The sequence below is a fragment of the Rhineura floridana genome, chromosome 10 (assembly GCF_030035675.1).
Source record: "Rhineura floridana isolate rRhiFlo1 chromosome 10, rRhiFlo1.hap2, whole genome shotgun sequence".
NCBI lineage: Eukaryota > Metazoa > Chordata > Lepidosauria > Squamata > Rhineuridae > Rhineura > Rhineura floridana.
Window position 1 is genome coordinate 38,407,870 of NC_084489.1, and position 255,528 is coordinate 38,663,397.

Here is a 255,528-nt window from a genome sequence, read left to right on the forward strand (position 1 = left end):
CTGGCAGCAGAATGGATTACTAAAAATGGGAGATGCCTTGCTAGCCTCTTATTAACCGGAAACCATACTCTTGGTCATTCTCAGAAGTTTCATTTCTTGCCAGGGATCAGGGGGTTGTAGTTTCTCTGTCTCCTGAATGTAATTGGGAGGCAGAGGAAACTATGAATCATGTTCCATGGCTGTACTTCCCTGTTGGGGATTGGCTCCCATTGTTTTCAGAAAAGCTTTGAAAAATAAGTGGATTCAAGGCAAAGGCAAGGGCCCATCACTTTCAGTGTGTGATGTGTTTTCAATGTTTATCACTTGATTATCGTAACAACTCTCTGAGATAGGTTAGGCTCTTCTATATATTTTGGAAAGTTCTTTGTTTGCTCATCTGGACACCTCTTAAGATATCATAACCAAATTTTGCATGATGGTTCCTGAGATCAAGGAGCAGGTTTTTGCCTATGTTTGGATACAGTTGGACACCACTTTGAATAAAGATGCCAGACTGAATCTTTCAAAAGTAGACTGAGTCTTTGGTTTCCTGGAATTCCTGAGTAATGCCACATATAATGCTGCTGGTAAGAAATGGTAGGACTAACATCTCCGTACTGAGAAAGAATTTTTGCCTTTTGTAGGCAGAGACAGAGAAGCCCTACTTTAAATCCAATGCAATTTAAGAAAGTAGGTGGCTGAGAAACTTGAACCTAGCTTATTCACATCTAAACCCAACACTATTTTACTACATTGTTGCAATTTTTTTAAAAAAACACTGTATTTCAAAGGCATGTACATCTAACACAACAGTTTTTTTCCCCAACAGTTCCCACCAGCAATTTCTTTCAGTGAACCTCCCAATTACATTTTAAATTATCTTTAATGTAGAGCAGTTTGGCTCAAGATCTGCTGGTACTGAAACTTTCTGTCTGGAAGCAGCTCTTCAACTCCCATGCTACTATTTAAACCTGACAAAGTTTAAAAGGAAGCTGTGGAGTCTCTGGTGGATTATGGAAATGCCATTAGATATTATCTGGCACACAGTTAAATACACAGGCCTGGCACCAGTGGGCAGCCAGGTCAGGCACTGGCTGAGGGTCCTGCGGCTGGCTGAAGGCTCCGGTGGCTGGAGCTGGGAAGGTGGAGTTCCCACACTGAGATTCCCACCAGCATTGGGTTGCAGACCACATGAGATGATGGTGTGGATTGCAGAGCGGGAGCGCCGCTCTCATACCCAACAGCAGCCCCACATTGCACGTGCAGCCACTGCATGCTTAAATATGCCCAATTACACTATTTCACACATCAGCATGCTGTGAACCCATGCCTGTCATCACCCAAGATGGCAGTGGGGGTATTAACATGATGGCAGGCATGTGCACTGATGCACGAGGTTGGGCAATGGGCATATTTAAGTGCTCGTGCGCATACTCATGCACACAAATGCAGGAAGGAGGCAGGGGCCCACAGCAGGCTGATGCCCGAGGGCCCGCAGCAGGCTGTGCTGGCCCAGTAAATACATTTGATCCAATATTTGGCCCTGTTCAATAGGACTTAAGCAGGGAGCTGGAACATAGCTTAATGGAAGAGCACATGCTTTGCATGCAAAAGGTCCCAAGTCCAAGCCCTGGCATCTCCAAGTAGGGTTGGGAAAAGACCACACTGTCTGAAATCCTAGAGGACAGCTGTCAATCAGTATTGGCATTGGCAATATCAGGCATTTTTTCAACTTTTCAACTGCAGAAGATGAAGGTCAGAGTATGGGGCAAGGTCAGTACTAGGATTACAGGTACTCTGTGAATATGGCTGATTTTTAATGAATTTCAACAGATTATGAGAACTCTCAGAGAAAGTAGTCCAAACGGGCTCTGAGGTTTTTTTCTCTCTTTTTACACTTTGAACTGTCTATTCTCTGTGACTGTTTTGTGTATCGCCATGAAAATTGAGAGGGTTGTTAAGCAAGCGTTTCTGAGTTCAGGACTATATGTTTTGTAAGGTTTTGTTTTGAAATGAGCTTATGGGAAGCCTCAGAATGGCATGGGGGGTATTTTCAATTTAACATTGCGGAATGTGAAAAATCCCCGCCGGCTATAGTATACAGCCACTCTTGTGGCTGTATAATGAAGACAAGCTGGAACAGGTTCAGAGGAGGGCAACAAGGATTATCAGAGGACTGGAAACAAAGCCCTCTGAGAAGAGACTGAAAGAACTGGGCATGTTTAGCCCTGAAAAGAGAAGACTGAGGGGAGATATGATAGTATTCTTCAAATACTTGTGTACTTGAAAGATTGTTATGCAAAGAAGGACCAGGATCTCTTCTCCATCATCCCAGAGTGCAGTATCTTTTACATTTTATCTTACAACCTACATCTTTGGTCACATCCACATCATACATATAAAACACGTTTAAAGCACATGGCATTCCCCAAAGCATCCTTGGAACTGTAGTTTATCCCTCACATGACAACACCTTTAACGAACTACAGTTCCCAGGATTCTTTGGTGGGGGGCTTTAAATGTATGGTGTGGATGTGACCCATGGTATAAGATGGCACTTACCCTCTATTCCTTGTCCCAAAGCTGACCAGACTGGCAACTGAATTTTACTTCAACACTGTTGATGGGATAGCATTCTCCACCACATTGGAGGCCAGCAGGCTAGTCTGGGGTTTGCCAGGCAGGGTGTGTGGCTCACAGCTCCGTCCTTCAGTAGTGGCTTGTGTGGTGGGGGCAGAGTCTTCTGCTGACACTGATGTTGTTGAGGCTTACTTGGGTGGGGATGGGGAAGGACGGGGGAGCAGTGAGGTCCAGATTGTGCAGATACAGTGGTGGAGCCAATCTTGCACTTTTCACCTTATTGCTGTCTTGTCTCATCCCCATCCAGGTAAGCTGCAGTGAGGCTGGTGTTGGGAGATGGCTCTGATCCACCACACTCGCCACTACTGCCTGTAGCCCCATCTAGCAAAGCTGCAGTGATGCCAGTGTTGGGAGGTGGCTCTGCCCTACCACATTGGCCGTTGCTAACACCTCAATGCCAGCCTTTCCCACATCTGCTGCTTGAGGTGGCCACTTCACTGTAATGGTAGGACTAGCCCAAGCCTCTGGGGATCAACAGTGAATCCCTGCCATGATGTAGGCCTCAGCAGGTGTTTGACAGTGCCGACCACTGATGCCAGCCCTGAACACCACTGGCCTCACAAAACCTTTTTGTACTGTGTTCATCCACAATTCCTGTTAATTACAGTGAGACTAGTTGCTTTTTGTCTATGGAAACCTTATTATAATGAATGATAATAACAAGCCATATGCAGGTACTATTTTATATAACTTGAATATTTTTATCACCATAAATCAGTAGAAGTTCTAGGAATTCCTTTACCTTTCTCTTTTTAGAAGCAAACCACAGCTGTCTATTCCAAACTTCAAAAAAAAAGGGGGGGAAGAAAAGGAGAAGAAGAAGAAAGCAAATATGTATGCAGACACAGTCTCACATTTACAGCTGGGACTGCAGAATTACGTCTTTCCCCCCCGCAAGGCATAGATAGACACAACTGCTGAGAGCTGTGCACTGTGGCTGATGAGCCCTCAGCAAGGAATACACTGCAAACCCCATCAGTGTGTCATGGCTTGAGTTATTGATGCCTATGGGAGAGACTTGTAATCCCAACCCCTGCTGCTTCTTTAGAAACCCAGTGGATTGTTAACATGGTTGGAAGAGTTCGTGAACTCTTCTCTGTAGGTATGCAAAGTATCTGGAACATTGATATGGAAGTGGGAGGATTTCTCTCTGCTTTTGTTCCTATTCATGTTCCTTCAAATAATATTTTAATGATTAAGGGAAACATTGTTTTCAATTATACCCTTTGACTTAAGATGAATTTGCTTCAAGCTAACCAAGGAGCAGTCAGGGATCTCACAATGAAATTATTAAGCTAACACGATGTGTTACAAGGCTATTTCTCTGGGTTGCTTTTTGCCCTATCATTAGAATAGCAAATTTTCCACTACAGAAGAGGATGCACCAGAGATGACTCTAAAGCCATAGTAGCATAGATAGCTTTTTACATATTGTGCAAGCAGCACAAGTCTGCAGAGACATTTCCTCTTCACTTTGATCTTCTTGCAGAGGAAGGAGCTGCAATTGCAACTTTGCACTACATCAAACAGAATTCCCATTCCAACAGGACAGCTGATGGTCAAGAGGAGGGCCAGAGGAACATTGGTTGTGGCCCAGAGGTTTCCCACCCTACCCTATGAGGTAGTAGGTGCTCCTCCCAAATACTTCCCACTGCTAGGACCAGAGAGACGAGCATTCAAATTCCCACACAGCCATGAAGCTCACTGGATGATCTTGGGCCATTCATCATCTCTCAGCCTAACCTATTTCACCATGTTGTTATGGGGGTAATATTGGGGGGGGGACTATGATTGCCACCTTGAGTTCCTTGAAGAAAGGTGGGATATAAATGTAGTAATAAATAAACTTAATGTGTGTAGAAGGGGTGGGGAATCTGTGGTTCTCCATATGTTGTTGGAATCTCATCACCCCAGCCAGCATGGCCAATGGTTAGGGATAATGGAAATTGTAGTCCAGCAACACTGGGGGGGGCGGGGGCGGACAGATTCTGCACCTCTCATGTATAGCAAACTCTCTGCTCCCCTAATAATGGTTTGTGGACGCCGTGCCACTCCTTTAGTTCATCCTAAATATTGTTTTTCCTGCAAAAACAAAGTAAGTGTAATCCCATACTCACTTTTGTGGGAGTAAGCCTCATTGAAGTAAATGGGACTTACTTTTGAGTAGAAATGCACAGGAAATGTGCTGAAAAGTGTGTTGTGACCCCTTAAAGACTAACACATCTATTATGGTACAAACATTTGTGGACTAGAGTCTACTGCATCAGATGTGTCTATGGTTATTCTCATTAATTTTTTTGAGTTGGCTTTAGCTTGAGTATATGTCATGTCATATAAAAAAGTGCAGAGTGTATTTGTTATTGGGCCCTCTACAATTGTTTATGTTCCTGTCTGGATCTATCATACTGACACCAAGGGAGCTGACATACAGCTGAAAACAAGACATTATTATTTCAGGAAGGCTGTGACTAAAATTTTAGAAGGGAAAAATGCCATCAGCTATAACTTCTACTGTCTTTGGAGCTTTGCAATAGAAAATGCAGCACTTTGTGAAATTCCCCATTCTGTGCAACCTGTTTGTAGATTGGGCTCCTAGTGGTGAAATTAGGAATTTACAAAAAGGCAAAAGTTATAGCGAAGGCACTCTCTGTATCTGAATTGTGAATCAAGAAACAGCCTGTAGCAATACATAATAAGAAGCCAGTACAACTAGAACAGAATGCAGTTCTTTTTCTGTCATGAAGGCGGAATGTGGTTGATAAAGTGTTTACAATTCACACAGAGTTGAGGGGGATATTAAAATGGAACAGAAGTGTCATTCAGGGGAGATTTGGTTAACAGTTAGTAGTTTGCCTAGGTAAAAATATGCATATTTACAGATCACATAATTTTACCATAGAGTTTTAGTTTCAAGAATCAAAAATTAGCAGTTGCTTAAATTACAACTCTGCTTTTTTGATGCGAGATTTTATTACTGAAAATTCAGCAGCAGTAAAACCTTAAGAAACATAATGAAACATGAGTTTCAGTCATTAAGATTAGAAATAGAGCTAAGTAATGACTTCCTCAATATACATTATTGTTGCTTTTAAAAGATTTTAAATATATATATATTATTATTACAGTTAAGAATTTTATTTAGACAAAACAGAAATATTGTGTTATCCAGTCAGACATCCGTTCCCGGAAAAAAATGCTGACATTGAAGATGTGGGTTATTTAGCCATGGCCTGTGTGGTCTCCTTGGGTTGCGTTGTTCTTGCAAAATTACAGAGTCCTGTGGCACTTTAAAGATTATGGGTTATGTCCAACATTAGAGTAGATCCAATGAAATTAATGGACATGACTAACTTAGGTCCATAAATTTCAGTGGGTCTACTTTGAGTAAAATTTAGTTAGATACAACCATGAAATATACTAGGATTGAGTCTGTGAAAGCAACACCCTATCAAATGTATAATGGGGATGATGTGCATGCATGCATGAGCACATACACACACATGCAAACTTGGGGAAACTTGCAGTAATTCAATGTCATCAGTGTACAGAACTATTTAGCTACATGTCCTAGGTTTCAAAAGCAAAGTCACAGGCTTTCCTATGGGAATACCAAGGAAGAAAGTGTATGTGTGGAGAGGGGGGAATTGCATAGCTGCACTGAAGGCATCACCAGGTAATAGGCCTAAGAACAATAACTCAGGATTCTACCTTTTGGGACTGCAAGGTTGTCTAAAAGTGGTATACTTGAAATCCTAAAGAAATCATGAGAAGCAAAAACAGCAGTGCCCATGACTGGCCATCTATAATGGAATACTGCAAATGGAACGCTGAGGATATAAATTTGGACCTATATCAAGTCCCACTGATTTCAGTTAAGCCAAGAACATCTAACCCATTTTAGCAGATAGCTTTGGGAAGTGGGGTTATGGGCAAAGTTCCCAGTTTGAACTTATTTCCATTTAGATTTGATCTTTTCCGAATATGTGACAAATAAGCTACAGAAAATCTGTTTGCTTATGACAAACAGCTGCAGCATAATCCAGCTCACATTTAGAATCAAATATGAGTCAACATTGGTTCCTTTCCTACCTCTTCAAGGAATTTGAGCCAATGAATGCATAGTACTCTTCGTGGTTCTATTTATGCTATTTGATAGTTGTGACAGAAAGTCTTTTTCTTAATGTCTCAGTTTCAGTAAACATTTACCTTTCCATGAAGCATGCTCTGCCAGTCTAAAAACAATTGTAATGAGCAGATAATCAACAGATATAAATAGTGCAGTCTTGTGCATGTTTACTCAGAAGTAGGAGAAATCAAATCTGTCAATGTCAGTATCTCATTGTTCCAATTTTAAAGTCAATTCTTCACATTTCCACATCAGTTTGTGAACTTTTAAAAGGCCTCATGAAAATTCACCAGCATTTTCATGCAAATTTCTCCCAGTATACAGTTTTGTATGCAAAGTTGCCAAATATTCACATTTTTGTAAAGCATGTGCCCCCTAATATTTATATTTTCTGTAATATAATTCATTTTTGTATGTTATTTTCACTAATATATGCATGTTTACGCACACTTTAGCATATGCATTTTTGTACACATTACTTGGCTAGAGAACTGCATTGCAAAAGTCAGATTTCAAAGAATCTCTGCATGTCAGTTCTCATGTTGTTTCGTAAAATGTGAATTAGGTAGATTCACCTTTAAACAGGAAATGAATTGAATTTATCTCCCAACCCTGCTCAGAAGTAAACCCCACTGAGTTCTGTTGGACTTAAACTAAGCTAAATATGTATAGGACTGGATCCTTAAATGTTTTTCAAACTCAAGTCAATGAACCAATGTCTGTTTATAAAGATATGACTTCACTTCTGGTTCTAAGGATGCTGATCTTTTTTTGAAAGAGAGAAAGAAAGAATGATATTGTTCTTCTGGGTCCAAGTTGTACAAAGTGACCTAGGAATGACCTCTGTGGACAGGAAGCCTGTGTCACTGATGGCCATATTGATCTGGAGATGATGGCTGAGGGCAATGTATACTGATGACATGACAGCCTGCTGAGGTGATGATAACCATCCCTGATACCTTTGTAGTGATCTTGATGTTTCATTGTCATTTTTAGCAATACAACCCTTGGGCAGAAGGTAGCATAGTTCTAAAAAGTTCAGTCCTGGGTTAGAAAAGATTTGCCAGTATTTAAGCCATCCTTTTGAAATACTAGGTTTTTTATTATTTATATTGAACTTTTAATGTGCAATATTTTGTATAATCTTTAGTTTGTTTCAGAAGCCTGCCAAGTAGACTCTTTGCTTATCAGATTATATCTTTGTCTTTATTTCACTCAAAATACAAAGCTGTAATGTGTACTTGAGTACTGGTCTACATTTTACCTGATCTACATGGCATCAACTTCCTGTGGTGTATTAGTTTCCTACTCCCTCACTGTTACATTTAGTACCAGTTCTCATGTGAAAACTTACTATGACATGGAAAGTTTTGGTTAGGGCTGGAGTCAAGGGTTTGCATTGCTGGGCACCTGCCAAGGCCCATGCCGCAGGAGAAGGTCACTGCTAACCATCAGAGTCCCCTGGTGCTGCTCCACCTCCTTGCTGTTGCTGCCTCTTTACCTGCCCTCTCCAAGTGTGCAAGTAGTGATAGCGAGGAGTAAGTGGAGCACCCTCCACTTCCCCTGACCTCTCCTTGGTAGTGGTCTGGCCTGAGCCCAGAAAGAGAAGGCAAGCAAATAGGCAGAGTGACAGTGTCAGTGAACTGGGCCCACTATGAAGGAGGACCTACTGAGAGCATCTTCTTGTCCAACCCCCCCTCCCAAAATCTGAAGCCAACACTGGTTTCAGTGTCAGTGATGGATGCCCCTCCACACTATTGCAAGTTGCTATTTGAGAAGCAGGTACTATAGATTACACCAGAGGGATGGAAAATCACTACAGGGAATTGACTGCTACTCATATCAAATAACTGATAAACCAGCTCCTGGCTTTCTAGCCTCCTCACATTTTCACTTCTTCACATGACTCAGGTTCTGTGTGTTTTGAGTATGAATTAAACATCCTGGGCAGAAAGAAAGAAAGTGTTTCAAACAACAGCGCTAATGAGGAATGTTTTAGCATGAATTCCAATAGCTTTCCCATCTTTCATTAAGTAGAAATTATTACGTCTTTTGCATATTTCACTCAAAGAAGCATGAGTGGAACTCATCATATGTTTTTTTATTAAAGTAGTAGTAGTAAAAGTAACATTTATGTGGTTGTTTGGCGAAGGTTAAAGGCAGCATCTCAAAGTGCAGCAAACTTGAAAAAATACTGAAATCTGCAATTTTTCACTATTTGGTGTAGGAGTGCCTGCCATTCATACTTCAGTCTAGTGGAATTATTGGTGAAACTATGACTAACCATGGCATTGAAACCACCTTGATCACCCTGGCTGGTGATGACATATGACAGGAAAAAGAATAGGGGAATGAGATCCTGCTTGTTCTCCATCTTTCAGCAGCTTTCAATACTGTTGACCACAGTATCCTTCTGCAGTGTCTCAGGGAGGAGGCAGCTGAAGGCACTGTGCTTCAGTGGTTCCACTCATACCTCCAGAGCTGTTTCCAAAAAAGAGTTATTGTTTGGCACCTTGGGAACTGTACTGCAGTGTTCCACAGGGTTCCATCTTGTCCTCCATCCTGTTGTAGTGATTGTAGCCAATAAATGGAGGCTGAATCCTAAAAATACAGAGGTGTTATGTGTCCAGAGTTCTCATGATGGCCTGTTCTGGATGGGGTTGCTCTCTCCTAGAGAAGCAGGTCTGCAGTTTAAAGGTACTCCTGGATACAACATTGGAAATGAAGGCTCAGATTGCCTCAGTGGCTAAAAGTGCCTTTTTCATCTCTAGCTGGTTCTCCAGCTTTGGCCTGTTTTGGGCAGAGATGACTTGGCCACCGTACTCCATGCTCTGGTACCTTCCAGACTGGATTATTGCAATGCGCTCTATGTGGGGCTGCCTTTGAAAACAACTCGGAATCTTCAATTGGTCCATAATGCAGTAGCCACATTACTGGCTGGGGTTCCTTTTAGAATACATATAACCCCTGTTTTAAAATAGCTGCATTGGTTGCCAGTTCAATTCCAGGCCCAATTAAAGGTGTACACATTAGTGATTAAAGCCCTAAATGACTTAGGTTCCAAATATCTGAAAGACCGCCTCCTTCCCTTAAGGCCCTCTCAGATGTTGAGGTTAATAGATGGGGCCCTTTGGCATTCTCTATGGCAACCCCTAAGTTGTGGAACTCCCTCCCCACAGAGGTGTGTCTGGTAACTTCATTGTATACTTTTTGGTGAATGCTGAAGACGCATCTCTTTACCCTGGCCTTTGACACTTGAGCTGTATATTTTTAGACCCATCCTATTTTTTGTGATGTGATTTTAGGTTGTTTTAGCTGTTTTTAGTTATGTATTTTAAAACTGTTGTGACCCGCCCTGGGATTCTCGGGTGAAGAGCAGGTAATACATTAATATTAACATTAACAACAACAACAATATAGGTTGCGAACCAAAATTCAATAGTCAACAAGTTAATTGCAGGTTTACAACAGTACATTTTGATCAATATGTAAATTATGACCTTCAATGGTCTTTTTGGCTTTCTCTTAAGCCTTTTAGATTTGCAAAGATGAACTTAATTGCCTGAAACTTCCTTTTATGAAGTTACAGGACTGTAACAATAACATAATCTACATATCCACCTGTTTTATGGAATCCACTTTACAAATAGATTATACATTCCTAATGTATTAGAAATATTTCCAGATATCTTGTCTGTAATTGTCTTAAAGCTTTTTTAAAAAGTTAAATGCAACAATATCAAAGCTAGATCTTGTTATTCATATGCAAGATGCTAATAAAGTATTCCCTATCTCATCATTCAATTACTGCCCTGTAAGATTAAGATCTAGGGATATTGCAGAATTCTCCTGTTCACCTCAGCTAGGAACAGATGGTATTCTTATCTACCTGTCTAGTATCTTTGGAAGAGGCAACTGCACACATTTAAATAACAGATGGCTATTTGCTTTGAGCAATGTTTCCTTTTCCCTAGTCTAAACACTGATTTTGACTATTAGGGCTGTTTGGCTTGTAGCTAGGAGGCCATGTAATTGTATTTAAGAATATCTTTGCTAGTCCCCTTGTCTGGTTAAAAATGGTTAAGGCAGCATGAGTTCAGACAAAGCGAAATCTTCCAATTAGTTATGATTAGCAATTATCTGTGTCCCCTTCCAGCTCACATTAAGTACCCTCCCTGAGGTCCAAGATATCTGCATTTTGCATGACTAAAGAGGAGGTTGGTACCTACTGATTTTTCTTTAACATGAAAAGCATTTTCAAGGAACACCTTGCAGGAAACAGGGCCATCTGATGTACTGCCATGCACAAGGAAGGCTAGCATTTTCCCTGGCATCCATCTTCTTAAGGGAATCAGTGTATTTGCTTGGGTGGTTTTGTGTGTTGTGTTAATAGCTGTAGCTTCAGTGGGGAATTGTCAACAGCTCAAAAGGGAAGTGCGGAAGGATCATATATCTGGAATAAAGTATACCCCAAAGTATGCTTCAAGGTTGTATTTTTCTTTAACAGTCCTGGTGACATTGTAAACCACAGGAGTGGAGCAAATGAGCTATCAGAAAATTGTTTAGATTGAATGGCTTGTAAAAGATAACATCTGGATTCCTGCTAGTGTTTTAGACACTCAAATGGATAACTGGTGAGGATGAGGAGAAGAGAAGTGAGAGAAAAAGAGCTGACTTTTAAAACATGATTCCTAGGACTATATCTCAACAAGGAGTAAAAAAAACTCCTTATTGTTCCCCAATGTCTGCTTAAACTTCTCAGATAAGAGACAATGAAGAGAATTATTAAAGCAATCAAGAATAGTATCCTTTCATCAGACTGGTTTCCTAAGTAGCAATACTTCATGAAGATATATGGCACCTCCAGGGCTCAAAACTGTGGTAAGTGTAGGACCTGAATATTTCAGAGTCTCACCTTCACCATTTCTACTCGCTCTGGGTTAATAAACAATATCCAGGGCCAGTTTGTATGGTACATTTTGATATGGGATGAATACAGACAACTAATTAACCCAGTAACTTAACCAGGGTGGTGGTGGTATACAATTGTTTAAGGAGCCAGTTATCTGTATCATCTGCCCATGTGGTGAGGGCTATTTACCTTTGCCCCTACTTCCCTCCATTTCTGAGCAGGGTCCAAAATCTGATAAAATCTCACCATCATCACATTGGTCAGCTCTGCCAATCAGTAACTTGCCTTGTGATCTTATACTTTCATGATAGTCTGCATTCATCCACAATAACGTTATTGCGTGTGTTGGAGTGGGGAGTACTTTGCCAATTTTACATGGTAAATATTTCTTCCAAATATATCCTTGTGGTGACAGCTGGCATTTCATTGCTTCAGGGGAAAAGCCTGTGAACTAACAAGTCTCCCTGATATGGGAAATAGCAGTTGTCACCATGTGGGGAGGATTTATTAGAAATATTAAAATTGATGAACTAATATCATCTTGTGGTGACTTTCTGTGAATGTTTATCCAAGGACTTGAAGAACTTGAAGAATTTTTTACTCTCTCTCCCAGTTTCTGATTTCTAAAGGGAGATAGCTGTATATCCCAGTGCAGATCCTTGACCCAGCATGGCTTTAAACCACTTCTATCCCCTAGGAGCAGATCTGTTTTATTCCCCTTCTTCCTTGTAGTTACTGACTATAATCAACTGCACAGATAGGTGAAGTCAATGGGGCTTAAGCATGCATAACTCTTGAGTTGGACTGTGGCCAGGGTGTAGTAGACTCTAATGAATAAGTATTCCCACACTATGAAGTTTCCTTCTAACCTTTCTGGACCATTTGAGGGAGCAATGGTACAAAGAGATGTCTGAGGTCTGTCAGTTATGTATATTTCAGCATAAAGAATTTTTTTTTTTAAAGGGACAGCTATGGATTACCTCCCGTCAAAAAGTGTGTGTATGTAGCAGGCGGGTGCAGACTAACTCTTCCAGCTTCAATAAATGGGAATGTAAATCAAGTTGTCTTTCCCATTATACTAAGGAAACAAAAATCACCAGAGCTTTTGACATGTCAGTTTGGGAGACACATTTTGTCACATTCCTGATTATAATGCTACCCAAAGCTTGTTTGGCAGTGAATAATCTTGCTAATGCTCTATGTTCAAATAGGTTTAAGTCCCAATGATGACGATGGACTGCCTTCAAGTCGATTCCGACTTACAGCGACCCTATGACCAAGCCTGATGTTAAAAAAGGTCCAGGTCTCAATCCTATATTGTTTTTGTGCAGTAATATTCCTGGGCTTCAAAGGGGTGGCATGAAAGAGAATGTTTTCTATGGGACTGCAGAGAATTTGTAAAATTATTTAGACATTTTGTATTTTATTTTTCATGCTATTGATTATTATGGAAAGACTTATAGGCTGCATCAGTGCTAAGTGCCAGCTATGAAGGATCTGTAATTCTTCTAGCTTTCCGGAAGTTCAAGAGTTCAGCATTGTTTTAAATTAAGATCATTTTTCTTTGGTGGGCAAATATGGACATAGAATGGACCTTAATTAAGTTCTAGCAATTTTCTCCTTTTGATTTGTATGTTTTCCATAGCCTAGTTACTTATTCAAGAATAGTCCCCTTAATTTAAAAGGACTTCTTCAGATTATGTGATTCAAACTTTGGCTTTAAATTTCATATAATAAAGAAAACCAAGAAATGGATTAAATCTTGAGGTCTGTGTTCAATTTTTAACCAGTTCTTCAGGCACTGACTTCACATAAAAAGGCATGTGGATCTCAGACCTTTTTAGCCCTATCTTGTCATTCTCATCTTTTATGAAGGTTCTGTTCCTGCTGAAGAGATCTGTGAATTAACCAAAATCTAAGCAATTCTTAAGAGCAATGCACACAGTCCCTGAGAGGCCAAACTTCAGTGTTTAGTCTCTCAATGGGGATTTCTTCCAATAATCCTAATACAGCTCGAGACTGTTGATGTTTTAAAAGATATTTTTAGATAAAGTAATTTCTACTTTACTTAATGTTTTTGTTTTTCAGTTAGCATTATCCACAATTCTAAAAACCCAGTGGCTTTAGTAGTCTTATTCCTGCTCCCCCGCCCCCTATTCATAGGGCAAAATGACTTTAGGAAATCAAGCTCTTTCTAGAGAGAACCATGACAATTTATTTTGAGCTAGTGACTGTTTCAGAAACCATAAAATGTGTTGGACAACATTAGAATATTATACACCTTGCTGAAGGTCAATCCATAACAATACTGACAGCTTATTCCAGGGCATCAAAAGATGCTCTTTAGAAATTATGTGCCCGATTCAAAATGATATTGAGCATTGATGTGAGCAAGAGCTGAGCCTTGTCAGAAGTCTGCTGTATTCCTCAGAATTGATGCAGTGTGTGAAACTATGGATAAAAGTAGGACCAAGTTATGAAAGATGAGAAAATTACAAGCACATTTACTGTTCAAATAGATACAAGTTTCCATCTCTGCAATGCTTCTACCCTTATCCTTAGCAAAATCTTTGCAATTATGTATAGTGTAGTTTATTGTTCTCTTAGGTGGTACTTAAGTTTATGTTAAAATAATAAATGGTTCACTATGATCAAACCTAGTGAGAATTCCATGGTCACAGAAATCTAAAAGTCAGGAAGGTTTCGATCTTTGGGCTCACCTATAATTTGTGCACCATAAATGTAGACCGAAGTCGTTAGGGACTTTGTAATGACAGTGCTGTCTATAACAGTATCATCAAGCAAGACATTGGCATAAATCATTGGCACTTTGCAAAGTGTCACTTCTGTCAACATCCCAGTGATGTGATCTTTAGTCTTTCAGATCTATAGACTGGCATTTGGATCAGCTAAACATCCCACAACCTGTCTTGCATATTAAAGTTGCTTTAGCCAATATCTACATGCTGAAGTGGTGCCTGTTTCAAAATATTTTTAAACCATTTGCATAAAATAATCCTGATACTTTCAAGCTTCTCTGTAGGGCATTACCGTACAGCCTGAATCTGCAACTAGTTTAATCAATTAAAAAAAACCCTTGCTATTAATTTAAACAAGGAGCATACTGAAATGACTAAACACTGCTAATTAAAATCAGATACAGAGTAATCACAGTTAAAAACAACACTTTAATGAAATTTTACAGAAACTTTTTTTTGGGCGTGGTATTTTCAATCAAGATTCTTTATAGGACTATATTATTTTTTTTTAAAAAAACTAAGAAGTAATAAGAACAGGCTCATACTAACCTAACTGGATTAAATTTTACAATTTATGTGGTATTGCAATAGTGTTATAAGACATGATAAGAAGTGGGATTTTTTTTTTAAAAAAAGATGCTACTTAAATATGTATACAATGTTTTCAATTTTGAACTTTTTTTTTAATTGTTCAAATTCTTCAAATTTCCAAACATGTTTAACTTGCTTAGGCACGTTTGAAGATATAGTAGGGTCATCACCAGCAGAAGATGACAATCCATATCAGACATTTCATGGAGATCAAAGCAACAGCTGAAGTGTAGCTACTCAGCCGCAACCTCAAGAAAGGGGGTCGGCAACAAAAAGGAAGTTATAAAATAAAAACCACACTGATAGTTAAAGTGAGGATCCTTCAGTGGGCTTGAACTCTCATTAAAGATATCAGTATGGTATCTGACTGCTTTAGAATGAAAAATGAGCTTGTTTGAAGTTGTGGAAAAGGCTTGGCTTTTAACCAGGAAATATTTAACTGCTTAATGCAGATCTTTGTTTGCAACACCAATAGCAAACCAAAGAAAAAGTTGAAGTGTGCTGAACCCAGAAATCCTGTTGATTGGATAGTACTTGCATTTATAAACAACAAACAGTTCTTTATATATAGACCCCTGGATCAGTCCACTTGCCAGTTGCATACTGCCAATCAGGCCTTGCTTCATATTCCATCAGTGAAGAAACCTGGGTGCTAGAAACAAGATATTCATAGCTCTTTGCCCCAGACCTGTGAAATGATCTTCTTCTTGAGGTGCACAGTTGCAACTCTTTAGTTGCTGTTAGATTCTGTCTAGCTTTTGGTTTGGCTGGTTAAGTGCTATGAACAGGAACAGCGCCACGGTGATTTGGGAATTAGTGAATTCTGGTTTTTTTGTACAGTTACTGTAATACATGGTTGGAGAACCACAGGCTCAGGGTCCAAATGCAGCCCTCCAGGCACCTCTATCTGTCCCTGAGGACTCTCTCCAGAACAACACATCCCCCTCAAGCCACACCCCTCATCAGCCTGCTCTGTGTCCTCCTCAAGGGCTTTTGCCTGGCTGGAATGTGTCCTTGAACTGTGATAATCCCCCTGGCTTGCCTGGATGGAGGGATGTGTGTAGATATCCATACAGAAACCTCTGACTTTTGCATAGCTAGGATGTAGCCAACTGTACAAAGGTAACAGTCGCATCTGCTTAAACCTCTGGTCCCACCCACTACTGACATGTGGTCCTTGGAAGGTTGTTTATGAAGGAATGCAGCCCTTGAATAAGGCTAACCAGTAGGCTGTAATATTTATTTATTTATTTAATCTATTTCTATCCCGCCCTTCTACCCTATAATAGGGCATTCAAGGCAGCTTACAAAAATAAAATCAAACACGTACATAATAAAATTGTAAACAATAAAGTCACAAAAACATGAAAATTAAAAGACATAAAATACAATTAAAATACATAAAATACTATATACCTTGGTAACAGCATTGGTATGTTAGCAGCTGATGAAGGCGTAAGCTGAAACATTTTGTTAATACAATAAAAACCTCTGTTTTGTGAATAACAATTACGTTCATATATTTTAATGTGATTAACGGAATCCTTATAGGGATCCAGAGCAAGCTTGAGTGAAGTTCTGTTTGTTGCTTTCAAAACTGTCTATATATATATTTGTGGTGAATCCATTCCTTGATCCAAGCCAGTATTTCATAATGCCTGGTTTACTCACAGGCTAGTTCATCCCAGGACTAACAATAGGGCCCTTCTGCCCTATACATTTAAAGCAGTATCATACCACTTTCAACAGTCATGGCTTCCCCCAAAGATTCCTGGGAACTGCTATTTGTTAAGGGTGTTGAGAGTTGTTGGGAGACCCCTGTTTTGTTTTGGCACAGGCAGACCAAGGTCCAAACCTGTTCTTCAAGACAGGCTACTGGTCAGGTTTCAGAGAAGGGAGACAAGGTGAGGCAGCCTATCAGATTCTCCTGATGACAAATTGCTCAACCTGACACTTTAGGCTTTATAGGGCCCAGTGGCTTCTGATGATGATGATGATTTTAAATCTATCCTGCCCTTCCTCGCAGAAGGATCCCAGTGTGGCAAACAAGAGACAAAACACTAAAAACATCTTAAAACATTTCAAAAACAAAACATCTTAAAAACATCTTTTAATAAAAGCCTTAAAAAGTCTTTAAAAGCAATTCCAAAACAGACACAGACTAAGGTCTCCACTTAAAAGCCTTGTTAAAAGAGAAAGGTCTTCAGTAGGCACCAAAAAGATAACAGAGATGGTAGCTGTTAATATTTAAGGGGAGTGAATTCCAAAGGGTAGGTGCAGCCACAAAGGTCAGTTTCCTATGTTGTGCAGAATGGATCTCTTGATAAGATGGTATCTGCAGGAGGCCTTCACCTGCAGAGCACAGTGATTGACTGGGTATATAAGGGGTAAGATGATATTTCAAGTATTAGCATATGATTACCATATGAGGTTATATGACTATATTCAGGCCTGTACTGAAGTGTAGGGGACATCTCTGATTCACAGAAAGTTTAGTACAGTATGCTTGGTTTGCTGAGGAACCATAGAGCTGGAGGTAAGGCATCAGGAGCTGCCTGCTGGATCCCCCAATTCAACGGCCCTTCCCCAGCATCTTGCACATATTTACAGCCCTAAGAGTAAAATCCTATCTCCCTACCCCCTGCATGGAGGTTCTTAGGATGGCACATAGTTTTCTCCTTGCCAAATTTTGCCAAGGTAGAATAACATAGCTGGTGGGTGTGGTCTCTGCCATGGGGGAGGCCTATGCACAGGGGTGGGGAACCTCCAGCCTGTGTGCCAATCTTGGCCCACCACGGGACTCAAGTTGGTCTACAAGGCCATTTTCCCCAAACTACACTCACCTTTCAAATTTGGCTCGCAAGGTGATCTCAACTGTCAGGGGGTTGAGAAATAGTTACCCAATACTGTTATCTGAAACTGACCCCCAGTGCCCATCTCACAGCGTTAGTTCAGGAGGACACCCTGGTCAATAGTATCAAAAGTCACTGAGAGATCAAGAATAATAGGGTCACACTCCAGCTGTCCTTCTGCCGTTAAAGGTCACCCGTCAGTGCAACCAAGGCTGATTCAGTCCCATAACCAGGCATGAACCTGGATTGGAATGGGTCAAGATAACTAGTTTCATTCAAGAGTACTTACAACTACCACACTGCATGCAGAAGGACACAAGTTCATTCCCCAGCATTTCCATGGGGAAAGACCCACTGCCTGAAATTCTGGAGAGCTACTGCCAGTCAATGTAGACAATACCGAGCTAAATGAATCAATGGTCTGGCTCAGTATAAGGCAGCTTTCTGCATTCCTGCCAAGTAGCCTCTATTTCCTTTTGGGAAGGACGGTAGCTTGTTTGTGGAGCATCTACTTTGTACACAGAAGGTCCCAGGTTCAGTTCCCATAATCTCTAGGTAGGGCTGGGAGAGACTCCTGCATGAAAACCTGGATAGTCCCTGCCAATCAGTATAGACAGTACTGTGCTAGATGGACTAATGATTTGACTCAGTGGAAGGCAGCTTCCTATGTTTCTAACCATCCAAATCAGGTCATAAAAATTATGGCCCACATACAGAGACCACTGAGAAAGGCTTCTGCTGGCAATCATTCTGTGTGCTGTCTGTAACACTGACCACCCCAATAGCATGGAAAGTCTGTACACCAGTGCTACTCATTCATGGTGGTTCCTTGTACCGGCATGGTAAACTTGGAGGATTACAATCCCAGAATGGAGCAATTGCCATGTAGAAAGTTTTACTAAGGCTGTGTGCACATCACCAGCTTAAAATGCAACTAAGTTCTTTTTCTCAATTACAATCAAAACTGCTTTGGGAAAAACTGCATCAAAATGCAGCATTTCATAAGAAACGACAGGATAGATATGGATTATGGCTAACATTGTTTGTGCGCCGCTTCCTAAACCAGTGGTGGGAGCACACTGGATGCAGAGTAAATGGGAGGATGTACATGTTGAGTCTGTTTGTTTACTGTGGTGTGAAGCCCACCACTAGTTTATGAAAGAAGGGTTTGAACGGATTCGTGATTCCATTGCATATATGGCAGATTAGAGGTTGCAAAACATGAAGGTTATTTGCATTTCATTTTTAAAATTAAGTGTAAGAATTTGCAGGCAATTTTTTTCCCAGTGAAAGGGTGAGCATGTATATCATTTGGCTTCCAGTGTTCTTTTGCTAACCTACCTCTTTTGCTATACACCTTTGGGTCTTATAACTGGCATAAGTGGGCTGTAGATTGCTACCGTTATTGAAAACATTCCTCTTAGAAAATTTGTCCCAACGAGCAGGTAGTTCTGAAAAAATTAGCTCATGGCCTTTCTTTTTCATCGTTTCTCCTTTTAACTTGAGCAAAAATAATATGTAGAGCCATATTCAGTTTTCAATTACATCAATGATTCAAAATAGTGCAGGACAAATTATAAATGGAAACATAATGTTATCTACCTTGTGGTTTTTATACTAGGCTGTCATACATTCTTTGCCTAACTAAAACTCCTGTTAAACCCAATGGGATTTGTCATGTTGTTTATTTTATGAAGAGTGTGCAATTTGAGCCATGTCGTTTGTCAGCAATGGCAAGGTGATCAAAGTACAGTAACAGCTGTAATTGAGGGTGGGGGGATGAGAAAAGATGGAGAACCTGAAACAAAGCACTTTGCAATGGCAGGTCCCCCTCTCCCTTTTTGTGCCACGTTGAACCTCTTGAAACATCAGTACAAATCCTTTATAATTGGGGAACCTCAGCCTGCAATATTTTTCATAGCAGAAAATATCCCCTATAAACCTATTTTACATAGTAGGAAAGAGAAGTGAGAAGCCACGGCAGGAAGTTGTATTCTTTCCCCCTTACCTCCTCTTGGCTGAACAAAAGGTTCACATTTACTTCTGTTTGATCATGCACACCTCAAAGACTCTTCCCCCCAGGCTCTGTCAGTTGGCAGTTTTACATGGATTCAAGAATGCTCTCTAGGCCATTATTGTAGTGAGCTAAGAGAAGGAAGGCTTACATGCAAATGCAAACAAAACTTCTAAAGCTTTTGATCTGGGGAGGGACTCCATGGAATCTCTTGAGCAAACGGATGGATCACATGCAACGCCAAATTATATACAAGTATAACCATTGATAGTAACTGCTGTAATGAAACCAAAAAGGAAGTTGGAGAGGTTCTCGGTTTCCGACAATGTTATTTCAAAATTGTTTTGCCAAAATTTAGACGTTACTGGAGAAAATGAGAAATAACTGGATATATTCATTCATATGCAAAAAAGCTCTGCTCTGGAGGTGCCTTTATTTTAATCTCCTCCCTCCTCTTGGTTTTAGCACATCCTTCAAACTGTGATGCATAAAAAACCCACAACCAATCCTGTGAAATTCACCCTGCGACTCCCCTATGGATTTTTTATTTTTTTTTTGCCACCAGGGAGATAGGCTCCTAAAGGTCTTTTGTTGTTGTCTATGTAAAGAACAGAGCAAGCAGACATTCTGTGTATAGCACAAGAAGAGGCTGCATGGAAAGACAAAAACACTTTTGAGACTGAAGGATTACCATATCTTCCATGTACTAATTGTCATTCTAAAAGGTGACCTATGCATTTTCCCTCAGCTGTAAGCAGGGGTGGAGTGATGACCTGGTCAATCCAGGTTCAAGTGTCATTGATTGGATGATGATGGACAAGAAAGAGTCCGCTGCAAAACACGAATCTACTTGACATTTCACTCATTAAGGCAGCTTTCAATTTATTTTCCATTTCAGACCTTTTCTTTTTTCCAGTTTAGCAATGACAACATGCATGGACACATCTCTCCGTTTGCATCTGGTAGCAACTCAATGGGGAAAAAAATAACAGCCCATAACTCTTTATGCAGTTTTTGCATTCCAGAACTATTAAACAGGCTGGGTAAGTTGCAGCACGAAGGGAAACACCAAGAAACTAATGTAATTAAGTACTTCAAAGGAGAAGTGCTGGAAAGCAAAGGCATGGAGAGGGTTTCTTTTACAGCACTGCTAATTGTCTTATCACTCCGTTAGGAATGGATGTGTGCACTGCACAGAGAAATCAGGAAGTGCTGCAAAAATGTTAAAGATATAAGGAAAGTAAGAAAATCAACCTTAAAATGGCCCTGCTAAAAGCTGTGGCAATACATTTAGCGCGGGGGGGGGAGAAATTTAAATGTCGTTTCCTGTACAATCTCGAGAGTCTTGTAAGTGCTCAAGTTAACTTACACTGCGCTACTGTCTACGTTTGTTTGAGAATAAGCTCTCTATTTCACTCACAAGATATTCTTCTGGGTATACATACATAGGATGGGTCTCAGGGTCTTTCAAAATTGTCAGGCTCGTGGGGAAGGGGAGGTTGTACCGAATGACACTTTCACAAACATAGATAAATGAAAGGGCTCAGGATGAATCAGACGTGAACACCAAGACATTCTGAAAGGTGTACATTTTCTTTATCAAACAGTGACCCGTATCAGGCCCCTAAGGTCTCTGAAGTACAAAGGTCTGTGGTGTTGCTTAGCATCATGAAAAAGATAGGTTTATCTTGAGCCCTACCATCCTTCATGAGAAGAGATAGCAAGGCTGCTGTGACATTTTAGCCACTGTCTTCCAAATTGGAACCGGCTGTTTATAAAGCACGTAAACTTCTTGCATGTCCTCTGTCCTCATAATGAGAAGCAGAGAGGATTAAATGAGTTGCCATAAATGCCAGCTCTTACCCTTAACTGCAAAATAAAGAGGCCTCCCCTCCCTTTGCAACATCTGAAAATAAAATAAAAGAAACGAAGGAATCGTTCTAGAATGAGCTGAAAAGAAGTGGTTTTAATAGATATTCAAGGAGCAGGAAATTCTACATAGCTTTCACAGATGTCTCTCTAAACCCAAAAACTGACAACTGCTTCTGGCCCCTATGTTCCTTTGGATCAAGATAAAAACAGCCCCATTTGAACAATATGCCTACCATTAATTAACTTTGTGTCTCTGCCAGGGGCAATAATTTGTTGGGCGTAGTCAGGGCTAGCCCAAGACATTTTTCTGCCTCAGATGAAGGAGAAGATGGTGCCTCCTCCGCATACCACATACAGAAGCAAACCGGACTGGCTGTTGAACCTTATTTCAACACTGCCCATTTTGCCTAGCTTATGGGGTGCAACAGGGCAGACTATGTGCTGCACACAGTTCTGTATGTTTCCTTTCCCTAAGGATCAACCACCTGCCTAATGGTAGGGCCAGCCCTGGGGAGAATTACTTTTGCTTCCATCAGTAGCTGACAGAAGGAACTTTGGTGCACAAACATCTGTTGTCCTCAAACAGAAGAAAGATAGACAGGGAGGCAAGGAGAAGTCGCTGTAAGCAAACGATTTGCAGCAGGAGGATATTGAGGAATCCAGTTCTGTAACGGTTGGAACAATACAGGTCTTTAAGGCCCAGAGCTGATTGTTAAGTATGGCAAATGCAGGAGATGGGAAGCCAGGGCCCCCAGGTGGTTACTGTAGATATTAGAATGGCAAGAATGGATGTATGCAAGGCAGATAGTTGAGATGCATGAAGGAAAGGATCATAGTTAAGTGGCAGAACCAGAGCTTGGAAAAGTTACTTTTTTGAACTACAACTCCCATCCTCCCCAGCGAGCGCCATGCTGGCTGAGGCTGATGGGAGTTGTAGTTCAAAAAAGTAACTTTTCCAAGCTCTGGGCAGAACATCTGCTTTGCGTGCAGGAGGCCCCATGTTCAATCCCCAGCATCTCCAGGTAGGGCTGGAAGAGACCCTTACCTCAAATCCTGGACAACCACTGCCAGTCAGTGTAGGCAATATTGAGCTAGATGGAGCAATTGATCTGACCCGGTATAAGGCAGCTTCATATGTTCCTAAGGAATTATAGGATGAAAAGGGATGCTGGTATAAACATTTAATATTTTGCTTAATTTGCCAAAAATTCCCAAGGTTGGCAAAGGTGCTGGATGAAACCCTGACATTTGGCAAGTCTGCCTCTGGGGTGTAGTCATCTGAGGTCTCTGGGGGACTTAGACCCCTTATTTTTTTGGGAGCAGGGTCCTAGGAGGGTCCCTACGTCTCCAGCATCCTACAACCCAATCAGTATGAAAAGGGAGTGTGCTGGCCACTGAGAAGAGTCTTCTAACATGTTTCATTGTACTTTCCTGCTGATTGGAACCAATCAGAGTGAAAGGAGGTGAGTCAGCCACTGAGAAGATTCTTCTCCATAGCTAACATCCTCCTTTTTCATGTGGATTGACTCTTAGGGATATCTGCTGTTATGGAAGAAGGCATTAACAAGGATCTCATTCTCAAAAGGAGGGACATGGCTGCGACTAACACAAAGGGACCCTGTACTTCTGAATTTGCCACTGCGCTGCTGCCTATCATAGAGGAAGATAGGAAAAGGAAAAGAAAAGGAAAATGGTTCATTATTTAGAAAGGCTAAAATAGCAGCTACTTTATGTGCAAATGTGAAATTTGGCATCTATCAGAGTATTTGGAAGAATCTTTAGGGTAAAGGTTTTATAACTCTTGCAGTTTTAGGAAAAACATGGAAATAATCCAGTTGGCCATGTAACTCCTATTCATTTAACATTTGTAATGGACTGGAATTTTGCTTTATGGACATAAATGGTAGAAAGACCTCCTTTGTATGCCTGCTAGTTTGTCTTTTTGGCATATGGCACATCAGAATTATGTTTTAGACTGTGTAAATACAATTGCAGAGGAATTGTATATTGCTGTTCATACTGCTATAATTTGATACTGCCCCATCTGGTTTTAACCCCATGTGTATCTGCTTCTGCCACCCAAAGATCTAGATCAGGGTAAACATACTCATAAACACCAAGGGAAAAGATGTGCCCAAGTGAAGGCTAAAACAATCGCCTGAGAAGGCACCTTTCCATTCAGTGCTCTGTTGCTCTTCTTTCTCTGTACCATGAAAAATCTGCCAAGTACAATTATTTCAGATGAATATTACCATGGAAACTTTACTCAGGGCATCAGTCTGCTCACTAAATATGTAGGGCTCTTGTTTCATCCATTGCTAAAATTGCAGGGCAGATTCCACACCGTTTCAGGAATACCCATCTTCCCATTACTTTTGGTTTAAATCCTCTGGAGAGAAAAAAAGCTATTAAAGCAAGGACCTATTTGCTTCTTTGTCCATAATTTAAAAACTAGGCGTTTGGCCTTCCTTGATTTACATACATTGTATTACAACACTCAAGGCATATCCATGCCACAGTCTTGGGTTAACCATCATTCCTTTGCAGAGCTTGGAAAAGTTACTTTTTTGAACTACAACTCCCATCAGCCCAATCCAGTGGCCATGCTGGCTGGGGCTGATGGGAGTTGTAGTTTTAAAAAAAGTAACTTTTCCAATCTCTGTTCCTTTGCCCCAGAGAACCCTGGGAACTGTAGCCCTGGTACTGGCATATAGAATTTCAGCCTTATCACCAAATGCCACTCCTAATATTCTCTGGGAAAGCCATGACAGCTAAACTGGATTAAAATGCAATATAACTTTGCAGTATAAATCTATACTCAGTCCCAATCCCACCTGGGATATCCGGAAAATGCGAGTTCTGGGGCTAGTTTACATGGTCTCGGTGTTATAGGTTCCCATGTTCCAGTGAGACAGAACAGTATCTCACCTAAAGTTAAATTATAGTATAAAGTTCTGGACTTTATTATCTGAGCATCTTTTGTAGATTTTTCAAATATACATTAATGATGTAGCTATAAAAGACCCGTTATTTAGAAGACGTCTGTGGGTGGGCAGACTTGACCCACGGTAATACTCTACCCTCTGCATGAGGATTGCAGTGAGTAGTTGAGCCTCAACATTCTGCCCTGGCTGAATGGCAGCCCCACACAAAGCAAATTGCAGTAGTCCAGTTTATCATCAGTTCTGTGCAGATAAGTTGTGTTGGCTTCAACAGGCCTTATGCACGAGTTACAAGGTGCAGGATTTCAGCCAATGTGTGCACAAGCTTTTACAGCAAGAATAAAGTAACTACAGCTGTATCTTGTTAAAGGGTTATTTACACTATCAATGTAGTGTCAAATATTCTTTTTGTCTTATCATATACATCAAAGCAAACAATCTAAAGTGCTTTTTTCCATGTAGAAAAGATGTCTATTTTATGTACTCTGTGACTTTAACATAATATTTCCTTTTGTTAAGGCCAGACTTGTTCCATCATGAATGATGGAGTAGCACCTTCTTTTCTTGAAACCCTAGGCTGATTCAGGGCCAGTGATTAAAGTCAGTGCCTCAAGTTTAATTAAGTGGCCTTTTCTTTTTGCTAAGGAGAGGAACCCTCCAAACAAAACTTAGTCTGCTGTCCAGATGCTAACTGTTGATGGGCAACTTCAAGGCCCCTACTCTCCTTTCTTAGGGCTCTTTTATCTTTAAGCCAGATTTGCACCGGTTAGCCCTTCAAACAGAGAACTGTATTCTATAAAGTAGGACATATGGCCATCCAAATAAAGGGAAATAGCAGAAGCCCCAATGTGAGTGCAGTGTGTGACCTTGCCAATATCTTTGAAATGGCAATGGGCCACAATATAGAAATATGAATAATCTGCAGCTGATGAAATTATTTAAAAGATTTCCCCCCTATTAAGCAAGAGGATGTTTCCACTAGATTCTAACTGTCAGTGGATTGAATATTTGCATCTATTCCATCTCTTGGCAAGAGCTGAAGGTGCAGTCAATTAAATATCCAATAAACTAGGCCCTAGCTGAAAATCTGACATCTTGTGTCATAAAAATATGAAAGCTTCTTGCACTCTAGATACTAAGTATTCATATCTGACTGTGATTAGAATAACATTATTGACTATTTTTATTGGTCTGTATAGAAATTTACATTTTAACAACATGCTAAAGAACTGAAATGTTGTCCTAACAACAAAGACCTCAATTCTTCTACCTTCTTTCATGTAAAATGTGCCAGATTAATAGGGTACGCCCTGATAATTAGTTTTTCAAAAGCCAATTTCATTTTGTTGTGGGGAATACATATACCTTCAGGGTCCACACGTGGCAGGGGAGGAAAAGAGGGACTTAACCCAGGTGACCTGGACTGTAAGCATATTACTAACAGGAAAAACTGCTAGACAATGCTCCATTATGTTTATGCAGTCTTATTTCACTATATGTATAGTCCTCTTCGGGCATTTAGAAAGCATGTTAACACCTGAGGAAGAGCTGTGCACTAGCTCCAGCCCCTCATTGCTGTTAAAGTTGCCTTTCAATTCATGGAAGCAGGAAGTCTCCCATACTCATGGATTTTAGAAACCTAGAAAATCAAGTCACCCTCCATGGAAGGCACTAAAGCAGGAGTGGAGAATCCTTTTGGCAGGCCAGTTTTATCAGAGGGATGGGCAACTCACAAGTGAATCACATGATATCATTGTGATGTCACACAACAGACAGGTGGGTAAGTCCCGCCCACTAGTCAAAAATCCTTGCCCTTTGCGAGCCTCCCCATCCTTCCCCTTTCCACCTTTGACATCGGGGGAGCGGTGGAATGAGGCACAATGGGCAGCTACCAGGAGCAGTGTCCTTTCCTTGTGGAATGCTCTATGCAATGAGAGCCATCAGAGCCAGATGCTCTGTGCTTTTATGCAGCCAGCTCAAATGTGGCTCTTCAGGGGGCTTTTGGTTGAGTTTTCTCTTGTTTTCTTCTATCAGTGCTGTTGCCTTGATAATGACAACAGTGATGATGACAAGAATGACACTAATAATGTTTTATTAATTGCTGCTGTTTTATGAATTATTTTCTTTTATTGGCTTGTTTATTTTTTTGTCTTGCTATGTTAACACTGTTCCCCAATAATTGCTGTTTTAGGATTTGCTGTTTGATATAGTGAGTTCATGTTCTTTTATATATTGCATACTTTTATTTTAAAAGCAGCCTTGAATTTAATTTTGTTATTGTTGAACAAATGAATATATGCTATTTACAGATAATTAATGAATTATTAATGGCAGAGTTGTTGCCCTGTATCCCCCTCCACTCCCAACAATGAAACCTGGGATCGTTAGGATTTCAAAGAGATATGATGAGATCATAGCCATGCTGTCAATTTATGTATGGTTTTAAGGCTAGGTAGAGCATTTCCAATCTGTTGGTATTTTCGGGTGGCATTCACTCACACACCAGCAAATTCAACTCACACAATTTCTGTTGATTGGGAGGTCTTGAACAACAAACTCAATCTCCCAAAATATCAGACTTTTTGCAAGAAGGAGATAGGAAAATACAGTGGAAAGTGTGGCATAAAACTTGCTTTGATGCAATGTCATCTAGCCTCTTTGCAAACAAATTAGAGTAGATGCTCATTAAATAGCCAACGTTGTCTGATCTCCCTGCAAACAAATGAGGATGGATGCTCAATAAACAGGTCACCCAGAAGCTGAAGGAGGAACATAGGAAGCTGCCTCATATGGAGTCAGACAATTGGTTTATTGAGCTCTGTATTATCTACTGTATACAGATTGGTGATGGCTCTCCAGGATTTCAGACAGGACTATGTGGAGTACTATGTGGAGATGCCAAGGACTGAACCTATAACCTTCTGCATTCAAAGTGTATGCTCTGTCGCTGAGCTACAGGCTTTTCTGAGCTACAGGAACTGAACAGAGTAGGTGGTGGAATAAGCAAGCAGGGCAAAACCCCAACTAGGGTGACATTTTGTTGTTACTATTTTTTTTTGGTAGACAAAAACACTGATTAAATAAGTAAATGAAATCATGACCTGCACAAAAGTGACTTGGGATCTGACTCTCGATTCCTGATGTGCTTTTGTCCATGAGGAAAATATTTTTGCAAGAAAACAACAAACTGGTAAGAAAAAAGCCCAAGGTATTATCATAATATACACACATAGTTTTATATCTACTCCCACAAAGCACTTTTATACATTTCAGACAGTTCTGACAATGCAATGAATTTCAGGCTTCCAAAAATGGTATTAGTGCATTTAAAAGATGTACACCTTCACTCTGAAAAAATATATTGTATGAAAGGATTGGGGTGTGTGTGTGTGTGTGTGTGTGTAGGGGGTGTTTGATAAATGTACAAGGGATGGATATTTATGTGCAAAGCATTGTTAATCATTAAAGTATTTATGTACCACAAGAACCGATTTGTCTGTCAACAAATGTCATACTTTGCTCTCCACTGAGACTAGAAGTGGAACAAAACTGAGTATCAAGATCCAGAAACAAAACAAGATATGTCTAATCTCTTTGAAGAAAATTTAATCTTGTTTAGTCTGTTTTTACCTTTGGCAAGTTACTTATGTTTCTTTAAGCCCATGAAGCGGAAACGAAAAGCACCATACTTAGTACAGTCTGAGTCAAGACACCTTGTCACAGTGTTAACTAGCCCTTTCCCACCCCCCAGCCAAATGCATCTCGGAGACTTCTACAGCCTTGGCTCAACAACCAACTGGACTGAGAGAATGTACTGTGGGCTACATATTTACATTAAGAAAGGTTAGCTGCTTGTTTGATCTGGCATATACTGTTCATGTGATGGACCACTTTACATGGACGTTAATACTAGAATCAACAGTCTTATCACAATCTACACCACAATGTAAACACCCTTTCGCTATATCTTATCTCTTGAGTAGAAATAACAATATTGCATGTGAGAGTGGAGTGTTTAGATACAATTTTCACAAGGTGATATACAAAGACAGAATTATCCACGATGTAAAGAAGCAAAACTTGCCAGCTGCAGGATTCAAAGACTTTTCTTTAATAAATACTTTTCACAACATGCTCAAAATACTGTCTTTCAGAGAGATTCAGGCAACAATTCTATACACACAACTCAACAGGGCTTACTTCTGAGTAGAGATGTATGGGATTGCGCTGTTAGGATAGTAACATGAGGGCAGCCATGGTGAGACCAGTGGGTTCACTGAACCAACTGAAACACTGATTCACCCCACCTAATTTTTTTTAAAAAGGCCTTTTGATTTGTGTCCTTTCTGCTTAAAGAATAAGGGCTTCTTCTTCTTCTTCTAGAAAAGTTTCTGATTTTTAAAAAAATTAGTGACAGTTCCCCCCACAAGTCCTAATGCTCCAAACTCCACCTATCTTATCTGCCTGGCTGTGGCTAACAAAATGCCTTCTGATGATTTTTTCAAGAATGCTAGACTTAAGTGATCCCACCTCACTGCCGCCCAATACCTCTTGAGTTGTTACAACTGTAAGCAAAACAGGGTGCTTAAAGGATGGGAACCAGAGGCAAAATGCAGAGAAATCCTATCCATATCCTATACTTTGAGTTCAATAGGACTTCCTCTCAGATAAGTGTCTGTATAGGATTTTAGCCTTACATTTACTTAAGAAAGGTAAGGGGCAAAAACATCTCATCTGAATTTTTAAAAAATTGCTGTTATTCAAGTTATGCATTTCTGACCCTAATAATTCATAGATACTAAACCATACTTTTGAGGCTTCAGCTTGGAAAAATTGTTATAGATATAAGGAAGGCTGGCTGTGGCTCTGAGTGATAAGTCTATAATATTTTCTGAGCAACAGTGTCAAAAATAATGCCTAAAGCTGTGTACCATGACTTTTCCCTTAAAACAGCAACACTCAATTGTGAGACTGGAAACTTTCAAGAAAGATATAAGCTTGTGGGAAGAGAGGGGCCTAGACTGCGATGAAGTGTTTTGAGGACCCCTAGGAATAATCCACCAGTTGGTATGGTGCAGTCTCAACTCATTTCAGTGATGCTTGAACAGATATTGCACACAAGTCCCATTTACATAAAGAGAAGTTGCATAGCCAGGGCCCAAACATCATTTCTCTGGACCCGCAAGAAACCTGTAAAACAGAACCCCTTCCCACAAAAGTCTTTGTCTGTTTTTTTGGAGGGTGGAGATGGGAATGAAGGATTGATTGGTGGCCTTTAGCTTTTTTAGGTTCCTGTATTTAAGCTGTTTACATTTATGGCTGCCAGATGTATATTTATAGTGAGACATCACGGCACTATGGCATGTATGTATATTGATTCACCATAAATGACACATGCTTTTGGACACTTTTCCTTGTCCCTGGGATCTACTAACAGTTCTTCTATCAGTGGGAACCTGGAACACTCCTGTTCAAGGAACTCCATTCTGTTTCTCCCTGCACCCCTGCTGTACCATTTCCACCCTAACAGCCAATTCCGAGTCTTCATTGGGCTCTTTTTGAGGGGATTTCCCCCCTTAGCTCCTTGCAAACCTTCAGGGTACATACCTCCCTTGTGTGTGCTGTTGAGAGTACTATTTTGCCTACATAAAGACTGGTGCTTGACGAACTGAGATCGCTCTTGGTATTCAATGTATTCTGGAAGCTAAATAATCAGTTTACTTGTATATGTCCTGGGACCTACAAATCCTTTTAGCAACACTGGTTCCCCCTTGTCCTGGGATCTCAATGTCCCTGATTATTTAATTATAAAAACTGTATCCTGCTTTATAGCCCAGAGAGGCTCCCAAAGCAGCTTTCAAACTTTCTCCACAATAAAAAAGATATCCACGCCTTGTATCAGGAACAGAAATAGCCCTGTGGTATGGGTGGGGAAGCTTTTTCAGTCTGAGGGCCACATTGCCTCATGGGCAACCTTTGGGGGGGCACATCCCAGTGGTGGGTGGAACCAGAGGCAAAAAAGGGGATGGCATGACTGTGACTCTTACTTTTGTACAGCAGCTTACATTCCTGCCAAATGAAAACCAGAGGTTCCGACACACATCTCTCCTCCCGCCATTTAGACTAGCAAGCAAGAGGCATTGTCATAGTTCAAGATGTTTGAGGAGAGCACAAAGCGGGGCCAGTGAGGGGTGTGGCTTAAGGAAAGGGTGTGGCCTGGGAAGGAGACATGGCCAGGAGACAGCCCTGAGGGTCAGATAAGGAGACCTGGAGGGCCACATTTGGCCTGAGGTACCCCACCCCTGCCCTATGGCAACAAGAATATTCAGGTGGGATTTCCTGCCCTCAACACTGGTCTTCCTTGGTGCTCTCTCCTGAGGCAAGGGAGGGGGGCTGAGCAGCCCATAGTGTAGCTAAGTCTTATTGGTAATTGCCAGGCAAGAGCTCCCACAGGGATCCTCTGAAGCTAGAGTGCAGGACTGAACAGCTGGATCTTGCTCAGCCCATCATGCAGGCAAGTCTTCCCTTACTCTTCTTATTATTGCCATGCCCATTGCTCCTGCTGTCTGTGCACTGGAAATGCCAGCAAGAATTATAATAAAATAATAATAAATATTTTTATTTATGAGTCGCCTATCTGGCTGAATTAACAGCCACTCTTATGTTGCTTGTTCTCTTTTAACTAGAGCTGAGCAACATTTTTGCAGAAAATATCTATTTATTTCCCCCCACTTTTGCCTATAGTCACATCCACCATTGGCAAGTGGCCCTCAGAAGGTTGGCCAGTAGCAGTGGTGGCTGGTGGCTCCATGTCAGTGGAATCCACCCAGTTTGTAGTCCAGACTTTCAAGGAACTGTCCAAGGAGGATGTGGAGCAGGGCTGATGAGAGATGTGGCCTGGGGACAGGCTGGGGGCCATATAGAAAGTCCTGGAGGGCCACATTCAGTCCCTGACCTGAGGTTTTCCACCACTGCTCTATGTGTTAGTTACTTGCAAAATCCAGTACTTTAAAAAGAACCTTAGACAGCTCCTTGAAAATTTGGACTAAAACCCAGAGTAGATTTCACTGCCTTACTGATATGGAGCCACCAGCTACCACTGCTCAGTAAGGTCCTTGGTGTGAAAAAGGTTCCTTACCCCGATCTATGCATTTGACTCATTTTTTTCTTTTTTGTAATGGGCTTGCGCCTATGGCCATACTACCCTGAACACACCCGATCTCGTCTGATCTCGGAAGCTAAGCAGGGTCAGGCCTGGTTAGTACTTGGATGGGAGACCGCCTGGGAATACCGGGTGCCATTGGCTTAGAGGAAGGCAATGGTAAACCACCTCTGAATACCTGTTACCATGAAAACCCTAGGAATATATCCAAAAAAGATTCATGGGGTCGCCATAAGTCATAATCGACCTGAAGGCATATAACAACAAATGGGTTTGTAACCCAAGCCAGGGAGAAGCTGCCTTGAGGGTCTGGGGAAAGTGTCACCTCCTCCTTGCTTTCCTTGGCCTCATGCCTAGCAGTAATGGTAGGTGCATTGTCCTGGTGTTTTCCAGACAGCCTGTGCTTTGAGAGAGTTTATTATACCTTTCAGTGGTGGGAGAGGAAGAAAGGACACTCAACTGAGAAATCAAAGCATAACTTCGGAATTTAGCTGAATAAGATGGCTAAAGTTAATTTCAGTCTCAATTACTCTTGCACAAGATCGATTGCCACTTTCTGTAGGGCACAGGAGCCTTAAGGGAATCCTGGAAGATAAAATGTGGAAAGGAATGTCAGTTTCCTGAAGCCCAACAGAGAATGTAGACGCTCTCAAACTTAGCATAAAACATTATTCTCCTTGCATTCTTGATAATAAAAAGGACTTTGTTCAAAAATAGTTAGAGAAAAATATCATATTAAAGAGCGATAATACTTTTGGGACTAACATCTCCTTATCTTAGAAATATTGCTCACATGGTGCTGTCAAGATAACTACAAACTTAGATTATTTGCCTCCTGAGAACGACATCATACTATAGCTGGTTAGAGACCTTTAAATCTTGCATCACATTCCCCCCCCCCCAAAAAAATGTTTTCTTTCCCAAAAGATTCCCTTGTTGCTTGAATTGTGCTGTTTGGTCCTCTTTTCCCTATTTTTTCACAGCCTCATATACCTTTGTGTGTATGTGTATGTGTGTGGGTATACACAGACACACAATTTATTTATTGTGTGTGTACTGTATGTTTTATCAAGGAAAAAGAAAATCTAAGTTCATGTCCTTGAGAGAGTAAGCCCTGTGGGATTGCGTGATGCAATTTGTGTATTGCAGTTTGTTTTACCAAAAATACAATAGCCAGCCACTGCTCCCACCCCTCTACCCTGGCATCTAATCCTAGATGATGACGATGATTCAGACTAACTGGGCTGCAATTCTAATTCCACTTACCTGGGAGTAAGTCCAATTGAATTCAATAATATTCAATTGCTTCTGAGTAGACATTAGGATTGCAGTTTAAGCTTGACTCAACTTAGATTTTTTATGTAGTTGGTCTGCATTTGTTCTGGATTACTTGTGGCTTGGGAACGAAAATATGACCTTGGTATGTGATAGCCTTGGTATGCATGTCTCCATGTTATTGGGTTGTTTCCTTGGGAGGAAGCACTCTCCTTTGGCCCCATCCAATTGGTTTTTGGTCCTGCCCCCTTAGCCCTCAGATGGCTAGTGAAGTAAGAATCCTGACACTCAAAATGAAAAAGGTTTCCCACTCTGGAGTAGGGAATGAGGCTGAGTATATGTGCAGCCAAATCGGAGATTCTTTAGGCTTATCAGACATGTCAACCATATACATTATTTTTTGATGAGGCCATGGTGAGGGAATACTTGGACAATCAGCCATCTGCAAGGCATTACAGAAGCAAGGGATTTGGGTAGTACAGGTAGCCACTATTTGGGGGGGTTGGCCTCAGAGGTTCATTCTTTTGTTCACAACCTCTCAGGGGCCTCATACTCGTGACTGGTGGGGCCAAAGGCACAAGCGATTAGAGCAGTGGATGTGACTTTGTACAACAGGATCCAGCTACACAAAAACCTGAGGTTTCTACACACACACAGACACGGACACACACATCACTCCATCCTCCATTGAGGCAAGCAAGAGGCATTATCACAGTTCAGGGGTGCACTCAAGGAGGGTGTGGAGCAGGACTAATAACGGATGTGGTCCAGGAAGAGTCCTGAGGGCCATATAGGAAGGCCTGGAGGACCACATTCAGTTCACAGACCTGAGGTCTTCTACTACTGCTCTATGTGTTAGATACATGCAAAATCCATCACTTTAAAAAATAGAGATCTTTTGCGTAAAAGGAGACTAGATTCCTCCTCTCCAAGAACAATATAAATTCCTATAGCTGAAGGGAACTTTGTTCTGCAATATAGAAAAACTACCTCTGGTAACCTTTTTCTGTAGAGAAAGCACAAGTATCTTAAGGGCAAATAATCTCCTTGATGAGCTTAATGATTTGGAGACATCTGTACGATGCTGCTTCCCATTCCTGTAGAGTCCATGGCAATCTCAGACCAGAACATGCACAACAGATCCTGATATCTGTGAACCTGCTTAACTGCAAAGTGATTTGGATATGGGAGGAGAAGAAAGGGAAAGAAGCGAACTCTCCATTTGGTCTTCACAAGGAAGACTGCTCAGCTAATGGATAAGTGCCATCAACACATCTATGGGAAAACCTGCTTCCTGAACTACTTCTATCAAAATCCCAGGCTTCATTATAAACGTAGTAAACGTTGACCACGAGAGTCCCTGGGTAGCCTTGGGCAAATTTTTCAGCCTAACTTAGCTCCCAGGGTTGTTAGAAGGATAAATGTCAAGACTTGTAAAGCATTTGGCACAATGAAATTAAATACAGTCATTGCAATTGTTTTAATTTGGCTATCAACATCTTCTTTAAAAATGGGAACAAAGTATGAGTTGTAAAACAAAATGAACCCTACTAAAGAGTTTCTGCTATATACGTCATACCAGATGGCTTTAGCACCCACATCTTTTATTATTATTTTCCCCCATAACCAATTTTGCTGTCTTGATATCTGATGAGCCATCTTAAAAGAAAATTAAAAAATGTTCCGTATAATGACATTGCCTGAAACAAGGGCCCAGTAATCAGTTTCCAACCCTCAAGGTCACCTGGTCAGCTTGTGATTACAGCAGCAGCTTTCGTGCTTGCTGTTGTCCTATGCCTGTGGCAGGTCAATGAAAAAAATGGGCTTTAAACACAATAGTGTCTGATTGTGCAATTCTTAAATCAGTGTCATTGATTATTCACACTGCTGGACTGCTCAAAGCTGGGGAAGTAATTAGGGCTTTTTGTGTGGATTATCCACTGAGAAAAGGTCAAATAACTACAAACAGTGCCAGAAAACAGGAGCCACCAAGGACCTCCACATCCGTGATCGGTTAAGAAATGCTCAAGCAGAGGCTTGATAATGATGTGCTTATGCCAGGTTCTGCAGAATTTGATCATTCTGTCATAGAAATCCAATGAAGCATGAGTGATGGTTACTTTTCCCCTGGAAGCTTGCTTCAGGTCCCTGATGGCCATCAAACAAGTTTGTCACGCCAAACTTGACTGAGAAGAATTTAACAGGCACTTTTTGTTCCAAAGGGACATCCGAATATATATCCATGCGTGCACATTAAAGTCATTCATTGTCAAGTGATGTTAATTTCTAATTCAGAGAAAGGGAGTAATTATATTTTCTCAGTATGCAGACTGCTTTAGCCATATTCTTGCTTCCTGCTTTCTTATTTCCCATCCTTCTCTGTAGTTCAAAGACTTGCTTTAATTCAAACACCTATTTCAAAATAGTATCTGTAAAAAGAATCAGTGTCTGCAAATTACATTTTCCCTCCCACTAAAATGCAATACAAATAGCTGAGGATGTGTAACAGAATCTCTAGTATATCTCAGCATGTACATAATTCATGATACATGTGTCTTCACACACACACAAATACACACACACACTGTATTTTGGTGCCATAAATGCCAAACCATTTGACATGGAGAGTCTACTGATTAATCTTGTTATCACTTTTTCTTGTTTTGAGTTATACTGACATAGGAGTGAAGCAACGGTTTCCTAGCTGATGAGTTATATAAACAAGCAGGATGGAGAACCCCGAGGAAAGCATTAGTGATCTTTGTTTGATGGAATGTAAATTTCCATTTTTTCTCCTTCAAAGGGGTCTTGCAAAGTCCAAAACTAAAGGCATTTATGTGAAGAAAGTGAAGAATGATCCCCTTGTACCCCTACTCAAAATTAAGTCTTACTCTCACACAGAGCTTGGAAAAGTTACTTTTTTGAACTACAACTCCCATCAGCCCAATCCAGTGGCCATGCTGGCTGGGACTGATGGGAGTTGTAGTTCAAAAAAGTAACTTTTCCAAGCTCTGCTCTCCCATCAGTATGGCCAATGGTCAAGGATGATGGGAGTTTTAGTCCAAAGCACCTGAAGGGTGCCATGTTGGCTACCCTGGTATAAATTATTTTGGGGCTTGATCTTCAGAGAGGGAACAGTTTCGAATCAACCTAGTGCTCAGAATAGATATGACACTGTTTAAACCTGGATCTGTCCCAATGGGAGAACAGGGTGGAGGTGTCTCATTTAAAGGGTTAGAGGAGCTGAATCCTCTCCCCTCCTGTGTCTTCCCTTCCCTCTGTCTGTTGCTCCAGACACTCTGCCCCCAATGCAGACTTGTTCCAAATATTGGACCCTGCTGGAAAACAAAAGAGTTAGTGCATCAGGATACAATGAGGTAAGTTAAGGAAGGGGGAAAGTTCTGCACTCCTTTTGCTCTTATAATCAGACCACCCTGTTCTCAAACTATCTGTGATTGGGCAAGAATTGGGTATAAACAAATGGGTATGACATAACCATGTCTAGTTTCAGCTTGAGAGTCTTTTCCTTTGCAATTCTGACAGCTCATTCACCCAGAAAAAATGCCAGTGTTATTTTAAATGAAATTCTATAGTTACTACTGGAGTTACTCTGTGTTGTGATTTACACTTTACCATACTGCTTCAGAAGCATGCCTCTTAGCATCCATAACTTTTTTTATCAAAATCTGCATTCTGTCATAGAGTATAGGAAGTTTTCTTTCGGCAAACGGCCCAAGTGCAGGGCATGGAGAGGGTGTAATACATCAATGCACTCCTTTTAAAACACAAAGCAATGATGTATTCAATTAGGTTGAAAAGAAAACTTCCAGGCTTCCTTACCATGAATCTTTTAGTAACTTGTCTACATCACATGTTTACTGAGGAAATAATACATGTCGTTCAGACTAAAGGGCTATTGTAGATCGCTGAGAGAAACATGAAATTCTGGAGGTTTCAGCAGTCCTGTGAAATCTTGCAAGTGAGAAAGGTTACAAATTAGAAAAGGATGTAATATGTAACTAATGATATCTCCTGGGATACCTTTGGAGCTTATATTTACTGTTATGATCATGAGGCCCATTTAAACTGCAGGAGTTGAAAAGAAATGCTCATGTAAAATGAAAGCAACTTTCTGTTCATTAGATGTGGCTATAATTTCAGCTCAGAAGGCATTTTCTTTTCTTTTCTGTCATTCCTCATGTTTCTGAAATTCTGGGGCTTAAGCGCCTAATAAAAGCAGCAGACATCATGAGAATGTTTTACAGTTCCTGTAAAACACATTTACACTTCACCATCTGTAGAAGCACTACAGTCTGAATAGTGGCCTAATTCACCCCAGATGGCATTTTAAAATGAAGCCTTGTAGAGGAGCTACTGTTGAGATTTTGTGACAGACATACCCTCCATGAATCTGAGTGCTATCAGTGAGTGATAAATAACAGAAAAGCACACACAATCTATCTAATGTCTTCCCCCCATAGAATTGCTTGATCTCTAAGATCATGCACAACCAACAAGAACACCCATAAATGTATGAATACACTTGTACTGTACTTCAGTGAACAAACATATGAAAACAGGACAATAAACAATAATTAACTGCAGAACAACCAGTTATAGATCTGTTTCAGCTATTAAGTCTTTTTCAAATATTTCCCAATTAGTACTAAGTCCTTGGGAAAGGTTCTCAAAACAATCCTCATTGAGTATTGTATTGATAATTAAGATTTTCAGAGGAGGCTTGTTAGCTGTGCTAAGACCTGCAGAATTGCATCTTGCCCCTGCTGGGAGAAAGGGCAGGATAGAAACAAACAAACAAACAAATAAATAAATCTTGTGGTGACACAGAAACAGGCTGCCTCTGTGGTGAGATCTACTCTTTGAAATCATCTCCTCGTTGCAGCCATCAACCATGGTGCGCTTCTGTGATTGCACAAGCATTTCCTAACTGTTGATGCCAGCTTTTAATGACTCTGGTACTATAATTCTGATGTTTCTACTGTTTTATTAGTAATGTGATTGTTATTCTTTTATAGTTGTAAACTATCCTGGGATCTATTTCTAAATGAAAAAGCAGTATAGAAATTATTTTAAATAAATAATGATTAAGCCCTATTGAAATCAGTGGGACCCCAGCTAGTTGTGCTAAGTCTCATTCCATTGTTTTCATTAGGAGTTGACTTGGCAAACTTTTCCTGGATCAGGGATGGGCATTATGGGTTGGATCCAGACTATGACTGCAATTCTAAATGCATTGATCTCAGTGGGGCTTTGTTCTGAGTAGACATGCATAGGATTGTACTAAGTTAGTTAAGAATGGTTTCTATTTAAATTCAGCAGGATCTTAATAATGACTGAAGTTCCATTGAAATCAATGGGACTTTAGTACAATTAGCTTAGTCTGGATCCAACCCAATATATTGCCCAGTGGCAGCTGGTGGCTCCATGTCAATGGGGCAATGGCATCTGCTCCGGGTTTTGTCCAAACTTTCAAGAAGGTTTAGATTATCTGTAGATAATGTGTCAGCACCTGGACAGCTCTTTGAAAGTTCAGACTAAAACCTGAAGCAGATTCCACTGCCCTACTGATATGGAGCCACCAGCCACCACTGATATTGCTTATAAGCAGGCAACCAAGGATCTGATGTGCTGAAACAAGAGAAAGAACCCCCTCCCTGAAATTTTAGGGTGCTTCCAGATGACCAGTTTATTGAGCATTCATCCTGATTTGTTTGCAGGAAGATTAGACAATGTTGGCTATTTAATGGACATTCATTTTGATTTGTTTGCAGAGAGGTTAGAATGATGTTGCGTCAAAGCAAGTGTTATCCCACACTTTCCCAGTGGATTTTCCTGTCACTTTCCATATTGCAAAAACTCCAGTCTTTTGGGGAAGCAGGTTTGTTGTGCAAGAACTCCCAATCAACTATAATTGCACAACCTGAATTTGCAGGTATGTGATTGAATCCTACTCGTGAACAGCGACAGTCTGGAATTGCCCTTTGACCCAAGAGTAAAGCTTCCAGTGGTGTCAATGGAATCATCCCCCTGGGGCCAATGGCAGTTTGAGTTTGAGAGGAGGAAGATTAACCCCTACCCAGGGTCACAATCCTATTTGGTCCCCAATTAACAAAACATGTTTTGATCCTGAGAGGAAATAAATTGTTAGAGCATTTGTCCAAGCAACCACAACCAACATTATGAGACACCACAGCAAAATAAGTACCTGATTTCCGAGCTCCTCAGTTTACCGTTTAGACACATGTAAACTGTGCCTCGTACATTATTGTGTGAGGTGCACAGTATAGAAGTGCCACTAGAATTATTTCCACTGAGGTCTATAGTGCTTTATCCATATTGAGTGTAATTTGAAAGGTGGATCCTGTCTCTTCTTTATTAGGGATGCCTTGCTGTAGCTCAGTCTTATGGATCTGTCCAGAGGGAATAAGAATCTCATAAAAATAAGATTTGTACGTGTGTGTTGTCTCATTCTTGTCCTTTATAGATTAACAACATTTTCTGCCTCTGCATTTAGGAGGAAAGAGAGGTCAACAGTTGTTCTGCAGCAAAGAAAACTGGCCTGCGGAAGTTATGGGCTGTGATCTTGGGTGAATGCAGACAGCCAACTTGCCACATGGTTAATGTGGGGAATTTTGCCCCCTTCTTAAATGTTGCTTACATTTTGCCTGCTGGAGGAGATAATGTCATAACTGAATAATACTCACCCAGCCAGCAAGCTTAGTGGTGAGAGATGATGGGAGCTATAGTCCAAAACATCTGGAGGGCACCAGGTTGGGGAAGACTGTAAAGCAGGAGAAGTGAGCGGGGAAGACAAGAGTGATAGGAAGAATATGCACAAATGCAATTATATGCATGTTCGGTACAATTCAATGCATGTTTTGTCAGAAGTAAGACCCATTTATTTAGTTGGGGGTGCTGCTTAGTAAGTGTATATAGGACTGCAGCAGTATTCTTCATTTCAGTGCAGGGTTGAGCAAAAGAGGTGAGTTGTAATAAAGGGGAAAGAAAGAAAAATGTAGAAAGCTAGATTTATGACAATTACAGGGAAGCACTCTAAACAGAAATTAAGAAAACCAAATCAACCATCTTGAATGAGGCATACACATAGCCTCAGCTAATGGATCCTGCACTTGGTGAAGACAGCTGTATGCTTTTCTCTGCACTAACAGCTTGCTCTTTGAATTTTTCTAGCATAATGTTGTACCTTCATGCTGTGGACTTGATGGGCTATAACCTGTGGAGGGAGGGCCCAGGCAAAAAAAAAGAATGTGCTGGGTGATGGAGGTGATGAAGCTGTTTCTCCCAGTGACAATCATGTGAATTCATAAATTGTTTACAAGGCCAGCTTTCAGATCACTAAATTTTGCTGCCACATTAATGTGACCTGCAAATTTACAGCATGGGCATTTGTGGGTTGTGAATGTCAAATATATGAGAATGATGTCAGTAAAAATTTTATGGTTTGAAGTGGTATTCCTTATACAGTATTTTCTGGTCTACGACCGAAATAAATAAATCCATTCATTCATTCCTTATACAGTATAGCCTAACACATACACACACACACACACACACACCACATCACATTACATCACAGCTGTGTTTCTAGTATAATTCTACAATTCATCAGGTCCTAATTCCACTGAAAAGAACCATAAATATCTTCTGCATAACACATTCCATATGTAAGACAATATTTTCACATCTGAGAATGACAAGGAAGTATCAGAAAAGATTTGCATGGAATGTTGTCTGCTTTCTTTAAGCCCTGATATATTTTGTTGTCGGTATATCTGGAATTTTAAAATGATAGCCATATAAATTGAAATCCCCTATGGACATGGCACTGCATTTTGAAAGGGAAAATGACTGTGAGCAAAAGATATCTTTTCAGTTTATGTTCAGTGGCACTGATGAGAACATGTATTGGTAAAAAAAGGGCTGGAGAAATGAACCATCATTCTAGTGCCACTCACGAGTATGTACAATAATTTCAGTGGGCATTTATTATTTGGCATTCTTGTGTACTGCTTTCATCAAAAATGACCTCAACGTGTTTTACATCAAAAGAAAACAGATAAGAGTTGCAAGAAACAGTAAAAATGCAATCAAACACCAACAATAGAACAATAACTATCAATATAAATACAAAAAGACTAAAGGCTGAAAAAAGTCAAATTAAACTAAGGACTCTCCTAGACTGTTGCTATTTTTGAGAGAGATTCAGGTTTATCATTATTATGTCTTAATTGATGAATCACCTTTTACATGTGTGTCAAGGTGATTTACAACCATATAAGAACAGCTAAAAAAGGTTTCTGAAAAGAACAAAAATAACTGAAAACAAGTTTAAAAACAATGCAGAATAAACACCTAAGGCCGAGACCTTCTCAAACAGCTGGAAAAACTTGTTGAAATAAAAATATCATCACTTGTTTCTGGAAAGTACAAATAGTGGGCACCTGTTGTATTCTAATAGAAATGCTGTTCCACAGAACAGGGGCAGCCACACTGAAAGCCCTGTTCTGCAGTTGCACTACAAACCCACTTCCCCCAAAACATTGGACTTTTTGCAATAAGGAAAGTGATGGGAAAATGTACTGAAAAGTGTGGAATAACAATTGTTTAGACTCAGCATTGTCTAACCTCCTCACAAACAAATCAGGCTGAATGCCCAATTAGTAGGTTGGCTGGAAGCAACCTTAATGTGGTCTCCAAAAGCTTGGGAGAAGGAATAAGTCTTCACTATGAGCCAGAAGCTCATCAGCGGCCAACCATGCCTTCCAGGAGTTCCAGAACTGGTTCGCTTTCCTATGTTATAAGCCACACCCATCAGTGGGGCCACAAGCAGTCCCCCCTGCTGATATCAGGACTCAGGTTGGTTATAGGGGGAGGTGCTCTGATAAAAACCTAGGTTTCAAGTTATTAAGGGCTTTATACATTAATATTAGCACTTTGAATTGGACCTGGCAACATGTAGCAAGTCAGTGCATATTCCACAGAATAGGTGTCATGTGTCATATGATATCACACCGAAGTGTCATCCAAAACTCTTGTGGCTGCATTCTGCACTAGCTGCACATTCTGCACTAACTGCAAGTTCAGGACTGTCTTCAAGGGCATCTCACTTTAAAGCACATTACAGTACACGTAACCAGAGTATGCAACTCCATGGCAAGGCTATCTCAATGTAGGGAGGGCTGCAGCTGGCAAACCATCCAGAGCTATAAATAGGCACTCCTAGCCACTAAGGCCATTTGGGTCTCAAATGACAAAGCTGAATCCAGGAGCATCCCCAGACTGTGAACCTGTTCCTTCAGCAGGAGTGCATCACCATCAAGAACAGGCTAAAAGCCCAATTCCTTGGCATGAGAACTGCTCACCAAAAGTGCCTCCGTCTTGCCAGGATTCAGCCTCAGCTTATTGGCCCACATCCAACCCATTACCACACCAGTTCAACACCAACCCAGATTCATTCGGATTAAATAGTATAGAGATTGAGTAGAGCTGGGTGATCACCATATTGACGGCACAGCTGTTTCTATTGTAGCTCTGAATCGGAAGTATCACTACCAAACCCAGATTCCAAGTAGCATCAAGAGTTTGGACAAAGTTGCTGTTTTGTAGTGAGCTGGGCTTTGCTACTGATCCTGCTAAGTCCCCACCCTGCTCTTGATTTCTGCTCTCTCTCCAAGATTTGCAAATAGCAGACACTGAATCAGTATGCCGGAACCTGAAAATCCTCCTTCCAGAAGGACCCTAAAACAGAGAAAAGAAAAATCCAAAAGCAATGTCAAAACTACAAAGAATGAAGAGTATGAAGAAAAAGGGAGACGGATATCCCAGACGGATAACCTGTCCTTCATCCAGATTCCAAAATTTGTCCAAGGAAAAGTCTAAGAAGAGAAACAAATAAAAGTTTTTTCTTTGGGAATTTCTATCTCACTATGACATGCAACCTGGGCCTCTTCATTTTTATTCCCTCACATAACCCATTATGTCTGCTTCAGAAAACCAAAGGTGTAGTGGATACTTTCATTCTTATTAAGCGAAATGGACTTACATGAATGGGTGTCCTGCTCTGGATCATCCTTCACTTGCTACAACTAGTAAAATGGCTATGAATGGTGAGTGCTTGATACTGTTGTTGTTGCTGTTGTTATTATTATTATTATAGTTTATTTATACCCCGCCTTATGGCCAAAAAGCCCTCAAGGCAGCTTATAGGAAAAACACAAGTATAAAATACATCAATAAAACAATACAATTTACAAAAATTAAATAACAAATAACATTATTAAAAAACAGCAGTTACAACTTCCAGTGAAAATATTGTTAGTGGATAAAAGTGAACAGAACAGACAGGTGTGAAGGACTGGAGTGGCACAGCATTGCAGAGGTCTGGCAAAATAATAAGGTTAAAGTGAACATTTTGGCTGTTCCAAAAAGCAAACAACAACAACACATTTTTATCAATAAACTTGGTGATTTAGAAAATAATCTTTAAAGGGAGGTTGAATAAGTGCTTGTCTTAGATCTTGCAAGCAGTTCTAAGGCATATGAGCTGCCTAAGCTGCAAAACATGAATCTGACATTTAGAACCTGTATCTTTCCCCTGTGTCCAGTGGGTAAAGTACTCTGATTTATATATTCCTTTGCAGTTAAGCCTTTGAGGAAAAAAGACTACTTGCTCGCTGATATTACATACGTATACATTCTAAACGTGAAATGAAACATGACTCTAAATGACTTCCAGAAAGGTAGCAGTGGAAGTCTGTTGCAGAAAAAACAACGAAGAGTCTTGTGGCACTTGAAAGACTAAGTGTTTTATTGTGGCATAAGCTTTCATGGACTGGAACCCATTTCATTAGGGGCATGATGTGTATCCTAAATTGGCTGTACATGAGCACAGGTGGGGGAGTTGCATACAACGGGGCCAAATGACTATAAAATGCAAGAAGTACAGTCTGTGATGACTCTATGCCAAGCTTAAGTATATACGTTTGAGTTTTGCACTCAAATGTCACAGACTCTGCCACATGTTACAACAATGGGACTGGCATCATAGGAGTAAGCACTTTACACCTGTGGCACATAGGAACATAGGAAGCTGCCTTATGTTGAGTCAGACCATTGGTACACCTAGCTTAGTACTGTCTACACTCACTGGCAGCAGCTCTCCTGGGTTTCAGGCAGGGGTCTCTCCGAGCCCTACCTGGAGATGCCAGGGATTGAACCTGGGACCTATCACTGAGCTACAGCCCTTCCCAGATGTGCTATGGGAGAGGAAGCCAATACGGCATCCCACAGATGATGGACTACAGCTCCCATTTAAAACCCAACCCTATCTATAATCATAACTCCTTTTCTCTCAGACATAGGAGGATCAAATGGTCTTTGGACTCTTCTGCCAGGATAGCCGGATTTCTAGAATCTCCCCCGGCTCTGGAGCTCAAAGAATGCATTATGAATGCTACAGATCCTCAACTCAGATTAGCTGCCTATTCCAACCTGGTCCTTGCCCTGGACCCTTTTTTAAAACACAACCCCCATCATTTAAATTCTCACGGCTCCTTTCGCTCCACCCGCTGGTTCGACAATGAATGTGTTGCTGCTAAGAAAAACCTGAGGAGGATTTACGTCACCTATAGGAACAGTAATTCCAATCATCTCCCGACGGAATACTATGCCGCCAAGCGATACTATAAATCCCTTTTGGTTTCTAAAAAGAGGCAAGCCACTCTTGCTGGGTGGAAGGCACTAATCAATGCCTCCAAACTTAACGATTCCAAGATCTTTGGGGCTCTGGTTACGGATGCCCTGTCCTCTTCGAACCCGGTCGCCCACCATATTCCCCCCTATGTCTGGGAAAAACACTTTTCTGACTTGTTCAAGGAGCCTACATCTTTGTCACCTAATAAGTTAAATTGCCTCGACTGCCTGGACCTCCCTCCCTGGCCCCCTGTCTCGCAGAATGAGATCATCTCACTCATCAAAGGCTTGAAGACTGGTAAAGCTCCTGGTCCCCATGCCATCCCTTCTGACCTATTGAAGTCACAATCAGCATGGTGGGCCCCCCTTCTTTCTAATCTCTTTACATGGATAAACTTCTCTGGTCTTATCCCCGCTGCTTGGCTGGATGCTATTGTGATCCCCATCTATAAAAAGGGACCCCAGGATAATCCCCAGAACTTTAGACCTATTACCTTGCTCTCTACCGTTGGGAAACTCTATGCTAGATATCTTAACGGTAGACTGACTTCCTGGATTGAGGAGGAGACCATTTTAGGTCCTGAACAGGCTGGTTTTAGAAAATTTAGATCCACTCTCGACCACTGTGCCCTGCTAAATCATCTTGCGGAAAAATACACCAGCCCCTTAGGGAACGGTCTCCATGTGGCCTTTATCGATCTCAAATCGGCCTTCGACTCAATTCCCAGAGATATTTATTTATTTATTTATTTATTTAAAATATTTATACCCCACCCTATTTCCAAAGAACTCAGGGCGGCTTACAGATAAAAACCATAATCAGTTAAACAAGTAATATACAATTTAAAACAGTTAAAAATGGATTAAATCAACAATAAGTTAAAAAATATGACTATATTAGTTAAAAGCCTGTCTAAATAAAATAGTCTTCACCTGGGCACGAAAGGATGAAAGTGAGGCAGCCAGTCGAACCTCGCTAGTGAGAGAAATGTATATAAAATGTTGCTTTTTCAGAATATTCTAAGGATAAATAAAATATGTGATTTTATTGTTAAGAATAAATGGTTAATAGGTTAATAGACTGTTTGCAGTAGATAATTCTATAGAAGCTGGAGTTAATGTAGATAGAGAAAAGGGGCTTTTTCTTAGAATAGGACATCTGTCTGAAGTTCAAACAAAGCAGCCAGAACAGACAGTTTGTGGTCAAGTTCCACTTCAAAATAGAAAGGGGATTTACACTTGACTAATTCAGCTGATGTTTTTAGCCCTTCATTGCTTTGCTTGATGTAAAGGGAGTTTTTATGCTTAGTTAATGAGGAGGGGAGGGGAGCAATATACCATATATGGGAAATAATAAATAAGGGTATAAGGTAGCCTAAAACTGAGGAGTGGGAGATGTAAACAGGGGAGGAGTTTCATGTGACAGGGACAGGCGGATCTGATAGGCTGTGAACCCTGGAAGTACCTGACCAATGGGGAAAACAGGGGAGGGCATGAAGCGTCGGGCTAGGGGATAAAAGATTTGTACCAATGTCATTTGGGTGTGTCTGCCTTCTGGTAGGACACCTGTCCTTGCAAGTACGAAATAAAAGCTTTTAAAATTGATTCACACTTGTCTCTGTCGTGGGTCTTCCACAGGAGACCATTTTTGGGGTCTCATAGGGGGTTTTTCCCTTAAGGAAAACCACGTTTCTTACAGATTGGGGGCTCATCCAGGATCCCTTTATTTTTGGAGTGACCGGTGGTCCTGACTGCCCCATAGGAAGGCGCGCCCTGTTGAAACTTTTCAACGGTCCTAGGGGACGAAAGGACTGACCAACTACTCCACTGACAAAGATCCCAGGACATAATTTGATAGACCAGACATCGTGAATCAGGGGGAAATTCTTTGGGTGTGGGTTTCTTGGAAGGAAAAGACCTGGAATGGTAGGTACACCGCCTAGACACGCGTGATATTGACCAGACAACTCTGTGCGCACGGACCAAGGTAAGAAAAACACAAGGGTTTTTGGGGTTAAGTATTATTTTGGTGGTCAGGGAAACCAAGACAGAAGGAACGGGTGTTTCTTCGGAAGACTCTTGGGTTAACGGAGTCCCTTGAGCCCCTTGAGTGGATTCTCTTGGGTTCCTTGAGAGTAATATCTCTTGGAAGAAATGTCACTTGGGAAGTGATATTTTGTCTTGGTAGAGGGATTAAAAACCCCTCTGGAAGTCTCTTGGGTTAACGGAGTCCCTTGAGCCCCTTGAGTGGATTCTCTTGGGTTAAAGGACTGGACCTTACTAGTCTGTGTAAAACAGAATAAAGTGGGGATTAAAGTCCCGGGCTGGACCTTGTCTTCTTGTGTGAAAAACAGGAAGAGGAAGGTACTAGCCTTAAAAGTGTGAGTGTGTGTCAGACTTAAACGTGAGTGAATGAGACGTGTCCTGGACACAAGCGAGTGTGAAATAAAAGATTGAAAGAGGTCTGACTTTAGAAATGGGAAATACAAGTAGTAAGAAGATTAAAGATCACACTAAGATACTTATTACAAAAATACCAGATAAGGAGATTAACATACCTCCTGAAAGTCCTCTGGTGATAAGATTAAGGACTTGGGAGGACTTAGAATGTACCAGGAACAAAGACAAGAAGAAAATGATTCAATATTGTTGTTTTGAATGGCCAAGCCAGCCCTTACAATTTCCAGCCATATTTTGGCCCAAATTTGGAGCTTTTGAGTGTTGACTTTGTATATATATTTAAAATGTCTATGTGAATAGTAAAGAACCATTCTCACAGGAAGAATCAGATTATGCATCATGTTGGGTGGGAAATGTTAGTGAGAACTGTTATTCTTTAAGATTCAGAAAGAACCAGGATAGAACTAATAAACCAACTAAAAATACAAGGGAGGTAGAGAAATCTAAAAGTCCTCCCTGGGACCCTCCACCCTATTCAGGAAATATAGAACTGAGGGAACTGCCTGGAGTAGACCTGATTAATTTGGATAAATTGATGGTCTCCCTCAGTCCATCCATAGCTCCCTCTGGCCCCTCATCAACTTCCAGTAAAGTTGCAACAACTTAAACAGAGCCTGATACAAGACCCACTATTAATGACTATTCTACACAAAGGAAGTCACAGGGGGATACAAGTTATGGATGTATGGGTGTTTATACAGTAACTAAACAAGTTAGTTAATGAAAAGGCAAGAGAAACTGCCTTACAGTCAGAATCAATCACAATTAATATATTAGTTCCATCAGTACCAATTATATAAATTGTCCCCAGTTTCACCAAACAGGAAATAAAACAATTAGAAAATTAGGTTCGAATAATCATTTGATGTTGTTGGTGTTGGGAATTAAGGATGTGACAAAAGAGATGGACAATGTTGTGAAGTTAAGTCAAGGCCATTAATTTAAGGATCCAATAAGGGTGAGAATTGTGGTCTGGACATTGTATGTGTTAGAAAATTTAGGAGAAAGTTATTCCCTTCACTCCAGTGTTTTCAACTGAGAGGTGGAGAAAGTTGTTAGATAAAAAGTGGAATTTGAAACTGGGAACCAAGCGCAGGAGGTCATATTAGGAAGTTAAGATTCAGACCAAAATTAATACACCCAAGTTAAGATAAACCCCACAGCCCATCCTCTGGATTTTGTAAGGAACAAATGTTTAGATTCCAAACATTATCAAGGATTTGTTGTGGAGAAAAATGAACTGAGAACAAAAAGAAGAAGTACAAAGGCGGTCAGTTTGACCCACTTGTCTGTAAAGTTCCATATTAGACTTTTGCAACAGCAAATAAGGAAGTAAATTCAAACCTTGCAATACCTCCGAAAAAGGAAGTAAAATGTCCAAAATGTATGAGAAATATGGCATGTTTCCAGTAGAATTCTTGTCTTTGTGGTATACTCATATAAGCACTTAAAGCAAAAAGCAGCAGTTCCCAGAAGAAAGAATCTTTGATTTAGAATTAAAATCATTAAAATGGCTTTGGAAGGTAGGACTTGGTTTTCCAGTTTTGACAACTAGGTCCCTCTAAATAAGAAGAGAGCATATTAAATTTCTGATAAGTTATAGGGTGAATATAAATTTTATTTGGATTATTAATAGGGCCAATTGCTTAGAAAATTTGGAACTGCCATATGATTTTACATGTATATCCCTGTTGAGGGAAATTATTCTATCCTACTCCTTTGTTGCCTAATGAGTAAGGATTTATGTATAAACATTCAGGTTCTTAGGAAAACTTGGAATGTTTCTCAGTAGTTATGAAGTAGTGCCTGAGTGGGGACACTCACTCAAGATTAAAAATAATTGGAATAGACAGTATTTGGTTATAAGCATAGACTCTCAGGAAAGTGAATAATGTCATGAGAAGAGAAAGGGGAGTCATGACTATAGTAATTATATATAAGGAGAATGAGATATAAATGAATTTGACTGATTTAATTAGGAAATAGTGTCATAAATATTGTTAAACCAAACACAATTTTAAGATAAATTGTTAGATGAAAAACATTGAGAAATTCTGTATACAGAATTGACACATGTGTATACTTTAATCATTTGATAGGATAAAAATCATATTAATGTTAGTTTATAAAAAGTAAAGGAAGGATATTTAAGACACTAAAAGGTATTTCTACCGTTTTATATTACATGGTCTGGATTATTGGTCCTGCCAGTCTTTTGATGGAGACTTCTCCATGAGCCTATTGTTCTTTTGAAGGGCCAGAAACTTCACACCTGGGCGTCTACTGAAGTGGACTTTCAGCTGTGCCAGTTTCCTTAAAATCCAGTCCAACTGTCATCTGGAAAGTCCAGGTCTGAATGGACTTTTGGGGTAACATCCAGTTGAAGAGATTACTTCATTTCAGTCTGTCTCTCTCAAGTGAGTGGCAGGGACTTTCCCAGCTGAACAGATCGCTCAGGGGAAAGTTCACAAGTGTGCGTTATCTTTGCTACAGCCTGACATTCAACTTGGGAAAAAGAATCTGAAACAATTGAAACAGACATTTTGCTTTTTGTAAACTAGTAGTTTGATAAATTGTTCCAACACAGGCTGAAAAGACCAACCTTTTTGAAAACTGCCCACAAAGGAACTGTTTCTGTGCTAACACAGACAGATTCCTATTAATAGAACAGCAGGAAGTGCCTGTTTGTGACAATTGTGATAAGATAAGGGGCAATATAATCATAAAATCAGTATGGGTTTTAAGTTTGATAATAAGTGTTAAATAGTGTAGTCCTTTGTAGGGGGAAAATCATTGTGTCTGGGCCGATGGATGTGGCAGGTGGCCAACTGCCTGGACCAGAGGACCTAGACTGATGTTACCCATTCAATGGATTATTATGCTCATATTGTTTTGCCAGGAAAAGGGGGTACAGGTAAATTTCATGGCAAAACAGTGTCTGGTTATTTATGTGAGAATTTCACTCTAGGGGAATTCTCTCTTTTGCTTTACTAAGAAATAAGGTAAAATGGAGTACTCAGATTACTCTTTTATAGTTAAAGGGGTACTTTAGGATAATATCAGAAATGATCATGGTATTAAAATTATTTGTATTTTTTTATGTTAGTTTTGTTTTGGGTCATGACAAGGATGGTGGACATTCACTTCATGGCCCAGGGTTTCAGGACTCATTACAGTCTGACCCTCCTTTTGCATGTTCATATATTATGGCTATTATACATTTTGTAACTGTTACTGTATATATGAGTTGGAGATTATGGACTACTATATTTAGGGGTATGGCAAAAGCACTAACCTTTGAGACCAAGAATCAGTTATTGAAAAATTAGATACTGGCATTATTTTCTTTTATATCCTCCCTAAGGAAAAGAGAGTGGGGGGTCTTTGGCCCAAAACCCCGTCGTTGGAGTCTGCTGTTGATAAGACACAAAGACATTCTTGGACAGACATCACGACTACTTCTTTGGAAAAACTCCTACAGGATTGAGTTAGAGGATCAAAACTGGACAGATAAGGAGAGATTTGAGACTTTATTAATTCCAGAATTAGATACTTGGAGTTCAGGGTGGGAATGAAAGGGAACTTGGATTAGGACCTCCTTTAAGGAATGAGGTTGAATGACAAATGAGAAGAAGGTTACCTGTTATAATAGAAACCAAATTTCTGCCTGTAAGGGAGTGTGGGGGGGTCTCAACCAATAATATTTGTATACAAGAAACCTGGACACTTAAGACCAAGGGTTCTAGTGCAAATACCCCTTGAGATTGAAACGACACCTAATAGAATATCCCCAGGTAGGGGTTAAATGTATAATGATCCCTGAAGTAATTTGTACAGGAATTGTTTGGATTGGAGTTGTAATAATAATAATACTTTGTCTGTTGAACATTTTCTTATATTTCTGGTTTTGTGAAGAGATTACCAGAGATGAAGAGGTGGATTAGTCTGAGCAATGTGAAAGTTAGGATGGGAGTTGTGTTACCTGGGAGAAAATAACATTCGAAATGTTGTTTTCAAATAATAACACTCCCATCAGAAAAAGAGCCAAAAATGCCCAAGAAAAGTCATTCAGTCCACCACAGATTGACCTCCATAGGGTAAAAGTCATAGAAGTTCAGGATGAGCAAGTTGAATAGGAATAGCAATAGGGATAAGTGTTAATTTTTGTGTTTATATTGTTTAACCAGAAAGAGGGAAATATATGTCAAAATATAAAATTCATGATAATGGTAAGAAAGTGGCAGATGGCCAATAATGCCAGTCAGAAGGTCCGGACCCAGAGTAGTTTGGTTAGGACAGTCCTATCCTGTATACTTATATTCAGAATAGAGACAGGATATGGAGAAATAAAATGCCTGGGTAGGATGGGTAAAATATATAGTCAAACTGCTATGTTTGTGCAACAGGCAGGCTAATAGCACAAATAAGCTCCCTCCTCTATAGAAGGACCAGACAGTACCACCAAAATAAGTTGCCTGTTAACTCTGTACCAGCATGAGAATGCTTGGAACAATGAGACCCTGTCAAGAGCTTTCCCACCAGTTCCCAGCCTTAAAACCTAGAGACTAAGGACACCACCAGTCCAGAGTTTCTAGGACTCACTCAAGAGGTGGGAACTTTGGATAGTTGTACAGGAGATGGGTCGAGTAGTTCTTCTCACCCTCAGGAAACAAGGGCAGACTTATGATGGTATCTGTGGAGGTGGAACATTACAGCTATCCTTCCTGAAAACTGGAAAGGGACATGTGCTATAGCACAATTGGAAAAAAACCATTTACCCTGGCATTTGAAGAAACTAAGATGTTTAGTAGAAGAAATAAAAGAGAGGCAATAGATTCCTAATTTGATAAAAATATTTAGATAGACTCTATCAGGTATAGATGACCAACTTACTGGGTGGTTGGAGTCCAAGTTTGGAAAGTGGAAGGGATGGATTTTATATATTTACCTCACTGATAATAGTAGCAGGGGTATTGACTGCTGTGGGGTGTTGCATCATACCATGTGTACGAGAGTTAGCACAGAGAATAATAGAGACGGCTGTAACCAAACAGATGCCTTTAGAACCTTCTCTTTATAATGAAAATGTGTTACTTTTAGCAGAACCAGAAGGAGATTCTCTATCCTTCCAGGAAGCTCGATGTGAGATCATACAAAAACCTGAAGACTTAATGAAAAAGACAACAAAAAGGATGAAATAAAAAGAGGAGGGATTGAGAGAAACGTATATAAAATGTTGCTTTTTCAGAATATTCTAAGGATAAAATATGTGATTTTATTGTTAAGAATAAATGGTTAATAGGTTAATAGACTGTTTGCAGTAGATAATTCTATAGAAGCTGGAGTTAACGTAGATAGAGAAAAGGGGCTTTTTCTTAGAATAGGACATCTGTCTGAAGTTCAAACAAAGCAGCCAGAACAGACAGTTTGTGGTCAAGTTCCACTTCAAAATAGAAAGGGGATTTACACTTGACTAATTCAGCTGATGTTTTTAGCCCTTCATTGCTTTGCTTGATGTAAAGGGAGTTTTTATGCTTAGTTAATGAGGAGGGGAGGGGAGCAATATACCATATATGGGAAATAATAAATAAGGGTATAAGGTAGCCTAAAACTGAGGAGTGGGAGATGTAAACAGGGGAGGAGTTTCATGTGACAGGGACAGGCAGATCTGATAGGCTGTGAACCCTGGAAGTACCTGACCAATGGGGAAAACAGGGGAGGGCATGAAGCGTCGGGCTAGGGGATAAAAGATTTGTACCAATGTCATTTGGGTGTGTCTGCCTTCTGGTAGGACACCCGTCCTTGCAAGTACGAAATAAAAGCTTTTAAAATTGATTCACACTTGTCTCTGTCGTGGGTCTTCCACAGGAGACCATTTTTGGGGTCTCATAGGGGGTTTTTCCCTTAAGGAAAACCACGTTTCTTACACTAGAAAGGGAATTCCACAGTCTAGGGGCAGCCACTGAAAAGGCCCTATTCTGTGTTTTTACAAAGCAAACTTGTGAGAATGATGGAATAGTGAGTAGGGCCACACAAGATGAACTCAAAGCTCGGACAGGGTCATAGAGGGAGACACGATCTAACAGATAGCCTGGACCTAAGCCGTATAGGGCTTTATAGGTTAAAACCAGCACTTTGAATTGTGCTCGGAAACAGATTGGAAGCCAATGGAGCTGGTACAACAGCGGGGTTGTATGTTCTCTGAGCCCAGCTCCAGTTAACATCCTGGCTGCGGCTTTTTGAACCAGTTTAAGTTTCCGAGCAGTCTTCAAGGGCAGCCCTACGTAGAGCGCATTACAGTAGTCCAATCGGGATGTAACTAAGGCATGTGTCACCGTAGTCTAGTCTGACAGGTCAAGGAATGGGTGCAGTTAGCATACCAATCTTAGCTGAGCAAAGGCACTCCCGGCCACAGCAGAGACCTGTGCCTCCAGGTTCAAGGCCGAGTCCAGGAGAACTCCCAAACTGCAAACCTGTGATTTCAGGGGGAGTGTAACCCCATCCAGTACAAGTTGGATCCCTATTCCCTGATCCGCCCTTTGACTGACAAGGAGCACCTCTGTCTTGTCAGGATTTAATTTCAGCTTTGAGATAGGCTTTGGGTGAAGCTTCTCCAAACAACTATTGATAAAAGACTTCTATTTCTTATTTTCCAACTTTACCAACCTTCCACCCTTCGGGTTCGGTGTGGAACTGATGGCTCCCTTACCAACCCTATCCCAGTCACCAGAGGGGTGAGACAGGGCTGCATATTGGCCCCTACCCTTTTTAACCTTTATTTAAATGACCTTAGCCTGTATTGCCATTCCGCCACTTTTCACCCTCCTAAAATAGCAGATCATGCCTGCCCCCTATTACTCTATGCCGACGATACGGCTCTTTTGTCTTTATCCAGAATAGGCCTTAGAAGGCTTTTTTGTGCCTATATGGCCTATTGTGATAAAAAAAAATTAACCATTAATTTTTCAAAAACAAAAATTTTGATTTTTTCCTCTCGGCATTCTACCCCAGTCTGGCAAATTAACGGACAGAGGATCTCCCAAGTCAGGGATATAAGTACTTGGGGATCACGTTCCATTCTTCACTCTCCTGGACCCCTCACATTCGCTCCTCCGTTTCTTCGGCCAATATTCTGGCTAAAGCGCTACTCCACTATTTTTTCTCTAAAGGCAGGCAATTTATACCTGCCGCTACTAGAGTCTTCGCCGCTAAGATTGTCCCCCAGCTCCTCTATGGTAGTCCAATATGGATTGTGAATTTCTGCTCTAAAATTGAGGCCATTCTCTCTAATTTTCTCTGTTCCCAACGCAGTCTTAAGACTCGAGGCTGGGTTTTCTTCCCTAGAATGCCTTTCTTGGTCCCGAACATTGTGTTTCTGGTCCAAGATGGCTTCCACCAATCCTGCACTGGGATACCATACTGCCATGCAGTCCGATTGCTTTAGCCGCTCTTGGGCCAAAGTGGTGCAGCATAAATTCTCTTCCCTTGGCCTACCAATGGAGTCTCTAACCACACTTGACTCAAGTTCAGTCAAAATGACCATCAATAGGCGACTAAAGGATATAGACCTCCAGCGAGACATAGCCAATGCCGCTACAACCTGTTCCCCCCTCCATTCAGGACTGAGGTTTTCTTCCCCCTCTCCTGCCCCGTACCTTGAATTCTTAGACCTCCCGTGCTATAGATTAGCCTTCACCAGGGCCAGGTTTAATTGCTTAATGTCAGCCCTTCTGGAAGGTCGCTTCCGGGGCATCCCGCAAGCCAACCGTTTTTGCCCCTGCCAACTTAATGAAATCGAATCCTTGTCTCATGTGCTCTTTACTTGTCCTCTCTATTCTACTGCACGTGCCAAGCTCCTAAACCCTTTGATTGTAAACCTGCCTGGAGGCACAACTCCGGACAAACTGCAGTTCCTCTTATGCGGCACTGATAAATTAATTTCGCTTGGGGTTGCTAAATTCCTCCACACGGCCCAATCCTCCCGTAGCAAACACATCTCTAACATCCTGGTTTGATAGATGTACCGGCTGTATATTTTTTATCTTTTATTTTACTTTGCTTGTTTTAATCTTTTATATGTATAACGGGTCTATGACCGCACAATAAATTTGATTGATTGACTACAGCTTCCTCTTCCTTGACCATTGACCACAAGTGTTTGTTTGGGAGGGGCACATTGGCTACCCCTCTGCTAGGATATTGTATACAAAATCCCAGAGAGACAGGTTAACATTAAAATGTGGACTGTCAGTATCTCTTACACATTGATAACACTTTCCTTTTCTTTAGGAATCATACTGTGGGCAAACATTTTAAGATACCCTTAATTAAAATGAAAATAGCTTCTAAGTCATTCTAACTCAGTCTCCTCCAGCACAGCCCTAATGTCTATCCTAAGCAAGAGGTGCCTCTGCCAGGAAGCAGCCACCCCCTGTGGTGAATGCCACATAGTCCTCTTGTCTACCAGCTGCATGGTGGACAAGAGGGGAGTCCATCAGGGGGAACTCGAGTCTTAAAGCTGTGGGTGGTACTGCTGTCTTGCAGATTAAAAGACTTCCGAGTAGGAGGAAACTGGCCTAGTCTGACGTGATCTGGCAGAAATTCTACAAGTCCTACTTCCTCTTCACTCCCCCCCCCCGAAATGGACCCAGGGTAAATGGGATGTGCTTCCAAATGTGCACTCCAATGTGAGTGGTATATTTCTTCAATGGAGAAGCTTTCAATGGAATGTGCACTTGAATGCACATCCAAATGGGTTCCCATTGAAACGACTTCCCATTGACAGGAATTCAAAGCAGGCAGACCAGAGATAGCTGATGTGGAGCCCTCCAGATATTGTTGAACTACAACTCCCATCAGCTCCAGCAAGCACAAACAATAATCAGGGATAATGAGAGTTGTAGTCCTGGAGGGTACCACATTGACTACTCCTGAGATAGACCCTCCTTACTCAAATGCATATTTGGATGCACAGTCAGTAGTGTAGTGGCAAATTCAAAAGTGCAGGGCCCCACTGTGATAGCCACAGCCATGCCCCCTCCCATCCTTGCTTTTTCTTTTTTTGCTGCTGGGTAGAGAATGAGATCCTTGTTAGAGTTAGCTACTGAGAAGAGTCTTCTCAGTGGTTGACTCACCTCCTTTCACTCTGATTGGAAAGGACAAGGAAGCATGCTAGAAGACTTTTCTCAGTGGCCAACACACTCCCCTTTCATTCTGATTGGCTCATAGGATACTAGGGACATAGGGGCCCTGCTCCCAAAAAAGTAAGAGGACTAAGATGCTCTGACACCCCTGATGACTACACCCCTGTGCACAGCTCTATGGGTATGCTCTCTATCCATACCACACATTACTTTCAACTGAGTTTGTACTCCATTTATATCAATGCAGGATGTGAAACGCAGGATGCGCATTTGTCTCAATAAATTTTTAGCTCTGTAGATAAAATGCTTATGTTGTGTAACCTTTTTTTTAAATTAAGTATTGCTGCATTGGGGAGTGGCCGTACAATAATGTCACTTGGGTCTGAGAAAAATAACATCTGGTTAAGAGAGAGCATTTAGCCTGAGTACATGGAATCTTAAATCAGTCAAAGAGGATTATTTACTTCTCTCATAAATCTACAATGATAGCACCATTATACATAATGGTGTGGGGTTTCCTTTGGTCAGCAAAGAGAGAAGCACTGGAACCAAATAAGCATTTTGTGTGCAGTAATACGCACAACATATATCTTCATATGTCTTGTAAAGGTAGATGTAAATAATAATCTGGCATACTTAAAACTGTAGTGTTATTGGACAGCTGGGTTCTAAGTATAAATGAAAAAAACACCAACCCATTCTTATGTTTTATTATTTATTCACTTTGTATCATTTTATCACATATTATCTTATTCATTCTAACAACAGGGTTCTGAAGTAGGGCATTAATATTCCCATTTTACACGTGGGAAAAAGCCTGAGAGAGTGGGACTTGCCCAAGACTATCATGGGAATTCATGACCGAGATGGATTTTGAATATGAGGTTTTCTGGTCCTTTGTACTTCCTTTAGTGTTAATTCCCATCTTATCAACATCAAGACGTTGCTGGTGTCCAGACAGAGCCCTCCCAACTGTTTTTTCCCCAGTGACATAATATCTGCTAGTTTCTGCAGAAAGAACAAGAGCAGTGGAAAAAATATCCACATAGGTTGTCTGATTTGTGAAAGACATTAATGTTTGACTTTACAGATTATGATGATAATCATCAGAATATTAGTGTCCAGATGTTCAGCTGATTGCCTACCTCAGGGATGGAGAATCTGTGGCCTTCTAGATGTTGCTGGACTGCATCTCACATCATCCCTGACCATTGACTGTGCTGTATGGGGCTGATGGGAGTTGCAGTCCAGCAACATTATAAGGGCCAAAGGTTCTCCTCCCCTAATCTACATGGCAGAGAGCTGCAGCCCAAAGCTCTGAAATGGCAACTGTGGTTCTAAGCAGGCATAGAACTGTAGAAACCAGTGCAAAGTAAAATGTACTGGAGCTATAATTGTCATGCATGCATATGGTCAGCCATCTACTCACTTATGGTCCAACATTCATGGTGAACCTTGCACACTGACTACATGTGGATGGTACTTGTGCATTAATACTGATAGCATGTATACTCAGGCCAGCTCACATGGCTATTGAATGTAGAGCTGGCTCCTTTTCTGAGGCAGGGCAGATGAGCCTCCCTCCAGCACATGTAAAAAGTCAATGCGAGAAAGATCTGGAGGGTGAGATACCAAGAGGAGGTGGACAAAGCTATGGTCGGTATTATAAAAATACCAGATAGAAATAGGAATTAATTTGGTTGGTCCTATTTCTTAGCAGAGATATAAAAATACAAGCAGCGGAGTGAGAATGTAACCAGTCTCAACCTTTCTCTATATAAATAACAACAGACACAATCTTCTTAGGTAAAAGATAAAGAAAATTTACTCACGAATTCTTCATATGTTCAGAAACATAGGCTCTAGCTTAGATGAAAGAAAAATAGTCTCAGTCCATCTTAGTCTTTAGTATTGATGCTCTCACCAGAGAGAGCATCTGCCATGCGCCTCTCCCAATAGTGGATAGATCAGCAATGGAGAATATTCAAAAATCCCCCAGGACAAAGGAGGAGGAAGTCAGGTAAGTAACCCCACCCATAAGGAAGTTACATCATGGTAAAACAGGTACATGGGATATTTCCCTAAATATCCCTTAAAGGGAACATGCAGCGTTTGCCTATTCCAACAAGCTATGGAGCAAAAACCTTCTGAATTCAGTGTATTTGTAGATAAGACAGAACACTGTTGAACTGCTACACCAATGGTATCTCACACCTCTTACGCTATTTCCAGTAATGAGGATTGGGTCTTTAACTAGAGGGAAGGGAAATGCAGATGATTTCTGCACTGTGTGAAGCAAGTTTACTGAATTTGCAAATGTACCTGATACAGATCTACAACTGCCAGGAATGCATAGAAAACTTTGGACCAACACATTTGGACAAGGACACAGACATACAAGGACAATATAGTATTGAAGGATCTGTATCCTGCTGACTGTCTTCTGTAAGTTAAAATACTGTGATTGTAGTTCTGTTGTTTTCATGTTTTTGGTCTGTATGGCATTCAATTAAACAAAAAAGAAACATGCCTATGGTGAAGCAGCTATCTGAACTATTTGTCATGAACATAGATCTCAGTTTGGAAAAGCATTCCAAAATTTTCTCAAGTGGGAAAAAGAGAACAACAAATGGAGATGGCCAGACAGTCCTCCTTCAGTTACAAATAAAAGCCGGTGGTAGGAGCACACACATTTGTTGGGAGAAAAGGAAGTATCCCATGAATGATCACTGGAACGTGCCTTATATTGAATCATAGTGTTGGCCCACATACATCAGCGTTGGCTGCACCAGGAGTGGGGAACCTGTGGTCCTCTGGATCTGGTCTGTTTTGTATTTGTAAGGAGTCATGCCTTTAGTGTGAGAGCACCTGTACTTTGGAACTCCCTGACTAATATCAACCATCACTGTATCCTTTTAGACACCTGCTGCAAACATTTCTGTTTTGGTGGGCCTATCCCGACACCATATGTTTTACTGGTTTTTCCTGTTTTAATGGTTTTTAAATATTTTAAATATGTTTATTTTATTTTGAACTTTTTTTTTTTAATTACAGATGTGTTTGTCACCCTGGGGTCCTTTGGGAGGAAGGGTGGGATATACATTTTATAAATAAATAAATGTTGTTGGACTCCAACTCCCATCAGCCTCAGCCAGCAGAGCCAATGGCCAAGGCTGATGAGGACTATATTCTAACAATGTATGGAGGGCCACAGGTTCCCCATTCTGAGTCTACACTGACTGGCAGTGACTGTCCAGGTTTTCAAATAGGAGTCTTTTCTGGCCCTACCTGAATATGCCAGAGATTGATCCTGGGAACCTCTGCATGCAATCTTTTGAGTTAAAGCCCTGCAGCCTTTTTTCCCTTGTACAGAATCCTTCTCTGTCTCCCTCCATCCCCACTGGACTTGACAACTCTTAATTCCAAATGGGCTATTTGGAATGGACTCATTCGTCAGTAGAAGCAGCTTTTCCTATCAGATTATTGCAGTGTCGGGAAAAAACTGCAGCTGCCAAACCTGTTCTTGACATGCATTTGTAAATGCTCATTCTAATGAATACATAGTTCACAGAAATATGAGCGGTTTAATTACTTAAATGTTCTGAGTCCCTTGCAGGAAAGATGTCTTATCAGGGAAAAATATTATTATTGCCAGTCTGAAAACGTGCTGATCAAGCAGCTTGGAACAAGTTTACTAGCCCTGCTTTACTTGATGGTTTTATTTATTTATTATTTCTGCAAGAGTATTTGCATCGCATCTGTAGCACTCCTGTGTACAAAGTGCTTGATAATAATTATCTCAGTGAACCACAGAACAACTCTGATGATGATATTCTTCATGACCTTGGGCTCAAAGAAACAGCTAACCCAAAGCCACAATTGGCATAGCTGTCCCTAGATGAAGCACATCACTGCATACTCTACAGCCCTACACCTAGGGGACTATCAATGGTCTGCAGGGTTCATTCAGGTGGTTCGTGGCGTGTCTGTGGATTTGTGGTTGAAGATGGGAGACAGCATATCTAGTACACTGAATATTCATATTGATTTTCAATTTTGTTGCTTTTATTTCTTACATGGTATTTTGTATTACAGTTTGAATTCTAGAGGACTGCAGTTGCTACAACAGGCAGAAAAACCATTAAGTGGTCCAAGATCCTCCACAATTTTCACGTGGTTCATGGGGGGGAAAGTTTGGGAGCCGCTGTGCTACACAACACTATCCTCATAAGTTAAATCAGGAGGGGGAACCTCAGGCCCAGGGACTGAAAATGCCCCCCCAGCCTCTCCATCTGGCCACACCCCTCCTTTGCACCCTCTTTGTGTGTGTTTTGGCTGGCTGGAATGTGCCCTTGAAGTCTGAAAATGCTTCCGCTTGCCGGAATGGAAGATAGGGAGGTGTGTGCAGAAACTAGTCTACTGTACAAGGGTAAAATTTATATTCATTGTTCTGCCCGCTTTTGCCTCTTGTCCTGCTTACCGCTAGCACATGCCCCCCAGACTTTTGTCCAGAAGGTGTGGCCATCCAGGCAAAAGAGAGTTCCCCACCACTGGGTAAAATGACGTCTGGACACAAGTCTGGGATGTGCTAGAATTCAACCCAATTGAGATTTGGTACCAAATTTTCCATTAATTTGCTTATTATCTGTCATTGCAGATTGATGTTTATGTAGCAATATTTTGTGGCTATTTTCAAAAAACTTTTTTTAAAAAGCCTATGAAGTATCAATATTAAGAACAATTATTTTATCATTATTTCCTTTCAAAATATTGATATTTCCTTTCAAGATATCAATATTAATATCATTAGGTCCATTAGGTCGACAGAATGCTTTCAAACTGGCACTGGCCAACAGATCCCATCCCTAATTGCATGGCACCAATTTGCACATGTGCCATTATATGGATGTCAGAATGAATTTCCATATAAACAGACATTATTTCGTATAAAATGCTTCCACGAGACCTCAGCAAAAAATAATACATAAAAATGATGAAGGCATGTGGTGTTGAATGCAGACTTAAAACCCAGTTCCTGCTAGTCTCTTGAATCTTGACTGAGAAGTGTCTGTAGTGACACGCTACATGTGTACATTCCCCTTTCTCAGAATAGTGGCCTGTAATAGACAACGTTTAACAATCACTGATATTGGAAAGAGCACAAAATAGCAGATTTCTTTTGTCAATTACTCTCATCAGTCTGAAACTTAACTGCTTCTATTCAGGGCTGGCCCAAGGATATTGTAAAGTTGGAAATGTTTGGAAAAGGGCAACCAAAATGATCTTGGGGATGGAGCAATGCCCCTATGAGGAAAGGTTACAACATTTGAGACTTTTTAGTTTAGAGAAAAGGCGAGTAAGAGGCAACATGACAGAAATGTATAAAATTATGCATTGTTGATTATGTGTTGAGAAAGTGGACATTAAATTTCTCTCTCATAACACTAGAATATTCAGGGACATCCAGTGAAGCTCAATGTTGGAAGATTCAGGACAGACAAATGAAAGTACTTCACACAGCATACAGTTAAACTGTTAGCACTGATGCTGGTGGAAGGTGAACTATAACAGAATCCCTACTGATGGAGCACACTTTACCCTGGATACAATCACATAGGGACTCTGGTTTTAAGAAAACAACAAAATGGCATTTATTAAAGGGAATACATGTTGATAGGAAAGATCCCTAGTTCTGCTAAGGTGGAGATAAAACAAGGCATGCTTGCTCCTGCATCTCAAGAGACAAGAGATCCAAAGGGTCTCATCTCCAAGGGAGGAGTGGAAGAGAAAGAGAGCAGGCAGAAAGTGAAGTCAGACCAGCACCGGAACATAGATCAATACAGGTTAGAAGGCAAAGTACAGTCTAGGAAATACAGTCTACTCTCTGTCTACTGTTCCCCATGCAGACACATCAGCCTTCAGTGCAAGCTGAGTTGCACCCTAACACTTCCAACATAAACTATAGAATTTCCTCCCACAAGAGGTAGTGATGACCACCAGCTTGGGTGGCTTTAAAAAAGTTCAGACAAATTCATGGAGGATAAGCCTACCAGTGGTTACTAGCCATGATGGCTATCTTCTCCCTTCCCTTTTGGAGGCAGTATGCTTCTGAATACCAGTTGCTAGAAATCGCAGGAGGAAGTAGTCTTGATTGCAAGCTTCCCAGATGCATCTGGTTGGCTACTATGAGAACAGGATGCTGGACCAGATGGGTCATTGGTTTGATCCAGCAGGTTCTTTTTATTTTGCTGCCTGAGGCAAAGAATAAGATGGTGCACAGACCTTCTAACGAACAGACTGGCAGCTGAATCTTCAATACTGGCAATGGGATAACATTCTCCACTGCACCTGAGGGCAGCTGGCTAGTTGTGGGGTGCAGGACTGGCCATGTAACACACACAGCTCTGTTTTTCCACAGACAGCTACTGCCAGGGGGCTCAGGAGAAACAACCCAGTAAGCTGCTGCCACTGCTTCCTCCCAGTATCTGATGCCTGAGCTGGTTACATCACTCTGCCTAATGATAGGGCTGGCCCTGCTTTTATTGCATTTATACATCCAGAGTGGTGTATCACAAAATACTAAGTTAGCAAAACCTAGGAATTTGAATTAAAATATTATCCACATTCATCAGCTTCCAGAGTTTTGTAATTTGTAAGGAGGTACTCAAGACTTTTACCTGCATAACAGGAATGCAAAAATTAATTAGCAGAAGAATATCTGCACCATTAATAAATTAATTACAGGCATTGTGCTGCATAGCCACTTGTAATACTTCACATATAATAGAGAATTTCTGATTATGTCTCTTTAAAGGATAATATATATGAAAATTATGGGCCTAAATCCACTTCCACTGAGGTCAGTGGGAAATTTGCCATTACCTTCCTTTAGAGGGAGATTTGGCTTCATCATATCAGAGTTGCCTTTATATTAATTAATGTAATGAATGAATGACAGGAAAGTTGAAAAATCAGCTTTCTGGCCCATGAGAGACTGGCACCAAACTTAAAAGAAACATTGAAAGCAATACTGAAAGTAATATTGCTTTCACTACAAATAATTGAAATGATAAACTTGGTGCCATACTGGATTGTGATAGATGTTGCACAACAACCAAGTATTTGAAGGTTTAGTTTATCTATTAGTTGTGATTGCATTTGGGTTGGCCAAATTCTCCATTCTCAGAGACCAATATTTTCCAGGCACTGGTCCAAGGACCAGAAGTACATTTTGCTATATGAACTGACCTCTTCACCAATGGTTAGCCTTGATCCTAAAGCCGGCTCTATCTACCAAAAAGGGTTTCACAATTTTGGAGTGCTGTGCTCAACAAATATATTTTAATCAAACAGTTGCCAAATGATCTTCCATGCTGAGATTAAAGTTTGGTAGGGGGCCATCACAATAAATCTGTGTTAGAGCTAGACTAAGCTTTCAGACTGCCCATTAACTGTCAGTGTTTTAGACCATAGTTTCATTTCTTTTGGACTCTATTCATTATAAATCCTAACCTGAGCACTTTTTCTAAATCCATATTATTATTGCAGTAGAAAGATACAGCTGTACTGGGTGGGATCCAACAGTCACTCTTGGAATGGAACAAGGTTCTGTGAATTGAGGGACTCTTCTGTGAATACAACTCTCCTTCCATGAACAATAGCTCTTTCTGTTCACAGAGTGACTATTTTGGATGCCACTTGTGGTAAGATGTATTAGGCAATTTTGTCAGAGACATAGATGCAATATACAGGTAGTACAAAAGTTATATTGAATGAAGCCTATTGCAAGTCCTCTCAAGGCCAATCATCATTCCTTTACTGTCAGGAAAACACGTAAGACTCTATTATGAAACTCACAGGAAGCCAGTCGAAAGAACATCTTGGACAGAATAATATTGGGAGACAATTTTATGCCTATGTAATATGAACGTATGTCCAGATGGTGATGGGGAAAGTTTGCCATTTATTTGGGAGATGGATGCTAGCAACATGTAGTGAAATTCTTGAAATAGGAAACAGAACTTGCTCCTTGTTGGAGCTGCCAAAAATACCTCAAATAATCAGCAGCTGAAGATATAAATCAGGGTAGCTAAAATGGTGCCCTCCAAATATTGTTGGACTACAAATCCCATCATCCTGGACCATCTGGTGTCACTGGCTGGAACTTATGGGAATTGGAGTCTAATAACATCTGGAGAACATCATGTTGGTGACCTCTGATATAAATGGAAGAACAGCGTTTTGAGTTTTCCTGTCTTAATTAACAAAAATAGGCCAATTGCTATGGTTTCACCTAATGGGTAGTCTAAGGCTTGGCAAGAATACATTAATGTTTCTTAATGACTATAGTTTTTTTTTAATGTCCTGGGCTGCTTCCAAGCTGTAGCTATTTCGCAGGTGGGATTCAAATTGCACAACTGAAGTGGATTAGGTGTTCTTGGGAAATACCTCCCCTCAACTGGACTATTTGTGGTAAGGAAAGTGACAAGAAAATGCATTGGAAATTGGATACCAATTGCTTGATGTGACATTGTATAACCTCTCTGCAAACAAATCACAATGAATGCTCAATAAACAGAAGACATCATATCACCTCTCTGCAAAACTTTGTGCAAACAAATCAGGATGAACTCAATAAGCATGCCATCTGGAAGTGACCCTGGAAATCTCTCTCCCTTGTCTTTGTTGTTATATGCCTTCAAGTCGATTATGACTTATGACAACCCTACGAATCTTTTTGGATATAGTCATAGGGTTTTCATGGTAAAAGGTATTCAGAGGTGGTTTACCATTGCCTTCCTCTAAGCCTACGGCACCTGGTATTCCCAGGCGGTCTCCCATCCAAGTACTAACCAGGCCTGACCCTGCTTAGCTTTATGAGATCAGATGAGATCCAGTGTGTTCAGAGTAGTATGGCCACAGGCAATCCAAAGACATAGACACAGCTTATGGCAGGATTTGAAGCAGTCTAGGAGGGTTTCTGGATTCTAGCAGTTGTTATCTTTGAGTACAGAGGTATGATGTAATTTTGCTGCCTGTTACAGAAGTTTATAATTTCCAATATGCTTTGCTTATTTACAAATAAATAAAACAAATGTTGTGAAGACATCATAAGTCTCCAGTACTTTGCCATCCAAAGGAAACCTAACCTGTTGTTCTATCCCAGGATTTAGGAATGCAGGAAGTTGTCAGATCATTGGTCCATTTAATCTGATATTGTCTACTTGGACTGGCAGCAGGTCTTCAAAATCTCAGGTCTTTCCCCATCATTTCATCCTTTTAACTAGAGGTACCAGGGAATGAGCCTAGGTCCTTCTGTGTATGAGGCATTGAGCTGTGGTCCCCTGACTTCTGAAGACGTGGGAAAGTGGTTATTTATTGATTTAATGTTTAAACTGCCCTTCATCCCATAGGATCCCAGGGCCATTTACAAGACATTCCAGTAAAATCCAACACACATTCATATAATAATGAAACCAGAAAACATGTAAGAGCTACTAACGCCAGCACTTCTGTTTCCTATTTCAAGGCACATTGAACAAGAGCAAAAGACTGAGTAAATTATCACACTTCATATTCAGCTTTCAATATAAATTTAAGAGGCTGCAAAAAAAAGTGGCAAAATGTTAGTTTTGGCAAGTGTTTGCTTTCCCTCAGCATGCTGCCATTAAATGTGTTTGAAAACCTTTAGTCTTTTAGACTATAGCATACGGACACTGCATCAGAAAATCTGTGCTGAGAAAAGCTCTTTTATTAATTGAACAGCCTCACTGTAAACCACATGACATCCCAGTAGAGAGTTTATAAATAAAACTAAATTTGCATAGAGAGTTTTGCCAAGCTTTCTTCAATTTCACAAAGTAGTAATTCGTAGCTGAAGCTGTTTTCCCAGAGGTGAGGTTCAATCGTGGCACGTTTTGATAAAACACAAATGGATGCAATGTCTGTTGGAAGCAAAACAAAATAAAAAAAATAAAAATCCCTTATTCAGCATGATATTTTATATAGTAGTGCATCATTTAGGAGGCAGCACATGATGGTGTCATTCTTATAATCAGAAAGATGTCTGGCACAACTCTCCCCCCAATCTCTCACACTTTAAGCAGCATTCTATTTGTAAGGGGCTTGATGCCTTTATTTGCATGCACCAAGTAACAATGCTGAAGCCACACAGTTTGAACTCCTGCTTCATTTGAATTTTCGTGATGGCATCTTGATGTGTTACTGCTTACAGCAAGCATATTTGTAGAGAAGGAAATGAAAAGGAAGAGAAAAGCGGTAATGAAAAAAAATGAATACTAAACCCAACAAGGCTTTTCAAATATTCAGAACCATAGAAGTCGATTAGTTGGGGGCATGTTTGAGAGAGGCAGCCAACTGCAAGTAGTCCAAAATTCTACCCAAGTCTTTTTGCTCACTGGAGCAGGCTTGTGGGGGTTTGTTTAAGAATGATTTAATGGCCTGGAAGCGGCCTCTAAATCCTGCAATTTCAAACTTTGTTAACAATTTAACAGATGGCTCAAAATGGAGACTTTGAGTGCTAGCGTGCATTGAGAAGAGACCACTAGACTCTGCTTTTAAAAAGCCCTCTGTATGTATCAAAGCCTTTATGCTTGCTTAAAAGAGAAAAAGAACTTAATCCTGTAATGGTAAGGCAGTCTCCATTCCAGTGTCAACCCTGTAGGGTAGCCTAGCAGCGATGGGGGTCCTTTTCTATTCCTCTTTCTCTGCTGCCACCACCCACTTATGCACCACCGAGGGCCATACAGTGGTCTCCAGTCTAAGCCACATGGGAAAACAAACAGCCAGACCACTGGTCCATCTAGCTTAGTATTGTCCATACAGCGGCTCTCTAGGCTTTCAGACAGGGGACATTCCTAGCTCTACTTGGAGATGCTAGAGATTGACTCTGAGACCTTCTGTGTGTGAGGCAGATGCTCCACCACTGAGCTATGGCTCTTCCCTAATCTGTTTGGCCTTTTTATCAAGCACAGTTTTTAGCTGAATGAACTTTAGACACTTTTAAGTACAGTTAAGGGGGCATTATTTAAAACACAGCTGAAGATATTATGATTTGGAGCATTTTAACTTCTGGCATTCAGAAACCAGTACAGCCCAAAAATCCAATTCAGCAGTTTATTCAAAAGGAGTATATGTAAAAAGGAAGAGAAGAAACAGAAAGTACACAGATCAAAACTGAAGTAAAACATTATACCAGAATCCTGGTCTAACCAGTCCTGCACTAGTCCAAACTAACACTGGAAAACTGGTGGGGAGAAAATAAAGAAGGACAAAGGACAACTTTACAACAGCCCACTTTTAAGGTTTTGAGGGATCCAGGCGGGGCTTGATTGTCAACTGACTGAATTCATCCAATGGCAAGTCATGTCATGTTTGTTTGACACTGCCGGCCCCAGACTGCAGCGGGCCCTCAAAGGTGGCAGGTAGCGGCAGGGTGGCAGCACTACTGTCGCCAGGGGCTTAAATAGACCCAGCCACATTAGCATGTTGCACATGTACGCCTACCATCACGCAAGATGGCAAGTGGTGTGTGTAAGCCCCCAGTGGTGGTTGCAATGCGATGTAGAAAGTAGCATGGCCAGTCTGCACTGGTGGCAGGGGAGTGTTGCCTGGAAGAACAGCTCCTGCTCTGCAATTTGTACCAGCTCCCGTTGTGGGGTGCACACTCCATGACCTGATATTAGTGTGGGTTGTGGAGCAGGAGCTATACCCACCCAGCTCCAGCAGCAGGGCCCCTCTCAGCCACAGGGGCCCTCAGACAGTGCCCAACCTGGCTGCCAGCTGGTGCCAGGCCTGCTCTTTGACCCCTTGTGGAAGTTGGGAAATGGCTATCTTGGTGTTAATTACCACCAGATGTCACAGTCAGACAGAACCTCTCCTTCAGTGGTGGACTGACTTGTCTGCCAAGGCAAAATGGAGACCTAAGTATCAGCACCTTTAATCACAAACCCTTTCACATTTTTTGTCCATTCCTATCAAAACAGAATACATATGAAAATATGAGCCTAAGAGATGGAAGTCACAGCTAGATTAATATTGTTGTGTGCACCCCAATCTCCAAGTGGCGTGAGACTTCCAGAGGTTCCTGCACTTACCCAGGGTTTGGTTTCCTTGCAATGAAGGTCAGTGGAGACTGTGGTGTCTTTATGATATATGGTTTATGTACACATATATACAACCTGAGTGTAAGGTGGAGGGTTCTCAGTAGATACCATCTTATCAGGAGGTCTGTTCCGCACAGTATAGGAAGCGGACTTTTAGTGTTGTAGCACTGACACTTTGGAATTCCCTTCCCTTCAATATTATATAGTCACAATCTGTCATCTTTTCAGTGCCTACTGAAGACCTTCCTCTTTCAACAAGCCTTTTGAAGTAGAGACCTTATCCCAGTCTGTGTCTATGTTGAAATTGCTTTTTAAAATGCTTCTAAAGCTGTTTTTAAAAAAAGATGTTTTTAAAGATGTTCTGTTTTAATATGTTTTAAAATATGTTTTAAAGTCTTTTGTTTTTCAGATATTTTAGAGTGCTTTTAGTGTTTTTGCTGCCTTGGGCTCCCTCTGGGAGGAAGGGCAGGTTATAAACAAAACAAAACAAGACAAACAAGACTCCAACAGCTCTTGATTCCCCATTAGGTTTCTAGGGGATTTCCCAAAGCCATGGCTTGAAGTTTAGCACAGGGACCAAGCCAAGTCTTTCTGTTCTTTCCAGCTTCTGGCTTCACCTCAGACTAACACAAAATCTACTCCCTGCCCCAACCAGGTGAGGGGGAAGGGATATCCTCATTCCTATGGTGACACATTGCTCTCCTGGCCAAGTCGTTACACATGTTAATGGGGGTACTTGACAGACCCATTAACCAAACAAAGACACTAACTTGGTTTCTTCTGTCACAGATCCCAACTTCCAGATACAGGATTACAGGCTTGAAGGGGACCCATAAATATAATCGATCGCATTCCCACAATCCTATAACAATACATTAAAACATTTCAAAATTACAGCATAAACTGAATAATCTACTAAGTGAGCCTTGCAATTTATGCACTCACCTGGTAGTCAAAGGTGGCAAGGAACTGCATGCAGATGAGTGGGCAGTCTGATGGAGGAGGGAGGCAATTCCCCCTCCTCTGCATCCACCATAGCAACCAAGTACTCTGATTGAGGAGGGAAGCCCCTTTTCCTCATCTAGTATAGAAATGCAGCAAACTGCTGAAGGAGGGACAGAGCTCTCCATCCCACTTGTGCCAGCCCTCAGCAGTCTAATTAAAAAACAAAATTGCAGGCTAGTAACTATTGAGAAGTTATTTACAAAGCTGTACTAAGTGCTCATTGGGTTTCTCATATAGGAGAGCAACAACAAATGTTTCTGATCAGTCACAGGAACACAGGAAGCTGCTGTCAGACCACTGGTCCATCTAGCTTAGTATTGTCCACACTGACTGGCAGCGGCTCTCTAGGCTTTCAGACAGGGGACATTCCTAGCTCTACTTGGAGATGCTAGAGATTGACTCTGAGACCTTCTGTGTGTGAGGCAGATGCTCCACCACTGAGCTATGGCTCTTCCCTAATCTGTTTGGCCTTTTTATCAAGCACAGTTTTTAGCTGAATTAACTTTAAACACTTTTAAGAATAGTTGAGGGGGCATTATTTAAAACACAGCTGAAGATATGATTTGGAGCATTTTAACTTCTTTTTAATTTACGCCTGACAGGCAGAGTTTGTAAGCCGTGGTTAACAAAGTCTATAAAAAACCTCGCAGTTGGCAGAGGAAAGAACTGTACCTGGAGGCAATGCTAAATAATTACATATATTAGTTTTCAAGTCATTAGGCAACAAAGAAAAAAATCCAGACAAAATAGCTGGTAGATAGACAGCTTCAAAAGCTATCATACACTTAAGATCAATTAGAGGTATAAACGTATTTTGAAAACACAGCTGCTAAACCAGCCTTTCCCAACCAGTGTGCCTCCAGATGTTGTTGGACCACAACTCCTATCAGCCTCAGACAGCACTGCCAATGGTCAGGAAAGATGGGAATTGTGATCCAACAACATCTGGAGGCACACTGGTTGGGAAAGGCTGTGTTAAACAATGGTTCATTACACCATTAATTCTGAATTTGGATGAGCAGAGTTGTGACAAACCTCACAAAATGTGGAGGTCACCAGATCCTGATGACACACAGGGCCAACTATATTTTTACATCTCTTAAGGCTGCAGTTATAGGTACTTACCTGGCAGCAAGCCCCACTGAACTTAATGTATCTGACTTCTGAGTAAAGTTGCATAGGATTGTGCTGTACGAATCCAACATAAGGCAGCAAAGTATTCAGTCAGTGGCACTGCAATCAATAATACAGCGTAGTAGGTAGGAATTTAACATAGGAAGCTGCCTTATGCCGTCAGGCCATTGGTCATCTAGCTCAGTATTCCCTACACCAGCGTTTCCCAACTAGTGGGCCACCAGATGTTGTTGGACCACAATTCCCATCTTTCCTGACCATTGGCAATGCTGGCTGAGGCTGATGGGAGTTGTGGTCCAACAACATCTGGTGACCCACTAGTTGGGAAAGGCTGCCCTACACTGTCTAGAAGTGGTTCTCCAGGGTTTCAGACAGGGGCCTATCATAGCCCTACCCGACCGGGAATTGAACCTGAAATCTTCTGCAGTCAAAACAGATGGTCAAGCACCTCACTACAACCTTTCACCATTGAACAGAGTGGGCCTGTTTCATTAACACATGCAGTAGGACTCATGGGCAAAATGCAAAAAAAAAGTCATTTTGTGCCTCACTGCAGCTATACATTTCAACAGGATCAATATAAATAAATATTAAAAAAATAGATTTTGAAAGGATTTAGACCCACATCTGAGGGTATCTTCAGAATAAGAAAGCATTAAATATGATTTTGTGCTAGTTATAAAGAACTGTAATTTTTTAAAATGTAATTTAGAGTCAGAGTGACTTTCAACTTCTCTACCAGTTATTACTTCTCTAGAGTCATAAATCATCACCTATCCCATTCTATTCTTGCATTTCTAAGCAACTAAAAAAATAATTAAAAAAGTCTGGGCAAAACAATAAGAACATAGGAATTTGCTCTATACCAAGTCAGACTATTGGTCCATCTAGCTCAGTATTGTATACACTGACTGGTAGCAGCTCTCCAGGATTTCAGATAGGATTCTCTCTTAGCCCTACCTGGAGATGCCAGGGATTTAACCTGGGACTGCCTGCATTCCACTGAGCTATGGCCCTTCCACCTGCAGGAGCTACTCATGACCATCCCCATAGCCACACTCCCAAGAAGTGTACAAAATGCAGGCAGTTGTTGATCCATTGGGTTGTATTCAAATGAAGTCCTACTTAGAGTAGGCCCACTGAAATTAATTAACCTATGTTAGCCATGTCTATTAACTTCAGCTTGTCTATTCTGAGTAGGAGTAAAGTTGACTACCATTCATTCATTCGTTCATTCTCTCTCTCTCCTATCCCTGGAGCAGCTCATAGCATCATACCCATTTTATTAGGATCAGCATGACTTAGGAACCCCATCCTAGAAAAGGAAAGAAGTATCCAATCTCTGCTTGATTATATTCCTCATTCTCTGACCTCCTCTGTGCCAATCTGTCATGAACAAAGGGGAAAGCTTCATTATCACCTCACCCGAGTAAAGAGGGCCCCTCAACCATCATTCCTGCTCTGAAATGAATCCTGGAGCTGTCATACCCCTCCATTACACCCACTGCAAATGTTTCTCCAACCCACAGGGAAGGCTCACTCTCCCAAATGAACAAGATAATAGTGACCCTCAAGTTTGTAATCTGTTTTTGTTATTGATTTAAAGACTTAACAATCAATTATTATTAATTCACCGTTTGGGGTAAATCTTCTCACAGTGGCTTCCAATATATAAAACATAGTTAGTTGTATCAGAGTAGACCTACAGGAATTAATGGACATGACTAAATTAAGTCCACTGGTTTCAGTGGGCCTACTATGATAATGACTAAACTGGGTACAACCCAATACAGAAAACACTCGGTAGTTTTAAAAATAGCAGTAGCAGTCACCAGCAATAATGTTAAAACAACACAGCCCAGTATAACCATAAAGTTGACCACCATATTAGATAACATTTAATTGTGAGGGAAGCTGTGGGTTGAATCCAACTAATTTCTACTCAGAATAGACCCACTGCAATTATTAGAGCAAAGTTAGTCATGTCCATTAATTTCATTGGGTACACTCTTGGTTTGTCTAATATTAGATACAGCCCTGTGTTAGCAAAACATATAATGTAAGTAACAACACTTATTTCTTAACTGGTTGTAAGCAAATTCAAAATATGTCTTCCTGTTCTCCTTGAACAGAGTCAGGAAAATTAGGTAATTCTAGAAATCTTCAAGTTATTACGTGCACATTTAGAGTGAAGCAACTGGATCAGTGGATTGCTATACCCTATTGTGCAAAACTGATAAAACAATGCAATTTTTGACTGCCCTTAGGGTTCTATGATTTGTACTTTAAGAGATAAGTGACACATTTGATTCTAGTAATTGCTCCAACCTTTGACATCACATTTTTAGAACAGAAAGTTTATTTCTTCACAGATGCAAATAGATACACCATTAAGGATACCTTCTAGCATTCTTTTAGTTAGAAGGTGCTATAACTACTTTAGGCTTGTTGAAAATTTGTGTTCTACCTTCATGGTCTCTGATAAAAGAATTCAAATTGCAGAAAGTATCTTTCTCTCTGGTATTCTGTTTCTAAAAAAAGAACTTCAGAAAATATGTTACAGTACTTCAAACAAAACAAAATGTTTTCCGTTTCCTCAAGTGCTTTCCATATATATGTTGCAAAGAGGAGAAAAATCAACATCCAAATTTTTATTTGCATATGAGCCTTAAAGTAGGCATATGGTTCAACTGTCAAGGCAGAGAGTGGGCCAAATTCTATGGGCATCTGTCCACTGTTAGAAAGTGGACAGGATTGCTTCTACGTGATAATGTGGGCAAGAGAGCAAATTATGGCATTGTAGCAACACCCCAAAGCATGCTGGGAAACTGGTTAAGGCAGCAGCCCAATTTGCTTCAATTGCACTGTGCAAGGCTATACAAGAGTCAGGTGTGAACAGAAAGTGATGACACAAAGAGCAGTGGCACCCACACTAACAAGCCCAACCCCACCCACCACCTTTGTATAGAACTGAAAGCTACTGGTCCAATATGCAGCGGCCAGATTACTGGCTGGGTTGCTTTTAGAACTCATATAACTCCATTTTTAAAACAGTTGCATTGGTTGGCAGTTCGTTTCTGGGCCCAATTCAGGGTACACACATTAGTGTTTAAAGCCGTAAACGACTTAGGGCTTAAATATCTGAGAGTGTGCCTCCTTTCTTACAGACTGGGTGTTAAGTTCTGCAGATGGGGCCTTCTTGCTAGTTTCACCGCCCTCAGGTGGCCTGGGAGAGGGCATTTTCTGTGGCAGCCCCTAAGTTGTGCAATTTCCTCCCCACAGAGGTACATCTGACATCTTCAGTATATAGTTTTCAGCGAATGCTGAAGACACACCTCTTTAACCTATCCTTTGACACTTGAGGTGTATGTTTTCAGGACCCATCATATTCCTGAGATTGTAATTTAATTGTTTTTAAAACTGAATCTTAAACTGCTGTAACCTGCAGTGGGCCTGCTGGTGAAGGGCAGGTAATAACAATAACAACCACAACAATAATAGCAGCAGCTATGCTCATGTAACATGTGTGGTATCTCAAAAACATAAGTTTAAACTCTCATAGACTAAATAGAGGTGGGTAATTTGTGGCCCTTCAGATGGCTCAGCCAGCACAGCCAATGGCTAGGAGCACAGCCAATGGACGTGTAGTGCTACAACATCTGGAAGGCCACAGGTTACCCACTACTGAGCTAAAGAGTTACCTCATAGTGCATAGGTGAATACACAAGAGACAATGATATATCATGCATCTATCAATACAACATACTGAGATGACCAAGCACTGTCAAGAGTCTTTCCCGCAACTGTGGCCTACAAAGTACAAAGGGAAAGTGGCAAAACAGAGAATACCTTCTGTACAAAGAGTCCACAGGGCACACATCAAGCCACCTCAGGCTGCCAGATGGGAACTGTATGCTTATTAGTTTTCACCTGCATAGAGCTGCTAATGTGGGAAGAGTTCTTTGGAGACACCTAGGCTCAGGCTGCTACACTAATCTACAAGCAAGTTAAGAGAGTTTATGGTTTTAAGCTAATTTGTTTTCATGAACTTTCATAGCAATAAAGTGGTTTAAGTCACCACATTTTAGCATTAACTGCATTGTTGCTGGAGCTATTAGGCTGTAATCCACAAACCATTTAAGACAGCGGGGCTTGCTTTTTATTGGAGTAGTTTCAATTGACTTCAGATCACCTTATTTCATGCAGCTAACAGTTATAATAATGTCAACAGGGAAAGTAATTTCAGTGTAAATAGTATTTGTTAGTTCAAGTGACACACTAAATTGGTTTCTGAGGAGAGACCGAACAGTAAATTAAACTAAAAGAATAAAGTGGGATTAAGATTAGCCCCAAAGGTCAAAATCACTGGATTGGATACCATTTCCTTGTTAGCCTATTATGTACATATAGTATGCTTCCAGACTCTTTTGACGGAAATGTGTAACCCAAAGTACGCATTAATAGCCATTATAACAATTGGAGAGAGAGAGAAACACAATAGAAATATTCCCTAGGCAGAAAGAACAGGCATTTATTAACAATTAACACAAATATAAAATCACTATAACCCACAGCTACCATTATTGTATGACATTATACGGGCCAGTTACTTAACTGCTTGAATGTTGGTTAACCCAGCGATAAAATGGATAATAAAATACTTATTGCTATCTAAAATAGCTTTCTTGTCTAATTAAAGATAAAAAGTGGAAGAGATACCAAGGCATAGCCATGAAGTGCAGAGAAATTTGATTTTCATTACTTGGCCAAACTGCATGTTACATGGAATTCTATATAACTTTCTTCTCTCTTTTTTTAAAATTCAAAAAGCTGCTGGAGGTTGCAATGAGGAAGAATGAAGGATGTGAGGAATCTTTAACCCTTTTTTGCAGACTATTTCCCCTCTCAGAATCCCCTCCCTCTGCTCCCCCCCTCAGAAAAAGGTACAGATCCCATCACACCTGTCAAAATATCTATCCAATATACTCCTCCCCACAAAAAAGACACACAACCTATTATACCTGTGGTTTTCTAGCTCAGTCCTCAACCTGATGCCCTTCAGATATTTTGTACTCTCAATAAAAAGCACCACATAAGTGCTAAATAATTGGCTTCTCCAGGCAGAAAACCTCCCTCTTCTGCAAAAGGTCTTTGGGACAAATTGCTTCTTCATACTGAGTAAGTCCAGTTCTGTCTTGCCATCAAGGGCCCTCAAAGTTTTAAGCATTTCCCAGCCCCATTAGCTAGTTCTTTTGAACTGAGGCTACTAAGGGTAAAAGACTGCCTTTTAAAAAGCAAAACATACATAGTAGGCCTTCCTTCACACAGAGGTGACTTCTAGATTCAATGATCTCATAGCTTTTACATCTTTGGGAAGGAGTTGCTCTTCAAATTTTTCATATGGTGTCTCTTGCCAAATAGGCTATCAATTGATGAAGAAAGACATTCATCATTTTAAATGATGTTTTTACCAGGGATGCCATACTGATTAAAGTAGGGGTGAGGTAATTTCATTTTATGTGGTCTCTCCCCCCCCCCCCAATCTCCGTGGTTTAACCTTTACAGAGCAAAATTGCATACCCAGGATCTCTTAACAGATTTAGGCTGAGATACTAGCCATGTCTACTCAGAAGTAAGTCCCATTTAATTTGATGAAACTTACTCCTAGGTAAATGGGGTTAGGATTGCAGTCTTGTAACTAATCTGTGTTAAGTGGTTCTGCGTGTGCATGCTTGTTTAAGAGTATCAGAAAAAACAAATATTAGACCAAGATCCATCTAGATCAATTAGATCCATCTAGAGATCAATTGGTTTTTACAAGAATCCTGGCAACAAGCACTTGTTATCACTGACAAACTGCACTATATGTTCTGTCCACCCCTGAAATTTTCACTGATTTTTTTTTACTCATAAGCACCACTATACATATGGCCTTTTACAAAGAATGAGAGAACGGGTCCCCACCCAAAGGGCTTACCATCTAAACACAGACACAAGAAAAACAATAGAAGCAGGAGAGGAAAATGGAGGCAGAAGCAAACAGGGAAAGAATATACAATCATTTCAGCAATTGATACTTAGAATTAGTTACAGCATAACACTGAGACATAAAAGGAATTTGCAAAGGCTTCACCCAAAATAATAATTTGTCCACTAACCACTGAAAAAATAATGTGTCTACTAATCACTGAATCGAAGTAAATATACATTCGGTTTGGCTGTCTTTTTGCAATCTTTCACAATTGAAACAAGTGTGAGATAACTGACAGTTTAATAAACAATGGCTGCAGTTCATTGTTATGCTATCATTAGTACATTGCTGTTTATTGTCTGTTACATGCCAGAATCAAAACAGCAACAAAAACGAACAAGTGGGCTCTTTCAGCCCCCCAGTTACCCCCCTCCCATTTATTTATTTTAATAAAAGGAAATTCTACCTTTTTTAAGGCAGCTTACAAAGCACTTCATAATGACACATTAAGATGAGCACATTTCAAACAGTCCAGCATAAAAATAATCACACTTCGAATAACTTAGCCTAAACCATGACCTCATAGAAAACAGTATTAGCAATCAACCAAATGCCATTCTAAACAGCTGTGTTTTAACAATACGTCTGAAAAGGCGTCAGGACCTGCTGCATCCCATCCAGCAGTAACCAAGCAGAAGAGGACACGGGGACCACAATTGCCTATGGGGCCTCATAAGACTGACACCAGAGAAGCAACAAAAGCAAAGGAAAATGGGGACCTCAGATATTGAATGGAGCATGAAGGGAGGAATTAATCTAAAGAAGCTTTGGGGAACTTGTGGGCCTCCAGATGCCCTTTAACTACAACTTCCATAATCCCTTAACTTTTGGCTATTTTGGCTGGGGCTGATGGGAGTTGGAGTCGCACAACAACTTTGGGGAGGGGGCACAGGTTCCCCATTCAAAAGCTTTAGTCAATTATCCTGCTTAAAACTTGCAGTTCCAGTTTTCACTGACATGACACTAAAAAGGCCCCTTAGACATGTTATTCATGAGAGTTAGAAAGAAGAAATCCTTAAGTCTCTCTCTCTCTCTCTCTCTATATATATATATATATGAAAAACAACCCCAAATTTACTGTTTGGAAGCAACAAACTTCTCCATCTCCCGCCTAGGGATTCTCTTCTGTTTCATTTTCTGATACACACAATCGCCCAGCCCGATACTGTACTGTAATAAAGCCGTCCAGCCTAGAGCCAGGGGACGTGGTCGAGGCGGGGGAGTCAGAGAGAAAGACGCCAAAAGTCAGCCAAGACTGGGAAGACGTAAATAATATTTTTTTCAAAAGCCACTGTTAGCCAACCAAACCAGCATCTTCCATATTTCCTATTCTAAACATTCTATCCAATGAGTAACTCTTCACATCGGAAACTGCCGCGATGTTTAAGGCACCATTTTTGGTTTTGGAACGGGACTTGAAACTAGCTCACGCCTGTGAAATTGTTATGCCCTCTTTAAAAATGGCGTCAGGCATACGGATGGGTCACGTGCGGGGAAGTTTCGCTGCCAGGCCTCAGTAGGGTTAAACTGGGGAGGGGTTGGCAGCACCTGTAACCATAGAGATAGGAAGCTATTACGGTAACAAAGTACGGATTTGTATGCTGAAAGAGCATGCGTAGCACGACCTAATGGGCGGAACAATTCGGAGAGACTGTAGGTCTGGTCGTGTAGCCCCGCCCCTCGCCTTGCTGTCTGTGGTTTCCTTGATTGACTTCCCGGAGCCGAGCAAAGGGGCGGGGCTGCATATTTTCCTCCTTCCCGGCTGAGCAAGTGCTTTTCGCACGACCACCTGGTTGCTTCATCATGCACGGCTTCCCCGCCATCCCTGAGGAGATCAGCAACCTCCTTGCAGGTAAAGATGTCCAGCGCGACTGGGAAGGATTCATTATAGGTTGCGACTATAGTAGAAGTTTCCCTGGGGCTAAGGACAGAGTGAGGTGGAATTACAGGAGAGGAAGGGAGGCGCTGGAGTGGGGAGGGAGATATGGCGGGGGATGTGAGTTCTGATCTGAAGAGGCAGTGAGGGATGCGGGCAACTACTGTATATTCCCAGGAAAGTTGGATGAAAAATTAAACTTGGGAATTGAGTTTTCCGAGGTGTAGTAACCAATAGGATAATGGGGGTGGGGGGGTGGGGGGGTGGGGGGAAATAAAAAGAAATAAAAGAAAACGAGAGATTTGTAGTTAACAGTGTCATTCAGAAGTTTTGTTACAGAAGTTGCTGGGGAAAGGGAGGAACAGTTTGAAAGTTGGTCGGATAAATATTTAGTGCCAATGTAAGTCTATTTTAAAAATAAAATAGCTAAAAGAAACTCTGTAAAAAAGCTAGTTTTTTACTCCCTGACAGCTGCTTCATGTCCTAGAACGTTTTTCATGTTTCAGGTGAACTTTTTGCATTGATTATAATTAGATTTATTTGCATGCTCTGAAATGCTCAGAAGTGAAACTTTAAATGCAGCTAGAGTATACTAAATTAAGGAAGTTTCATTAGGGGCACTAAAGTGCTTGGATGTGTGAAGAGTGGAGTGATCTAGAAGTATGTCCAAAATTTAGAGTTGGGGTTTCATAGGTTTGTCTTTCTTTTGGCTGAAGATGAAGTCTACATATTTGCTTACATTTTCATACATATGACAAAAGGGAGAATAGTTCTGTATTGCATTTCCTGTGTTACCCAATACATAGGCTGGATGCTTTTTCCTTGTTGAAATATTTGCATGGATTATCTTTACAAACTATATTCATCTTGTGACTGACAACTTCCTCTATAAAGTTCTTGTTTTATCCCCTTTGCAGAAGCTCCGCAATGAACTGTTAGTTTTGCCTGTCCAAATCAGTGACCTTCTTTGGTGTTTTTGATTTTTGTTTATGCCAGGGATAGGGAATCTGTGTGTCTCCCCCCACCCCCGGTACTGTTGTTCCATCTGCCATCATTCTTGAGCATTGGCTATGTTGACTGGGGCTGATGGAAATCCAACAGCATCTGGAGGGCCACAGGTTCCTTATCTGTGGCCTAAGCAAGTACTTTATAAACTACCTTCTGTTGAATCATTTGCAGTGTATTTGACTTTGATGGAGCTGGACTTTGCACAAAGTTGAAGCTTGTTGCAGGAATCATATTGGGACGGTTTAGTTATTCGTAAGAACATAAGACTCGTGCTGAATCAGGGCAAAGGCCCATCTAGTCCAGCACTCTTTCCTCACAGTGGCCAACCAGATACTCAGTGGGAAGCCTGCCAGCACAACCTGAGTGTAACAGCATTCTCCCCACCTGCAATTCCCAGCAACTGATGTTCAAAGGCATACAGCCCCTGAGAGTGGAGGTGGAACATAGCCACCATATTCCCAGATTTACAGTAACAGCTTTTTTATCATTCCCAAGGTGGGTACAGTGTCCTTTTTCAAATGTAGCAGTCTGCTTGTTTTTATTCATTACAGAGGAGCAGAAAATAAGCAGATTTTTAGTGTACATGGAGTTCATTTTGCAGGCTAGCCAGGAGAAAATAGCAGGGGCTTTGTCCCAATGGATTTCTGGTTCTGGATGGCACAGAAGTAAAGTACTAAAATTAAACTGTGATATTGCCATATTAAAAGAAATGGGGGTGGGGGGGAAGGCACATGTGAATGTGTCTTGACAATACAATCTTATACATGTTTAGTTAGAAATAAACCCTCCTGAGTCAAGTAAGACTCCCAGTTTACACATCTGCTTAGAAGTAAGTCCCTTTGACCTCAGTGGGTCTTATTCCTAAGGATTCAATCCTACACTCATTTACCTGGGTGTAAGCAGGGCTGTGGAGTCAGTATGTCAAACCTTCGACTCAGACTCCTCTATTTTTCTACTGTCCGACTCCTTCATAAATGGCAAATGTATATTATTTTTTATTTATTTATTTATTATTTGATTTATATCCCGCCCTTCCAACAGGAGCCCAGGACAGCAAACAGAAGCGCTAAAAACACTTTAAGACATCATAAAAAGTCCTTAAAATACATTAAAACAAAAAAAAATTATTAATTTTATTTTGAAGTCGGAGTCGGTACATTTCTACCGACTCCTACTCCACCCAAAATTGCGTCCGATTCCACGACTCCGACTCCACAGCCCTGAGTGTAAGCCCTGTTGAACTCAGTGGGATTTACTTTCTGAGTAACTATATATAGGATAATACTGCTAAGAGTTCAACTTGTTTAAATAAACTCCATCACAGTGACCAATGGTTCTATAAGCACCTTCATTAAAGATTAATTAACTTATTGCAGCATGAACTTGCATACACAGGAACTCCATCAAGTATGTGTGTAATAACCATATGAGACTAGAGGGAGACAATTTATTTTATAAGGTGAAAATAGAACATAAAGGACTGCATCTTTATTCTCAGCTGCTTAAAAATGAACTCTGAGGCTGTGATTACTCTGAAAAATCTGTTAAAGTCCCGATGAGCCTTGACCAATTAACATTCCAGTTAACTGCTATTTTTCAGGTTGACCAAGCATTGAAAAAATGCCTGCTTTCTTTTCTTAAAAGAAGTCTTTCAACTCCTGGAAAGCTGCTTTAGTTCTGGCTGCTGGCAACTTCTGGAATTGTGGGGAAATTGTCTTTCTAGGTGTCTTTGCTGTGCAAATAGAAGTGGTCAGGAGGGTCCTTCCTACTGGTCTTAAAAGCTTATGACTGGATGTAAGGGAACCAATGGTTTCTGAGTTTCTTCTGCCTAGCTTTCTCTGGGCAGAGCATTGCACTCTCTGTTTCTTGTTTGCTAAGGCAGTCTATACCAGGAGGCTTTATGGATGCAAAGGAGGGGAAGAGTCTAGCACTGTGATGATGGGCACTTCTTCTGGTCTTTCAGTGCACTGCTACAGACTCTGGTCTTGTTTATATGATTAATTAATCCAAGATGTAATGACATATTGGATTAGATTCTTCTTGATAAATCAGAAGCTGAAGCAAGTTAGTGGTAACATTACTCGCAATAAGCTGCTGCAATCAAGCCTCTAGTCTTTGTTCTAGGGCTAATTTTTGCGGGGTCATAGTATATGATAACCTTTCTGAATGGTAAGCCATTAGTCTATTGGACCAGATTTCTCCAGGCTTGACAACTGCAACTTCTTAAGTGTTTGTTCAGTGGCAGCATATGGTGGATGTCCCGAAATGGGTTCTTACCTAAAATGGTCATGAGAAAGGTAAAGGGGCCAGGGCTAGTGAGGATGGGGAAAGAGAATGTTACATATTAGTGGAAAAAATCAGACTGTAGCAGTCCAAGATGTGCAGTAAGAAAAAGGCCTTGAAGGAGAGAGACACTGCTTAACACGAGAAAGATGGATCCATACACAGGTTGCAGTACAGCCAAAGCTCCAAAGGCAGGGATGGGAAGGACTGTAGCTCAGATGTATAGCACATGCTTTGCCTGCCAAAGGTTGTAGGTCTAATCTCTGGTGTCTCCAGGCAGGGCTGGGAAATCCTTGTGAGTCACTATTAGCAAGTGGGAACTAGATGGACCAATGGACCAGAAGTGAGCAATATCTCTTATTGGTTGTAGCAATATGTTGGGTGCATGCCTGTCTGTTTGACTCCCAAGATACCAACAGCATACAACTTCTACAAAAGTATTTTACAAGATACTGGGTGGTTGCTAGCTACAACGGTGCATCTGTGTTACTTCAGTATGTTTTCTTCTTGGAACCAGACACTAATATTTCCAGCCAAGGTGACCATTAGGACTTCCAAGGAAGTCTTGCAGGTAATGAGTGACTTAGGATGCAACTTGCATCTTCTACATCTCATCTTATTTTGTTTACATCAGAACAAACATATGAAGAGTTGTAGACCTGGTCTTTGAGGATCTTACTGAAGGAGAAACTACTGTCATTTTAGTTCTGCAAAACTGTTCCAAGGGCTAACCCCCCTCCCCCCATCTGTATAATACTGGCATTTGAGCATAAGCACATTCATTGGAACTGACTCCTGTAGGCTTGAATAGATCTCATTTCAGAGTAGTTAGGATTCAGTTATTCATCTTCAAAATAGTCTTGTCCTTGCCCTGTTTGGTCATAAAAACTTTATTTATTTAAATTACCTACTTAAAATTACTTGCTTGAGTTGTTCTAAACCTTGAAAGCATGTGAAATCACAAAATGGGACAGTCAAATAGTGAGTCATCATCCAGCCAAATGCAAGCACTTTTAAGTCCTGTTGATTTTTCCATGCAAACTCAAGCTTCGCATGCTCCCATTAAAATCAGCAAGACTTAACAATACATAAAACTTGGCTGGATCATATTTCCAACAGAGGCCACAGTCCAACAAAGATTTGAGAGCAATGATTTCCATGGATATTGCTAAACTCCCCATTACATTGTGGTCAGTGAGTACTGTCGTAGATATTTTTGGAAATCCAAATGGTTACATCAGGGATGGCTAACTTCTATATTGTAAAGTATCATTTTATTTTCAAGATATTTTTGGGGGGGTGGGCTGGATTGGAGGAGTAAGCTTTACGGAAAGAGAAGGTTAACAAGGTTGTGGATAATGAATATGGATGATCTGTCTGATCCTATAAAACTGATTTAACTGCCATGGTGAAAAGAATACTAACCGCCCTCCTTATTTCTCATGACCATGTTCTCAGATAATGTAGTCTCTCCAAGATAGAATATGATATTTTCTGCATTTAGTTCTCAGACATAAAGATCTAACTGTTTTAGTGCTTCATTTCCAGTATGAACATTACTAAAATGAATGTTCATCATAGAAGGATTCTGGATAACTGAATAAGACATAACCATTATGTGGATATCATTTAAGCTGATTACCTTTGCAATTACCATCTATTAAAACAGTATTGAAATGAGACTAGATACATTGAAGTTAAAAAAAGTGAGAGAGTGAAGAGAAAAAGGGAAGCTACTGACATTCTAGAAATAGCCTACGGTATTTGAAACATAGTTCAATTGTCTTTGCTATAAATTTAAAAGTAAGTGTCCGATCTGTAATAAAAATGGCATGGGGTATTTTTTATATACTCACTCCTCAATTAGTTTCTTTTTTAATTAACACTGGGCATGGTTCTCAAGTCCTTCTGCTGGCTTCTCTTCAGACAGGGGAACTTAAGTGGGTACACCTGAGAGTATGTAAACTTGTGGTTTTGCTGTTTTTGTTTTAAATTCCGTCCTATTATGTGTAAGAAACAGGTGCCTGATTTTTCCTCAAGCCTATTATTCATAGGGTTGCCATAAGTCGCGATCGACTTGAAGGCAGTCCATTTCCATTTTTTCATTCTATTAATTTTTTCCTCTTCCAACTATTCTGCTTTGGCATTTAAATTTTGATTCCTCCCCCCACAATGCTCTCTGTACCACTTTTCTGCAATGTATATTTATTGCAAAACTACAGTGAATGCCACAAGTAGCACTGTGGCAGAATTCTGTAGAATTTCCTCCTAGTTTACTAAATGGTTATTCTTTCTGAGGGGACTGTTTTGTATGTTCCCTCCCACCTAGAGGCTTTGATTCATGTGATTATGGGTGATACCCAATGCTAGTGCTACTCAGAGTGGACCCATTTAAGTTAATAGATGTGACTAGCTCAGGTTTATTAATTTCAATGGGTCTGCTGTGAATTAGACTTAGTTCAATATTCCTATGTGTTGTAATAATACTTTTTGTCTTGTACAAAACCTAAATAGAGTTGGACATTCAGAGTTACTTTGGGATATATCATTGTAGGTGGAAAATCTATTCATCACTCAGTTAAGTAACTAGACTGTGTAGCCAACTGTAATCCATATTGAATTTAAGAATTCCCCTGTTGGATCAGGCCGAGTGCCTCTCTAGTCCAGCATCATATGTATAACCTTGGTCATCCAGATGCTTCCGAAAAAGCATACAAGTAGGACAGGGCTGAGGAACCTTTGGCCCTCCAGATCTTGCTGAACTCCAACTTTCATGAGCCCTGGCAAGCATGACAAATGGCTAGAGATTATGGGAGTTGTAGTTCAGCAAGTTCTGGAGGGCCACAGATGCCCCATACGTGCTCTAAAAGTTCCTTACTCCTGAACTACAGCTCCCTTCACCCTTGCCCATTGACCATGCTGGCTGGGGCTAATGGGAATTGTAGCCTAGAAGCATCTGTAGGGCCTCATGTTGGTTGCTCCTGAAGTAGGATGCAAAGGTAACAGCCTGTCCTCATCACTTACTCCCCTGCTGCTGCTATTCAGAGATATACTGTCTGTGAACATAGAGGTTATGTTTATTTATTTGATTCCATTTATGAATTGCTTTCCATAAAATATCTCAAAGTCATTTAACCTTTTAGTAGTAATAGACTATGAATTTGCATGGCCATTTAAAAAAGTCATCAGAATGGTGGCATTCACCACATCTTGTATCAGTGAATTCCATAACATGCCATTGTTTTGTGAGGCATTGTTTTGTTTGTTCTGAATCTAGTGCTGATCAGTTTCGTTAGTCACCCTGAATTCTAGTTGTCTGAGAGTGCAAGAGAGATCTCTGTCCAGTCTCTTAGTATCTTTCATAATTTTATAAACCATTATATTTTCCTATGTTAATAATTGGCATTTTCTGTTCTGAAAAGTCCCAGATATTTTAGGCTTTCTTTGTATGGAATTTGGTTTAAACTTTTGATCACCTTGGTTGCACCTTTTTGTATCTTCTCCAGCTCTTGGCTATTCATTTTTACAGGGATGAGGAAATTGTGACCCTGTAGATATTGCTGGGCTGCAGCTACCGCCAGCCTCAGAAAGCATTGTCGTGTATGATGGGAGTTTTAGTCCAACAACATCTGAAGAGCCACAGGTTCCCAATCTCTGCTTTATCAAATAATTCCTAACACTTAATTTGGTGTATTTTGTACAGATTACTCACTTTTTCTGTGAGCTGTCTGCCATGTCCCTCCAAATCTCTCCATTGGGTGGTCATGGCTAATTTAGTGTAGGGTTACAATATTTGGCCCTGGCTTGCTTCTCTTTGCACTCTCATCATAGCTCATTTGCCATTCTGTTGTCCATTCATCAAATTTGCAGCTCTTCCAGTCTGATTTTGATTTTGTAGTCCTGAGTAAATGGATGCCCTCTAGAGATGGCTCACATTGGCTTGGCTAATAAGCAGAGCTCTTTCTATAAAATAAAAATTTTAGCTTGACTTCAGAAAATAAACTGACAAACCAGGAATTCTTCGCCAACTCAGATTTTAATCTAAGTCAGGAATTTAGGGACCTCCATGATGTTCACCTTTTCTTTTGAGGTGAGAGCATTACTAATCCTCAAAGCTCGTATCCAGGCCCAAGTCTGACGAGCTTTGCTGGCATCTCTAGTGTTATCCTCAGACTTGGTGACCTCACTGCTCACCCGGTTTGGAGACAATTTTTGAATGTTAAATAGCAATGGTTCCCAAAAAGATTGAGATACTTGCAACAGCTTGCTTCTTCTCACTGGGAAAACTCCATTTAGTAGTTGTCTCTGCTTCCGGTTATTTTAACTAGTTACTCAACTGTAGGAAAACCTTTCTGGTTACTCATGTCAGAGGAGCCTCTGATGAGGGTCTGTTGCAAGTCCACCTATATAATGTCATATAAATTTCCACTGCATCGAAGCTACATTCTTGTGTCTAATCACACTGTATTATTCTATTATATATTTAAAATATTTCTACTGTGCCTATTAATTTCAAAATACTTTGCAAAGATGATTTCAAAGCATTGATACAGTGCATAAATATAAGTTACGTAGCTTGTTTTGCTTGCAAAGATAAATGTTATTTCCGTGTTTTAATGATCAGAATCCGCTGAAACTTATAATTTGATATTAAGCACTGTGGTATCAGATCTTCTGTCCACAGAATGATTCTGTTGATGCCTTTGAGATTACTGACCAGTTTTAATATGACACTTTTACACATATGCTTTCAAGATTAGGGCCAGCTTTAACCCAGAGGAAGATATCATCAGACTACGGTCATTTCTGAAAATGGGCTTTTGTTAATGAAAGTGCCAAATGATGTTTGATCTTGTGGCAATCATATATGCATTAAAACAGTTTATTGTCTTCTAGCTTTTATTTCTCAAGTAATGGGGTGTATATATATTTTATACACTTTGACAGTTTATTAAAACTTGTTGGATTTTTGTTCATTTAATGATGGCAAATGTCAAAACAGCATTTGCTGTGCTAAGCATAAGCACAGTAGTGAACAAATCTATCCAATTTAGAGTTTGAAATATCTTTCAATTATGTTATGCCTGGGACTGATAAAGTAACTCTATTAGATAGTTTGGATATTATTGCCTTATGAAAAAAGCCATAATAGAGGTATTTATCTTCTGAAAATTATCATTTCTTCTTTTGACTCATCTGTCTCTCTCTTTTTTTATTCTTCCATGATTTAGATGTCGACACATTTATATCAGACACCCTAAAAGGAGAAAATTTGTCCAAAAGAGCAAAGGAAAAGAGGGATGCTTTGATTAAGAAGATAAAAGACATCAAGTCCAAGTAAGTGATTATATAGGTATTCTGTACATTTAGTGTAGAAACACTAAATGCAACAAACCTGTGATGTCGATCTTCATTGTTTTTCCTATTTTACCAGTGGAACAATGGAAACTGAAAGATGAGCACTATGGGCACCCAATGGCTGTGTTTGCACATAACTGTAAACCAGAATTTCTGGATTATGGTTTATTGTGAATGAGTAGAGTGCTGGTGCAGGCTGCCTGATCATTCCTACTTCACTCTTTCCCCCAGTGAGAGCATAATAAAGCAACCAACAAGGAAGCCTTGGCTTCCCATTGCATCTGGATCAGAGTTTGTTGCTTCCTAACAGGAAATGATTGCTAGCCAACCTTAAACCATGGCTTGATGTTGGCTTACGGATAGTGACTTGTTACAGAACAACAAACCATGATCCTAGGTTCAGGTGTAATAGGAAGCCAAGGCTTCTTGTTTTGTTCCCTCTCACTCATGCTAGGGGAGGAGTGGGAGCAGTTAAGTAGCATGCAGTATCATGATACTTGCTCAAAAGAAATCATGATTAGCCAGAAGCTGTGGCTTATCATTATGTGCAAATGTGGCCTATAAATCCCAGATCCTTTCTGTCATTTAAACTGTTTTGATTCTGCCGGTCCGCTTTGGGATTTGCCACATGGCTGGCCTACTTCACCATAAAAGCATGCGTTTCTTCATTGCTGTGCGGAATCCTGCAGAGAAGAGCCCTCCTTTCTGCAGCCAGCCAAGAAACACAGTGTGCTCCCTCTTAGTAAGAACATAAGACGAATCTGCTGGATCATGCCAGTGGCCCATCTAGTGCAGCATCCTGTTCGCACAGTGGCCAACCAGATGCCCAAGGGAAGCCCGCAAGCAGGACCTAAGTGCCCTTCCTCCTATGGTTTCCAGCAACTATGGAGGCAGAGCATAGCCATCATGGCTAGTCACCACTGATAGCCTTATCCTTCATGAATTTGTCTAATCCTCTTTTAAAGCCATCCAAATTAGTGGCCATCATTGCCTCTTGTGGGAGCAAATTCCATAGTTCAACTATGTGCTGTGTGAAGAAGCTCTTTGTTTGGTTTGTCCTGAATCTTCCAACATTCAGCTGCATTGGATGTCAACAAGTTCTAGTGTTAGGAGAGAGGGAGAAAAACTTTTCTCTGTCCACGTTCTCCATGACATGCATACTTTTATACGTTTCTGTCTGGTCACCTCTTATTTGCCTTTTCCCTAAACTAAAAAGCCCCAAATGCTGCAACCGTTCTTCATAGGGGAGTTGCACCATCCCCTTAATAATTTTGGTTGTCTGTTCCTGAACCTTTTCCAACTCTACAATATCCTTTTTGAGGTGAGGCGACCAGAACTGTACACAGTATTCCAAATGTGGCTGTGGCTGCACCATAGATTTATATAATGGCATTTACTAGTAGCCTAGTAAAAAAAAAAAAGTGCCTTCTACTAAGCAGAATGATGGAGGAGGAAAAGCTGTCCCCCCTCTAGCAGCTGAGTGTCTGTGCTGGTTCCTGGAGGCTTTTCTTCCTTCACAGCTAGCATGGAAACGAATCAGCCAGGCAAAAGGATGGATGGAGCAATCTATCCCTCCTCCATAAGCTCACTCACTTGCCCGCATGGAGTTCCTAGTTGCTTATGGCTACCTGGTGAGTTAAATACAAGTCAGTACTAATTTGATGTGCCTCTGTCGAAGATCCATATGCTTGAAGGGCACGACCTGTAATTCCTTTTTCTGATTTTCCATTCTGACAAGTAATCTGAGAAAAGCAGTTTCTGCCTCTCTGGGGTTCTTTTGAGGATTTGTTTGTCTTTGCTTGGAGTTGATAGTGCGCATGGGTGGGTTGCTTGCATCCATTTTGGCATTTCAGAGCAGCCTATGGCATCTTGTTAACACAAAAACAGAGATGGGGGAAATGCAATCATGTGATAGCAGTGTGCCTTGAAACCTCTTAAACTAGAATGTGGACAAAAAACTGTTTCTAAAGGCACATCTAAATAGCAGCGGCCTGCATTTGCAGCTTAGCAATCTGTTTTTTTTTCTTGGACTTTTGATATTCAGTGTAGGAAGCCTGCAGTCTGGATTGAATAGCCTATCCTGGTCTTATGCCAGTGCTTGTCAGCTTTGTGGGTTTATAGACACCAGCATATACTGAAGTATGCAACACATCTGGGATATGCAGATGGAAATGGCTGAATTGGTGTACCCAGTCTCTAAAATTAGGAATGCCAGACCTCTTTGTTGACCCAGCATAGACAGATTATTTACCTAATAAGAGAGATCTTGGCATAGTGCCCAACTTGTGAATAATAGTTTCCTGAAAAATGAAGAATTGCAGAAGAATAGAGTGAGATTTCTGTGGTTTCTATGTAAATAGACTGGCATTTGAAATAAACTTGCTCTGTACAGAAACCCTTAACATACCTGGGCCTCCAGTGACAAAGCTAGATCCAGAACCACCCCCAGACTGCATACCTGCTGATTCAGGGGAAGTGCAACCTTGTCCAGGGCAGGCAGTTAACTAATTTCTTGCACACAGGAACCACTCACCCACAGTGCCTCCATCTTGCCCAGATTCAAGCTCAGCTTATTTTCCCTCATCCATTCCACCACTGCATCCAGGCACTGGTTCAGGGCCTGCATGGCCTCTCCTGATTCAGATGTTATGAAGAAGTAGAGCTAAATGTCATTAGTATACTGATGCACCTTGCCCCAGAACTCCTAATGACTGCCCCCAGTTGCTTCATATAAATAGCACTGGGGATAAAATAGTGCCCTGTGGTACCCCATAGTCTAACTGCTAGGAAGCTGAAAAGCACTCTTCCAATGCTGCTCTCTGGACTTGGTCCCATAGGTGGGACTAGTTTGTTGGCCTGTTAAAGAAAATACAGGACAGATATTCTGTGTGCACAGTTTGAAATCTAAGCTGAGCAAATGCATCTCTAACAGGAGATGCCCCATATAAGAACAAAACCAGTATGGGTTTCCAGATGCTGTGTGTTATGGGCAAGTTCTTGCACAGAGGTACTGTGGCATGCTGTGTCATTTATTTATTTATTTCAGTAATTTATACACCACCTAACACCCTGCTTTCTAAGCGGTGTACAATGAGGTTACAAAAGGTAATCTGTAAACCATCTCAAAAGTTCCATTATTCATTGCTCTTATATCCATACTATATACCAGGGCTAGCCAACATGATGCCCTTCCAATGTTGGATTACAACTTTCATCATCTCTGCCCATTGGTCACACTTGCTGAGGCTGAGGCTGAAGGGAGTTGTAGTCCAGCAACAACTGGAGGGGACCACATTGACTACCCTGTGTACAGTGTACCCTGGAGGGCACCACACTGACTTAGCTGTACAAATGTGCTCCTCCTGCCCTGTGCTCGCATGAGTGGCTGTGTATAGTTTGTCTTTTTTGCTGTTAGTTTTGTTCCTCCCTTGTATTTATGATGTTTGCAGCTTCACTCTTTTTTGTTTGAAGTGTTCTTGCCAAGTTTAACCTAATTTGTTTTTTTGTTCGTTTGATTTCTATAAAATGTTACCTAAGCTTTCTATCTGTCAATATGCATTGTGTAGAGCTGGACTTGAACACTTTCCAGTTTTCCAAATTAATATATTGATCTTGATCTTTAAATTAGAATCTATGTGCATCCCAATCAGACACATATGTTGTTTGCTGCTGCTGTACATTATAAACACGGAAACATTAAAGTCCTGAAAGGCATCTGAAAACTTGCAAGAGATTCTCTTGACAAGTCAGTAAACATGAAAATACTCAAAGGGCTTCTGATTGTTTTCAGTCTATTTTATTTGTCCTTGTTTTTAAAATAATCAGACTTCTTAAGACCTCCCAAATACTTACATTATTCTCTCTTCCCCATCCCCCCCTTTTCTTCCTCAGCTACCCTCAGGAGTTTCCTGAAAGAGGTAAGGATACGACTTCTTATTTGCATGTGGCATAAATAATTTGCTCAGTGGTAGGCTTTCAAGCTGATAACAGTTTTATTCAATCAAATGTACAATTTAAAACCCCCAAATTCAAGGGTCCAGACTATGCACATGTTGACTCTCTCATGGCTGAGGATGCTAGCTCCCCCTGCTGGAGGAAAACGTGGAAAGCTTTTCAGATTTTCCATTTGTGAAGTTCTTGTTTTTTTTAAAAAATGGGAAAAGACACACCCCAATAAGAACCAGCCAAAACATTGCAGACTAAAAATAAAAATAAGATTATTTCCTTTAGCAGGTCATTAAGATTGGCTTTCTAACATGAACCCCAAACTATTCGATAAAGTTTTAAATGAACTTTTCAACATAAATTGAATGTGTCCAAAATAGGAATTATTTATTAATGAGAAGTTTGTGAAATAGTTACATATTCATGTAGATTTTTTTTTCCTGGAAGGGGACTAATCAAGAGAATTTGATTTTTGCATTTGCCAATATTGTGCTTGATTTTTTTTTTTAGTGTTTAGCATCTGGGAACAAGATCTGAAATGCAGTTTGCATATTATTGTCTAGTGAGTATATTGAAACAGGCCTTTATAGTCTCATTAAAAGCAGACTGGTACAGTGGCCTGTTCTGAAGCTGAAACAGCCCTATTTGGACCGTGCTAATTCATGAGGTCATGACCTCCAGCGTGTGAATGCTAGTATGAGGGTCACAGCATGAGGTCAAGAAAGGGTATGTGGAACTACAGTAGGCTGTTCCCCCCCCCAAATCAGGTAGGGATTCTAGCCAGAACATAATAAGAGTTTACTTCATTTTATTTTGAGGGTTTATATGTCAGCCTTCAACAGGGATACGTTTGGCATGGATTGGTGCCAATGTTGCAAGTGGCGCAGCTTTGAAACAGCAAATGTGTTCATTGTTTAGAAGTGAACATACATTCAAACAAAATTTACCTCCAGTTTCCAGTGCAGATGTTTTCGGAGGGCAGCAACAATAGAATTTGGAAACAAAAGGATAAAAGCACCAGTTGTTTTCTTTAAAAAATCCTACCTTTACAGTTAATAAAATACTATTTTGACTTGTTTAAATAAAAAAGCCAAATCAATATTGTGAAACAAATACTAATGAACAAAGTTTTCAAAATCGATCCTAGTCCCAGAGAAGCATAGATGGGAGTTCTGTATGGAAGTGGGGCTTTGTTTCCAAATAGCAATGCTCGCCACTGCAGTACAAACGGTTAAAGTTCGGATTGGGCTATCCAGGTAATTGCTTCCTAAGAGTGTGGATAGGAACATAGGAAGCTGCCTTATACTGAGTCAGGCCATTGGTCCCTCTAGCTCAGTCATGTCTACACTGATTGGCAGCAGTTTCTCCAGGGTTTCAGACAGAGTTCTCTCCTAGTCCTTCCTGGAGATGCCAGGGATTGAACTTGAGACCTTTTGCATGCAAGGCAGATGCTCTGCAAGGTTTTGCGTGTAGGCTTTCTAGATGGATGGCTATAGGTTCTTCACTCTGATCTTCCCTCTAGCCACATGTTCTTTTCTCTGATCCAGCAACTGGGGCTGTGTGTAGGGAGTTCTTCTTTGAAAGCTGGAATGCTGGGTGATCTGCTTTATGTGAGGAAGAGTAGGCTGCTACTGTTTTGCTTCACGTCCCTGCAGGACCCTTTTGAGATGCTTGGGGATTTAATGTTCATATGATCTCCCTACCCACCCCCACTGCTCCTCAGTTGAAATATGCTGCTTATAAATGTTGACATAGACCCAACCATGTGTGAGGCCTGGGCTGATTGACATCCCCCCAAAAGAGCTTGATTACTTACCAGAGAGCCAATTCCAGCTTTAAGAGAATGGCTTTGTACATGCACCCCTGGCTTCCCTGCTCAAGTTCCATTGGATTGAAGCAAGGAGAGTAAAACAATGTGTGATGCTGTGTGCATGCATTTGTGTGCTCCCTGTTTTTTTTAAAATGTAAAAATCTGTGATGGTGATACCCAGCCACCATAGCATCCCATAATCCATGGTCCATAGTAACAGTCCAGGACAGCAAAGACCAATTCCTTCACAGGGTCTCTTGTAAGAAAAATGGAACCCCAAAATCCATCTTCATTCAAATCTAGTTGTACTCCTCAGAATGTGGGTTTAGATAGGCACTAGGTTAAATTGGGTGTGTAAACTCAGAAAATTTGTGAGTAAGCATTCTTAATGCTCCTGTGTGAAAGTGTAAGTCTGTGGCCCAGTTCACATACAATGTAAACCACAGTTTATTTTAAACTGTGGTTTAATGCACACGAGCTCTTTGCTCCTCCTGCTCCTGACTCTGCTGTGTGGTGGAGGAATCACACCAGTCTGGCTTGTCGTGACATATGAACCTGGGCTCTTAATGTGTTTCTCTCTGAACAAACCATGAGCTGTAAGCCAAGAACACACCTTGCCTTCCATAGTTTATTTTAAACCAGGGGTGTGGAACCATTTTTGGCTCAATGCACCTGGTTTCCACCTCCATGGGCCAACTTTGACAGGTGGATGAGACAACCCACCTGTCAATATTCTGACATTGTCATATCAGGTGTTTGGGGAGTGCTGTGCAAAGTGCTTTGCAAACGTGGTGCTCAGGACTTCTTGAGCATTAAGCATTGGCCTGACAAACCTGTTTTCTTCAGAGAAGGGCTGCATGATGAAATTCACCACGGAGAACCCGTTTGTGCAGCCAATCCAACAGGCTTGTCTTCAACTGATTCAGCAGGTGACTTCATCCCTGCTTTCTGCAGGGATTGGCTGCGCAATTAAGTTTCCCGTGGGGAACTTGGTCGCACAGTTGATCCAGCTGCATCGCTACTTGCCCCACACCTGATGTCACATATGGTGTCAAGTGGGTGTGGGTGGCTGTGGTTTAGGGGAAACAGCCTCACAGGTCAAATTGGGACCATGCCAACCCAAATGCCCTACCCCTGTTTTAAACTATGGTTTAACATTGTGTGTGATCCATGCCCATGGGTGTGTGATGGAGTACTGACATGTTCAATCATGGGTAAGTCTGCACAGATAGCTTTACTCTGCAAAGGAAAACTGTTCTTTTGCCTGTGGACTTTGATTTCAAACTGCATAGGCAAAGCAAGCCCCTCTTGCAGCAGGGATTAGCTCCACTCAAGAGCTCCAGTGTGGAGCTGATCCCAGCAAGAATTGCATTTTGTGCCAAATATAAAAGACTCAGATAAGGTTCCCAGTTGTTTCTTTGCAGTTGTACCTTTACCTGTCCCACATCTGATGTCATATTTGGCTTGCGGACTGGAAGTTCCCCATGCCTTGTCATGAGCTCTGAGTCCAGCAGAGATCAAGACACAGGCAGAGGCTGAAGGACATAGGCCATTCTGAGTTTGAGGCTGATGAGCAGGGTCCCGCTGAATCTGAGGCTCTTTGGCAGGAGCTGCCTGGACCAAATCCCACAGCACCGGGCCCATAGAACTAGAGCTAGACATCTCGCAGGGCCTGGGCCTGAGTAACTGAGTGCCTCCCAACCTACCTTGCTATTCCCAACAGCACAGGGAGCACACCTGGCAGGAGCCCAGCAAGTACAGAACAACCTACCTTCAGGCCAAAAGGCTGGCCCTTTGGGAACTGCAGTTCTCACAAAGAGGTGGAGCCTAGGAGACAGAGGTCTCAGTCCACCTCTAACCTTTGTTGGAGCAAGTTGCTCACTTTGAGCTCTCCATGGTGTTGTTTTGTGCCTTCTTTTTAAGGCTACGGTATCATGGCACAAAGTGCTTCTGGATGATGACACAAAAGTTGTTTTGTTTTTTTGTTTTTGAAGGGGGACACTAGAGAATCTGCAATTGCTACATAATGGGGTTTGTGGTTAATATAGCCTTTATTGCTTTTATGTAATCTGGGAGCATTGGGGGAGAGGGTGTGGCTTGTAGTGAAACACACACCTTGCATGCAGGTAGTGCCAGGTTCAGTTCCTGGCATCTCAGAGAAAAGGATGTCGGCATGGTTAGGAAAAACTCCTCTACCTGAGTCCCTGGAGAGCTGCCAGTAATCAGAGAAGGCAGTACTGGGCCTCAGGGCTGTTACTTTGCTATGAACAACTCATGACACACATTGCCTCTGGGCAAATTAAGACGATGAATGGCTGGGGGCTGATCAGCACTGTGCTTCATGGCACACCCAGCTACCCTTTATGTTAAAGTAAATGACAATTATGGCTTTAAAAAGGGGGGAGAAGGGGCAAGAGTTCCAGGGTTCAGTGCAAACAACTGAGGGCTTGGACTGCCTGGTCCACCCCCTAATAATGCCCCTGCTCAACAAGATGGGCTAATGGTCTTGACTCTTAGATAGAGTACACGACCAATGAAAATAACAGAAAATACAGTAGCGGTGACCATATATGAACATATGCTGCTCCTTACATAAGCTGTGTGCATACCATACATTTAATGTTTCCTCCAAAGAATCCTGGAAGTTTGCTAAGGGTGCTGGGAATTGTAGCTCTGTGAGGGATAAACTACAGTTCCCAGGATTCTTTGGGGGAAGTGGTGCTTTACATGCCTATATCAGGAGCTTCATATATTCATATACAGTCACTGCTACCTTGTATTCAGCTATTTTCATTGGTGGCAAGGGGAATTACTCCTTGAGTTTAAAACCCGGGCTTCCCATTTATGTGAAACATGCTTAATGAATTTACAGACCAAAGTCTTGTGGAGCTAGTAGTCCCCCTTGCCCCTGAAAGAGTGGGGATAGACGTAACTATCTGTTTTAAAATGTGCTGATTTTTTTTACTCAAGTAAAAGCAGCAATCAAAGTGTCTACATTGTATATGTTGCTTGCCTCATAAATGTGCATGCATAATGGTAAATTTGCTAACAGAACTGGTGAAGTTGTTTCGAAGTGGCAAATTTTTCCCTATGGAAAGTGGAATAGCAAAAGATGAAGAGGCTTCTTTAAGGTGACTTTCGAGCTGTTTCATTCCGAGGTTGCTGCTTAGACAGAGAATACTGTACATATGCCATGGGATTTGGGGGTCTCCCAGCAGCAACAGTTTGTTTGACTGAGATATATGTGGATCATTGCTTTATTGCAGATTTTGCAGCAGAAGGCAAATCCTAATGCCAAAACTCCATGTGTTGCCAAAACTATGAGCCAGAGAGAGTTTACTTGTGTTGGAAAGGCACTATAAAATACCAATTCCTTGATATTTAGCTGATGTAAAGTCAATCTGAAGTCTTTATAGCGATAACTGGGAATTAAAGGGAGCTTCCATTAACAATGGAGTTAAGGGTCTAGATTCCCGTATTAGTGCAACACCATTATCTGTTAGGATCAATAAGCAAATAATACTACAAATGAAAAGTTGATCTTTAATAGAAAAGGGTCAGGTACCGTGTGTCATATTGCGAGCAACTTAAAATATTCTGTTAGCAAAACATAAGTGATTAAATCACGGAAGAAAGAAAATACGAACAGTGTTTTTTTCCCCGGTAACCATTAACTGTGTTTAATTAATGAAACTTTTTTTTTAAAGTTCTAGGATAAATCAAAGGTTGTTCTGGGGAAACCATATTAATGAGCATTAGCCTCTTAATTATCCTCCTGGCTATGTCACAGGGACACATTCATGCTTTTTCTTTGTGTAATAACTTTTTATAAAGAAGTATTTTTAAACTGATCATTAATTTTATGACTGCAGAAATGAGATGCAAAATTTATGCTGTTGTCATTGGCACAGGCTCAAGGCATTGCTGACATTATGCATGATTATAATGGAATGGCTGCCCGCTAATGAGTCTGTAGACATTTCGTTTGAACATGCCTTGCTTTTAGATGTCTGATTAGGCTGTAATGCTTTCAATTATGCCTGCAAATTGTATTGGATACATTTACCTGATGCTCATTGTTCCTTTGTAGTTTAGTTTTCTATTACATAGATACCAATTGAACACTTTGCTTTATTTATTTCTTTTCCCCTCTCAGGTATGCTAGTAGACACATGGCACCTGTCGAAGGGGCACATTTTTGGTGTTAGGCTGCTCAACAGTGGCTCCACTGACAGAATGAAGGGGCAGTATTCATTGTTTCAAATGTAGTTCCCTTTCACAAGCTGTAGAGTGTTGGCCATAGGTCAAAACCGTTGAAAAAATATGTAAAATCAGTTTTTAAAAAAAGTTAGTAAGTTTGAGTCCATTAAAGTGAATTGGATTGCATCTTTCATCACATGAATTTTTCTTTGGCTCTTACAACATTTTTTTGTTGAAGGAAAAGCCGTTGTATGAAAGAGTGCACTGGTATGTTTGGTTTAGTTTTAAGTATGCTGTGTATCTTGTCTAAATCTTTCAAGGAGGAAGTAGCCCACTTAACGTTGGCTTTTTGAATGGACAAATTTAGCAGATATAAAGACATCTGGTGTTTTTAATGCCTTTCCACAAATCTCTGAGGCTTTGAGTAGGTTTCTTTGTGCTACTATCCTCAAAAATGTCAAGAAACATAATCAGGGCTGTGTATGCTCTGCATAAAATTCTTGCTAAATCCAAATTCTCATCTGAATCCAAATGTACTTGTTCCAAAAGAAGTCCGTGAGAAGAGCCCTGCTGGATGAAGCTAAAGGCCCATCTATTTCAGCATCCTGCTTCCCACGGTGGCTAACCAGATCCCTCTGGGAAGACCACAAGCAGGGCATGAAATCAAAAGTTCTCTGCCACTGTTGTTCCCCAGCAACCGGGGGAAAGAAAAACTTGCCTTCCATGATCCAAGACAATTTGCCTTATTACATGGAAATGAAAAAAGAGTTTGCTGATGTTCAGGAATCCACAGTTTTGGCTTGGGTTAGTTGCCAATGTTGGGTGGTATTCAGTGCTGTTCCTACTCAGAGTAGACCCACTGAAGTTAATGAACTTAAGTTAGTCATGCCTGTTAACTTTAATGAGCCTACTCTGAGTAGGACTAGCATTGAATGCCACCCATTGTCTTCAACTCCCCACAGGTCTTCTTGGGGAGAGAGGCCTTTTCCATCCCTGATCTGGTAGTTAGGTACCTCATGCTTCCCAAATCTCAGCCATGTGCTCTCATGCTGAGCTCCCCCTCCCATGGAGAGCATTGCCCAAATCCCATCCCACCACCCAACCGGAGAGATGCACAAGAGCAGCTGTCATGAGGGAAGACACAGAAAAGTGAGGTTGTGGATGAGGTAGCTGGAGGGAACAAAGAGCAGGCTAAAGCAGGAGGAGAGCCAGCTGAAATAGAACTCTCACCTCATTCTTTTTGGCTGGTTCTTCAGATGTTCTGGAGAAGCAAGAGAAGAACACCCCAGACCCAAGCCTGTAGTCTCAGCTGCAAGAGTTAGAGAGAAGAGCTGGATGCTGACCCCAGATTGCTGTTGCTGTTCCAATTCCTCCCAGCATATCTGAGGAAAAGGAGGGATGCCCATCCTTGAGCTGGTTCTGCCTGTTTCAGTCCTCTTCCTTTCCCTCCTGGGAGCTCCCTAGCCCCCCATGCCTTTCCTGCCAGGTCCATCTTGGTATCCCCCAGCTGTTGGATGGCATGGCGATACAACAGTGTGAGTTGGGTAGCATCAGTGATGTGGGTTATATAGAATTTTTTCTAATGCTCTTCCTTGCTGACCTTGAGGCCTGTGAGTTTTGTCAGCTATGGCTTATTTTGCTTTTTGCTTGTTTGCTTTTTGCTCTGTGGCTACTATGGACAAGGGGTGGGAGGTTCTTGCCGTGGATGCTTGTTGGCAACAATTCATACCACTCAGGATGAGAACCTGGATGGATTTGGAGAGTGGGGTAAAAGGTGTTAAGTTGCTCAAAGGCCACAGAGTGAGAGTCTGCTGTTTGTGTGAGAGATAGTAGGGGGGAGTGAGTGGGCTGCCATAAGTGCAAAAATTTGAAGGGGGAGTTGTTGTTCAGACTATTGGTTGTTTAATCTGTTTGAATGTCATATGTGTGATTTTTACCTAGGTATTTAGTTAAATTGGAAACTTTTTTTATCCTCATTGTGGTTTTGCTTGCTTGTCGTATGACAGAATTGTGAATTCGTTTACTGGATCTGTTCATCTGATTTTGTAATTTTTATATTTTTTATGTTTATTATTGTGTTTCCCACTCTGGGATTGAAATTATTCAACAAACAGCAGGCTATAAATATTGTAAATAAATAAACCTGATAGGGATCTTATTTACCGTCTTTGACTGATATTTGGTAAACAAAACAAAAAAGTACTCTGTTAGTTTTATGTGCAGTATAAATAACTCTGAATCCTCCCCCAGGTGTTTTAATGGAAACGTTTGATTTGGGGCAAGGGAGTGCTTCTATAATGTGGTTTAAATGCTTCATTCAAACATTAAAAGCTTTACCTGGAAATTATTTTTATTGGAAATAAGTAATTATTCTTTAAGCCATGGTAAGTCAACAGAACAGAAAACGAATACATATGGTACTAATTTTAGCATGCCCAAAGAGCTATGTATCAATATCTATTATATATGCATGCATACTTCCTAGGATGGTCACCTGAAAGACTGGAGTTTTGGTTGTGGCTGGTTGTGACTGGGGTAAGGGTTGCAAGACACCTCTGTTACTTGATCCTTCTGGTTTTCTTCACGCCTTAATTATTCAAATTCACAGAGTTTCGTCATGTATAAGCAGCACTTTGAAACTTCAGTCTGGAAATCTTGGATTAATGAGATTGTACTTTTAGAACACATGGGAATATTCTGTTCTTTCTTTATACTTTAAATGTTGCTTTCATCAGCATTCCAGAGGTTGGAAGATGCTAAGAAGGCACACTCACGCTTTTGCCATAAATAGTTGCAATTATTTTGATTCTGTACACTGTGGAGGATTCCGTTAGGACATATCTAGATCACAAAGGAGCCCTGGGAGTTATAGTTTTGGGGGAAGCACAAGGCAATCTGGACGAACAGCTATTGTGTAGGATTTAAACTGCTGTGGAGCCTGGACATGCATTATTACTTGTATTCTGTCCTTCCTCGAAAGAGCTTAAGGAGGTAAATGTTTTTGAAGAGCGGTTACGTGAGGTGAGGGCATTTTCAGTTTATTTACTAACCTCTGTTCATAATAGTAACAAGGTTTGGTGTGACATACTTTAGTTGGCTATTGCTGCAAAAACACTGTGAAGCAAGTATTAAAGTAGCCGTGGATTTCACAACCAATAGAGACTAAAGGGTCTGTTTATATGACCAAGTGCATGTGTTGAGTGGATCTATGCTGAGTTTAGGATGTGGCTTTTACACTCCTGCAAGGCTGCTGAAAATTGGGTTGAGGGGTGGCATAATAGATGGTGGTTGATTGCCAGGTGGATGGGTGATGAAGCATTCATGTCACAGGTATGTCATACTACACATGGCCAAGATTAGCTGCAACAGCAAATGAATGCTTAGTACAAGGAAACCTGACTACATTACATTACCAATTGTACATCAAGCCCACATTGCTTGTAACTAATAAAGCATGGTCCTTCTTTTCTCCCTCACCCCTTATTTCATAAAGGAAATGATGCATTTGGTTTCTTTTGGAAGGGACATGGTGGTACTTATGAGAATAGTAGCATCTGGAGGTTGATAGTGCTTATAAACATGCTCCAGAGACAGTTCCTCATTCAAACACTTCAGGTTGGATCCAGAATAAAGTTGATTGAACTTGGCTCCATTGAAATCAATGGGATGTTAACTCTGGATTCAATTCTTCCTGTCTCATACCTTCCTGTAATTTTTATCAGAATATGCTTCTGAGGTAGACAGCTTAAAGGAAAAGCTAACTTCAGGACTGTATCGTTGTCATGGTTTACTTTGAAATTCAGATTGTGATAAATGTGTAGATAGGAGCATGCTTTAACCACTGATAAATATTTGGTTTGTGCAGGAGAGCTAGAAGATGGAGAAGAGCATGAAGGCCCTTGCCCTGTGCCTCCGGACAATCTCTCTCTAGCATCTGACCGCTATGATAAAGAGGATGAAGGCCCCTCTGATGGTAAGTGATTTTCTTTATCTCAAGGTGCAGTAATCACAGTGATTCGGTCATTTTGTTGGTGGCCAACGTTTCTGAACTGGTGTGTACTTCTTGGGAAACAGATGCATGGTGAATCAAGTGGGCCTTGTTTCATACCTTCACAAGAAGCTTAAGGAACTGAAGAGCTCTCTCTAGTGGCTAAAAAAAATTACAGTGAAACTGTTAAAACCGCACAACATGTTTGCTTGTTTAGTTTCAGTAGCAAAATAGATTGATCAGGCTTCCTCCTTGCCCTCTCACAAATGAATTGGTGACTGATACACTCAGATTTTTTCTTGAGGACAAATCTTTTGTTAATTCAACTTTCAGGTCTTACTTAATTTTATTGTACTATTTTAATGGCTTGCTGTATTTATTGTATAAATAATGGAACAGTGTATTTGATGGATTTGTGTGTGTGTGGCAAGCACCAAACAGAATGACTTTATAAAAAATTAAATTAATTATTCTTACGATATGTCTTCAAATTTATGTACTGACTTTTTCTGGTTTGATTTCTCATTTGAATCATTTTGGCACTAACATTTGAACAGTTTCTCTTCCAGTTCTAAGTTTATTATATATCAAATTTTAATCATTCTTACATTTTGAAGATAAGAATGATAGAATATATTATAGCGATTATTGCATCATGGCTTGTAGCAACCTTTTTCTACTAGTTATTTGACAATGTTTGATAAATCTCAATCTGTGTATGCATTCCGATGCATATTTATTTGTTCAAAAATTTAGACTTGGAAGTAATATATTTTGCCATCATATGATGATCAAACTGTGCAGCTCCATTTCAATTGCTGAATGAATATATGCTTCCTGCAACATGCTATTCCACATTTTATGCTTTTCAGATTATTCCCTTTGGAAACATATATTGCTTTTATGAGATATAAAATTATGTCTATGGCAGAACAGGGATAAATCAAATATGTGCATAAGTGATAAACGCTCTAACAACTGATTCAGAATATGAGATCTTTATTCTTAGAACTCTTTAAATTGGATAGTGCTAACAGTTCAGTTCTGTTGAATTCACCTCGTGTTAGGATAAAGGAAAGCTGTTACCAATAAAATAACCTTTTCACTACCCCTTCTTATATTTCTTGGCAAAACAGATTCTGTGCAGTTCTTAGACTGATTCCTCTCTTTCCTCGTACCCTTCCAGCCCCAAAGCATTAAACAGTAAAGACAGAAGTGGCTTATATTCGTGCACAATATGGTGCTATATGTGTTTAATGGCTATGGTATATTGAATACTGGTACAAAGAAGGAGACATGAGGAATGTTTTCTTCTTGTTTGTTTAAAAATAGACAACCATTTTTGTTTGTGAAAGTGAATAATGAATTGAACAATGCTGATGCTTAAGCATTATCATCAATATTAAGATGTAGATAATTAGTTTAACAAGATTCCAACTCTATTGCTAAATTATTTTAATTAAAATATTTTTATACTACCTTTCAATTAAAAAAAATCAGGATGGTTTGCAACCTCATTGAAATGAAAACACCATCAGCTATAAAATTAAAATTGAGGTGGCACATAAACCAATGCCATGAAGATATAAGCATACTGATGATTAAAAGGCCTGGGAGAATAAAAACGTCTTTACCTGGTGTCTAAATAGACAACAGTATAAGTGTCTGGCAAGCGACCCTGGGGGGTATAGTTCCATAAGTTATATACAATTAAGTTTATACTGCCTACCACACATACTATAAAAATTCATTTTGAATACATCATGGTAAGTGGCAATCTAAAATAAGCTACAGTTTACTGTAAATGAGCAGAAGCACTGGTTTGCATGTAGTGCTAAGCCAGCTGCTCCATGGTTTGTTTCCTAACTTGGGAAGATGTAAAGCAGATGCAGTGGGGCAGTGTGCACTGGCAAGCTGCTCATTCATGGTAAGCCACAGTTTATTTCAGACTATGGTTTACTGTGATGTGCGAACTGAGCAAATATGAAATTAGCTGTTTCTCTCTTGGTTAAATATCAGCCTTTCCTTCTATGGTGCAAGTTGTGTTTATGGGCTATGCTTCATAAATTTGGTATCTTCTCTTTAGATAAAAAAATCTTAAAATTAAACTTTTGTCCCTATAGCAGATCTCTAAGGCTTCTGTGTATAGAGAAATAAGTTAGATTTAATGTCTATCTCTCCCTGCCCCCAAATTAAGTTCATTACTTCTCTTGAGACTGCTTCCAGTTGTTCGTGCTTTTGTTAACAATCAGCATTTTAAATGCACAAACTTTGTTTCGCTATTTCCATGTGATTGTCCCATGTGCAGGTTTAAGCATACACATCTAAAATATTCAAATTCAAAACCAGGTATTAAGCTTGCAAGTACATTATGTAGAAGCATGAAATCACAATACATCAAGTAAAATGTACATGGTGACAGTAAATGGGAAATTAGGAATTAGTAGCCAATGTATTTCTCCATTAAGAAGGAAGCCACTCATCTTCAGTAATTGTAGTACACCTAAACAATTAAACACTATCTTTTTCAAGATGTTTTAAAGAGGTAATTCAGCTTTTGATTGACTTGGGGATTTTGTCAAAAGGTAATTGAGAATGTATGGCAATAATCTGCTTGTGACTGTAGGGTATTGTATGTACAGTATAATGTTGAAAAATCATACTCTTTTATCTTACCTTTGACTAATATGTATTAATTAAAAGGAAGATAATTATTTCAACAATAACTTCAGTATAACCAAGTTAGCTCATGTCACCAAAAGGTCCTTTTGTGAAATCTGATAAAGTTGTTTTGTCCTTTTGGTTGTTGCCAAATGCTGGGCATCAGCTAAGGTTCCAAATCTTGATCGATTTTATAAAGTGTAAACGTGTGTGTATTTTCGTATGTCCTGAAAATGTCAACCTCCTGCCCCCAAATCTCTGTGTATTTAAAGTCTGTCTCCTTACGCCTCCCCCCACTTTCTTTTCTAACAAATATCCCCCCCCCCGTTCCCTTGGTTCAAAAGTTCATTCTGTTCCCCATTGGCCACCTAATTTTCCAGTTATTCCCTCAAGCCATATGAGTTTTGGTTTTTTTTATAGTTTATTAGGTCCTGTAGTAAAGTAGCATAAGTTATATCTTCTAATGAAATTCAAGCATACTTCAATGATGCTCTATCTTGATTGCTGGCAACAATTAAATTGCAAGAGAGGAGCATAATGCAGAGCTCCAAGCACCTTAGAGAAAGTAGTGCAGAAAGTAGAGGTGAAGGTGGAAAGAACTGTCAAGAAAGATGCCTCAAAATAAAACAAGATGCTGAATTCCTGCCAGGCGTGCTGTTCCTGGCTAGCTTTTATTTTATTGGCTCGTAGACTGATTGATAGCCAAATCATAACTTGCTATATGCTAACAGGCAGAGTTCACTTGTAGGTTATTGTGAACTGATAAAGGGTTAGATGGAGTTTTGATTTTCACACTGAACCCGGCTGTACCAGATTAATGGAATTTCAATGAGAAGCTGGAGTAGTTGCAGCTTTGTCAGAAAAACTGATGGAGATTCTATAGTCATGCTTGCTCATTAATACCAGTTGTCTGAAAGGTGTGGTACTTCTCTATACAAAAGACTTCAGATAATTGATTTTTGAATAGGATTTTTTAAAACTTATTGATGACTGGTTTTCTTGCAAAACAAATGACAGGCTCTTGTATAGTTGCACATTTGTTGTTGATCGTAATATGTTCATGCCAAGGAATAGACCTTGACCTGATCATGCTAACTGTTCTTTTGATATACTTGGAAACTGGAAAAACAAGAGTGAATGGTTTTATTTGCAAATCACACATAATTGGCATTGCTATTTTTCTTGAAAAGAGACAAGCTTTTTTTTTTATAAAAATTGAAATGGGAATGTGTTTGCAGCTTTCAAACGGACAGGATAATTTGATCTTCATATGAGGAAAATTACAGCAGTTTCATGCAACAAGCTTTTTTCTTCCATGCAAGCTGCCTTAAGCTGAATTTGGTCATACATGTGTCCATGACTGCTTGGAAAAATGCAAGTGTGAACAAGATGGTTTATACAGTTTCACTTAGCAGTATGTTTCATGGTTGTAGCACCACTTTTTTTCCAGCTGCTGCACTTGTAGGAATTGCTACTGGCTATAGCCATCTCCTGCTGCTTCACCCATGGATGCAACACTACGTTCAAGAGTGATCGGGGCTGCATGGATGCAGGAGAAAAGTCTTCTGTGAACTAGCCATTAAAGCTGATGCTTACTTTGCAGAGACTAATTGAAATTATGAGTAGACTTTAGAATCATAGAACTGTAGAGTTGGAAGGCGCCTATAAAGCCACTGAGTCCAACCCCCTGCTCAATGCAGGAATCCAAATTAAAGCATACCTGACAGGTTTGATGTTTGTATGCCAAATGTCTGCTATTAGTTTTTATTGATCTCTTAAAAACTGATTCACTGTGGCTTGAATTTTGTTCACTCATACCCCTTAGCTAATGGAAAGCTACAAGTTCCCTTTCCTGCAACAAAAAGCCCCACTCAGGTTGGGTCTGAGTTACAATATATAGTGCATTGGGGGACGGCTTCAGAGAGTGGGAAAGAAAATTGATATCTCTATCAGCCCCCCATTCCCCACCCCTGGGCAAGCTCTATACAGTATGTAGCTCCTCTTCTAGGCTCGGTGAAGGCATGACATGGAAGACTTGTTTTAGGAGGTGCAGATTCCCTGAAACATTTTGTTGTTGGCCTCATCTGTATTGCTTTTATAAGAGCATGTTGAGATGGCATTTCCTTCACCTGTAAAAGTTTGCTGTTGTAAAGTTTATCCCTTCATTTTATATCTTAGACAACCCAATCAAGCTTCAGGTGACTTGACTAAAAAGAAAAGTCAAGCCATCTTAATGATGCATTTTCAGCTGTGAATCAAAACTTGTCTCTGAGTTCTTGTTTTAGACTTTTTTGATATGTGGATTTTTTGGGGGAGGGAATTATTTCTAAGGGGTATCAAACTATGAATGTATGATTTATTTATTTATTATTTATTTATTAATTAAACTTATATATCGCCCGACTAGCAATAGCTCTCTGGGCAGTGAACATAAAAAAAAATACAATAAAATTACACAATCTAATAGAACAAAGTATATAAAAACTGTACACTCTAAAATCAGATACAACAGTTTAAAATTAAGTTGACTTAAATTAAAATGCCTCAGAGAAGAGGAAGGTTTTAACTTGGCGCCAAAAAGATGATAATGTCGGCGCCAAGCGGACCTCCTCGGGGAGACTATTCCATAATTCGGGGGCCACCACTGAGAAGGCCCTAGATCTTGTCACCACTCTCCGGGCCTCCCTATGGGTCGGGACCCGGAGGAGGGCCTTCGTAGTAGACCGTAGTGTACGGGCCGGTTCATATCGGGAGAGGCGTTCCGACAGGTATCGTGGTCCTGCGCCGTATAAGGCTTTATAGGTTAGTACCAACACTTTGAATCTGGCCCGGAAGCATATTGGAAGCCAGTGCAGGCAAGCCAGAACAGGTGTTATATGCTCCGACCGCTTGGTTCTTGTTACCAGTCTGGCCGCCGCATTTTGCATTAGCTGTAGCTTCCGAACCGTCTTCAAAGGTAGCCCTACGTAAAGCGCTTTGCAGTAGTCCAGACGCGAGGTTACCAGAGCATGTACCACTGATGTGAGGTCCTCCTTACTCAGATAGGGATGTAGCTGGGCTACCAACCGAAGTTGGTAGAACGCATTCCGGGCCACCGACGCTACATGAGCCTCAAGTGAGAGGGAAGAGTCTAAAATGACTCCCAGACTACGAACCTGCTCCTTTAGGGGGAGTGTAACCCCATCCAGGACCGGGTATATATCCACCATCCGATCAGAGAAACCATCCACCAACAGCATCTCAGTCTTATCAGGATTGAGTCTCAGTTTGTTAGTTCTCATCCAGTCCATTGTCACGGCCAGGCAACGGTTCAGCACATCGACGGCCTCACCTGAAGGAGAAGAAAAGGAGAAGTAGAGCTGCGTGTCATCAGCGTACTGATGACAACGCACTCCAAAGCGTCACCAGGCTTTTAAGGGTGAAAATGTGCTCAGTACTTTTTGACCATTGTTGGCCAAATCATCATACTTGAAGTTTAGTACTGCCAAATCTTAAACTTTAGTTATCTGAGACATCTTTTTGCGCATCTGTTGCCTCTCACAGGCTTGGTTCCTTCATTTGTGCTGCACTGCACTGCCTTACAGTTGGAGTCCCTGTGCATTACCATCTATTTCATTGCAAATAGTTGGCTATGCGGTTATAACAGCATGCAAGTGGCAGGATTTGTGACTGCCCTTGACTGATGCATTCAAAACTGCCTTAAAGTGAGTGATGTTTCAGAAAAGCAATTATGTTATTGCTGTTTGGCTTATTGTTTTTCACAAGAATAAGGAAAAGAGGCTCAATAAACAAAAAACTGGTATAATGTCTAGTTCTTTCAAGTAATGGAAAAGGGTGTCATGCTGATCTAGTATTCCCAACCCCCTTTCCACTTTAGATAGCATTTCAGCCTTAATCGTGTATGATGCTTGTGGGCATCCCATAGGGCCATTGTGATAGTAAGATGCTGGACTAGATGGGCTTTGACCTGATCTGACAAGGCTGCTCTTATGTTCTTATGAAAAGTTTAGTTCTTTAGATAGTTTCAGCTGTAAAATGAAATGACTTTCTGCATGTAGGGTATATGTGCTTGGGGAACTTTTTTCAGCCTGAGAACCTCATACCCTATTATTGTTATATATTAAATTTATATCCCACCCTTCCTGTCAAAGGAGCCCAAGGCAGCTAACATGCCAGCAGCAGATGGGGCCAAAGCAAAAAGCAAGTGGGACCATAGCAAAAAGTGGATCCGCACTCACATACATCCCATACACAAACACACACATCCACTCATGTGTGAAGGTCACCCCCATCACCCCTGTCCGCATGCAGCAATTGGCTCGAAGAAAGCCTCCCATTAGAGTGGGATAGAATCTTCATGATGATGATACCTATCGGTCACATTTTTGCGATCAGGTGCCTTAAAGTGACTTACACAGTACAAATAAAGGCATTAAAATCAGATAAAACCAGTACAAAACAAAAACTAAAATAATCATCTGACAATATATTTAAAAGGTACAAGTCCTACCCACCCCACTTAGACCACAACAAAGGCCACTGAGATTGCAGAATAAGGCGAGAGTTAGCCCTTACCAGCTGCGATTTCAACAAGATTTCCCTGTGGCAATGAGGCTTGAAAAAAGTTCCCATTAGCCCCAATAGTAGCTTAAAACCCACCACTTAATTGCCTTGCAGGGGGTAGGATTGAATTGGGGAGGCTGCAGACCAGAACTCTGAAGACTCTGTGATTCCTAAACCAAAATGTAGAAGATCTTGTCTTTAAAATTTCCTTACTTGCTTTTGAGTTTTTAAAGAGATGTTTTGGCAAATGATTCTGTGAGTAGAAAACAAAATGTAGCTTCACAGTGCACATATTTTGAATGTCAGTAGGAAGGTTTTCATGGCTGAGCCTAGAAAAACATCTAACTAATCTCAATAATTGCTGGCTACAAAATTAGGAGGAGATATTGCATTGTCAACCACAAAAACATATTTCATTCTGCTCCCTTTTCATTGGCAGTTATCTTGTCATCAGAACTGATGAGAACCTGTACACCTACCAGGTGCTTGATAGTTAGGACAAGTTTCTAAAGTAATCTGGGGGAAAAAAGGCTGCAGTGAGTTGTTGATAATTGATTTACTCCATCACATCTAACTATTCCTTGTTTTCATTACTACTTCCCTTGGGCAGTAATCACAGGATCAAGCTGCCAGTCTGTGGGCATAATTTTTCCAGTAATGCCATCTGGCTCATTGGCACTCGAAGTTGTGATGACTCCTTTGCTGTTGCAACTGACTTTGTCAAATGGCTAGACAGCTCATTAGAGCTCTTCTGCTAGTGGCTGCTAATTTTCCTGTACTATTGATTTTAATTGGTAATATAGATGGGTACATATAGAGACATGGCCTTCCCAGCACCCTGGTCCTAAGCTGTGAAGAACTTTAAAATCAAAACCAGCACTTTTGAGTTGGGCTACACATATTGTCTCAGCCGTACCTGTGTGCATGTGCTCCAAATATGAGAGGCCTGTACCTCTAGATGGCAGTGACCTAAATATACAGCCTGTGAAGGATTTCTGGCCTTAGAAAATGCAGAACCTGGCCATCTATGCCTTAGATCAGCCTTTCCCAACCAGTGAGCCTCCAGATGTTGTTGGACCACAACTCCCATCAGCCTCAGCCCGCATTGCCAATGGTCAGGAAGATGGGAATTGTGGTCCAACAACATCTGGAGGCAGACTGGTTGGGAAAGGCTGCCTTAGATGGTGTGTTCTTTCTCTAATACAGGTGTGTGGAACTTTGGCTCTCCAGATACTACTACTACTACTACTACTACTAGAATTTATTACCCACCCTTCACCCAGAGAACCCAGGCAGGTTACAATAATTTAAAACACACATTGCTGAACTACAACTCCCATCAGCCCCAGCAAGCATGGCCAAGGACCAGGGATGATGGGAGCTGTATTTCACCAACATCTGAAGGGCCAAAGATCCCTCACACCTGCTCTGATACATATGCCTCAGAATATTTTCTAAAATGAGAATTATAAAGCACAATATAGCTTGAGTGTAGAACAGAAAGTATAGTTTATCTCATTGTTCAGATGCTTCATTGTGATTCCTTTTTTATTATATCAGTTTTGATTATGTCAATATTGGGGTGTATGTAAACCCTGATACTGATTTTATTAAAGCACTTCATGAAAAGTTTGGTGTTTTTTATAGGTCACACTTCCTCTCTTTCCTAAATGTAAGCAACAGCATTCATTTGGATAGATTTCATCATTGCATGTATTTTCTTGCCACAATGGGTGAAGGAGTTTGATTATATTCATTATTTAATTGTACTTTTATAAAGACACTGTTGAACAGCTTACTTGAAAATTTACACGCTGGCTAGAAAGAAGGAATTTGTCTTCTATTTGCAGTTTGCCAAAGTTTAAAATTGACCTAGATGGTAAGTGAATTAAACTAGCGTTCAGTAGCACAGCTGCAAAATTCAATGTGAAGAAGGGTTCTGTAGAAAACCACTAATCCTGCCTTAAATATTTCACCCTGGTAACTCTAGGTGTGTTCAGCCTAGTGATGTTACTGGGATCCAAAGAGCCCTGTTTTCCAGTGGAAAACATTTCTGTGTGAACTCAGAGTGTGTGGGGAGGTGGTTCTTCCTGTTCCATACTGCCACACTGGAGCTGCTTGATTTGAGAGCTGCAGCATGCAAGGGTGTGTATATATGCAACACTGTGCAAAACTCTTTGGATCCCAACTGCATGTGTTCAGATTGTGTGTGTGAGTGTGTGTTTGAGGTTAGGCTGTTAAGCAAAAATGTTCCTTTGTTGAAGGTTAATAGTACTTAAGTCATGAATGGTTATACATCCTTTTTGAAATTGCATTATATCTTTTCAGCTGTAACTAAAACATGCAGCTTAAATGTTTCCTCTAATCAATTGTATAGGATACTGCCAGACCGTTAAGATTTATGTCATCATCATTTTTTTTTTAAATCTACAAAAATAGTTTGTTTCACTCAAATATGGAGATAGGAATTCTACTGCATTTTTCTTTAGAATCGCAGGAAGCTCAGTGACCTTTTGTGGCAAATTATGTAGAAAGAAAATATTTATATTCATTTAAAATAACCTCTGTGAAGAAATAGTTTCATTACCCTGTTTGATCAATTTCTCGTAGCATGAGCTGTAGCATGCTGCTGTTGCCATTGGGTGATGGAATACACTGAGAAGTAGCTAATGGTGATGGTGCTCATCAGGACAGGGTTCAGCCAGCGGTCAGCAACAAATAATTCAAGACTGTTTCTAAGTTTGTGGCTGGTGGAATTTGCTTTTCGCCCCAAGCCAGCAGCAGTGCTGAGCTGGGCTATTTGATTACAAGAGGCATATTTGCCTCTTAGCAACTGCACATTTGCACAACCCATAGAACTATACTGTCTCCAATGGGTCTTCTCCCCCTCCTCCCGCACTTTTTGTGATGGCGGAATAATGGTTTATTGTCGCCTGACAGGCAAACGACGCCTTAGTTGTTCCATAAGAGTCTACAACCAGTTTTGTATTTGTAGATTTCTAGTGGTTACATTGTTGCTGTAAAAATGCCTGAGATAATGATGTTTGAAGGCGGAGCACTGATGCAATATGTTCTCTTTGCTGATTTTAACACATTATATTTTACCAACAAAGTCAAAATACTGTAATATATTCTCATCGCAGTTTGAAACAACTATACTCAGATTAACCTTTTCCATTCAGAATAAGGTTTTTAATACCCATGTGTGTTATCTAGGGGAACGCTTCAGTTCTTCTTGACCATAATAATGCTGCATCTATGTGTTTGGTTATTATGGTAATATGTAAAGAATTTACCATTTCCACAGGAAATGGAGCCTGTGGGAGCAAACATGTCAGGAGATGAAAGTATTTATTACCCAAATAGTTAAGACAGAAGTAAATGAAGACGATGGGGAAAGATGCTTTGAGTTTTATGACCTTAAGAGGCCAGATCAGGAAATAACACTGGCTTTTATGGCTTTATGGCTTTCTTCACTCCTTGGCTGTGTTCTGACTTTGGTTATATTCATAGTCAAATCTTTTGGAAGAATCTTCTATTTGCCCATGTGATAATTCTTAATAATTCTGTTACAATAGCACCAGGAGGACATGATAGTATGAATGTTGTGATATTTGAAACAGGATCGCTAAGGGTCTTGAATCTTTGATTTTAGATTCAATTTTAAATTAACCCCCTGTAATTTAATGTTTTTTTAAATGTCTAATATTTCAAAAATTAAATAGTAAAAATTGTGTACATTAGTATAGATCTGCAGTATCTGACAGGAGTCTTGTAATTTTACATGGAGCCATCTTTATCCAGATAAATATTTATCAATTGGCTTAAAATACTAATTTATTGAAATCATTCTGAGAGTGCATTACAAGATGTTTTTAAATAATTATGTGGATCTGATATAGGCTCCAATCCAGTATTCACCTCCCTGGGAGTAAGTCCCATTGAACTGAGTAAGCATGTACATGGTTATGCAGCTACTCATTTTTCTTTTTGCAAGATATAAAGTGAAGTTTGACATAATACCTCTGAATGTCTTTTTGAAATAAATTTTAGCCTTGTCAGTATTTTTTTAAACGTAGCATTGGAGAAAATAACAATTATATTGGAATTGAAATACCCATGCACATCATGCCTATTTTTAAGTATGAGACTCAACAGTGTTTTTATGATGTATAAAATTATTTGCTAGTGGACAAAGTGATTTTTTGGGGCTTCTTCCATCTTTATTAATATTGAGAACAATGTGGTATTAACAATGGAATGTTACTGCTGTATTCTGAAGGGCTTTATTAAATTTGCTAGTTGATTTTTATGTAAATGTCTCTTTGAAAGTTGCTTATGTAGCACAGTTCAGAGAAGCTCCCCCACATCCCCCTCTGATTCCCAAAATAAGTTTCCCTTTGAGGTTCCCATATATACATCTGGGCACCAATTAGGTCTCACTTTGTGGAATGCGGATAGGTGTATGTTGTCAGTCCTGTGTATGCTAGTGAGTTATTTCTTCAAAATATTTTCATGCAGCACACTTAACACAATACTAATATTGTGAAGAGCTTTATAGAATATAATCTATGCCCTAGAGATAATATCATTGTGTTAACATCAAATCCAGCTGTCTCTTGGGTGGAACTTAGGAAGCTGTCACAGTGGTATTGTAAACCCGGGAGAACATTTTAAAGCCAGGAAATGAGGAATAGCTTATCTAATTGAAGTGACAAAGGGTTTTTTTTTTTGTTTTTTTTTGGCTAGGACTATGTAATTATCCAACTTGGTATTTGGCCAGAATGCTGGGGTTAATACCCTAGTCTTGCTAATTAGAATTTCAGTTTCATTAGCAATCAGTAAAAGTTGATTTTTGCGTTTGTGTCCTAAGCACGCTTTGTATATACATTTCTGTCTACACATTTCTGTTCCATCTTGGAAAAACCTTTTGTATTGTGTTAAAGCTGTGCAGACAATCCATTTTGTCTTTTACAAGAAAGGATGACTGAAGATTCTCTTCAGGGTAGACTTTCTCTGAACCGCCAGGGTAATACAACAGCAGGATTCCTCACATGTATCCTCTGCTGGATCATGAATCACGTGGGGGAGGAGAAAAAAAAATCTGTGTGCAGTTCCTGAGGGGTGAATACATACTTCCTGAATTGGGCACTGTTTGGACAGTGTCAGATAGTGCTATCAGTTTTGACAGTGGCTGATTACCTGTGTCAGGGGAATTGATCTTGGGCTTTCAAACAGGTGATCACTGTTGCTGTGGTGGTTGTTTGGCTAGGCATGCACAGAGCTGTATAGGAATGTTCACTAAGCCTATTGGTGTGTAAGACTTTCTCTGGTTCAGAGACAGTACTTTGCAACCACAACCAAGAAATAAAGAGGCTTGAAGTTGGGTGAAAACTTGGGGCATGTTTATTAAACTTATTAAACATTAATAAACTTTACTCAACTTCAGCAATTCTCTGCAGTGTGTTTATGCGGGAACCGAGGTGCTAATCCCCTGGGTGAGACCCACCCTGCCATGTAACAAGGGGTCTTAACTCCACCCCCTTCTATCAGCCTCACCCCTTTGGATGGGTAGGGAGGCTTGCCTGACTCACTCACTCCCAGTGCCTCACAACTCTGAGTAGGTGGTACAGGTTAGCCCCAAAGGTGATCCCTACCTAGCCGACAGTCCCCCACAAGCCTGAAAGCCAGTTTTGGATATCACCCTCCAGTGCTCAACCTGTGAAATTTCCCACACATACCCATCTAATGTGACCAAATCCACCAATTTAAACATGTAAAAATCCCAAATGAACCAAGGCCAAAACAGATAAAATAGGATTAAAAGCCGAAATAGCTGAATTGAAAACACAGTGCAAAGAAAAACCAAGGAGGCTGCACCCAGCCCCGCCCCTGAATGACGCAGCACACATGCTATGCACTTGTACTCCTGGTGCAGCTGCAAACCCCGCTACGCTTGCTGAGCATGGGGGTGGAACAGGACTTCTAATACATATTTCATTTCAGATAGTGTTCATGCAGTTTTATTTATTTATTTATTTATTAAATTTCTATACCGCCCCATAGCCGAAGCTCTCTGGGCGGTTCACAACAAAGTGTCCCAAACTGCCCCTTGAAACAGAGCAGCTGCTTGGTTGCAGCTTGGTTTATCCAAAGATGGTATCACTCGGAGAAGCTACTGGGTGATAGGGAGATTCAGAATGGAGGAAAGGATGCCCTCCTCACCTTGGGGACAGCGCAGTGGAACACAGAAGTCAAAACACAGCTTTGTTTTGCTAGCATGGGATGGAAATTTAAAAGGGAGAGAATATGAGGATTCTTGGTAGTTCACTGGCTGCTTGAGATTGCAGGGGGAGGGGACTACTTTGTTATAGGGAACAGCAAAAATTTGGCTGGATAAAGCACTGGAGAGCAGACCGAGGCAAGATTGTTGACAATAACAAAAGCAGGCAAAGTTACCAAGAATGTTCTTGCTTGGTAAGAACCAGAGCTCAGGGGAGAATGGAACAGGGCAGGGAAGCTGGGGATGGCAAATTATTGATGCATATATAGACAATCTATAGACAATCTTTATGTCTACATTTGTATACACATTATGTGCTGGAGGCATCATTAGATTTATTTGGGCTGTCTGGGAGGATTTTTGGTTTTGAAAAAGCATACAAGTGGAGTTATTATGATTATACTATCATTATGGTGTCTGTGTCTGTATATATGAATGTTTATTTACCTTCTGCTCCTGAACAGTTTCACCAGTGAGGATAGGAGAGGTACCATCAGAATCTGAAGCGGGGTGAGCGGGCAATGTCCTGCATCTGGAGAATCTGCTCTTCCCCTCCCATGACTCATCCCCCAAGGAAAAGACATAAGAAAAAGTCTCTTGATGGCCCAAGTTGCCATTTTAGAGAATGAATTTTTCAAATGCAAAAGAGAGATGATAGACTCTATCTCTGCTGTCTCTCTTTTGCATTTGAAAAATCCATTCTCTAAAATGGCAACTTGGCCCATGCTGCAGATACCCTCGCTGCCATTTGGTGTGTATCTCACTAGTTTTATTTATAGAATACAATATGGTATCTTACAACAGTTACAATATTGCAATTTAGTATTTTAGAGACAAAAATACTTGAGCTGGATATTGAATTTGACCAGTGTAAGAAAAGTTGTTTTTTTTTTTAAACAGACTATCCTTTATATTTGCAAATGGCTGTGGTGTGGTATAGCAGTTAGAATGTTGGACTAGTGTCCAAATGTCTACTCAGCCATGAAACTCACTGGGTGACTTTGGGCTAGTCACTGTCTCTAAGCCTAACCTACCTCACAGGACTGTTGTGAGAATACAGTGCGGAATGGAGAGAACCAGGTGTGCCAACTTGAGCTCTTTGGAGAAAAGTTGGGATATAAATGTAATAATAATAAATAGTAATAAAATGCCACTTGTTTGGGACAAGTTACAGTTGCTTATGCAAGAAGTACTTGGTGGAGTCACTGTCCAATCCATCCATTTGGGTAGACTGCTGTATCTATTGTTCATCTCTTTAATGCTCTTATATATTATTTTGTAGTTTTCTATGTCAGGAATAATTTTTTTCTGCTGTATTCTGCCGACTTCTATTAAGGTCATCTGGTTTTTATTTTCCATGCTGGTCTCCTTTGTGGAAAGGCATTTGGATCTTTTCAGTTTATATCTAAAAATAAACAAATATAAGGGAAATTTTATGAAACAAATGTTGTGAAGAGAATAGTAAGAAACTGGTGTCTCTCACACAATACTGCAATGCAGGGTCATTTCATGATGTCCATTGGCAGAGGGCTTAGGACTGAGGAAAGGAAGTACTTGTCACAGAACACATAATTAATGTACGGAATTCATTACCATGATATGTGGTGATGATCACTCGCTTAAATGACATCAAAAAGAATTGGCTATGTTCACGGAGGGTGGATCTATCAACAGCTATTGACTATGATAACTAAATGGAACCTCCATGAACTGATACACCATATTTCTGAATGCCAGATGCTGTGAATAAACAGGGATTGCTATCATACACGTGATTACCTTGTTAGTTCCCAAAGAGTGCTGGTTGGCTGTTGAAGATAGAATGATAGACTACATCAGCCTTCCCTGGCTGGGGCTGATGGGAGTTGTAGTCCAAAACATCTGAATGGCACCAGGTTGGAAAAGGCTGATATAGATTGATCTTGGTATCTTGGTCTTCTTCAGCAAAACGATTTTATGTTCCCATGTGAACGGTGTTAAATCACGCTCATCTTAAGGAGCTCCCCACTGTATTTTTGTAATGTCATTAATCTTAGAGAGTTAACAGAGGTTCTTCTGTTTTTAACTTGTGAATTCTTTAACCACTTCTATGCATTGTAATGTAATGGGATGAAGTATAATGGAAACCATCAAAGACTGTGGAGCCAAATTAACGTACTGTTATTTGTATGCAGTGCTAGCTGTACATGGTGGATTCTGGAGTACACAACAGCTTTAGGTGTAGTTGGGCCATTTGCACATTGAGAAGCAAACTGTGCTACATTTAAAAATAGTGCAACACAGAAAAGTAGCAGTTTATATTGCAGAATGTCCCCTAATGCTGTGCTATGGCCCATCCATGTGGGACAATGAGGATTACTTTATCTGTAACGAAGCACTGTAATTCAATGAAGAAGCCAGGAATGGGGAAATTGCTTCCCTTTGCCACTGTGCTTTGAAGAACCATGGCCATATCTGTAACTGCTGGTGGTTTTGGTGTTTCCTGTGTAAATTTACGACAGAAGAAGTTTTCCCATGGAATAATATATTGGTGGATATGGTGTGACACTTCCAGGATGGTGTGTACCAAGATAAATATATTGTGGTCAGGTCCTCCAAATTCTGCACCAAAGAAAGCTGAATTCTGCAACTTCTCTAAATTAAAAACATTTAATTTGTTTTGCTGCTGCTGCTTCTACTGCTTTAATAATGGAAAGGTACAAAGAGGAGGTGTGTGGGGTATTTGAATCCTGTCCCTCAACGTTTGGCAGTCTTAGTGAAATCCCACTCTGGCTTAGACTGTTTCAGTAAGACATTGCACATATTCTTTCAAGACCATCTACCCGAGCCATGTGTGTTAAAAAAAACACCACCACTAGGGAGTAGGCCTCATTTAACTTGATGGAACTTACTTCTGAATAGACATGTATAGGGCTGCACTGTGAGCCTTTTAAAATAAAAGGATATGGGAGTCTGCAACAACTAACTTTATGGCTTTACATAAACTTGTGGTTTAACATTAACATAATTACATGGTTTGTTGTTTTTTTAAAGACAGAAACCTGGCATATCCCAATAGTAACTGAATGATATCTTCTGTTATTACGCTGGACCTGCATCATTTACAGTATTTTAAACAATTGTCCTTGCATCATGAACAAACATTTTTAATCTGCTTTTTCAGTTGCAAAGGAAAACTGCAAACATTAATCAACATTAAAGCCCGAGTGAAGTAATGATGCAGCTGAAGATATTGGTGAATTGTGTGAAAAATGTTTTAATTTCTCAGCCTCAGAATCAACAATGTTGCCATTTTTACAGGAGGATGCAGATGCTGGCAGTGATATAGTGTGGTATACCTCTGGTCTATAGCTGCTCAGTCCTATTTAGAATTCTGTGGGTGCTCCAGTAAGCATGTGGAATTGCTGTACATGCATGTTTTTCCAGTAGTTTTGTGGATGAGCAGCTCTGCATGTGCAGAAATGAGCGGGTCTGCAAGTCAGAGCCTATGTATATTCAGCAGGGCTGCTGTGTTTCAAAGCAAAGAGAAATTTTTGAGAAAAGGGCATATGGGGCTTCGCTTTTCCATTACACTGTGTGTGGATGCTAAGCATACTATGGTGATATATCTGCATGGATTCCCGGATATCTGCATGGATTCCAAGATAATTGTAAGAGCAGACAAAACAGATGTGCTTTTGAAGAAGCATAAAATTGTCACTGTTGTATGGTAAATGCCTGGCACAGGCTAGACAGTCTCCTCCTCTTATAGAAACTCTAAAGTACTTTACATAGTGATAGAGTAGAAACAGGAAATTTGCTCTTGGAGCCATAAGTAATAGAAGTGATTTGGGCTCCCTCTAGAGGCAGGAGTAAAGACTAATCCAACTTGATACCATTATTACTGTACTCCAAAGTGTCATAATTACCCATTAGGATAAAATTCAGTCCAGTTCTAGGGGAGAAAAAAATGTGGAAGAAACTTCTAAAAAAGCTGCAACACATCTATCTTATGAGATTACTCTTTCATTCTGGTGATGAATGTTTGACTAAGAATTTGATGGAAGCATTTCAGGTTTCAGTTTTGAAATATGGCAAATCCTAGCAAAACACTTCCAGATTGCCTTCTGTCTGTCTGCTTTGCAAAAGACCCTCAGTTAAATGGACCATCCTTAAATGGTGTCATTAGCTCAAATTGAAAAGACAGAGCCTGAAGGGAAATAATTTAATTGTCTTAAAAGCACTCCTACTTTTTGTATGAAGATCTCAAAGTACTTTTTCTTTCTTATGTAATTTATCTGAACTTTTCTTTAGATGCTCTGTCAAATTGCTGAGAAGTAATTTTCAGCTTTCATTAAAGTCTGAGGTTCTAAAATCTTTGTACCTACAAATTGTTAGGAAAAGTTTCATTTCTGCGTATGCTAAATTTCCATACTCTCTTAGTATCGGCTACCTTACAGGGATGCTTGAAACTTCAAGGTTTGTGGGGAAACTTCATGCTTGAGGTGTACATACCCTGTAGAGCACATGCTTTGCATGCAGAGGATTTCAGCTCAAATCCCTGAAAATGATCAGGTAGCAGGTGATGGGAAACCCTTCTGCTCGAGACCCTGGAAAGCCCCTGCCAGTCAGGTAGACAATACTGGGCTAAGGGGACCATAGTCTGATTTGGAATGAAGTAGAATCTTTTTTTTTTTTCTGTCACAGGCTGCATCCTTTTGTTGAAAATCTGTAGGGGGAAATGTCTAAAAAATTCAATTTACTTACACAACACTCAAATCAATGCTTATAATTTTAGAATAAGGGGAAATTCTTAAAAAAAATAATTTACTTAACTCTGTCGAGGATCATAGGCCAGCAGTGGGTGAGGCCAAAGACACCTCCTTCCCTCTTTTCCTCTCTTAAGAATGCAGGATGATCATTATCCTTAGAAAGAAAAGGAGGGGTAGACAAGAACAACTCTCTCTCCCCCTCATCCTATTCTCCTTGTCTCCACATTCTGTCTCCCCACTTTACAAAGAACTTTACAATAGATGCAAAAGAAAGGATAAAGTTACAGTCTTCGTTCTTTGGAAAGTTTTAAAATCTTTTCCTACCTTTGTTATAGGAATACATGATGTTCATTTTGTACCTTTACTTTCTGTTTATTCTTTTGCATCTGTTGATTGATTTCTACTTTTTGTGTGTGCAGCTTTTGGCTTTCTCCCCTCTATCTGACTGCTTCCCCCTACCCTTCTCTATGAAAGGGAGAAGGGCTGGGGAAGCTTCAGGAGCCACTGCTTCAAGGTCTGTGAGGTGCTCCTGACAGGAGGGCAGTGCACTGAAGGGAGCCCACAGGCCCTATTGCGATGCACTGCAGGTCACATCTGGCTCACAGGCTGGTGGTTGTGCACCTCTTGTGCTGTGGGTTCAGGAATGGTAGGCATGTACATATGCTATTTCTCTTCTTGCTCCTTGTGACCTCTGCCCTACCTTCTCCTCTGGTTGACTTTTCTCTGTGCCTCTTTTCATGTTAGCTTTGTTTGATGAGAGCGTGAATGTTCTGCCACTTTCCACACTGCTTGAGTATTGTTAGAAGCCCTCAGAGTGTGGGAGGGGTCAGCACTGTGGATCCTTGTTGCACCAGCATCTCCCCTCCTCTCCTGGAAATTTGGTCAGTCCCTTAAAATGATCACTCTCATGGTGCTAGTCAGAACTGGAAGCTTTTTGGGCTTTGATGTTCCTGGCAAAGATCTCCATGTGACTGCATGCCTACCTACCCATCCTTAATTGTTCAGAATTTGTTTTCATAGGTATCTGGTTGGCTACTGTGGGTAACAGGATACTGGACTAGATAAGTCCATGAACTGATGCTGCAGAATTCTCACTATGAACCAAATAACCAAAATTAACAGAATTAGCAAGAAATATTGTTCAGATCTTCACATTGGCCTTGGTGCTTCTTTATACCAGTTCTCGGGGTATTAGTCTTTGTATATGATGTTACATCTGGTGGTCTGACATAGGGTAGAAATATCAGTTTAGAGGGAGTAAGAATTTGGGATAGATTACAAACCGTAGTTTGCAGCTTTGTCCTACAAACAGGTTCTGTGACTAGGATGGGTATTATTGTCCTCATGGCAATTGTTAGTGCAAGTTACTCATAGCACCCCTTTCTTCTTGGCTTGCACCATTAGACCTCTGATGAGTGTACCTAGCAGATGAGCTGCAGCTTGGGGCTAGAATATTAACATTTCTGTCCACAATGCCAAAGTGTGCGTTTGAAGTTGGTTGTTCGATAACATTGTAGTCTGTTTTCACCCTGACTCAATAGGCTGGCTTTGATGTATTACCTCTCTTAGTCTCTACTGTGGGTGCAACTGGAAATCAATATTGTGTTTAATAGTATTGTTGACTAATCTATTCTAATCCCTCCTTTGGCATCCCTATTTGACTACCAACAATTTGAAGAGAGACAATAATTTGGTTAGAATATTGAAGGTGATATAACAAGCATGATTGCATATGGTGGGCAATGTGTCATTATCATCTTGGCCAAACAGGCTTTTCCAAGTTTAAACATGTTTTTAAAAGTCTATGAACCCTGTTTTGACCAGAGATGATAGTTGGACAAAACCACCAACAATACCACAGGCAATGGCACACCTATTGTAATGCCTTGAACTCTCTTCAAAAATATTGTTTGCCTCTACCTTTTGTTTGCTTCCAAAACTGTCTCTCCAGAGATTACTGTGGCTCTTAAAGTGTTCATGACCAATGTCTTGAATATTGGTTCCATGAGTAGCTGTACGCTTGGATACATTCAAAACTGAATAGATTTGTTGGTATAATCTTATACTCCCCAAACTGTTCTTACTAGTTGTCAAGCATTACATATCAGGACATGAATAAAAACCATGGGGTTCAAATCATTGGGTCATTAAGTGTAAAAATTGCCTTTAAGTCTACTTAAATGGAATAAGTAGTTGGCCTGAATATATTACAAATATATTCAAAGGCAGATGCCATGAAAAGAACACAATACTTCTAACCCTGTAAATCAGGTGTGGGGGAACCTTTGGCCCTCCAGATGTTGCTGAACCACAACTCCCATCATCCCTAGCCATTGGTCATGCTTGCTTGGACTGATGAGAGCTGTAGTTCAGCCCTGGGCTCCTGCTGGGAGAAAGGGTGGGATATAAATCTAATAAACAAACATCTGCTGTAAATCTTGGGCCAGAACTGGAGCAATGATATCCAGCCAGCATTTCTGTAGTCATTTAATCTCTGGAGTGATGTTGATGCCTTGAGGTGCTGCTGGTTCTGGCAGTCAGATTGTGTGGTCTGAATTGTAATCTTCAATTCTTTGGCTGATGTAGAAAGCTTTCAGATTAAAAAAGACGATGAGAAAATGTGGCCACCTCTGCATTTGGCAGTCACACCTCTTTGAGAATAGAAGTCCAGCGGGACTTCCCGGAAGATTGCTCCGCCTGTGGCTGCCTCTGAGAGAGCTCTGTCTCAGAGGAAGCTTTTTTCAGTTTAAAATCAGTCAAAAGGGAACTTTGACTGGTGTAAATGTTCTCCCAGGCAAGGGTGAACCGAATAGATTATCCACAGAAACTTCGTTGGGCTGTCGGTGGCTGGAATTGATCAGGAATTCCCTGGGAAAGGAAGGCATACCTAGCAGCCGAGGACGGAGTTAGGACTTCCAGCAAGCTGGGCTGAAAAAAAGCGAGACGTTTTTTCTTTCAAATGATCCACAACGGGCGAGCTTTCTTCTGTCTAATCTTATCATCTGGCTTAAATTACTACAGTAAAAGAGATTTGTTTTAGAATCAGCAATTAAGATACCTGGGTGAGTTACACTTCTCTCTTTTATACAAGGAATTAAGGAGGAGGAAAGAAAATTTAAAAAGCTTATCTTATTTTTTATGGCGAAAAGCAGGCCTGAATTTGGAAACTATAAAGATTAAAACGGATGAGGGGCAATTTATCCGAAGAGAAAATCTGATTTAGATGATTATTTGATTGATATATGTCTGGGACTACTTTTTCTTGGACTACTTTCTTTAGACGAATCTGCTGTTCGTGTATGTTACTAATTGTTCGGCGCTGTGAACCAAGTTTGTTTTGCATTCTTGGACGTGCGGGAGATAAGAACTGTGCTGGCCAGATGTCAACAGGCCTGGAATATTAACTCCCTTATTGCTGGAAAAAGAAGCAAATTACTCTTTACTTGGGAATTGTGGCTATATTGGAAATTTGAAGGGTTTTTTTTCCCGGCTTTAAGAATGACAATCAAAGAAGTGGCAGAGACCCTGGATGTACCCCTGGAAGGGTTTTCCCCTCTGGATATGTTTCAGAAGATAATGGATGAGATTAAGATAACGAAACAAGAACTGGGACAGAGTAGACAAGAGATGGCAACTGAATTTGGTAAAGTGAAACAGGAGTTGAAAGAAATAAAGGATTATATGAGAAAAGAAGCAGATGGACAAGCAATAGAATATGAAAAAGAAATTAAAGGGAAGGAGCAAATTCTGGAGATTGGATCAGATATATCAAATGTGGAATTGGAAAAAGATTTGGACTTTATGGCAAAAATTGAAGGGAGGATGCAAGTCCTGGAGATTGGAACAGATTTATCAAGTGTGGAACTGGAAAAATATTTGGAGTTTGTGGATCCTGGAGATAAAGATTACTGTTTGGAATTCGGCGTTGTCCCTGGAGAAATTGATGAAGATATCAGAGATAAAGCTATCAATGTTTCGATGGAATTTCTGGACTGGAATGATTTGATGGAACTTGAAATAGAGAAAATTTATAGAATTAATTCCAGATATGTGACAATGGAAAAACTCTCAAGAGATGTGCTAGTGCATTTCGTAAAAAAGAGGAACAGAGATATGACTTTACAACAATATTTCAGCAACACATTCAGAATTGATGGCAATGAAATATTTGTGATGAAGGAAATTCCCATTAGACTCTTACTATATGACTATGACAGCAAGATTATTATGGGTGCAAGGATGGAAGTTGGAAGATGGAATTAACACTGATAATGGAAAAATGGCTATTGAAATTATTGGTCCTAGTAGACTTGATGAGATGGATTAATTGACATGTTTATTTGAAGAAAAATCGAGGGATATATTTCTCAAGGAGTGGAAACCTCTCTTTGACTTTTTGCAGAAAGAATAAAGTGATGTTAATGAGATTTGATGATTAATTAAGATAACTACTGGAGGAAAGTGATTTTGTAATATATTAAGAGACAGGTTTGTTATATATCATAGACCTATAACTGATCTGCGACAAATCGGAAGTCAACATTTTATTTTATTGTTTAATTTGTTTTTTTTGCTTTTTTTGTTTTTGTTGGAAAATTTGAATAAAATTAATGATAAAAAAGAGAATAGAAGTCCAGCTTGTAAAGTTGATCTAATGAAGTTGACAGTTTTTTTCCTTGATATCATTTAGTTCTCTCAGTAGTAAACTGAGCCACTTCAAGATCAACTGGAAAGGTATCCAATTTTCTTCTCGTCACTGGTTCACTGCTGGGTCAGCAAACTCTTCCGAGGAGAGAATGAAAGGGCAGGGGTGGTCCAGAGCAGGTAATAGTCAGCTTTGTGTATCCAGGTGAGAAGGTTCGTAGCTTCCAGACCTAAGCAATTACGGGGTAAGAATCCTCAGATAATTCAGCCAATAAAGGTGTTTAATGATAGTATGAACAGTTAGAGGTGGTGATTAATTAGCCTGGGCATTTTGGGCTGGCTAGTGTGCATGCTGTATTACATACTGCCCATCAGCTGGTAGGCATGCAGTCTTGTAAAGGGCTTTCTGCTTTGACATTGGTCATATATCACTGCAGCTGTGCCCTTTGATTACTGGGAGGGCTTGCAGAGTGATTAATAGCCAGGATCAATGTTTCTGCCCAGCACATGACATTTGGTCACAGAGCAACCATATACTTATTCCCCTTTGGCACAACGCTTAGGAGAAATGAAGGATGAGACCTGCCAATTTATAGCTGAGGAGCTTCCAGTTTATAAAATGAGTCAACTTTGACTGTACAAGATTATTCCCCATTGAAATAATTAGTGCAGCATTAAACACAATTAGAGCCCAAACTACGGGAGCATGCTTGCTGAATCCAAGCCAGTTGACAGATGGTTAAAGCCTGATATTTGGCTGCCTGCAAGGTCCAAAGAGTTATTATTTTGCTGAGAAAATGAAAAAAGCTTGGAAAGAGTGGCTACTTGGTATGGGGGGATGGGGAATAGATGAATAATGCAAATACATTTTAATCTTTGGGAAAAAATGAAGCATTTTAAGAGTTTAATAAAATATACCATGATATGGAGCTGTAAATTATAGTGTAAATGGTTCTAAAGGGGCATATTACATATTGTAAAGAGTGGTATCCATCCATTCAAGACAACGAAACCTCTCTGTTGTAAGTGGTCATCTAATCACTTCTTCAGTATTTGCTGATTTTAGTGCTAGTTGCAAGGGGTTCTGTATCATGCTAGAATTTCCCTCCATCTTGAGAATAAAGATGTGGTTTTAGTGCAGTCAGTAAAAATCACTTTGGTTAACTTTGAACGTGCAGAAATCAGAAGCCTTGGGGAATATTCCCTTTTGATAATGTATATGTTGCCACTTTTAGAAAATCGATTTGACCTTTGCATGTTGTCTGAAGAAAAAGACGACTGTACAGTTGTATGCCTTCTTTGAGTTATGTAACTCATTCTCTCCCCTCCCCCACTTTGAAGTGCATTTTAATATTAAAAACACAACCTCAGTTTCCATTCATAAAAATAGAACTTTGTCCTTTTAACTCAGGATCCTCTTTCTTCTGTCATCCTGCAGAGCTGGTAAGAAAAGAAGAAGAAAGCTGTAGTGAGTCAGCATTTTTCTTGATTGACAAGGGGAAAATGCTTATCTGGGCTCTTTTGAGGTCCTTTGGGGATCTGGGAAGAAAGTACTTTCCATTTTTAAAAAAAATTTGCTTATATTTATATATTACCTTTCTTCGAATGCACTTAAGTCAGTTTTTAAATTAAAACAATAGCTTTCTGTTTCATACACATGAAACAAAACGGGGAAAGAAAACAAATGAAGCAAGTTCATGTACTAACTCTTGCAAAAATGTTACTACTAAGAGGTTCAAAACTGAGAAAAAGAATACCTCAGCCTAAATATAGTATGTGAAACTACTATCCACTGCATTTTTTTCAGTGAATCCCTGCTTAATCATTTTTGCATTATTAACTTTTTTATTTATGTACCACATTTCTACCTTGCTGTACTCAAGGTGGTTTACAACCCACAGAAATGACAACAAAAATCACATCCTGCAATAATTTAATCCAATGAAATTAAGTCATAAGGGAAATGATAACTCCCCCCCAATTTAAATAAATTAACATACACTTCAACAAACAGTTCTGTTTGTGTAAGATGTTGTAATCCGACAGAGGCATCTGCAAACCAAAGTGGTGGTGGGGATGATTTTCACTGATTCTCCCTGAAGCCGCCTATGATACCCTCCAGGCTGTTCCAGAGGGTCTCCCAACCTAATAAAATATTAGCAAGTGATAATTAAACAAAATCACTCAATACATTTTATTTATTTATTTATTATTTGATTTATATCCTGCTCTTCCTCCCAGCATTTATATGTATAAATATTATACATAATTATAAATATCCAAAACAGTTAACAGCAATAACAATGTGTTGTGTCCAAGAGGCAAGGCAAGAAGTAGGTAATAAAAAACTTTATTTTAGTATAAGCAAAACACGTATAACAAGTATACCTAGGCCTAGACATAATTCTCCATGCTTCCCACCTCTTTTTAATGAGCTACATCCCTTCAGCTGGTCATTACTCTCAGCTGACTCAAGGAGGTCTTAAAGGGGAACTCCATGTTTCTCCTTCTCATAAAAAATGCACATACTCTCACATCCCCATAATATAATCCTTATTCCAAGTAGGTGGCCATCTAACTCGGACAGATCATCTTTCTGGTTCACTCTGTGGTTGATCTGTGACAGCTTCTGATACAGTCTGATACTGGCAACATGGAAAAATCATCTAACACAGACTGCTCATCTGCCTCACTTCTATATTCTACTGAAGCCAAACAAGAATCATTCCACACATGACCATCAGAAAGTTTATAAGGGCCTCTTCTTTCAACAACTTTATGAGGAGATATAAATCTATATTCTCCCTTCCACAACATTCCAGGTTTCTTAATTCAAACAAAAGAGCCGCATTCAAACTGTTGTTCCTTAGCACCCCGATGATAGTCTGTATACACTTTAGATTTCTTTTGTTTTTCCTCAACAACCTCCTGCATAATGGGTTTGGAGGGTGCATCTGGATTAGATTTTAAAACTCCAGCCACATTCAGTTTAGTGTGCATCTCCCCCCCCAATGTAATAATTTTGCTGGTGATTTCTGTGTTGTTGCTGTGTAGCTCTATATACCTGCAAAAATTCAGTGACAAACTCTTTCCATGCTTTTCCTTCTAACCTAGCTATCTGCAAACTGTCTTTCAAACTTCTGTTAAACCTTTCAATCTCCCCATTTGCTTGGTGGTAATGCACTGATGATCTCATATGTATAGCATTTTGCTCTGCTAAAAAGGTTTCAAATTCCAATGAAATAAACTGAAAGTCATTATCAGAAATCAGTTCTTTAGGGATTCCCTTCCCTACTAAAGATGACGGAAAGGAATTTAATCACAGTAGCACAATGTTTCTCAACCGGTGTGCCTCCAGATGTTGTTGGATCACAATTCCCATCTTTCCTGACCATTGGCAATGCTGGCTGAGGCTGATGGGAGTTGTGGTCCAACAAAATCTGGAGGCACACCGGTTGAGAAACACTGCAGTAGCAAAAGTGACTTGTGATGTAAAATCTACTTCAGGCCATTTACTATAATAATCAATTAAGGTAATAGCATAATGACAATCAATTGGGGCAGCATCAAAAGGTCCTACAATATCAGTTACAATCTTTTCCTTTGCAGTCTGGGAATGGAACAGGCTGTAGTGGTGATGTATGAGTTATTGCTGTCTTATATAATTGGCAAGTAATGCATGGTTTTATAGCTGCTTTAGTTTGGGAGTCCATCCCTGGCCACCAATACAAATCTCTCAGTCTCTGTTTAGATCTAACAATCACTTGATGGGTATCACGTGCCAGATGTATGAACATGGATTATAATTCCTCAGAGATAAGTAGCTGGTGTGCTCTCCGTAATAAATAACCCCGTTGCAAAGAGAGTTCATCATATATTCTAAAATAAGGCAGCAAAGTAGGGTCAAGATTTTTTATTATTATTTGGCCATCTGCCTGTCAAGAATTCCCGTAACTTTTGTTGGATTGGGCATGCCAGACATGCAGCTAAAAACTGCTCTTGTGTAACTGCAGTAAGAGTAGTAGCAATAAATGCAACTACTTCTTCATCACCTTCCAGTGGGATTTCAGATTATGGTAAAGACTACCGAGATAAACAATCACCTGTCAGATTTTGGGATCCTAGTCTATACTCCATTTCATATGTAAAGGAAAGTAATTTTGCTGACCATCTGGCAATATGGTTTCCTACTCGTCCCATTCCTTTTGTAGTTAATAATGATGTTAAAGGCCTGTGGTCAGTACATAATTTAAATACATAGCCCCATAAACATGTCCTCCACTTTTCTGTAGCCCAAACACAAGTGCTTCTTTTTCGATAGTTGAATATTTCCCCTCAGCCCCAGTAAGTGTTCTTGATGCAAATACCACAGTCCTTTCAGTATTATCCCCATGAAGTTGGGTAAGTACAGCTCCCAGTCCATAGTTAGAAGCATCTGTTGTCACATCTACAGGTAATGCAAGATTAAATAATGCAAGTGCAGGACTATTAACAATCAGGCCCTTCACTTTCTCAAAATTGACTTCTGCAGCTGCTGTCCAAATCAGACTTGAAGTTCCTCATAACAATTCCTGGAGAGGCTCCACAACAGATGTATAATTTGGAATAAATTTGGCATACTATGAAGTAAGACCCAAAAAGGAACACAAGGTTTGCATATCTCTAGGAAGAGGTGCCTCTAGGATTGCTAACATATTATCTGGGTCAGGCTTCAACCCCTGTGGTGAAACCATATGCCCCAGAAAAGAAAGTTCAGTTTGTCTAAGCTTACATTTATCCAAATTAAGCTTCAAGCCTGCTGCATTAATACAGTCTAATACACATTGTAAATTACTCTCATGCTGTTCAGGAGTATTACCATACACAATAATATCATCCAAATAACATTGAACTCCCTTCTCATTCCTAAGAATTGATGATATCATTTTTTGAAAGGCACTATGTGCTAATCCCAATCCATAAGGGACACGTTTAAAATGAAATAATCCATCATGTGTAATAAATGCTATAAGATCTCAACTACCTCTATGCAGCATGACTTGATATGCACTCTGCAAGTCAAGAGTCGAAAACATCTTTGCTCCCCAGAATTCTACAAAGACTTCTTCTATATGTGGAAGAGGGTGGTTATCCATCACAATGGTTTTATTTGGCTCCCTCAAATCCCTCAAAGGCGGATACCACCATTTTTCTTCCTTACCACTACTATACGTGAAACCCATTCTGAGGAATCAACCTCTTCAATAATATCCTTTTGTACTAAGTTCTTAATCTCTTCTGATACTTCATCTCTCACTGCAAATGGTAAATGTAACTTTTGGCTTACAGGTATCACAATTTAACTTTATGAATAAATCCATATGCATAACCAAGTTTGCCTTCACCTTGATCTTCCAATTGCATGGGAATTTGTGTTTGCACTCCTAACTGAGGAGGAACAACTTGTCCGTCAACTATTCTAAGATTCAATGCATCAAGAATAGGAGTGCCCTTACGCACAATTTAAAACTCCACAGATGCATAACATGCCCCCAAAGTCACTTTTACAGGCAGATATCTACATACAGGAATTTAGTTCTTCAAATAACACACCAACAGCAATTTTGATTTTGTAAGTGGCACATTCCCAAAGTAATTCAAATAAATTGCTTCAGGCAATATAGAAACTGCTGAACCAGTATCCAGCATTAATTAAATGTTCTTTGACACCCCTGTAGGTATAGCAGAAATATTAACAGTACAGATTTTTTTTTCAGCAATATGTGTGGGTCTAATCCTGTCCACACTCAAAATAGTAATATCTGGCACTGTAACTGCATGTACTTGTTGGTTATTCCTGCATACTTTGGCAAAGTGTACCATCTTTTTGCAATAATTACAATGAGCAATCCCAGCAGGACATCCTTATGACTTGCAAGATGTTGTGAAGACACACAACAAAAACAACATTTTATTGCACTTTGACTTTGATGCATCAGCTGTTTCTGGCTGGCTGTTTCTTTGGGGTCCTCTGACTTGTAAAAGAACTACACTGGGAGTCTACTGCTTGCACCATGCCCCCATTATCTGAGCTCATTATTTTGGCTTCTGCCAAAGCAGTCTCCATATGGATCATGATACTCATAGCTTTTTCCAATGTAAGAACAGTCTCTAGGAGTAAGCATTCTTGTATATGAGGCATAATTGTCTTTTCAACCAACTGGTCTCTAATAATCTCGTCTGCCATATCTCCAAAATTACAGGAGCTCATTAAATCTCTTAGAGCAGCAATATATTGTACTGTAGACTCCCCTGGTTTCTGTTCACGCTGACAGAATTTGTAGCAATTAGCTACTACATTCACCTTTGGCACAAAAAAGTTCTTTAAAGCCATGCATGCTGTCTCGTATTTATCATCAACAAGAGGGAGTGTATAAAATATACACTGTCCTTCAACTCCCAAACAGTGGATAAGGAATGCATATTTCCTTGCTTCACCGATTTCTGTATCAGTAGCTGCAAGCAGATAGTTTTCAAGCATCCGAATCCAAACAGAATGCAGTCGGACACTCACCTGGACTTTGAAGGAAAGGTACCGATGGGTTCAATGATACAAGAGCCATCGTTCATCGCCAAATATGTTGTGTCCAAGAGGAGAGGCAAGAAGTAGGTAATAAAAAAATGATTCTAGTACAAGCATAACAAGTATACCTAGGTCTAGGCATAATTCACCATGCTTCCCACTGTTGCACCCCAGGAGTAAGGGGAGTTGGATCAGGGAGAGGAGTCAGATGAGGACAAGGTCCCTGGGGGCATTGAAAGAGGGGGGACTCTGCCAGCCTGCAGACTTCCTTGGCCAGCACGCCCATTGAGGCAAGTCCCGCCTTGTCCGCGAGCTCCCTGCCTGAGCCGTTGGGAAGTGTCGGAAGGCAGAGCTGGGGTCCCAATCCCGGGGAGCTGGATCCTGGAGAGTTGGGAGAAGAGTATTCGGATGGATGGCAGAGGGAAGGGGGAGGAACTTTCCCCCTTTGCAGCGAAGACGAAACAGAGGAACTGCCAGTGATAAGGTCGCTTAGCAACGAGGAGCCTGAGCCCTCCCTGGACATTCTCACGCCTCCCCCTCTTTCAGGCTCAGAGCAAGAGGGGGAAGAGGGAGGGCTGCTCACAGCCGAAAAGCGGGGAGGCAGTTTACCATCAGCCCCTCCCCTATCCCCCATCCTGGAATCGGAAACTTCAGAAGAGGAGGGGGTGATGCTTCCCCCCTCACCGCGCACACGCAGACAGCTGAAAAGACAGGAGAGAAGGGGGGGAAGGCGGGCAGTACCTGAGGGGCAGTTAAGGAGGAGTGAAAGATTGCGCGCCCATTTGGCCCCTTCTTAAAGAACAGGCGGGAAGAAGTCCCTTGCTCTGTCAAATTTCTCCCAGTGCCGCAGGACCTGTATCCCTGTATTGCTTCATGAGAAAACGCAGTCTTTGTTTGGACATTACCCTAATAAAACACGAATTAACTACAGCCGTTGGTCTGGTTCCTGAGTCACATCCTGGGCCTGACAGCTTGACAGAGCCACCTAAATCACCCTCAATGCTCTCTTCACTTGACTGGGACAAGATGTCAAAGGGAGCAGCGGGGGGGATGAACCCCACTTCTGAGACGGAAGAAGTGGAACTCTTGAGGACTAAGGTAGCTGATTTGCAGATGGATGTTCAAGCCCTGCTAGCAGCAGTCAAGGCGCTGAAGACGGATAATCAAACCTTGAAGGCCACGATAGACCAGATGCGAACAGCCCCTCCAGCTGCTGTAGTAAAGGTTCCCATTGGATTGCCCCCAAAATACGCGGGACAAAGTGATCAGTTGGCAACCTTCGTGGCTCAATGTGAGTTATATCTGGATGTCAGGCACACGGAATTTCCAGACGATGGGGCTAAAGTAGCTTTCGTGATTAGCCTCCTGGAGGGAGAAGCTGCAAAATGGGTGACTCCGTATCTCATGAGAAAGGATACTGTCTTAGGAAGGTACAGAGGATTTATACAGGAGATGACCGAGATGTTTCAAGACCCGCAAAGGGCTGAAACAGTAGCGCGGCAACTAGGCGCTCTGAAGCAAGCTAAAGGGACTGTTTCTGAGTACACTAACGCTTTTAAAATTCTGTCCCAGGAAACTGGTTACAATGACGCCGCCCTGATGTTTATGTACCGGAGTGGATTAAATGCTGAAATCCTGGATGAGTTGGCCAGGACCTCCCCCCCCCCCCCGCTGACCTACCAGGGCTCATCCGGCTATGCCTACAGATAGATCACCGGATGGAAGGAAGGCGCCTGGAAAGGAAGCAGGAGGTCCCGAGATACTCAGCCTCGGCATCCCGCAACAAGACCCTTCCCACTGCAGGATGGCAGGTAATGCAACTGAGGGACTGGGAGGGGCTAGGCCAAGACTGTCGGAAGAAGAAAAGGAAAGACGACGCCGGGAACATTTATGCTTTTATTGTTCAAAGCCGGGCCATGTGGCCAGAGACTGTGGACTGAAAGGGGGGAAAGCCGAGCCGTCGGGAAACTAGAACACCCAGTCCACGTGCAGGCCGGTGGACTGGGGGCAGCATTGTATAAAGGCCCCCCAACGATCCAACCTCCCTCAAAGGGGGTGTTGGTCTTGCCTATTCGGATTACAACTTCCAGAGGAGTGGTGTTTAATTCCACTGCCTTAATTGACAGTGGAGCCTCCACAAATTTTATTGATGCAAAGTTAGTCAAGCGTCATGGAATTTCCCGGTGGAAACTGGACGCTCCCCTAGCTGTGGAGACTATCGATGGGAGACCCCTGAAGTCAGGAGGGGTGACACAAGCCACGGAGGAAGTGAAACTTCAAATCCCTGGGCACGGAGAGTTCATTTCGCTATACGTGTCAGATCTCTCGAACTTTGAGGTGATTCTGGGAATGCCCTGGCTAGCAAAGCATGAACCCAAAATAAGTTGGAAGGAGGCGGTGGTGTGGTTCACCTCACAGTATTGCCAGGAGAACTGTCAACCTGAAGGAATCAAGAACACCTTAGCGGGGGCAGTGCAAGAGATCGAGCAAGTGACCCTGCCGCCAAAGTATGAAGAATTCAAAGATGTGTTTGATGAAAAAGAGGCAGAGACTTTACCCCCCCACCGCCCTTACGACTGTGCGATTGACCTAGTGCCAGGAGCCAGCATCCCATCAGGGAGAATCTACTCTCTCACAGAGAATGAGAGGGAGGCCCTGAAGGAATTCCTGGATAAAAACCTGAGGCGAGGATTCATACGCCCCTCACAATCCCCTGCTGGAGCACCACTATTGTTTGTGAAAAAGAAGGGGGGGAACTCAGACCCTGTAACGACTATCGCGCATTGAACCAGATCACCATCCCCAACAGCTACCCGCTGCCCCTGATCTCAGAGTTGCTGGATCGACTGCGCTCTGCAAAAATCTTCACGAAGTTGGATTTGAGAGGAGCGTACAATCTGATCAGAATGAAGGAGGGAGATGAATGGAAAACAGGATTCTTGACCGCTTACGGACAGTATGAATACCTGGTCATGCCGTTCGGGCTTTGTGGAAGTTCAGGAATTTTTCAAAAATTCATGAACGACGTGTTTAGAGACTTGTTGGACACGTATGTAATCTGTTACTTAGATGATATCCTGGTGTTCTCAAAGAACCAGGAAGACCACGACCAGCATGTGAAGACGGTGTTGAAGAGACTGAGAGAAAATCACCTGTATGCTAAATTAGAGAAATGTGGATTTGACCTCAAGTCTCTAGACTTCCTTGGATATCGAATCTCAGCGGAAGGCGTGGAGATGGACCCAGGGAAAGTAAGCTGCATATTGGACTGGGGCCAACCTGTCACCAAAAAGGATGTACAACGGTTTTTGGGGTTTGCCAATTATTACAGAAAGTTCATTCCAGGGTTTTCCAAATTAACAGCTCCTCTGACTGACTGTTTAAGGGGGAAGAAGAAGTTTCAATGGACAGAGAACGCCACTGAGGCCTTTGAGGAGCTGAAGAGAAGGTTTTCTACTGAGCCCATTCTGGGCTTTGCTGATCCGAACCGCCCTTTCGTAGTGGAAGCAGATGCTTCAGATTTTGCCATCGGGGGGGTCCTGCTACAATTAGACCAAGAAGGGAAGGAGCTGCACCCCTGTGCGTACTTCTCTCGGAAGTTAAAGCCTGCAGAGAAGAACTACACAGTTTGGGAGAAGGAGCTGCTGGCCATCAAGGACTCTTTTGAAAACTGGAGACAATACCTAGAGGGGGCCTCTCATCGAATTGAAGTGCGCTCCGACCACAAGAATGTTGAAAGCCTCCAAACAGCCAGAAAGCTGAACCAGAGACAGATAAGATGGTCCCAGTTCTTCACTAGGTTTAACTTCCAGATTACTTACCATGCCCAAGCCAAAAACCAGAGAGCGGATGCCTTATCCAGACAGCCACAATACAAAGAAAGTGAATCCGAGGACCAGCCTCAGTACGTAATCCCGCCAGAGAAATTAACGTTGGGAGTATGCCAGCCTTCATGGGAAGAGGAACTCAAAAAGGCACAACAAGAAGATGCAGACATGCTAAAATATCAGCAGGAGACGGGACCAGGTCAAGACTCAGAAGTAACCTTTCACTGGAGAAATGGACTGTTATGGTTCAAAACCGCCAGATATGTGCCAGAAGGGGAATTAAGGCTCAGAATCCTACGCCAGTGTCATGATTCCATCACAGCGGGACACTTTGGGATTTACAAGACCATTCAGAACGTGGCCAAGGACTTCTGGTGGCCTAAAATGCGTCGGGATATTGAGAGTTATGTAAAGTCCTGCTCTGTCTGTCTGCGGACAAAAACACAAACAGGGACACCAGCAGGACTGTTACAACCGTTGCCTGTCCCACACGAACCCTGGAAGGACCTCTCCATGGATTTTATAACTGATCTACCCAAGTCCCAAGGAATGACAGCCATCTTAGTAGTGGTGGATCTACTTACCAAAATGGCACACTTTCTTCCTTGTGCAGGGGCCTTAGAGGCTAAAGAAACGGCCAAGTTATTCATAAAAGAAGTCTACCGGCTGCATGGATTGCCAAACAGCGTAGTCTCAGACCGAGGAACTCAGTTCACAGCCAAATTTTGGAGAGCAATGTGGAAACAGTTGCAGACGGAATTAAAACTCTCCTCCGCCCATCACCCCCAGACAGATGGGCAGACGGAACGCTTGAACGCCGTTTTGGAAAGATATTTACGAAGTTATGTGTCCTATCAACAGACTGACTGGGTATCATATTTGCATTTTGCAGAGTTCGCCTACAACAATTCTCTGCACTCCAGCACTCAACAAACCCCGTTCTTCGCTAATTATGGATTCCATCCTAAAGTCTTTCCAAGCAGCTCAGAAGGAATGCTGGTACCGGCAGCTGAGAACTTCCTTAAGGAATTGCAAGCGGCGCAACAGACACTGAAACAGCAGTTAAACAAAGCCAAAACGGAGTACAAGCGAGTTGCTGACCTGCACAGGAAGGAGGGCCCCCCCTTCAACCGGGAGACCAGGTATGGCTGTCCACCCGCTTCCTGCAGATGCCGGGCAAATGTAGAAAATTACAAGACAAGAGGGTGGGTCCTTTCGAAATAGAAACTCAAATCAATCCCGTGGCGTACCGACTGAAGCTGCCTGACACGTTTAAAATACATCCTGTGTTCCATCGATCCCTCTTAACGAAAGCCGCCCCTCCCAGTGAGTTACGGCCGGAGGAACCTCCCGGAGCTCCACTCCTGGTAAATGAGCAGCTTGAGTTTGAAGTTGAGGAGATCTTAGATTCCAGGATCAGACGCCACAAGCTGCAGTACTTGATTCACTGGAAAGGCTATGGGGTGGCTGACAGATCATGGGAAGATGCAGCTGATGTGCATGCTCCAGAATTGGTAAAACTCTTCCATCAACGTTTTCCCCACCGTCCCAAGCCAGACAAGGGGAGGGGGGCACAGCCTGGGAGGGGGGATGGTGTCGGAAGGCAGAGCTGGGGTCCCAATCCCGGGGAGCTGGATCCCGGAGACTTGGGAGAAGAGTATTCGGATGGATGGCAGAGGGAAGGGGGAGGAACTTCCCCCCCTTTGGAGCGAAGACAAAACAGAGGAACTGCCAGTGATAAGGTCGCTTAGCAACGGGGAGCCTGAGCCCTCCCTGGACATTCTCACGCCTCCCCCTCTTTCAGGCTCAGAGCAAGAGGGGGAAGAGGGAGGGCTGCTCACAGCCGAAAAGCGGGGAGGCAGTTTACCATCAGCCCCTTCCCTATCCCCCATCCTGGAATCGGAAACTTCAGAAGAGGAGGGGGTGATGCTTCCCCCCTCACCGCACACACGCAGACAGCTGAAAAGACAGGAGAGAAGGGGGGGAAGGCGGGCAGTACCTGAGGGGCAGTTAAGGAGGAGCAAAAGATTGCGCGCCCGTTTGGCCCCTTCTTAAAGAACAGGCGGGAAGAAGTCCCTTGCTCTGTCAACTTTCTCCCAATGCCGCAGGACCTGTATCCCTGTATTGCTTCATGAGAAAACGCAGTCTTTGTTTGGACATTACCCTAATAAAACACGAATTAACTACAGCCATTGGTCTGGTTCCTGAGTCACATCCTGGGCCTGACAGGAAGCGACCTTTTGTGTGTGCAAACCCCACCCATTCAGGAATCTCTGCCCTTCAAACACTTCCCCGCCAACCAGCTTCCTGCTCCTTGAGGTTGTGCCATCACCTAGCGAGGCCCCACTGTCATATGGGCCATTGGAGGGTCACCCCCCCTTCACCCCGTGCAAGAAGAGGGACTTTCAAAGGGTGGAACTTTGGAAGACCCCTTGTTTATGTGCAAAGACCCAGGTGCCCACCCAGGCTCTTGTGCTAAGTCAGCTCTCGCCACACGCTGCAGAGACTGCTTAGGTAGCCTAGTAAGGGAAAGTAGTGAGTCAGAGTAGACAGGTTTATGAAGCGCACTGCTTTGGATCTAACCATCACATGAATAAAATGAGAATTAAACCAAACCTCGCCTCCATCTCGTGTCTCGGACTCTGGGCAGGACAGCTTGACTCAGGCACCACTTCCCTTCACTGACACTCCCATGGCCGAAACCATGGAGGCCAGCACCACTGCCGAAGAGGGACTTGAGAGAACCATTGAAGCCTTGTACACCGAAGTCCAGGATCTCCATGCAGAAACCCAGAAGCTTCAGCTCAAGAATCAAAACCTTCGAGCCTTGATTGCCCAAGGAAGCAGTGCACCAGTGGCCGCACCACCCGTCTGAGTCAAGGCGCCAGTGGGACTACCTCCTTGCTGTGGTGGCCAGAGTGACCAGTTTGCCACGTTCCTTGCCCAGTGTGAACTTTACATATGCGTACGACAAGCTGAGTTTCCGAACGATGTGAATGTGGTGTTTATGATCAGCCTGTTGGAAGGGGAAGCAGCCAAGTGGGCTACCCCATTTTTGGTGAGAAACGACCCTGTCCTGAGTCAATATACCGCCTTCATCGCAGCCACAACCGAGATGTTTCGTGACCCTCAGAGTAAAGAGACAGCTGCCCATTGGCTAGGAGCCCTGAAACAGGGGAAGGGCTCAGTGGAGACTTATACTAACATATTTCGTGTCTTAGCCCAGGAGGTGGATTACAGTGACCCTGCTATGATGTACTTCTACCGGAACAGTCTTAGCGCGGAGGTACTGGACGAATTGTCGCGCATCTCCGCACCCGGCAGCCTGACAGAGCTGATCCAGTTATGTCTGCAATTAGACAGTTGGATTGAAGGTCGCCACTTGGAACGCAGGGCAGAACTTCCACGTTCTCAGGCTCCTACACCTCTCTCCCGCGCCTGTTTCCTGCCTAGCGTGGGAACCTCGACTTCGTCGGGGGTGGAGCCCATGCAAATTGGAAGGGCTAGACTGTGCCTGTTGGAGGAGAAGGAGAAGCACAGGAGGGAGAGGTTGTGTTTGTACTGTCGGAAAGGGGGGCACTTGGCCTGAGGATGCCCCTCCAAAGGAGAGAGTTCCGGTGCAGGAAAACTCCAAATCCTAACTCTCATAGAGGCCAAAGAGTTGGGAGCGAAGCAGACACCATGGCCTTGCCAGCAGCCCCTCCTGTCGCAGCCTGCCCTTCACCTGCTGGTTTGGTTGACTGTTCCTTCGGGACTAAGTCTCCAGGTCAGTGCCATGATCGACAGTGGGGCTCCTCAAGTTTTATGGATCAGAATTTCACCCAGGAGTATGGCATGCCCATTGAGATGCTCCAGAAGCCCTTGTCCATCGAGACCATTGATGGGCGGTCCTTAAAGTCAGGAACTTTTGCCAGGGCAATGGAGACGCTGGGAATGGAAATCCCAGGACATGTAGAGAGGCTGTCATTCTACATGGCGTCCCTGCCCCACTCCCCAGTGGTGCTGGGAATGCCCTGGTTGGTTCAGCACAACCCCACAATTTTCTGGGACGAAGCGGTGGTGGTCGTTATCTCGGGGTATTGCCGTCAGTACTGCCAACCATGGAAGAAGTCTCCCCTCGACGTTGTGGTGGGAGTCGCACTGCAGGAGGGAGTCATCTTGCCCGACAAGTATGAGGAGTACTGGGATGTGTTTTAACAAAAAAGCCGATCAGTTCCCCCCCCCTCACAGACCATACGTTTGTGCCATAAATCTGATGCCGGGGACGTGCATCCCTTCAGGGTGCATCTACTCCTTGTCGGAACCTGAGTTGGCGGCACTAAGGGAATTCCTGGAAACTAATCTCAAGAGGGGCTTCATTTGACTGTCCCAGTCTCCAGCTGGGGCCCCTTTGTTGTTCGTTTAGAAGAAGAGTGGGGAGCTACGCCCATGTAATGATTACTGAGAGTTGAACAAGATCACCATTCCCAACAGCTACCCCCTCCCTCTCATCACGATGCTGCAGCGACTGCGGTCGGCCAAGATTTATCCCAAGTTGGGTTTGAGGGGATCTTACAATCTGGTACAAATCGAGGGGGATGAGTGTTCAAGACACGATATGGACAGTTTGAGTACTTGGTCATGCTGTTTGGTCTATCCAATAGCCCGGGGTCTTCCAGAGCTTTATGAATGACTTATTTAGGGTTCATGATCGTGTATTTGGATGATATCCTCATCTATTCAGACTCTCCAGCTGAGCACGATGAACACGTGCAGGCAGTGCTACAATATCTCAGAGAACATTGCCTCTACGCCAAGCTGGAGAAGTGTGGCTTTGACTTAACCACGTTGGACTTTTAGGGGTACCGCATTTCTCCCACTGGAGTAGAGATGGACCCAGGCAAGGTCCACAGCATTCTCACGTGGCAGCCAAAACGAAAAAGGATCTTCAGCGGTTCCTGGGGTTCGCCAGCTACTACCATTGGTTCATCGCTAATTACTCTGACAAGACTGCGCCCCTCATGAACTGCCTGAAGGGTTCAGGTCCCTTCCGCTGGACTGACGCTGTGTAAGGAGCCTTCGAGGAGCTGAAGGTTCGGTTTGCCTCTGAACCCATATTGCAGCACGCAAACCCTACACACCCCTTTATGGTGGAGACGGATGTGCTGGAAATGGCCATCAGAGTGGGGGTTTTACGACCAGCATAGAGGGAGGGGTCTGAGGCCATGTGTATACTTTTCACGGAAGTTCACAAGCTCAGAGCAAAACTGTACCATGTGGGAGAAAGAGTTGCTGGCCATTTGGGATGCTTTTGAAACTTGGTGACATCTTTTGGAAGGAGCGCAGCACGAGATAGAGGTGTGTACTGATCATCGGAACCTGGAGAGTCTCCACACCACCAGTAAGTTGAACCAGAGACAGGTGTGCTGGGCTCAATTCTTTGCTCGCTTCCACTTCAAAACCTATTACATTCCCTAGGAGCAGAATAAGCAGGCAGAAGCTCTGTCCCGCAAACCAGAATACCTGGAGAACCTGACCCCGAGGCTGCTGCAACTGATTATACCCCTCGAGAAGTTGGTGGCAGGGGTGTGCCAGGATTCCTGGTTGGGGGAACTGCGTTCAGCACAAGAATGAGATCCGTTTGTCAAGGAGAAGCATTCCAGATTAGAGGAGCAGTCTCCTGGGAGTGCAGAGGGCTTCACACTGAAGGGGTGGTGCTGTATCATTATGACACTATATATGTGCCCCCCAGGGACGTGAGAGCCAAGGTCCTGCATCAGTGTCATCACTCCCCTACTGCTGGGCACTTTGGAGTCTTGAAAACCTTGCAATCAGTCGCCAAGGAGTTTTGGTGGCCGCAGATGAAGCGGGAGGTGGAGCGCTACATCCAGTCCTGCCCCACCTGTGCCAGAGCCAAACATGTCATGGGACAGCCAGCAGGACTCTTAGAGCCACTCCCTACACCTGAGGGTCCTTGGCAGATGGTAACTATGGACTTCATCACTGACCTCCCCTCCTCTCAGGGGAAGACAACAGTGCTGCTGGTGGTGGATTCTTTTACTAAAATGGCGCGCTTTGTGGCAACTCCTGCAGAGTGAACTGCGACTGTTGTTGTCTCATCTGCAAATAGACGGTCAGATTGAGAAAGTATTTGCCACGTTGGAGCAATATCTCCCTTATTACGTCAACTACCAGCAAGACAACTGGGTGTCTTTTTTGCCTGTAGCGGAATTTGCTTACAGCAATGCAGTGCACACTACCATGCAACAGACCCCTTTCTTTGCCAACCTGGGACACCACCCTGAAGCTTTTGTCACCCCACATGTCAGTCCCGTCGTTCCGGCAGCCGAAGACTTTGTGCAAGAACTCCAGGCAACGCAGCAGTTGTTGAAGGAACAGTTAGAGAGAGCTAAGGTGGACTATAAGAGAGTTACAGATCAACATCAATAGGAGGGGCCTGAAATCCATGTGAGAGACAGGGTGTGGCTGTCCACGTGCTATCTGCCTACACGGGCGCGAGACTGAAAGGTGGGTCCCTTTGAAGTTGAGGCTCAGATCAATCCAGTGGCTTTTCATCTGAGGTTGCCTCCTTCCCTCAAGATACATCCAGTGTTCCATTGCTCCCTGTTTACCTTGGAGCATCTTCCTGATCTCCACAGGATGCCAGAGGTGCCTCCAACCCCCATAGTGGTGAATGAACAAGAGGAATATGAAGTGGAGCAGATTTTGGACTCGTGGAAGTGCTGAGGGCAGTTTCAGTACTTGATCCACTGGAAGGGGTACAATCAGTCAGAGCATTCATGGGAATCAGCTGATGACGTCCATGCGCCAGAGTTGGTGACAGAGTTCCATGGCGGAGGGAGATGGTGCATGAAGGGGGGGGATGATGTTGCACCCCAGATGCAAGGGGACTTAGTTCAGGGAGAGGAGTCAGATGAGGACAAGGTCCCTGGGGGCGTTGAAGGAGGGGGGACTCTGCCAGCCTGTAGACTTCCTCAGCCAGCATGTCCATCGAGGCAGGTCCCGCCCCATCTGTGAGCTCCCCGCCTGATCCATTGGGAAGTGATCCTTTGTGTGTGCCGATCCCACCCACGCAGGAATCCCTGCCCGGCACTTCAAACGCTTCCCTGTCAACCAGCTTCCCGCTCCCTGAGGTTGCACCATCACCTAGCAAGGCCCCACTGTCAGATGGGCTGTCCTGCATGAGAAGACGCGAGAAGAGGGACTTTCAGAGGGTGGAACTTGGGAGGAACCGTCATTTACGTGCAAAGACGTTCCCTACTTAAACAGGTGCCCACCCAGGCTCTAGTGGTGAGTCAACTCTCCCCACACTCTGCAGAGACTGCTTAGGTAGCCTAGTTAGGGAAAGTAGTGAGTCAGAGTAGACAGGTTTATGAAGCACACTGCTTTGGATCTAACCATCACACGAATAAAAAGAGAATTAAACCAAACCTCACCTTCATCTCATGTCTCAGACTCTGGGCAGGACACCCATCTCTTTTAAATGAGCTACATCCCTTCAGCTGCTATTACTCTCAGCTGACTCAAAGAGGTCTTAAAGGGGAACTCCATGCAATGATGCTCATTGGGTAGCCTTGCACCCCCCACCCCAATTTACCTCATAGGAGTGTTGTAGGTTAAATAGACAACTTCAATCCATAAATCCCACTGGGACTAACTGGGCATGGTTAAATTAGCCAATTCAATAGGACTGAATGTGCAGTTCCTTAGTAAAATTTGAACGAATATTAGCTTCTATCATCAGTTGAAGTGTTCTTTGCTGCTTGTACACATACATTGAAGTAGGTACTGAACAATGTACCCAAACTTTTTTAAAAACCCCATTTTGATTTTCCTGCTCTTCATTTGCTATCTTCCTTTGGCAATAGCTAAATTGTAAGCCCCTCAGGGCAGGGCCCTGTCTTGACATTCTTTACAAAGTGCAGTGCACATGGATTGGCACCATATTAAACAAAGCTGATAGATAAAAACTTTAGATGAATACAATGACTGGTATAGAGAAGTTGGTGCTTTTATGCCATCACCACCTAACGTATGTAGATATGAGTATGTGGGCTAGTAGACATTTACTTGGACAAGAAACTTAAATGAATTTGGTCTAGTCTTGTGGCTTTAATTTCAAGTCTAGTGACAAATAATTTTAAAACTGATGGAAAGTATCAATGGGTAGCCTTAAAACCCAATTCTGACGTTCAGGAGTGGACAGACTTGGCTTATGGGATATACTTTGTACTAGAGTTCTTGAGATCCGCCAGTTAAGAGTCAGGTGCAAAATGCACACTCTTACAATTAAAGAATTACGAGCCCAATGTTACTGCCCGGACTCTTACCTAGTGTACACAGGGATGAGGGTTCTGCACGTTTTTTTTTGGCTTATGTCTAACCAGAGTCTTGTATGTCAGATGTTGTCCTCACCTAAGTGAGGCTAGGTAAATCTAGAAAAAGAAATCCTACTGACATTCCCTTTGGGACTGAGGATGTGTCAGGAAATATAATAATAGGATTCCACAGTGGAATATCAAAATATATTTCTTTGTTTCTTTACTAAGGTCTGATTCAGATTAGAAATACAAGTAACTGGCCTCAGTCAGTGCAGAAATTGTGCATGCATATTATAGAAAGACTCTGGCCTTAGCCAGTAGCTTAACAATTAAATAGACATGTATTGCTGGCCATAACCAGAGCATTTGATTCAAACAAGCATACAGCTGGCTCTTAGCTTATAACTTAATGGTTAGCAGGCTTTATCTTATAACATAATGATTAAAGCTGCATATAGCTGGCTTTATTTACAACATAAAGGTAAAAGCAGCACATAACTGGCTTTAACTAAAACACAATGGTTAAACAGCAGTTTCTTAAAGTTTCTCTAACATATGCTTATTGTTGTGAGCCAGTTACACAGTGGCTTAGTGTGGCTGACAAGTAACATAATAGTACACTATATCAGTGACTAGCTTCAACACAAACATACAGTGCCTTTTATAGGTAAGCATTAATTATTAAAAAGAGCCTTAGACATTTCTTAGTTGTACAAACAGCCTTATACAAACAGCTTTATGCGCTTATTTGTACAAATACTCCAGCCAGAGGGTTTGAAAACTTTTATTATATCCTCTCTTTAGCCTTAGCTAAAGGATCTGAAAACTGAATCAACACCACACGCGGGGATATATTTATTTCTTATAACATTTGCAGTATTTAGCACTTGTTAAAACTTCAATACAAACTTTTCATTTCTGCCAAAGGAATGATTTCACAATTTGCTGGGCTTCTAAACAGCCATTGGTTGGTGTCAGGCAGCATCTGTGGCAGCATCTTTGGCATAATCACAAGGACTGGCATTGTAATCTTATTTCCAGCCATCTTTAGCAGACTTGCTTTAGTAGCCTTCTTCGGCAATCTTTTGTTTGGTAGCCTTCACTTCGCTAGCCTTGGTAATCTTTACTCCAGCAATCTTCAGCACAGCCACTAGGGCTGACCTCATGCCTTTTCGGCGCAGTCACTAAGACTGGCCTCAACGGGTTTGCAGGCTATTTATAGGACTTTTTATCAGATGAGGGCTAACTGCTTTGCATTGTGAAGCTTATCAAAGCTTTGATAGCATTGCAGTCTGTAACTGGTTAAAGATGTTACAGGACTGGTGATTCTTTAGAGAACTGATGATAGTGCAAATTGTCTCTCTTCACAATCTTAACAGGTTTTTTCTCCGTATACTTTTTGTTTACAGAAAGAAGGAGGGAAGTGCCCAGACTCTTGGCAGACTTCCTAGTCAGCTGTTCTGTAAAAGAAAGGCGGGAGAGCTCAGTTTTCAGATGGGGAAGAGGGACTGGAGAGAAAAAGAAACTTAACCCTTATAGCAGCTAGGTAGCTTGTACTTCTAGATGGCATTTTTTTCACTATATAATAACTCTTTGTCTCCCAACTTTTATGCATTTAATGTAGCCCTGGAAACTTCGAAAAGGCCAAAAACGTTACAGGAGGCCCACAACACCAGGATTTTGTTTTGTAAACTGAATCCTATCCTGGCTTTGGAACGTTACAGGAGGCCCTGGGTAAGGAGGTCCAAATAAAGGCACTAACTCATTTCTGTGTAGTTGTAGCTCCAGTTTTATGACAGAAATGTTACTTCATATTCCCTGGTGAAGGTCTCTATTCCTTTCAGCTCCATGTTCTTTAGCAGACCTTTCCATCTCTGGGCTGCTTCAGTGTTTCAGGGGAGGTTCTTCCCCAATGCAGACAGGAGTCTTCTGCCTCGGTGCCCTTGGCAAATTTAAATCAAGGGCTCCTATGCATCCCCAGAGTGCAGGTGGGCTAGGTATGCCTGGGCTGCTGGTATCCCTGCTCTGGCCATACCCAAAAGGTCTTTGGGGAACAGCCTGATGAGGGAAGTAAGGACCACCTCTCTTCAACAGCAGAGGTCCTGCTTGCCCAGCCTCTTCCCTGACTTTCCACAGGACTCCCTCATTTCTCTGAGGCCTTTTTAATTCTCCCTGACTCTCTTCACTTCCTCCCACCTGAGACACAACAGCTGTCCTTCTCCACCATCAGGCAGCTGAGGGAGAGTGTCCCAGCCTTTTTCTCCCAGAAGTGGAGTCTACAGGATTCTCCTCAGGAGTCATTGCATATGTGTTGCCTGCTGGTGTGGTCTGGGGCCTTCTTGAGGGGCCAGGGGCCAGCCAAGGGCTGGTGAACCCTGGTGGCCCATTGCAATATCTTGGGTTATTAAGCTGAGATATGACCATTGGAACATGGCCACTGTCTGTGACGATCACCATATTGTGAATTTCCCTGTCCCACAAGTGGTTGCCAACGACATGGAGCAGGACTTGGGGTAGTTCTCAGGTGTAGATGGGCTAGAGCTAGGTGTACACCCATTACTACACCAATTATGTAGATCAGTGTTCTTCAACCTTGGGTCCCCAGATGTTATCAGACTACAACTCCCATCTTCCCCAGCCATTTTAGCTAATGTTCAGGAATGTAGTGCAGCAACAACTGGGGAGCCAAGGTTGAAGAATACTGCACTAGATCGAGCTTTCAGACTGTTCACCACACTGGTTTACATTTTGGTGCTGCCAGTAAGAAAGGGAAGAGAAAGTCCAAGTGAACATGCATGCTACCTCGTGTGCAATGCTGCTGGCTCCTTTTGTATGTGTGTAAGTTGTTCGATCTTGGTTACTTGTATTTCCAACCTGCTCCCTCTCTTATAACATTAGAACCCAGGAACATCCAATGAAGCTGAATGTTGGAAGATTCAGGAGAGGCAAAAGGAAGTACTTCATTCCATAGCGCAGCCTTTCCCAACCAGTGTGCCTCCAGATGTTGTTGGACCACAACTCCCATCAGCCTCAGCCAGCATTGCCAATGGTCAGGAAGATGGGAGTTGTGGTCCAACAACATCTGGAGGCACACTGGTTGGGAAAGGCTGCCATAGTGTATAGGTAAACTATAGGATTTGCTTCCGCAAGATGTAGTAATGGCTACTGGATGGCTTTGAAAGGGGATTCAACAAATTTATGGATGATAAGGCTATCTGTGTGGCTGCTAACCATAATGACTGTGTATTAACTCCAGTACTAGAGATGTTATGCCTTTGTATACCATTTGCTTGGGAGCAAATGGTGAGAATGCAGTTACACTCATGACCTGCTTGCGTGCTTCCCATAGGCATCTGGTTGGCCACTGTGAGAACAGGATGCCGGACTAGATGGGCCATTGGCCTGATCCAGCAGGAGACTCTGCTTATTTTCTTATCCTTATTAGAAGATAAGGAAGTGGAAGTTTTCAGGATAAAGAAGATAAGGAAGTGGAAGTTTTCAGGTGCATCTGAATATAGAAGGCCAATATCAAGCATTGGTATAACAGTAGGATCCAGGGATGCCCAATTAATAAATAATTATTTTGAAACATTAGCAATATTCTTCTTTGGTGCTTAAATATAGTTAAGTACCAAAAATAGTATTCTGAAGAATATAAAAATCTGGTTGCAATTAGTAAGAAGCTCATACTTTGCTCAAAATGAGTATCTGTGCATATTAAAGAAATATTTTTCTTCCTTCTGCTTGCACAAAGGGAGCGGTATAAAAACATATGGCTAGCATTTACTAAGTCTCCCAAGAACGGGAAAGGGGGCCTCGTACACTGCACAGCTTTCCAGTTTTTTTAATTTAAGCTCTTGTATTACTATTTCAACTTTCTTGTCCTCTGCTGTTTGACTCCTAATGCATTTCATGTACTGAAACCATGATATACCACTACCAACATTCTTTTTGCATATTTAACTCAATACTAACTTGAACAAGTTCTTCTAATGTGCAAAATGTTTGATTTTCATGAAGGCTTTGAACTTTATTTTGTATGCTGGGTTCTGTGTCTCATATATTCATATGGAAGCAGCAAAACAAAAGAAAATATGGAAGTTATTGCTTCAGCAATCTTAATGGCCAGTTTTATTAGAAGGGGAGGAGGCAGGTGTGGGTATCTGTGTACCTTGGATAGACGAGGGGAAGAGATAAATTTCTAAAATAGCAGCTACCCTAAAACAGTCCTTCAGATGGTGCTTTTCTTTGGTGTGCGGTTTGCCTCAGGATTTCAGCATTCTATTTTGTCATTCTGTTCGCTAGTGCTTGCTGCTTGTTCCAGCTGTTTCCCCTCTTTCCGTCATACAGCCAGGCCTTAAGCACTAATATCTGTCTGGTAGGGCATGTATAAGCCCATATGTCATCAGCAAGTGTTATATAGGGGTCACTTTAAATTGAGATGAAGCACACGTTATATGGGCACCTTGCATTTTCCTGAGTCCCAGAATCAACCTTGCTAGGCCTCCGTAGCTTTGAGTGCCCCTTGGTTTAGAAAAAATCCTCTTAGTCTTTCCCCATTCCTGTCATTCATATTGAAATAGGAAATCTCTCTCTCTCTCTCTCTCTCTCTCTCTCTCTCAAAACACAACCAAATCTGCTATATATTTTGGAAAGTTATTTTTCTTTTCACTGTGCATTTGAACACTTGTCATTGTAACCAAAATTTGCATGATGGCTCCTGAGATCAGACCAGGTTTTTGTTTATGTTTGGAGAAGTTGGACAACATTTTAAATCAAGATGGCAGACCAAACTTTTCAAAACTTCCCTGGTTTTTTGGTTTCTTAGTAGCAGCAGAAGCATTGCTCAGAAATTCTGTTATATAAAATTGCTATGCAGGTAGTCTGTCAGTTGTTTCAGCTTTCTAAATAATGGCTGTTTTTGTTCTTCAGAGCTGAGGACATTTGTATATGTAGTGGGATGTATAAGGTGGAAAAAGATAAGCTTCTTGAAAAGGGTGGAGTGGGTAATCTGTGGTCCCATTGGCCATGCTGGCCGAGGCTGATGGTAGTTGAAGACAAACAACATCTCAAGGTGCACAAGTTAGGCACCCTTATTCTAGAATAATAAGCACCCTGAGATACTTCAGGAGATATCCTTCTCTTGCTTTCCGTTTATCTCAAAATTTCAGCATTCTCATTTGTTGCTCTGCTTTGCTTTTGTATACTAGCTATGGGACAGAGCCTATCAACTGAAGTTAGTGCAGAAAGTTGCAGCTAGTTTGCTGACAGGAGTGAGTCTCTTGTCAGCATATAACTCCTCTGCTCAGGGATCTGCACTGGTTACCAATTTGCTACCAGACCAAGTTCAAGGTGTTACTATTGGTATATAAAGCCCTTAACATTTTATAAATAATCAATGTCATAGTTTAGCTGTAAACTTTTTGAAGTTTTGTTACTTGCTTTCTCACATTTCCAATATGTGTGTGTGTGTGTGTGTGTGTGTGTGTGTGTGTGTGTGTGTGTGTGTGTGTGTGTGTGTGTGTGTGTGTGTGTGTGTGTATGTATGTATATATATATATATATATATATATATATATATATAGGATTCAGCCTGTGCTAGATGGGGTTACACTCCCCCTGAAAACACAGGTTTGCAGTTTGGGTGTGCTCCTAGCCTTAAATTTGGAGGTCCAGGTGTCTGCAGTGGCCAGGAGGGCTTTTGCACAGCTAAGATTAGTATGCCAACTGCACCCATTCCTGGAGAAGCCTGATCTGGCTACGGTGACACATGCCTTAGTTACATCCCGTTTAGATTACTGTAACGCGCTCTACGTGGGGCTGCCTTTGAAGACTGCTTGGAAGCTTCAATTGGTACAACGAGCTGCAGCCAGAATGTTAACTGGGGCTGGTTACAGGGATCATACAACCTCCCTGTTACAACAGCTCCACTGGCTCCCAGTTTGCTTCCAGGCACAATTCAAAGTGCTGGTTATGACCTATAAAGCCCTATATGGCTTAGGTCCAGACTATCTGTCAGACCATATCTCCCTATATGAGCCTGCCCGGGCCCTGAGATCTTCAGGAGAGGCCCTTCTCTCAGTCCCAACACCTTCACAAGCACAATTGGTGGGGATGCAGGATAGGGTCTTTTCGGTGGCTGCTCCCAGGCTTTGGAACTCCCTTCCAAGGGAGGCAAGAATGGCCCCCTCCCTACTGTCCTTTCGTCGGCAGGTAAAGACCTTTTTATTCTGACAGGCCTTTGGAATAGAAGATGTTTAAGGATAGCGTTTAAGAGGTGTGCGGTATTGTTTTACTGCCTTAATTGCACTATAAACTGTTTTTAACCATTGTAAGTGTATGTTTAAATGTTTTAATGTTGTATATAGTTTAATTCAATTTTAAATGCAGGTTTTTGGATGTTTTTATTATATGTATTCGTTTTTATTTGTAAGCTACCCTGAGTTCCAGCTTTGGAAAAAGGACAGGGTAAAAATAAAGATGATGATGATGATATGATAATAATAATAATAATATAGTTATAGTTATAGTTATATATATAATGTAAATATATAATGTAATACAAAAGTACTGTTAATTACTTTGAATCCCTTATATTCAATCTTCTGTGTATTACAGTGGAAGAAAAGTGGGTTTCCTCCTTAATTCTTCTGTTTGAATTTTTAAACAAATGATGAAAGTGCACTATTTCAGTCAATGTGCTCTTTACTATAAGCACAACAAATGGAGATTTTCTTCTGAGTGAATTTTTAATAGCTCAAGGAATGGCTATGGCTGATCCATGTAATATTTTGTCATTTTGTATGCATTATACAGGCATGAGAGTGTCTGTGTACTTAAGAGTCATTATAAAATCTAAATTTTCTAAATCAGAACTTCTCAAACTGTGTTCCACAAGCTCCATTCAGGTGGTCTTAAAACAGTTGAGGACACCTCTATTTGGCCTTGTACTTGATTTATTTTTTTGTGATGATGGAGATTGAGGCCGTTTTGACCAGGACCAGATTATCAAACAGATTTACAAGACCTTGGCCTCGAGAAATTCATACTGTGATGGTGGCTTGGACCATGATGCTACCACTGAAGAAAAAAAAATGTTATTTATAAATGAGTTATCTATGTGCTTTAATTTGTAGAACCAAAACAACAACAACACCTTTATTAAGTGGTTTGCTGAGACCCCCAAGCAATTCTCAAGTGGCCCCCAGGGTTGTGGGAATGAGAACTAAACATTAGGAAGAACTTGCTGATGATACACCTTGTTTGACACTGGAATAGACTACCTGGGAAGGTGTTGGGATCTCCTTTGTTGGAGTTTTTTAAGAGGATGAATGGCTGCTTCTCAGGAATGCTTGTAGTAGTGGATTTCCTGCATCACTAGGGAGTTGGTCTAGATTACTTTTTGAGGACTTTCCAACTCTATTATTCAAACTGCTTTTCCAAAGTAAGACTATTTCTCCAGACTTTCTGAAAATTGGCATAGAGTATATCCATCAGGAGCACGGTAAGCAAGTGAGGGTCACCTGGTAAGGCCAAACTGCAGTAACAGCCTCCCGGCAGGGCCATCACTACCATTTACCAAGGGGGTGGGGAGTGAGGCAGCGAGGTTGGGACTGTGCTCACACACTGGTGGAGCCAATCTTGTAAATGGCAGCAAACTCTGTAAAAATATGGAGGGATAAGAAAAAAGCCTACAAAAAATTCCGACAGCACCTTTTAGGGAGCTTCAGTGATGATAAACTTTGCTGTCCCTCCCACCCCGCGGTTCATATCATTCAACAAAATTTCTTTTTCAAAAAAACCAAGGGAAGAAGTCTTGGTTTAAGAGAAGAATTAAGACTCTCTTCCTCATTTGCTGCAGTGTCATTTCATGATGCAGACAGACCCACTGGCCACCTACCTCCAGTCTTTGGTATCCCTTTCTCTTCATCCCCGTGCTGTCAACTTTCCCCCTCTTTTCCCTCACTACTAACCAGTAGTGAAATGCCAAATTCAGAAGTGCAGGATCACTTCATGATAGTCACAGCCACACCCTCTCACAGTCACACACCCTTCTAAGATTACAGAATAATCTGGCCAGGTTTGAATACTGCTTTCAGTTTTTCTATCACTGTCACCATTTGACATTGATATTTGACAGGGATATTGTTTGAATACTACATGTTTACTTCCTGCTGCTATCAAACTGCTTGATGATGTAGATGGGATCCTCAGGATTCACTGTCTCTTCTTCTGTAGTTACAGAATTCTCACTCTCCACAATTTGGCTTTTTGAAATAGGAATTCATAGGTTCCAATCAGCAGGAAAGGACAAGGAAGCAAGTTAGAAGACACTTCTCAATGGCAAACACACTCCCCTTTCATGCCCATTGGCTCACAAGATGCTGGAGACATGGGGACCCTGCTGGGATCTGGCTCCCAAAAAAGTAAAGGGTCTTAGACCCTCTGAGACCCTGGGCCCACTACACCCCTGCTACTAACATATGCCATGCTTTGTAATTGAAATGGAAAAGCATATCAGGAAAGCAGAGAGTTGGTACGCAGCTGGGTGGCCACTCTTTTCAGAGTGACCATAATGTTAGTTCCACATGTGTGGCAGAAGAGCATTACAGCTGTAAGACCAAAGGAAAGTGTCACTGCATGGAAGCTAATTTGTAAGTGAGAATGTATTTACTGCACCTGGGTGTCTTAACTTACAATTCCCATGCTTTGGGGTACATGAGTAAATTTATAAGTACCTTAAGTCTTCCCTTTAATCTGACAAGCTTGTTGATTCCTGAATTAATTTACATTCCTTTTTTAAAAAATCTAGCTTTGCTGGTGGAGGGTTGCATCATTTTGTGACAGTTTCCAGCATTTTCTCCTGGTGTCCACCTTCAGCTGTTTTTTTGTTTTGTTTTGTTAACAGTTTGTACTACTTTGCCATTTAGGATGACGTTTGATCTAGAATGAGTGACATTGCCTTGAAATTATTTATGTTATGCCAAGTATGATACAAAAATTGAGTTTTTGTTCACATTGGAAAAAGTTAACCAAGTGCACTTCTTAAAAAAGAAATAGGTCAAATATTGCAGGCGTCATTTGCATAGATTCTGTTGGTAACACACATGCAGGATTTTAGTTTATTTTAATTTTAGTTTTGTTTAATTTTGTTTTTTAAAATGTATGTTTTAATATTCTGAATGTTTTTTACATGCCATAAACCAGCCTTCCCCAGCATGGTGCCCTCCAGATGCTCTAACTCCCATTATTCCCAACCAGCATGACCACTTGCCAGGATTGATGAGGCTTCCAGCAACGTCTGGAAGGCCACAGGTTCCTCTCCCCAGTGTGAAGCATTTCCTATGGTAAAATCTTACTATGACTTAAGCAAGTTTCACATCCTTCTAGCTTTTAAAAAAAAATATCTGTGAGGGTTTGGAAAGAGATTCGATGCTAAGGTGTTACTGTATTGGTGGTGAGGGAGTGCAGCGCCAGGCATGTCACATTAAATTAAGACAATTTGTAAACATTTGATTTCTGAATGTTGCCTTCTGGCTTGCTAAGAAAAATCCTTGTGTTTGCAGAGATTATCCTGACAGTAGTAAGCTTTGTCAGTTGTCACAGCATGTTTAGTGTGTGGAGATATATTAATCTGACATAGTTACGATTGTAAGTGGCTGAAATAAATAGAGGGCTCAAACAGATGAAGAGGGATTAACTGTGTAGATGGAGCAAACTCTTCAATCACTAAACCAATGATTTTACTAAGAATTAGCTTGCTTCTGCAAATATTGATTACTGATTTGCTTCTCAAGATGAAGCCGACATAGCTTGTGCTGTGTATAGTATGTCACGTGAAGTGAACAATGTTCATAGTAATGAGTTTGTTGTATTATAGCAGTTTACAGATTTATTATTTTTTCATCCTCTAGCCATCCTAGATTTAAGATTATCAGCTGTTACATTAAAAATCCCCCCTTTTTAATTTTATAGGTGTAATACAGGTTTCCAGCTGAAGTTGGCATGTGGGTTTATCGTCTAAACAAAAAACTGCAATGCGCTTAAAAAACCCTACTTTTGGAAGTAGCAGGGTAAATAAATATATTTGCTTTACAAATGATGTGATCCTTTAACAAAGAAAAACAGCGGACTGTCATAAGATTTAGCTGTCAGACTAGTGTATGTTCTGCAGACATCACATGTTTTAACAACACTGTTAGCAGCTACAGAGACCTTTCTGCAATTTTTGCAAGTCACAGTGGGTTGATAGGACAGATGTTGTGCAAATTGGCTAGATCCACATCTGAAAGTCTTGTAGTGTGTCACAGAAATTGCAAACTGGAAAGAGGTAAAACTAAATCCCGGCCTAGCTGCACTGCAGATTTGCAAAGGAACACTTGCTTGCTTTCATTTGATCTAGTTTAAACAAGAGAGTCTTGATCTAGTTTAAACAGGAAGAGAGACCACAACCAGCACTTAAATAACAGGGATAAGAGTCATATGCTGATGAAAAGTCATCTCATACCAGATAATTTTCACAACCTGACTGGTAGGGATGAGGGGAAAAAATTGTTTTGATTCACCAGCCTAATTTGCATTTCCCAAAACAATACACAAACCGAAACATAGCTCTTCTTTGAAATTTGCACTTGTCTAAATTTGCGATGCAGTTCCTCAAAAAAGAATGTCTACAAAAATGCCTATATTGGGGGAAAGTGTGTGTGAAGATGCATATATTGATGAAAATAACTTATAAAAATTTATTGCATCAGAGAAAATTGCTAGCAAAAATGTGTATGCTAGGCACAAAATCTATAAGAAGAAATGCACAATAAAATACTCACAATTTTTGTGAGGACTTTTTTTTGTAAATACAAACTTAAGATTGGAACAATGAGAAACTGAGAGAAACCAAAATTGACAAATTCACCTTCCTACTGATTGGATAATGTGAATTACTGTGAATTTAACTTTTTCCAGTTCTGATTTATAAACTAGGACATTTGACTAACTGAACATTTATTTTGTATTAGTAATTTAGTATAAATGAAAATAGTTCCTTGAATATTTCAAGGAAAGAAAAAATTAAAAAGATACAAAGGATCTAAGTACAGATGATTTGAGTATTCAGAAGTAGTCAGTATTATATGTGAGTTGTTCTTACATCTGTAATAGTGCTGATATTTGGAGGACTCCTTTTCTTTTCTTTTCTTTTCTTTTCTTTTCCTTTATTTTATTTTATTTTATTTTCTGCCTTTAGGTATTTTGGTAGCTCCCTGCATTCAGCAAATGGTTGCAGTGCAACTGGTAATGTTGTTGGTTGTTCTCAGTGGTGAGCTGTTAGAATCCAGATAATTCATACATATGTTTCCTTTCAGTAGCTTCCTGAGCCAAAAATCTGGTTCAGAATTGTCTTGAGCGTAGTTTTGTTGAAGAGTTCCATCTGTTACCCAAAGGAGTTATCAACCTACATTCCTCAAACACCATACGCTTATGATATTTCAGTTTTTGCAACAGGATTTTAATGTAATCCACTTTATAACATTCATCATTAAACTAACAATTGGATACACTATGGGGAAAAACCCAACACATCTCATAGTCTAACAGTATGCTATTCTTTTAAAAGGGAAGGTAAAATACCTTTTTGTATTGCTTTCATTTTGATGTACTCAGTGAGCCATCTGTAGAGTAACTTTAATCCAAAAAAGGTACGCATTTTGAAATTACTCATCATGTCTGTTATGGGGGGGGGGAAGGGGAAGGTGGTGGAGGATGCATACTAAAGGCCTTATTTAAAGCAGAGCAGAAAAAACAAGGTTTTTGAATGTTTCTATAATTACTTCTGGAAAATGTTTGATTTCTTCAATTCCCAAGTTCTCTCTTTCACTTTTAAAGGCTTTTTGTTGCACATTTTTAATTGTTTGTGAAGTGCTCTTCCCAAGTTGTTTTTTTGTTTCTGTGTATATGCTGCATCTGATAATGTAACCCACTTGGACACTATGGTTCAGCCAGTTGCACGATCAACCACAAAGTCAATGGAATAAACTGAGGATGGGGAACCTGTGGCCCTCCAGATGTTGCTAGACTACAGTTCCCATCAGCCCCAGACAGGATCACTGCTGATCAAGAATGGTGGGAGTTGTAATCCTGTGTCATGGGCCACATGCAGAATGCAGCTGCCCTTTTAGTTCCTGCAGCCAACAGAAGGCCAAGGCCACATACAAGCATGCAACCAAACAACATTAGCAGGAGGAGGTGACATCAAGGTAGACGATTGAGCTTGGCTGTCTACCAGTTATTTGGCCACCTCCATACCTTGTAGAAAGTTGGATGCTTGACACCCAACCTTGTGGCATTTAGACTGAAGCTGCCAGCTTCCATGAATGTGCCTCCAGTTTTTCAACATTCCCTGTTAACTCCAGAGACTCCTGCTCACTCTAATTGGAAGGAAGAGCCACCCCGGGGACCTGAAATAATTGAGGGGCAAGAGGAGTGTGAAGCTGAACAGATCTGGGGACTCCTGCTCACACTGAGGCCGGCTACAGCATCTGATCCATTGGAAGGAGTATGGACTGGAGGATGGTTCCTGGGATGCTGAAGAAGATGTACATGGACTGGATGCACCATCTGTCACAGATGGTATCCTCATAAGCCTAAGGCAGAGTTTTGGGAAGAGAGGAATTCCCATGGGGAGGGAGATGATGTCATGGGGCCCATGGAAAATGGAGAGGGTTTTGTCAAAGTTACGGAAATCATGGGGGAAGTGTGTCCAGAAACCTCTGGCAGCTCCATGCCTAGTGAGTCTACTAAGTTCAGTAACCCTGCTTCGTCTGTGATAGAGTGTGAGGAATCCACACTGGCACCCAGCCCAGACTTAGCCTTTGAACAGATACGTTGATTAAGCAACTGGACTTTTCCAGAGAGATAAGAATGAAGACAGTTTGTCAGAGTCTGAAAAAATAAGTTTCTCCAAGGTCACACAGAGCAGAGAAAAGATGGCTTCAGTTAAAGCAATTCACATCTCTTTCCAGATGTCCCCACCTCACTTCTAAGACTGGAAAGTGCTCAATTTAGCTTGGGCATGTAAAATGCCCTCCCACCTCTCTTTTAGGTGTGATAAAGTCGTTGTGATAAGTCTCAGTTGCTGCTTCCGTGCCTAGTTTGCCTAGCACTTATTCTGTATCCTGATATGCCTCATATGTTTTGATGCTTCATCTCTGTGCTGACTTCTGGAACAAAGTCTTATGCAAAACCCAGTCTTCGAGTCCGGAGTCTGCTTCTCAGGAGCCAGGACATCAAGTCACAAATAGAGAGCCACAGGTTCCCCAACTCTGATGTAGACAGTCACATTTACTAGCTGCTGTTGATACTGTAAAACCTGAGGCACAATTGTTCTTACTAGTTGATGAAAGTGAAGTTGACAAGTGGGTAGAATGCATTACTTCAGTGATCAAAAATCTGTTGTGCAGAGCAGTAGCTGGCCTGCACCTTGGCCATCGTTTTTGGATTGATTTGGCTTTGCTAAGTGGGACTGGGACTCAAAGAAACATGCAACTGGTTGCACACACTCAAAAAGCCTTTGAATTTGTGCTTCTTGAATAGCAATATGGCAAATGAGTCTTCAAACTGGCATTTGAAAGGCAGTTTGCAATTTTGCATGGGTGTTTGCTATTCATGGGGGGGATGCAATCTAACCAGGCATGCCCACTATTCTAGGTACCCAAAATGGCTCTTTAGAACCCACCTTGGATTTTTAATATTGTGTTCTTCCCCAAATAGTTGAATGCCCCATCATGTATCAAACTTAGTACTTTAGATGTCTGATCATTACTATATTGCAAAGAACCATTAAGGTAACCTCCCACTGCCTGGTGCCCTCCAGATGTTGTTGGATTGCAACTCCCATTAATCTTGCCCGTTAGCTATGGTGGCTGGGCTGATGGGAGTTGGAGTCCCTTAAGGGGTAGAAGTTGATCAGATTATTTATTTATTTAACAAAACTGATATAACCCTGTAAAGTTATACATAACTTATATAACAATGTAAAGACCTCTAAGTGGTTTACAAAAAACATAGGCCCATTTATTTATTTATTTGTATACCACTATTTTGTTAAAAACATCAAAGCAGTTTACAACAAATTAAAACAACAGCCATATGATAAAAACATTGAAAATACTCTGAAAACAAAGGTCAATGTTGAAAAAAGGCATCATCTTAATTGCCTGCATAAGCCTGGCAGAACAGAAAGGTTTTCAGCATGCATTTCAAAGTTAAACAGAAGGTGCCTGCTGAATTTCTGTTGGCAGAGATTGGACCAGTAATGTAATGGCAAATTCAGACGTGCAGGGTCATGTTAGTCACAGTCATGCCTCCTCCCTCCTTTTTTTGCTCTGGTGTTGAGAATGAGATCCTTGTCAATACCTTCTCCCACAACCACAGATGTCCCTAGGAGCCAATCAGCATGAAAGGGGAGGTTGTGTGTTAACTACTGAGAAGAGTCTTCTCAGTGGCTGACTTGCCACCTTTCATTCTGATTGGCTCTAATCAGCAGGAAAGGACAAGGAAGCATGTTAGACTCTTCTCAGTGGCTAGCATACTCCCCTTTCATGCTGATTGGCTCGTAGGATGCTGGAGACATTGGGACCCTGGTCCCAAAAAAATAAGAGATGACTACACTCCTGAGACCCTGGACAACTACACCCCTGAACTGGACATTTGTTGTAGGTGTCAGAGCAGAGTTAGCACAACTGTCTTTATAATGGATGCTACTTCTGCTACCAATTTGAGGAGGGAGGAGGATAGCAGCACCTTCTAGGACAAATAAGGGAGAAAGAAAGACCATGATGAATCTGGATTATACAATGGAAGCAAAATGTTTGCTTCTATCAAATTGGAAGCTACATGGCCCATCCACCAGTTTGTTGGGTTATGTATTAGAGAAATATGTTCTCACCCTAACCGTGCTAGTAATGAGGGGGTAGGCAGCACCAGGCAGGTACGGGATATAGTGGAAGGGTAACACAGAGTGTCCGGAAACAGCACTAGGAGAGAGTGCTGAGTCTTGAAGGGGGAAGTGTGGGATGTGATCTTTAAAAAACTGGACATCCATGCTGAACATCCCAGATTTAAAATTATAACAAAATTTTTATCAAGGTAGCTTTTGTACTAATGGCTCTTGACTTTGTTGAGAGGGAGGGATATTTGCCATGCATTCTTTGTTAATTATCCAGTTTTATTGCTTGGCTTTGGGCAATAATTGCAAGCTATGAGGAAAAACATTCCAGAAATACATTTTTTTGGTAATGAGTATTGTACGTTTTTGCTTCTTACCCTTGTAGCACCCATACTGAGCAAGTGTTAATGTCACATACAATCTTTTTCCTGGCCTTGGTGGTTATTTGCAGCTGAACTGTAACTATAGCTGCACATATGAAGCTGACTTCTGTATTATTTGAATCAATGCAGCAAGAAACAAGTAGGTTTCTACCCTGAGCTTGCTACCCTGGTGACACCTACTAAATGCTTATCTAAAGCTAACATTTCCAGTTTACACAGGACACTGGAATGGCTGCATGTGCAAGGTTCTTGTATTAATTTAAAAGGCCCTTAACAACTAGAGTCCAGGTTACCTTAAGGGCCGCCTGATTCCTCTTACCCCTGTCTGATCACTGAGATCTTTAGTGTCAAGATCACTTGAACTTCAGGCGTTTGACAAACACTTTTTTGTTTCAGCAGGCATTTGGAGGAGGTTTTCTGTTTTTATGATTCATTTCAATTGATCTTATCAATTGCATGCTACACCACTTGGAAACTTTGGTCAACAGTATATAAATACTTTAAATAAATAATGAGAAGTGGGAGTGGAGAGGAAGGAGAAAGTTCACTATCAAATCATATTCAGTTAACCATATAAACAAGTCATTCCTAACTGGGTTCTCCTCTTATGTTTTGGACTACAATATCAGTCAGCCCTGACCATTGGACATGCTGGCTAGGGCTGATGGGAGTTGTCCAAAATACCTGAAAGGTACCTGGTTAGGGAAAGCTGATAAAGACCAGCTAATTATAGTTCAAATAGTTGGCATATTCAGAGATTCTACTGAACCTTTATCTTAGTTTTCCAATAAAATTCTGGTTTGCTGGTTAACTATGAAGTATAAAGATAACATCATAATGTGAAGGAAAATCCAATGCTCCTAATTCTTTTTCTTATGCTAACTCATGCCTGGAGGCAAATGCACAACTTTTGTGCCTGTGTATGCAGAACATATTACAAACCTGGTAAGCTTTTACCTTTCTGTGTCTGTTTGGCATGCTGACAATATCCACTAATTTTCCACATTTCTCTGTTTTGAATACTATTTTTGTATGGCCGCTTCCTTATCTGAGAGTAAAGCTTAGGCTTTACTATACTGTTGAAGCTATTTAAACCACAGCCTGACAGACTTCTCTCTCTCCTTTTTGTGGGATGTGCAAAATGGGTAAAATCTCCCTTTTCATTTTTTATTTTGCCTTTCATAATATATGGAAAACTTTTCAACATGTGAATCATAGCATGCTGTGCATTTTATGGAAGACAAAATGTTAAAAAAAGAAGCCATGGGAGAAAGCAAACTGGACCAGTGTGCTGTAACTTTGGCCAGATTTGGACATGGTTGGATAATGGAAAATATAACAGCATTGGTGCTTCAAGAGATTTTTTTTCATGGTCCTAAGACCTGTTCGTGTTAAAATGCAAAGTACAAATCATAGTATCCCAAAAGATACAATGTATCCAATCTAACTATTACAGCCAGCCAGTTCACTTCTTATGTGTATGGCAGTTAGGAAAAGGTAGCCACCTGTTCTGTGATATATGGGATCTTGTCTGATAAAACAGTGCATTGCCAATACATAAAGGAAAGCTCAGACAATTTTTCAGGAATTAGTAGTACTACGCAAGAAGATGTTGATATTTCCTAATTGTGAGAAGCTGAATGGGTTGTCAGGGCTAAAGACATGCCCTCATAGTGAAAGGGTGGGCACCTATCCTTTTTCATTGTTTGGAGATTAAGGAAAGAAAGTAGGATATGAAAGATAATATATTCTGACAGCACCAACTTGAATATATGGACAGCCCACTACAGCAGCACTGCTATGATGTCTTGGAAATAAGAAGCCATAAAGATTCATTTAAACAGATTGTGCAAAGAGGTTCTTTCCTCTCTATACCAGATGACCTAACCAGAAACTGTGTGGACTCCCTAGTCTTCTCCATCTTATGATAAATTTTGTCTCCAGTCACCAAGAGGCACAGAGACGATGCTGTCAATGACATGATTGCCTATAGTGTCATGCTGGGGAATGATGATTCATGCTGCCCAATGCCAGCCTGAACCTGGATGCCAAGAGCTCTTGGTGATCACTGTAATTTGCTGACAGTTGGGTAATTGCCTGCTTTTCAGTTGCACTCCGTCTGATCCTTTGAAATCAGTGCAATGCCTCTGTTAACTACTGTGATGTAGGGAAAGGAGCATATGGGAACTAAAGGGAGAAAATTAATTACTGTTTAATTATTTGCAGTATTTGTTCAAGGGCTGCAAAGATGCAACCAGTGTAAAACTTTAAAGCTTAAAAATGAGGGGAAATGTGTAATATCAGAGTTATTGCTCAATTCTGCTGACTACTAGAGCACCCTAGAGGTACGAATTCACAATTGGCAGGAGTCCATCAGTGCCTGATATAGGAGAGCTGATTTTAAGTACTAATAAAAGATGTCAAGAATAATTGGTAGTGTATATTAGTTTAAGTCTTAAGGTGTCATTAACATTACTGATATAACAAATCTTCAAATGACTATAATTTAGAGTTGTCATGATTAGTTAAATTTTCAATAAGTTAATGCTATTAATAAACTAACTTTTTCATTACCTTTATCATTTTTTTTAAAGAAAACTTACACGGAGTGAAAACATGGTATGAAATAATTGCATGAATAATCTTTCTACAGTATGAAAAATGTGAGCTGACTCCTAAAAAAAAAAAATTAAACTTCTGTTTAGGATGCCCATTGATTGTGGATGAGATTTGTGGAAGTGCTTAATTTTATTGTAGAAAAAGAAAGGCATACTTAGAAGCACTCTTACTTCACCAAAATGTGCAGTAACTAGTGTCTGTTCAGGGCCATTTTTAGAACTGTTGCAAATGCTATCTGCCTGATATGCAGCCCTGATTTATGCCATTTGGCATCTCCCCCATTGCATCTCTGCTACAGGAAGTGGAGTGTTCTCCTTAGCCAGGTGTCCCTCCCTCCTAGAAAACAGAAAATCTCCCCAGAGACCTTTGTGGTGACACAGAGGGAGAGGTGCCCCACCATCAACATCATTTTAGCCCTACAACTGTGGCTAAAAATGGACTGATCCATGTCTTCAGAGCTTTCAGCCAGCGCTGGACAGCCTCCAACTTAAATATAAAATTAAGTTTGATATATTTAACACATCTGAAAATGTGTATTGGATCGGTTCTTAATCGCCCTGCCTATGCCTTCAAAGGTAGAAGTGCATATTGAACCAACTGGGCAGTTAAAAGCACTACTCAGGTGTAGGAGAGGTGCTTTTTGCTTACATGAGCCCGCAACAGATTTTTTTCTGTGATTCAGTAGACTTTGATTTAAAAAAAAAATCCCCACTCCTTCCTCTTCTGCCCAGGCATTTTAAAAATTTGAATTTAAAATTGAAAATTTTTAATTATGTTTTATTGTGTATTGTATTTACATTGTATTTAATATATTTACTTGTATTTTAACCTGTTTTATTATGCTGTACACCGCCCTGGGAGCTTATTGCTATAGGGCGGTCTAAAAATGTAATAAAATAAATAAATAAATAAATAAATAAATAAGTGAATATCCAGAATGGTCTTTGCATAATCATGAACACATCAAAAAGAAAATTAATCACTTGAAATAAACATAAAATTAAGTTTGATATATTTAACTATTTAGCATTCAAATGTAAATAATTTGTACTCAAGAAGTAATTAATTTGTATGTTCCAATATACTGAACATGCATTAATAACTAGTGGTTATACTTTTTCTGTTAGATAATTATTTACCAACGTTTTAGAAAAATACTGTGCTAACTTTGTGTTAACTCCCCTTCCCCTTCTTTTCTTTTTTTCAGGGAATCAATTTCTTCCAGTTGCAGCACAAGACCTTCAGTGTGTTTTGAAATCTGGGTACCTGGAAAAACGCAGAAAAGGTAAACTGGCTTTGGACAACTCAAATTGTGCTTTAGTTCCTATCATTGCTTAGTTGCTGTCATTGGATGCCCAAGTGGGAAAAACTCTCAATGGGTGGAATGGTAAGCAGTATTCAACAGACTAAATCTGTGAGATGAGTAATTTCCTTTGGAGAGTAACTGAAAAGAATGTGGCCATATTTGAGAGTATTATAAAAAGAACTTTAAGTATGTATCCATAAATGGATGGAATTTGATGAGCAGAATGAAGATTTTGGATACTACAGACAACTCCCCAGCCCCTTCCAACTCCCCAGCCTCCATGACTTACAGGAACCACCAAGGGCTGTGCAATTTGCACAGCTGCTTTTTTACCATGAGCACAGGTGTGGTAGCAATGAGATTTTTAGCCAATCCCAGGACACTTCCAGTGGTCCTCGCTGTGCATTGAAACTTCAGGGGCACACATATCTGCCTTCTAAATATGCCCCTCTTGTCTCCCAAGAAAAGTAATATGGAGCCCAGCTTCAGTTTGAACAGCCTTTACAATCATGTCTTTATTGATACATAGTATTTTACACGTTGAAATATTTTTTAAAAATCATCTTCTTAAACAGCATGTGATCTAGACAACAGATAAAGGGAAGGAGATAAAATACAGTGACAGAACACAATTTCATGTAAACTTTGTAAGAATTACATCAACAGTTGTAGCTGGACTAACTTCTAAATTCAACAGGAGCTGCTAGTAGCCATGTCCTTAAAGTGGAGAGAGCATCATGCACACTTTGAGAAACATGAAATGCTTATTAAATTCTTTTAATAACAGTTTTCTGGCCCTCTTTTTTAAAAAGAGTAGCATGCTAGTCCTCCTGTCTGTCATCATACTAGATAGCTGTGAAGCAAGAGCCATTTGGGCAAATGTTTAAAGGACAAGAGAAGTGTGGTAAAATGTACTTGAAAGTACTGCCCGCTGTGTTGGTAGTTTAAAAATAGGCACAATATTCCCTCATCTTATCTAAAGCTTTCCTATTGCTGATATTGTATAACTTGCTTTGACCACCTTCTGAGGCTTCAAGGAAAGGGAGAAGGCTCTAGGTAAATCACACATACACAAACACACACATAAGGGTGCTGCCCCTGCTCGCTTCACTTGCCAACCTCATCTACCATCACCAAACTCCCCCCACCTTTCACCAACCCCAACTCCCCCCGCGGTAACCCCTTAGACCTTCCTCTTTCACCTTCTGCAACTGCTAAGCCCCCTCCCTTCCCCCCTTTAGCTTCTCCCTTCCCCTCTGTAGACCTTTAGACCACATGGCCTGGAAATCGAGCAAGCAAGCAAATGACTGGAGGGAGGCGAGTGAGTTGGGAATTGTGATGGCCTGGGCGAGCCATGGAGCAGGCTTCTGGGAGACTTCGTACTTACCGTGAGGCCTCCCATGAAGCAGGTTGGCCAGGCTGTTTCTGACCACCGCTGCCCATGCATTCTTGTGGATATCCACTAGGTTTTTTCTCCACTGCTCAGTCACACTGCAGCATTTGTTTGCTCCTTCGCCACCACTGCCACCCCCTGGTACCCACAGTTTTTACCACATTCCTCTTGCCTTGGCTGTTGCACCAGCCTTCCACCAACCCAGGCTACAGCTGCCACTGCATAGCCTGCTCATTTGTCTGCTCACTCACCACTCCCCAGCCCCACGCTCCCCACACCAATCCGCTTGACTCAGCTATTGCATCACCATCCACCCACCCACCCACCCACCCATCCAGGCTGCAGCCACTGCCACTGCACAGCCTACCTGTTTGCTTGTTCACCACCTGCTCAGGTGCCCACAGTCCCCACCCCAGCCCACTTGCCTCAGTTGTTGGGCCACCACCCTGTACACCCTATACCTGGTTAGCCATCTTTGTGGCTTGCTAACCTGCCCCAGTGTCACACTGCATGATGTCGTGATGGCGTTACATCTTAGTTTTTTACTATATAGTAACATACACACACCCCTATTTATATTCTGCCTTTCCTAGAAATTCAAGGTTTTGTTCTAACATTACATTCCAGCTTTTTAATGGATAACAGTCCACTCCATTCTCAAAAAAGAAAATCCGTAAACAAAACAAATATTTGTTGATTGAATTTTATGTAGGAAGGCCAATCTAATATGGTTTGTGTTAATTGCAGACCACAGCTTTCTTGGCTTTGAGTGGCAAAAACGATGGTGTGTTCTGAGTCGAGCAGTCTTCTATTATTATGGAAGTGACAAAGGTATTGTAATGTTTATGGTTTATCTTAGAAACCAGTGAATTCATTCTAGCAGTTGACTGTTTGCAGACCTCAGGGGTCACTCTGTTGTTTTGATGCATACCGGATTTACATGCAATGTTTGTGGCCTTCATATCATGCTCTCTGTGTTTCCAGATGGTGTAGATATACTGTCTCTGCTATATGCTGTCTTATCTCCTCTGTTCTTTCCTTTGGAATTTCAGATAGGTCTTCCCCCCAAAAAAAACTTTGATCAGTTTTCAAGATCACTTAGCATTATCTTGCCTTGGTTTCCTTTGGTGTTTCTTCCTCCCTTCTTCCCACCGTAAATGGTTTTGATGTTTTGTACCTGTTTACCATCGTCTTGTCTAAATTCAGTTCCAGCTGGAATTATTGACAATCTTGAATATGCAAGGCACTCTAAGAACAGTTTACATTATGGGAGCAGCTCTATGGTTAGGATGTATTTCATTCCTTATTAAAATGAGAAATTTCTATTTGTTATGTTTTTAAAAAGCCAAGGTAGTTTGTCTTATAATTATTAAATTTGGTAGGGAAGATCTCTTGGGTTAGGGCCAGACATTTGCTGAATTTCAAAGAAATCAGATGAAAGATAGTTGGTTGTGGCAGTTTAAAAACTCATGCAAAATGGCAACTTCCACAAGTTGGTACAATGGGTGATACTCTGTTTAGCACTTGCTGGCTCTCTTCCATGTCCCTCAGTCTCCTGCCATTCCTCCTGCACTTCACATTATTAATTTTAAATAATTAATAATGGCAGCCAGGAGTCACCCACCTCTACTGTTGCCAGCACTTCCAGGTTCTGGTTGCTGGCTTTATCTGTGTTTTTAGCATGTGGAAAATGCCCGGGGTGCGCAGGAACTTCCTCCTCACTGATTTGAGCATGCTCAGTATAGTATGATGCCAACAGATTCCAGAGAATGTTGGTAGTTGGCAGCATGGTTACAGCAAGCTCTTCCTTCTCTTTTCTTTAACCGGATGGAATGAAGCAGGGGAGGTAGGTATGTGTGTGTGTGGGGGGGGGTCAAGACCCTGGCTGGCTCAGGCTGGAAAAGCCTGTGAAGAAGAAGCTTGGAGAAGATCAAGGGGACGTGTGGTCTTTGTCTCTTTGCTGAATTCTTCCCCTCCTTGCTGTGTGTTTCTGTTGTTGATAATGGCAACGGTAAGTTGTAAGCAAGCACAACATGTGAGACTGTGCAGTGCATTTACTGCTTACATGGCACCTTCGTCCATGCAAGAACCTCAGCTTAACATTTCCATCCTCTTTGGAGCATGAACAAATTTGTAAGAGCCTTCACTCTTCTTTTAAATCTGAAAAGAACAATCTATAATGAAGCATGGGCCTTGTGGACTTGCTTGCAAATATACATATATTAAGGTTCTTTCTAGTCAGCTAGAGGTCTGAAATGTGGTACACATGTTTTTTAATTTTTTTTGGCGGGGAGGGGAATCTGAAAATGAGACAAGCTCTTCTCTTTCTCAAAATGGGTGACTCAGGGTGTCCCTCCATATGGTGGTTATTTCAAAGCCATCCAAAAAGCTAATGTTTTGCCACAGACATATAGACCAAGACACACTACTTGGTTTACAAACATCTGTAAGGAAGACCTTTGGATCTTCATAGATAGGGAGATGTACTCCAAAATTATTGGAGCATTAATAGGCCACTCAGAAAGCTGAAATTTAGTATGGGCACAGTCCAATACATGCTGTTTCTAGATTACTAGAAAAGTCTGAGAATCTGACATTTTTGTATGTAACGGTGAAACTGGGGAATGAGGTTTACCTCAGTTATGTACACACAGCAAGCCAAACCACACTGCAAACTAAACGAAGTGAGAAGAAATGTTGACTTTTGGAAGTACTGTTATGTACTTAGGTTTGAGGAAGAGGACACCTCCAGAAATGTATATATCTGTGTTGTGTGTGTGCATGTATATATGCATAATGTAAACATCAAATTAATTAATATTAAAGGTCAGCTGTTCCTTTTCTGCAATGTTTACTGTGCTAACACTCTTTGTGTCTCTTGCACAGACATCTCATTCAGGAAATACCCAAACTGATGCTTAGCAAACATCCTCTAGCTTGAGGATGTTTTTAAGGACTGCAGTAGCACCAACAGTAGAAGCACAGTTTGAAAAGACCATTATAGATTTGGAAAACAGTAGTCAGCAGGTGGAGATAAGGACATCTGTTTTTAAACAATCAAATGGGGCCAGGAACTAGAATAGTGTAGGCCTGACCAATAGATTAATCATTTAGGTTGCTTTGTGGCAGAAGCACAGATCAAGTGAGACAAAACAACAACAACAACAAATTCACAAGGCTCAAATAAGTGAGTGATGCAACAGTGAAAAGCGGAAGACTCTTCCTGAATTTTGTACTGGTCCATTTCTCAGAATGTCCCATCTCTTTGAAACAGAAGTTTCAGAAGTGAATATGGAACAACTTTAAACCTTATTGCATTGCTCTGTTGAAACACACAGCAGTGGTTTTTTTTTTAATGGAGGTTGTATTTGTGACCCTATTATGACTCTTGGGTCTAAGCTCAGATAGGGAGTTGTAAAAGATTTGTGGGCAGAATGCAGTTGGTGGGAACAGCAGGCAGAGGAGCAGAAGGTGGGCAGCTGCACCTTGAACAAATAAAGCTTTTCTAGCCTGAACATTTACATTGCTAATTATAGGTCTGTGGAAGGACACTTTGATGTAACATTTCAGGATCACAGTGTTTTCAGGGGACTGATTCAGAAGGAGAATGCTATGAGATTTTTATCTCTCTTTTCTACAGCCTCTTACACCAATGAAATGATGGGTTAGGAGCCCACCACTGGATTGTGGGAGAACTACAACCACCAGTGAATGTGGGAGATAATGAAGTATTAAAAGCAGAGGAAGCTTCATTGTGAAGTCATTTGTAAAAATTAATACTGGGTTCCAAAGGTAGGGGGAATGGTCCCAATGCTCTGTGGCGGGGAGGGGGACTGAAAGTCTTTTATCTTATACAGTAGTTTTCAAATAGAGAAAAAATAGAGAGAAACATTGTCAGCCAGCATTACCAATAAAAATATTCCATTGATCCTGACTTAAACATATAAATTAATATCAGTGGTCCATATGTCCAAATAGGTATCCAAATGAGATTGCCCCTGTTAAAAGTATTTGGGGCTGCATTTACAGGCAGAAGATAAAATTTGATTCTTAAGTATAGAGTCAGGGTTCTCCTTGAGGTGGAAAATAATCTTTATATGCTGAACTTCCTATTACAGAAAATGGTTAACTGCTTTCCAAATTTCTTGTGATTCTCAGGTGAATTGGAACTACTTGCAGCTTGAAAATGAATCTTTGCTAGGACTCCACTGTGAGTCTTTTTTAGAAAGGCAGTATGATTGCAAAATTTGTTTTCAAAGGCCATTGCAAGAATGTTAGTAGCACCATTTTATTCTGGTGTTTACAAGTAATTATTGTTATAGCTGCTGGCTGGCCATACATTTTGTTAATGGCCCAGAATGACTAGTAGATGTTCTCTCAATGAAGCTAATGGTTAGGAAATAGTTGCAGATATCTCTTGAATGTTTGAATGGGATAGGTTACTGGGTTTCCGAGATGACATACCTCCCTTCCATTCAAGGGGAGGGTGCTGATGTAAGTTACGCATACGTGAAGATACAGCAATTTGGAGCAGAGAAAGATAGAATGAGAGAGTTCGTTTAAGTCTGATAGCATCTTTGAGAACAAGGTGCCTCTCTTTGGAAATCTTATGTGGGGTAATAGATCTACTGTATGGTAGCAATGTGTATGGTGCTTGCTGCCACTTACACTCTATGTGGCATTATGGGGACTTTTATAAAGCCCTGGCACCTGGAGGTGATTAGGTCACTCATTCACCTATACTCCTCTGACTTCTCTTAATTGTCCTCACAGTATACTGATGTCACCACCTACTGCAGGGGTCACCAGCCTTTTTGAGCCCATGGGCCCACTTGCAAACCAGAGCAACTTGTCTTGGACACACACACACCCCACACACTGCAATTTGTTCTATTGGCTACAACATAATTCTTGTTTCAAGCCTAATTTTACTGTGTGTGTGGGGGGGAGGAGATGACCCTATGGGCACCAGGGAAGATATCTGTGGGTGCCACGTTGGCAACCCCTGATGTAGTGAGTGGAGCTGGCTTTTCATAGTAGTTCTGAGGGGAAAGAGTGCATGACTTTCCTTTAAGCAATTCCACTTCCTCCAAGTTGGACCCTGCATGTCCTTGAGCATTGCACTGCCCGATTTGGAGCTAGGATCTAAAATGTGAGATGGTTGTTTAAATAGACACTGCCACAATATTAGAAGAGTATGTAGAAACACTAGCTCAAATGAAAGACGTTTGAGAGACTTAACCTAGCTTTCTTAACTCATGTTATAAGGTGGTATCTCCTAAAACAAGGCCTATGTTGCCTTTATTTTCATCCCAAGGTTTCATCCTAGGTTCAGGTAGTGTCCTCTTTATTTTACCCCAGAATGATACTGTTTCAGCATTGCATACAAAGCCCTGCTGCATCAACCCACTGCAAAATATAATTAAACTGCATCCATCGAAAAGGGAAAGAGCTCTTTCTTAGAATGTTCTCTAGGCATACTGTAAAGATTTTGGGTTTTGCTCTCTGTCAAAGACATTATCAATGAATTTCCATAAGCATGTCGCATATAATCTCCATTTGGTTACTGTTGCCAGTAAATCAAGTTGAGCACTATTGGATGCTGCCAGTATGTGCCCCTACCTCAAATACCAAGCAACTGTTTGGGACAGACCAGCGTCCTGTTTTTGTTAGTCGGCAGCACCAGTGACGTCAGAGAAAGTGTAAGAGAAGTCACAGAGCAACCTCCCTTATCACTTCCAGCTTCTTGTTGTTCTAGACAGTTATGAGTCACTCTGATCATGGTTGTGTTCCTTCACCATTCAGACTAGTAGCCACTAACGGCCCTGTCATTCATGACTTTATCTAATCCCCTTTGAACTTAGTGGTACAGTTTACCTTAGTGACATCCCCTGACAATACACTGCGCACAATTTGGCCTTGATTGTGTGAAAAAACTGTTAATACTACTTTTTTAAATTACTGTTTACTTCGTTAAATGATTCTTGGTTCTTGCACTACAAAAGGGTACATACATAGCAGCTTTTGGTTTACTTTTTTCACATTATATTAATGGCATACCAGGATATCAGTTCTGGTCAACCCTTCTGTCTTCCTCTGTTGTGAAGAGCTGTCCTGGGCATCCATTCTCCTCCTACACAACAACAAAATTCTCTCTCTTCACACACACACCCCATTCGACATATAATTCATTAATAGGCCAAAAACCTTGTGGTTTAAGAACATACCTATAGCTCACAGATATTTTTATCAAACTTTAAAAACCAGGGAAATTGGGCAGCTATAGAGAATGCACAAGGGAAGCAGGAGACCTGGCCTGCTCTCTGAGATATTGTACTTTCCCACACATTTGTCAAAATGCAAACACATTTTTAATTGGTCTTTCACAGTCCAATCCACTTGCTGTGTAGCTTGCAAGAATTTGCTAACATGTGCCTCTGAGCATATGGTGAGTGATGGCAATACCTGACATCTCCAAAGATGAAGAATTATATTTTTGTACGTTTGTTGGTGTTCTTCTTACTTTGCTTCTTTCCTGTGTTACTAATGTTTCTGCAGAGAATCTAAACTATAAAATTTTGTTTCCCTCATTATTCATCCTAGAAATCTGTGTCAAATTTATTTTTATTAATTTCAAAGCCGTTTTATTGGTCAATGTCATATGATGGTGAAGATAGCCTTTTTGTTTCAAACTGGAGGTTATGGTCTATTTCTATTTTGGGTGCATTAACAGTTGGCCCTGAAACTGCAGTTTAATGTAAAATCAGACTGATTACAATATTTTGCTACTTCAGCAATGACTGTAACTGTTGGAAAAAAGAGGATGCATGTTTTCAGCCTGCTATGTTTAAACCACTTCATTTAAGGTGGGCACGATCAATTAAAAACATAGAGCACACCTAGAATTTTGCTAGAATATATTTCACCTCCCACTGTTTTATCTTGTGCAAACAAACATTCCTGATGTCCACTGGAGACTATTCTGCAGAATAGTCAGTGCCATTATTCCACAATTATTTTTGGAGGTTTTTAGTGTAAATTTTGCAAAGTGTTGCTGTACTTCATATATTCACAGAAATAGAAGCAAAAGAAAATGATTTCCTATAGGAAATCAGACATATTTAAAGTTACCATCTGAACTGTATGGACTGTCTTAATAATGTTGCTTCCTCTCTGCTAAAATAAGATCAGCACAGCACATGTCTTCTTTCTATTATTTGGGCTGATTACAGGTGTTGCTACCACTCACCATATGCTCAGAGGCACACGTTATCAAATTCTTCCAAGCTACACAGCAAGTGGATTGGACTGTGAAAGACCAACACAAATTGTGTTTGCATTTTGACCAATTTGTAGGGCAATACAATATCTCAAGTCTCCTGCTCTCCTGATGCATTCACTATAGCTGCCCAATTTCCCTGCTTTTAAAATTTTGATAGAAATATCTGTGAGCTATAGGTATGTTCTTAAACCGCAAGGTTTTTGGCCTATTAGTGAATTTCTCTGCTTTTTAATCCGGGAGGTAAGAAATGGGATTCTGTGTAAGTTTGCTGAGAATGGATTGATCATTTGCATGCTTATTGTGTTCAGTGGGATTTACTCCCCTGCAATCATGCTTACGATAGGTGAAACTAAACACAGGGGATGGGGAGGGGAAGGGGAGGGGAGGAATTACAGAGGGGAGGACGGGGAGGGGAGCAGGCAGGCAGGAGGGGAAGGGGAGGAGATGGACAGGTTTGATCATTTGCATTTTTATTGAGTTCAGTGGGATTTACTCCCGTGCAATCATGCTTAGGATAGGTAAACCTGACCGGGGGAGGGAGGGAGGGAGGGTTGGAGTGGACAGGGGAGGAGTGTTGGAAGGCAGAGCTGGGGTCCCAATCCCGGGGAGCTGGATCCCGGAGAGTTGGGAGAAGAGTATTTGGATGGATGGCAGAGGGAAGGGGGAGGAACTTCCCCCCTTTGGAGTGAAGACGAAACAGAGGAACTGCCAGTGATAAGGTCGCTTAGCAACGGGGAGCCTGAGCCCTCCCTGGACATTCTCACGCCTCCCCCTCTTTCAGGCTCAGAGCAAGAGGGGGAAGAGGGCGGGCTGCTCACAGCCGAAAAGCGGGGAGGCAGTTTACCATCAGCCCCTCCCCTATCCCCCATCCTGGAATCGGAAACTTCAGAAGAGGAGGGGGTGATGCTTCCCCCCTCACCGCGCACATGCAGACAGCTGAAAAGACAGGAGAGAAGGGGGGGAAGGCGGGCAGTACCTGAGGGGCAGTTAAGATTGCGCGCCCGTTTGGCCCCTTCTTAAAGAACAGGCGGGAAGAAGTCCCTTGCTCTGTCAACTTTCTCCCAATGCCGCAGGACCTGTATCCCTGTATTGCTTCATGAGAAAACGCAGTCTTTGTTTGGACATTACCCTAATAAAACACGAATTAACTACAATCGTTGGTCTGGTTCCTGAGTCACATCCTGGGCCTGACAGCTTGACAGAGCCACCTAAATCACCCTCAACGCTCTCTTCACTTGACTGGGACAAGATGTCAAAGGGAGCAGCGGGGGGGGAAGAACCCCACTTCTGAGATGGAAGAAGTGGAACTCCTGAGGACTAAGGTAGCTGATTTGCAGACGGATGTTCAAGCCCTGCTAGCAGCAGTCAAGGCGCTGAAGACGGATAATCAAACCTTGAAGGCCACGATAGACCAGATGTGAACAGCCCCTCCAGCTGCCATAGTAAAGGTTCCCATTGGATTGCCCCCAAAATACGCGGGACAAAGTGATCAGTTGGCAACCTTCGTGGCTCAATGTGAGTTATATCTGGATGTCAGGCACATGGAATTTCCAGACGATGGGGCTAAAGTAGCTTTCGTGATTAGCCTCCTGGAGGGAGAAGTTGCAAAATGGGTGACTCCGTATCTCGTGAGAAAGGATACTGTCTTAGGAAGGTACAGAGGATTTATACAGGAGATGACCGAGATGTTTCAAGACCCGCAAAGGGCTGAAACAGTAGCGCGGCAACTAGGCGCTCTGAAGCAAGCTAAAGGGACTGTTTCCGAGTACACTAACGCTTTTAAAATTCTGTCCCAGGAAACTGGTTACAATGATGCCGCCCTGATGTTTATGTACCGGAGTGGATTAAATGCTGAAATCCTGGATGAGTTGGCCAGGACCTCCCCCCCCGCTGACCTACCAGGGCTCATCCGGCTATGCCTACAGATAGATCACCGGATGGAAGGAAGGCGCCTGGAAAGGAAGCAGGAGGTCCCGAGATACTCAGCCTCGGCATCCCGCAACAAGACCCTTCCCACTACAGGGATGGCAGGTAATGCAACTGAGGGACAGGGAGGGGCTAGGCCAAGACTGTCGGAAGAAGAAAAGGAAAGACGACGCCGGGAACGTTTATGCTTTTATTGTTCAAAGCCAGGCCATGTGGCCAGAGACTGTGGACTGAAAGGGGGGAAAGCCGAGCCGTCGGGAAACTAGAACACCCAGTCCACGTGCAGGCCGGTGGACTGGGGGCAGTGTTGTATAAAGGCCCCCCAACGATCCAACCTCCCTCAAAGGGGGTGTTGGTCTTGCCTATTCGGATTACAACTTCCAGAGGAGTGGTGTTTAATTCCACTGCCTTAATTGACAGTGGAGCCTCCACAAATTTTATTGATGCAAAGTTAGTCAAGCGTCATGGAATTTCCCGGTGGAAACTGGACGCTCCCCTAGCTGTGGAGACTATCAATGGGAGACCCCTGAAGTCAGGAGGGGTGACACAAGCCATGGAGGAAGTGAAACTTCAAATCCCTGGGCACGAAGAGTTCATTTCGCTATACGTGTCAGATCTCTCGAACTTTGAGGTGATTCTGGGAATGCCCTGGCTAGCAAAGCATGAACCCAAAATAAGTTGGAAGAAGGCGGTGGTGTGGTTCACCTCACAGTATTGCCAGGAGAACTGTCAACCTGAAGGAATCAAGAACACCTTAGCGGGGGCAGTGCAAGAGATCGAGCAAGTGACCCTGCCGCCAAAGTATGAAGAATTCAAAGATGTGTTTGATGAAAAAGAGGCAGAGACTTTACCCCCCCACCGCCCTTACGACTGTGCGATTGATCTAGTGCCAGGAGCCAGCATCCCATCAGGGAGAATCTACTCTCTCACAGAGAATGAGAGGGAGGCCCTGAAGGAATTCCTGGATAAAAACCTGAGGCGAGGATTCATATGCCCCTCACAATCCCCTGCTGGAGCGCCACTATTGTTTGTGAAAAAGAAGGAGGGGAACTCAGACCCTGTAACGACTATCGCGCATTGAACCAGATCACCATCCCCAACAGCTACCCGCTGCCCCTGATCTCAGAGTTGCTGGACCGACTGCGCTCTGCAAAAATCTTCACGAAGTTGGATTTGAGAGGAGCGTACAATCTGATCAGAATGAAGGAGGGAGATGAATGGAAAACAGGATTCTTGACCGCTTACGGACAGTATGAATACCTGGTCATGCCGTTCGGGCTTTGTGGAAGTTCAGGAATTTTTCAAAAATTCATGAACGACGTGTTTAGAGACTTGTTGGACACGTATGTAATCTGTTACTTAGATGATATCCTGGTGTTCTCAAGGAACCAGGAAGACCACGACCAGCATGTGAAGATGGTGTTGAAGAGACTGAGAGAAAATCACCTGTATGCTAAATTAGAGAAATGTGGATTTGACCTCAAGTCTCTAGACTTCCTTGGATATCGAATCTCAGCGGAAGGCGTGGAGATGGACCCAGGGAAAGTAAGCTGCATATTGGACTGGGGCCAACCTGTCACCAAAAAGGATGTACAACGGTTTTTGGGGTTTGCCAATTATTACAGAAAGTTCATTCCAGGGTTTTCCAAATTAACAGCTCCTCTGACTGACTGTTTAAGGGGGAAGAAGAAGTTTCAATGGACAGAGAACGCCACTGAGGCCTTTGAGGAGCTGAAGAGAAGGTTTGCTACTGAGCCCATTCTGGGCTTTGCTGATCCGAACCGCCCTTTCGTAGTGGAAGCAGATGCTTCAGATTTTGCCATCGGGGGGGTCCTGCTACAATTAGACCAAGAAGGGAAGGAGCTGCACCTCTGTGCGTACTTCTCTCGGAAGTTAAAGCCTGCAGAGAAGAACTGCACAGTTTGGGAGAAGGAGCTGCTGGCCATCAAGGACTCTTTTGAAAACTGGAGACAATACCTAGAGGGGACCTCTCATCGAATTGAAGTGCGCTCCGACCACAAGAATCTTGAAAGCCTCCAAACAGCCAGAAAGCTGAACCAGAGACAGATAAGATGGTCCCAGTTCTTCACTAGGTTTAACTTCCAGATTACTTACCATGCCCAAGCCAAAAACCAGAGAGCGGATGCCTTATCCAGACAGCCACAATACAAAGAAAGTGAATCCGAGGACCAGCCTCAGTACGTAATCCCGCCAGAGAAATTAACGTTGGGAGTATGCCAGCCTTCATGGGAAGAGGAACTCAAAAAGGCACAAGAAGATGCAGACATGCTAAAATATCAGCAGGAGACGGGACCAGGTCAAGACTCAGAAGTAACCTTTCACTGGAGAAATGGACTGTTATGGTTCAAAACCGCCAGATATGTGCCAGAAGGGCAATTAAGGCTCAGAATCCTACGCCAGTGTCATGATTCCATCACAGCGGGACACTTTGGGATTTACAAGACCATTCAGAACGTGGCCAAGGACTTCTGGTGGCCTAAAATGCGTCAGGATATTGAGAGTTATGTAAAGTCCTGCTCTGTCTGTCTGCGGACAAAAACACAAACAGGGACACCAGCAGGACTGTTACAACCGTTGTCTGTCCCACACGAACCCTGGAAGGACCTCTCCATGGATTTTATAACTGATCTACCCAAGTCCCAAGGAATGACAGCCATCTTAGTAGTGGTGGATCTACTTACCAAAATGGCACACTTTCTTCCTTGTGCAGGGGCCTTAGAGGCTAAAGAAACGGCCAAGTTATTCATAAAAGAAGTCTACCGGCTGCATGGATTGCCAAACAGCGTAGTCTCAGACCAAGGAACTCAGTTCACAGCCAAATTTTGGAGAGCAATGTGGAAACAGTTGCAGACGGAATTAAAACTCTCTTCCGCCCATCACCCCCAGACAGATGGGCAGACGGAACGCTTGAACGCCGTTTTGGAAAGATATTTACGAAGTTATGTGTCCTATCAACAGACTGACTGGGTATCATATTTGCATTTTGCAGAGTTCGCCTACAACAATTCTCTGCACTCCAGCACTCAACAAACCCCGTTCTTCGCTAATTATGGATTCCATCCTAAAGTGTTTCCAAGCAGCTCAGAAGGAATGCTGGTACCGGCAGCTGAGAACTTCCTTAAGGAATTGCAAGCGGCGCAACAGACACTGAAACAGCAGTTAAACGAAGCCAAAACGGAGTACAAGCGAGTTGCTGACCTGCACAGGAAGGAGGCCCCCCCCTTCAACCGGGAGACCAGGTATGGCTGTCCACCCGCTTCCTGCAGATGCCGGGCAAATGTAGAAAATTACAAGACAAGAGGGTGGGTCCTTTCGAAATAGAAACTCAAATCAATCCCGTGGCGTACCGACTGAAGCTGCCTGACACGTTTAAAATACATCCTGTGTTCCATCGATCCCTCTTAACGAAAGCCGCCCCTCCCAGTGAGTTACGGCCGGAGGAACCTCCCGGAGCTCCACTCCTGGTAAATGAGCAGCTTGAGTTTGAAGTTGAGGAGATCTTAGATTCCAGGATCAGACGCCACAAGCTGCAGTACTTGATTCACTGGAAAGGCTATGGGGTGGCTGACAGATCATGGGAAGATGCAGCTGATGTGCATGCTCCAGAATTGGTAAAACTTTTCCATCAACGTTTTCCCCACCGTCCCAAGCCAGACAAGGGGAGGGGGGCACAGCCTGGGAGGGGGGAGGGTGTCGGAAGGCAGAGCTGGGGTCCCAATCCCGGGGAGCTGGATCCCGGAGAGTTGGGAGAAGAGTATTCGGATGGATGGCAGAGGGAAGGGGGAGGAACTTCCCCCCTTTGGAGCGAAGACGAAACAGAGGAACTGCCAGTGATAAGGTCGCTTAGCAACGGGGAGCCTGAGCCCTCCCTGGACATTCTCACGCCTCCCCCTCTTTCAGGCTCAGAGCAAGAGGGGGAAGAGGGAGGGCTGTTCACAGCCGAAAAGCGGGGAGGCAGTTTACCATCAGCTCCTCCCCTATCCCCCATCGTGGAATCGGAAACTTCAGAAGAGGAGGGGGTGATGCTTCCCCCCTCACCGCGCACACGCAGACAGCTGAAAAGACAGGAGAGAAGGGGGGAAGGCGGGCAGTACCTGAGGGGCAGTTAAGGAGGAGCGAAAGATTGCGCGCCCGTTTGGCCCCTTCTTAAAGAACAGGCGGGAAGAAGTCCCTTGCTCTGTCAACTTTCTCCCAATGCCGCAGGACCTGTATCCCTGTATTGATTCATGAGAAAACGCAGTCTTTGTTTGGACATTACCCTAATAAAACACGAATTAACTACAATCGTTGGTCTGGTTCCTGAGTCACATCCTGGGCCTGACAAGGAGGAAGAAGGAGGAGGAGAGGGGAAGGAGGGGAAAGGCAGGTCTGATCATTTGCATACTTATTGAGTTCAATGGGATTTACTCCTATGCAATCATGGTTAAGATAGATAAAACTGACCATGGGGGAGGAGGAGGGGGAATGGGAAGGAGCGGATTGGAGGGGGGCAAAGGGGAGGGGAGGTTTGATCATTTGATGCTTATAGAGTTCAAAGGTATTTACTTCCATGCAATCATGCTTAAGATAGGTAAAACTGACCATGGAGAGGAGGAAGGGGATGGGGATGGGGAGGGAGGGGCAAAGGAAGGGGGAGGGAAGGGGCAAGAGGGAGGGGATAGGAGGGAGGAAAAGGGAAGGTGGGTTTTATCATTTGCATAGTTCAGTGGGATTTATTTATGTGTAATCATGTTTGAAAATGGAAATGGACTGCCTTCAAGTCGATCCTGACTTATGGTGACCCTATGAATAGGGTTTTCATGGTAAACGGTATTCAGAGGTGGTTTTACCATTACCTTCCTCTGATGCTGAGAGGCAGTGAGTGGCCCAAGGTCACCCAGTGAGCTTCATGGCTGTGTAGGGATTCGAACCCTGGTCTCCCAGGTTGTAGTCCAACATTGACCCGGGGGAGGGGCAGGGAGGGCAGGAGGAGGGGGAGGATAGGCGATCTGGTGGGTGGGCACTGAACAGAGGGGAAGCCCCTTTCCTTTCCAAAAGGAAAACATTGTGAACAGTATCATTGCTTTTCAGCATTTCTCCCACCTTTTTATTCCACAGCAGGCACATGTAGCCTCCCACCCATATTTAAACCAAAGCTCTCTCTGGCCACATCTTCACCAGACTGTTATTTCACTTTGGACAATCATGGCTTCTCTCAAAGTGTAGCTAGTGAAGGGTGCTGAGAGTTGCTAGAAGATGCCCTGTTCTCCTCACAGACCTTCAATCATAGTGTCTGACTGTTATACCAGTCTGGACACTGGAGCTCTGTCAGTGGAATAGGTGTCTCCTGTCAGCACCCTTCACAAACTACACTTCCCAGGATTCTTTGGGGGAAGCCATGACTGTCTCAAGTGAAATCAAAGTCTGGTGTGGGTGTGGCCCCCTGATTAGGCAAGCCAAGCAGCTGTGAGTCTTGCTTTTAGAATACTGACAGTTGGTCCTTACCGAGCATGTCCGACACTTATCATTCAGTTCAATGCAAAATTTCTTAAATTAATTAAAAATCAGCCAGGCCTTTTTTCACTTTTAAACTGCAGAAGATGAAGGTCAGAGTATGGGGCAAGGTCAGTAATAGGATTACAGGGACTCTGTGAACATCACTGATTTTTAACGAATTTCAACAGATTATGAGAACTCTGACAGAAAAAGGTCCAAAAGGGCTCTGAAGTTTTCCTCCTCTTTTTACACTTTGAACTCTCTATTCTCTCTGACTGTTTTGTGTATCACCATGAAAATTGAGAGGGTTGTTAAGCAAGCGTTTCTGAGTTCAGGCCTATAAGTTTTGTAAGGTTTTGTTTTGAAATGAGGTTATGGGAAGCATCAGAATGGCATGGGGGTATTTTCAATTTAACATTGTGGAATGTTAAAAATCCATGCTGGCTATAGTATACAGCCACTCTTGTGGCCGTATAATTACTCCCTCATTCAGAACTGCTGTGCAACATTTGTTACTTCTTCTCTCTGTACACTGCTAGGTCAGTTATGCCCTTGGCTGTTAATAATCTCCACTAACAGACCTCTGTTTCTATGCTCAACATAAATTATGCAAATCAATAATATAGACACACTTTCACCTGTATTGTTGATCATTTTGCAGCTTTGTTTTGAAATAGATATGTGAGCATCTGCAGTATTTGCATGAATTAGAGCATTGGTACCTTTATTGGACATTGCAAATTTTTGTGTGTGTGTTCATATCACTCATAAGAGGGTTAGAAATTTGTTGATTTTTTTTTTTAAAGAGGGAATTCATGAGGATTTGGCTTTGTATGTTAGGTCTTGTGAAAATTTGCAGGGAACTCAGCAGAAGAGCAGTTCTATCTGTAATCTTCTAAAAGAGATCAACTAGAGTGTTAGTACAATAGTCAAAGCATGGCTGTGCAATGAATTTATTATTCATTTCCTGATGCGTGTTAATGCTTTCCCCCTTTTTATTCTTTAGTTCCATGCATGGGTTGCATAGGGCTGTTGCAAAACTTGAGCAGTTAGTTTATGTATATTGGCGTACTCATTGACCTGATTAGCATGGACAGGTCATGACTTTGTGCACATGCTCCCAGCAAGATCACTGCTGCTTTGTTCCTCCTTTGGTCCTGCTGCTGTTGTGCAACTGTGAGCTAAGCCATGGTTTGGCTTAGCATGTCACGTCATGCAAATCCTCCAGACAAAACACAAGCAATAAGCCATAGAACAGCTAATGGTTTGCCCAGAGTGAAACAAGCCCAGTTTTTCAAAGTGGCCCAGCAGGACTGGAAGAGGGGTAAAATGGCTGATATTTCTCCAGGAGCCTGCATGTTGATACTAAACCATGAACCATGGTGTCTTAGCATTACGTGCTCTTTGTTTCTTTCCCATGTATGTTGTTTTGCATGTGTGTACTCTGCACCTTGTATCTGAAATGGAAATGGACTGCTTTCAAGTCGATCCCGACTTATGGTGACCCTACGAATAGGGTTTTCATGGTAAACGGTATTCAGGGGGGGTTTACCATTGCCATCCTCTGAGGCTGAGAGGCAGTGAGTGGCCCAAGGTCACCCAGTGCGCCTCATGGCTGTGTGGGGATTCAAACCCTGGTCTTCCAGGTCGTAGTCCAACCTTGTATCTAGTTATTCAAATTTGTGAGAACTTTCTGAAAAGTTTCCCTTATTTGCTTTGGCCTTGTCTAAAATAGGTAACGGGGTCATCTGTATATTTCAACACTGTTTAGTGTTTATCCCTTTCCCCAGATCGTAAATTAATACATTAAGAGGGCTATACAAAGGACTTCAGACAAATTGCCCATTTGTTATGAAGGGCTGTTTTATCTCAAAACGTATGTGTATGCTGCTATTTGGCTTCTGGTTTGTTTGAGCAAAAGGCAGAATAAGATGAGCCTTTTGGAAGCCATAGGTCCTTTTGGTTCCTCCATATCGGTCAGGAGATGAAGAGCACCTTTACCGTTAACAACATCTGAAGCTTACTTTTTTGAGATGCAGTAGAGGACAGATGTAGCAGGGAGATCAATATGTTCTTTTTCACTGGACGGATTTTTTCAGGGGTTACTGAACCTGAAAGAGACACTGATTTATGGTACATTTGTCTTGCATGTTCCAGGTTCCAGTTCTTGATTCTCCCTAGGTACAGAAGCCATTGTATATACTTCTTGCTAAATAAGACCATCTGTAAGCATCATCCTGTGGGATTCTGTAGGCAGCTAAAAGTGTACCTTGTACCTTTTATAAAAAAAAATGGAGAGTTTTTATCATACATAGCATCACCTAAGCCATTCAGGTAATAACTTCTAACCCATTTTCTCGAATATTCATGAAATGGAAAACAAAATCTGCATAAATGGTAACCTCCTGTGCCATTCACGTTCAGCGCTGCAAATGAAGTTCTATCTTTGCTTTTTATCTATGACAGACAAACAACAGAAAGGTGAATTTGCTATAGATGGCTACACCGTCAGAATGAATAATACCCTTCGGAAGGATGGAAAGAAAGATTGCTGTTTTGAAATCGCTGCTCCTGATAAACGCATTTATCAGGTTGGACTTCTTATGTCATCTTGAAATTAAATTGATAAAAACTGTTACTGTTCCAGTTATGGAGACATTAACATTTCAATAAAACAACTCCTGATGTGTTAGAGAAAAAGAAACCATTGATTTGCTTATCCTGTACATTTATATATATATATATTTTTTAAAAATAGATTAAATATTATGTTATGTCTTTGGCTAAGAATAGCCAATATGTCATTTTTATCTATTCGTCCATTACCCAGTTTATATTTAAATATCTATTATCTAATAGGTCTGCCTGATTTCTTGGATGAATAATATTGTAAAGAAATTTAAAATATATTTAACATTTGGGTTATATATATCTTGTATTGCTTAGAGGTCGGCGAAGGAAATCTAAGTTAAAAGCACATATCAGTTATGCAATTCAAGATCTATCAGCTAGGCATCAATGTGGAATGTAAGTTTAATAAGTTTTAAATAGCTGAGATTGCAGTTGAAAGCTAGTTAATTAAGTTGTCAGGTACTGTGTTGGAATCTGACAAGAACATTCTTAAGAAAACTGTACCCAGCAGTCTAAAGAAATTCATGGGTGTCTTTTAATTGTCAAGGGCGAATTTTGTTCATCAGTCCTGCTTTTGACATTGATGAAGAGAAACAGCTTTTTTTCTGCACAGCTGCCAGCTGCTGATCAGAGTTCCAAATCCATCATCCTCTGCTTCAATTACGTAAATTTGTCAAAATTAACTGTACATTATAAGAAGCATCCTTGCAAGAAAAGTACCAGAAGACATGTAAAGAATTACAAATGGTGCCTTGAAGAATTGACAAGAATGCTACTTTCTTTTCATTACTGATATGGTCCTAGCTGTATTTTTATGCTCATGATTATTACTAGTAAAATCAAGTTTCTGAACAGTTTACAGCTGCTACTCCCAAAGAAGCTGAGGAATGGGTACAGAAACTCAGACATGTACTACAAGGTATGCCAGTTGTTGAAAAGATTCTTTGATTTCTCACACGCATTGTAAACAAACTTTGTTGCTTTCTAACAGATTTCTGTTTATTAATCTTGGAATATCATTGCGGGCTTTTTATGGTATGCAGTTCCCATTTTCAGCTTTCTGTGTGATTAAGGAATCCTCTGCATACTGCGGAGTAAGTCCTGCTATACTCAGTTGGACTTACCTTCAAATAAACACATGCAGCAATAAGCTGAGGACATGCTACTAAGTAAAATTCTGCTTGAAATACAGACGTGACTGTTTTTTTATTCAGCTGAATAAAAAATAAATGGCTGAATAAAAATAATCATGTCTGTATTTCAGTGGAACATCTAAATAAGTTACAACTGGGACATTGCATTTCCTTGGTTTAAAAAAATTGAAGTGTTGGAATTATTTTGTTTTCCTATAGCGTTTCTTATATCATATATTAAAAGTATATGGTTGCGTTCATTGGGTGGATACCTGTTGTATAGCAATTCTTGCATTCATCTTAACAGACATGGGATCTGAATATATTCCTGAGGAGGAGGAAGAGGAAGAATATGACAACATTGATGAAAGTGATATGCCTTCTCCACAAGCAAGCACAGAAGCAATGGATGATATTTATGAAGAACTTCCAGGTATTTGGGAGTGTTGTATAATAGAGTTACTATGTACAGGTCTGAAGGGACCCAAAACATTGGTAGTCATTTCTAGCAGATAGGTCTTGGATATGGGAGACCTGAACCCAGCTCAACAGTGTGGTCTTGGGTGAGTCATAGTGTGTCAGTGTCAGTTCCTCATGGTATTCCTGATTAATGCCAGATACTTGTGGTATTTAAAGAAGTAGTATTTTTTTTTAACTAGGGCAATGAACGAACTATTCAGTTTGGGCTAATAAGGGCATTGAAATTAAACAGAAATTGTAAAAACAATCTCTTGAGATTATTGGCTCATTAGCATCATCTCTGCTACATAATTTTTTAATTACAAAATTGACGTTCCTTACAGCTTTGTTCTGCCGACTTTCTCACTCAGTTTTTTTATTTTTTCACTGTGTAATTTGCATTAACCATTGTTCTTCATGCTTTCTGTTCCCTAGTATTCAATCTCATAATCCCTGCAAAAACACTGTGGTTTTAAAAATTATTATTTATTTTAGAAGTTCTAGTGATGAACTGTAAATATGGGCACTTAGCTTGATTTTTTTCTTCATAGCATCCAGCATGAATCTGATCATACCAAGATGTCTTATTCTGGGTTTTTCAGTTATGGTAAAATGTTTTTACATCTTGACAACCAGATGTAAATCTCATTAAAATCTCCCCTTTGGCACCTAGAGTTGAACGTCACCTCACTGAAAAGAAAATGGCAGGAAAGGGTCTGGAAGGGTGTAAATACATGGAAATGAGGAGTTTCATTTGCTATGGTTTAAAAAAGATCTTAAATATAAAAGGAACTGTGCTTACTACTGTAAATGTAATAAGATTGTAAAGTGCTGCTCTAAAATGAAAGAATGCTATGGAAGGTAAGCTGGACAATATAAAGTACATGTCTGTGTTTTAGGTATTTTAATTTTTCAGAAAATATAGTTTGTATAATTTCAGTATATCAGGAAAGGCATAAATGGTAAAACATAGGTCTTTATCGACCAATATCAGCAGGTGGTCTTCCATTCCCTGTATAAAGTGGTATTATGCTACTCTGCCAGCCTATTTAAAAATATGGTTTATGTGAAGCTCAGTAACTGATATGGAACAAAGGGGTATGTCACAAATTTGAAATATACACTGTGTTGGGATCTATTGGTTATTAGGATTAATTTTTGTATTAATCTTAGCAAAAGTTTAAAGGCAGGTGAAGCCCAGGACTATCGCCATTGACAGCCATGTATTTTACTGCAGCGTTTGAAAGGACAAAGCTATTGGATAATACACAGCTTTGGGACAGGTTTTAAATGAATGGACTTTGAAAAATATTGAAAGAAGCCATAACTAAGTCATGCTATGAAATGAGATGGGATATGGGTTGAGCACTGATACCTTTCCTCCGTATTGTCGAGTGAGACAAATGTTACTGTCTATTGATGTGATATAGATCCCTAAGAGACTACACAAACTTTGAGAAGTTAGTGTCAGCTGCTGGCCAGACAGGAGGAATATCAGGTCAAATTTACAAAATTATCTTTAATTTGGAAACAGTAAAAAACCAATACAGGTAAAATGGGAGACAGGTTTGTTAAACAAAACCCCTGATAAATAATGGAAGTGAACGTAGTAAAATATATTTCATTTTACTTTATGTTAAATCTTAAACAGAGTTTCTACAAGGTATAGTTCATATAGACTGCAAGACTGAATACAATTTACCCTGATGTAAGCAATTCAAGTGGGCACTATCAAACGCCAGGTGCAAATTAACTCTATGTTCCTTGGGCATGCTGATGTAAATTACCATTAGTTGTATTGTTTAGATGTCTTAAAGGAGTTGTAGCTCAAGAAGATCTTGAGATGACTACTCATTTGTGAACAGCCTGGATAGCTATACATCAGGTATGGAAAAAATGCAACCCTTCTTCAGTAGGGGCCTGGATAACAAGAATCTGGAGACATAGATTAGATTATTCAGGCTGCAATCCAATACATGTCTACTCAGAAGTAAACTACATTGGGATCAATGGGATTTACTCCCAAGTAAGTGTGTATTGGATTGCAGCCTGAATTAAAAAACATAATAAAGGTCCAAGAAGATAGGCAAAAGGATAATGGAGTTTGTACTGGAACCGCCAGCATACAGTATACCTCCTTGCTTGCGTGATTTGCACTTGCTGCCAATCTCCTACTGGGCCACGTTCAAGATGTTGGTATTAACATATAACTCTCTATACAGCTCAAGACCAGGCCTTATCCCTTATATATCCAGTAGGTGGCTGTGGGAGAGCTTCTCCTGCATGTCCCAAATGAGAAGCCTGCTCAACAGTAACTCAGAGCAGAGCTTCGATCTGGCTGCCCCTATTCTGTGGCATCCCTGCCAATATATGACAGCACCCTTATCTGCATTTTCCAGAAACTGTTGAAGACATTTTTATTCTAATAGGCTTTTCCAGCTGGATGGATGGGTCTCTGTCATGGGTTTCTATTTTGTATTATTTTTGTTTTGTTTTGTAAATATCTGCTTTTTTGTGTATTTAACAGTGTTTTGCTGGTTTTACTGTACATCTCCTTGAGATGCTTGTGTAGAAGGTGAATTACCATAAATCCAGCAAAGTCAAACATGATAGAACGTTCAGTATGCAGTATTAGTAATACTCAGAGTAGACCCATTGAAGTAAATGAAACCAAGTTCATTAATTTCAGTTTATTATTGTTTTTGTTATTGTTTTTGTTATTATTGTTATTAACTAAATTTATATCCTGCCCTTCCTCCCAGTAGGAGTCCAGGGCAGCAAACAAAAACACTAAAAACACTCTAAAACATCTTAAAAATAGACTTTAAAATATATTAAAACAAAACGTATTTAAAAATGTCTTTTAAAAAAAGCTTTAAAATATCTGAAAAAGTAATTCTGACACAGACAGGGATAAGGTCTCTACTTAAAAGGCTTGTTGAAAGAGGAAGGTCTTCAGTAAGCGCCAAAAAGTTAACAGAGATGGTGCCTGTCTGATATTTAAGTGGAGGGAAGTCCAAAGTATCAGTGTCACAACACTAAAGGTCCACTTCCTATGTTGTGCGGAATGGACCTCCTGATAAGTTGGTGTCTGCAAGAGGCCCTCACCTCAGTGATTGACTACATACATAAGGGGTAAGAAAATCTTTCAGGTATCCTGGTTGCAAGCTGTATAGGGCTTCGTACACCAAAACCAGAACCTTGAACTTGGCCTGGTAGTTAATGGGCAGCCAGTGCAATTCTTTCAGCAGCAGGGTGCATGTTGGCAATACCTTACCCCAGTGAGCAGTCATGCTGCTGCATTTTGCACCAGCTACAGCATCTGGACCAAACTCAAGGGCAGACTCACATAGTGCACATTACAGTAATCCTGCCTGGAGGTTACCAGTGCATGGACACAGTGGTCAGGCTATCCCAGTCCAGAAAAGTCTGCAGCTGTCTTACCAGCTAAAGCTGGTAAAAGGCACCCCTAGCCATTGAGGTCACCTGGGCTTCCAGTGACAACAATGGATCCAAGAGCACTCCCACACTACGAACCTGCTCTTTCAGAGGGAGTACGACCCCATCCAAAGCAGGTAACTGATCAATTATCCAAACTCTGGAAACACCAACCTACAGTGCCTCCATCTTGCTGGGATTCAGACTCAGTTTATTGGCCCTCATCCAGCCCACAACCTGGTCTTACCAGTCCAGGGTTTGCACAGCCTCTCCCAATTCAGATGTTACAGAGAAATAGTGTGTAGATCCCCTGCCCCAGCACACACACAAAGTAATCAGAATACACCTGCAAGTAATCCAGCTAAAGGATTCCAGATCAGCTAGTCCATAAAAGATAACACTATCTTAAATTTGTTAGTTTTTAAAGTTCCACAAAACTTGTTGTTTCACATCTGGTTAGCAGTTATTCTTTCAGTCTAGTAATGTTCTGTGCTTTAACGTTTTTAAGTAATCTTGTGCTCTTCCATTTCTATTATTACTCATTATTTGCATGCAATTTTTTCTGTCTTTCCATATTGCCAAAGCACTGCAATTCTTGCAGTTTGTTCTTGGTGGATGATATTTTGCATCTGTCTCATATTTTTGTAGAATCATAGAATTGGAAGGGACCCCAAGAATCATCTGGTCCAATCCCCTATTAATGCAGGAAATCCACTACTACAACATCCATGATAGGTGGCTATCTGGCTTCCACTTAAAAACTTCTAACAAAGAGTACACTGCCTTCCAAGGCAGGCTATTCTAGTACTGAATAGGAAGTTCTTCCTAATGTTTGATCCCAGCATCTTACTGTTACTAATTTTATTATATCGTGGCCCCTTTAGTCGGACATATATATTACAACTACACAGTCAGTTGTGTAGTCAGTCTTGTGAATATTATTTTTGAACTTCACTATCAGTGTGGTGTAGTGGTTAAGGAGTTGGACTACGACCTGGGAGACGAGGGTTCAAATCCCCACATAGACATGAAGCTCACTGGGTGACCTTGGGCCAGTCACTGCCTCTCAGCCTCATGAAAACCCTATTCATAGGGTCGCCATAAGCCGGAATCGACTTGAAGGCAGTACATCTACATTTTTACATCAATCTGTAAAACAAGTAGGTTTAAAGCATACAGCACTCCCTGTTTACTGAGGACCTGTGCATACATTATTATTAATTTATTTATATATAGTAAAAAGGCCTGTTTTTCTACTTAATTACACCCTCTCTGTGGTCTTTACCATGGCTAAGTGGGACTTTTGCATCAATCTTGTATGGGAATTGCACATACATTCAAAGATACTTTCTTTTTAGAAAAGAAATTGTGGGAATATTTTTATACAGTTTTGAAACATGAGAACTCAACACTAGAGAGAGCTATTGTAGAGATTAGCTCAGAGTTGTATCACATTTTGTAGATACTATGTTTGTTTCTTATAATACCAGAACTTCTGTAGAATTTTTTTTTTTCTTGATAGAAGTGGAACAGTTTCACACATGCATAGGACCAATTTGTTGGCATGTTAAAGGGTTGCCTTATCCTGGAGGTTGATAAAGCCCATACAAACTTACCTGGGAGAAGTTCCATGGGACTCAGGTGGACATACTTATGAGTAGACTTCCAGAGGATTATATTGTAATTCTCTTGATGACAAGTGTGGAGTTGTTTATCGGATGAGAAGATTAATCTATTGATTTCTTGCACTATAAATCTGTTTTTACAAGGGGGAAGATGGGGAAATGGCTAATTTATCTTCTGGTTGCATCGGAAATTTATTGTAATTGACTAATATCTCTGCTATCTTTTTTGCACCTTTTGAAGACTTTCCTGTTTCAACAAGCCTTTTTAGTTGAGACCTATTCCAGTCTGCATCTGTGTTAGAATTGCTCGTTAATATGTTTTTTTAATAATGTTTTTAAGCCTTTTTAAAAAGATGTTTTTAAAGCTTTTTTAAAAAAATGTTTTTAACATTGTTTTGCTTTAATGTATTTTAAGGTCTGTATTTATGATGTTTTAAAGTGTTTTTAGCTCTTCTGTTTGCCGCCCTGGGCTCCTGCTGGAAGGAAGGGCGGGATATAAATCAAACAATAAATAAATAAATAAATAATATAATCCCCACCAACACCAAGATTCTGCGCTGCCTCTGCTGTTCAGTTAAATTAGCATTCCAGAGTTCTCTTCATCTCACTTGTACCAGTACCAGTAATCTGCAGACTACAACTGGGCTACCTTGAGCCTTGCCTCAATTTCTAGAGAATTAGAATTTGAACATATCTCTATCCCTTTTCAGGCTGGGCCTAGTTTTGTGTTAAGGCATTTGCTTCCTCCATAGAGTTGGTATATCTATGGTCAGCTGAGTTTTCTCTGCTTTAGCTTCCTATAAAGTACAAAGCACTTCCAGCCCCCATTTATGATAAAACAAGCAACAGGGTTTTATTAAGAAAAGTGGAGGGGGACTCTAGGGTGGAATTAGATTAGGTCAGACTAAGAGGATTGCACAGAAATTGAATATCAAAGCGGAGGCTCTGATCTAGACCCAACATATAGCTACTTTAGCTTGGATCCAAAGAACTGTATAACTTATTCCATGTACCCAAGAGAACATTGGCCATGCCAAGTGTATTTTCCCTCCTTTAGCAAATCTGTTTTGAAACAGAAGGAACTTTTAGAAACAGATTGTAATATGGCATATTTGGGGGGATTTCGACGGGTCTGCCTTTCAAAGGGAAAAAATTGCACCAGACATTCTAAAGCCCTTGAGAGTACTAAAAAGCATTTCTTCCACCTAATATACTTAATACGCTATTTAAATATTGGATTAAAAAGCATTAGAATTAAACTGTAAAACACAGCACATTGTAAAATTTGATTTTCTACTTGCAGTTATCTTTTTAAGACCCACCCATTCTCCCAACATGTATACTTTAAATCACTTGTTCAAATCATACAATAATTACACCATTTGCTGCAGATTATGTCATATCACGTTTGTCCTGGGTTTTGCTAACTAATACATAGCTTAACCATCATAATCTGCTCTATGCCTGGAGGAGTCCCGTTCAGCCTTCCTTTTAAGAAATGTTCCAAGGGAGTATTATTTCACTGTTCATACTGACCTTTGCAAGATTTCAGCCCCAAACCCCAAATGTCAGCAATAATTGGACTTTGGTATCAGTCACAAATGTAATAAAACCTGTGACATTTGCAGCTTCAGTCCGTAAGCGTGTTTGGCTCCATAGCATCTTGCTGCAATGGCATACAAAATGCCCCCTCCAAAAGTAGTTTTCGCCTGACATGCTACAATAGCCCACATTTCTTGTACCTGCATTGCTTGTGGTTTTTGTAGTATCTTCAAAACCTTTGTGGCTTGATATCCCCCCACCCAACCTCCAAATAATATCCAGGACCAGAAGCACATCAGCTGCCTTGTACAGTTCCTTACGTCTGCCTTCAAACATGGCAGGGTAGCATTAAACTTTTCCCCTTTTGAAAGCAGAATCTAGCTACTTTCCATTGCATACACTCTTGCTATGTGTTAAACCTTCCCCACATCCCAATATATATTAATATGGATTCTAATTTTTTTCCCTATAACCAAATTGGGTTTCACCTGTGTCCTGTGTAGTCATAGTCAATTTATTTATATCCCGCATTTTTCACAAATACATATGTGCTCAAAGCGGTTCACAGAAACAATAAACAGTCCAAATACTGTAGCACAACAACAATAATACAAAGTATAATTATTACAACACTAAAAAAAAGTTCATGTACATCAAAGTGTAGATAAGCATAAAGCTTCACCATAAAGCTAAAGCAACAATACTGAAAAACTAATTGAAAACTAATCCCCAAGTTGATATAAAAATCTCTTCTGTTCCTCTGACCCTTATGCCTCAACCAAAAGAGCCAGAAAGTGTTGAAGGCTCCCAGGGCTGGAAGGTAGGGCAAGGCAGGTGGAAATAAACATCCTCTGGTGACAAACAGAGTCTCTCTCCCCTCATGCTCAGACTTTGTATAATGAATGTACAAGGAGCACTCCCAACCTACATGCATCCATTTTTCTGTTTGGATAAAACTATGCACATGCGCACAGTCACACACAGACACTTTGTACACGGATAGGCTTGTCTGTAGAATTGGGAAACCATTTTTTTCCCCTTTCAGGATTCTTCACGTTTTGCCCCCCCCCTTCTTATGTTCTCTTTGATGCATGGGAGCTGCCACATGCTGCTAAGTTAACCTGAAAACCCCAGAACATGTATGAGATCTCACTGCAGCGGCTCCTCCCCAAGGCAATGTTCCTGCAAAGAAACTAGAGCAATACTGGTTTGGAGAGGTGCTACAGTGTGGGCTACTCATGTGGCTATCCTGCATTACCCCTGAGCAATGAGGGGAGGAACCATACATAAGAAGGGAGTCTTTGCATGCACATAGTATTTTAATGTTTCAGTTGCACAGTTTAGCTGTGTATGATTTTAAAGCATTTTGAATACTTTTTTCCTCTAATGTATGAAACTGATCTCCTTGCACATTAAAAAGAGAGATTCCTTCAAATCATGCAGTTTGACTTTTAAGAGAGCTGTTCAAAAAGAAACTCTCGAGCATTATATTCCCACACACTTGATTTGTATTAAAATAAGATAGCTTATTACCAGTTCTGATCAGTCATTCTTTTTACTGCTTTGAATAGACCGATATGAAAGCATTTTTGACACTATTGATTTGTAAAACCAATATGATGTGAACACTATGTGACAGAAGTTGGCTGTTTTTATTGAGAAAGAGAATCCCAAGTTGGAGCATCTTGTCATTCTCAAGAGACAAAAGTAATTTTCCTTGTATTGGAGCCTTTTCACTGTTGACTACATTTTTGACAGCTGGCTTCATGTTACGCATTAACACTTTGTTTATTCATGAATATATTCAGCACATTATGCATCCAAAATAGAATGTTTCTCTATATGCAAGCAAAGTTGTCTGTCTGGCACTCCTGTCTTATGATTAAGAAGCAATGCAATGAACCAACCTTAAATTGAGCATTAATACTTAGTGCTCCAGAATATGGGAGATTTTATATATTTTTTTAAAAAACCTACTAAAATATTTTTATTTAATATTTAAGGTAACATAAATAGGTCTGATTTTTTAAAAAAATGCAGGCCAGTTCACTTAATATCTGGAAAATATTGTTAAAGATAGAATTACCAAACATAGAAGAACAAGTCTTGCTGAAACATAAGCAGCATGGTTTCTGCAAGAGTATGTTCTGTCTCACTAACCTATTTGAGAGTATTGACAAGCAAATAAATAGAACTGATCCAGCTGAAATTGTGTATTTGGACGCTCAAAAAGCTACAAAAAGTACCTCACCAAAGTCTCCTAAGTAGTTATGGAATAAGAGGAGAGGCCAGCTTGTGGATCAGTAACTGGTTAAGAAACAAGAAAAAGAGCAGGAATAAGTGGACTGTTCTCCCAGTGGATGGATGTAGAAAGTGGAGTCCCCCAATGATTAGTATTGGGACCTGTGCTTTTTAACTTGTTCATAAACAATCTAGAGTTAGGGGTGAACAATGAGGTGGCCAAGTTTGCTGATGATACTAAATTGTAAAACAGAAAGAGAATGCAAAGAGTTCCGAAAAGACCTTTCCGAACTTGAGCGTATGGGCAGTAAAATGGCAAATGCAATTCAATGTAAACAAGTGTAAAGTGATACATGTTGGGGGAAAAAATCCTAACGTCACATATACACTTGTGGGGTCTGAACTGGTGGTGGCTGGTGAGGAACGAGACCTTGAGGTTGTAGTAGATAGCTCAATGCTGACCCAGTGTACAGCTGCTGTGAAAAAGGCAAATTCCATGTTCGGGATCTTTAGGAAAGAAATTAAAAATAAAACTGCCATTATCCTAATGCTGTTATACAAACCTATGGTGCCACTGCACTTAGAATACTGTGTTTAGTTCTGATCGCCTCACCTCAAAAAAGATATTGTAGAGTTGGAGAAGCTTCAGAAAAGGGCAACCAAAATGTTCAAGGGGATGGAGCAACTTCCCAATGAGGAGAGGTTGTCACATTTGGAGCTTTTTAGTTTAGAGAAAAGGCGAGTAAGAGAAGACAGGCTAGAGATGTATAAAATTGTGCATGGTATGGAGAAAGTGGATAGATAAAAGTTTTTCTGTTATAATACTACAACTCAAGGCCAACCAAAGAAGCTGAATGTTGGAAGATTCAGGAGAGACTAAAGTGACACAGCACGTCGTTAAACTATGGAATTTGCTCTGCAAGAGGCTGTGATGGCCACCAATTTGGATGGCTTTAAAAGACGGTTAGACAAATTTATGGATAATAAGACTATCAATGACTACTAACAACAATAATTATGTTCTCCCTCCATTGTTGGAGGCAGTATGTCGTTGAATGCCAGCTGCTGGGAATCTCAGCTGGGTAGGGTGCTGTTGCACTAATGTTCTGCTTGAGGGATTCCCATAGGCATCTGGTTGGCTGCTGTGAGAACACGATGGGCCATTGGCTTGATCCAACAGGGCTCTTTGTATATTCTTGGTCTGTAAGTTAAAAAATGGTCCTGGTAATAAAAATATTTATGGCACCTGTTTCTCCTTTTAGTGTGTGAGTAGTGCCCATGTAGTGGGTGAAATTCAATGCTGTCCATGCTTGAGCAGAATGGTCTTCTACTCATACAGCAGGATTTCCCCTCCCCACACACTTGTGCATGTCCACCCATGCAACATTGGGTTTCACTTGTAGTCTGTTAATGCCCCTATGTGGCATTAAAGAATGGAACAAGGATTCTCAGACAGGATGGAACAACCTTTAGTGCAGGGTTTTTTAATCTGTGGTCCATGGTGGGCTTCAGAGGATCTGTGATTCAGTTGCAAAAAAAAAATCAAAATAAAGTGGATTGATTGATTGATTGATTGGGGGTCCATAGCTTTCATCAGATTCTCAAAGGGTTCTGTGACCCAAAAAAGGTTAAGAATCACGGTGTCCATGCCTAGTCCTACTTGCTATAGCTGTCTCATCTGCACAAGCCAGGTGATACATTTTCAGAAATGTAAAAGTGATTTTACTTGGCTCTTGCTGTATATAAGCATCCTGATTTTCAGGGTTTGGGGCTAAACCTTCTCTTAAAAGTTTAATCAGTATTACTATGATATTGTGACTGACTGGCAGAGTTAGATAGTTGTCCTCTAATGACATGGCTGGATTCTCCCCCTTTGCATACACGCACAATTTTTATAACTATTTTAAAACATATTTAATGTGCGACAGTATAATACAGGGTTTAATGTATTATTTATGTAGCATATTATTTTGCTTCCAGGCCAAGTACTTGACTGCTTTTCCGCAGAAGTGCTTATATAGACTTTAAAAAAAAGAAAAAAAGAAACAAGAAATGCAAATGCTATTCATTTCTCTGCAGCAGTACTGCACACCATTTCAAGACCTTTTCCCCCTTTTGAAAAAAGTGCACATAATTTTCTGCTTTTTAAGTAGAGAGAATTTTCCTGAGTCAAAGTCTTGTCCCTCATTACATTTGTTCTTAGCTGCAATCCCTGTCGTAAGAAGACTGGAGCTACTGTTGACCTGGAGATATACTTGCCACTGTAGCCTGAAAGAGGAAGTCTCTCCCATTGTCCCAGAAAATTGTACAATCCCTCATTTTTTAGGTTCCCAACCAGTTTGTCTTTACAGACTACACAGCATTACCACTGGAAATAGTTTTGGAAATAGTTTGAACAAGTGGGATCTGCAATAAAAAGTTGGAGTGTGGAGTCTTCCTGTTCAGCAGGAGTGAAGAACCTGATTTGGCCCCTGAGGCCATTTTCCCCAGACTGTGCCCACCTGCCCCAAACCTGACATCACATGGAGATATCTATCAGCTGATTGTTGGTAAGAGCAAACCAGCTTGGATCAGTTGCACTACAGTGATCCCCATGGGGAACTCTGCAGACACCTGATACTTTACAAAGAGCACTGTTTGACGCTTTGAAGTGCTGACAATCAGCTGATCAACTGCATCTCATCACACTTCGCAGGGTCCCAACAATTGTGAGGACTTCAAAGTGCCCCATCACCAGTCACATTTGGCCTGTGAAGATAGGGGAGATACCAGCCAAATCCAGTTCCTCACCCCTACTGTTTAGTGTTCCAACCACATCTTCTTACCCTATTGCATCCTTGCTGTTGAGCTCTTGGCAGATAGCAGCATCTGTTGACCATTGAACCGCACTGTCACTGAGTCTGTTTTCCATCAAGTCTGAAAAACTGTAACTAGGGGGAGTTATGTCTTTGCCCAGTCTGGGAACAGACTGCCAAGGCTGTTGCTATGGTAACCATCGCGATAGACTGGGAAAAGTTCTAGCAGCTATCTGTGTTAAGCTGTGTCTTCTGTGTATTGCCTCTGAACTGAGAGGTTCTCTTCTGTGTTTACCTTTGGAGAGAGATGTACCAGAAGGGGGGTGACTGAAGAAACTCTACATGTATTTACTCTTAAGCCTTTGGCCGTAATGTCTTAATAAAGACTCTTAACATGATCTAATGCTCTGAAGAAGTTTCTTGCTCAACTTAACTCCAACGTAATGTATGCTGTTTCACACAACAACGCACACACGTCAACAGCATCAGCACTTGCCACATCCTTCGGTATGCATAGAGGGAAGAGAAATCAGACAATGTACAGCAATATTTTAGAAACCCCATGTTTCAGGGTTTTTTGTTTTTGTGTGTGTGTGTGTTTTGCCAGGGGGCAGACATCTTGCATATCACTTAAAGGTTTTAGTTGGAAGGAAATTGCTAAGTGCTCTCCTTGAGGATAGTAAACACAAAAAGGGTTAGATTAAACTAATGGTTTTTCAAGCACTGCAAATAACTGGGGGGAGGGGGCTGCTACCTAATAACACTGCAGTGAGCTTTTTGCTTCATCACAAAGACTTGCATGTTTTAAAGTGGTAGTGGTTGCCATCTCAGCAGTTGTCACAACTTGTCCAAGAGACACCATCCAGTTTTCACAAGCAGATCTACAGAGCAATGCTGTAACACTTAGGGGTGCAAATAGATGCCCCTTTTCTGTGGATCTATATCTTGCTTGCACAACTTAGGCAGTATAGCACAAACATATGTTCTTGGTATGAGGGTTGGGGCATGGATCACATGAATGAGTTGTAGAAGAGCACAGGCTAAAATTATTATATCCATACACCCACATGCATGTCAAGTACGGGTGCTTTAACTGTCTCTCTTCATTCTGCTTTTTTCTAAATGTTTGCTTCTATAGTACAAGTTAACATTTAACTAGTTTATAAACTGGATTATTTTAGTGCAAACAGAAAAAAAAAGCTTATTTGTGGGGCATGGTGATGTCAGTTTCAAGCAGGCAGAAAATGGCAGCAGACTCTAATTATATTGACATTGAATGAAAATATGGCAAATGGTCTCTGGTTGAGCCTCTTGTCGCTGTGCTGTCGACACAGAGAATGCATAAACATCACTTACTTAAGATGGCTAAAGCAGCTAGGAGAGAAACATCTGGGAACCAGACCTTTCCTGTGGAATCAAGCCAAAAACTGCATTGTGTTTCCTTTTGCTATAGTGAGATACGTTGAAACAACTTGTCTTGGGTTTTTTTCTCTCTCTCTCAAATTCCAAAATGAATGTGCTGAGACAAAGAACAGGAAACAAATTTCAGTGTTCTAAACCCACAAATTATCCACAAAGTAGGAGATACAGTGGCTCATTCTGATGCTATCAATGTTGCCAAGTCACATTTGTCACAATTAGAGATATTTAGTTTTCACGAATGACTCTTAAATCAAGATTTTTTCCTCCCTGATAAATATGCATGGGGCACGTCACATGACATGAAGATTTTCTGCTTCATTCCATTAATATTATGCTTAAGGCACAGAATATTGCATTTGACAAATGGATCTTAAAGTAGGATAACTTTTTATTGTAGGCTTTAATTATTTTTTTGTGTTAGGCCATTTATATATGAAAACTATTTACTCTTGTCATTCATTAGCTATATAATGAATTGTTTAGCATGAGGTTTGTACACTATAATGTAGTTCATATAATGAAGCAAACATTTCTAAATTGCTGCAAGTCTGAGGGTAGGATATGATGTGGAGACACAAAATGCAAATAGGGAAGAACGTCCTTTTCAGTCTACAGTCAAGCAGTTCAGAACATTGTACTTTGTTTTTGTGTGTGAATGACACCTGGCAGTCAAGGCATTAACCCTAAATTTTGAGCCACATTTTATGCTTCTATTTCTTTGTGGAGTCATTTATGCAATTCATTTTGAGCTTGTAAAATGCATTTCAGTTGAATGGGTTTTCACTTTCAGTCTTGGTGTTGTCTACTTGTCCAGTTCCAAGGTAGAGTGCAGTTTTCTGTCAGGGCCACTTAAAAAATCAAACACATTGGCTTGGCCAGGTGATACTAAACATGTGAAAAATCACTGATCATAAATCTTGGAGAGCAGCTGCTTGGGTGAGAAGCAGTTAAAATTAATAGAGGCTATTCTATTCCTATTTTTGCCTTATTGTTTCTACCTACTTGATCTCCACAGCCCCCTACCCTCCCCCATTTTAAATTGTAAGCCATTTGGACTGTCACCAATCTACTTGTGCAAACATACTGATTCCTTACATGTACAAGGGCTTCAGTGCATATATGGAGCTTCACCACCCTCAGAGCTTTCTCATTCCATTTATTTAGATTCAGGAAGCAGCTGCATGGTGCATGCTTCTGAGTTACTCTCTCTCCACTGTTAAAGTGCATAAGGAAGCCAGCATTTGCAGGAGCTTCATATACCCATTAGAGTGTGGGCTGCAGATGCCAAGCATCAGGGTAACAGATGTTTGAGAAGTTAGGCCAAAATTAGTTTAAAGTTGGAGTAAAATAGTATTGAGATGGCAGGCCCTATATAGTTTGTGGTTTGGCAGAACGCAAACAGGGAATGTATCTATCTGTATGAGAAATAAAATGTTCCTCTGGCCATGAACCTAACAAACACAAAGGCCCTGGAGTTTATGGTTGCATGCTCTTTGCATTTGTTATTTGTGAATGGACCGAGTCCCAAGAATGAATGCTGGCAGTGCATCCAGCAATCATGACAGTCAACTTTGATCATACCATGTAATCTTTGCTGAAATGCCAGACATAAGGAGCTGATAGTATGGAATATGCTCTGGAGGCATTCAATATAGCAACAAAGAGAATACTGTGCTTCCATACCTGGGCTGGTATCCAAAGGCCTGCTTAGGCTTACTAAAGGTGTTCATACTAGACCAATGGATGAAAGACAGCAACACTGAATTGCTCATTTCCATGCCATTTCATAAACTGCTTTAGAATTTTGCCTTGGTTTCCAGAGCAGTTTGCCATGTGGCATTAACTACAAGAGGCAGAGCTGCTGTTTGAAGAAAACAATTCTCAGAGCAACCTTTTGGCTTACAGCATTACTTTCACAGTTCTTTGAAGACTGGCCCTGAAATGGAATCCATAAAAGTCAAATCATGATACAGGAATCTCTATTCAGGTTGGATGGTAGAACTGAAACTTTCTTTAACACAAGATATGAATGACACAGCGTTTCGGCTGGACTTTTTTTATTGCCTCTGGAGATCCAGACCAACCAAGTAACATTTTTGTTTGCTCAGTGTGTTTGTAACTCAAATAATTGAGCTAGGCTGGAAAGATCAGTAAAAACAACATTGCATAAAAATATTGAGCACTCAAGAGATCTGGTTAGGAATATGTTGTGTTGGTTCACCCTTTGACTGGAATAACCATTCATTCATTCATTCATTCATTCATTCATTCATTCATTCATTCATTTTATATCCAGCCCCTCCTTCCAGAAGGAGCCCAGGGCAGCAAACAAAACACTAAAAACATTCTAAAACATCTTAAAAACAGACTTTAAAATATATTACAACAAAACATCTTTTTTAAAAAAGCTTTAAAAACATCTGAAAAAGCAATTCCAACACAGATGCAGATTGGGATAAGGTCTCTACTTAAAAGGCTTGTTGAAAGAGGAAGGTCTTCAGTAGGCGCTGACAAGATAATGGAGATGGTGCCTGTCTAATATTTAAGAGGAGGGAATTCCAAAGGGTAGGTGTCACAACACTAAAGTTCTGCTTCTGTTGTGCAGAACGGACCTCTTGATAAGATGGTACAGGGGTAAGACAATCTTTTAGGTATCCTGGTCCCAAGCTGTATAGGGCTTTTGTACACCAAAACCAGAACCTTAAACTTGGCCTGGTAACTAATGGGCAGCCAATGCAATTCTTTCAGCAGTAGGGTGACATGTTGGCAATACCCTGCCCCAGTGAGCAGTCACGCCACTGCATTTAACACCAGCTGCAGCTTCTGGACCAACCTCAAAGGCAGCCCCACATAGAGCGCATTACAGTAATCCAGCCTATTATCACTGTGATGGGAATTGAGTACAGTATGTGCAAATCTTTGGCCAAGTAGGTCCTGATGGAACTTTGGTTGTATAGATAGTGTTTTTTTGCACTTCATATGAAAAGCTGTTTAAATCTCCATAATGTGTACTAAAGGTTGCTTATAAGGTTTCATTACAAGCTATTATGCCACATTTCCCATTATAATTGTGTACATATAACCATGCTTGTGTTCATGACCTTTAGCTGTGCTGATGAAGCTAATAAGTTAGAGGGACTTCTCTCAAGAGGGCATTATAAAGGTCAAATCAAAACCCAACCTATGCTATAGCTAACCACTGTGTTTTTTTCTTTTAATGTCTGAAAGTATCCACACTACTAGAAAGCAGCACTGCAAGCAAGCATTATAGAATTCTTTTAACAGTGGTTCAGATATTTTTTTAATTTCCTTTTACCCTTCAGGCAGTTCCGAAGTCCTCTGAAGTATGTGTTTGTAGTTCTGTTGATTTAGGTAGTGTTTAGATTAGGATTCTTGTTCAGATTAGCTAAGAATCCCCAGTATTACTTGTGGTATCTCCAGCTCTTTGTGGCTCCATCTGTTTCTATGTGTGGTCTTTTTAGAACTCAGACTAGAGCCATTCTTTATTCAGCGCAGGATTTCTGGTCTGTCTCCAGCAGAAGGTGTTGATAAGGGTACATCAAAAGAGGCAAGGTTAAGATAGCTGTTGCCTTGGGTCTTTCCAATGGTCAGTATGTTTGGATCAGTATATATTCTCTGTGATAACTTCATTGTTTTCCTCATAATGTATTTTGTTGTCTGCACCAACATTAACAGAGGTAATAGTTTTCCATTTTGTTCTAGAGTAGGTTCCCCTACTGCTACTTTAGACTAACAGTGCCAGGAGCCAGCCTTCATGAAGTGAAGTCTAGTCTACATAAGTTTATGACATAATGCATTTGTTAAATCGTTAAGATGTCACAAGACTCGTATATTTTGTTATAACAGACCCCACTGGAAATCCCCAAGGTACTATTATTCTACCACCATCATCATTCAGTAGTGGTATGGTGACATTTGTATACTATTAGCTAACTTCATTAAAAACAGTAAGTGTAATTACTTGAGAGAAAATAGAGATGGATCAAATCTGCAACTTCAATGCAGCAGCCTTTGCCAAAAGTGTCAAAAATTGCTAAAATAGAATTCATTGCTTTGGACATCTGGAAAGGCTGCAGCTCTTATTCCTTGCCACCCCTACCCATAATACTATGTTCTCATGACTGCTTCTTTCATGGATTTGTCTGTATTGAGTCGAGCTTGTGCTTGTGTGAAAACCCAGTGTTTAAATTGGGGAATATTAATGGCCATCTGGCATGACAAGATAGCTACGTTAGGATCTGCATAGTGTTGGCATGTGGACTCTTCACACTACACTTTTCCTCCTTCTGGAATAAGATACCTTCCTTGTGATTGCTTCTCCTGCTTCCATGTCTAACAAGGGCCTCTTGATGTATTAAGAATGTGTTTCAGTAGTCAGTAAGGCTTGTTTGGTCCCAGAGAATAATAGCAACAAAATGAGTAGGTTAATCCATTTTGGGGGCCATATTTGTTCCATTGAATGTAACTGCTAATAGTAGATTGTTGATGATGTGAATAAAAGTGTGTTTGTGTGATATAATTATATTTATTTGGCATGAGCTGATTATAAACTATTAGTAAGATTCCAGGCAAACAGGAGTACTTTTGATTTTAATAAGGAAATTCAAAGATGTGCTTATCTCTCTCTAGCATTGGAATCAATGGAACTTAAAAGTATTTGAGAGCCAGTGTGGTGTAGTGATTAAGGTGCTGGACTGCTACCTGGGAGACCAGGGTTTTAATCCACACACAGCCATGAAACTCACTGGGTGACTTTGGGCCAGTCACTGCCTCTCAGCCTCAGAGAAAAGCAATGGTAAAACCACCTCAATACCGTTTATTCATAGGGTCGCCATAAGTCAGGATTAACTTGAAGGCAGTCCATTTCCATTTTAAAAGTATTTATCCTTAGCTGAATTGTGCCCTATGATTTTTTGTTCAGATTTTTCACGTAAGTGTTCATTTTATACTGAGACATTCAGTATAAAATAATGAGTTTTATAAGATATTTTTTTAAAACTGCTACAAGCTCTGACCCATCTTCTGAAAGAAGTAAAATCCAAAGTAACTTCATCTCTCCTGAATTTGCTTCTTCCATCATCCCTTGCATTAAACTGGGGAGAGGGGTAAACATGCTTAAGGAACAGGTGTTTGCTTTGACTTAATTTTATGGGGGGGTTGCTTTCTTCAGGTATACAAAGCAGAAGAACTGAACAAAGACATTTTCTTGTGCAAACTGCAGCGGCCAGATTCGTAACATGGACCAGACGGTCCGAACATATAAAACTGATTCTGGCCCTCTTGCATTGGCTGCCTGTATGTTTCCAAGCTCAATTCATGGTGCTGGTTTTGACCTATAAAGCCTTACACGGCTTGGGACCACAATACCTGATGGAATGCCTCTCCCGATACGAACCCACCCATACACTAAAGGCCCTCCTCCGGGTGCCTACTCCAAGGGAAGCTCAGAGGGTGGCAACAAGGGAGAGGGCCTTCTCAGTGGTGGCCCCCAAATTATGGAATGATGTAGGTGACGAGGTGCGCCTGGCGCCAACACTGTTATCTTTTCAGCGCCAGGTCAAGACTTTCCTCTTCTCCCAGGCATTTTAGCATGTGTTTTAAATTGTTTTTATATTGTTTTAAATGTTAAAATTGTGTTTTAAATAGTTTTTAAAACATGTGTTTTAAATTGTATATTTGTTTTAATGTTTTTGATTGCTGTAAACCACCCAGAGAGCTTCGGGTATGGGCTGGTATATAAGTGCAATAAATAAATAAATAAATTTTCTGTAAAGCTATTTTATGGGTAAATAATTACTAAGTGGCAGGTTTCCTCTTCTTTCTCCCCTTCTTCTTTTAATTTCCCACCACCACCTCCTCATCTGACCTCTCTCAGCAGTCACCTTATTCTTGGCTTTGTTTAATTAACTTTGCGTTGCCTATGTTGGGCCAAATTATTGTCTTACATGGGGAAATTATTTCAGAAGTGCCAGGAAATGCTTTATTCTAGGCCCTGCTGATTGCTTTTTCAAAAGATGTGCCACCCTGCAGAGCCAGCAGGAGTTGAGACTAACTATGCCTGCTGATGGTCTAAGATGTCCATGGAAATGTTGCAGATCTGTGGCCACCCACAGAGAGCAACGGCAGTCACTCTGAAGTTTAGTATTTCCTGAGCCTCCTTTATTCTGCCACACAGTTGTCCTCTTTACCCCTCAGAAGTCAGAGAGAGGATCAGAAGTGTCTGTGTCTAGATTTATATTCTGCTATACATCCCTAATGTGTTCAAGATGATAAGAGTTAATATCCCTTTTACTTACTTACACACACACGCTTCTGAACAGTTAATATGTGCACACCTAGAAAGAATCCCATTTAAATTTAACACACCCAAAAATGTTGTATAGATGTTTGTATATTAGTTATATGTAAGTAAATAAATGGCCTCTCAAATCCTTTACAAGATTAAGGCAGTGCAAGAGAATGTTTCTCCTCAAAGCAAGAACAGTAATAAAAACTAATCCGAAGCAGTGGTTTAAAGCTACATATCTGAGCTGAATTTAAGTTTGTATAGAGGAGATATTAATGTCTGAAATATTGCAAAAATATTGTATTTGAAATTAGGGAGAAGTGTTGAGACTCTGGCTTGCTTGTGGGTACCAGTTTTAGTTGTTTAGTTATAAACCAAAACAAAATGTAAAGAACTTTCAGAGTTGAGCCACAAATTTAGCCCTTAAGACTGCCAATGCAAATAAGGAAACACACAAAGTAACATAATTTCATTGTCAAATAAAAAAACAAAAACAACCCTCACTATCTGTGACAGAATTTCTCCTGCAATTGAACTCAGGACAAATATTTTTTTTTACACAATAATTTTTATTCAAATTTTCATAAAACATAGAAAACAAAATCATAAAACATTCAAAGACAAAAAACAAAACAAAACAAAAATGATTAAACAAAAAAAAAATAAAATGTTGACTTCCCATTTGTCACATATCAAATCAGTTATAGGTCTACAATATATAACAATCCTGTCTCTTAAATCATATTATAAAATCACTTTCCTCCAGTAGTTATCTTAATTAATCATCAAATCTCATAAACATTACTTTATTCTTTCCACAAAAAGTCAAAGAGAGGTTTCAATTCTTTAAGAAATATATCTATCAATTTTTCTCCAAATAAACATGTCAATTAATCCATCTCGTTAATAATTATAATAATCTTATTGTCATAACCATAGTCCAAATAAACATTTCGATTAATCCATCTCATCAGAATCTGTTAGGTCCAATAATTTCAATAGCCATTATTCCATTATCCCTATTAGTTCCATCTTCCATCTTCAATAGTCCTGTTAAGTCCAGTAATTTCAGTGTCCAATCTTCCATTATCAGTATTCCATAATAATCTTGCTGTTGTAGCCATAGTCATATAATAAGAGTCTGATGGGAATTTCCTCTATCCCAAATATTTTCTTGCCATCCATTCTGAATAAGTTGCTGAAATACTGTTGTAAAGTCATATCTGTGTTCTTCTTTTTTACAAAATGCACTGGCTCATCTCTTAAGAGTTTTTCCATTGTCACATGGCTGCAGTTAATTCCATAGATTTTCTCTATATCAAGCTCCATCACATCATTCCAGTCCAGAAGATTATCCAAGCCATTGATAACTTTATCTCTAATATCTTCATTAATTTCTTCAAAGATAACGTTAAATTCCAAACAGTAGATTTTATTTCTAAAATCCATAAACTCCAGATCTTTTTCCAATTCCACATTTGTTCCAATCTCCAGGGCTTGTATCTTCCCTTTATTTTTTCTTTTCTCATCTCTGATCTCATTCTCCTCTCTCACAGGATCCCCTATTTCTTTAAGCTCCTGCGTCATTTTGCTCAGTTCAATTTTCAGCTCCTTACTACCCTGTCGCAGGGTTTGTTTCGTTATCTCAATCTCATCCATTATTTTCTGAAACATAGTTACTTCCAGATTCTCAGCCACTTTCTTGATTGCCATTTTTAAAACCACGAAAACAAAGCAAAACAAAAATAAAGAAGAACCACTTCTTATTTCAGCAACAATTGGGTTAATATTCCAGGCTTGATGACATCACAGTATAAACAGAGCAACCTGCCTTATCTCTCTATGTTCAAGAATGCAAAACAAATTTAGTTCCCAGCATCAAAACAGTTAGTGGCGTCGTGAAGAAGCAGATTCGTCAAAATAAAATAGACCAAAAAGAGAATAGTCCCAGACAATATAATATTCCTCGGAATAGAAATCCCTCTTCTGTTTATTATCTTTAGAATGCACTTCCAGGACAGCTTTTTGCGACAGAAACAGAGATAAGCTGTTAATTTCGTGAATAACAGAGAAGAGTTATAGCTCACCCAGAAGTTTTCCAAAGCCGATCAATCTGACAAATCTCCTTTTGCTGCAACAATTTAAACCAAGTAAAAAAAATAATAGAAAGAAGGGTGCTTGCCTGTTAGTCCGTTCTCTCTTTAAAGAAAAGATAAACGTATCGCTTATACAGATAGAGCTTGTTCGGAAGTCCGTCCGGCATTGTTGGCTGGACCTTATCTCATAAATTAATGAAATCCAGTCCTCCCAACAAAAACAGGCTTTTGAGGTTGATCTCTACGTTTCTCCCTGCCCGGGAGAAATTTCATCAGTCAAAAAAAAAAAAATGTTCTGACTGATTTATATCTGAATAAGCTTCTTTTGAGGCGGGAGCCCGTCCCAAAAGCAGGCACAAGCGAAGTCACCCTTCCCGGAAGTCCAGGACAAATATTTTTTCACAAGGATCTTTATAAAGAGGACACCGATTACTGTAGTGAACAATGTAGAATGCTCTCCCCAGGGAAACATGCCTGGCAACATCATTAGCCATTTTTAGGTGCCAGGCTAAGACCTTTTTATTCACTCAGGCCTTTGGTAAATAAGCTGGCCTGTATGGTGGTGCTTATCTTTTATTGGGGTGGGTAGGCGTCATTATTATGTTACTGGATGAGCATTTTAGGTATTTTGTATTATAAAATGTTTTAAATGTTTTAATTATTTTTATCTATTGTATTTGATCCTGTAAAGTTACTTTGAGAGGGGTTTTTTTTGTAAAAAGCGACAACAAGTGTAATATATAATAATAATGTCCACTACAATTGTTTTACAGGACACACCAAAGTGCTGTTTCAAGGGTAATGTTATAACAGCCATCCAGAAAAAATATAGCTTGAGAGTAAGCAAAAATAATATTTTTAACCCCAGCTATACAGCACAGTGGGGAGGAGAGCCTGACTGGGAGTCCCGAGTCTGTGCGTTCAAATCCCCGCTCGTGTCTCCTGGGTGTCAAGGGCAAGCTAAAGATCACCCCCACAGGGAGTGGCTCAGGGGTTATGTGCCCTGCCACCTGTGCAGCCATGGGCAAGCTGCACAGTCCCAAGGAGCCCAGTTGCCCCCCAGCTGGCAGTTGCGGACAAGGAAGGGGCGGGCTTGTGCAGCTGTGGCAAGCTGAGCAGGCCCTAGCCAGCTGGGGAGGACTAGCCTAAGAGGGAGGCAATGGTAAACCCCCTCTGAATACTGCTTATCATGAAAACCCTATTCATAGGGTAGCCATAAGTCGGGATCGACTTGAAGGCAGTCTATTTCCAAGAGATACAATAGCTGTGGTTGTGTTGGACCTGACAAGGGACATAAATTAGATGTATGTTTCTTATTAGATAGCCTTTTATGTAATTCAGAAGGTTTCATACTTGCTTACCAAAGTAGTGCCTGTTCTGTGTTTGTTAAGCCAGTTGAGAGAATCTACAACTGTTGCTCTACAACAACAATCTACAACAGATATAGTCCTTGGTCCCAAGATAGAAGGAACATGAGTGTTTGTAGTTCGCTGAGGATAGGGTCTTGGTAGCCTTGCCCATGCAACCAGTTTGACTAATGAAGACATGAGAGAAGCACCCTTGATCAGTCTTCCACTTTTCAGGTTCTACCCAGCTCCAGAAAGGCATATATGTCTCTGAGAGCACCTCAGAGGCCCAGAAACCCTCAACAAAATGTGTGATCTGACTCTGGATTTTGACATTCTGCAACTTGCTGCAAGGCAAGATGCTGGAGTTTTGCTAAGGCCTTTTTATAGGGGAGTCAGGAAGTGCTTGTTAATAACAGCTCCTGGTCTCTTCTCCTTCAATAAGACTCATTTCAGATGTTCCGAGGGTAGGGAGTGGGGAAATGATAATCAAATCGTTTGAGTTGGGCAAGCAATGATATATGGAGCTGCAGAGTCATTTAGTGACTCATTTTAATGAATATTTTGGTAAATGGATTATTGGCCGCTTAAGCCATTGGGATGATGGAGGGATGGAAATGGCCTTCAAGTCGATCCCAACTTATGGCGACCCTACGAATAGGGTTTTCATGGTAAGCAGTATTCAGAGGTGGTTTACCATTGCCTTCTTCTGAGGCTGAGAGGCAGTGACTGGCCCAAGGTCACCCAGTGAGCTTCATGGCTTTGTGGGGATTTGAACCCTGGTCTCCCAGGTCCTAGTCCAACACCTTAACCACTACACCACACTGGCTCTCATCCATTGAGATAGGGCAGGCTAATAATCAAAATAAATCATCTTGAGGAAGAGATGATAGGAACCTTGGCCCATTAAAATGTGCCGGCCACATCCCCCATAGACTTGGATCTTTGTCTTTCACTAGTGAAAGCCCTTTTGAGATTTTGTTTCTTTTCAATTATTTAATGATCCACTCTTTATGATGGAACACAAAATAGCATACATGCCATTCCAAGGTGGTCTCCCATGCAGGCAGACCCATGCTGCATCATGTTCCTTCAGACTATAGCACTGGACTCTAATCTAGTTATGGCTCTTTTTGTATCTCCTTTCTGAGGACAGCTCTACTATTAGGTAAAGCAAGGAAGCTGCCTCAATGTTCAGATGTTGAGGGGCAGGAATGAGGCAGTGCTGTGTGTGCCATATAGCCTGCCCTGCCTCCTTAATTGGCCTTCTCCCCTCAGGTCCCATTGAACTAAAATGCAGCTATCAAACTAGTCAGCTTTTGTACATCTTGCTTTTACTCCAGGCAGGAAAATGTCTTGGGCAAGCCCTGCTTCTTTCCTTCTAAGTGTAATGATAAGTATCCTCAAAACTCTTGTATTCTTAAAGATGATTTTTTAAAAATTATTTGTTGAAAACATTTTTAGCCTGCTCATCCTTGCAAAAACACAATTTCTGAGCTAGCTGCAATTAAAATATACTTCATGTACATATACAATGCCTTGTAAAAGTACTCAGACCCTTGACCAGTGCTCTCATATTACTCAATTATAATTGGTACACTGTAATTTTGTTCTGTATGATATTTCATTTTGAAACACTGAAACTCAAAATCAATTATTGTAAGGTGACATTGTTTTTATTTTGGGAAATGTTTGTAAGAAACATAAACAACTGAAACATGTTGCTTGTATAAGTATTCAACCCCCACACATTAATATTTGGTAGAGCCACCTTTCGCTGCAATAATAGCTTTAAGTCTTTTGGGTCAGGAGTCTGATTACTTTTGCAAGGAACTGTAACTACCAACATAAAAAGGAAAGGAAATAATCTACAACCAAATAATACATTTTTTTTAAAAATCCAGTCAGATACTAATCTCCAGCAAAAGCCTAAGCGAATGATTAGGCCTTTAACTGCTGCTGAAAACTTAGCAATATCTGCACCAGTCATATCTCAGAAGGGGGTGAGTTCCAAAGCTGGGGTGTTACTATTGAGAAGGCCCTTCCTTCTCTGGTATGCTCATTTTTAAAGCAAAAAATATGTATTATTTAAAATGGCTAGGATTACACTCAGTTTTCAAAAACATGCACTTTTGTACACTACAGGCATGAAACTATTGTCAAATGCATATTTCTTATAAAATTGTCTTTAAAACCTGCAGCAACCATGACTGATCAAACTTTTCCCCAATGATGCTTCTAATGTGATTGAAATAATAATTTCATATGTTGAAGACTTCCATGGTGCAGCTGAAAGGCATGTAAATACAAGCTGCTTATTTGCAAGGAGCTTCCAGATTTGCAGTATGATTGCTATGGAAACCACATAATGAAAACCTTATAACCATCTGTGTTGCTTGATGAATTTTACTGCATAGCTCAACTGTTTTTGTTTACTGTTGTTAAAAGTATTGAGTAGCATATATTAACCCACAAACTGTTATCTAAGATATTAATTAACTTTGTATAGTGGCATGGTCTCTCTTAGCTAATGTAGCACAATACAGTGCTTGTTATTATTAGGCATGTTATTAATAAGGGCTAATGCAGGTATCTTAGTAATGAATACCAGAGCTTCTGGGGGAGCATGGAGTGGAATTGTTTACTTCAGATACATATTTATCTGAGACATAAACTATCTTGTGGCATAAGTGCACCACAGAAACCTAACTTGGACTTTTTTTATCCACTTAATATTAATTGTTATTTTAGGTTACTGTATTGTATGCCATTCCAGACATTCAATCCCATTTTTAAATTATCATAATCATCACCATCATTATCATTTATTACTTGACCTACACCCAAAGGTCCCAGGGCAGGTTACAACAATAATACATTTTGTACACATTTTGTGCACACCATGAAATAGCATGAAATATTTTCCTTTCAGTGCTGTTACATGCATTTACCAGTAAAATGTACATCTTGGATGCATCTTTTAAATAAAATATGTATTTTTGTGCAAGCCTTTTGTGCACCAAAGATGCACTTCAGAATATGGAGAAGTGTGTAATCCAACTGGAAGTTTTATTCCAATTTGCAAGTAAGTTCTGCAGTGTCAGATCAGGTCAGTCTGCTGTAAAAAGTGGACCAAACAAAATCCTCCCCATTCTAGTCACAAGACTATACTACTTGCACCCCTATTTATAACTACTTTTCTATACTTTCCTCTTCCCCCACCCCATCCAGAGGATGTGCTTCATGCATCTGATGAAAGAAAGAGATTGTCCATGATCTGTTGGTCTCTAAGGGGCAATGGGTCTTTTTTATTTTATCTTTGTCTGCAGGCATTATCAAACTTTAGATCATAAGTTTCTTATAAGATAAGCAAGGGACCTATCTTTATGTAGGCATCCACTCATCCTATGTTGATGTACAATCACCATGTACACCAGGAATGGGAAGCCTGTGGCCCTCCAGATGCTGTCATCCCTGGTCATTGACCCTTCAGACTTGGGCTGATATGAGTTGGACTACAACAGCATCTGGAATCCAGCAACATCTGGAGTTTAGAAAAGAGATGGGGATATAAGAAATGTGCACTGTTTTCATGTGTAGCTTAGGGCAAATGGGGTTGCAGGGAAAGAGGGCTAGATGAACATTTTTGAAAGAGTAGCTCCTTAGTTAAACTCAAAACACTGCAAAGGTTTTACTCTTTCCAGTAGTGGAGAAAGTTGAACTCGTGAGAACTGCTGGCATCATTGCCTTGATGCCACAGTAAAACAGCTTGATAGGGTTTATTAGCAAAAGCTTTTTACCCAGGGTGCTGCATATTAACAGATACTTATGCAGAGTAACATAATTAGGAATGTGATACCCAGTGGAAAGGAGAGATAACGAACGAACGGAGGATGTGAATGTTTGTTCCTGGGATATGAGCCACAGGATGAGAGTGCCTCCTGGTGCCCCTAATAGTATATGGAAAGGCATTTCTTTTTTTTGATTGTGTGCTGCCGCTTAGGTTTTTAGATGTTTGGTAACAGGAAATTGTATTTCTGTTCAGCATTTCCCTAGCACTTTTCCATCTATGATGTTATGTCATCTTATGTATACAAAATCCTTATCTGTTAAGCTGTGAAGTAGTTGACTTGCCCTTGGCCACCCAGTGAGCTTTGTGGCCGAATAACAATTACAAGCTGGGTTTCTTCCCAAGTCCAAATTCAACATACTGACCCCAACTGGACCTTGAATGAGCTATTAATGGTTAAATAAAATTTAAAGGGAATTGTTTCTGCAACAGATTTATCCACACCAGTTTTCTTTGGATGGTGTGATGTTAACATAAGATGTGTCTGGTTCATCCATCTACACTGGATAGCTGGATGAGCCCACAAAGCAACAGTGTTTGGTAGACTATGCCCTTAATCTCCAAGTTACAGTTGCTGCCGTTCCTCTGTCTGACTTAACGCAACACATAACAAGACTATAATTGGGCCGTTTTGGACAAAACTTTTGAAATGGTAGCCTGGCTTGTATGCACTTGACAAGTGTGAAACATTTCTAAGTACATGAGTAGTCTCACTGTTGTTAAATCTCTGTTCATAGATTTGGAATAAGAAGCCATCAGTATACTGATGTCACCCAATTCCTGTTTTTATCCTCTGTCAATCTAGAAGGAATATTTGGTGATGAAATAGAACCTGATTGCTGTGATCGGGTGGATGGGATTTGGCAAAAAGAATCCAGGGACAGTGGTTGTGATGATACTTAAGGCATTCTTGAGATCTAAAATAGATGGGGTACATCAGAGTGTTGGGGTCTTACTTCTAAAGCATTGGATATGTGGGGTGTGTGTGTATACACTTCTACATGTACTGCTGATTCTAGAATCCCAGACTGAAGCTTACCCAAGAGTGACTTCCATCAACAAATACTTAGAGCATGGTTAACTAGTATGGTGCCGGGCTACAACTCCTGTAATCCTGACCACTAGCCATGCTGGCTGGGGCTGAGGGGAGCTGGACTCCCAACAGTATTTGTTGGGCATCACGTTGGCTAGTCCTGACCTGAAGATACGGTTGTCTCTTTCCTTATTAAATTTCAGGTGTGACATAAAGATGCACTTTTAAATCAGTCCTTTAGGTCAAAATGATGCTGCTTGCCTTTTTGGATTTTAGTATTTCTGCTATAGTTTTGTTTAATCAGTTGTACTGTTTAAAATGGAATAACCTTTTAAAAAAATTTTTAGTTTAATTTTTAATGTTTATTAATGCAGTTGGTGGTTTTAATTGTTCTAATGCATATTGCATACTTTCCTATTTATTGTTGCTATTTATTTCATTTATGAATTGCTTCCTATGAAGCATCTCAAAGTGATTTCACAATACAATATAAAATCATTTATAAAACACTTGCATATATAAAACCAGTTGAAGCCCATTACAAATATAGAAACAGTTAAAGCATAGACATCAGACACCTACTTACAATTGTTCTTCGTTATTTATTGTGGCCTTGGTGACCTCAAGGACTGTCATTCTCCCTACATTGACTACTTTTGAAGAGTATTCAGAAGCTGCGGTTGCACTGTGGCTACATCCAGTGTTCCTGTAGTAAAATGTTGAAATTATTGATGGATTGTAGTTAGTTAGGGTGGTTCATGGGATTTCCCATGCTCATGTTGCTCCCCCCCTCACCCCCCCCAGGATGGAACAATAGCGTAGGAACTGATCTGAAATAGTACTTCCACCAGATAGCCTGAGTCAGATAGCCATAGTTTAGCAGTAACCAAATTGCTTTGGTAATGTGTGAATCAATCAGTGATACAAAAAGGACAAAATTAGTTTAAACTTTTTTTTAAGGACCTCCAAACTTTTAGGCTTTTTTTTAAATGTGAAAATGTTTGCCCATGTTGATTTAATTGGATAACTTTTATGTGATGGACCTTATTATATATGGTGATACCTGATATTCCATCAGGGAGAGCTGTAATTTTCAAGCATATCTCTCCTTGACGCAGGGTAGGCTGTGCTACATAGTAAGTTGAAGCAACCTTCTTCAGGAAGCACAATGGGGTACAGGAGAGCAAGACAGATAAAAGGCAAGAATCCATATCTGAATGGTACATCAGGACATTTTTAATTGTTGACTCGAGCTCTACTTCTGGCAGCAAAATGGCTTGGGACAGCACTGCCTTGATATGCTATTAGCTCTCACCATATGAAAATGGGAATGGACTGCCTTCAAGTCAATCCCAACTTATGGCGACCCTATGAATAGGGTTTTCATGGTAAGTGGTATTCAGAGGTGATTTACCATTGCCTTCCTCTGAGGCTGAGAGACAGTGACTGGCCCAAGGTCACACAGTGAGCTTCTTGGCTGTGTGGTGATTTGAACCCTGGTCTCCCAGGTCGTAGTCCAACACTCTAACCACTACACCACACTGGCTCTCTCACCATATGAAGGCAAATCTAAAGGAAATGTGATTGCACTGTGACAATGATGTGAGAAGAGTCAACTTGTGGGGATCTTCATTGTTTCAAAAACCTATGTTAGCACTGGAACTAAAGAAGGCAACTGATGACCTCATAATGACACTTCGAGTAACTTTTTTCATTGGAGAACAAGGATGGTTCTAAGCGCACCCAATTTCTAGTTCAGAACTAGGGTATTTGTTTTTAAGAGGGACACCCAAGCGTTTGATTATATTTCAGCCTACAGTATGTGCTGATTTTGTTCCTTCTCTGATTTACACCACATCATCCACTCTCTGTATTTGCTGAACTGGTGTGGGCTGTAATTCCTATAGACTAACATGTTTGTTCAACATATTGCTTGTGTCTGCAGAAGAAGAAGCAACAACAGCCAACGTGCCAGTGAAGATTGAAGAATCAAGGAAACAGAGCCAGGAGAATGTTAGCAATTCTTCAGGTAACTTTTGTATTCTCAGCCTGTATGTCTTCATTGCTTTACATTTACTTTTCAGGGTTTGCCTCCCCATCCCCTAGCACAAATAAAAAGTTTGAAGTTTTGGAAAGTTTAACTGATTTCTTATGTCAGCAACGAGGGGTGGGGGTAAGGTTGGGAGTGGGGATCTGAATAGTACCATTTAGGATGCATGAAAATCACTTGAGAAGGATTTATAAAGTAAGCCAATTTATACAAGGTATTCCTTCCTGAATTACTTTGTAATGACTCAATTAGCTTTCATTTCTTCACAGAGGAGATTTAGCTGCATAAATTAGCTTATCATCATTGAGGAAGTGTCACTGCTAAAGGACAGTTTATAGATACAACATGCAGTTGCTGTCAAACCTATAAGAATGTAATATAGACATCTGTGTATACTTTGTGCTTGAGCAGAACAGACTTCTGTCATTCAGAGACTAACTGGGGACAACAAGTTGCCCAGGGGACTAGCAATGTAGACATCTCTGAAAAGGTCATCTTGACACAGGCTCTGACAATCGACCCACAGCTCTGTCTTCTTTGATAAAAATCAGATAAACTTAAGACCACTAATTGATCTTCAGCCTGTTTAAATGTTGGCCATGCATATCTTCATTGCATATGATTATACCACAGAAAGCAAATGATCTGGACTCAGAAATGCCAGCGTTTAGTGACAGCAGAATGGAAAAGTGGTGGCAGCATAAAAATCAGAAAAGGACACTGGTGCTCATGAAGTGGCGTGAAGAATGGGTTTCTGTATGCTTCATGTTGGCAACTTGCCCCTGTGCTAATGAACACTGCATTTGGAAGAGAGGGGTGGGGACTACTGGACACAGCGCATAAAGCCCTCCAGTGGGAACAGCGTTGCTTGTCGAACTTAAAAAAGCAACTTAACTTCTACTTTAGGAACTTACTCTCTTGCCATGTTTTGGTTAAGTTTTCTTTTTAACTTGGAAAACCAAAACTTGGTCCTTGTCAGAACACCTTTTTACACCCCCCAGACGCCAGCTGAACAAGTGGGGCACTATTGTAACTGTGCCCTACAAAGGAATGAACCTGGGGTTATCTTTCTCGTCATATTTACTCCACATCATTCTTCCACTGCTGTCAAGAGAAAGGGTGGGCGAGGAGTGTGTTCAGGAAGTGTCTTTTCTATGCCCTTCCTCTTATAGCGTGTGGAGAGGAAACAGGCCCAATTTCCGGACTGTCACAGGAAACTATCCGAACAGGTTGTTGTAGACAGTTTGGGTTTGCATTCGCTGTGCACAGGAAACAAAGGGGTGAGTCATAGATGTTGCTCTCAGAGTGGACCACTTCCAAACAAGCATTTTAAAAGAAGTTCTCAGTGTAACCTTGGCAACAGAATCACTTTTCAGTAATTAGATGTGTTCCCAAATTCCTATGATGTGGGCCAGCCCTGTTTCTAGGCCGTTGTAAAGTGAGCACCAGAGTCTTTTCTAAAACTGTAGCCCTATCCTGTGCTTGTTTAGTTATAAGAAAGTCACCCTGATGTAGTAGGGCTTATTGTCTAATAAAAGAGCATAAGAGAAGGGTTGTAGCTCAATATAAGAGTGTCTGCTTCACATGCCAAAGGACCCAGGTTCAATCGCTGGCATCTCCAGGTTGAGCTGGGACAGATCCCTGTCTGAAATCCTGGAGAGCCGCTGCCAATCAGTGTGAACAATACTGAGTGAGATGGATTAATAGTCTGACTCTGTATAAGGCAGCTTCCTGTGTTCCTATGCATAGGGATTAGAACCTTAGTAAACTTTAAACACAAAATAATATAATAATAAAATACCACCCCTTTTACGTGAAGGCTGTGCCTGGGTAATTGCCATCCCATAAACTGTCTCTAACTTCTAGGTTCTTTATGCATTCTTTAAAATGTTTATTAGAATGAATCCTGATAAATCTCAGAGTTAAAAGTTAAAAAATTTTTTCTAGAACTCATGAAGGTGAAGCATTTAAATGTGTTGGTATGTCTGGAATGCTCTAATTTGAATATAAACTGTTTCTTGCAACTAGATTATTTTGACAAGTGTTTAGGATTTGTTCATTACATTTGGGTTTTGCAGATGTGAGCTGTAGCCCTGAGATAGCCCCAAAAGGAAGGGATTTGACAATGGGACAAGATGAGATTAACATATATTTGTTGCAATTTGTGGCTAAATTACTTTTTCTGTATGCACATTAGAAGAGCCCTGATGGATCAGACCAAAGGTTCATCCAGTTTAGTAGCCAGCTTTGATGCCGCCAGCAAGCTCATAAACAGGGCATAAAGGTGATGGCCTTCCTGTAGTGTTTCCCTGATTGAAATGGGTCTAGATAATCTGTTTCATCCAAGTATGCTTGAGGCTATCCCACAACCAGCAGTTTAGCATAGCTTCCAAACTCTAAAACTGTGGTCAACGTGAACTATAGTTTGATTAAACAAGCCAGCTTCATAAACCATAGTTTGAATTTGGCTTGTTTTAAACAAACCATCATTAAGTTTAACTACTGTTTGTCAGGTTCAGGCAGCACAATAAGCTGTGGCTAATCTAAACTGATGTGAACATCTTGTGGCCACAACAGAGGAGGGGAGCATGTAAGACCAAGGTTCACTGTGGCTCATACTGTTCAGTGTGATCTCCAAATGATTACTTTTTGTTGTCCTTAACCTGCTGTCAATCAATTCCTTTTTGTGACCTCAAGTTCTGTTGTTTTGAGAAATGGTAAAAAAGTTATCTCTGTCTACTTTCTGCTCACTATACATAATTTTATTAACTTCTGTTATGACCCCATGTTGTCTCTCCACGCAAAAACCAAAGAAGCCCCAAATGGTTTAGCTCTTCCTCACAAGCCTGTGTTTATTTGGGAGCAAAATATAGCATTTTTCATAGCTAAGCCTCAAAGGAGTGAAAACTTTAATCTCTCCAAAGTAACTTTCAAAGCATCCTTAGAACTTTTAACTCCCACATCAGAAATTGTACAACAGTTTCAGAGTGGCAGTTTCTTCAACAGCTGTGGCCTGGCATTCATGCAAATTCTACGCAAATTATGACTATTGCATATAAATAATGTGCCTAGCTCATTTTTCCAGCAATCTCTGTATTGAAAAAGTGACCTGTTCCTATCATAAAATATTATTGTTTTCTTTGTTAGCATGGTCTTAAAGTTTTATGAGCTAACCTATAAATATAAGTAGGTTTCCTACAATATCCCTGAAATTAAGCACCATAATAATTATTCCTTAATGTAAAATTAATTTCAAGCAATGGTTCTAACACTTTAGAATGGCAGTGACCTCTGATCTTCTCCGGATAGTTAAACGTAATGCTAGAAGTTTGTTATGTAGGGTGGTGAATTGACAAAGAGTATTTCTGCCTTACTAGGAATCTCATGACATTAATTTCTTCTAACCTTACTTAAGAATGTATGATGTTTTTCACATTAAAACGTCCCCCCAACAATAATATATACAGAGTTTTCTATTTGTATACCCGTGTGACTTGAGTAACTAAGCAGCATATGTTTAGCACAAACTATTACTCATGTTACACTTCCCTGTTGGGCAAATGTGGTATTGGATATGTATGCAGGAAAAGGTTCTTTCTTCACATACCTTACTTTCCTGTCTGAGGCTGCAGTCCTGCACACACTTCCCTGGGAGTAAGTCTCATTGAATCAGAGGTCCTGGTAAACATAGGCTTTGTTAAAAGTTAAGACTGTAGTCCAAAGAATTTTTTCTCTCTCTCTCTGTCACTCACTCACTCACTCACACACGCACACAATTTTACACATTTTTGTCTCCAGTTTTGGCAAGCCATGCCTTTTGAAACTCTGTTAGAATTCAATTTACAGAGAACAGTTTTTACGTTTTGAATAGGTAAATGTTGTATAATCTCAGTAAAGATGAATGTGATGTAGAAGACAATTTAAAAAAAATATTATAAATGTCAAATGCATTACGTCCAAAATAATCACAAATCTTCATAAATGCTAGTACAAATTTAAAAATTCAAAATTATAAAGCAGCAGTTAATAATAAATATTGTTAGATTCATGGAGCCAGGTTTACATTGATATATATGTTTTGATTTCAGATAAGAGCTAATATCTCATTCCCGTTCCCCCAATCTCAAACCCTTGGAACTTGTGTACCAAAAACAAAGCATCACTCCTTTAATTCATACAGTTTAACCATACTTAGAAGGGAATAGAAACAATGTTTAGGCTGAAATATGCACATCTACTTCGGAGTAAGTCACACTGAGTTGAAACCCCATTGAAATCAATTAGAAACAAGTCAGCTTGATTTTAGATTTTTTTAAAAAAACAAGCAAGCAAACTTGCTCCTTTTCTAATTCCATTCAAGAATTCTTCTGTCCATCCATATCCTAATACAGTAGGGCCTTGCTTTTCGGCGGCCCATTTTTCGGCGTTCTGCTAATTCGGCAGCTTTCAATTAGAGTAAGGCCCTACTCATACGGCACTTGTTCCGCTTTTACGGAGTTTTTCGGGCATCAGGCTTCATTTTATTGATGGAGTTCTGCTTTTCGGCGGGGGTCTGGAACATAACCCGCCATATGAGTGGAGCCCTACTGTAATTCTGCAACTTGTATTGGTGTAATATACCACAAGCAATAACTTACCAGAAATTTCTAGAGAAATGCAATTTGTTCAGAGAAGATAAGGAGTGAATCTTCTTAACTATATCAAAAAGACTTTAAAGACTTTTCAACAGACTCTTCTGTGTGGACCACAATTTTAAGTATCTGCATACATCAGTGGGGATCAGATTACAGGATGCAGTTCTGCACATATGTGAAACTTTGAGAATGTGTTAGATGATGTTGTTATACTATCGTGCCAAATCTAGAAAGGACCCAAAAGTGCAGGACTCAATAATGCAATCATTTCCCTAGTGCGGAAAGGCCCTGTTCCTCATGGATGCCAACCATGTTTTAGCCAAACAAGGCTACATAGGGATCATTTTGCACTTTGAAGAAGTTAAAAGTTACATTATTATTTAGTAGCATATTCTGTAGTTGAAGGATTCAGAGTCCACACACACGATTTAAAATCCACTTCGATAATCCTTTATTTCAGGCACATTTCCCCTCTTTATGATGGGGGGTGCACATTTCCCCTCTTAATGATGGGGGGTAGTCTGTATGTGTTAGAGAACCAGTGCTGGGGAGGAGGGAGAAAGAGTTCTTTAGACCTTCAAGACCCATTCAATCCCTGTCTGGACAGGGATAGCCTAGCTGCTATTGTCTGTGCTCTCATAACCTATGGGCTAGATTGCTGCTCTGTGTTATACATGGGGCTGCCTTGGAAGACAGTTTGGAAACTACAGCTAGTGCAGAATACAGCTGCCAGACTATTGACTTGGGCATAGGAGGTCTGAACATATAACACTGATCTTGGCCCAATTATATTGGCTGCTGATTAGTTTTTGTACTCAATACAAAAATGTTGGTTTTGACCTATAAAGCTCAGGGCCCCAATACATTAGGAACTGCCTCTCTCCATATGAACCTGCCTGGATCCCGTGTTCATCATCTGAGGCCCTTCTTCATGTACCTCCTGCATGGGAGGTATGGAGGGTGGCAATGCGAGAAAGGGCCTTTTCAGTTGTGACTCCCCAATTCTAGAATGCTCTCCTTAGAGAAATGTGTCTGGTGTCATCTTTTTCTGGTTCTAGGTACTAGGCAAAGATGTTCCTGGTTACTCTGGCATTTGGTTCTTAATATGATGATGCCGTATGTATTAGTGTTCATCTTTTAGCATAGCGGTGTAAGATTTGTACTTTTTAAGATATTGCAGGATGAGCACTTTTAGTCAGTGTCGTTTTATCTTTGATGTTGTTTTAAATTTTGTATTCTGTGTGCTTTTACAACTGTGAGTTGCTGTGAGACATTTTATCTAGTAAAATAATGCAATTATTATTATTCCATTTTTATGAATCTGATATCCCTGCCAAGTAATTCTTCTTGTCTTGATGATGATGTCATCTGAGCTATGGCCCTTCTGCATGTTGTAGAGATTCTAGAATCCTATTCAGAGTAAATAAATACAAGATAATAAATAGGGGCATTATCAAGCCAACAACCTTGTTTTTAAGACTGTGTTTTACGATATCGGGAAGCGGGAATACATTCCACAAATCAGATTTTTCCTATGTTTATAAGTTGTTATTATATCATGAGGAAATACAAAATAGGTATTTCACATAGAATCATCAGATTGCTTAAGAGGAAAAAATTGCCAAAAATAAATAGTTGATGCACCATCCCATACATTGTGTAGACTGCCATTCTGAATGCCCTCTAGTGTTGTACAGTAGAAGTTGTCATTTCTTTTTAGAAACGGTGAAGCATTCAGCCCATGTGATGAAAATGGGTATGTTGCCTTGAATTGAATGCAAGTCAGGGAGACATCTACTATGGGTTTCTGTGAACCAAGGTGAATATAATATTGGAAAGAATTTGTATGACAACTTACTACTGGAGGGGGTCACATGTAGATCATCATTACAATTGGAATTGTATATCAGTCTTACATTTGGTGAGGCTTTTACAGATGTAATATTTCTTGTTTATACACTATTATGTAGAAATATATGAATAATGATTTGCAGTTCTAATAACTTGAAAGTGTCACTGGCTTGTTTTCATGATTTCCAGTATGACAGTTTGTCACTTCTATAGCAAAATGAAGATGTATTCTCTTAACCCAATCAACTCAGGATTTTTTTGTTATCTTGAAATTAAAAGATGCAGATTATTGCGCCATTGGCATCTGTTGTGGTACTTGTAATGTACCTGCTTGCCTCGTTGGGGTTTCTTGCATTCTCACTGCATTAAATTCAGCCTATTCACTTCTTAAAGAATTGCAAACTGGAAATAGTTTACCATATGCACAGAAGCTTCCAATGTATTTCAACTGCACTGAGTTTCTGTGCTCCAGTAAATGCTTCTCTGTACGGCAAGCATATGACAAAGCATTTATTACTCCGTTATGGTGGCATTACAGAGCAAACAGTGCTAAAATAATCAATCAGTTAATGGTCTGTATGGCAGCTTGAACGTAGCACATTCATTGTGCTTATGTTCTTAGAAGGATGAGTTTATGGCTACAGTGTGTGTTGCATATTTAGCCAGAACTTAATGTCCTAAGCTGCTGCTGACACAAATATGTTTTTTAAAAATGCAGCTTCAGCAAGGTTAGCTCTACAGATGTGACAATATTTTAACTTTAGCCCTTAAAAAAAGGAGAAATTTTCAGAGGAGTTTGTCTTTCTCAAGACAAAAACACTGAGTGCTAAAAAGTGCTTGCTTTGCCCCCTTGTCACGTTTTCTTAATGTCAGCAGCAATTTAGTCCTTTTTCTTCGTGAAAATGCTGCTTGCTTGAAATAAAGTAGTAGATCTGTGAACTGCAGCTTCATGGCAAGAACTTGTTTTTCTTTTTAAAAAGTGGAACTTGTTTTTCATCTTTTCTGTAGCATTTACATGAGAACTCATGGGGGAGGGGTGGCTTCCTATGATAAAAAAAAAAGTTCTTCAGTCGATTTTTGTTTTGAGTGACAATGTATTTGTAACCTTGATAACAAAACCCCAGATCTCGTATGTTGACAAATCTATTGTATGCACCTTTTCCTTCCCCAGGCAATAAAAAAACCGACTATGTTAATTTCTATCAAGGTTTGTGGGACTGTACTGGAGATGTTCCTGATGAGCTGACATTCAAACACGGCGACGTTATCTACATTCTCAGCAAGGTACTGTATCCTACCAAGAATAGATAGGTATGAGGAGATAGCCAAAGTAAAAAAAAGCATGTAGCCTTGAAGGGTGTCGGGAAATTGGCATTTCCCTTACATCCTTTGGATTCAATCAGAAGTTCCTTGCACATTATTTTGTCAATGGAATGTAATCACATTTGAAGTGTTATTGTGCAACAGGAATTGTCTTTAAAGCATGTTTATCTTTGCTTGGAATCTTGGCTCCCATCCATAAAGTAACTTCCCTCTGAGACAACACACTTATTGCATGTAAAAGTTAGCCTTGTCAACTACTGAATGGTGTGGTGTGTGTGTGTTTTGCTTTTGCTTCCTTCGTGGTTCTTGTATGTGCTGAATTGTGAATGTTTGGAATAGATTTCATATCACAGTTGGCCTCATGAATAATCAGGAGCTGCATGTGTGTTGTCACAGATTTAGTTGATCTTCACCACATTGCTTCCCCTTTGCTTTAATTACTGTGCATAAGTGCATTTTTGGCATTTATTGAAGAAGGCGAAATTCTGTACCACAGCTATTTGAGTGAGCATGAAACTAAAAATTCCATACTTACCACATTAACTATTTTACAAAATGAATCACTATAATGGCTCCATTAGGTTGCAGTCCTCTGCCCACTTACCTGGGAGTAAGACCCATCAATGTCAATAGGACTTATTGTAGAGAGAGAGAATTGTATGGAATTGCATTGTTAGTCTCCCTCCGGTGTCATTTTTCCTGCCACAACTGAACATACCTCAGCACAAAATGTTTCAGTTCTTGCCATGCAGAAGCTAGAAGGCAACTCTGAAAATGACCCACTGCTGTGGCCTGGACACCTGATGCCACTTTGAGCAATCATTTATTTGATCCCATTGCTATTTGTAGAGGTGGCAGGCCAATATTCATGGAGTACTCCTGAGCTGTTTCCACATCAGTGAAGTGCAAAGTAGGAACATAAGAGCCTGCTGGATCAGGCCAATGGCCCATTCCAGCATCCTGTTCTAACAGAGGCCAGGCAGATGCCTACAGGAAGCCCACAAGCAGGACGTGAGCACATGAGCGCTCTCTCCTCCTGCAGTTTCCAGCAACTGGTGTTCAGAAGCATATTGCCTCTGAGTGTGGAGGCAGGGCATAGCAATCATGGCTACTAGCCCTTGATAGCCTTATCCTTCATGAATTTATCTAATCCTCATTTAAGCCCATCATGATTGGTAGCCATCGCTGCCTCCTTAACTATGCATTGCATGAAGAAGTACTTATTTTTGTCTGTCGTGAAACTTCCAACATCCAGGTCCGTAAGTCCCTATGTTTTAGTGTTACTTTCTGTAAGTACTACTGTTCTAGTGTTACTGTCCGTAAGTTGTAGTGTTATGAAAGAGGAAGCAAAACTTTTCTGTACCTACTTTGTCCACTCCATTCATAATTTTACACACCTCTATCATATTGCCTCTCACTCATCTTTTTTCTAAATTAAAAACCCCCAAATGCTGCAACCTTTCCCCTTAGGAGGGTTGCTCCATCCCCTCCATAATTTTTGGTTCCTTTTTTCTGAACTTTTTCCAACTCTACAATATCCTTTTTGAGGAGAGGTGACCAGAACTGTAGACAGTACTCCAAATGCGGTTGCATCATAGATTTGTATGATGGCAGTATCATATTGGAAGTTTTATTTTCCTTTCCTTTCCTAATGATCCTTAGCAGTTGACATCTTCATCAGGCTATCCATGATGACCTGAAGGTCTCACCTCTGGTCAATAACCTTCAGTTCAGACCCCATGAGCATATAAGTGAAATTCATATTGTTTTTTGCCCTGACATGCATCACTTTACATTTGTTTACATTGAATTGCATTTGCCATTTTACTGCCTATTCACAAAGTGTGCAGAGGTCCTTTTGGAGCTCTTCACAATCCCTTTTTGTTTTAATGACCCTGAACAGTTTACTATCTTCAGCAAACTTGTCCACCACACTGTTCACCTGTAACTCTAGGTCTGTGTTCCCATGAAACACTTAAAAATTGCTGGTGGTCTTCGCAGACCACTTAATGATTTTTCTGCCTGTTGTTGCAATTGTAATGTGCTGTGCCAGATGCTGTATGATTTTTAGTTGCATCTTATTGCTTCTTTTATTTCTTGCATTGTATTTTATTGTATACCATTTGCATTCCATAATATATATAAAATAAAAGGAACCATTAAAAAGAAATTAAAAATCAATATGAATATTAAATGCAGACATGGTGCGCACTGACCACAGTTTGGGAACTGTTGCTCTAGATCATTTATGAATAAGTAAAAAAGCACAGGTGCCAATACTGGTCCTTTGGGGGGACTCCCATTTTCTACATATCTCCTTTGGGAGAACTATCCATTGGGAGTACTCTGGTTCCTGTTTCTTAACCAATTTCTGATTCACAAGAGGACCTCTCCTCTTGTTCCATGACTGCTAAGCTTATTTAAAAGTCTTTGGTGAGGTGGGGTACCTGTGGTGCTCCAGATGCTGTTGTTGAAAGCTTTTTGAAAGTCCAAGTACACTATGTCAGCTGGTCTATATATATGTTGACACTCTCAAAGAACTCTAATAGGTTAGGGAGACAGGACTTAGCCTTGCAGGAGCCATGGTCTATATGCTTGGCTATTTTATCTTTAACAATCCTGCCAGTTTTCCCCGGACAGACATTAAGCTAACCGACACATAATTTCCAAGACCCCCTGCAACCTGATTGCTTTTTAAAAATTGGTGTTACATTAACCCTTTTTCAATCCTCGGGGACCAAGGTTTATCTTAGGGAAAATGGACACGTTAGATATTTTTGTTAGAAGATCAGCAATTTCACATTTGAGTTCTTTGAGAACTCTTAAGAGGATGCCAACTGGACCTGACAATTTGTCTGTTTTTATTTTGTGTGTTAGGCCTAGAATTTCAGCTTCTCTGCTATCTCCTTATCTTCTTTAAGTGCACCTTTGAATCCCTTGTCATCCAAGGGTCCAGAGCCTCGCTATCCTGCTACTAATGTATTGAAATATTTTTGCTGATGGTGGTCTTTATGTTTTTAGCAATGTGCTCTTGAAATTATTTTTTAGCATCCTTTATTGTCTGCTTATATTTATTTTGCCAAAGTTTGTGTTTCTTTTTGTTCCCTTCATTTGAACAAGACTTCCATTTTTTGAAGGAAGCCTTCTAGCCTCTAACAGCGTCTTTGACTCTGCTTGCTAACCATTATTTCTCAAGAAATAATTATTTCTTATTAAATAAATGTGAGTCGCTAGATATATCTTCTGCTTCGTTATTGATGTAACAAATAATTTAATAATCATGATTTCTGATACCTCTCTTGCCTAAACTTTATCTTGCCTATCCTCAGAACTCCTATGTGAACTCAGTCTTATTTAACTGGGCCTTTCCCAGGCCTACCTATTAAGTCCCTGACAGTAGGAATTTGAATCCAGGACTCTTTGAAGTCCAGACCTTGCATTTAATCCACTCTATTGGATTAGTAAATGCACTAAACAGCTTCCAGGTGTATAGCCTTACACTGCAATCCTGTCCATGCTTTTTCCTGGAAGTAATTCCCATTGTATTCATTGGAGCTTACTCGCAAGAAAGTATACATGATGTCTTATATTCAGGCCCGGCGCTAGCACACGGCCAGGTTGAGCACTAGCTCTAGGGCTCAGGATCTCCATAGGGCCCCAGGAGGCCCTCCCGGGATAAGCGGGAGGAGGGAATTCGTGGGCGATGGTACAGGCAAGCCCCAGGCAGCTGCACAGCAATGAAGTCGGTCCTACTCAGCTGCACTGCTGCCAGCAAAGAGAAACAGCAGACTGGTTGCTAAGGAGCTGCCCCGGTCCTGAATTTCAGGCATGGGAGATGGGGCAGAGCTTATTGGCCCATAGCAGCAGAAGCAAGGCAATTCTGAGGGGAGGAAGTGGCTGAAAAAGAGCCTATGTCTGTTGTAATACCTGTTCAGACATAAGTCCTGTTGAATTTGTGTGAGCTGCGTGGCTGACTAGGGATTTGAAACCAGGTCTGTCAGGAGGTCTTAGTTATCATGTGTCTGTTTAACTTGGAAATTTGTACCTTTATAATGCCTGGTGGTAACATGACATGTTCAGAGACTAAGAGTTTGTCCCTAGAAGGGCTCTTTTTTCAGTCTTTCATACAATGCGCTATATTAGTAGTACTAATAGCATTAAATGTCCATCAGTGCGGTGTGTTTATTCTGCACTAGACATCAAAGGTGATTCTTCTTATTAGACATTTTTATGAGGGTTTCTGATGAACTGAGGCATGCTGGAGTATTGTGTTGCATCTGTGTTTATATGGGTCTACAGTATCTGAAAGTTTATCTGCATGTAAGCCCTGTGATGTGAAAGTATCATTTAGTGTCAATTTTGGACACTATATGCACTTCTTAACATATAGGTAAATTGTAGTTGAATGCCTTTTTTAAATTGAGAAATGGGATTTTAACTTTAAAAAAACAGTATTTGTTTAAAAGGGCAGCCTTTCATCTATTGTTCTGTCCTTGGCTTGCCCTGGTGCTCTGATATAACAGTATCATGTGGCAATATGGGGTTCTAAGATGAATTTTAGAATGCCTCCTAATATCTCAACACAGTTGAGTAAGTTGTGAGTGCAGGGAAAGGGCCATTGCAGCATCTCCCTTGCACGCAGAAGGACCCTCGGGATCAGTCCCCAATGGCATCTCCAAGTAGGAGAGATGCCATCAGGGACTGAACCTGAGGGACCTTCTGGGAGACACTCCTGCCTGAAACTCTGGAGAGCTGCTGCCAGTCAGTGTAGACAGTACTGGGCTAGATGGACCAATGATCTGACTCAGTATAAGGCAGCATCCTATGTGACTAGAAAATCCTGGTGGAGAATTGAAATGTTTATTTGAAGTGCCTTTTTTCAAATATCTTTTCAAACGTCAGGAAAGAATGGATTCCATCCACACATACTTTTTTGTCTTTGAAAACATTAGAAACACCAATAGAAACAGCGAAAAATGAGAATTATTTCTCAGTACATTTTGTGGAAGATCCCAGGCTCTGATCCTATTCATATAATCTGCCTATAATTAACATGGTAAACCAGAATAAATTCTTAGGATGTGAGACCTACAAAATAGGCAAATTTGCCCCAACAAATTAAAATAAATCAAAATTTTGTATTTTTTATTTTATAAGAGGGGGTTGCAATATTGGTGAAGATTTGTTTTCTTTGAAAGAGTGGGGCCACAAGGGATAAATGTAGTTTGAGGAGGAAAGGGAGGGGACAAGGGCCCACTGATGCCCTGGGCCCGAGGGCCCTCAGAAACCTGGAGCCGACCCTGCTTATATTGTATTCTGTAGCACTGAATTACTGTACCTTTCCCTTAACTGAGTAAGCTAAAAGCTAGCCCAATGTCCTGTAACATATTAAACAGCTCCTACTAGGTGTTGTATCTTGATTTTTATCAAATTCATGGTTTATTGACCCAGGATTGAAAGCATTCCAACTTGAAAAGAAGCATGAGGTAGAGTGACTTTCCTTTATCTCCACCCTATGTAGTACCTTAATTAATATATATATAGTCCTGGGCGTTAGATTTTGGTTGGCTGTAGCTGCTACGGATCTATGGGAGTTTTGTGCTCAGAAATATATTTTTTTCCTGCAAAGCTGCAAAGAAATCTGATGAAAATTCAACATGTTTTTGACTATTGCAGCTTTTTCAGCAAAATGAGCTCTCCTGTCAGCAGTGTATTTAGGGACTTTGGAAAATAAAATGCCAGGGAATAGTCTATCTCTACTTCTACTGTTCAAGGTCTGACTGAGTGCTACCAGCCAGACAAAGGGTTTTTAAGAATACAGTCAAGGTAAAAATAATCTAGAACCTCTTAAGCTCAAGGACTTGAACATATACTTCTTAATCCTCTAAATTGATGCTTCAGCTTTATGGCACTTGGATAATTGTTTGCCAATTTTTAAAAAAAAAACATTTTTACACCATCTAGTGGTTGAAAATGAGAGATGCAGGTGTCGGGAGACGCCAGTGTCTGCAGTTCTAAAATGGTGTCATAAATTTCAACTCCGGCTTGATCTCATCTATTGCTTATTACTTTCTGATCATAAATCAGCCCCCCTGTTGACATTAATCCTCAGGAAATCTTATTCTGCTGATAAGGAATTAAAGGTAAGTATTCTATGTTGTAGGAAGAATGCAATGTGAGCTAAAAGATAAAGTACTTGTACTGGCAGAAAGCATTTTAACAGAGAAAATTTAAATAACAGCAGGGCCAGTTATGAAAGAAGCCAAAACATATCCTGTGCGCTTCTGCCAATAACTTCTTGTGTGTAGTGGGTGTTGCTCCTAAAATACTAACAGCCAACCATGTATTGACAAATACCTCCCTTCCCTAAAGGATTCATAGTATTGGAAACAATTTTACTCAATTACAAAAACAGTGGGATCTTGCATAAGTTTAAAAATGGATTGCATTCTTCAATTTTGGCTCCTTTTTTTCTGGCAGGAGACCTGCATGCATGCAACTGGACACAAGAACACTATTAATTACTATGTAGTTGTGCAGAACTTCATATTCAATGTAATATGACATGCCACATAGACACACACACAGAGAGAAATTTTCTCAGCAGCAGCTAGGCCTATTCAAGCTTGCCTTCTGCAGTTCAAATCTTAGAGACAGGCAGATGAAGAGTCAAGAAGCTATATATTATTCTGTGCTGTTTTCAGTTATGTTTCCTGTAGGTGGAAAGTTCCCAGGATGACATTCCTCTCACTGGCATCATACTGTTTATGAACTTAACAGCAATAATATATAGGAACATCATGACTGCACAGAGCTTTCCATATTAATTATATTTGTAATCATATGCCTGGTACCCAAAAGTGTTGTTCTGCGTACCTTCTTCTTGTGTTAGTTGATTCTTTTTTTTTTGCTTTATCCTGACTTTTATGCAGGAAAAATCTTCAGGTGGTTCCCTACCTTTTTAATTTATTTCATATTGAAAATGGGGGGGGGGGGAAATCAGTATTCACGTTTAAAATATTGCGACTGAGTTATCTGACTTTTTTATCATCTTCTTACTGAATTTTAAAGCCAGATTTAAAATGGAAACATAAATAGGAACATGAATGACAATACATGTTTTTGAGACACCAAACGGCCTCTTATTGTGTTTTAGCAATTCTTATATACTTTAGGAATGAGAAAACTTTTATTTAGGGAAAGAATGTTTAGTAACAGATTCTGTTGGTGTTTCACAAATTGCATGCTCCTGATTCCCTGGGCATGGCTGCCCAACAGTATGTAAACTTTTAGTATGAATTTAGTATGAGTTTTCCTTGAGCTCAGAGCCTTCCTTATGAGCACTGGGGCCCACATTATGCAGTCAGGAGTCTGAGGGTTATCTTGTCATTATGTAAAACAGCATAATTTCATGTGCCAGATGCAAATGATTATGTTGGCTATATTAGCAGACTCCTTCATCTTATTTTATGACAGAAATCTGGATCAGACACTTGCCTTATAACCAGATATTCTGCCAACCAGACTTCTACACTCCTGTTTTCAGATCAATCAATAACATTTACTGGGATGATGTGTGACATACCTCAGAGATTATGGCTGCAACTATGCTTATTTCCTCTTTCTAATTCAGCAATGCCAGTGCAGACATGGCTGATTGTCCTTAAAAATGAAATATATCTTTAGATATTTCCTTGAGTACCTGCAGAGCTTTTGCTACACGTAAACTAAAAATATTGCCATATTATTTTTAATAGTATAAGTATATGATGATAGCCAGTGTCGTTTCGGGCAAAACAAAACAAAAACTTTCTCTTAAACTGAAATTTTGTCCAGCAAGAAAACAGAACTCTATTCAACCCTGACATACAATAGTTTTCCTGTTATACCAAGAAACCCGGTTTCTCTTGCAGAATAGCAGACATATCCATTTACTCTGTCATATATTTGTAGGTTATGTATTTCACTGACACATTTTGAGATTAATATTTGCCATTTATCTAATGGAAAACATACGTATTATTTGATTTTTTGTAATATTGAACTGATTGCAAGTTTAAAATTGTTCATTAGAAACTGCACCCTCTGCAATCACATGTTGCAGAGAGATAATTCCATGAAGATATAACTGTAAAATACATTATAGTTGATTCTAATGTGTTGGTTTACCAAATCTAGGGTAGGCTTGGCATGAATTCGTATTTAAATAGTAAGCAGAGTCTTTCTTGGACCTAGGTTCAAAGTTGTGTATGTCACACTCTGTCAGCTTTCTATTTTTTTTAAAAAAAGAAACCTACTTTTCTGGGGCTGTTGTGTGAAATTGAATGAAATCATAGCTGTAAATAACTTCAATCTCAATCTTAATCATTTAGATACAATTCGGATTTGCTGTGTCTGATACACTATTGTTTAGCAGTCCTCTGCATCATCAGAGATGCATCCTTGAAAGAAAAGAGATGGCTAGAACCACTTTCTCTAGTATGGGCTTTTCAAATGCAGGAAAACTTTGAAGGGCAGGTTCATGCTTGAGTGTTACAGAAGTGTGAGGGTAGTACCGTCAAAGTTCTCTTGACAAACTTTTTGAGTCATAGCATCAAAGAGTTAGAAGGTTTGAACAGGCAATGTAGTCCAATTCCGTGGTCAAAATTGGAACCGTCCACCCACCAGCTCCACATAGATTATCTCATGCAATTCAAACCACACTGTATCTTGAAACACAAACTGTGTGTATTAACTTAGGCTACTTGTAAGTTCAGCCACAATGACTCAGAAGCATAAATGTAATGCTCTGCATTTTGCTGTTGGGTTGCCTTATAAACACACTCACACCTGCCTTCAGAGAGAAGGAACTGTTCCTTGATATTACATAGTCAAGTGAATCTGTCTAGCGTGTCTGGGACCCATTCAATTTTTCATTTTATCTCCTGTGGCAACCTTTGAAATATCAGGGTCTGTATTACTTAGTTAAAGTATACACTTCATTTTTATATTAATGAGTTGTTTTATAAAGTTTACTATAGTCATAGAAATGAACTATTTATTTTTGCAGTAATTATAGAAATTGGCAGTTTCTGTTACACTAAAGAAGCGCAAATCAGTTTTTTTTAAAAAAAAAAAAACTACTCTCAGCAATTTTAAACTTGCAATCAGTTTTGGTTATTTATTTATTTGTGAGTGAGTGAGTTTCTGGCTCTACCGAAGTTTGTGGCAAAGGCTGCAATCCTGCACATAGTTAAGTCTGCTTAAATCTCCCGTATCAGCTGGCAGCAGCGATTCCATTAGGCTACATGTAGCCTACAGCAGAGCAAGGGAAGGGAAGCAGGATCATCCCACTAGCCCTGTCCAAAGACTAGCAACGTTTGGCTCCTCCTCCTTTGAACTACATCCTTTTTAGCTGGTCATTATAAGAACGTTGTAACTAAGAACCTAATGTAATATGGAAAGCGGGATTGGACCAAGATGAAGGAGGTGTGAAAATTGGAGGGAGAAATATCAATAATTTAAGATATGCAGACGATACCATACTACTAGCAGAAACCAGTAATGATTTGAAATGAATGCTGATGAAAGTTAAAGAGGAAAGCACAAAAGCAGGACTGCAGCTGAACATCAAAAAGACTAAAGTAATGACAACAGAAGATTTATGTAAATTTACAGTTGACAATGAGGACATTGAACTTGTCAAGGATTATCAATACCTCGGCACAGTCATGGAGACAATAGTCAAGAAATCAGAAGAATGCTAGGACTGGGGAGGGCAGATATGAGAGAACTAGAAAAGGTCCTCAAATGCAAAGATGTATTACTGAACACTAAAGTCAGGATCATTCAGACCATGGCATTCCCGATCTCTATGTATGAATGTGAAAGCTGGACAGCGAAAAAAGCGGATAAGAGAAAAATCAACTCATTTGAAATATGGTGTTGGAGGAGAGCTTTGCACATACCGTGGACTGCGAAAAATCCAAATAATTGGGTGTCGGAACAAATTAAACCAGAACTGTCACTAGAAGCTAAAATGATGAAACTGAGGTTATCATACTTTAGACACATCATGAGAAGACGTGATTCACTAGAAAAGACAATGATGCTGGGGAAAACAGAAGGGAGTAGAAAAAGAGGAAGGCCAAACAAGAGATGGATTGATTCCATAAAGGAAGCCACAGACCTGAACTTACAAGATCTGAGCAGGGTGGTTCATGACAGTTGCTCTTGGAGGTCACTGATTCATAGGGTCACCATAAGTCATAATCGACTTGAAGGCACATAACAACAACAACTAAGAACCTAGTGCGTTGATTTGTTTGTTTTTTCTTCTTCCCTCCCAAGCCCCTTTTCCTTTGGTGTTGTGTCTTAGATTGTAAACCTGAGGGCAGGGCAAGGACTTTCAGATTACTGATATTTGTAAGCCACTCTGGGAAACTTTTTTTTTCTGAACAGCAGGGTTAAAAATGCTTTAACCAAGTAAATAAATAAACTGTGTCACTGAGATTTAAGCAGCCTTAAGTGTGTGCTGGCTTCCTGCCAAAAATTTGGGTAGCCCGGTACTTGTACAAAGTATTTCAGGAAGGACTAATAGTTCTAAATGAAATTTGGATACATGACATTAATGCCTTTAGAGAGTGTCACTGCTGGTTGTTCCTTTTATCGTTTTCTTTCCAAACAATTTGAAACTATTTTTTCTGCCTTCTCTTCCTCCCTCCACTTCTCCCAAGCGTGCACACTTTTGCCTTTAAGCAATTCATTATGCGGTCCTTTAATTTCTTCAGAGTGTTATTTTCATACAATAAAGCATTACAGTGCTCCTGAATCTTGATAGCAATTCTACAGAAAGAGAAAGAAGCTTTGTGTTAGTAATTACCTAACAGTGTCAGGAGCTGACTGCAGGCCTCTTCTTAGTGATAACAGAATAACCACATAATGTAGCTTTATAGTGCATGATTAATAGAAAATAATTACACATCCTACAAAGGAATGCAATATTTCTTATAAATTGACTGGAATGGTTTCCTGCAGATTAAAGGACGCTTCATTATTTTATCAGTCTCTCTGAAGTGGAGTCAATTGCCAAAGCTAGACCTGATGGTAAGAATACTCAGTGTACCTAAATACACTGAGGGATACCAGATAGTAGCCTTATTCATACTTGAATAAAGTATAAATAAGCAGCTTAAACAAGAGGCTTCCATGATGTGATTTTCCACAAATATTAAATACTTTGCTGATTGATGCTGTCTTTCATTAGCTGTAGGATAAGGACCGGCTTTTAAATTCAAGAGACACACTCACCTCCACCCCCGAAAAGAACATTGCTGATGGCAGTGATCTTTGCAGTCTCTTGAATGAGTTGCTGCATTTTAGGAGCTGTTCCATAGCATAAATTATTTTGTCTCTTAGCATTTAATTATGAGAAATGGTTACAAGTGTATCATACCTGTTCAGTAATACCTCAGTTAACAAATCCTCCAAGAAAGAAGCTCCTTTTAACAAAGTCCTTTTTGAGTCTAGGGGAGGGGGGCACACTCTGACATAGTCAGAATGTGACTTCTTGTCTACTGGACTGCGGCTCCTGCAGGCAGCTCTCTCACACATGGCTGGAATGGCACTCCTTGCCAGTTGGCAAAGGTACCTCCGCAGTAAATAGTGCTTCGGGTGCCCTGGAAGCATTGTTTACTGCAGATGCATTTTCTCGAGTGTAGCGGAGGATGGCAGAGAGAGACTAAGCACTGCGTGGTGGTGGCAACTGTCCCTTGCCTGTCTGCTGGAGTGTACAGAGAGGAGAACTGTGCTCAAAGCTTTAGATTGCTATAGCAAGATGCTGCATGATAAAAGAAAAAAGGCAAGGCAGGTATCCCTGGATGCATTTTGGAAAAAGTGTTCAACTGGTCTGTATGCAAAGCTTACCTGACGTGGTTCCTTTCAGACATGCTTATTGTTAGTTTTGAATTAAAAAATTGCTTAGATATGTTGAACTCTTTTTTGTGGTGTAGGAACCTATCCCTATTCTTTCCATGTTATTCCTACATTTGGTACCAAAGTTTCTGTTAAAGAAATAATGCCCAGGAATGTATGTACTTCGTTAACTGAGGCATTACTGAGGCATAAATGACACAGTCATTTTTTACTTTGATTGATTTGATGTTTGATATTACACAAATAAATAATAAAGGGTTGGATCCAAAGAAGATTGAATGGAACTCTGATTGTCCAATAGAGCTTTGCTGGTTCTCCACATTACGGTCTCCTGTGCCCCCCCCCGTCGTCCCCCAGCTGCTCTTGAGGGTCGACAGACCCTTTGGAAAGGTGTGGTATGTGGTATCAGAGGAATTGGCAGGGCTGCCTTGTGTAAGCAGATGTGCCTTTGCACTTGCTCAAGACATCCATGCCATGAGTCAAATATGTGGAAGCAAGTAGATTTTTAAAGAACCTAGAATGTATGAATTGTCCTAATGCTTATATTTTCCCTAGAGGGTGAATATTAAAGTTTTTATTATATACGTGTGTGCTAGTGCAATAACTAGCATATAATTCTCAGCGTAGCCTGAATCAATTACCTTTAGTGTCACTGTATCCATAACAGTGCTCTAAGAGCAGGATCAAAGTGGTTTTTGTGTGCATATGAAGCACCTTTTTAAAAGAGCTGTAAATACATTAACCAGATAGGGATCTCTCTTCAATGATGACTCCAGCCTAAGGTTAAAACATTACATTCCCAATAAAGCGGATCTGTGTTCTCATTCCTGCTTGCTTATACTATAAATGCTCTAATTGGGATTCATGTTGCTAGCAAGGCTCATACCAAGAATAGTAATGATAAAGTAAAAGCATCTGGGTTGCAGTCTTCTCCCTCTTTCTAGTCCAAAGTCTGCAGTCTATCCATAAATTAGCTTAGTAGACTGTTAAATCACCACCCACTTCATTTTAACGTTTAGCTTCACACAAGTACATTAAATTGTATATTCCTAACAGCAAGAAAACAAGGGTTTTCAAAAAACTTTTTTTCTTTGTTTTAAATTTAATTGGAGCTTTCTGAAGTAGCCCCCCCCCCAAAAGTATATGTTTTCCAAGTTCCTGAAATATCTACATGGGATATTTTCATTCTGTAATTTAACACCCTGCTTTTATTCTCTGCCATTAGTCATAAAGGCCTTTAATGATAACTTCCGAAAACCTCCCATTGTTTTCTCTCTGCCCCATCTATGAACATTTATTGTTCAAAAAGTGGTGTGTGTTTTTCTTCTTTTGCCCTTATGGAAAGCTTTGTTGGCAATATTCCTCCAGCACAGGTGAGGGCTGGCATCATGAGTGATTGCTTGCTCTTTAAGTCTGTAGAGACGTAGATTGTGTATTTAAGCAGGCTAATGTGGGATAAAGCATGTGTTTATTAAACAAACACACACAGCTGGAACATCTGAACCCCTGGTGAGACAGCAAAGCTCCTCTTGCCTTTAAGGGTTTTGGCCCCAGAACAATCATTCCAAAGCTGCAGCAGGAGTAATTCTCATTGTGGCAGAGCAGCCAAGTTGTTGTATGCTCGGATGAACCAACATAATCCACTCCGATGGGGAAAGGGGAACTCATGCTTCTGGCTTGGAGCTCCTCTCATTCCTTTGAAGGTACATGATTTCGAAAGCAGAGCCTAGACATGCTTCTTTAGGATAGCCTGTGACTTTTACAGTGTCTTATGCTTTTAATATCCTAGGCACTACAGGAGAAGTGAGATGTAAAATAAAAAAAAGTATGCACCCATCAGTCATCTTTTTTTATGTTGGTGTGTGTGTGTGTGTGTGTGTGTGCGCGCATGCGTGTGTGGACACGCATACTTAAACATGTATGAGACATGTAAAACATACACTACAATCTATCATATGCTGTTATACTATAATACATCTTTTTATTTCTTTTCACATAACTATTTATACTCAGAATTCACAGAAAGACACTAGGATCGTACCTCACAGGTCAAACCTAACTGATCCACTATCCTCCATTATTGGTAATATCTATAGAACCTCTGTTCCTTGCTTCCACACTTTAAATGTTAATGCCAGATTAGAATTTAAGGAGAAGTCCTTTGAAAAGAGAAACGGTGTTGCATGTTTCAGGAAGCAAAACATAGTTTGGATCATCTGAACAGCACAATCTGGGGTAATGGTTGGAACAAATGGGAGGAATCATTGACCAAAGATGGGTAAGGTATGTATCTGCTGTGAGGGTAATAGATAATGGCATGAATCAGATCTCTGCAAAAAGTCCTTTAACCTTGCCCAGAGAGTTCAATCCCACATATTGCAGGGACCTGCTTTATGAGTAGCCATCCAGCTACATCCGCACCTGGTGTGACACATGACAGAAGGTGGGCATGGTTTGGGGGAAACAGCTTTGTGGGCTAAATTGGGAGGCATGATGGCCTGTGGGCTGGAGGTTCCCCATCCATGCTTTAAAGAGTGCAAGTAATTTTGATACTTTGTAGTTTCCATCCTCTTAGAAATTCTAGAAAAGAACAGGTAACTTTTGTTATCTCACATACATATCAGGACCCAATCAGAATCCCATTAATCCTTAGATCCAGGTAAAAACATTTCTTCTGGAGGGACTCTGCATTTTGCAACTTGAAGTTCTCTTCTGCTTCAAAGTCTCTGTGTGTTCTGTTTTCCTAGTCCATCATGTGGTCACCGTTAGTCTGGTTTTTGAATGAGGCCTCTGTTTTCATACTGCTGGCTGCACCATGCACTATACATGGGGGCAATTTCAGCAGTTGGAAATTACTGAGCTGCTGTTAGGATTGATTTTAACAATATTTACCTCACAGGAACAGAAATTATATTTGGATCCCACAATGCTCTTACTTGGTATTGCTTTTGGAAAATGTTATTTCCTTAAACTATCATATACTTGTTTTGTTCCAGATTTATCTCGCTAAGCCTAAACAAATTTCAAACTAAAATGCATTAGTCATCTGTCAGGCATATGAGAATCTTCCACATAAAGCAGTGGTGAATTCTGAGAGGAAATAGGACCTGTATGGAAAGTATCATCCCTATACATGAACTTAGTGTGGCATTAACTAACCAAGGCTTTTCATACTTTAAGACTGTATTACTGAATAGCTCTCAGCTGATCTTCATACCTTATTATAAAGTATTAGTTTTCAAATGTCAACTGTTAATATAGTTTTGGTCAAAAGAATATGAAAAGGAGGCGGACTAGGGAAATTACTGAATTAGAAGTTCATCCAATGAGCATAATGCCTGTACTGAAAAAAGCAATATAAAAGTGGTAATACCAAACCAAAACCCACAACATAATGGCCCAGTTTGCATTTTACAGTAAACCATAATTAATGGTTTACTGATCTTGCCCACTTTACTCCTCCCCAGTAGCGTGAGGGAGAAACAAACCATGATCCCTGGATCAGCATTGCGTCCAAACAAAAGATTTGGTGTGTTTCACTCAAACCACAAGCAGTAAGCCAAGAACAGACGTTGGCTACAGATAGTGATTTGTTTGGGGTGAAACAAGCCTTGATCCTTGATCCAGACATAATACTAAGCCAGGGATCCCGGTTTGTTTCTCCTGCAAGCTAACAGGGAGGAGCAAAACAGGCAACTGTGGTTTTTCTGTCATGTTCGTGCAAGGCCAATGAAGATTGCATTGATTGGATACAACTATTTTAAAAAACAGCTAAACATACTTGGAAACACAGGATTTGTATGAGTAGCATTATCACTGAGCATATAACTATACAAAGCATGCAATTGATAGAATCACATTCCTTTTTGCTCACTGAGTGAATTTTGGCCTGCCATGTGTAGTTAGCATTTCTCTCTCTCTAGGACATAGTAACAGATAGTCTTTTAAAATGTAATTTCCTGCTTTGCTTAACTGCATTTCAAGTGCTTCAGAAACACATACACACGCAGTTCCTTAATGTTTTAATTTTCCATTCATGCTTTTGTAACTGTATGTAAGGAGGAAACCTAAGGAGTCACATGCAAAACTCTATTGCATTTATATCAGACTAAAGGTTAATACTGCATATTGTTTTCAATTAGGAGTACAGTAGATTTGGCTGGTGGGTAGGAGAAATGAAAGGAACCATTGGCTTGGTGCCTAAAGCCTACATAATAGAGATGTATGAGATTTGAGAGGCCCCGGTAAGTACATTTTAATTCAATCTTCAGTAATGGCTTATATGTTCCCTTGTGCTCTCTCTTCATACAGATTTCTTTTCCTGGAATCTTTATGGGAGTTCTCTTAACAAAGACTGCAGCAAAAAAAGAAAAAGTCAGATCTATAGTATAAGTGAAGTAAAATCAACTATTGTGTAATGGGGGGGGAGATGTATTCCACCATGCCTTATCCTACCTGTGACCCACCCACAACCTCAATTTTTTTTGGTGGGGGGAGGATGTCTACAGCTGTAATGTTGAAGCAGGAGTCACAATGGATTTTCTTCTTGCAAAGTGAGCCTAACTCCCTCTCACCTTCACAGGGTAAATGACATGCAGACGCATAAATGGAACATTGCCCTTCCCCCTTTTCTCCATACAGGTTTCCTTTAAATAAATAAATAAATAAATAAAGCAGCATCTCCTGCACATTTATCAATCTAAATTTTAATTCTTCTCCCTTAATAATAATGATAATAAAAAATTTATTCCCCCTTCTTCCCAAAGGAGCTAGAATTAGTAGTAGTATTCTTAATATTACTACCAGTAATAACAATATCATCTTTTTTTAGCACAAAACTGGTTCCAGAATGGAGTGGGAGAAAATGGGTTGACATGGGTGGAAAATGGGTATGACATCAGAGATAGTAACCCAGTCTTCCTCAACTTGGTGCCCTTCAGATGTTTGGGCAGCAACTCCCTTTACCACTAGTACTGGCTGTGGCTGATGGAAGTTGAAGTCCAAAATATCTGGAGGGCACAAGGTGGAGGAAGGCTACACTTAGTCCAGGTGTGGGAAACCTTTGGGCCTCCCGATGTTGCTGAACTACACCTCCCATAAGCCCCAGAAAACATAGCCACTGGCCAGAGATTATAGAAGTTGTAGTTCAGCAACATCTGGAAGGCCAATGGTTCCCCAGACCTGACTTAGCCAATCAAGTGCTGTGCATTTGAGGTTCAACTTCAGACTCGGGAAAAAATAGTTCTAAGAACAGGCAAAATAGTTCCCCTAAGCACAAGATGGTGAGTGTATTTCCAGAGCAGCCTCAAACAATGTTACATCTGTATACAGCCTGAAACTGTTCTAATGCAAATTCTGAGTGAGATTAAATGGTAGTCCTACTCAGAGTGGACTCATTGAAGGTAACAGACATAGCCGTGGGTTCATAATTTCACCAGGTCTACTCTGTGAAAGATTTAGTTGAATACAACCCTCTCAGCATGATCCAATTAAAGTTAAGATTTTTTAAAAAATAATTGCAATGGGAGATATTTGAGCAGTATGTAAGAATCCTGTTGGAATCAATGGATCATGTATAGTATTCTTTGTTTTCTAGCTCTGTTACATAAAACATCTTGCTTATAAACCTGATATATTTGCACCTTTATAAGCTAATTTCCCTGTATACACTTTGCTCTGCAGTTATTTTTAGGTAACTATTTTATTTTTATTTTATTTGCTGTAGAATGCCCATTATGTCAAGCTCTGTTACCCCTATTTAGTATACACTCCAGCGTGATGAAGATACTGTGGCTGTGCTCCCATGTGTCCAAATTTCTTATTATATGAATGATCTAAATGGCTTTCAGGCCATTCAGACAAATGAGGTGGTGCCACATCCTGCTTACTAGGATCTGTTCACATAACCAGAAAGGTTCACATTGGCTTGGAGTCATGGTCTGCTTCCAATTGTAAATGCCACTCATCCCTAAATGTTTCTACTTCTTACATTATCCCAAAGAGAAACAGATCGGAAAATGGCCCCTGATTATTCCAGGATTCTGTAGTTTTAAGTTAATTCAGCCCTGGGTTTCACTCCTTAGTCATGAAAATAAAACCAATCAGATGAAGTCATGTGGGAGAGTTATTTTCCATTGATGATTCCCAGGTTGCCATCAGACATGCAACACAAGGGATGGAGGGAATTCTGTTCCAAGTTACATAATGGAGGAAATGAACTGTGCTTTGAATGGAAGAGGCTCGGTCCCCCCTTACTGTCTGTGCTTGGCCCCCAATATATTGTTTTTGAAATCTACAAGGCACAATCAGATTAATATTGGAGAAGGTAGGGGTTGTGAATTTCATTAAGGTCCTCTCTACCTCTTCCCTTAAAATGGCAGATAAATGATGTAAAACAAAGATAGCATTCTGTTTGTCCTGTTACTTTTCAGTTTTTGCTGTCTGGAGTTCTGTTTTGTGGTAATTGATGATAGAAATAAGCCCCACCGTGTCTGCCTGATTGTTTTTTGCAATTCTATGTGTGTTCATCTGCATTCATAGGGAAGACAGGTGTAAAAAAAGTTGCCCTTCCTTTTTAAGGGGTTTGATGTGTTTTCTTATACATAACTGCATTTTCTTTCTTTCTTTCTAATCAGGTGGATTCCACAAATTAGATGAAGATTAGCACATGCCAACGCAAATATGCAAGTGTCTAGGCTTTAGTAAGAGCATGAAACCTAATGTTTTGCACAAATATCTTGATTATAGTGCTGTATTTTGATATTTAATGTTTATTGTGCACTGGGGATAGTATAGACAGTTGGCATCTAAATTAAACTAAACTTTTTAAAAAAACATTTCTCTCTGCTTATCATAGGACTTGAATTATTTTGCATTTAGGTTATTTTAAGAAATTAAGTTCAAGCATTTATTATACTTTAAACAAGCATAACTCACAGGAAATGTATCCTGAGCAGGTCCAGCTGCAATCTACAAGAGATTCTAGACCATCTCGCATTTGTTTCAACATGAGTGTCACAGAAGACATTCCGAAGGAGTTAAGCTACTTGGCACATATTATAAACAGCAATGGATCTTTCGTATGACTGTTCCCTAGTCTCTCTTTTCTAACAGTACATTTTACTTTATTGTGTTTTAAAATTCTTAATTATATTCACATTATTTAAAAATTTATAAGTTGATGACACTGCAGTAGCAGATCACATATTATATAATATAATAGATTTACTGGTTAGGGATGCTATATGTTGCACTTTCTAGGATACATTTCTACATATTCTTGAGCCAAAATAAGTGCTTTTGTAAGGTTTTTTCAAAACCTGAATATTGTGAATGTTCCTTTTTCTTGTTTGGAGATTGCTGCCATTGTTTCCTCTTCCTGGTTTTGTTGCTTTCACACAATTTTGTTGCTGCTGTTACTACACTGTCTTCCTAGGTCAATTGCATAGGTGATGCTCAGAAGATCAGGCATTACATAACAGAGGGATTTGATGACATTATATCATTGAGAGTTATAAAGCCAATTCAGTTTTGAGAAAGCAACCCCAGTGAAATCACTGTGTGTTACCACTGCTGAACATGTTTATGGAAGGTTCCTCTTCAGGGATTGCTAAAAAAAACAGCAAAGGTGTTCTTACTGAAACCAATGGGATGTAAGTTAGTAACTACTAACTTTTCACATTGATTGAAGTTGAGCTAAATGTTACTAACTTAGTATGCAGGCCTATATCCACTTACTTCTGGGGCTTACTTCTAAGTAGACATTGCTGTCAGTCCAGATCCAACCTTTTGTATGCGAGGGTTTTTTCCCCCATGGGAAAAGTGAGATTTTACCGAGTGATGAGCTTTTTACTAGATTGGATGCTCATCACAGTTAAATTGTCTATTTCATTTTCAACTTTAAATAATAAAAAAGAAATAAACATGAGTTTTATCCATTGATAGACTTTAATGAGAAATCTGTGGGCAGATAATTTCTTTAGAAAGACTAAAGCCTCCACAAGTTTATGGATCTGACTTAAATCCATGAGAAGCAATGCTACTTAACAAACCAAGAATTACATTATTGCTACCTAGCACTGGTGTTCATTTAAATATGATGATCTCAAGAGGAAAAAACAGACTTCTGTATTACCCAGGTTTGCCAGTAGATGGCAGCAGACTTTCACAGCATATTGGGCTTCTGGGAAAACCATCCCCCACCAATGCTTGTCACACTCAGATGAACCTTTTACAACTTAAAATATTTGGAGGACTCCCTTCCCCTTTTCATGTAAATCCAGGAGAGGGAGTCCTTAGCCAGCTGATGAATGACAGATCTTCAAACAATTTTTTTTCCAATTGAAAGGAGGATATAGATAGCAGCGGTTTTATTACGTTCATAACTTTTTTCTCATGTAGTACAAAGTGATATGTTTAGCAAACACACATGCACATTAAAAATGAAGATATTTCAAAGGCACTGTGTTCCCACCTTTTAAATAGACATGCCTTGGAATAAACCAGCAAAATAAAAGGGTTGAAATGTTTGCTTTGAAATCTTGACAAATACCATAACCTTTTTTGGGATGAGATAATTCCCCATTAATGTGACTCAAATAGAACAGAATGCTGCAATACATGCTAATTGCTTTGTTCTCTTTGTTTACTTATATTTCCTTTGCGTTCCTTCGAATACTAGGAGCTGTTCTGTAAGTCATATTTTATGCAACATTTTGCTTGATTATTTGCTCTGTACTGGATTTGTACTATACTGCCATTAGATCTTACAATAATGTTCCACACTGCAAATTTTTAAGGTTCAAATAAAGTTTAATTGTTTGCAAACTGTTATGATGCTAATAATTCAACAGCCTGCTGTGTTACTAATGAAATTACTTTGTTATGATTAATTTGGAAAATAGTGTGTTGATTGTAGTAATTAAACACAACAAGGTGAAGTAAATGATTCTAATGCCATCTGGCCTCCAAAGTGAATAAAGAAATGAAATGGAGCTGTCATCTGAATTTATTCAGAGAAGTAAGGGTAATACAAATGCCTTCAATTGCAGTGGCACCATGATGTAGCCATGAGACCTTGTACAGTGATTCTATATACATCTGTATACAGTAACTCACTTGGTTTCTGTGGTTTCAAGCTTTAAAGCTCCTCTTTTCTAAAGGCTTCTTTGTGACTTATTTAATGGTATCTCTGTTTCCTATGGCCAGAGACGAGAGTAGGCACTACATTTTCACACAATAAAAACTGCGCTGTCATGGGGAACAGTTTCACAGCTATATTCTACAGGGCAACCAAATGTGTGTTTTTGTTGTTAATCCCAGGGATCGGCAATAGTGGAGATACAAATCTTCTTGTCTATCCTTCAGCCTTGACCCAATCTCCCTGTAAAAAGATGGTCAGTGATTATAGGTCACATTCTAATCCAATGAATGGTGGCTGTTTATAGTGACAAGATTGCTGACGGAATAGCGTGCTCAATGGCCTTGGCGGATAGAGTGAAATAACTCAGTGCAGTGCACAAGTACTCTTAGGCTGCAAGCTTATGCACACACTTGAACACAGTGGGGCTTACTCTAAGTAAACATGCCTAGAATTGTGCTGTTCTGCACATTTACTTGGAAGATGTAAGTCCCATTGAAGGCAGTGGGACTTGGCTCTGGATAAACATCCATAGGATCACACTTTCACAAAGATGGAAACAAAACTATGAGTTAGGAAGAAATGAACCTATGTAACTGCTAATGTTAGACACTGGAATAGATAGGAGAGAGAAATCTCTTCTTCCACCTCAATTAATATAGCCAGATTATGATGAAAGGCAGAATACCCAACACAGAATACTGAATCAAATTCAGTGCGATAGGAAAATATAAAATAATTCAAACTGGAAGCTGCATGTGTGATGGTGGGCCCTGAGCAGCTGCCCAAGGATGCCCCCTGCTGACTGGCCTTGCCTCACACCAAACCTTTTCGATCTAACAGACTTCTCAATAACCCCCATACTGCTTTTGCTGACACCCCAGCAGCTCTTCAGCTATCACTGTTATGCAGTGCTGTTGCTGCTTAGTATTAAGGCATCTGAGAAACTGAAAATACCTTCGGGAGTGTTGTAGCTTGATGCATGTAAACTTAACCATGAAAACCTCTGTTTCAAATCTCATCTTGGTCATGAATGCATGAGGTGCTGCAGGCAGGCTATTATTTTCTTAGTCTTAACAACTGTAATAGGAGGAAAATAACAGGCTGCATTGCAAGGTTGTTGTAAGGAACATGATGAATGTGATGCACTTGCAGCACATAGCCATCATTCCTTCTATTGCCGATTTCATGTCTTTTTGTGTAGTCGGTCAAAACTTCACTACCCATCGAGAAGAGAGGGGGCATGTTTTAACAGACTTGGAGTAACCCTGACATTTGCGGATGCTCAAAAAATCTTCAGTGCCTTAAAAAAGGGGAAACTCCAAAACAGACCTAGACAAACTCAATGCCATGGAATATTGGGAGGGAGAGGACTGAGAATTGGGTGGAAGGGGGGAGTGGGTGGGAACAAAGAAGAAGCATCTCATTGTCTGGATAGATCACACCCCGGTTAACACTGAAAAGTTAAATTTTTAAATGTCTCCAGGAATGGAACTGAGACTGGTTTTCTTAAAATGCCTTGAATTAGAATGTGAAGTCCTGGAAAAATATGGAAAACTTGGAAGCATACTCCCAGGTTAAGTGTACGTTAGGAGTAAGTGTGTATGACAAGGAGGAAGATATACTGTTGAAGAGATCTCTAGTCCTTGAGTTTCTCAGTGACAAGATCAGTAATGGTAGACAAGAGATGACAACTCAATCCAGACTAATAGTGCAATATTATATGTGTCTACTCAGAAGTATGATTAAATGGGGCATACTGCCAAGTGAGTGTGTATAGGATTGCACTTTGTTCCCATTGATTTCATTGAGACTTGTCATAACTAACTTGATTTCAATGGGACCTAAGATTGACTAAATCTATCCAACCCAAAAAGTCGGTTATCATTTGCAGTTACTTCAAGCCATCGTTTGGAGGAGACTGAGGAACCAGCTCTATGGTTTGCCCAACCCTCCAACCTAGGATTGTAAATGATAGTTTGATCCTGGTTTGCAGGACTGCACAGAGTATTGTTTGCTGTTCGCTCAGAAATGGTAAACTATGGTTTGGTGAAGTTATTCATTTAAGAGAGTTCTGCCAAGGAGAGGAAGGGAGGAGTATGCAACCACAGAATTTGCTCAGTCTTCCAAACTACAGTTTGTGGTTTTGAAAACATTATGCCTGAGCAATATCAAGCATTGCAGAAGAAACAAGCAACTTTGAATATATACTAAGGTCTATTCTCTATTCACAGTTGTTAGATGTAACAGTAATCTGGCAACTGCCCCACAGGAACTGAACATGCACTGTAGAATATGCCACAGAGTCCTCTGCAATTCTCAGGGCTTCCATAGTCGAGGATACTTGGTAGACAAGTTGATAAACACAGTATTCTCAGAAGGTACAGTATTTGAAAGTCACTGTTTTATATCTTCCTACAGCAAAAAGGGTAGCTGTTTAAACTAATCTCTACTGTCAAGCCCTTCTTGAAGATGTAAATGCTATGAGACAACCAGTTCAGACTCTTTTTTATTTTAGCAATTTACACTCCAGTTCTTCAATAGCAGCCTTCCATAAACTCTGTGCATACATACATGAAAAATGTAGAAAAATAAAAAATCAACTGTTTTAAGATAATGCAAAGATTCAAATAATAATGCTAAAGATCTAGAAAGAGGAGACTATGAAGAGGATGTGATGTATCCTAAAGGAATAACCTTTTCTGACAGCAGGTTTTAATCTCCCCCCTTCTCCACCCCCCCCATAATTTTTTTAAAAGCATTCAAGAATAAATTGGCAGCTATGGTAGAACATTATGATGGAGGAAAATCCTCAAAGATTAATCTTGAACTGATACGGACTGGATATGATGATGCAAAGAACAGGTTGAACACATCCTGAATATATTTATTTTTCCTAAATCTGTAAGCCTACTCAGAAAACAGGTTTTACTGAGCTGTAATGAGTTCCCTAATTTCTATTAACTCCACATATCACAAATGCTTTTCAGAATGTGTTTTCAGACTGGGAGACAAAGTGGAAGTGACTCAGTTACATATGGCTAATTTCACTGTAGCCACTGAAACTATAGTAGTGCAAGTGGCCATTTTTAAAAGAATGCACAGTATTTTTTCTACTCAGCATTTTAAATGTTAAACAAGTTAAAATAGAAACAAAGCACCGCAACTAAGCACAAATTACAGGTTAGATTTAGTGTCCTATGAATGGACTTTCATTTACAGCAGCGGGTGCTTTTAGGTCTTGGCTTTGCCTGTCTTATGCAGCCCCTTGCAAATTTGCTCTGGTGGGTTTGGAGAACTCTTCCAAACAGCCTGGGAGGTGGTGCAGGAACTTGCAGCAAGAAGATGAACCAGCAAAATCCATTTACTCCTTACTTCCATGGAAGCCTCCACTTGATCCAAGGCCATTCTATGAATGAAAGAGACTCTTCCATGAACAGAAAGACACATTTGGATCCAACCCTATGTGTGGAAAAGTAAATAGGCTGAACTGTAGATGCTTGAGGACAAAATGGAAATGGACTGCCTTCAAGTCGATCCCTACTTACGGCGACCCTATGAATAGGGTTTTCATGGTAAGCGGTATTCAGAGGAGGTTTACCATTGCCTCCCTCTGAGGCTAAGAGGCAGTGACTGGGCCAAGGTCACCCAGTGAGCTTCATGGCTCTGTGGGGATTCGAATCCTGGTCTCCCAGGTCATAGTCCAGCACCTTAACCACTACACCACGCTGGAGAACAAGGCTGATAAAATTTCTAGAGGTAATGAATATCTCCTATTGCTTTTGATTAGCTAATAAATGTGTCACATCTTCTCTTGCATAGAATTATTTAAAACCACCATGTAAAAGGCCCTGTTGTTGTTGTCTTGTGTTGATAACCAAGAAAGAAAGAAAAAAGCTAACCTACAGGGCATAACAGAAATCCATAGCACAGAAGAGATAACATCGAACTTAAGATACCACCACGGAATCATTTTGTTTTGTTTCTCAAACCTAAGAAAAACTGTTCTTCCTTAGTTACAACCTGGATTACCATTCCTTCCATTAAAGGCAATTTTATTTTTATCCTGGATCTGGAACTGAGAGGCTCATCTACTATTGTGGATCACTTTCCCCTTTGCAAACATTACTTTCAATGGGTCTAATTCAGCCATCTCCAATCCAGTGCCCTGCAGATGTTTTGGACTATAACTCTTATCATCCCTGACGATTGGCTGTGCTGGGGCTCATGAGAGCTGTAGTCCAAAACATCTGGAAGACATCAAGTTGGGAAAGGCTGGTCTCATTCAAAGTAAAAACAGGCAACCTTGACCAGTCTTTTAAAAAGATACTGTGATTAGGGACGGGAGAAATTTTATTCATTTGCATTTAAAAGCAATTCTGTCTAATTCACACTTTCCAAAACAAAATGTAAACAGAAACACAGCCATCCTTTGACATTCACATTTCTCCAAATTTTGCAGTGCCATTCTCTAGCCAAGTAATCTGTCCAAAAATGTATTTATTAGGGTAAAGTGTACATAAAAATTCATAGATTAGTGAAAATAGCATACAAAAATACATTATATCAAGGAAAATGGGTGAATGTGTATATCAGGAGAAATTTTGTAACAAAATGCTGATTAGAATTTTTTTTTTTTTAAAGCACACTGAACTTGAATTTAAGATTGGAAAAATAAGAAATTGATAGAAACAAAAATTGACAGATTCTCCCATCCCTAACTCTGAAGTCAGGGCTACTGTATGTTCAATGTGCTGCAAAGGGAAAGAGGCTCATGTTGTTCAGATAATCAGCTAGTTTCAGTACATTTAAGATGAATGTCAGTGTTTATGAAGTCATTTCTGCAGTCTCATTGAGAAGTTGCCAGGATCTGTTCAGCCGTAGCAAAGAAGAAATAAATAATGTTTTGCTGCCCAGCTGAGTAGCCAGCTTGCTTCATGTTGACCTACTCTGTACCAAATGTTAGCTAGAAACTGGAAGTATGGAATATGGAAATCATTAAAGAATGCCAGCAGATGGGCATTAGTATCTTGGGGAACACTGATAAAATAGGATCCTCATCCATCAGTGTTTTAGTGACTGCTAACAGGCTGTAGTTGTATGAAACAGTGGAACCATACTTCATTAGGCTGTGGTATTTATGAAAAACTATATATTTCCTGAAGTTATACTCCATCAATAAAAAATGATTCTGGCCATACATTTAATTATCTCTATGTTCACTGAGGTGATCAATTTTTTTTTTAAAAAATGAAGGCTTATAAAGCTGCTCCTGGCACATTCTCAAACTGCAATTGTTGGCATTGTGATTTATATTCATGATTTCCAAAGGTGTGATATCCATCCTTAAAGAAGACTAAGCAGAGTGCAGAAAGTGGGCAGGAATGAAAAAATGCAGAATATCGCAAAACATTGTGCCAGCTTTTCCTCTCAGCCTTTGTAATAGTACATCATTCCGGGAGTCCCAGAAAAATATGTAATGCCATTAATTAAATAAAAATGCCTAGTCTATATCAGTTACAGTTAAATAAGTCAGGTAGTTCCAGTTCTATAATATTCATTTAATAATTTATATCCTGTTTTTACAACAATATGTTCAAAGTGGCTTACAATAAAAATATAAATGCAGCCTACGTAATTGTTTCAGCAATGAAAGTCTAAAAATCAAATCACCATTAGAACAATTTCTCTGTTGAAAAGAACAGTGCCTGCTGTGACAGAAGAAACGGTGAAGATAAGGAGCTCTATATTTCATTTTGGTGGGAAGGTAAGACAAAGATTGGTATCTTGCCCTCTCCATTTCAGCTGGGGAGCCCAGCATGTAGATCCAGCTGGACCCTGGATCCAGAGAATGGGGTTTTAGCATGTCTGAAAGGAAAAAGGGAATCCATTGATACTGAGAAACCAACTTTGCTCAGAACCCCCGAGAGTGTCTAGCAATCCACACCCCAGCAAGGGGTCCATATCCTCGTACCTGAGAAATATGACTTGTGATCTGATTGGCCACCAACTGACAACTTGTTACTCAAACCCATGAGCTGAACAGGGCTCTTTAAAACTGCGCTTTGCCATGCAGTCCTTTGTCTCTGGGTTTGCTTGACCCAGACTCCGTAACAAGCATCAGCATCTAAACTGCATTACTCATGAGGAGGCCAAAAGCCTGAATGTAAGTAGCATTTTAGGATTAGAAAGATAGTCGAGCTAAAGAGTTTCTTTTATTTCAGAATTCTGCTTTGACCAATTGGCTCCCTTTCCTTCTGTTGTACTTAATAAACGCTATATAATTTTGAAATGAGGTCTGTGTGTTTGGTGGCCAGACTCTCATGGTATTTGGACTCCCCTCACGCCGAGGCTGTTTTGGGGTGCACACTACAGTACCTTTTAGAGTGGTTAAAGGACTAGCACGTTGCTTGATGCTCCAGGAAGAGGAGAATGTGGGCTGCCTTTAAGCTCTGAGTACTTGTAAGAGAAATCTTGGATAGGTAAGCCAGTTCCTTCCCCCCTGAGGGAAGGGCTAAGGGAATGAGTGGCTGCCTTGGGGATCCCTATCTAATTGTGGAGTTTGAGCACTCCAGACTCCCCTCCTGTCTGGGAGCTGTAGAGACAAAGGAGAAGGCAGCAGTTACTGGGTGGTAGGGAATCGACTGCCCTGCTCTGTAAAGCAAGTAAGAAACAGTTGGGCATGGATGGGAGTGAGCAGCCTCTGGCTTCTCCCTTTTGTCACAGTGTCCACATGTGCAGAAGATCTGGGTGCAAAACTAAAATCACACATTTAGGTCAGAGTGTTTATTTCATTGGGACTAACTACAAAAACTTCAGTGTGCTTAAAACACCAAAACTCTGTCCAGAGTTTCATTGGCTTTAAGCAGAGTTTTTATATTGAGTGCTCACACATACGTTTCACAGAATGGCCTTCACTGACCATTATAAACCTCTAGAAATCTGAAAAAGACATAACAAGAGTGCAAAATTCAAATGTGTCTGTGTATAGCAGTCCTAATCATATGTGAGAAATTATTTGTGTCCAAAGAGTATGGCGTGCTTTCTGAAAGATAAGAAGTGGATGACTTTGCTTGTTCTGATCTCCATCTGCTTGCAGAAGATCTTCTCATATCACAATATCATATTTTTCCTATCCAGATGGAAACTTTAGATACACACTACAGATTTTAAATTCCCGGTTCAAACATTCAAGGTTTGGAGAGTTTTAGTTGAATTCTAATATCCCTTGTGTAGTTTCCTGGTTGCACATCAAATATAAGTAAACACTCTAGATTTGCATGCTGCAGATTATAGCTACACTGGGACCATCTTCTGTGTATTTAAATAAGCTGCTTAAAGGTGTAGAGCAGGGTAAATGCAGTGAAGCGATCAATGGCAAACTCTGTTTAAAATGTGTACCATCATGTAAGTTTTGTAAACTATGTATTGATAGGACTGAAGCCATGCTCTGGAGCACAAGAGTTTCAACATATACCTGTAGCTCACCCACCCATTGATTGTTCATTCCAATGGAGGAAGTGGACTCCTCTATTGCTTTGTGCATGCATGTGTGCTCTGTCTGTTGGAGAGTAGGCAACCCACATCTGCATGAGATCTCTCTATATATCTACCCCCTGTCTGCAATGATATGCAATCTGTATCAGAAGGATCACAGTGTTTCAGTCCCACTATATTTTCTTATATGCAGACAAACTCCACCATTTCCTCTGCAAGTCAAGCTTTATGGATCTCCCAAGTTCATAATAAATCTACAGAGAGAACTAGCCACACCCAGACTCTTTTCTATGTTCTGTCATTAGGGCTCATTCACCTTGGCAAAAGCATTTCATGTGAATAGGTCCCAGGTCGTGGTTTGAAGGCACACAAGGCCAGCACCAGGTCTGGTCAGTGCCTGGATGGGAGACTGCCTGGGAACCACATGTAAGCCGCCTTGGGTTTCTATCATGGGAAGAAAGGCAGGGTATAAATGTAATAAAATAAATAAATAAATAAATAAAATACCATACATTGCCTAAATATGCACTGGGAGATCTGCAGAAGGATCCTGCCAGAAGCATTAGTAATTGGGACATCTGATTTCAGTTTGATCAGTATATTGAATTGTGTGATGAAACACTTAAAAGGTAAAGGTGTCCCCGCACTTGTAGTGCGAGTCGTTTCCGACTCTTAGGGTGACGTCTTGCAACGTTTACTAGGCAGACCGTATATATGGGGTGGGATTGCCAGTTCCTTCCCTGGCCTTTGTTTACCCCCCAGCATATGTCGGGTACTCATTTTACCGACCACGAATGGATGGAAGGCTGAGTGAACCTCGACCCCTTTTACTGGAGATTCGACTTCCTCCTGCCATTGGAATCGAACTCTGGCCATGAGCAGAGCTTCGGCTGTGTTACCACCGCTTACCACTCTGCGCCACGGAGGGCCTCTATGAAACACTTATGAAGATGTAAATTTTGTTTCCCAAGAAGACATGATTTTTCTTCATTGAATATATTAGTACTTGGACCAGGACTACGACCTGGGAGACCAGGGTTCGAATCCCCACATAGCCATGAAGCTCACTGGGTGATCTTGGGCCAGTCACTGCCTCTCACCCTCATGAAAACCCTATTCATAGAGTCGCCATAAGTCAGAATCGACTTGAAGGCAGTACATTTACATTTTATGCTCTGCTGGCTTTTCTTTGATTATTTTTTCTTTGTTAAACCTTACGTATTTTTTCTTTTTATGTTTATTTGTCTATGGTTATATGTATTGAAAATTTTCAAATAAAAAGGTTTGGTTTTTTTAAATAAAAAAAGTAATTGGGATATCACAATCCTTCATTGGGTTGACCTATATATACATGTCTTTCCAACCTATGTTTGCCTTCAACAATAGCCCATCAGATAGTTATTGATAAAAATGTAGTAGATTCCTTTACTGATGTAAATGAATTGGCCTCATGCAGATGTAAATTAGTGCTCTCCTTGCTCATGATGCCACTTAAGAATCCAGAAGCAAAGATGGATCTAAGATTGCACCCCAAGATCGAAAGCTTGAAGGTTAAGAGCATGATACCTCATTGACATGTATCAATGATACTTCATTGACATGATTATGGAATTCTCTCCCTGATGAGGTACGCCTGGCGCCAACATTGTTATCTTTTCGGCGCCAGGTAAAAACCTTCCTCTTCTCTCAGGCATTTTAACATTTTAACATTTTAATATTTAATATTTTTAACATTTTGATATTGATATATTAACTTGTTAACATCTTAATATTTCAATCAATTTAATACTTTTTTAACATTTAACATTTAGTATTGAGTTTTATAGTTGTTTATGTGTTTGATTAGGTTTAGTTTTTAACTTGTTTAATATATGTTTTAATTGTATATTGGATGTTTATCTGTTGTGAACCGCCCAGAGAGCTTCGGCTATGGGGCGGGATATAAATTCAATTAATAAATAATAAATAATAATAAATACCTCATTGACACCAAGCCTCTGCTGGGCTTCACACCATCAACACCTCAGTGTTGTTGCTGCTCAGTTAGTTCATTCCTGTCTAATCCATTGCTTTCAGACTCCAGTTCAATGAATTTACTGAATATCAGATGTTACATCCATGCTTTTGGATACAATGAACCTTATTTATAATACTTAAATATGTTGTTTCATTAGAGTTGTTCCATTTGCGCACAGCTGACAGACGGCATGAGGAGAAATTCATTTGAGTTCACATTTTAACACAGCCCACCTAATTTGCATTCCCTGGAAAAATACCCAAATTGAAATGCAACAGTCCTTTGAAATGCACACTTCCCCAAATTTCACAATGCAGTTTCTCAACCGCGTAATGTATACAGAATGCATATATTGTTCATATAATACATCATAAAAATAGGATAGTAAAATAATTTTTACGTATAGTCGTAAAAATAATATACCAAAATGCATTATATTAGAGAAAAGTATTTATTTATTATTTGATTTATATCCCGCCCTTCCTCCCAGCAGGAGCCCAGGGCAGCAAAATTCCTCACAAAAAAAGTCTGTTAGGCAGAATGGCATATAAAATGTGTATGTTAGGAGAAATTCACACTAAAATGCTGGAGAATTTTCATGAGGATTTTTTTTTTTAAAAGGCAAATTGCAGAAATATGGCGAACTGAATTTAAAAGTGGAAAAATGACAAACTGAAAGAAACAGAAATAGACAAATTCATCTCTCTCTAGCTGTCAAGGACAAGGCAAGCGATGAAATCTGCATGGTGGTGACATAGAGCTTTCTAGGGACACTTCCTATGGTTTCAGCTGTGCACATGCTACTATCATGTAGGCATGCCTTAAGGAGGAGAAGCAGAGTGTTGCTCAGGGAGTCTTCTGGTGAAAGCGGTAGAGCATTGAGGGGTGGGGAGAGAAGTATCTCTTCCTTTCATGTACCGTCACTGATGCTGACAGCACGACGGGAGGTGCATATGTGAAAGAATAGACGTGCCCGTCTATGGCTGCATTCAGACAGCAGCTTCTTCCATTTCCCCAATGTTTCCTTACCTGATAATTTCCACATTTTTTTTTACTTTTCACTTGCTGTAAAAGCCATTCTGGAAATCTAGTGGAATATCGTGGAAGTTCAGTACTCATTTCTATGTTAATTGCTTGAAAAAATCTGTTTGCAACCCCATTAACCCAGAAAATCATGGGAGTAAAGTGACAAAATTTGAGTTAGTATACCAGCATACAGTTCTTTCCTCCATTTTCGTGGGTGAATCATGGGGGAACAGAAGTGTGCATGTGCAGAAAGGAGGGGTAGTGACATGTCCAGTGGCGGTCATAGTTGTTTTACATTACAGCCACTGATGTGAATGAAATTTAGTGTGACAGGGTGGTATATCGGTCAAAAAGTCACAGTCCCATAATGCAACAAGTATTGCAGCATGAAAGGAATGTTAGAAATTGGGACAGAAGCACTACCGTTATAATCAGTAAAACTAATGCAACAAGCCCTATGCCTGAATGCAGCCTATGCGTGTGCATAACTGGCAATACATCCTCAAAATGTGCGTGTGTGAGAGTGAATTTCTTCATCTCTGATCTAAATTTTCTTTCTTTCTTTTTTACTGTTTGTGCAGATGCCACAACAAGTTTGAACTTCCTTAACACTGTCATGAGGACTACTTTCCTACTTTGAAAATGCATTTTTCAGGGTATAGTTTGGAATGGCGACCATTTTGCTGTACTGCATTTACGCTCTACTTATTATCTTGACATTAAGTAACTCTCAGGATTTCTTTCCCCTTTTAATCGGGGTGGTGGTGGTGGATAGTAAAGTCAGAGATTTGAAGTTTCCAGTCATCATGATTCTGGATCTCCCCCCCCCGCACCTCCACACCAACACATATACCTGCTTCTAAGTTTATTATATGTTTTGACCCATCTTTTATCAGTGTAGCTAGTACTTTAAAGAACTCTCTCTTTTTCACCTTTGACTAAAACAGTTCTCAGGCAGTATGCTTCTGAAAACCAGTTGCCAGAAGCAGCAGGAAGGGAGAGTGGTCTTGCACTCAAGTCCTGCTTGTGGGCTTCCCACCGGCATCTGGTTGGCCACGGTGTGAACAGGATGTTAGGTTAGATGGGCCACTGGCCTGATCCAGCAGGCTCTTCCTATAGTCTTATGATCTTATATTGAAATCCATATGCTGGGGGACTCAGGGAATGACTGCCTCTCCTGTTAAAAGAAATAAAAAATGACAGCAAGTGCAAGGACCAGGCATAACATATAGCTTCGACTGACTTGTGAACAAAGGTGTGCAGTATTTCAAGTTCATGTGCTGCCTTGGGCAGTGCAGAAGGAAACCCTAACCAAATGACAAACCAGGAGGCTTTCACAGCACGTCATGCAGTTTCCGGGGCAGGGCGAGGACAGGCGACAATTAGGGATGCAGTCAGAGTCAGACCTGTGACTTAATAAGTACCTTCTCAAGAGTAACAAATGGCCAAGCAGGCAAGGTTTAAAGCAGGGTCGGCAAACTTCACACCTGGGGGAAGGAGGGTCGTAGCTCAGTGGAAAAGCACCTGCGTTGCATGCAGAAGGTCCCAAGTTTGATCCCTGGCATCTCCAGGTAGGATTGGGAAAGACTCCCTGCCTGAAATCCTGGAGAGCCACTGCCAAGTCGGGGTACACAATACTGACTTGGTCTAAGGCAAGTTCTTAACTGCCTCTCTGTCTGGCCTTGGGATTCTCTCCAGGCCACGCCCCTCACCGGCCCAGTTTCACACCCTCCTTGCATAGCAGGACTGTGTCCTCAAGCTCTGACCATGACTCTTGTTTGTCTGGATGGAGGATAGAAAGGGGCGTGTGAGAACACGGAGAAAACTAGTCTGCTGTACAAGGTGAATTTTACATCAGTTGTTTCACCCACTGTTGCCTCTGTCTCCACCAACACTAGAAGGCAGCCCAAAAGGGTATGCAGCCCTTGGGCTGGAACAGGTCCCCTACCCCTAGTTTAAACTGTATCTTTGATGTGTTTCTCTTCATGCTTGGCTTATAGCAATAAATACTCCATATTGATTACTTAATTGCAGTGGAATTATACTTAGACAGGAGCAGCATTATTGCCTACTTTGTGGTCTTAATTTTAATGATTAATATTGTACTATATGCAGTGTTGTGTCATGCTATTCACCACATGGTATAATGGAGCATTTCTCCACAGTCGGCTTTACTGAAAGATCATTTTCTTTAGGCACGGAGAGTTGTGTTTTTCTCTCTCTTTGCCTGGTGTGCTTTAAATAAACAAGGAATCTGTTGTTTTGGGGGGCTTAATTTAAGAAATGCGATCTGGATCCCCTAGCTAAGAGAATTTTAAAAGAATCTAAAAGAAGCACATTTTTAGAAAAGTTTTAAACCACTGCATAACAACTTGAGATTGGTATTCACTAAATGCTATTAAATCCATTTAAAGAAGTTTTAACTTTAACTTTTCAGCATGACATAAACTGTATTTCCCCCCCCCAACAACATATCAAATAATACCGAGTCTCTCTAAAATACACGCCTAAAAGGGAGGTGCATAACTTCTGATTATAAGAAGGGAGGTTCCTTTCTTTGAATACCTATCTATCAATTTATTATAGTCAATAGACCAAACATAAAGCATACAGTACACCAGAATCTCAGAACAAAGCGGATTCAAAAGTGTGACAACATAACAGTTCTACAGAACTACAGTAATCTTGGGTTGGTCCCTGGAGATGGTCCTTCCAGTGTCAGATGGTGAGTTGTTCTCTTGTTCTCACTGTTACTGATAGAAATTTTGTCGCTATCAGTGACACCTATGGTGTTTTATCTTGCATCAGATATTTAACATAAAACTGAATTGACCTTCTTGGTAATTTGGTCAGTAAAGGTCCAGTTGTATGCTACCAAACTGTAGCAGAGAAATTTCAAATCAGAAATACATGTTCTATTGGATTCTGCCTTTGGATTATTACAGGGGCATACCCTTAAAGAAAGAAGGTGAAAACCTAATTATGCCTTACATGGAATTGCTTTCTAGGTCTGAACACAACAACAGAAGAAGCAAGGGACATAAACATGACATTTAGTGAAATAGTTAAAACTGAATAATCAACCTTTTAAAACTGAGATCTGCAATGCTATGTGCTTTTTCTTCTCTGGCTTACTTCTTTTAGGAGAGGATTGCTTTCCTTATGCAAGGAAATCAAAGTACAGATCTGGTAATTATTTGAGTCCAGCCCTTTCGGTGCAAATGAACCTCTGCCCAGCAGACAAATCTCTGCAAATCAGCACTTTGAAAAAGTGATTAAGCTGCAATGTTCTGACTATGTAAACATCTGATTATCATATGAAAAATGTTAATAAATACGCACCGTTTTTCACGCAGACATTAGCTATTTTTTTCCTGGCTTAATAAAAAGGAATAAATGGTCATCCCAGCCCACCCCCACCCCCATCCCACCCCCACCCCCATCCCCAGCCCAATTTCTTGTCTCAATAGTTTTGTTTTCATTACACTTCTCACCACACTCCAGACAAAAGAGCAGTGACTCCTAATGTTCTTCTGAGTTATTCCTAGGTATTAAAAAAAACACAACTTCCTACTACTGTGGGTTGTCTGCATAATGCCTTATTCCTTCCAGAACAAAATGAACTCAAAGGTTGAAACCTAATCTGATCTTTAGTAATGGCACTTTTAAAACAAAAATTAAAAGCTGCTGTTGTGGTCACTGCAGTTCTAACCCAAGCATAAATTTGCTTTTAATCCATTATTACAGGAAGGAAAGGGGATTTGCATTGCTCTAGGACTTCAAGAGAGCACATTATGAAAATTTAGTAATTTTCTTTAAGGCGAAGGAACGAATAAATAAATACATTCAGAATTATGATATCATGTTGACTGTAATAATAGGGAATCACTCCTTGTCCTGCATTTACAACATAACTCGGAAATTAACATTAGAAAAGCAGAAAGATGCTGAATTCTAATGAGGCCTAGCCTACATTACC

At 40.7% G+C, this 255,528-nt stretch overlaps 1 protein-coding gene and 2 non-coding genes across 5 annotated transcripts; 2 read left to right on the forward strand and 1 right to left on the reverse strand.

The window, feature by feature from the left end:
* The first annotated feature begins 31,874 nt into the window (after positions 1 to 31,874).
* On the forward strand, positions 31,875 to 31,993 carry LOC133365719 (5S ribosomal RNA). The gene has a single exon (XR_009758311.1). It is a non-coding gene; the product is annotated as a 5S ribosomal RNA (ribosomal RNA).
* Positions 31,994 to 65,264: 33,271 nt separating this feature from the next.
* Positions 65,265 to 65,384, reverse strand: LOC133365688 (5S ribosomal RNA). Its single transcript, XR_009758285.1, has one exon. It is a non-coding gene; the product is annotated as a 5S ribosomal RNA (ribosomal RNA).
* A 12,870-nt stretch (positions 65,385 to 78,254) lies between these two features.
* SKAP2 (src kinase associated phosphoprotein 2) lies at positions 78,255 to 240,696 on the forward strand. 3 transcript variants are annotated; one of them, XM_061585999.1, is made up of 13 exons: positions 78,255 to 78,607; positions 87,154 to 87,259; positions 91,172 to 91,197; positions 101,101 to 101,208; positions 161,986 to 162,063; positions 164,225 to 164,308; positions 180,648 to 180,772; positions 181,668 to 181,731; positions 182,253 to 182,378; positions 212,045 to 212,128; positions 219,842 to 219,918; positions 236,013 to 236,114; positions 238,506 to 240,696. In XM_061585999.1, the coding sequence occupies exons 1-12, from the start codon at positions 78,559 to 78,561 to the stop codon at positions 236,103 to 236,105; spliced, it is 1,020 nt and encodes a 339-aa protein (XP_061441983.1). In that variant the 5' UTR covers positions 78,255 to 78,558; the 3' UTR covers positions 236,106 to 236,114; positions 238,506 to 240,696. The 3 variants fall into 3 exon arrangements, with proteins under 3 accessions (XP_061441983.1, XP_061441982.1, XP_061441984.1); XM_061585998.1 differs by having other exon boundaries at positions 78,260 to 78,607; positions 219,806 to 219,918; XM_061586000.1 differs by lacking the exons at positions 78,255 to 78,607; positions 87,154 to 87,259; positions 91,172 to 91,197; positions 101,101 to 101,208 and adding an exon at positions 114,872 to 114,924 and having other exon boundaries at positions 219,806 to 219,918.
* The last annotated feature ends 14,832 nt before the right edge of the window (positions 240,697 to 255,528 follow it).

Bases quoted from the DNA above. Each gene is read 5' to 3' on its own strand.
- SKAP2 (XM_061585998.1), top strand. From the start codon at position 78,559: ATGCACGGCTTCCCCGCCATCCCTGAGGAGATCAGCAACCTCCTTGCA. The intron at 87,260-91,171 runs GTAAGTGATTAT...TTTCTTCCTCAG, and splicing joins ATAAAAGACATCAAGTCCAA to CTACCCTCAGGAGTTTCCTG. The intron at 101,209-161,985 runs GTAAGTGATTTT...TCTTTTTTTCAG, and splicing joins GGATGAAGGCCCCTCTGATG to GGAATCAATTTCTTCCAGTT.